The 202,918-nt window shown below is 43.5% G+C and overlaps 2 protein-coding genes across 3 annotated transcripts in view; one reads left to right on the top strand and one right to left on the bottom strand.

The window, feature by feature from the left end:
• Nucleotides 1-4,829: 4,829 nt before the first annotated feature.
• Nucleotides 4,830-135,241, bottom strand: LOC144494992 (solute carrier organic anion transporter family member 4C1-like). The gene is made up of 13 exons (XM_078214720.1): nucleotides 134,777-135,241; nucleotides 98,217-98,480; nucleotides 85,120-85,314; nucleotides 83,661-83,757; nucleotides 64,853-64,974; nucleotides 59,383-59,498; nucleotides 47,737-47,881; nucleotides 40,983-41,178; nucleotides 33,561-33,711; nucleotides 24,023-24,189; nucleotides 13,836-13,900; nucleotides 6,984-7,121; nucleotides 4,830-5,382 (listed from the first exon to the last, which is right to left on the bottom strand). Exons 1-13 carry the CDS (start codon nucleotides 134,985-134,987, stop codon nucleotides 5,240-5,242), a joined length of 2,010 nt encoding a protein of 669 aa, XP_078070846.1. The 5' UTR covers nucleotides 134,988-135,241; the 3' UTR covers nucleotides 4,830-5,239.
• Nucleotides 135,242-201,473: 66,232 nt separating this feature from the next.
• pam (peptidylglycine alpha-amidating monooxygenase) overlaps nucleotides 201,474-202,918 on the top strand; it is a 244,402-nt gene continuing 242,957 nt past the window's right edge. For both annotated transcript variants that reach the window (XM_078214719.1, XM_078214718.1), the window contains exon 1: nucleotides 201,474-201,563. The gene's annotated coding sequence lies outside the window, so the exon portion shown is untranslated. The remainder of the gene's footprint in view (nucleotides 201,564-202,918) is intronic.

Raw genomic sequence — 202,918 nt, 5'->3', positions numbered from 1 at the left:
TCCATCATTCACAATCAAAGGTCATGTGTGACTAGCTGTCAGCAAGGAGTGAACACCTTCTGGAGAGGAAGCTAGAGAGGGGTGGCACGGTGGCACAGTGGTTAGCACTGCTGCCTCACAGCACCAAAGACCCAGCTTCAATTTCCGCTTGAGTCACTGTCGGTGTGGAGTCTGCATTTTCTCTCCGTGTCTGCGTGGATTTCTTCCGAGTGCTCTGGTTTTCTCCCACTGTCCAAAGATGTGCGAGTTAGGTGGATTGGCTATGCTAAATTGTCCCTTAGTGTCAGGGGGACGAGCTAGGGTAAATGCATGCGATTATGGGGATAGGGCCTGGGTGGGATTGTGGTCGGTGCAGACTCAATGGGCCAAATGGCCTCCTCCTGCACTGTAGGGATTCTATGATTCTATGTGACTATTAGTGAATGTTGGCATAATTCTTCGCCTCACTACCAACAATCCCCCATCCCCGCGCCCCCCCCCCCCCACCCCCCCCCATCCCCCCCCCCCCCCCCCCCCCCCCCACACACACAAATTAGGCAGGGTTCATTTGTGTATAAAACACATGTTGCTATAGGTTATGATCATAAAAATCATTTGACAACTTCAACAATATTTAATTTCTCTATTTTTGATGCTTACATTGTTCTTATTTTTTGCTTAATCTTGGTTATTGTTTTGAAAACATTCCAACTAAATTTCCTATATTGGATAAAATTTGCAGGGGCTTTGGGAAAAACGCAGGGGAGTGGGACTAGCTGAGGCAGTCTTGCACAGATTCTATGATATATTTCAGTAAGAAGTATCTCAAAACCTCTGACATATTAATTGGTCAGGCTCTGATGACCAGAATAGACAGACAGTTCAGTCAGAATTTTCTAAGCAGCTAAAAAACTCTTGCTGTTGATACCAAGCAACAGACCCTGGTCTGCGCCGGTGGGCAGTGGAACCCTGAGTGGCATTAGACCCACAGCAACTCATTGACACACCACTGGCGAAGAGAACCCCACCTCCAGGCAGCTGATCCAATGAGAAGGTCAACAGCTCGGCAGCCTCAGCAGCATCACCGATGGAGGTTACCACCAAAGAAAGAACTGCTGCCTCCATGGCATAATCATTACAGTTTCCCTCTTCATCTGCAGAAAGGGACACACCAAGGATCCTTCGACGGCACCTTCCGAACTCATGACCTTTACCATCTAAAAGGAAAACTATGGCAGATACATAGGAACACCGCCACCTAGAAGTATCCTTCCAAGCTCCACACCATCTTGACAATGGACTATATCGTTGTTCTTTCAATGTCACTCGGTCAAAATCCTGAAACTTCTTTCCCAGCAGCACTGTGGGTGTACCTCCATTAGGAATGGTCAACAAATACTGACCTTCATCCTGTAAATGAATAAATAAAAATAAACCAGTGCCAGAGAAAGGAACAGGACCAGTGGTAGTGTCCCAAACTTGGCCATCCTGACAGCCATTGAGGAAGAGGTCCTGGAGCTGCTTGCCAACAATTGAAGCCAGGCCATGGGTCAAGATAAGGTTCCCTGGGCTAGGAAGATGCCAAAGGCTCATAATCATAATTCCTGCAAACAGTGCTGAAAGGGCTGGGGAGGGGAATTTGTTTGAAACTGGGTCAGCTGGCAGAAAGGTAGCATTGATGATTTGTGACTTTGGGGAGGCTTGCAGAATTCGAAGGGGATGTTGTGCCTCAATGTTGAAGAGTGTAGGATTCAAACAGTGGTTAACATTTCCCAATTCATCTGCAGGTTGTGGTGCACGCATGTATCCTTGCTGCCCTTGTCCTTCTAGGTGGTAGAGGTTGCAGGTTTGGAAGGTACTGTCAAAGGAGCCCTGGTAAGTTGTTGCATTGCATCTTACATATGTTACACACTGTGCATTGTGGTGGAGGGAGTGGATGTTGAAAGTGTGGATGGGATGCTGATCAAGGGGTTTCTTGAGTGCTGTTGCAGCTGTACTCAGCCAGGCAAGTGGACACTGTTCCATCACACTCTGAATTTCTGTTGTGCCTCCTGAATAACTCTCAAAAACCCCTGCCATTGCTGTTCCACTGTCTTCCCTGCTAGGCTCCCTTTCCAATCAACTCTGGCCAGCTCCTCCCTCATGTCTTTTTAGTTACCTTTATTTAATTGTAATACCTTTACATCTGATTCCAGCTTCTCCCTCTCAAACTGCAGGGTAAATTCTATCATATTGTGGTCACTGCTCCCTAAAGGTTCCTTCACCTTAATGAAGTCTACCTCAATACACATCACCAAATCCAGAATTGCCTGTTCCCTAATGTAACACTGCTGTTTAAGAAGGGAGGGAGGCAGCAGATGGGAAATTATAAGCCGGTTAGCCTGACTTCGGTCATTGGCAGGATTTTAAAGTCCATTGTTAAAGATGAGATTGCAGAGTACTTGGAAGTGCATGATAAAGTAGGACTGAGCCAGCACGGCTTTGTCAAGGGGAGGTCATGTCTGACAAATCTGTTAGAGTTCTTTGAGGAGGTAACAAGGAAGTTAAATAAAGGAGAACCAGTGGACGCGATTTATTTAGATTTCCAAAAGGCCTTTGACAAGGTGCCACATAGGAGACTGTTAAATAAGCTAAGTGTCCATGGTGTTAAGGGTAAGATGCTGGCACGGATAGAGGATTGGCTGACTGGCAGAAGGCAGAGAGTGGAGATAAAGGGGTCTTTTTCAGAATGGCAGCCAGTGACTAGTGCTGTGCCTCAGGTCAGTGCTGGGACCACAACTTTCAACAATACACATTAATGATTTGGAGGAAGGAACTGAAGGCACTGTTGCTAAGTTTGCAGATGATACAAAGATATGTAGAGAGACAGGTAGTATTGAGGAAGAAACACAAAGGGACTTGAGAGTCATTGTTCAAGATTCTCTTAAGGTTAATGTGCAGGTTCAGTTGGCAGTCAGGAAGGCAAATGCAACGTTAGCATTCATGTTGAGAGGGCTAGAATACAAAAACAGGATGTACTTCTGAATAAGGCTCTGGTCAGACCCTTGTTGGGGTATTGTGAACAGTTTTGGGCCCCATATCTAAGGAAGGATGTGCTGGCTTTGGAAAGGGTCTCGAGGAGGTTCACAAGAATGATCCCTGGAATGAAGAGCTTGTCGTATGAGAAACGGTTGAGGACTCTGGGTCTGTACTCGTTGGAGTTTAGAAGAGGGGGGATCTTATTGAAACTTACAGGATACTGCGAGGTCTGGATAGAGTGGATGTGGAGAGGATGTTTCCACTAGTAGGAAAAAGTAGAAATATGGGGCACAACCTCAGGCTAAAGGGACGATTCTTTAAATCAGAGATAAGGAAGAATTTCTTCAGCCAGAGAGTGGTAAATCTGTGGAACTCTTTGCCGCAGACGGTTGTGGAGGCCAGGTCATTGAGTGTCTTTAAGACAGGGATAGATAGGTTCTTGGTTAATAAGGGGGTCCAAGGTTATGGGGAAAAGGCAGGAGAATGGGGATGAGAAAGAAATCAGCCATGATTGAATGGCGGAGCAGACTCGATGGGCCAAGTGGCCTAATTCTACTTCCATGTCTTATGGTCTACACTCCTGACTTGTGCCTTGTAGATAGAGGACAGGCTTTTTCAAGACAGGCGGCGAGTTACTCATTGCAGAATTCCCAGCCTCTTCCCTCTTCTTGTAATCACAGAATTTATAAGATTGGTCCAATTAAGTTTCTGGTCAATGGTAATTCCCAGGATGTTGATGCTAGTAATACAACATGGAAGTAATTCAATAAATTTTATTTCATTTCTCAAAATGACCAAATTACAAAATTTCATTAAACCTTTTTGACAAACCTTTCAACAAAATAACAATTGAAAACATTTTGAAAGCATTTAATTTACATTTTACCAGAATATTTACAAATATATACAAGCTTTTGATTTTTTTCAAATTTAAGAATATATGCAATGAAAACAAATAATCAACAATAATACACTCGGAAGGAGCAGCTTATCAAATATTTTGCATAGAACATTTGAACATAAGAGTGTTTGGGCTGGTGATTAGACATTTCTTACTTATTTAATTAGTTGGTCTAAATAGACTATACTTTGGAGAGGTTTAACAGAGACGATTTGAAAATCAAAATTATACCCGAACAGGCGCCGAAGTGTGGCAACTCGGGGATTTTCACAGTAACTTCATTACAGTGTTAATGTAAGTCTACTTGTGACACTAATGAATAAACTATAAACTTTAAATGTAACTGGCCTGACTGTACACTCAGATGATTGTATGTTTGATGGTTGTGCGATTTCTCATCATTTTGTGCAGTAGAAAATAACTGTAATGACCATCTTGGTCTGGTCCAAGTACCCCTGCTATTAAGTGCTTCTGGATTGGCCTTGGTCTCTATTCATACTCCATAGAAACCATCTGACCCTCCCAGTTAAAGAATGTTCCAAATGGTGAAACATCCTATTTATTTATATAAAGTTTTATTTATTTATTAGTCACAAGTAAGGCTTATATTAACACTGCAATGAAGTTAGTGTGAAATTCCCCTAGTCGCCACACTCCGGCGCCTGTTCGGGTCAGTGCACCTGACCAGCACGTCTTTCAAACTGTCGGAAGGAACCGGGGCACCCGGAGGAAACCTACACAGACACGGGGAGAACGTGCAAACTCCACACAGGCAGTGACCCAAGGCGGGAATCGGACCCGGGTCCCTGGTGCTGTGAAGCAGCAGTGTTTACCACTGTGCTACCATGAAATAAATAATTTGTTGAAGGACTCCCAGATATATCCCATGTGGCAATTTATTGAGCATGCATATTTTATTAGTTACTTTTTTGGAGGTGCCCATATAGAGGCTATTTCACACGTGAAACATTGAAGACTATTTTGTAGATTGCCACCACGTACCTTCCATCCCAACCATAGCAGTTTGTGCATTTTGCATGCTGTGCCGGACTTTTTATAACCAACTTATATGCGTTTTTGTGTTCACAAAAGAATCATAATAGGGACAAGGTCTAGAAAAACAAAATGTTCTGCAATCTGACTGGAACAATTGATCAAATTCACGTCAAAATCAATCCAGTTGCTTTAAATGATAGACATACATTTTCATGGTGTAAGCCATCTAAGACAGAAATTTGCAATCATTGTCACATTAAAAATGAATGTTTTTGTCTCTCAGCAGATGTTGATTAATACACTGCCTTATCGGCGAGTGGACACATTTCCCCTCTCAGTCCCAGTCTATTCTTGGCCCTCAGCCTCAATTCCCCATTCACTAGCTGGCCCATTAGGCATCTGTTCTGGTTCTTCACGAAGCTGTGGAGGTCGATATAGGAAGAAAGCTGCAATAATTGCGATAACGGAGATCAGTTTGGAAGATGTGCCTATAAACAAAACATGTACATTTGGATTATGTTGATATCGAATCCTCTAGCACTGAAGTATATATTAATCAAGCATAGATCCAATTCTCTTTTGAAATTAACCATAGAATCTGCTTCCACCGCCCTTTCAGGCAGTATATTCAAGTTCACAAAAAACAAGTGCATTAAAAAATCACCTTTCTATAATCCAGTTCTTTACCCAGTTTTCTTAAATCTGTACCCTCAGTTTATCGGCCATCTTGCAAGTGGAAACATTTCCTTTCCACCTTATTTATTCTATCAAACCTTTCATACGTTTACATGGTGCTCAATGTCAGCAGTGGTCCAGTTGGTAGCACACTTAGTCTCAGTTGGAAGGTTAGGTTGAAGTCTCACTCCAGAGATCTATACGCAAAAAGCTAGGCCGAAAGTGCAGTGTTAATGGAATGCTGTATTGTTTAAAAGTGCTGTATTTCACTTGTTGGACGTAATCTTCCCAAAAAAATTCGAAGGGCGCTGATCTTACCAGCTCACCATGTCGGTAGATTGGCGCAGTGAGCTGGTACAATTACATGCGGAATGAAAAATCGGGTTCACGCTGGCTTCTCGCTGCATGCAATGTAACTGGCACTGTTTTGCTGGCAGAATCGGTTTCGCACCCAAAAGGATTTGAATGTCAACGACACCTTTTTTTGGCAATCAGGGGATTCACACCAGTAGGGGCTGGGGGGGTGGAGCTTAAACTTGACAGGGAAGCCGGCTGCAGAGTGCTCAGGGCACCATTACACAGAGAGATCCTCTGCCACACCCTCCTCTTCCTCCCCCATGGACATACCAACCCCCATTCCCTCATGGCAACATGTGTCGGTTGCATCGGGACCCTTCTCTTCACAACCCCCTATGCAGCTCACCCCGTCCACAGCACCCCCTTTGCCAATCACCAACCGCCTGCACGTCCTCCCCACTTTGTCAATCACTTCCCTTGCATAACTCATCTGCAGAGCTCCCCCCCCTTGCTTCCCCCTGTCATAGCAACACCCCACTCATTCTCTACTCCCTTGGCACGGCTTTGGCATGGTTATGGTGCTTGGTTGCTAGGGTGCCCAGTGGGCAGTGCCAGAGTGTCTGGATGGTGCTGCCAGGCTGGAAATGCTTGCTGGGCACTGTCCGGCGATGCCCCTGACCGCTCAGGGCTTCAATGACTTCTGATCCCCCTGGTGTGGTCATCATGTCTGGTCCCTGTTGGTGGGGACCATGATTGATTCTCGTCGGCGAGAGGGGAAAAATGTCCAGGAGGCTGGAAATGGTCGTGCCAGGCATGTTAAGACATTAATATTTAAATCGGCTGTGCACCCATTCTGGGCACGAAGCCGTTTGCGCTGGCAACACGGGGCCGGGAAAATGCTTTTCAGTGCGAGACCGTCCAAGTTCAAATGTAGCAATGCTCACTGATACTTTGACTAAAATTAGGTTGGGACCATCCTAATATGTACGTTCAAATACAATACATCATGGTGCTTTAATTCAATGAACTATTAAGGAATGTGTTTACTTATTCAAGTTTAGAATTCATTTAACATCTGTTCATACTCTTCTCAATAAAACCCAAATGGAAAACTTACCAATGGCTGTAATCAAACTGGCCATTTTCAAGTTGTCATATGTCCAGCATGCACCTTTCTGACCACAAGCATCTTCATTCCATAGGACACAAGATATATCAATCACTGTACCAAACAGAATTGGTCCTGGGATGGTACCTGTAAAATGAGTGAATGAAAAGTTAAAAGAGCAGCAATAGGGGTGTTTTTTAATTTCAGTGAAATGCATGTGTGACTATCTGCAAACTCCTCTGTTCTTTCTGTTGAAGTTGTCCAAACAATTGAGCTCAATTTTGTCCTCATTTGATACCCACAAACACAGACATCTTCTAATGCTGGGCACAGAGGTTGCCAGACCTGCTGAGTTTTTCCAGCATTTTTTGTTTGAGCACAACTACTGACACCTTAATCAACTATACTATTTGGGTAATTATCTAATGCTTTAATCTCTGTGTAGCATAGGAACTATTCCTATGCAACTGTGCTGTTATTTTGCCGCTATTTACTTTTCAGTTGTAGGAATTCTATTGACTGGTTAAGACTGTTTTCTATTGTACTTGATATTTTTAGCCTATAACTCTATACTCTGCCAATATTAGTGTGTATCAGAAATCATGGGTGACTCAGTGCCATTTTGGGCGAGAAAATCAGAGAGAATTGTGCCAACTCATGTTGGGGGGGTTTTGCAACGTATTTTTAGGGACTTAAAAAAAAATTTCACGAGATTCCTGCAGTGCCCATGACAAGATGGTGCTGATTCTATTTTCTAAATGAGGAGAGAATTCAGAAATCGGAAGCGCAAAGGGACTTGGGCGTCCTAGTTCAGGATTCTCTTAAGGTTAGGTTGAGTTCGTAGTTAAGAAGGTAAATGTAATGTTAGCATTCATTTTGTGAGGATGAGAATACAAAAGCAGGGATGTACTTCTGAGGCTTCATAAGGATCTGGTCAGAGCACATTTGGAGTATTGTGAGCAATTTTGGGCCCCATATCTAAGGGAGGATGTGCTGGCCATGGAGAGGGTCCAGAGGAGGTTCATGAGAATGATGCCAGGAATGAAAAGCTTGATGTATGAGAAGCGGTTGAGGACTCTGGGTCTGTACTTGATGGAATTTAGAAGGATGAGGGGGGGATCTCATTGAAACTTACAGAATATTGAGAGGCCTAGATAGAGTGGACATGGGAAAAATGTTTCCATTAGTTGGCGAGATTAGGATCTGAAGGCACAGCCTCAGAGTAAAGGGATGACCCTTTGGAACCAAGATGAGGAGGAATTTCTTCAACCAGTGGGTGGATGAATCCATGGAATTCATTGCCACAGAAGGTTGTGGAGGCCACGTCATTGAGTATATTTAAGACAGAGATAATTAGGTTCTTGATTGGTAAGGGGATCAAAGAGGCAGGAGAATGGGGTTGAGAAACTTATCAGCCATGATTGATTGGCAGAGCAGACTCGATGGGCCGAATGGCCTAATTCTGCTTCTGTAACTTATGGTCTCATGATTTGCCCACCTGAGGATTAGCTGAGCATTTTAATCGGGGGATGCTGAATTTAAACACCTGCCCTGCACTTGTTCAAATTTAGGATCACAGCGAGGAAGCTGACACCAAGGTTCTCTGAGGGAGCACTGACCAGGTTGCTGGATGCGGTGGAGAAGAGGTGTGATATGCTGTATGCTCAAACAGTCTGGAGATCATCCAGTAAGGTCACGAACCCCACGTAGGAGGCAATGGCAGCACTGGTCAGTGCCAGTGGCTTGCACAGGAGGACAGACACCCAGTGCAGGAAAAGTTTGAATGACCTCCACCGTGGAGCCAGGGTAAGTAACTCCTCACTACTCACCCACTCACCACTGTCACCACTCACCCACTCATCACACATGCACTGAAAGATCACTCACTGCTCCTCACAGGGTCCCAGACTTCTCGCCTCCTTTGTGGCTCCTCTCCTCATCACATCCCAGCTCCAACCACACATGCCATGAACATTGCCATCTGATCTGACATGCAGGCTGTTTCCACGCTCCCCATCTATCTCCTTGCAGGACAAGCTGGCTCACAATAAGTAGGAGGGAGCATGGATGGGTGGTGGAATGCCCAAACTGAAAATCCTCAGTGTTTGAGGAGAGAGCTGAAGATCTGACCAAGGAAGACCAGGACCATTTCTGTGCTAAGGTGACGTGGGCACAAGAGACAAAAGTGAGGACTATCAGCACATTTGTCCATCGGGCATGCCTCATGCAAGTCATGTCTCTCCTATCCCTATGCCCCTGCCATGCATTAATGCCATCTCCCTTCCCTTGCAGGTAAATCAGTCGAGCATCCCGGCCCACCCTACAGTACGGCACTGGACACCACAGAGGAGAGCAGCTCTGAAGAGTTTTCTGAAGTCCTGAATGAAGACGTGTCACAGTGGTTACTTGCACACTCCACCAACGCAGAGACTCACACCTCAGTGGCAATAATTAGTAAGCAGGCTTTTGGATCGCTCATTGGTCAGCAACTCACTTTTGATGATCCACAGCAGGTGGAGGCAGGGACGCCCCAGGGATCTGGTACTTGGAAGACTATTGGAAGCCAGAACTCTGCTGAGCCCCAGTCAGATGACATACCCCTGGACTCAGACGTCCTTCAACTGCAGGAGCTACAAAGGCAGAATGGTGAATATCTGGGAGGGATGTCAGCTTCACTCCTTGGATTGTAAGGCCAATTGGAGGAGTCCCAATGCCTTTTGTCTGAGGAGATGGTACAAGCATTCTGATGCAATGAGATCAACACTATGAGGGTGGTGTCTGCAGTGGAAACTTTGGTGCAGGACTGCCACTTCATGGCAGGGGATGTTCACTGCATTGTTCAGACCATGAACAGTTCAGGGCATCAACTACATGGTGCAGGCACTTGTGGGCATCCATAAGTTCCAGCACAAGAGGACAGCGGGGCTTCTGGATCTCACTCCGGCTGCACCCCTATCCCAAGGAGGAGGAGGATCAGTTGTCCAGCTCATTTGACTCCCCTCTTTCCGTGATTGGCACAGCTCCAGCCCTGCACACTGAAAAGGATGGCACCAACACACCAGTGCTGTCCGAAAGCAAGCTAGGGTCCTCCAGGCCCTCTAGAGGATGCCCACCACGGTCATCTCAGGCAACAGGGTGTGGAAGACAACAGGCCACCTCCAACTCAGCTGTGGATCCTGGAGAAACACCATGACGTAGCGGTAGGGTTGGAAAAGTAAAGAAATTACAGTTTCACAGTGTGGGCACGGGTGATATTAGGCACTTTTACATTTTGAGCACTTATGCTTGTACGTGAGCACCTACGTTATGTATTAAAAGTCACTTGTTGCACCCTCTTTGTGCCTCCCTGCTCAATTGATTGCTGCATCCCTGTCACATAAAGGCTGCATGCTCACAAAAGGCACTGCCTCCATCTCCAGTCTGCCAGGTTGTCAGCTGACTGGTGGACCTCCCTTAACACTGACAGGTCACAGTGATGAGACTGCATCCTGTGAATAAAGAACCCATTTCCTTCTGATCTCACCACAAGTAATCCAGTGGCTATAGCCTTGAGAGAGTCATTCCTCTGGCACCAGTGACACAGATCCCCACCCACATCCCTAACTAGGAGCTGCCTGTATCAGAGGAGATGGGTCTGACTGCTTGTCATCACCCTGAGGTTACTCTGGTCAGTGGGAGTTCACGAGCTTCCAGGCAGGAGTCAGGCATTCGCAGTAGATCTTTGAGGAGCAATACACTATCCTCACTGCAAGTCATCATCATCTTCCGGCGTCGTATGGACGATGGGCAAATGGATTCTTCCCATGATGGGAACAATATCAGGGCTGTGGTCACATTGCCACCACACAGTGAGGAAGGGTGAACTCCCATGATATGTCCTCAGTACCCACTTTAGCCCTGGTCATCAGTGAATTGAGAAGCTATTAGGGCATCTTGCGATCTCCTCATTCGGGCTCTCGCCCTCGCCCGACGGCCTTCCACTCTCTCCTCCAGGGGTTACTCCCCGACATCCTCCTCCTCAGGAGGAACTGTGCTGCTCATCCATCTTCTCCTCTGCCAGCTCCTTGCCACGTTGCCACGCCAGGTTGTGAAGGGTGTTTCACACCAAACGCTGTGCAAAACTCTCTGCGGGCTATAGAATCATAGAATCCCTACAGTACGGAAGGGGGCCATTCTGCCCATCAAGTCTGCACTGACCACAATCCCACCCAGACCCTATTCCCATAACCCCACATATTTACCCTGCTAATCCCCTGACACTTGGGTCAATTTTAAAATGGCCAATCAACCTAACCCGCATATCTTTGGACTGTGGGAGGAAACCAGAGCACCTGAAGGAAACCCACGCAGACACGGGGAGAACGTGCAAACTCCAGCCTTCAACAATTTATCCAAAATTTGCTCTCATTCCATAATAAACAGCCAGCGACAAACTGGAGGGTAAAAAAGTGAGCAAGGTAATACATTTTAGAATTATTTTAGTTAAAAAGCATTAGCATTGATAGATAACATGAGAAGTAAAAATAATGTTTAACTACTGAAAACAGAAGTGAAAGAAGAATGAGAAAAAGAGATTGGAGAACGGTAGGAAATTAATTCTTTATTTAAAATTGGTTTTAAAGGTTTATCTTAACAGTATAGGGTTAATATCATAAAGGGCTATTCTTAACATCTAAACATTTTCACTACTGTTATTTGTGTTAGTTTCAGTCACACAGTGTATAAGTTGAAACATTTTTTAATGGCTAGTAAATAGAGCATGGATTTCTTCCACACCTGCTGGACTGCAGCAGTTCAAGGAGGCAGCACATCACCACCTCCTCAAGGCAATTAGAGGTGGCCAATAAGCACTAACCATAAGTGATGGATTTTCCAGCCCCGTCCACCTAGGGAGGACTAATTCCCGACCAAGGCCAACAGACCTTTCAGTGTTCCATTAAATTTCCCATCCAGCCCACTATGATTCATACAGTAGGCGGGTTTGGAAAATCTACCCCAGTACTTTTGTTTTAAAGTTGACTCCAATCAGTGAGTAAGAATATTTCTTCAAATATTGTTCGAGTTCGCCAAGGTGAGAATTTTGGAGAATCGAATGCTCTTCCACTGTTGTCATCCATTTTCAGCATTGAGCGCTCATAGAGAATAAATCTTTCCTTTTTAAAAATCTATTCATGGGAGGTCAGCATTTACTGGCCATCTCTAATTGCCTTGAGAACGTGATGATGTGCTGCCGCCTCCTTGAACCGCTGCAATCTGTGTTGTAGGAATATCCACAATGCCATTAGGACGGAAGGTCCGGGAGTTTGTCCCAGAAAGTGTGTTGGAACAGCAATTTAATTCCAAGTCAGGATAGTGAGTTACTTGTAGGGGAACTTGCAGGTGGTGATTTTCTTTCTGTCAGAACAATGGACCTCATCTTTAGAATGGTGCTACTACCTCCAACTGTGTAACATTTTCCCATTTCCAATGCCAGCTGTTCTCGTGGCCCAAATATGATTGCCAGTTTGCACTGAGCTCTGATTAGTTTTTTTCATGGGTTGGTGTAAGATGGCATTCATGGGCATGGGGTTGAGGCCTAGAGGGACTAAAACTTAGCAAAAGCATTGGAACAAAGTTTAAAAGGGTGGGTCCCTTTAACCAGCCCAACTTGACATTCAGCACTGCCTCTGAGGGTTGACAAGCCCGATTTCATCCCAGATCTACACTCTCCCAGCACAAAGATCCTGCTATTTGGGGTATTTTTTCTCTGAGGTGGCTTTGGTGAGCCAGAAGATATCCCGAATCTGTGCATCTGCCTGGGGAGTGAAAATCCAGGCTGTTATGCCAAAGAGAGGGAAATGAATCACATGTCTGTTGGGAACTTCATCCAAAAGCTAAAAGGTACTGGAATGCGTGTTTACCCAAAACAGTGCAGTTCTTTGTCCAACATTTAACCATTGTAGAAAAGAAATGACATTTTTACAAACTGGGCCAGAAATTCCCTGGGCCACCATCCCCATAATAACACTCACATAATACGCTCAGTGTCCTCCATTGTTGGATCTGCCAGAGTTTGCATCATCAGCAGGAAGATACCAGTTTTTGCATGAGGACAGCAGGTATCCATGCCACTGCAGCATCTCTACACCTGTGGAGCAGTACAATGGCATTCTCTATGACACACCTAAACCCAGTCAGGACCCATTCAGCCACCTATGAAAGTGGACCGATCTAGATTTTTCAAAAATAAATATGGCCAGTGTTAAGAAGTTTGGGGCCTTTCTTTGGTCAGTTGTACCCGTCTGGAGGTAAGTGTATTTGTTTCCAGTCCTATGCTAGGTCCAAACTGAACTGGGGAAATCACAAGTTACAACAAGTGTCTGAACTCCAGCTCCATGACCCCTACTGTGTTCTTTGGTAACACTGGCCTTGCAAGACACATGAGTTCCAATTGAATTAGAGCTTCGGTCCAAAATAAATCCAAGAGTTTTGTTATCATGTGCTTGGTTCCACTCACTGCATGAATGTCATACTACACAGGGACCTGTGTGATACTCCTTCACTTATCAATGATTTTTAAGCAGCGTTTGTTTTATTCTAATGTTAGTTCTGATGGAGGGTCACTTCAACCTGAAAAGTTGGCCATGGTGGGGCTGGCGAATCATTGAAATCTCTGTTCACATTAGTGAGGCCAGAAGATCCTGCTGGCACGAGGGACCAGATCATTCTGGCTGTTTCTCTTCACAGAAGCTGCCTGACATGCTGAACTTCCACCATTTTTATTTTGATTTCAGATTTCCAGCACCCACAATATTTTCCTTTGCATTTATTGTATGATGTTTGCTCAGTTAGAATGTCAATGGTATCATGATAGCTTCTCACCTAGGATCCTCACAAAGAGCCACTGAATACCCAATGCAAACGAGCGTTGTTTATCTGGAACACACCTGTAAACAAAGTTAAAACATTCTAATTGTCATTTTTTGCAACCTGAATAATAGGAAAACGTAAACTAAAGTTTGTCAAAAAATACTTATTGCCAATCCTTTCCTGCCTCAACTTAGACTGCTCCATGCCAAAGATTATTCCTCAGCTCAGGAGACAGGTAAAGCTGTTTCACTGACTGATAGGAAGGACATGAACATACGAGTTAATTTCTCATCTTATTTTCTTTCTGCAACATTTTAGTGGAGGATAGGAACTCACCATGTGGGAAATTGTGAGGGTGAAACAATTTCAATGTCCTGCGGTGTATTCACAATGTTAGAAAAAAACTCTTGCTTTGAGAAAATCCTTAGCCATAGATTTAGTTTTGGAACATCTCATTTTTTTAAAATTTGGACATCTTTCTTTTCATTAATTCGTCAACATACTGCACTTTTCTAAGATTAAGACATTTTATTGGACAGGCTGACTGCAACATTATTCTGCATTTGGTGGTGTTGTGCTTAACCTGGCAATACGTGGAGTTAGAATTTACGAGCCACCTGCCAGTGCATTTGAAGGACGGGGGTGGGGGGGGGGGGGGGGGGGGGGGGGCTCATAAAGTACAGTGTGTGGCCTTCCCACCCACCCTGAACATGTCTCCCATATTACAGTCAGTGCAGGAGGCGTCAGTCAACCCACCCACCCTTGCATCTATTGAAGCCCTTAAGTGGCTTTTTTACCAGCCCCCAAGCCCAACAGCTTTCACTGTGCAGGCAGCGTTGGGCTTGGGAGTTGGAAGTGGGAGGTGGGTGGTGAGAACATTTTTGGGTGCAGGGGAAGAACCTCCTTGGGAGGGAGTATCCCCTGTGCCCATCAGAGATACTCCAACAAATCCATGACCCACTTTAACCCTCCTTATCCAGGCCTCACGAGCACAGGTTTCCACCCCACTTATCTCCCTTCACTGAGGCTTGCTAGCTAAAAATTCAATGAGCAGCAGGGCGTTATTATGTTTCACATGGGGTTTCTCAAATCATAGAATCCCTACAGTGCAGGAGGCCATTCGACCCATAGACCCTGCACCGACAACAATCCCACCCAGGCCCTATCTTTGTAACCCCATGTATTTACCCTGCTAATCCTCCTGACATTAAAGGGCAATTTAGCATGGCCCATCAACGTAACATCTTTGGAGTGTGGGGGGAAACCGGAGCCGCTGGAGGAAATCTATGCAAGCACGGGGAGAAATTGCAAACTCCACACAGTTACCCGAGGCCGGATTTGAAACCAGGTGCCTGGCGCTGTGAAGCAGCAGTGCTCACCATTGTGCCACTGCGCCACCTGCAAATGGAAACCTGGAGACAAAGAAAAATAATTTGACTTTCCAGTGACCTTGTTTACACTTTGCAGTGCTGTAGTAACAATCGTATTCATCAAATTCAACAGGATTTATTGTCAAGTGAGACTGGAGGATTCCGCTCTTGGTTGTAGGAGATGGGTGTCAATTTTGACCAAAAGCAGCAAGAATTTAAAAAAAACAATTGACGGGGACCTAATCGGGCTCTGTGTAATTGAAGCAGAACTCTCTCCCATTTGTAATCCAGCCCCCTTGAGATAAAGACCGATATTCCATTAGCCTTGCTGACGGATTGTATACCTATTAGAATTGAATGATTTGTGCATTTCCCAAATCTCTTTGCTCCTCTACAGTCCCTAGTTCCTCACCACTTAGAAAGTATTCAATTTATGTTCCTTAGCTCCGAAGTGGTTGATCTGACATTTGGTCACACTGAACTCTACTTGAAATTATCCGTGAAAACACATTTCAGCTGTAAGGCTGGTAAATAGAGCTGTGTAACTCAGTAACCACTATTTAGTAAATCACGTTCCCATTCAAATTTTAAAGAGGAAAATGTTTTTAATAGTTTTATCTCGACCTTTGATCTGTTAGTCAGTTATCCCAAGTGGGCAAATACGGATGAGCCAAATAGTTCCTAATGTTATTAACTGGAAAAGCACTAGCAGCATTTTCTCATGCCAATGCTGCTGACCAAACTATGATATTGTTAGGTCTTATATTGTCCAATATTGTAAAGTATTGCACCATATTCTCAGAGCTTACGATTTAACATCTGAAACATTCAGCTGAAATTTAAGAAACAAAGAATCCTGACATTAAGTATAGAGAAATGGTGTGAGCTCCAATGATACATGTCAGACATGGATTGGAAAGCTCAGGTCTAACAGACTACAAAGGTCCTTGCTATTCAACGCTCTGGAACATACTTCTGGAGATAGTAATTCACAGGTAATTTACAAATCCGATTACTTTATCAGGAATGGAAAACTCTAGAGCAAATGGACACAAATTATGGCCCCACAGGTTATACAAGTTGGTGGTCATTTGTCCCATGGATGAATCATTCTGTGAGCCAACAACTAATCAATCCAGAGTAAAGCCAGAGGAACAGACAAGCAGTAGCCAGAGGTGTGACAGAAATGAGCTTGGATGTTTTAAATGTGCCACAGTTGATCACAAGATAAATCACTGTTGCTCTCTCAGAACGCGGAATATTGTGAGCTTGTAAAACCATTGACTAGAAACTGAACTGGATCATCTATATAAACTTTGTGGCAGGTCAGAGGCTGGGAATTCTACAGTAGCTCACCTCCTGACTCCTCAAAACCTGTCCACCATCTGCAAAACACAAGTCAGGAGTATGATGGAATACTCTCCACTTGCCTGGGTGAGTGCAGCTCTAACAACACACAAGAAGCTCAACAACATCCAGGAAAAGTGGCCCACTTGATTGACACCCCCATCCAGAAACATTCACTCTCTCCACCACTGACAGACAGTAGTAATTGTGTGTACCATTTACAAGATGCACTGCAACTCAGCCTGACTCCTTCAGCTGTACCTTCCAAACCCGTGACCTTTACCATCTGAGGACAAGGGCAGCAAATGCAAGGGGATGTTCCCTTGCCTTTGTTCCCACAAATTGGATATTCCCCTTCAAGTCACACACCATTTTGACTTGGAATCAAATCACCATTCCTTCACTGTCGCTGGATCAAAATCTTGGAACTCCCTTCCTAACAGCACTGTGGGTGTACCAACACCACATGGACTGCAGTGCTCAAGAAGGCAGCTCACCACCATCTTCTCACGGACAACTAGGGATGGGTAATAAATGTTGGTCTCGCCAGTGATGCTCACATCCCACGCACACATTAAAAAAAGACTGCTTGTTAAGTGGTTGCTGCTGATGTAGACAGATTGAATCCTTATCTTCACCCAGGCCCAGTGATGCATGGCAACTTGTTCACAATAAATAACAGTTTGGTGAAGGACCTGCATTATGTGAAGTGTGAATTTGCTAATGTTTAATGTGGGTATGGGGGTGTGGTGTGCAGGGCAGTGGTTAACTACAGAAGGACCTGTGCCAAAAGTCTGGAATATTTAGACTGAGTATTGCTGAAAAAAAAAGACAAACTATTGAAGCTTTTTGACTTGCACTCATCAGGACAGCTCACAAGATGGAGAGAACAATTTATATTGCACGAGAAGAGACTGCCAATTGCTTGGCAAATGATTGACTCTGAATGGTAGAGGCATTCCTTGGAGGATGCAGCAGAGAACAGCTAACTGCCAATTTTGTTCAAATTCAAACCCTCAAAGCATTGCCATGGGGAGAGAATGGCTGTCCCCTGCAACTTTGTTTAGTTGGAAAAGACAGGGTCCAGAGTGTGAATGTATGTAGTTTCTTGCATAAATAGGTGAGCCCAAATGATAATCTTGAATTGGTTTTCAGTATAACTCTTAACACCCTCAGAATTGTTTAGCAAGTGCCGTCCAATCATGCAATCACATCTAATGTTGGACAGTGGCTTGAATTTTTTGGCTGTTCACATTCCCCCTCCGCTGCCAGTGAGGACGGAGAATTTGGCACTCAGCCAAATCTCCATTCACTGCAGTGGGACCAAAGAATCCTGCTGGCCCAAGGGCAGAATTCTCCCATTTTGAGACAAAGTGGGGTGATGGGCGGTTATGGCAGCGCCTGTTCCTCTGGCCAGAATAGTGGGGCTCCACACAAGATTCAGCACTTGAAACCTTGTAATTGTGCACAGGTGAGTTCCACTCTACCTCTTCTGGTGGACTAGCAGCTGATTCATCCACCCACCCACCCTCAGTTGATGTGGTCTAAGATCCCAACACCATATTTAAAATCCAGCACATATCACTGTCTCCAGACCACCAGTCTTCACCAGATTCTTTTTCTATCCATTCGTGGGACATAGGCATCACTGGCTGGCCTGCATTTATTGCCCATCCCTGGTTGCCCGAGGGCAGCTAAGAGTCAACCACACATTGCTGTTGCTCTGGAGTCACACATAGGCCAGACAGGGTAAGGACAATAGATTTCCTTCCCTAAAGGGCATAAGTGAACCAGATGGGTTTTTCCAATAATTGACAATGGTTACATTGTCATCATTATACTCTTAATTCCAGATATTTTTTATTGAATTCAAATTCCACCAGCTGTCATGGCGGGATTTGAACCCGGGTCCCCAGAACATTAGTTGAGTTTCTGGACTAATAGTCTAGCAATAATACCACTAGGCCATCACCTCCAACATGTCTAGAATCCAGAACCTCAAGAAGAAAGCAACACTGGCTTTCAGCGCCAGGGCCCTTGAGGCCCTTACTTAGGGTGTGCGGGCCCACTGACATGTCCTCTACCCCGGTGATGGCTCAAAGAAGTACACCAACCTCACCTCTCTGGCCTGGGAGGCCATTGCCCAGGAGATTAGCGCGGCTGTCACCTACCCACAAAGCGCCATCCAGTGCAGGAAGCGGATGAATAATCTCATCTGCTCCACCAGGGTAAGTCCTCTCTTAGTTCCTTCCACATCAAACTCATGTATTCAAAAGGCTACTCTCTTCACAGATCTTGTTACCTGACTGTTGTGGGATTACGAGTCTGCATCATTGTTTACACTCACGGTGGATGCAGCGTCAAAATTATGCCCTCACTTTCTCAACAAGACTTTCACAACTTCGTCATCCTATCTGTCTCATTTCTCCAACTTCCATCCCTCTCCCTTCTGGGCAGGGCACATCACACAGAGGGGACATGCATTTCATCCAATCTTTACTCCATCCCCTCTCGTCACATCTCTTTCTTTTGTTGTCATACAGGCCAAACCTGTGCACAACATGTGAAAGCGAACCCAGACCATGGGAGGAACTGCAGAAATCATCAGTCTCACTGAGTTTGAAGAGACTGCAGCAGAGCTCGCCAGTGAGGGCAAGGATCATTCCTGTGACAATGCAGAGCTTGGCTTCTCACAACAACCTGGTACAGATCTTCATCACTTCACCCAATCCTGCATTTCAAAGTGAGTGCAATGAACTCTGAATTAGCTTCAACTCATCCACTGAAACTGTCCTTTGTCTTTAGGAGGTACCACCAGACCAGGACCAGTGTGGCAGCCCAGCAGCTCTCTGAACCCCGGGTGCACGTCTGCAGATGAGGTGGCTCAGGTAGAACAGTTAAAGCACTCAGCCGCATTCTTCACCAGCGCAGGTACACAACACGGTGGGGCAGAGTTCAAGGTTGGACTTAGAGTCACATTATAGAGAAGGCCTCACTGACATGCCCCACAGCAGTTGGTTCAGGGACAACAGCACAGGTCTCTGCTACTCAGGGTGCTGCTGGAGACCAGTTACCTGTTCAGTCCCAGTCAGATGATGAGCCCCTGGCAGTGGTTGTCAGCTTAATGGTGGAGATGCAAAGGCAGGCAGCAAAACATCAGGCAGACCTTCAACAGATCTTCTGCCTCCACTTGTCAGAGTAGAGCACATGATGGAGGAGTCTGCATTCTGTCTAAGATTGTGATTTCAACATGCGAGTGCCATGAGGCCACAATGGGAAGATTGGCGACCATCACGGGGGCCTTGGTCCAGCATGTTCTGCCGGATTTGTGCTCAGCCATGCACTCCATGGCTACATACTGAAATGGGCACCATCAGTGTGTCGGCCACATGGGGACCAGTTAACCTTGAGCACTCTCCAGGTGCTCCAACTCCTCCAGCCACTTACAGGGAGGATGAATGTCATCCAGACATACCTGGAGGCTACAAGCAGGACATCCCAAGTGTGTACAGCTCCTCACTGTCCCCTTTGCCTGTATCCACACCAACTCTGAGGGTCCTTCTGTCCCTGAGCAGGAGACCCTTGAGGCCAGGCCCCTCCAGGGCCCGGGCCACCAGAGGATGCCCACTGAAGTCATCACAGGCATCTGGATGTAGCAGTCAGCAGCCTGCTTCCACCCCTGATGCTGATGTTGGGGCTAACACTAAGGAGTAGAGGCAGGGCGAGGAAGGTTAAAAAGCTTTGATGGCACCTCAGGGTAATGGGTGCTTTATCATTGTGAATAAATTGTACGTTTTGAAAACCATTTCACTGGTCTGTGAATAATTAGATGAAAGCATTTTGGTTTGGATCTTTGCAATCCTCTTATTCAGAGCTTCAACCTTTCTCACACTGAGTGTCCCTTTTTAAGGTTAACATTCATGTGATGCCAAACTCAGTGCCACTTGGTACTGTAACCTTGTGTGTTGTCAGGGAGCTGTGTGTAATTCTTTACTCTGAGTGTATGAAGGGTGAGTTCTCAATCATTAATCGTCAAGGGGTGGCAATGGCTAATTAAGGCTCATCGGCAATCAAGTTTGACATCAACGTGATTTCCTGATGGTGTGACACAAGATTGGAAGACCTGGGGGGATTCTGGTGGGTGGCTGTTTTAATGAGTATTCATGAGATGCAAATAAATGCAAATGGTGTTTGCGCCATCTGGCAGCAGGAAGAACCACCCGCGATGAACCCACCGGTGGGAGAACTGTGGTTTTACACCAGCAAGTTTCTGACTTTTTGGTTCCCACCAGATTCACTGTGCCCATCCGCCACCAAACCCACCATGGGCGGGGTTGGGAGATTTCCACCCTATGTTTTGAGTTTTGCAAGCAGGGGTTGATTCGATACGGTCAGAACTCTGCCTGTTGCAAACAGCCAAAGGGACATACTGTTTAATATGAGCTGTCAGTCACTGGGATGGATGGCCTGCATACCTGCAGCACACCGGCATTTATATACTACATTACTCATTTGTGTGATAAGCAGAATGTTGTTTTATACACAGGCCACAGAAATGGACCAATCATGCCATGTGGCATTTTATTTATAGATGAATTTCAGAGAAGAATAAATCTGGACATCTCCATGGTCTACTTCAAGAGGCTACAGAAGTTGCCATTGAGTTGCACAATATTTGGAGTTCCTCTAAATATAAGGAGCTCAGGGAGGAAAGGTGATAGTAAGACCATAAGACCATAAGACATAGGAGCGAAAGTAAGGCCATTCGGCCCATCGAGTCCACTCCACCATTCAATCATGGTTGATTTCAACTCCATTTACCCGCTCTCTCCCCATAGCCCTTAATTCCTCGAGAAATCAAGAATTTATCAATTTCTGTCTTGAAGACGCTCAACGTCTTGGCCTCCACAGCCCTCTGTGGCAACGAATTCCACAGACCTACCACTCTCTGGCTGAAGAAATTTCTCCTCATCTCTGTTCTAAAGTCACTCCCTTTTATTCTAAGGCTGTGCCCCCGCGTCCTAGTCTCCCCTGCTAATGGAAACAACTTCCCTACGTCCATCCTATCTAAGCCGTTCATTATCTTGTAAGTGGATAGTAGATGGAGAGTTGCCTGGTTGTTTCCAGTACTGTATATGCAAGTGTGGTGACATCAAGCAGGCCACCAAATGACCCTTGGGGTTTCACAGCCTGGGGAAATGTAGATCGTATATACTGAGAAATTTGAAGGAATTTGAAGGTGAACATCTGCTGCTTCATAGCGCCAGGGCCTTGGGTTCAATTCCAGCCTTGGGTGATGGTTTGTGTGGAGTTTGCATATTCTCCCTGTGTTTGCGCAGGTTTCCTCCGGGTGCTTCGGTTTCCTTCTACAGTTCAAAGTTGTGCAGGTTATGTGGATCGGCCATGCTAAATTGCTCCTTAGTGTCCCAGGATGTGTAGATTAGATGTATTAGCCACGGTAAACATGTGGGGTTACGGGCGAAGGCTAGGGCCTGGGCAAGATACTCTGTCAGAGAGTCAGTGCAGACTTGATAGGCTGAATGGTCTTCTTCTGCACTGTAGGGATTCTATGATTATCAAGTGTAAGGACTCAGAGACATACACCGGAGTTTTCCCGTCCTGCCCACAATGGGAATCGTAGTGGGTGGGACACAGACTATGCAAAGGTCCGTTGATCTTGGGCGGGATTTTCCGGTCTCGGGGCGAGCATGGCTGGAAAATCCCACCTGTGGAATCATAGAGCAATACAGCATGAAAACAGGCCCTTCAGCCTAACCGGTCCATGCAGACTGCCCTCTCAGCTAGTCCCAATTGCCTGCGTTTGGCTCATATCCCTTCTATGTACTTATCCAACTGCTTTTTAAACGTTGCTATTGTACCTGCCTCAACCACTTTCTCTGGCAGCACATATATGCATCACCCTCTGTGCGAAGACGTTGCCCCTCAGGTCCCTTTTAAATTTTTCTCCTCTCACCTTAAAACTAATGTCCTCTAGTTTTCAATTTCTCTTGCCTGAGGAAAAGACAATGGGGCGATTCTCCCATCCCGTTGTGCTAATTTTTCAGCACAGGGGGTTGGGAGATTCTCACATCGGCAGATTCGCGGCATTCGTACATGCGTTCCCGCCCCATTTACGACTCCCAACCCAAGTTTTTTGGCGACGACGGAACCAAGCTGAAAATCAGTATCATTTGTATGCTTTTACATACCATTAGCTGGTCTGAGACAACCATCTCCGCCCTCATTAGCGTCTCCCATCTCTCTGGCGTGATGTCACTCTGGCGCGGTTTACAACTGCTATATAAAAGTCGGGAGTTGGCGTGGCAGTGTTCAACAGGAGCAAGGAGGTAGGTTTTATGTTGCTGCAGCCCCTGGAATGTTGGGGAGGTTGGAGGCAGGGCTTAGAGATTTGCTGCTTGTTGTGGGGAGTTTCCTGGAGATCTTCAGGTTCTGTGCCCTGGCCCTGTGGGGTGGGGCCCTTAACAGAGTGCTGGCCAGGCTGCTCTTTGCAGCCACTGGACAAGAACAGTTCCTTTGTTCTGGCTGTGTGATGCTAGTGGCACAGAGCGTGGGAGATTCATTTTGGGAAATACGCTGATTTACTTCAATTTTCACACGAATTTGACACTCTGTTAAGGGCCCCACCCGAGAGGAACAGCACAGTGGCTGCAAAGAGCAGCCTGGCCAGCACTCTGTTAAGGGCCCCACCCCACAGGGCCAGGGCACAGAACCTGAAGATCTCCAGGAAACTCCCCACAACAAGCAGCAAATCTCTAAGCCCTGCTTCCAACCTCCCCAGCGCTCCGGGGGCTCCATAAAACCTACCTCCTTGCTCCTGTTGAACACTGCCACGCCAACTCCCGACTTTTATATAGCAGTTGTAAACCGCGCCAGAGTGACATCACGCCAGAGAGATGGGAGACGCTAATGAGGGCGGAGATGGTTGTCTCAGACCAGCTAATGGTATGTAAAAGCATACAAATGACGGTTACACTGATTTTCAGCGTAGTTCCGTCGAATTTGTTGGGGAGAATTCTGGCCTATGTGCGTTCATCCTATCTATGCTCCTCATGATTTTATACACCTCAACAATCCTACGTTCCAAAGAATAAAGTCCTAGCCTGGCCAACCTCTCCCTATAACTCAGTTGAAGGTGGACAAAAAACTCACCACCAACCTCACAGATTGTGTTTAAAAAGGCATCATAGGCTGAGCAAACATGTTCAAGTAATAAGCTATATTATTTTATGAGTTATTTTATGCAGTTGTGCATCTTCTAAGTTCAATGTATAATACTAGTCCCATAAGACTTGTCCACACCATGTATGCTGTGTTTAAACCAGATTGGATAAATAATCAATATATGAATTCTTTGCATTTCTAAAATCTATTATCACATTGACATATTTTAAAGTTTCACAGAAAGAATTTGCTTCAAATAGAAGTGGCTTTTGTGATGTGGGTACTGAATATATAGCATACCTGAGAACAGCTATTGTAATTGGTGTGCCAGTCATGAATGTGAAAATAACAGCTAGTAAAAAGAATCCCATAAATAAGGGCATCATGTTACACGTGGAGCCACATTTTCCTTCACGTGCAGAAAATTTATTTCCAGCAGGCTGGATACAAGAACAGTTCTGGTACATCTGGAAAACAAAAGACAATCACAATGAGTCCATCTGGAATTTCCTCAGAGCTGCTCACAAGTAACTGTTGTAACTTTACAGTTAAAGTTTATTCATTAGCCTCACAAGTCGGTTTACATTAACACTGCAATGAAGTTACTGTGAAAATCCCCTAGTCGTCACACTCCGGCACCTGTTCGGATACACTAAGGAAGAATTTAGCATGGCCAATGCACCTAACCAGCACGTCTTTCAGACTGTGGGAAGAATCCAGAGCACAAAGAAGAAACGCACGCAGATACTGGGAGAACGTGCATACTCCACACAGACGGTCATCTGAGGCCAGAATTGAACCCGGGTCCCAGGTGCTGTGAGGCAGCAGTGCTAACCACTGTGCCACAGAAATGCAGCTGAAACTTTTTTCCAACACAATTCCTGATGAAATTACATTAATAGAGAAGGTGCAGCTCCAAGGGAATTCCCAGCCAATTTATCACTGATGGCATTCATTTTTTAGTTTACATCTCTGTACAGCATCACTTGTTATATGTCTGATAGTTACATTTCATTTTGTTGATAAAGACATTGAAAGTGGTCTAATCACAAGGCTGTGACACAGAGGGTCAAGACATTGTGGTATCTTGCAAAAATGAGTGACCACTCATTAGATTAATGAATGAATTGTATATTAAGGTAAATAACTGTGCACAGAGAGCAATATAAAGGCTACTGTACTCCACAACTCCAGACTCCTGACTGGCAAGGAAAACCCGTGTTCAGCTCCAGGATTTGCGTGCTCCGGCCCAATTGGCTGAAAGAGTCACTTGACCCTCCGAGAGGTCACTCCTTAAAAGGGCACATTACTATGTTCCTACATTTTTAAGCTTGCAATTAACACATTTCAATAACAATTGAGCTATTTACAATATTCTACAACAAATGGTTCCCAAACACAGTCCCTTATAAAGTAAGTCGCTCCGGGGATTTCTTGATCCTTTGGGAGAGTCGTAATTCACCAGCAGGTGCCTTGGAAATAGAGGTAACTTCGGCTTGATCCTCAATGGGTGGACTCCCGACTTGCGAAGGTGCTTCAGTGCAAATAACTTCTCTGGTTCCCACTGGAACTTGGTTCTTCCTCGGGGTAGCTTGCTGCTGTATTTCTTTCATCTGGAGCAATATCACTGACAGGTATACTGGGGCAGACTGCTCCAGTGGTCGGGAGTGTGATGCTCTCCTTCTCATATGGTTCCGGTGTTTCTTTACCCTTTTTCCTTGGGCAACTATTTTATATGATACTGAGTTTGGCAGGATGGTAGGGTGCAGTTCGAATATGTTGAGCACTGTTGGTTCTCATGAAATGGTGGAACTCTTCACTAGTGAAAGCAGTCCCGTTATCAGACACTAACACCTCAAGCAACCAGTTGGTGACAAATTTCTGTCACAATTTCTTGACCTTTGCTGATGAGGTCATGGCCTTCATTTTGCATATGTCCAACCATTTGGAGTGCGCATCTTTTATGAACAGGATCATGGTGCCCACAAATGAGCCTGCAAAACAGACATGTAGTTACACCCATGGTCGACCTGGCAATTCTCAAGAGTGCATTAGGGGCGCAGGTGGCAGATTTTGCATTTGACATTGGTCACATTGTTTGACTAGATTCTCAATGTGGGTATCTATCCCAGGCCACCACACATAACTGCATGTGAGCATCTTCATCTTTGTCATTCAAGGATGGGCATATTGTAACTCTTGTAATAATAACTTATGAACAGGAGTGGGAACGACCACTCTTGCTCTCCATAATAATATGGGCCCTCATAAAACAGGGTTGTTCTCAACATTGTGTACTGGATTAAGATGTGGAATTATGGGCACGGGGCCTAGGTGGGATTGTTGTTGGTGCAGGCTCGATGGGCCAAGTGGCCTCCTTCTGCACTAGAGGGATTCTTTTAAGAAATGCTGGCCTTTACCTTGTCAGTGACACCCAAATCCCATAAAATAATAAATAAGAACTGCCAGTTAAGCTCCTTAAAAAGCTTGTTCATGGGCTATGAATATAATATAATTGGGTATGAAACTTAAGGCCCAATGAAAGGATCTACATTTCAGTATAGTGTTGCGCTAGTGACTCATTGGGTTCCCGAACCTGGATCGAAAATAAAGCTCTTGAAAACATCAATAGGCTGCATTATAATGGAAAGAGAAAATGCTGGAAATGCTTAGCAGGTCAGACAGCATCTGTGGAGACAGAAACTGTCGTGTATGTGGTGTCTATCTCTTTAAGACAGCACAGCACAGCAGAAGAGAGTCACCTGACTTGAGCAATCAATGGAATCTGAGAGTGAGCGATCAACTCAAGAGGATGGAGTCCTCTCTTTGGGAGAATCTTCTCACAGCCATGTAGTAAGCATGTAAAGACTGGAGCTCTGCTTCAGGGCAGCCCAGAGCTGCAAACCTCCTGTACAATATTCTTAGGAACAAAAGATATTTATTAACAACAAATTCAGAAATCTCTTGACGCGCCATAACAGCCACAACATAACAGAATTAACATTTCAGGTCAATAGCTTCATCATCTGATGCAAGGTTATTAATCTGAAATGGTAACTCTGATTCTCTTCCCATAGATGCTGTTGCCTGCCCTTCTGAGTACTTCCAGTATTTTCTGTCCCAATTTCAGATTCCCAGAATCTTTTGTTTCATGGGCTGTATTTTACAACTTCCTACTTTTTGCATATTGAAATAAATTATATCATATTGAAAGTTACCAGAGCCCATAGAAAAAATCCTCTGGCCTAATGATTCTGTTCCAACATATATTATAAAATCCATATCTTCCACCGGTACCAATGCCAGATTCAGTGTTCTCTTGTTCCTGGTCTTTCAGTTCGTATTGCCATTAAGGGTTGTAAACTTTCTGATGTCTTGGTTGGTCTTTTCGTTTTTTAATTTTACTTTCTCTTCAAATCTTTGTAATTTTCCAACTTCAGATGTGCCATGTTTTCCCCCTATTGTCATCTTTGATGTCCTTTCATTGCAATGATGTCCTTTCATGTACTGCAATTGCAGTGAAAAAATATCCAGTTTTGCAAGTGTCCTCTCTCATAAGAACTACAAAGTGAAGCTAATATTGAGATTAGGGGAAGAATTAGTCTAAATAGAAGAGGATGACTGCCTGATCACCTGATTTTACCAACATGGCGTACTGTATTGATCCAGATCTCACCGACTCTCTTCACTGCCATGCTTCCCCCTTTTTCTTTTCAATATAGTCACTCTAGCTGGAATATGACCTCATTCAATTGTCCTTAATCATGTGTGCGCACTGGCAAGCCAAAGCATCACAAGGAAGTCTAATCCCATTTCCACAAAAGCAAAATACTGCAGATGCTGGAAATCTGAAATAAAACCGGAAAATGCTGGAAATATGCAGCAGACATTTCAGGCTAATCACCTTTACCTTTTGTTGAAAGGCTATTGATCTAAATCAGTTATTTTGATTCTCTCCCTACATATGCTACCTAGCCTACTGAGTATTTCCAGTATTTTCAGCTTTTATTTCAAACTCTGTTTCTAACTTGCAATCCATCACTTGTACTTTCAGTGGGAGTTCATAGATAAAAATCAGGAGTGGTGATCATTGGCTGATTTTTCTCTCCCTAGTTCAGTGATGCATCTGCAGAGCTGAGAGGTTGTTTTAGCTGTCTCAGTCAAAATCACCAACTCCTCTAGTCTGTACAACCGAGCACCACAAGACATGATGCACTTATCAACAAAGACACACCTCTTAAATCATAATTTCTATTGCATTAAAGTCTGATGGCATGTATTTTCCTTTTCTTATTATTGTTTCATGAGATATGAGTGGTGCTCATAAAGCCAGCATTTATTGTCCAACCCTAATTGTCCTCAAGAAGGTGGTGGAGAACCATATTCTAGAATCACTGCAGTTTGTCTGGTTTAAGTACAACAGAGTTGTAATCTTGTTTGTCATCTTGGAGCAATCCAAAAGCCACCTACTCAAAATCTCCCCTCAGTTACTCCTAACATTAAGGGCACTTAAATGGTCATTGGATAAACCTATGGATGATATTGGAATAGTGTAGGTTAGATGGGCTTTAGATTGGTTTCACAGGTCGGCGCAACATCGAGGGCCAAAGGGCCTGTACTGCGCTGTAATGTTCTATGTTCTATGTTTCAGCCATCTGCTTGCCATAGTCAAGGCACCCGTGGACAAAAACACCAAAAGTAACATCCAGGGTGAACTAAGATGACACCACCAGCAATACAAAGAAGACATCAGCCCTGTCCTCCTACGGAAGGTCATATGGGACTTTAAGTGTGGCAAGGCAGCAGAATATGATAATGTTGTGCCAGAATTTATGAAACACCTGAGGCCCCAAGCTCTTGCCTGGCTGATCTAGTTATACACGTTGGTCATAAATTCCAACACCATTCCAAAGAAAGGGCAGATAGCAAAAGTCATCTCCATACCAAAACCCGGTAAAGACCCCAGTTAGCTACCGTCCAATCTCTCTCCTGTCAGCCCATACATAATCCTTGAATGTCTCATCCTTCAGCGCATATCACTAATCGTAGAAATCCTTACTGTTGACCCAGCTGATTTCTGCAAGGATGGCAGCACAGGGGAACAGGTATTGGCCCTCACCACTTATATTGAAAACAGCTTTCAGAAAAACCTGAAGACAGGTGCTGTGTTCCTTGATCACACAGCTGCCTACGACACCATTTGACACATTGACCCCCTCCTGAAGCTGTCATGGGCCCTCCTCCCCAGGTGACTAAAAGCATCAAAACAGTGTTGAACAATCGAAGGTTCAGAATTCATCTTGGACAGGCAAAAAGCACATGGAAAAGACAAATAAATGGACTCCCTCAAGGCTCAGTACTGGCTCCAACCCTGTGCTACTTGTGCACAAACAATCTTCCAAAAGCTACCTCCTGAAAATTCATATATGCTGATGACATCTGCCTCGCAACTCAAACCCTCGACTTTGACACCTTGGACTGGACCTTAAATGAGGGCTTGTCAAAACTTTAACAATACTGCAACACATGCTGACTCAAGCCAAGCCCTGCAAAAACAGTATCCAGCTTATTCCATCTTCACAATGCAAAAGCCAACAAAGAGCTCAACATCCAAATGAATGGCTACAAGTTAAAGCACCACCCAATTCCAATATACCTTGGACTGACCCCAGATATTCAAGTCCAGAAACAACTCGATTGTCAAACGAGCAGAGAACATCATTGCTAGACAAGGAATCAACAAATCACCTGCTAAATTTGAAGAAGTACTAAAATCATTTGATGTTTATTTTAACCTCAGATATAACAAAATCCTAGAAAGGGTTAAATTTAATATGCATGTCCAGCAGCCAGGAGAATCTGCTGACTCATTTTCTAATGATCTGTACAATGACAGGAGGCTGCGAATACAGAGACCGAAAATCGGAACTTATCAGAGATAGAACAGTTGTGGGAGCAGTGCATTCTCAGACATGCTGCAAGCAAAGGAAGATCCAATCTTCAAGAAAGCTATCCATGTTGTTCGATAGTCTGAACTCCATGTGCAGCAGAGGTTCATTTTACGAGGAGAAAGTAAACAATGGTGCGCAGTGCAGTTAGTTTAACAGTACAGAAACAGGGATACTCCAAGTCAAGGGACGCAATACTCTAACCTGCCAGTACAGTGATTATGTCAGTACTGTGGAGCAAAGCACCCCACAGGTCAGAGCAATATATAGCAATTTCAGCCAATGCTTTCAATGTAACAGATTTGGACACTTTGGCAAACTGTGCAAGGCCAAAACATCTAAACGCAGAAGACCCAAAGATGATTCATGGAGTCGAGACTGCACATCAAGAGGATACCCACAGCCATGCTTCTTGGGTGAGATCAAAGATCCATGATTTTTATTTTGGAATGCAGACATTTTGGTTAGTGACCATCTCACAAACTTTGAATTGGACACAGTCAGTGTTATAGTCCTGTCGGTCGGAGAACCATGGCTGGTGACCCAACTGCTGATGATACCCAGTACATACTTGGACAGAGCAGGGGGCACAAAGTTCCTGGTGAAAAGCACCAGGTAGGCAACATTGAGATACAAAGATCAAAGAAGCCAAGAGACCCAGTATAATTGTCCATGTGGCAAATGACCTTGGGCCCTACAAAATGGCTGATATCACATGTTGAAATATTTCTGCCATGGAAGTAATTCCAAATGGCAGGTGGTTAAAGCAGGATCTGCCAAAGGGGGTAATGAATGTAGTCAGCAGCCTGGACTCTTCGTCAAGGGGAAGGAGCCAAAGGTCGCTGTTGGTGGCCAGCTTTGAAAATGCTGTGCTCTTCAAGGGTTTAGTCAGACTTTTGTCCACTGAAGGCATGGGATGTACGTCCCTGGCAAAGGCTTTATGGAACTGCATCACGTTCACACAAATATGGATGGATCTCCATATCGGACAGTGCTCTGGGAATGTAATACACCATTGGCGACTTCTATTCATTTGTTCCTGGAATAAAGCTGCTCCAAGTTGTGGATGAGGTATCCACTGCTATGGTGATAGGCAGGGATTGGTCGTAGTGGGCCATAATGTCAGTGGAGGTCAGCATCGCTTTGATGCAAGTGAATGCTTGCTCTTGAAGTGAGTCCCAGCACCTTGCCTTGTCTTTCTTAAGCAGATGTCTCAAAGGTTCTGTGACCTGTGCCAAATTTGGTAAAGATTTTTGCCAACTTTTCACCATCCCCAAGAATCACTGGAGGTCTGGAATTTAGGATAGAGTTGGGAAGTCACTAATAGCTTTAGTTTCATGTGGGTCCATCATGATGCCTTTATTGCTGATAATGGAGCCCAAGAAACAAACTGATGTTTTGGAGAACTCACATTTCTCATTCATCATCAGCCCGGTTTCCTGTAGCCGTTCTAAGACTTCTGGGAGTCTCTTCTCATGTTCCTCAACCATTGCACCTGGGCATCACACCAAGTGCAGGGCACGGGTCCAATCTGCTGTCTGGTGGTCAGGCATTTCCAGGGCAATTGAGGACTCCAGAACAAACTGTCAGATGTGTACAGCACAGAGAGGAGCAAAAATAATTCCTCATTCTCACAGAGTTCCCTACCAGGACCTGGGGGAGGCTGGGCATCGACTTATTTATCTTTATCAGCAAATTGTTCCTTTATTTTAGTGGATAACATTTCCAGATGGGTTGAGGTGAAACAACTGTATACAACTACTACAGAGCAATAATTAAGATACTGAAAGAGATGTCCGCAAACCGTGGCATCCCAGATGAGATTGTGTCCAATAATGATCCACAATTTTCAAATGAGTACTTCATTACATTACACATCATTTTCAGCTTCCACAAGATACCCATAATCAAAAGGGGAGGCTGAAAGAGAGGTTTGCACTGTAAAACCCTTCATAAAAAATAATTGAGGACTTTCTGCACAGTACTTTTAACATACAGGTCGACCCTGTTACTATTTGGCCCATCGGAACACCTGATTGGCATGAAACCCCGCACACAACTTCCAATCCTGCTGAGCAAACTAATACCAGGGTTGGTAAGCAAGGATTATTGGGACATCCCTACAGGCAGAAACAAGCTTTCACCTAGAACAAAAGGTAGCACACCAGACATTTGCCACAACTATGAAAGGATGACAAGATCTAGATTATAGGCATTAAGGGAGAGGGTACTAGCTTCAGGAAGGTTGATGACCAACCTCAGTCCTACCTGGTTAGCACCCGAGAGGATACAGTCAGGAGAAACAGGAGGAGTCTCCTCCTCATCCCTCGACTGTCCATTCCCACAGTGCACCGGGGAGACATTGAGGATGATACTTTAATGTCAGAACAACCTCCAAATAAACCTCTCCAATGAAAGAGCCTACCATTCCTCCGACAAAAGTGTGAGCGAGATATGGAAGAGTTATTAGGCCTCCATACTCCTTATACGCCTATGACTGTGTGGCCAAATTCCCTTCCAATTCGATTTTCAAGTTTGCTGACGACACCACCGTAGTGGGTCGGATCTCAAACAATGACGAGACAGAGTACAGGAATGAGATAGAGAATCTGGTGAACTGGTGCGGCAACAATAATCTCTCCCTCAATGTCAACAAAATAAAGGAGATTGTCATCGACTTCAGGAAGCGTAAAGGAGAACATGCCCCTGTCTACATTAACGGGGACGAAGTAGAAAGAGTCGAGAGCTTCAAGTTTTTAGGTGTCCAGATCACCAACAATCAACCTGTCCCCCATGCTGACACTATAGTTAAGAAAGCCCACCAATGCCTCTACTTTCTCAGAAGACTAAGGAAATTTGGTATGCCAGATATGACTCTCACCAACTTTTACAGATGCACCATAGAAAGCATTCTTTCTAGTTGTATCACAGCTTGGTATGGCTCCTGCTCTTTCCCAAGACTGCAAGGAACTTCAAAAGGTTGTGAATGTAGCCCAATCCATCACGCAAACCAGCCTCCCATTCATGGACTCTGTCCACACTTTCCACCGCCCCGGCAAAGCAGCCAGCATAATTAAGGACCCCACGCACCCGGACATTCTCTTTTCCACCTTCTTCCGTTGAGAAAAACTTACAAAAGTCTGAGGTCACGTACCAACTGACTCAAGAACAGCTTCTTCCCTGCTGCTGTCATATTTTTGAATGGACTTACCTTGCATTAAGTTGATCTTTCTCGACACCCTAGCTCTGACTGTAACATTACATTTTCCACTCTCTTGTTTCCTTCTCTATGAATGGTATGCTTTGTCTGTATAGTGCGCAAGAAACAATACTTTTCACTGTATGCTAATATATGTGACAATAATAAATCAAATCAAAATCAAACTGCCTGAAGTAGAATAACTTTGGATAAAGTTATTCTACTTTATTGGATAAAATCTTCTGGGAGGTGTAGTATAAGAATCTAACACATATAGGGTTAACATGGGACTGAGTACTGTATTGCCTATACAGTAATGTAGGAGAACACATGATTTGCACCCGGGGGCCAGTCTAGAGTTGGACAGAGCACAAGAAAACATGAAAACAGCTCATAACATGAAGCCTTTGCTGTATATATGGACAGAGCTGTTGTAGTTAATAAACACATATAGTTAACCTACTTAAGACTATGAAGACCGACTGATTAGTATCAAACACCCTACATTAAAAGGCACCACATTGGCTTATTGGACACAGTGCCTAGGAGTAGACATCAACATTTCTGCACAGTTTTGTCCACAATATTTTACTTTTCAACAGACCATTTGCACAATAATGACATAATTTAACTTTGATGAATTAGCTAATCAGAAATACTGGTAAATTATCTTTAGGTTAGTCGAACCTACCTCAATGACTGATGTATTAGTACAACCTGCATAGCATGCAGAAAAGTACTGGACATGATCTACACCACAGACTGGATTGTAGTGAGAACGGATGCAATGACACTCTTCATTGCAGGGTGCCAACAAATCGAATTTCTTTTCAGTGCTGCTACTGTGGGACAATATGTGGAAAGAAAATTAGATGATGTTTCTCCCAGTCTGTATAAAATCAGAGCTTAACACAGGGGGATGAAGTTCTGTTCCATTAGTGATGATTTGCAAAGAATTATAGTCCTTTGGGTGATTGTCATGCTATTGATGTTGGTTTTGCTATTAACTTAAAAGTGCAAGACACAAAATGAACAATCAACATTACTGAGATTTACAGGCTGCTGTTTAATGACAATCAACATTGGTCTCATTTTTATGTCAGGATGCTTTGCAATTAATTATCCTTTAGCACTAAGGAGAAAATGCCCTGGACCCACCTCTCAAAGAACAAAGAAAATTACAGCACAAGATTATGCCAGGTTAGTTAATGTAGACAGTGAACAGCTGTTCCCATTCAGTTATGGGACAAGGAGTAGGGGACACAGATACAGAGAGTGTGTGAGGAACAACCTTTTACACAGAGAGTGGTAATGTCTGGAGCTTGCTGTTTATGAGGGTGGTGGAATCAGAGACGATTGATGATTTCAAAGGAAAATTGAATGGGCACTTGAGGGAAATAAAGTTACAGGGCTACAGAGATGGAGCAGGGAAATGGTCCAGCTTGGATTTCCCTACTGAGAGCTAGCATAGACTCAACAGGCTGAATAGCCTCCTTCTGTGCCTTAATTACTTTATGGTCTTATGATTAATAGCCTGTTATGATACTTAAATTGACTGCAATACCCGTCATGCCTGTACATGACACTAATAATTGTTTTCAATGTTAATGACATGACAGTTTCTATCACATGGCTGGTGTCACACACTAGCTGCTATTTCATAGCGAGTATAAGCTTAAAAACGTCTCTTAAAGTGTGTGTGCAGTTCTAACAATGGCCACTAGATGACCCTGTCGGGTTTTTGGAGAGTTGCAGCTCTTTTCAGTTTTTCCAGTAATAGCCAGCGAGGTTGTTTAACTGTTACATTCTTCATTCACTTTACATGCACTTTTAAGCATTATATTCTTGTTTTTTCTTTCCCCTCCCTTCAGATTTAATTCCTCTATTCTGCTGCTTTTTTTGTTGATTCTGAACATCTCTGTTGTGCCAAAACCAGTCCACTGACCCATATGCCACAATTGGACCACTTGTCTGGTACCCTCTTTGATTAAAGTATTCGCACCATCACCTCGTGCACCACTGTTTGGCTGATCTGCAATTTGTTGTCAGGCTGTTTGTCACCATCACCAGCAGTCCCCACAACCTCCCTTTTTCAAGCTGTGTGATAACTTGGCCAGTACCCAGCTGAAAACAGATTGTGGGCTACGGGTCAGTGAAAGTCAATCATTACCATGAGTCAGAAAAATGACACAATGGGGACACAGAAAGGCAAATAGATGATAGAGAGATTGAAGAACAGGAAAGCTGAGATTGGGGGACTGACGTAGCAAGAGAGGTTGTGGAACAAAGGAACTGGACAAGGGACAGAAGTAGGCAGATACTGGGACTACAGAGAAAGACAAGGACTGGAGGAACTTACATTGTGAGACCGATAAGTTTGGGGGTACAAAGACAGAAAGTTTTGGGGAACAAACAGAGATTCAGAATGGAAAAAGAAATAAGAGACTGTCAGCGTGAAATGTGACAAAGAAATGTCCATTGTTGTAAGTATACTGAATGCCATATTGGTATATAATAAATTACAGGGTAATTAATCTGCAGCAGTCTTCCATGCCAGCTGCACCTTCCATAATATTTGTTTATTTATTTACATATCTCAGTATTATTTTCATTGGTGCTTTGATCACAGTGTCCTCCCGGATTATTGAGTCACCCTGCATCTTACTGTTCTGCCCCTCTTCCTTCTTCCAACAGCTGCCGTTCTTTGCCTGGTCTCTGTTCATTCTCCAAATCTCGCTTCATTCCAAGGGAAATGCCAACAAGCGCAGGCATGTCTGTGAGACTGTTTTGTGCAGAATGCTTGGAGTCAGCAAAAATTTGCCACACCAATCCCTGTAGATCTTTGCAAAGTTCAACAACTTTCCAAAGCCCCAAACACTTGCAGAATTGTCGCAATGGCCAGAAAAAATGAACTGGCAACTGGCATGCAAGTAATTGGAGATTTCTTTAAATACCACCTGGTGGGGGCTCCTTCTTGCTGCTGAATGCACATTTTACTGTATGAGGCCAAGAGAGCCTATCCAAGCAAGCATTAAACCTTGCCCATGTGGAGATAAGGATAAAAAAAAGCCTATTTGAGGTCCCCTGTCCAAAATCGGGTTGCTCCTAAAAGCAGCGACTGGATGGTGGGATTGAAATTCAAAACTCATTGACTGGCACGCTGCCTTTGCACACTCAGCAGCTGTCCACATTTAACTGAGATTGGAGGCCCAATGTCAGGTGTACCCTCAGCCTAGCCATTCAGGTGTCGCAAAGAGATTTCTATACCAGGGAAGTTTGAGATAGGCTGATCGGGGGCAGACAGATTTTTGATGGTGAAAAGAGAAAGTTTCTCCGCAGGAGGCCATCCACCCCAGGGTGTTCAGGGAGCAATTCCACTCTCTCAATTTCCAAAGGGTGAATGACCAGAGGCAGTGAATCATGAAGGCCAATGCCTGGTATTCTGGCAGTAGTCATGATGCCTGCATTCTGTGACAATCTATTGTGCCAGCTTTTTAGCCACCACGACAAATTAAATATGACTATTGGGTGATAAAGGCTATCTGCTGACAACATGGCTTATCACTCTTGTGTGCAAGCACGCACTCATGTGCAGCATACATGCAGTGAGAGCCAAGCTCCAAGTGATGGAGTAGTCAATGATCACTTTTGTACATTAGCGCCTGTCTTCCATATGTCTGGTGTTTGCACTAGCGCTCCTGTGCAATGCTACCACAATATTTGTAGCAAAGCTGGTGAAAGTCTGCTGACTTTCAGTAAGGGGGACTGCTGATAGTCTTGGAGGATGACCTTGAGCAGCTCTGAGCCTAGAAGCCTTGTCTGCCAATTGTACCATCTTGGCATGAGCACAGCAGTCTTGTTTGGCTGGTTGTTCGGCAACAAGAGCACTTTTGGAGTGGCACAAGTGGCAGGACAAACGCTATCTTCCTGACACTGGACCTCACGTTAGTGGTCCAAAGTGCTACAGCCACTTCCCTGGACTGCCTGCTTTAACACAGCTAGTACTCTGCTGGAGGACAGATTGCTAAACTACTGTGAAACCTTGCATGTTCTTCAGCAATGTGAACACCCACTGTAGCACTCAGACATTTGGTGGAAGCTGCTTGTACTGCATTGGAAACTGACACATTGGCCATCAGAAGTTGTTCGTGTACCTTCAAACCCATGCTGTATATTATTCTTTGGAGAATTGTGGGGGAAGTAGTGGAAGGATTTCTGAGCTGATTACCAGCCCACTGAACCACAGTGAATGCCCCTTCCAGGGCCATCAAGTCCTGGTGTTGGATTCAAACTAAGAGCTTCTAATCCAGCGGTAGGGACACTACCATGGCGCCACAAGGTCTTCCTTGGCAATCAGATGCTGCTTCATGATTGTGTTCAAGATTGCCACTTGTGTTGATGGAGTTGCCCACCAGTTCCATGTTAGAAAGGATGGTTTCCAATCCCTATGCCAAGTTGGTGCTGGAATTCTCTTTGCTCCTTGACATTGACTATTAGCATTTTATCAGACTTTTCAAAGCACCAAGCATTTTGTTGTGCATCTTCATCAACCTGCTTTTGCTCACTGAAGTTCTCATGTGAGTCCTTCACAATGTCAAAGCTATGAGACCTCACTTTTGGCAAACAGGCACTATCCTTGACCCTTGCCCTGGCTGCAGCTCGCTTGTGCTTGAGTGGAGGATTTGCTTCCTATTATTTCCTTCTCCACTGCCGTTCATAGAATCATAGAATTCCTACAGTGCAGAAGGAGACCATTCGGCCCATTGAACCTGCACTGACAACAATCCCACCCAGGCCCTACCCCATAACGCCACGTGTTTATCCTCGCTAGTCCCCCTGACACTAAGGGGCAATTTAGCATGGTCAATCAATCTAACCTGCACATCTTCGGACTGTGGGAGGAAAGCAGAGCACCTGGAGGAAACCTACGCAGACAGTGACCCGAGGTCAGAATTGAACTCAGGTCCCTGGTGCTGTGAGGCAGCAGTGCTAACCACTGTGCCACCGTGCCACCCTGACCACTGTGCCGCCCTGCTTCTGTTTTTTTTTGCACACTTTAATGTACAATCTACTATACAATTTACAAAGCAAATAAATAAAGTTAACATAGTTCTGCCTCATCATGAAAGCATTGGGACTCAAATTGTGTTGCAACTTGACGGACAATTTGTTGCCACTCTGAACAACTGACGGTAAGCTTCTCTCAGTCAGTCGAGTTAATGAGAGCACCAGGGTATCTTTGAAGTATTTTCTTTGTCTGCCCCTGGAACACTGGCCATTTGAGAGTTGAGATAAGAGGACCTGGCTGAGGAAATAGTGTTTGGCCATTCCAACACAGTGGCTAGTTCATTGAAGTTGATCTTGCAGGAGTTTTGACTGAATGTTTGTGGACCTGAAACTAGTGTTTGGCTGATGGCTCTCCCAATTAATCTGGAGGATGTGTAGAACAATTCCTGATGGAACTTCTCTCGCATTGATCCACGGACCAGGTCTCACTGCAGTATAGGGTCGTGGTGACAGCAACTGCTCTGTACATGAGTACTTTGGTGGACCTGCAGAGGTCTTTGTTGTCAAACACTCGCTGCTATAGTTTATAGAAGGTTGAACTGATGGAACTGATCCAACGTTGGATCTCCTCAATGGTGGCCTTTTGAGAGAGGTAGCTGCCAGGAAATGGAAAATGCTCAACATATTCTAGGGTCTCCACTTCAACATATGGGAAGTAGACTATTCGGTTGACCATGATATACGAGTTTTGTTTGCACAACATTCAAGGACAGGTCAAGTTTCCTGGATGGAGGATTTAAGCATATGAATGCTAGACATGAGGCCTGATTAATAATACAATTGTTGGTAGATGGGAGATGATAAAATGTTGCACTGAGCAGTGTGTGCGGTTATTGCTTCATTTGTAAGGATATGATACACTTAACGGGCACCTTCTTCTGGCTTTTCACACCGGCGGGATCTTCTGGTCCCACCGATGGCGCACCCCCGCCACATGTTTCCTGGTGATATGGAGTGGAATCAATGGGACATCCTTATAACAGAGGCAGGAACAAGAAGATCCCGCCACCAGCCAGTGACACGCCGCTGAGAAAAACACCGTGAGGAGGACCAGAGAATTTCAGCAAACATTCTTGTTGCATTTTGAAAAGTACCAGTTTAAAGGAAACAGTTAAGCGAATTAGATTTCCCCTCTACAACTAATGCATAAACTGTAGTCAGGTCCCTTTCGGTATTTTTTGGATAATATAAGAAATGAAAAATAAATTAAATTTAAATTATTCACAGGGGTTTCACCATTGAACAAACTAACAGTAAGAATAGCATCATTAACATGGAGTTGATGGAGAATGAGGGTATTAGGATGGGGAGGGTTTTGGGGGGGGGAGGGAGTTTGGAAAAAAAATTGGATTAAAATAGGGGGTTAAGATGGAGTACAAAGTTCATGATTTGAAGTTGTTGAACTCAACGTTAAGAATGTTACAGAAGGTTGTAAAGAACCGATTCAGAAGATGAGGTGCTGTTTCTCTAGTTTGCGTTGGCTTCACTGGAACACTGCGACTGAGAGAGGGATGGAAGGAGCAAGGAAAACAAGAGAGAGAGAGAGAGACAGAAGCAACAGCATGAATGATTCACAAGGACAAACTGCTGAAGCGTCTGGAACAATTAGTGAGGAAAACTGAGTTAAAGTTGTTATTAGGCTGTTGTCAGTTTGAATGAGTGCTTAGCACTGTTGCCTCCGGGTTTGAGTCTCAGCTTGGGTGACTGTGTGGAGTCTGCATGTTCTCCGTGTCTGCGTTGGTTTCCTCTGAGTGCTCTGGTTTCCTCCCACAGTCCAAAGATGTGCAGGTAAGGTTAACTGGATATGTTAAATTGCCCCTTAACGTCAGGGGGATTAGTAGGGTAAATATGTGGGGTTAAGGGGATAGGGCCTGGGTGGGATTGTTGCCATTGCAGGTTTGGTGGGCTGAATGGCTTCTTTCTGTATTGTAGGGATTCTGTGATTCTATGAGTTTTATTGTTGGACTTGCTGCCTGTGTTTATACCTGTCAGGTCTCCAAGTTTGGAGAAAGTTAATTTTCCTTACATACAGACTGAATAAATAAACATTATAGAATCAGTTCGTCACTGATGGTAATTTATTATTTAAATGCTTCGCTTTAAACTCTGTGATCCCTAAATTCAATAAAGTGAGGTTGACTTCATCAGTACAATTAAAACCCACTTGCAAATGATGCTTTATCAATTGTCTCAATGTTAAAAGAATATATGTTCCTTTTTGTATCATCAACATTATAATGAAACAGTGTTTACAGAATCAACCCTAAGTAAGGAATTACTGTATTTGAAGATGCATTCACTAATATAGACCACTCATGTAAACCATTGATTTTCCTGAAGCACTGCATCCAGGGTTTAAAAGGCATTGAGATCCACAGCTATCTGGTCCCCCTGTCTTTTGACAATGGACCTTCTTTCCCCTGCTAATACAGGACATCTTTTCTCCTTTGCATCTCCTCCACCAAGACTTGCAGTCCAGCGTCTGAAAGGCTTGGAGCCAGTGCACGGCACAGTTGTGCTGTCCTTCACTCTTTCCCAGTTCAGATTCTCTTCGACACTGACTTCTAGCACCTGCTCCAGACACAGTGCACCTCCCTTTCACATTTGCATGCCCGCTTTAACCAGTGCAGGCCAGTTTTAAAGTGATGCTAGCAGCTCGATTTATCCAGCAAGTGAACAACACAGCTAGTGCTAATTGGAATAAGAGCTCATTCAAATGTCCAGGCAGCTGAAAGTTGGGATGCTGCCTGCATTGCAATCAATGGGCATGGTTTAATCATGCCTCTCAAACCCCATGCCCTGGTTTAAGGACTATCCAATTAGCAATCCCCATCTTCCTGTCTTCCCCCACCCCATCCTATCTTTCTTCAAAATCAGTCTCTCCTGATTTAATTATTACTTCCCAATTATGTTTCTCAACTGACTCTTTGTGCAAAACCAGAGAAAGTCGAACACTTCAAGGATGGAGTAAAAAATCACACAGGTGATACACAAAGTATTTCAGATAACAATAAGACAAAATTAATGTCATTTGATTTTTACTTACAGATTATAGTCCTGGGTGACTCCAGCAAATGGCTGATTTGAGCAACGAGCAAAAATGAAAACAAAGGCACAAAATAGTGATACAATACATGTGACTACAGCCATTTTCATCACATTTCGACATTGGAGCTTCAACTTGGAAATGATGAGCCCACCAACAATTTGGCCAATGAAAGCTCCAGGGATAAGAACTGCACCTTTAAAGAAAAGATTGGAACCAATTATTAGATTGCATGATTCACTGAAGATGTGTATATTTTCTGGAGAAATTATTATTTGCTGCCAGAGAGGAAGATCTATAATTCAATAGAAACAGTCCTATAACTTAGTTTACAAAACCACTCACAGTTTACCTGTCTTGTGACAGCTGGAAAAGTAAACTATCTTAATTTTTAAAAAAGAGGGCCATCATATTTATTACATATAAAACAATTAACTGGCAGTGAATTTAACAGGGAGACACTTTACATTTGGAAACATTTTTGTACCTAAATGCTCCTTGTGGTTTCTGACAACGGGTAACGTCAGGTTATTTTTGACGTGGAGCATTCATTCGCCCCAGTTGATTCTGTACAGCTACAGTGACAGAATCAATAGTAAGCTTGCTGTTAGAGTTGTTTAGCTCAGCAACATCTACATTAAGTCTGTTACTGTTATGGATATTAGCTGTGGAATGCATTTGACCACAGGTGGCCAGGGTCATACAGCTGAAAGAAAAATTAATGCAAAATCTTAGGCTGGTGAAGGGAATTACCATTGTTTTTAAAGTTAATTGTTTCTAATGAGAAGTATGAGAAGCTCATGAATTTTTTTTGTCACTAGAATTGTTACCATTTGATCAGCTGCCTCTGCCACTTTCCTCCCTTCTACTAGCCAACAAGGTCAAATGTCCCTTAAAGCTCCCCCCCACTTAGCCCTGAACTCGCATCTTCACCTAATTTCTATTCTATCTCCCATCAGGACCCTCTCCAAGCTCAACTTGTCCATGAGATGTATCTCCTGCTCCCTCGACCCTTTTCCCACTAAATTGCTGACATTGTGGCACAGGGGTGGCACGATGGTACAGTGGTTAGCACTGCTGCCTCACAGCCCCAGGGACCTGGGTTCGATTCCCAGCTTGGGTCTCTGTCTGTGCGGAGTCTGCACGTTCTCCCTGTGTCTGCGTGGGTTTCCTCCGCGTGCTCCGGTTTCCTCCCACAGTCCAAAGATGTGCTGGTTCGGTGCATTGGCCATGCTCAATTCTAACTCAGTGTACCCGAACAGGCGCCGGAGTGTGGAGAGTAGGGGATTTTCACAGTAACTTCATTGCAGTATTGATGTAAGCCTACTTGTGACACTATTAAATAAACTTTATCTGACTTCCCCTCCTGATCCTCATAATAGCTCATTTTGTTGATGGTTCCCTCTCTTTAGGTGGCGTTCCTCTCTCATTTAAATCTGCTGACACCACCATTCTTTCTAATAAACCAACGGTTGAGCCCACTGTTTTTGCATACTATCGCTGTATCTCCAACCTCCCCTTTTCTCTTCAAAATCCTTGAACATGTTAGAACATAGAACATTACAGCGCAGTACAGGCCCTTCGGCTCTCGATGTTGTGCCGACCTGTGAAACCAATCTAAAGCCAATCTAACCTACACTATTCCAATATCATCCATATGTTTATCCAATGACCATTTAAATGCCCTTAATGTTGGCGAGTCCACTACTGCTGCAGGCAGGGCATTCCACGCTCTTACCACTCTCTGAGTGAAGAACCTATCTCTGACAACTGTCCTATATCTATCACCCCTCAATTTAAAGCTATGTGCCCTCGTGCTAGCCATCACCATCCGAGGAAAAAGGCTCTCACTGTCCACCCTATCTAATCCTCTGAACATCTTGTATGCCTCTATTAAGTCACCTCTTAACCTTCTCTCTAACGAAAACAACCTCAAGCCCCTCAGCCTTTCCTCATAAGACCTTCCAACCATACCAGGCAACATCCTGGTAAATCTCCTCTGCACCCTTTCCAATGCTTCCACGTCCTTCCTATAATGCGGCGACCAGAACTGTACACAATACTCCAAGTGCGGCCGCACCAGAGTTTTGTAAAGCTGCAACATGACCTCATGGCTCCGAAACTCAATCCCTCTGCCAACTTTCAGGGATCTATGCACATGGACACCGAGATCTCTCTGCTCATCCACACTACCAAGTATCTTACCATTAGCCCAGTACTCTGTATTCCTGTTACTCCTTCCAAAGTGAATCACCTCACACTTTTCCGCATTAAACTCCATTTACCACCTCTCAGCCCAGCTCTGCAGCTTATCTATGTCCTTCTGTAACCTGCCACATCCTTCTGCACTGTCCACAACTCCACCGACTTTAGTGTCATCCGCAAATTTATTAACCCATCCTTCTACGCCCTCATCCAGGTCATTTATAAAAATGACAAACAGCAGTGGCCCCAAAACAGATCGTTGTGGTACACCACTAGTAACTGAACTCCAGGATGAACATTTCCCATCAACCACCACCCTCTGTCTTCTTACAGCTAGCCAATTTCTGATCCAAACCGCTAAATCAACCTCAATACCATGTGTCCGTATTTTCTGCAATAGCTTACCATGGGGAACCTTATCAAACGCTTTACTGAAATCCATATACACCACACCAACTGCTTTACCCTCATTCACCTCTGAGTTCTTTGAGAAGGTGACCAATGAGGTTTGTGAGGCACGACCTACCCTTCACAAAACCGTGTTGACTATCCCTAATCAAATTATTCCTTTCTAGATGATTATAAATCCTATCTCTTATAATCCTTTCCAAAACTTTGCCCACAACAGAAGTAAGGCTCACTGGTCTATAATTACCAGAGTTGTCTCTGCTCCCCTTCTTGAACAAGGGGACAACATTTGCTATCCTCCAGTCTTCTGGCACTATTCCTATAGACAATGACAACATAAAGATCAAAGCCAAAGGCTCTGCAATCTCCTCCCTAGCCTCCCAGAGAATCCTAGGATAAATCCCATCCGGGGGACTTATCTATTTTCACACTTTCCAGAATTGCTAACACCTCCTCCTTATGAACCTCAATCCCGTCTCGTCTAATAGCCTGTATCTCAGTATTCTCCTCGTCAACATTGTCTTTTTCCTGTGTGAATACTGATGAAAAATATTCATTTAGCACCTCTCCTATCTCTTCGGACTCCACACACAACTTCCCACTACTGTCCTTGACTGGCCCTAATCTTACCCTCGTCATTCTTTTATTCCTGAAATACCTATAGAAAGCTTTCGGGTTTTCCTTGATCCTACCTGCCAAGGACTTCTCATGTCCCCTCCTGGCTCTTCTTTGCTCTCTCTTTAGGTCCTTTCTGGCTAACTTCTAACTCTCAAGCGCCCTAACTGAGCCTTCACGTCTCATCTTTGCATGAATCTCCTTCTTCCTCTTCACAAGAGATTCAACTTCTTTAGTAAACCATGGTTCCCTCGCTCGACCACTTCCTCCCTGCCTGACAGGTACATACTTATCAAGGACACGTAGTAGCTGTTCCTTGAACAAGCTCCACATTTCAATTGTGCCCATCCCCTGCAGTTTGCTTCCCCATCCTATGCATCCTAAATCTCGCCTAATCGCATCATAGTTTCCTTTCCCCCAGCTATAACTCTTGCCCTGCGGTATATACCTATCCTTGTCCATCGCTAAAGTAAATGTAACCGAATTGTGTTCACTATCACCAAAGTGCTCACCTACCTCCAAATCTAACACCTGGCCTGGTTCATTACCCAGTACCAAATCCAATGTGGCCTCGCCTCTTGTTGGCCTATCTACATACTGTGTCAGGAAACCCTCCTGCACACATTGGACAAAAACTGACCCATCTAAAGTACTCAAACTATAGTGTTTCCAGTCAGTATTTGTAAAGTTAAAGTCCCCACCTCCAAAATCCACAAAGTCACAAATAACATTCTTTATACCTGTGACAAAGGTAAACTATCTGTAATTTTCCTTCTTTATCTGTTTGTAGCTCTGACCTTTTCCCAATAAGTTGCTGACTATGCTGACAAGGGTGGTACGGTGGCACAGTGGTTAGCACTGCTGCCTCACAGCTCCAGAGACCCTGATTTGATTCCCGGCTTGGGTCACTGCCTGTGTGGCATTTGCACGTTCTCCCCGTGTCTGCATGGGTTTCTTCCAGGTGCTCCGGTTTCCTCCCACACTCCAAAGCTGTGCAGGTTAGGTGGGTTGGCCACACTAAATTGCCCCTTACAGGGGGACTAGCTAGGGTAAATGCATGGGGTTGTGGGGATAGGGCCTGAGTGGGATTGTGGTTGGTGCAGACTCGATGGGCCGAATGGCCTCCTTCCGCACTGTAGGATTCTACTTTACTATTGCTGGCTGGGTGGGATAGCACTCGTCTGGTTCCATTCTTACCCATCTCATCATAACTTAGTATCACTTGCAGTGGCTTATTCGCCCACTCCCACACCATTACCTCTGGTGTTCCCCAAGGACCTACACTTGGCCCTCTCCTATTTCTCTTCTTGCTGCTGCCCCTATATGCCATCATCCAAAAGTACATGTTTTCACATGTATGCTGACAACACACAGCCCTAACTCATCATCTCTCCAATATTACTAAATTATTAAACTGCAAGTCTGCAAGCCACGATCTTCAATTCTTGATCAAAACTCCATTCCCTAGCTATTGTTAGGAGCTCTAGGGAGAGATGGTGGCATGGTGTAACACCACTGGACTAATAATCCAGAGGCCCTAGATAATGTTCTGGGGACAAGGGCTCAAATTCCACTACAGCAACTGATGGAATTTAAATTCAATTAATAAGTCTGGAATTGAATGGTGACCATGAAAAGGTTGTCAATTTTTGTAAAACCTCATTTGGTTTATTAATGCACTTAAGGGAAGGAAATCAGCCATCCTTACCTGGTCTGGCCTACATGAATCTCCAGACCCACAGCAATATGGCTGACTCTTAACTGTCTTCTGTGATGGTGTTGCAAGCCATTCAATTCAAGGACAATTGTGGGTCAACCCACAGCACGTGGGCTGCAGTATTTCAGGGAGGCTGCTCACGGCCACTTTCTCAAGGGCAACTAGGGATGGGCAATAAATGCTCATCAGCCAGTAATTCCCACGCTCCACAACTGAATTTAAAAAAATTGGGGATGAGCAACTAATGCTGGACTTGCCAGCAATGCCCTCATCCCATGAAAGAATAAATCAGTGCTATTTACAATCAATATTAGAGTAAATTAGAGTAATATGTCTAAGTTTGTTGATGAGGCAAAGCCAGGTGGGAATGGAAGCTATGAGGAGGAGACTGCAAAGAGAAATAAATTGGGTAGGTAAATGGGCAACAAGGTGCAGATGGAGCATAATGTGGGAAAGTGAGAGGTTATTCGCCTCGATAGTAAGAATAAAAAGCAGAATATTTTTAAAAGGTATTAATCTTGTAAATGTTGATGTTCATACAAAGAACACAGAAAGTTAGCTTCCAGAAATTGCTAATTCCTTTAGCATTAGGAAGGCAAATAGATTTTGGCCTTTATTGCAAGGGGTGTGGAATACAAGAAACAGGAAGTCTTGCAAAAATTGTACAGGGCTTTGTTAAGACCACATCTGGATTACTGTATTCAGTTTTAGTGTCCATATTTAAGGCAGAGTACACTTGGATTGGAAACAGGAGTTAGGATTCAGTACTAGATTGGTTGCTGAAATGAGGGGGTTGCCCCATGATGAAAGGCTGAGTGACTTTAGAAAAATGAGAGCGGATCTCATTGAAACCTGTAAAATTCTGAAGGGGCTTGACAGAATAGACATTGAGAGGTTGCTTCCCCTGGCTGGAAGCGTGGGAAGGAACTCAGGGTAAGGGGCCGAGAATTTAAGAACTGAAATGAGGTGCAATCTCTCCCTCAAAGGGTTGTGAATCTCTGGACTTCTGTATCCCAGAGGGAAGAAGATACTCCATGGTTGAGCATATTTAAAGCTGAGGCAGAGGGATTTTTGGTCTCCCAGGGAATCAAAGGATATGGGGGATTGGTGGGAAAGTGGAATTGAGGTTGAAGGTTAGCCTTGAATAGTGGATCAAGCTCAATGGGTCACACGGCCTATTCCTGTGTCAATTTCATCAGGTTTTATTATCTTCCAATTCCTGGGTTCAAATCATTTTTGAGACATTCTGTGCACATACGATGGGCTGAATGATCTGATTCTGTGATTCAAATATGGCGGGCGGGTTCCTGCCATAATGGGCAGGTTTCAGCACCCGCCCATTGTATTATGAGGGCGAGCAGGAAGTTGGTAGGGTGCATGCCCACCCTATTATTTTATGTGCCCTCCCTGCAATAAATTCTCTTGCTGGGGCACACAAAATTCAACTCATTTGCTTTTTGTTTTGTAGCCAGCTTGCTATCCATTCTGCTACTTGTCTCCTGACTGTACTTGTTCTGACCCTAATCACTATACAGTACGTTATTGAAAGCATTTTGAAACTTCAAATAAGACCTGAAAATTAATGGCAGCATGCAATTTTCACAAAACTGATGGTACAACTTACTCAGCAACTTGTGATTCACAGTTCAGAGTGCATCTCTTTTTCACTACAAGCTGCTGGCTGATTTGTACATTAATAACAATGTGCGTCAGTCATTCATCTACCATTCTATTTTCAGTATGATCAATTGTCCCTTTAAATAAATTACTGAAACATTATCTTTTCAGGAAGTTAATAAAACTGCTTACCTCCCAGAATTGCTGCCAGGCTAGCAGTTAAGCCAAATTGATTTTCAATGAACTTAGGCATAAATGTCACAAATCCAGTGATGACCAGTGCTTCACTGGTGCCTGCTACTACCAAGGCCATGAAAACAGGGTTCCTCAACAACATCTATAAGGAAAGATATGTTTGACAATTAGTGAGCATAGGTTTCCAATGGTTCAGTCGGAGTCCCAGTGTGGAGTTGAACTATAAATACAAGGTTCAAACCCAAGTCTTTGAGTTAGCTAATCTCGGCCACAAGAGATGTTACAATCAATCAGTGTCAGCACCCATCACTGGAGAGGATGGAATCTCAACCTGAGTTTCCAATCTGATTTTAACACATTGCTAAACAATGTGCTGTATGGACTTCAGGCAAGGACAGAACTGGGTTCAGCTGCGATTCTATTACCAACTTTTATTGTCTGGGCTCACGGATGAACAAATTCCGTTTGGATGAGGTACTGAAAGGCAGTTGATGGCTGTGGAACTGCCCCATCATTGGGGTAGAGCTTTAAGAGAACTAGGAGAAAGTTAGGCAGAAGGGAAAAGAAATACAAGATTAAAAACAAAGTAACTCGGGCACTAAATACAAAATATTGGTTCAATTATCACAATTTCTTGCAGTGAGGTTAGCCCTGGCTTAAAAATGTCTGTGTTGTAGTGATCATGATATGAGTGGGAGAACATAAACAGTTTCATTAGTTTTAATATTGTTGGTATTTGGGAGTCAGCCTTCCTGGGAGGGAATCCGTAAGTAATCATATCAGGGTGCCAGACAGGAAATGATCCTGATACGAGTACTAACAGAATCCTGCTATCTGTAGAGCCCAAGCAATTGGTTCAAAAATTTTAAAACATCCCATGCTCTGGATCTTGTGAAAATACATTTGACATGTTGTGATCTTGGGAGAGAGACCTCACAGTAAATATTATTGAGGAGACATGGGGTTGTATCTGGGAATATGATAATAAAATGTCAGTTTGTGATAGAACAAAAGAAACTAAGCTTAAGATAATACACCATCTGCATATTACTCCAAGCTGTGGTGCAGGTTTCATTCCATCATATCCTCGTTGTGCCAGAGGTGCAAGGTGGACATGGTGGATTTCCTGCATTGGTTTTGGTCCTGTGTCAAGATTAAAGCCTACTGGTTTTTAAGAACATTATCTTAATGTTCTTAAAGAGCTTGAGAGAATCTTTGACACGGCCTTAGAGTTTGATATCTTGCTTCTGATACAGGGTCTCCCAGACAAAAAAGATTCACGATGCAAATGGGAAAAGGCTGTACAATATCCTAACATTTGCACTTGGGTTAGCGATAAGTCCCCTTCAATTCACGATTGTCACAAAATCGTTGTGGAATGTAAACCAATGGAATTCTTGACTTGTTTACTTGTATGGGACCCTTATCTTAAAGTTCTGGGCTCTGCATTGTCTAATGTACTCCTACAAGGTTTTCCATAAATTCTGTAGCTCTGTTGCCTATATCCTGTGAGCTTAGTTGTGCGCTGCTGAGCCAATTGTGGCGGATCCAGTTATCCTGATATCCCCCCATCCTTCGTTATCCTTTAATTACTTGCATGATGGAAGGCACTGGATACAATGAATAATCTGAACCAACTGTTTTGGTCATTTTTTCCTATCTCTTTCTACATGTTGTTTTCTACGGATAGTTGGGAACCTGTCTCGGGGGCAGGGAATTCATATGGTGTTCGTGGAAGTGGAAATGAATAGGGTTGGGAAGCATTTTCCGATCAGGGCCAGTGTGATCTCCTGGACTCGTTTCGATCGCCTCAGGGGGTCGGAGAGGAATTTCCCAGATTTTCTTTTCCTCATTTTGGCCCTGCGGTTTTCACTCTGGGTTTTCGCCTCTCCCTGGAGATCACATGGTCTGGAATGGGGGGGTAGGGGTGAGTTAATAGGTTGTGATGAACAAAGCATCGTAGCTGTGAGGGATATTAGTATGTAGATAGGCTGGAAAATTGGGCGGGGATCCTGGATTCAGGATTCAATCCTGGACCGGGGAGCGGCGCGGGCTTGGAGGGCTGAAGGGCCTGTTCCTGTGCTGTATTGTTCTTTGTTCTATGTATCTGTTTGAAAATGATCTTGCTGTCCTGTACCAATCTTGTTGTTGCGTTATTTGTAAAAAACCATGAAAACTCTTCAGTAAAAATATATTAAAAAAACACCGATAAAATAGTTTGATAAACAGCCTGCTGTTATATTAAGTCATGACAGTGGAATTCTAATGGAAAGGGAAAGCCTTCGCCCAGGACCATAACCTCATTGATAATATTACATTTATGTCTCATATATGTTGCTCTATATCATGTCACATTGTCCAGGAACCAGTGTTAACCGAGGACTTCTTGTAATTGTATCTTTTTTTGCAAAATAAAACAAAAATGCTTCTGTTTTCTGGCAATGTTCTGAGGAACTATGCTTTCACAGTTGTCAGACACTCTTCAGTGCCTCGCTGAGTGGGTGATTTTCATATGCGAACATAAATAATGTGTGTTGGCAGGCTGTTCAGTTATGTGGCATTATACCTGAGCACAATCTCAACGTCTGTGGCACTGACACACATGAACTTCAGCAGGTGTTCCTACATAGCAAGCAGCACTCCGAACCACGGCTGATCACTTGGTTTTTGCCTGAAGCTCCTCTGTACAGATGAGGATCAAATAGACAGCATTCTGGGTTTATGTGCCTCATTTACTGCAGCCTGAGCTCGAGGAAGGTGATTGATAGTCCTTTAGAATTTCCAGAATTTATATACAGTATATTGAGAAACTTTTATTAAAATTCCTGTGACTGATTTCTGTTGGTTTTCCTTCTGCAGTCATAGAACATGACCAAAACCACAGTTTTGCAATATGTAAATAATTCCCACATGTATTCTTGAGCTACCACGTGAAACAAAATTCAAATGAGAAAACACTGCAAAAACGTGGCAAGGAACATTTGTGCAGATAGGAAGTGGCAATGCTGGAAGAATGAATCTCCCAACTATTGATAAACATCCTTTAAATAGCTCAACAGCTTTGTGAACATATGATGCAGTGTGAGCACGTTGTGGATAAGAGGCAGCAACAAGTAAAATGTTTAATTAATCAGTAATTGGAATCCAAAAATTAATTACAATGATAGCTTTGCAAGAGTGGTTTCTATTTGCATAGCCTGTGGCAGCAGCTTAACTGTTTCCATTGATTTTATTACATGAGGTAATCCTCAGTGTTCAAACATAATGCTTGCAAAGTAGGTGGGAAGTCCACGACACTGTCATGAAACCGATGCTAAGAGTCTGCAACATGTTTACTCATTTACCTCCCTTCACATTAATTACATTAGTTGGTTTGTAACTGGCGGTTGCCCATTGGTGGGGTGGTGTGTGCCATGGGAAACCACAAATTCTGGCAAGGCTCCCACAGTTTAAATACAGCACCTCTTCAAGCAGGAGTGCTTTGGATTAAAACCACCTTCCCGAGTTGCTTCTATCTGAAAAGAATGCTGCCGGAGAAGCCCCCCACCCAAGACCATCCTGTAGCTAACCCTCATTTCCATGACAGAGTCACAGAGATGCTGGTGGAGAAGGTGGCCAAGAGGAAGGAGGTCTTGTTCCTCGCAGATGGCAGGAGAGTACCCTGCTCAACAGCCCAGCAAGTGCAAATAGAGGTCACAATAATAGGAGTATTACTCTTTCACAGAGGTTGTATTATTGTCTGTGTTCTAATGTGTGAAGTTAGTGTGCATTTTCTTCCCATCGGTGTGGTTGCCTCAATTTAACTAATTTCCAGCAGCAAGCTTTTGTAAATTGTCAAAAATAACAAAGATTATTTATTGTCACACTCTTGTACTGGAAGTTTTAATGATATCTCTCACACACATACACACCAGGATGAGATACCGACGAATAAGAAAGCAATCCATTCCAAGTTGTAGTGATAGTCTCTTTTGTGGCTGGCTTTTTCAATTGAACTGATATTTCAGTTGGAATGGAGATCTGGAAAAGCAGAGGAATCTCAGAAAGCTGTGATGCTTTTTGAAGTTGGATTTTTGTGATCTTTTACTATTTTTGATCGGGTCTCACAATGGACCCCCTCATGCTCTGTGGAGTCCTTTCAATCTTTCTCCTGCCCTTCAGCCTCCACACCTTTAATGGAGCTTTTTAGGCAACCTCCAACTATGCATTTGAGGCCTTTAAGGAAGGCACGCTTCTCTCAGGTCAGGCTATAGTTTCTTTACTTCTTCATTCTTGGGGATTTTGGGATCTTCCAACTGCTGCCACCATGTATGGTTGTATTTTGTCTTATTAGGAAATCTGGAAACTTGTTTGGTGAATGATCGCTGTTTATTGGTAACATATATACAGGATATATATATATATTATGGTGAAGAGTCATCCAGACTCAAAACATTGGCTCTGTTCTCTCTCCACGGATGTTGTCAGACCTGGTGAGATTTTCTAGCATTTTCTATTTTTGTACCCAGTCCTGACGAGGTGTTAGCTTCATGTCAACTTCTACCAGCTCACCACTTGACTCTACTACTCACATGCGATTCTTCACATTCTTAAAATTCTTACCGGTACGTCCGCCCGAGATTCGTACGATCTTGCCCAAGGCCAATGGAGAATGCCGTTCTCCGAGCGCCGCCCGCTCCCTGAATTGGGAGGGCGGGCATGCCGGTAAAATTCCAGCTTGTCTGTTGTTTCCCCACCCCCCCCACACACAAACATTCTTGTGCACATGGTAATGCCTCTAATTCTACCTCAACTGAGATCATCTAACTCAGATCATGTGTCAGCACATGCAAGGAATTAAACCTTGGACTTGCATTGTTCATTACCACACACAATAATGCATTTGCTTCTCAGCTATAATGGTCTTCTAATGTAAATAAGGTTTTAACATTTTGTCAGTTTATCACTATTTTCCTTTTGGTTGTACCTGCTGCCTGTTTGACTTTTATATTTGTATTCAAATGCAATCTGGTATGGTGGGACTTACAAAATCAATCCTAATTACCCTGACTTTCATTTGTTTCACTTTTCCTCATATCGCTTACCCTTTCTTTGTCCCAATGGAACTGGATGGGCAAGATTAAATGTCTCATCAGGAGGAGGAGGGACAGGCTACAAAATTCAATTAGAATGATTAATTGACACAATTTGTAAAGTTAGCCAAGTGGGAGGACCCAGATGGTGGGGGAGGAAGACCAAATAGACAGAGTAGTCAGTCCTTGTATATCCAATGCCAGGGATAGTAATGGAACACTCAAGTGCTTTACAAAAGTCAGGGGTGGCAAATTACTTTCAGACTTCATTTTATTTATTTTTAGAGCCAATTGAATTTTGTTAGCAATTATTAGCTTCTTACTATAGATAGTCATGTTTTGCTGTCCCCCGATAGTTTTTTACTGCAGCAATTGATCAAAGGACTCCATCCTATTCAGGTAAATTGACCAGTGCATTGATCAGTATTGAAGACTGCGACTGGTCACTGAGCACAGATAGTCCCAAAGTGTAAGTTTGGGCATTTGTGAGTGTGTGCATTTTAAATGGTCAATTTTGAGTGTTAATCACTTTCTAAAATCTAGTCTAGTTTGTATTTAGCATTCAACTACAATCAACTGTTAAAGTTAAGTTTCTTTCCGCCTTAGTAAGGGAGAAACAAGTTCCCAACAGGAGAGCAGCTAGTTGATTAAGTAGCTTGTTTGACCTAGATTCTCTAGCCAGCAGTGCTGACTTTACGCGGTAGAATTTCAGCTAATCTAAATAGAGGTGGTCTTGCCATGCGCACCAAATAAACTCGAACAAAGATGGCAGCTGGTTATCAAGTGCACCTTGTTGAGGAGATGCTTTTCATAAAAGTAGCCACCCTAACGTTGAGTTTAAAAGAGTGTGGAGAGTGGCAGACCAGTTTCAAAGACCTCGGGGGTTCAATGTGTTGACCAACCACATTCTGAGAAAAAGTCAAAGTGCAATGTCACACGGAAACGAGTCAGTGATTGATTGGTGAGTATTTTGCTCATTTACCTTTCAAAACTTGAGTAACTTAGTAGTAATTATTTATGAGTAGTAGTAAGTTTTACAAGCAATCGTAAAGTTTAATAGAAGCAGTAGAATCTAGTCCCCAGGTTTATAATAAATAGTATGTAAAATAAAGTTAAGGCGAGGCAGGGTGGCTTCGCCATGTGTAATGCCCATCCTTTAACATGACATAGAGGCTTCAAGTGGCCTAGACGACCACATGTGCAGGAAATGTCACCAGCTGCAGAAACATGAGCTCTAGTTTCAGATCTTGAGTGATGGCTGTACTCATTAAGGTGTATTAACAAGACTGAGAATTTTGTGAATAACATGTTGGGGGTACAGGTTAAGAGGGTACAGGCAAAAAGACAGTCTGGGGGAGCTGAGTTAATGCAAGAGTTCCCCGAGTCCATCTTGCTCGTTAGCCAGTTTTCCAAAGGCTAGGTGGCACAGTGGTTAGGGGCCTGGGTTCAAATCCGGCCTCGGGTGATTGTCTATGGAGTTTGCCCATTCTTCCCGTGTCTGCGTGGGTTTCCTCCGGGTACTCTGGTTTCCTCCCACAGTCCAAAGATATGCGGGTTAGGTGGATTGGCTATGGCAAATTGCCCCTTAGTGTCAGGAGGATTAGTAGGGTAAATATGTGGGGTTACGGGTTAGGACCTGGGTGGGATTGTTGTCGGTGCAGCTCAATGGGCCGAATTGCCTCCTTCTGCACTGTAGGGATTCTATGATTCTAATTTGGATAATGGTGATGATGATAATTCCTCAGCGGAGTCCAGCCACAGCCTAGTCCATGGCACCATGAGAGGCTCAACTGCACAGGAAGGGAGAAAGAAGAATGGAAGAACAATCACAATAGGGGATTCAATAGTTAGAGAACAACAGGCATTTCTGTGGTTGTAGGAATGACTCAAGGATGGTATGTTGCCTCCTTGGTGCCAGGGTCAAGGATATCACTGAGCAGCTGCAGGACATTCTCATGGGGAGGATGAACAACTCGAGGATGTGGTGCACGTCAGTACCAATGGCATAAGTAGAAAGAGACTTGAGGCTCGGAAAGCAAATTCTAGCGAGCTAGAAAAAAGATTAAAAAGCAAGACTTCAAAGGCGCTAGTTTCAGGATTATTCCCAGTACGATGCTTTAAAGAGTACAGAAATAGGAAGGTGAATGCATGGCTGGAGAAATGGTGCAGGAGAGATGGTGCAGGATGGAGGGCTTTAGATTTCTGAGTTAGAATAAGTACTTCCGCAAAGAGTTTGGACAATTCTGAACTGAAGTCCCAGTCGAGATCATCAGCACTGGAGGAGTCTCCAATTTAGTGTAACTGACTATGATACTTGTTTGACGTCTTTAACCGTTTTGAGGAAGCTGAGGGTAACACAGATATCTCTGCTCAGAAGAGATGGGCAGCACGGTGGCACAGTGGTTAGCACTGCTGCCTCACAGCGCCAGGGACCCGGGTTCGATACCCGGCTTGGATCACTGTCTATGTGGAGTTTGCGCTTTCTCCTTGTGTCTGCGTGGGTTTCCTCTGGGTGCTCCGGTTTCCTCCCACAGTCTGAAAGATGTGCTGGTTAGATGCATTGACCTGAACAGACGCTGGAGTATGGCGACGAGGGGAATTTCACAGTCACTTCATTGCAGTGTTAATGTAAGCCTTACTTGTAACTAATAATAAATAAACTAAGAAAAGGGTTGACTGTGACTGACTTACAGAATTTCAATTATTTGCTTGTTGCAATACTAGAGCAGCTCTTGAATCTTGCCTATGACCAATAATTGGATTCCTCCAGGACTATATATACAGTGGTGTGTCTGTCATCCATAGCCAGAGATCTTTTAGCCAACACTGACTCCTATGTCTATTTTGAAATTTGTGAGTTGACCATTTAGAGATGTGGCAGCATTCCAAAATGTGAATCTGAGGGATAATTACTAATCTGAGGCACGGGGACTGGTTCTAGGGCAGGTCGAACATGTGCAAGGTGGACAGGTTACATCATAGCAGGATCAGGACCAATATCCTCACTGGGGGATACTAGTGCTGTTATGGATAGTTTAAACTTGCTTGGCAGGAGATGGGAGCCAGAGAGCGAATTCAGATAGGAGAGAAACAAAGCTGGTAATGGTAGGAAGAAAAGTAGCAAGGTAAATTGGAAAGCAGCAGAAACAAAGGCCAACATCACATAGTCAAAATACAAAAGGAATGTTAAAAATGGCAAAAGTAAAGGCACGCTATCCGAATCCACGCAGCATTCACAACTAGGTAGATGAATTGACAGCACAATTAGAAGTAAACAGCCATGATATAATTGCCATTACAGAGACATGGCTACAGGGTGACTAAGGTGAAGAACTGAATGATCATGGGTATTTATCATTAAAAATGGATATGCAATGAGGAAAAGGAAGTGGGATAGCATTATTAATACAGGACAAGATCAGTACGTTAGTGAGAGAACATCTTAGATTAGTAAATCAAGTTGTGGGAATCAGTTTGGGTAGAACTCAAACAACAAGGATCAGCAAACATTGATGGAATTAATTTATAGGCCACCAAACAGTAGTGGCAATGTAGGGCACTGTGTAAATCAAATTAGAGGCACATGCAACAAAGATAATACTGTCATCATGGGGGACTTCAGTCTACATATAGCCTGGGTGAACGTAATTAACACTAATGTTCTGGAGGACGTGTTCCTTGAATATATACAAGATATATAGAATGGTTTGTTGAGGAACTAACTAAGGAATGGGCTCTTTTACATATAGTATTGTGCAATAAGAAAGTCTAATGCATAATCGCATTGTAAAGGAGCTTTTAGGAAGAGTATCCATGATATTGAAATTTTACATTAAGCTTGAAAGTGATATCATTCAATCTGAAAGTGGGGTTTTAGATTTAAACAAAGGAAAATTATAAAGATCCAAGGGCAAATTGCCTGTGTAGTCTGGGAAACAGGCATTGGCTAGCATTTAAAGAGTTAATACATGGTTTACAATAAATATATTTTCCTTTTGAAGGACAAGAAAAAAAAACAGGAAAAGTGGTCCAACCATGGCTAACACGAAAAGTAAAAAAATTATTAGATTAAAGTAAGAGGCTTATAAAATTATCAGATCATCAGATAAGGAGTAATCCGGAGAATTGGGAACTTAATAGAATTCAGCAAAGGAAAATCAAGGAACTAATAAAGAGCAAATAGAACATGGCAGCAAACCTGTGAGAAACATAAAAACAAACTAAAACCTTTGATCGGTTTGTAAAAAGGAAAAGACTAGCAAAGACAAATTTGGGACCTTTAATTCAGAGACAGGAGGATTTATAATGGGTGCTAAAGAAATGACAGATAAATGAAACAAGTACTTTTGTGGGATTTTCCGGTCCACAAATCATGGGTGGAAAATTTAACAGACCAACTAAAAGGTCCGTTGACTTCTGGCAGGGATTTCCAGTGCTGCAAGAATGAGAGGTGACCTTATTGAGACATATAGGGCAGGGATTTTCCGCCCCGCTGCACTGGTTGGGTAGCATGGCGAGAAATACGAGCGAAAGACGAAAAATCGGGTCTGCATTCGATTTTCCCCTCTCCTGATATTGCCGGCCGCGTTCTGCCGGTGAAATCAGCCTCGCGCCATGGAAGGTTGATTTCAATATTAATGGCATGCTTTGCAATGAGGCAAGGGGGCGATGTCTGTGGGGATGGAGGGCATTGACAGATCTCCCGGTATACTGTGCGCACTTGTACATGCCCTGGGATGTAATAGTCCAGGCTCACTTACCTTTCCAACCTTACTGGTGGAGGTCCTCACCGGCAAGGATTGCAGATGGTCCCCACCAATGTAATGCATTCGCCAGTCGAACTGGAGTCCTCCATTGAAGCCCCCCGGGTGATTGGGGGCAGTGCTGGGCAGTGCCCTTGGGGTGGGGCAGTGTCTTAAAGGGCTGTTCAGATGGGTGGAGGAGGTCTGTTTTACCTACCATCTACTTAGGTAGGTAAAACACATTTGCAGGATAATTCTTACATGGCGAGAGATTGGGAGGTGCTTATGCCCAAAGAGATCCAAGTGTCCTTTTTCATGGGTCATTGAAGGCTAACAAGCAAGTATAGCAAATAATTTGGAAAGCAAATGGTATGTTGGCCTTTATTGAAAGATGATTTGAGTGCAGGAATAAAAAAAGTCTTTCTGTAGTTGTATAGAGTCTTAGTGATACTACACCAGGTGTATTGCATACAGCTGTGGTCTCCTTACTGAGGAAGGCTGTGCTCGTCATAGAGGGAGTGCAACAAAGGTTCACCAGACTGATTCCTGGGATGGCAATATTGTCCTATGAGGAAGAATTGAGGAAACTGGGCCTGAATTCTCTAGAGTTTAGAAGAATGAGAGACAATCTCATTAAGAATATTTATTCTTTCAGGGTTTGACAGGATAGATGCAGGTAGGTGGTTGCGGGGGAGAGGGGAGGGGGGGCCTAGAACTAGAACACAGAATAAGAGGTAGGCCATTGAGGACTGAAATGAGGAGGAATTTCTTCATTCAAAGGGTGGAAATATCTTTGGAATTCTCTACCCCAGCGTCTGAGGAGGCTTAGTCATTGAGTATGCTCAAGGCAGAGTTCAATAGATTTCTCAATAGTAGGGACTTCAAGGGATATGGACATGTGGGAAAATGCATTCAGGTAGAAGATGTCATGATCTAATTGAGTGGCAGAACAGGCTCGAGGTCCCGAATGAACCACTCTTGTTCCTATTTCCTATGCTCCTATCTCCAATCCTTTTATGAATTTTAACATCTATTTGTAAGATTTTTCTACTTTTTCTTAAATCATTTAAAGCTACTTTTGAAATAAATTTATCTGGTAAGAAAATTGTTAAAGTTAAAGCGCATTGCTGTCAGGGGATTTAGTTTACAAAATCTGAAACATATTCCACGTAAAAATTCCAAAGCCATAGTACTGTGAAGAAAAGGAAAGATGCTTTCTGCAGTTTCATTTTTACTTCCATTCCACTCCCTTTAGACACCTTCCATTCAAGCAGTTACCTACAGCGGAAACTGTGGTATTTCCAACAAAAGTGCAGAAAATAGAGGGCCGACAATCCGTTTGCCAATACAGAAATTTGCTGCAAAAGATCAGAACACTTGCAGACTTTATAGTGTGAGAAATCGCAAGGTGTGCTTTGAAAGCATCTTCAGAGAAGTTCCTTCAGGTCCTCTTCCTGGTTACAGTCAACGTCCTTTGAGCCTGGCCTTGACTTTTGAAATGCTGACTTGATCTCGCTGTATATCATGTGGGAGTAAAATTTATTTTGGGCAGTAGCTCATCTCAGTTGAAACCAGTACACAGTAAAATTAAATGGCATGTCTGACACAAACTTGCTCCAGTCTTACTAGGCTGATTAGATTAAAATCAGAGCTTGGGACTTAAAGAAGTGCAAAAAAAAAGGATAAAACCTAAAGGTGAAAACCGTTCCGTGATGTCAAAATAGTTCTCTGACAAACTTTTGCTGTGTGCGTAAACATGACAAACTATTTAGCAAAATATAGTATTAAGTGATATTCCTTTAAAATAAGAACTTGTTCTGGAATCTTACCAGCAGTACTGAAAGGAAATCCTTAAAACTCCCTCCAAAATTATGCTGTGTGAGATCATTTGCACTTCTATAATTGTGGGCCTGAGAAATCTTTTGACGTTGGATCATTGCTGTACCTGCAAAGTAAAAGCATTTGTATATAACTGGAGTATTGTTCTGTAGTCATGCTTGATGCTACTGAAGCTGTAGTGATTGTCCTTGCATTATTTTCAAAAAGCCATCTATAAAGTCAGTAAATGGAGTAAAAGTGGTGTATTTGGAAAGGAAAACTAATGATTTATTTTAAAACAAAACAATGCATTTACTTCAATACCATTTATGAATGTTGAATTGTGAATTGTGAAAAAAAACTGAAATCTGCTGTGTTATCTCTGTACTGATCATTCTTTGCGTGTGGCAGTTGGAGAGAAAACCAACACAAAGAACTCAACTGCTTGACCTTGTCTTCAGTCTATACTCACAGACTTGTTGTCCATGATTGCCTTGGTAAAAGTGACCATTGCACAGTCTGTGTGGAGACCATTCCATCTTCACACAGAGTACTTTCTATCATGTCATGTGACATTACCATTGCATACTATAGCTGGAGCAAATTAAGAATTTATACAGCAGCATAAAGCTGGATCTCCAATAAATGCCAAGGCCCATCAGCAGCAAAAGAATTATGTACCATATCTTGTTACCTTAATGGCCTGGCCTATCTCTCACTCCACCAAGGGCAACATGAGACGTTCCTGATAATTAGATGCCAAGCTACAATAGAAGGCAACATGCTTGTTAAATTGCATAAACAAGGCAAAGTCATTTCACAACCAACAGATAAGGGGAACATTAAATTGTTCTCCTTCTTCACAGAACTTCCCCTCTGCTACTTCATTTGTTGGTTATGTTGCAGACCCAGAGACACTGCAGTGACAGTCCGCATATATCTTGCAAACTACAGGTGATAAAATCCTCTGACTGGATGCACAAACTCAAAATATACTTCCAAAAACAAGCTAAAGTACTTATTTGCAATAGCAGAAATAAGCCAAAAGCTCCTCACCTGTCAATTGGATGGCTGGCCCTTTAAATAAAATTAATGGGGGAGGCAGTCTCGAGTAGCTGAATGCATGTTCAGCTATGTAACACAGCCTTTCAGCCGACCTGCATGGTCAAAGTTTTAGCAATGCGCATCAAATCAACCACAATGGCTGCCAAAATCCAATCTCTCCTAACGCTTTCAGCACATGCATGGCACGCCTGTGCTAGTGCCCTTCCCTGCATTGCACTACAGCATCCAATATCACAGCCAATTTTCTGAGAAATCAAAAGAATAGTGACTTGACTGCACCATATGTAATGAATGGAGTTGGAAAACAAATAATCAAACAAACTACAAATGAATAAGTCTACAAGGGAATAGTCATGCCTGGAATCATGCCCAATGGTTCCCAAACATTGAGAAGTCACTGGGGGGGGGCATCTCACTTTCCCAGGTGCATTACGCAGAAGTGCCAGCAAAAGTCCTGCCCATTAGCCTCCTGTGTGTGGGGTGGTTTAAGAAGATCCCAGATAACAGCCAATTCCTCTTTGACACCTTATACAAGGGTCACAATTAATAATATTGAAAAAAAAATCAACTAGTTTTTGGGGGCTCAGGTTGCTTACTTGGCCTTTCCCACCATTCCCTGATGGGGCCCTTCTGTCCACCTGGAAGCCAGTACATCATGGGCATCCTAGTCTCCAATAATATGCAGAGTCCCTGGAAAAGAGAGAAGTTCAGGCAGCGGGTATCCCTATTTCAAGCAGAAAATCCAAGAAGTGATGGATTAAGATTTTCAGGGCCTTTATGAATCCATCTGCTCCAACTTTTATTAGTCTGTGAATAGGTGTCCAGCTCAAGAAAAATAACATTCTGACTCTGGAAAATGGATTTTTGACATGGCTCGGTCATCCTCATCATTGTCGTACAGTTTGATGGTCAATCTAATCACAATGGTCTAATAGTTAAAATTAACCCAATGGTTTGATTCTCTGGTTTCATTAAACTGTAAAATGAAGAACAAGTTTCTGTGACTGTTCTCCCTTGTTTCCCCAATACTCTCTACTAACATGCTGCTACACATGGTGCCACTCAGTATTAGTAAGCCTGTCAAGGCTGTCTAGAAACTTTAGGGTTCATTCTTAAGAATTTATAATTGGACAGAAGCATTAACTCCTATCTTGTGCAGTAGCCTTTATGTAGCCAAATGCCTTTTCAAAATCAAAATGGACTACATCTACTTGTTCCTTTTATCTACCCTGCTTGTTACATCCTCAAAGAACTCTAATAAATTTGCCAAACATCCTTTCCCTTTCATAAACCAGATTGACTTGCTTGAATGTATGATTTTCTAAATGTCTCACTGCTACCTCTTTGAAAATATATTCTAGCATTTTCCCAATATAGATAGGTGAATTGGCCTAAAGTTTCCTGCTTTCTGTCTCCCTGGGGAACGGGAGGAATTCTCTCGACTGGTTGGAGTCACACTGAGCACAAAGGAAGATGTTTGTGGTTGTTGGAAGCCAATCATCTCAGCTTACAGACATCGATGCAGGAGTTCCTCAAGTAGAAGGACAAGGGTATCAGGTGAATGGGATTATGACCATCTGCAAGTTCCACTCCAAGCTACACAGAATCACAGATCGCAGAATTGTTACGGCAGAGAAGGAGGCCAATTGGCTCATTGTGTCTGCACTGGCTCTTCAAATGAGCATTATAGCTTAGTGGAATTCCCCTGCTATTTCCCCATACCCCTTTATATTGTTTCTATTCAAAACATTATCTAATGCCCTCTTGAATGCCTCAGTTGAATCTGCCTCCACTTAGAGTCATAGAGGTTTACAGCATGGAAACAGGCCCTTCGGCCCAACTTGTCCATGCCACCCCTTTTTTTAAAAAAAAGAAAGTTAGGGTGAGTTTAAGAAAGTTAGGGTGACTAGAAAGTTTTTAAGAAAGAGTATAAAAGCTGGAGTCTGATGATGCAGCTGTATAGAACGCTGGTTGGGCCACATTTGGAGTACTGCGTCCAGAAGGACGTGGAGGCGTTAGAGAGAGTGCAGAGAAGGTTTACCAGGATGTTGCTTGGTATGGAGGGTCTTAGCTATGAGGAGAGATTGGGTAAACTGGGGTTGTTCTCCTTGGAAAGACGGAGAATGAGGGGAGATCTAATAGAGGTGTACAAGATTATGAAGGGGATAGATAGGGTGAACAGTGGGAAGCTTTTTCCCAGACCAGAAGTGACGTTCACGAGGGGTCACGGGCTCAAGGTGAGAGGGACGAAGTATAACTCAGATATTAGAGGGATGTTTTTTACACAGAGGGTGGTGGGGGCCTGGAATGCGCTGCCAAGTAGGGTGGTGGAGGCAGGCACGCTGACATCGTTTAAGACTTACCTGGATAGTCACATGAGCAGCCTGGGAATGGAGGGATACGAACGATTGGTCTAGTTGGACCAAGGAGCGGCACAGGCTTGGAGGGCCGAAGGGCCTGTTTCCTGTGCTGTACTGTTCTTTGTTCTTTGAAACCCCTAAGCAATCCCAATTGCCTGCATTTGGCCCATATCCCTCTGTACCCATCGTACCCATGAAACTATCTAAATGCTTTTTAAAAGATAAAATTGTACCCGCCTCTACTACTACCTCTGGCATCTTGTTCCAGACACTCATCACCCTCTGTGTGAAAAAATTGCCCCTCTGGACACTTTTGTATCTCTCCCCTCTCACCTTAAACCTATGCCGTCTAGTTTTAGACTCCCCTATCTTTGGGAAAAGATATTGACTATCGACCTTGTCTATGCCCCTCATTATTTTATAGACCTCTATAAGGTCACCCCTCAGCCTCCTACGCTCCAGAGAAAAAAGTCCCAGTCTATTCAGCCTCTCCTTATAACTCAATCCATCAAATCCCGGTAGCATCCCAGTAAATCTTTTCTGCACTCTTTCTAGTTTAATAATATCCTTTCTATAATAGGGTGACCAGAATTGCACACAGTATTCCAAGTGTGGCCTTACCAATGTCTTGTACAGCTTCAACAAGACGTCCCAACTCCTGTATTCAATGTTCTGACCGAAACCAAGCATGCCGAATGCCTTCTTCACCACTCTGTCCACCTGTGACTCCACTTTCAAGGAGCTTTGAACATGTACCCCTAGATCTCTTTGTTTTGTAACTCTCCCCAACGTCCGACCATTAACTGAGCAAGTCCTGCCCTGGTTCAATCTACCAAAATGCATCACCTCACATTTGTCTAAATTAAACTCCATCTGCCATTCGTCAGCCCACTGACCCAATTGATCAATATCCCGTTGCAATTGGAGATAACTTTCTTCACTGTCCATTATGCCACCCAATCTTGGTGTCATCTGCAAACTTACTAACCATGCCCCCTATATTCTCATCCAAATCATTAATATAAAATGATAAATAACAGTGGGCCCAGCACTGATCCCTGAGGCACACCGCTGGTCACAGGCTTCCAGTTTGAAAAACAACTCTCTACAACCACCCAGGCAGTGCATTCCAGACTCGAACCTCTCGTGTGAAAACAGTTTTTCTCATATCACATTTGCTTTTTTTGCAAATCACCTTAAACTTATGCCCTCTCATTCCTAATTTGGAACTATAACCCTGTTCCTTTACTGTCACTGAGTCAAAAACCAGGAACTCCCTTCCCAGTAGCACTGTGGATGCAACTACAGTAGATTGTAGCAGTTCAAGAAGCCAGCTTATTATCACCTTCTCAAGGGCAATTAGGATGGGCAATAAATGTTGCCATGAAAAGAAAAACATTTGACTGATAGGGCTATTGGAGGGCACGTAAGGTAAAGTGCAGTCTGAAATCTGGGATTCTTGGAACTTGCCTCATGGATAGAATAATCTTTTCTAATCTTGTGTGGTCCTATGTTCTTGAGAAGCATTAAAATGTAGCAGATTGATAGCCATTTTTATAAAAATTTTATTTCTTTCTCAGAGTTACGATGGGGCAAGCCCTTAATCCATCTCATTGCATGCTCCAAAAACCAATTCAAATTGAATCCAATTTATGGTCCTCACAAAAGAGACATACTAGATCCAAGCTGATAAGAACACGCATTATCCCTGATCTTGCACTTGATCCTCTGTCTGATCTTAGCCTTAAAGCTGAGAAGCAGGTTGAAAGCCAAAGTGACATCTTCCAGGTCACATATGCTAATAATTTTAAGCCTCATCACAAACCACACTTCTCCTTATGGAATTATACTTTTCCATCCACCTGACCAATTCATTGATATTGCACAAAGTACATTTAATTTTATAAAATTGAGTACAAGCACAAGATAAGGGAAAATATAGTTTTAAACTCAAAATTACTCAAGTTTTAAATAATTTTGATCACTTTACAATTGATTTCAAACTATCTTTTCCTTGAAATCAACTTACATGAATCCAATTAGTCATGAAATTTACCTGGTAGATGCTTTGGGAAGCAAGTTAGAGGTATAATCAAACACCATGCTAATATCCAGCACAAAAGAAACCCAATCCACCATGCACCAAGCCATCGAGGGTCATCTGGCATCAGAGGAATGCTAAAAAATTAGATATAATTTCTTATTATCAGAGCTTATTTCTAAATATTATAACCTTACATCCTACAAGCAAGCAGAACCAAAACAGCATAATGTTCAATATTAGCCCATTTTAAACAAGTCTGCATACATTCTCTTTTCTTTGTCCTCCTGGGGAATTTTAGTTTGCAAATTTATACCCAGCTGCTCTCCCTGCCATTGCTGAAAAATTATAGGCAAAATCACCTTTGCTTAACCGGTTTGCCCCACAGCAATTTAACAGCCATCAGACGAGATTTCAAACACAATCTGGGAGCAATTCCACCACCCCGCCTCCCCAACAGCCAGCATCTCTCCAGTCCAGGTGCCTCATAGGGAATGGTGACCACTGCTGGGAAAACAGACAGTTTCTAAAGGAAAGCCACAATGAATCCTGACCTGAAGGGCAAGTTTTGGGTTTCTCCGAGACCTTGGTGAGGGGTCCATGCTCGTCAAGGATAGGGTTGGCTGAAAACTCAGGAAGGAGGGAATAACTTGGGATGGGCCTCTGTTGGGTACAATGTGCCCAAAAGTAGGCAACCCATAGCTGGCAACAAGGCTGCCAGGTTTTATTTGACAGCCTAGACACTTGGCCCTGACACCCAGTAAAATCCCAATTGCACTGGGAGTAGGTTCTTAAGTGGACATTAATTATTCCACAGGTGAGTGGGCAAGCTAACATTGTTTTGCTCTGGGTAAAATTCCAGCGACGATGGGTAGGGGACAGGCGTAGGCCACCACCATGGCACCCAACTTTATACCACCCCCCCCCCCCCCCCCCCCCCCCCAACCCACCACCCAGCCCACACCTGCCAACCCAGCATAAAATTCTGGTCTTTGTGTTTCACTTAATGACAGTGATCAATATTTCACTTTAGGTGTATTGGCAATGTCAAATATAATTTACACCCTGGATACCAAAGTCATTTTGAGGAAAATAAAAGTTAATGTCATCAAAAGAACATAAATATATTGACTGAAATTTAAGCTATTGTTCTTTCGTGGACTCATATGTTGCAGTTTCAGAAAAATGTTTTAATAGTTTCTAGGTTTTGAAGTCGTGATTAAAAAGGTAGAGGTGAAAATTACGTTTTTTTTTTAGGTTGATGGAGATTCCAAAATAGCATGAAAAATCCCTGTCCCATCCAAATCAAAGTACAAGTAAGTACCCTCCTGTCTTTAAAGGAAAAACAACAGACAACTATTTCAGAGACTTAAAGTAAAACTGACAATTTCAAGCGCTATCAAGTGATACCTACTCAGCAATAACTTGCTCACTGATGTTCAATTTGGGTTCCACCAGGGCCATTTAGCTCCTGACCTCATTACATCTTGGTCCGAACATCGGCAAAAGAACAGAACTTAAGAGATGAGAGTGACTGCACTTGACATCAAGGCAGCATTTGACCAAATGTGGCACCAAGGATCCCCAGCAAAACTAGAGTCAATAGAAATCAGGGGAGAACCCTCCACTGGTTGGAATAATACCTAGCACAAAGGAAGATGGCTTAGGTTGTTAGAGTTTACCAATCTTAGTTTCAGGACAAGATTGTAGGAGTTCCTTAGGGTAGTATCCAAGGCTCAAAGATTTTCAGCTACTTTCTCAATGACCTTCCCTTCATCATAAGGTCAGAAGTGGAGATGTTCACTGATGATTGAACAGTGTTATATATCATTTGTGACTCCTTAGACACTGAAACAGTCCATGTCCGTATGTAGTGAGGCCTGGACAACATTTAGGCTTGGGATGATAAGTGGCAAGTAACATTCGCAGCACACAGGTGCCAGGCAATTGCCACCTCCAGCAAGAGAGAATCTAAGCATCTCCCCTTAACATCCAATAGAATTACCATCACTAAAACCCCCACAAACAACATTCTGGAGGTTACCATTGATCAGATACTGAACTAGATCAGCGATATAAAAGACTGTAGCTACAACAGCAAGTCAGAGGCTTGGAATCCTGCAGTGAGCAACTCACTTCCTGACTCCCCAAAGCCTGTCCAATGTCTACAAGGCATAAGTGAGAAGTGTGACGGAATACTCTCTACTTGCCTGAATGAGTACAGCTCCGACATAATTCAGGACTGATTATTGACACCCACCTCATCCACAACTTTAAACATTCACTTCCTCTACCACTGACATGCAGTGACAGCAGTGTGTACCATCTACAAGGTGCACTGCAGCAACTCATCAAAGCTCATTCAACAGCACCTTCTAAACTTGTGATCCCTACCATCTGGATGGCCAAGGGCAACAGGTGCATCTGAACATCACCTGCAAATTCCCCTTCAAGCCACATACCATCCTGACTTGGAACTATGTTGACATTTTTCAATGTTGCTGGGTCAAAATCCTGGAACTCCCTTCTTAACAACACTGCACCCATACTATATGGATTGCAGTGGTTCAAGACAGCCGATCATCATCATCTTCTCAAGGAGAGTTAGGGATAGGCAATAAATGCTGGCCTAGCAGGCGATGCTCACATCCTATGAAATAATAGATTTAAATGATGGCCACCAATGAAACTTGATATGGGTATGTTAAGGTGATCATTTATGGAAAGTCAATGGGTTTGCAGTTTACCCAGTCCGGACATTATTGTAGCTCCTTAACAAAATCTGACATTTCTCATGGTAAGGCTTGTAGAAAGACCTTAAACAGTAGAAGGAATGCCAAAGGTCCTGTGCGAGGCCCAATGGAGCACTTCTGCTTCTGCAGGCCACAGAGCAGAGAGCTCCCATCTCTTCTTTGCTCTTTTTACAAGATGAGACATTCATTTCGCTCAAAAGCAACCACAACAAAAAACAACAGCAAGCACTTAAACCCCTGGATGGAGATCCGGTTCCTGTGTTGTAAGGTTTAATCTACCCCACCTCCTCCAATCCACTGTAAAGGGTTAACATCAAAGTCAATGTTTTAGGTTGGTGACTTTCCAAAACAATCAGATCAGATCAGATCTGATGAAAGATATTTAAATATTAACAGGTTCTCTCTCAAAAGGTGCCTGACCTGCAAAGCTTTACTGACATTTCCTGTTTTTCTGTCAAATTTTCCATTTCCACACTATTTTGCCATCATTAGTTGCTGCAACAGTGGCTACTGTCAATCTGGATATAAAAATGCCCAGAGGGAATTGTCAGGAGAAAGATTTTTTCCATTTTTGCCATCTAAATTTTCATTTTAATTTGTGTGTTTATTATATGATAATGAGTATTATCAAAAATGGATTTTAGTCATTTCACTAAAAAATATGATCAATTATCATGTTAAAGATATGTTACGCTATGTACAAGGTAATATTTGTCTGAAACTAAGTTTTTAACAGATTGCTTTAAGTGAACTTTAAAATAACGCTTGTAATTATTTTTTGAGACATTCCATTGGTTGGTAATGTCATTGTTGTCGCTTGCAGCACAGAGTGATTTTAACCAAGGAGTGATTGGAAGAGCACTGCAAGAGACAGCCTGAAGGTATTTTGTTCAATTTATAATTGCCTGGGCCACTTGTCCCACTGGGGATCATCGTGTTTAACCTTGTGCACGACCTTTGGACCTCTCTGGGCAGGTTTTCCTCCAATAATGTACTCATTCTGCAAGAACCCCTCCAACAAGATTAAGGTTCTTCTTTCTCCAAGCACTTGCATTTATGTGCAATTCGCACCAGAAATACAATTCATCAACAAACTGGGAGAAAGGGGTAATTATAATGAGCTAATGACACAAGGGGCCAGATCTTTGTCCCTGGGTCGGGTTTGCTGGGGCAGGAGATTTCTGGGCTCGGCAAAGCTGACCTGTGAAAATGTCCACTTGCAGGTCAGATTTTCAGTCGGGGTGACAGGCTGAAAAAGGAATCGGTGAGGGCGTTCTCGGTACAAATATGAAGGCTGATGGGTGTGGAGGAGTGCTGGGCACAAGGCCTGACTCTGTGCTCCAGCACTGTGTTTCAATAAATAATAATACAACAAAATAATCCCTCCAGTTCTCACCCCTATACCATCTCCCCTCCCCCCATACCCTTTCAAACCCACTAGCAGGAGAGTGTACTATCCAGCCCCATGTTTCCAGATTTATTTTTTATGGTTTATTTGTCTTTAAAACATCCTTGACTTCAGGATGTTTCTTCATGGTGCAAAAATTCAACACATCAAATTAGCATCTGGGGACGTCTGAGTGCTCAACCAATTCAAATGACCAATTAACCTTTGCAATTGCTATATCTCTTTGGATATACTGCAACATCACCTTTCAGTGATGACCTAGCACAATTTAGAGGGATGGGACTTACTTTCTCCAAATAGCTTCTGATATCCTCTAATAATTGCTGCTTAATCTGCTTAATATCTAAACCAAACTATTTAAAAGCCCCATAAGTTTGGCTCCTGATTTTAAATTCTACTTGAATTTCATGAATCACAAATTCTGTCATATCACTCCCAGAAGAAATTATAAAGATGCATCATAAAGATACCTGAAGTTCTTGGCCGGAATTTTCCACTGCCAGCATTTTCCACTGCCTGCAAGAACGGGGAATTTGGCGCTCTGTTCACTGCAGCGGGACCAGAGAATCTCAGCTGCGAGCAAGATTGGAGAACCCGAACCCTTCTTTAAAAATTGTATGATCTGGTTTTAGTTGAACAATCTATTTCTAGCAATACAGATTTCACAGAAAAATAACACATTATGCAAGCATATTCAGGCCATACACTTATTTATTTAGTTTCCATCATTTTCCTTCTGCTGCCTTTAGGGGTGCTTTTAGAAACACTTCTCTCTTAAAAGTATCTCTCTGCAGAAATGCGGCTTTTATGGCGATTGACCTACACTTCCATAAATATGTGGCCCAAAGAGCGAAGGAGATTTTAAGATTGCTTTTCCAGCTATTGGAGAATCCACTCTAACATTCCGATCAACCAGTTGCTCTTCAAAACTCTGACTAACTAACGTCGCTCAATTAGATCATCCCTGCCAGGGCTTCCCCCCTCTGGAACGTCAGGTTGTGCAAAGTGCAGCAGACCTCAACAATTCGTGAGGCATGTGCCATAGAATACTGCAGAGAGCTACCTACACACTTCAAGCATCAAAATCTTATTTTAAGCTGAGCAATGCTCTGCTCGACAATGGCACTAGTAGATGGTTGCACACATCACAGCCTCTGCATGCAAGTTTCTCGCTGGGGTAATAAACCATCTCTTCAGCAAGTATCCCTTATCTACAAGAAGCCAATTATCCAAAAACTCTGGTGGGCAGAACATCCTGGCACCTAGGAATAACTAAGGACGTACATACATGCCATGACTACTCCTGGGAAAGCAGGCACACATTTACATAATCCTCTGAAGATGATCATACTCAAGCTGAACACTGAAGGAATTGAAACATTTTCTGTTTACAAATGTCCCAATGGAGCTTTGATGGCCACTTGCGTGCAATCCATGACACCTGGCAATTTGGGGGAATTCAGCCAATCTTGCAAAACCTCTGGCGCTCTCAGCCTGACTAGCGTCATTTGTGCTGAATAAAATCAATTAATTGGCTCTCCTGAACATACGTCTATCACTACCTTGATACAATGGGGTGCTGATGCTTGTGAGATCCCACAAAGTTCTTGGGCTGAATCTTGGAATGGATCTTGGAATGATACCAATGCAGAAAATTAATGGCCACAGAAATTTTGAAGTGATGGTCATGGAGTGGATACCAAAGCAATTTGAACTAGTTTCCCCAGCCAGCATTTTGCAAAGGGATGTCACTGTCTCTCTGGCAAGATGCAGTCTGCAGATGCACAGGCATTCTGACATCTGAGGCTAGGTCACTCTTTGCCTATACAATATGTACACAGGATATTGTCTTCTTCTACCTTGACCTGCCTGCTGATGCTGTCACTCCTCTGCAGGCCTGTGTCCAGCAGTAGGTCTATCAATTGCCTGGACTTCTGGGTACATCTGTCTCTAGACAGTTGCCCTCCTCTGTCTCCTTCTTTCCTTCTCACTGGAGGAGGAGCCTCCCATGAAGGACAGCGAAGTCTGATTTTTATAATGGAGTACTCAAACTTCACTATATCCCTGTATGTAGACCACATTCCCTCTCAATCCCTCTTTATTTCTAAACAATGAATAAAGAAAGTTAAAAAAAACATTGACAAATGCTGCCACCTTTACCAGCAGACTCTGGGGCTAAATGCAGCTGTGGCGGCCAGGGGAAATATATCTAAGTCAACCAGGTTACTGTATAAAGTAATTATTTTTATCTTAAAAAGTTTTTACCGGAGTAGCCATGACTCATACCAAAGGAATTTCTAACCTTCAGACAAACAGCAAAGTCTCATTATCTCTAAACTTTTGGCCATCGGCGACATTGGGCGGGATTTTACGGCCTTGCTCGGGCGAGACTGGAAATTACCGTGTGAGATCAATGGACATTCCTGTTGTCAAACCCTTGTCCCCGCCAATTCCGTGGCAGGTGAGGTGGTAGGGTTTCAGCCATTGTGTCTCCACAGACGAATGGAGCCCTCTAATAAACACCTCAAGATACCAGACCTGGGAAAATCCATCTTTTGGTCCAACATCCAAAAGAAGTGGGAGGTATATCAAATGATCTGTTTCAGACCCCATTCAATCCATACAGTGCAGGAGGAGGCTATTCGGCCTATCGAGTCTGCAGCAACTCGCCAAAGGATCATGTTATCCAGGCCCATCCCCCTGCCCTAACCTCGTAAAACCCACACATTTTCCATGGCTAATCCACCTAACCTATACATCTTTGGGCACCATGCCAGAGGGATTGGTTAGCTCAAAAAAATAATAGAATCCCTACAGTACAGGAGGCCACCACTCGGCCCATTCGACCACAACCCCACCCAGGCCCTATTCCAATAACCCACACATTTACCATGCTAATTCCCTTTACACCAAGGTCAATTTAGCATGGCCAATCCACCTAACCTGTACCTCTTTGGACTGTGGGAGGAAACCGGAGCACTCGGAGGAAACCCATGTAGACACGAGGAAAACGTCTGTGTGGAGTTTGCGCAGTCACACAAGGCCGGAATTGAACCCGGGTCCCTGGCACTATGAGGCAGCAGTGCTAACCATTGTACTGTCCACAGGACCTGCCCCAAGCTGTTTGAACTGCTTTAATCATACAGCTTTTGCATCTCATCTTCAGTCACAGTTGGTCTCTGAGAGAAACAATACTCCAGGCAAGAAGCCTGTGTTTTTCTATCAACTTACCATCGAGCAAATGGCAGCAGAAAGAAACTGTCCGTCGTCTATACTGTGAACCACTGAAACATTTGAACTTGTGCTTTTAAGATTAATTTAACGGATCACCCTTCATCAGTCAGTCAACTACCCTCTGAAGAAATATACCATTTGCTTTGATTTTGGACTCATTTAAAACCATAACTTGTATTTTTATTGTGATCTTGTCCTGTTCACCTTTCTTTCCTTTATCCCTCTTCAATTGTATGAGTGCCAAAGGGATGGACATTGTGAAACCCCTTTCTGAGGGTGTGTGTGTGTGTGTGTGTGTGTGTGTGTGTGAGTGTGAGAGAAATAAATCAACCCTTTTATTTTATCTTATCTTGAGTTTGCTGTGGGAGTTATGCATAGAGGAATGGAACACTCAAAACTGAAGGTTTGGAGAAAATATGCCACAATTTATGAAGGGGAGAAGCAAAAACAAAAACACCTTTCTGTTTATGGATGAGCAGAAAAGAGGAGAAATCAGAGCTGTTTAAATTAATTCCCCTTTGCTGTCCATAACATGACCATGATCCCACATGCAGGTCCTTTTATCCACCAATGCATCCTCATACTGGGCATGACCCAATCCCAATGATTACCAGGCATGACCCAATCCCAATGATTATCCCATGTGCCAAAAAAGAAGTGGGGTGGGCAACATAAAATCAGTATACTGGGTTGTTAGCAAGCTTAATGGCCTATTGAGTCACTGCTGGCTTTCCTCCCAGTCAGTGTAATTTCCCCACTTGATTCCTGTAGCGTTGAAGGCTAACTTCTTTCAGGTTCTCATCCAATTTCCTTTTGAAATCATTGTTTTTGCTTCCAACACCCTCATGGGCAGCAAGTTCCTGGTATCTGGTCAATGGTAACCCCCAGCGTGTTACTTGCCACTTATCAGCCCAAGCCTGATTGTCCAGGTCTTACTTCACATGGAGCCGAGGTGCTTCAGTATCTGAGGAGTCACAATAATTGCTGAACACTGTGCGATGATCAGCAAATGTCCCCACTTCTGTCCTGATGATAGGGGGAAGGTAAAGCAACTCAAGATGGTTGAGCCTAGGACAATACCCTAAGGAACTCCTGCAGTGATGTTCTGAAACCGAGATAATTGAACTTCAACAACCTCAAACTTTGTTCCAAGTATGACTTCAACCAGTGGATGTTTTCCGCTGATTCCCATTGACTCCAGTTTTCCTAGGGTTCCTTGATGCCACACCCAAAGGCTACCTTGATGTCAAGAGAAGTCACTCTCACTTCAGCTCTTCAGTTGAGCTCTTTTGTCCATGTTCAGACCAAGGCTCTAATGAAGTCAAGTTTAGCTCAGTTGGCTGGACAGCTGGTTAGTAATGCAGAGTTTAATCCGGACAAATGCAAAGTGATGCATTTTGGAGGATCAAACTTAAGTGTGAATTATACTGTAAATGGCAGGACCCTTAGAAACATTAACGTACAGAGGGATTTAGGCGTGCAGGTCCACAGTTCCCTAAAAAGTGGCAACACAGGTGGCCAAGGTAATTAAGAAAGTGTATGGCATGCTTGCCTTCATCAGCCAGGGCACTGAATACAAGAGTTGGGAAATTATGTTGTAGCTACATAAAACCTTGGTTAGGCTGCATTTGGAGTATTGCGCGCAGTTCTGGTCACCACACTACCAGAAGGACATGGAAGCTTTGGAGAGAATGTAAAGAAGGTTCACCAGATTGTTGCCTGGGTCTCAAGGGTGTTGGCTACGAGAGGTTGAATAAACTAGGATTGTTTTCATTGGAAAGATGGAAGCTGAGGGGAGTTCTGAAAGAGGTCTACAAAATTATGAGAGGCATAGACAGGATGGATAGCGACTTTTTCCAAGGGTGGAAGTGTCAATTACAAGGGGGCACAGGTTCAAGGTGACAGGGGAAAAGTTTAAGGGAGACATGTGGGGGAAGTTTTTCACACAAGAGTGGTGGGTACCTGAGGTGCCAGAGGAGGTGATGGAAGCAGGTACATTAGTAACATTTAAGAGGCATTTAAGAGGATAGATACATGAATAGGGAGGGAATAGAGGAATACAGACAAAGTAAGGGCAGAAGTTTTTTTTAGTTTAATTAGGGCATCAAGATCGGCACAGGCTTGGGGGACCGAAAGGCCTATTCCTGTGCTGCACTTTTCTTTGTTATTTGGCGCCAACTGCACAGGTTCAATTCCTGTACAGGCTGAGGTTATTCATGAAGGCCCGCCTTCTCAACCTTCTCGCCTGAGGTATGGTGATCCTCTGGTTAAATCACCACCCATCAGCTCTCCCCCTCAAAAGGGAGAATAACATAAGGTCATCTGGGGCTCTGGTGGCTTTTACTTTTTTATATTAGTACTCTTACAAATAGGTTAGTCCAGCTAATATACATGGAATTATAAATATTTGTAGTGATCTCAATATTTTGCCATAGCCAAACATAAAGAATGTCACCTTCTTAATCTTGCATTAATCTTCTCGTCTTAGTGAATCAAGATAACATTTTAACCAATCTGTTCTACATAATGTTGAAGTATAAGTACCATCTGGTACTGCACAGTTAAAGGAGTCCATGACAAACACATTCATTACAGGGCTAAAATTCTTTGTGACTCGTATAATTTGTTCAAATTCATTATTGTGTGGTACTGAAGTGGGGTAGTGAAAATAATTTGATGTTCAGATTGATATTAAGATGAATATTGACAGCTTTGAAGTAGATAAATGTGGTTATGAGCATTAAGAGCTTTAAAAGTAGACAAGTGTAGTTATTTATTAGTGTCACAAATAGACTTACATTATCACTGCAATGAAGTTAATGTGAAAATCCCCGAGTTACACACTCCGGCACCTGTTCAGGTACACTGAGGGAGAATTTAGCATGGCCAATGCACCTAATCAGCAAGTCTTTTGGATTATGGGAGGAAACCAGAGCACCTGGAGGAAACCCACGCAGACACGGGGAGAACATGCAAACTCCGCACAGACAGTCATCCAAGTTGGAATTGAACCCAAGTGCCTGACACTGAGGCAGAAGTGCTTACCACTGTGCCATGAGAGCTTTTTCATGGCACAATGGGAAATTTGCCAATATTATAGGCATGATGGGATCCTTGGCCAAGGATAGTTCCAGAGGAGGCCAGTCCACATTTAATAATAACAGCTTTCATAGACATCTATTGCTGAACAGGACAAGAGGAGATAAGGAGAAACTGAAGTCTAGAAAAAAGCTGAGCAGTGAGAGAACATCTGCTTGTAGAATTGCATGGCAGTTAAGACATTAATGAAAAACATCATAATGAAAAGTAAGAACCAAAAATATATGCAAAAGCCCTGTATCTTAGCGAAACACCAGGGAATCTGTGGTCCTTGCTCTCCAGCATCTGTTGGAATAAGGACTGCTTCCTGGAACTCACTAACTTGAGCGGTCTTAATCTTTTACCACAACAATACACCTTAAAGTGGATGTGATTATGTTTTCTTTGTACACCACTAGAAAGGAATTGGTGCATAGTACCATGTGATTCAGACATATGTACAAGTTCTCCAATGTTCTAAAACCACTACCAACTTCTCAAATCTTTAATACATAGGCGGCACGATGGTTCGCACGGCTGCCTCACGGCGCCAGAGACCCCGATTCAATTCCGGCCTCGGGTCACTGTCTATGCGGAGTTTGCACTTTCTCCCCATGTCTGGGTAGGTTTCCTCCGGGTGCTCTGGTTTCCTCCCATAATCCAAAGATGTGCAGGTTAGGTTTATTGACCATGCTAAATTGGCCCTAGTGTAAGGGAGATTAGTAGGGTAAATGTGTGGGGTTACAGGAATAGGACCTGGGTGGGATTGTGGTTGGTACAGACTTGATGGGCTGAATGGCCTCCTTCTGTATTGTAGGGATTCTATGATTCTATTATTTTTTGAGCTAACCAATCCCTCAGGCATGGTTGGCACCTTGATGGTTATCTACTAAGTAAGCACAAGGAGAAAAAAAAACACAATGTGGTGCCAGTGGTGGAAAATGTTTCATTTTAATGCATAACATACACAACCTGGTGATCATGTTGATAGAAGAACCTGGTGTGCAGAAACAAATCTGAAGCTTAAAACTGCTCTGTCATTGTCGTCTCTAACTGGAGATCAGAGAATGCAGTCTGCGAGTACAAGTGGCAGCACATCAAGAAGTTGAGTTCCAGACAGAGCTCTGTCAGGAAAAGCAAGCAGTAGGATGTGGTCTGGATTGATTGCAGGCAAGGGAGAACAAAGAAACATTGTGGAAATCAAGTTGAGTAAAGTTGCAAAAAAGACCAGCAAAATCAGGAGTCTATGAAAGCTGGGAAAGTCTTCAGTGCTGTTATACAATTTGTGGAGAATCAGGGTGCATTCCCACCAGTTCAACATTGTGGGCATAGCTCCGGAAATTCATGCACAAATGGCAACAGTGCCACTCATCCCAAGTACTGAACAGCAGTGGAATATGCTGTTGTGAATAGAGTAACTACACGATCTGACATCCTACTGTGTATTAAAGCATGTACAATTCCTTGGATTCTGGTAAGGTCCCAGTGGATTGGAAACACGCTAATGTGACGCCCTTATTCAAAAAAGGGAGAAGGGCAAAAAGTAGGAAACTATAGGTTGGTTAGCTTGACCTCTGTGGTGGGGAAGTTACTGGAGTCAATCTTAAAGAAGAGATGAATGAGCATTTGGAAAGGCAAAACTCAATCTACCATATTCAGCATAGTTTCATAAAGGGTAAGTCATGCTTGACAAATTTGTTTGAGTCCTTTGAGGATATAACCAGCAAGGTGGATAGTGGGGAGCCTGTGAATGTGGTATTACTGGACTTCCAGACAAAGAGCCGCATAAAAGACTGATGCAGAAGGTGAAGTCACAGGGGATTGGAGATAGAGTACTGGTTTAGATTGAGGATTGGCTGACTGACAGAAAGCAGAGGGTCGTAATAAATGGGTCCTTCTCTGGTGGTGAAATGTAACTAGCGGGATGCTGCAGGTGTCAGTTCTCAGACCTCAATAGTTTACAATCCATATAAATGATCTGCAAGCAGGGACAGAGTGTAACATAGCAAAATTTGCGGATGATACTAAAGTAGGTGGGAAAGTAGGCAGTGAAGCGGACATGAAGATTTTATAGATAGATATAGATAGGCTAGGAGAATAGGCCAAAATTTGGCAGATGGAGTTTAATGTGGATTAGGGTGAGGTTATCCATTTTGGCAGAAAAAATAGAAAGGTAAGCTATTACCTAAATGGAAAGCAGATTAAAAATGTATCCATGCAGAGGGATCTGGGTGTCTACGTTCATGAATCGCAGAAAGTCGGTATGCAGATAAAGCATATAATAAAAAAGGCAAATGGGATGGTGGCATTTATTGCAAAGGGGCTGGAATATAAAAGTAGAAAAGTGTTGTTTCAATTGTATAGGGTGTTTGTGAGACTACATCTGGAGTATTGTGCCCAGTTTGGTCTCATTATTTGAGGAAGGATGTGGTGGCATTGGTGGCAATTCAGAGGAAGTTCACCAGATTGATTCTGGGGATAAAGTGTTGACATATGAGGAGAGATTAAACAGTTTATACTTGCTGGAGTTGAGAAGGATGAGGGGGGATCTGATCAAGATATATAAAATTTTAAAAGGGGTTGATAAAGTAAATGTAGACCAAATATTTCCTCTTTTGGGGTAATCTTGAGCAAGAGGTCACAGGTATAGGTTGAGAGATTTAAAACTGAGATGAAGAGGCACTGCTTCTCGCAGAGGGTGGTGAATTTGTGGGACTCGCTGCCCCAAAGCACGGTGGAGTCTGAATCGTTGAATGGTTTCAAGAAGGAGATAGATATATTTCTAATTAAAAAAGGGATAAGGGGATATGGGGAACAGGTGGGGAGGTGGATTTGAGACCAGGGGGAGATCACCCATGATCTGATTGAATGGCAGAGCAGGCTCGAAGGGCTGAATTTGCCGACTTCTGCTCCTAATTCCTATGTTCCTATGTTACAGTATTTATTAGAATTAGAATCATAAAATCCCTACAGTGCAGGAGGCGGCCATTCAGCCCATTGAGTCTGTACCGACCACAATCCCACCCAGGTCCTATTCCCAGATCTCCACACGTTGACCCTGCTAATCCCTCTCACACTAGGGTCAATTTAGCATGGCCAATCCACCCAAGCCGCACACCTTTGGACTGTGGGAGGAAACTGAAGCACCAGGAGGAAACCCACAGACACGGGGAGAACATGCAAACTCCACACAGACAGTGACCAGAGGCTGGAATTGAATCCAGTTAAGAAATGCATGGCATATCAGAAATACAAGCCACATCAGCACAAGGAACTGCTTTTACCATATGAAGTTCCTACTGATCCTTGGGTCAACATTGCTTCTGACCTCTTCCATGATTTCTTAGTTGTCACTGATTATTTCTCTAAGCATCCTATCATTCATCAATTTCACGATATGTTAAGTGCACACACAAAGTGCTATTTTCAGTTTTTTTGCGACACTAAAGGGGTTAATCTCAGATAACGACCCTTACTTTGCCAGTAAACCGTTCAGACACGTGTGAGAAGTGGGGAATAGATCTCACTACTTCTTCTCTGCACTACCCCACATCCAATGACATGGCCAAAAGAATAGTTCATATGGTGAAATATTTATTTCTCATGATCAGAATGACTAAACAAGTCCTACAGATTACAATGTTACACCTTAGGGCAAGACGTCTAAGTGCAATTATTCTATCACCAGTGGAACTCATGTTTGGCAAGTCATTGTGAATGAATTTACCTAGTTTTCATCAATCTAACCTTCCAAAAGTCAGAGAAAAACTTGAAACATAGGGAAAGATGAAAGACGTGCATGACAGGAATGTAGGCAAAATGTTACAAAGTTTAAAGATCGGACACATTCAGCATCCCACAGAAGGTACAATCGACCGAAGTGACAAGGATCTGTCCAGAGTCAATGTCACATGAGATCATCGCACCCAATAGTGCAACTGTGCAATGGAACATAGGACAAATTATGATTGTACCAAATCCTCAACCACCGTGTAACTCCATTGCATCCAGGACAAGAGCCAAGGCCAAATTGAAAGCAACATCTAAGTGTGAATTTACAGAAACCACTGTAATAAAAGTCAACAACCTCAACATTACAGTTACTACTTCAGGGCATATAAGCAAACCGTCAAAATGCTTCAGGGATTTAATTCTATGAGTTCCTTAACTCGTAGCTCAGTAATGTATCAATAAGCATTTGCATATATTCTAAATTTTATGGTTATTTGTAAGGGGGAGTTACTTGAAAAAAAGGGGACGTTGAGATACACCTTTAAGTGGGTGAGGTTATGTTCTTTTAAACATACGAATTATGAGCAATAGGCCATTCGGCCCTCCAAGCCTGCTCCATCATTCAATTAGATCATGATTAATCTGAATATGGACTCAACTCCACATTCTGCCGACCACTGATAACCTTTGACTCCCTGGTGGGTCTATCTCTACTTTAAAAATATTCAATGACCTTGTCTCACTGCTTTTTGGGGAAGAGAATTTCAAAAATCTTCCCTTCTCTGTCTTAAGTACATTCACTATAATGCAATGTATTATGTAATTCAAACTTAGTCACAGTTTGTTCTTAGGTAGTTATGATCTGTCATAATTATCAGGCATGCATACAAGTTCTCCAACTGTGTAACGCTGCTACTAACTTCTCAAATCCTTAATAAATGAACCTATTTATTTTTGTGTTGACTAATCCTGTGGTTGGTGTCATGATGTTTATCTGCTAAGTAAGCACAAGAAGAAAAACACTCAAATTCTTTGTAATATGTCATTTCAATGACATTGCTTTGGAGACTTCACTGCATAATGATACAATCCCATCTGAGAGGCACCTATTAACTGTTCCTTGACCATCCGGGGGTTCATTTGTTTATTATTATTGTTCCAATTATGTCTTCTGCTGTAATAGCCAAAGCTATATTGGCATGTCAGCTACGACTCTCACCAACTTTTACACATGCACCATAGAAAGCATTCTTTCTGCTTGTATCACAGCTTGGTATGGCTCCTGTTCTACCCAAGACCACAAGAAACTACAAAAGGTCATGAATGTAGCCCAATTCATTACGCAAACCAGCCTCCCATCCATTGACTCTATCTACACTTCCCGCTATCTCGGCAAAGCAGCCAGCATAATTTAAGGACCCCACGCACCCTGTACATTCTCTCTTCCACCTTCTTCCGTCAGGAAAAAGATACAAAAGTCTGAGGTCACGTACCAACCGACTCAAGAACAACTTCTTCCCTGCTGCGATCAGACTTTTGAATGGACCTACCTTGCATTAAGTTAATCTTTCTGTAAACCCTAGCTATGACTGCAACACCAGGTTGCAGTCTCTCATTTTCCTCTCTATGAATGGTATGCTTTGTCTGTATAGCGCACAAGAAACAATACTTTAAGTTTATAAAGTTTAAAGTTTATTTATTTATTAGTCACAAGTAAGGCTTACATTAACACTGCAGTGAAGTTACTATGAAATTCCCCTAGTCGCCACATTCCGGTGCCTGTTCGGGTCAATGCACCTAAACAGCACGTCTTACAGACTGTGGGAGGAAACCAGAGCACCCGGGAGGAAACCCACACAGACACAGGGAGAACGTGCAAACTCCACACAGACAGTGACCCAAGCCGGGAATTGAACCCAGGTCCCTGGCATTGTGAGGCAGTGCTAACCACTATGCCACCATGCTGATTTTCACTGTATATTCATACATGTGACAATAATGAATCAAATCAAATCTAATGAAGGTATTGTCATCTGCATTTTGCTGGTCTAATCCTTCCTTTAAGGGAAGCCTTGTGGCGCAGAGAGTAGTGGAAAAAAAATTGGAGCCACTACCATCACTATAAATGGCCACAGCATGCATGTAAAAGTATATAAATAATTTTTTGTCGTAAAACTTTAATATTGTTGAGAATAGAGGCGTCCTGTCAAAGCTTTTCATCTTGACTCATCAGGATTGCTTGCAAAAATTGCAGGAAAAATGTGGACAACCAATTAAGATTGTCACATGGACCTGTAGTGTAGCACATTAGCGTGTACCATAAGCTACATATATTAATACACAGAGCCTTGTTCTTTGCAGACAGAAAGAGCATGTACACACCTCTGCATTCTCTGGTTCATTCCTCAGGGCAATGCCTTGACCTATCGGAGTCAAACTACCTGGTTAAATTTCAAACAATGCTTGGCAGTTAACCATCAGTCACCATCAACTGATGCATTCTCTATGGTAAGCCTCTACAAATCAGAGTTCACTTGCCAACCAACCAGCCAGCACTCTCTTCTCATGCAGTATAAACTGCTGTCCCCCATTGCTGTTGGAAAATTCTTGTGAGCTTTTCTGATCAGTACAAGATGAAAATCTTTGATAGCATGTCACTTTTTTTCAGCAACACTCAAGTAAAAGTGTGTGTTGTCACAGCAACTTGGACTCATTGAGGTGCAAGTTAGCTCAATTGGATGCACTTCAGGCATAAAACTCAAGAAGGAGAATCCTTTCTTTGTATTGACACCTATATTCGGTAACTAGACTATTTTGAAATCAAGCAATTCCTGAGACTTCTATTCTTTATGACATGGCTCATTTGTTCAATGAAAGCTAGAAGAAATCACCAGTTCCTCAGGACATTTTGTTAATGCAGCTAACAACTGATCTAGCAGGGTCTCCTTCTCGGAAAACTGAACACTAGTTAGAAGCAGTTGTTTATCCACATGAGACTCCTTAGAACAATCCAATAATTTAAACTATATTACCAATCCAGAGGTCCTCAATTTGAATTTTGAGATTGTGGGGGGGATGTTTGCATTGTGGGGCAGGGAGAAATGCCTGCATTGTGGGGGGGGGGGGTGGGGTGGGCGGAGAAGAATGCCTGCAGGCAGGGTGCTCTGATGTCAGTGATGATGGGGAGGAGGATCTTTAACTAAAATTTGAGGTCGAAGCGCCCATTACAAAAGGGTTCAGACATTTTGCAGGAAGTGGCAATGCTGAGGCCAAACATTTATTACTTTGGTTCGGATGGAACCCATGTCCACATATAATTCTTTCACTGAATACATGTCCAGCCTGTGAGAAGGAAAATCATACTTTGACAACTTACACTTGTTTTCTGCTATTTTCCATAATGGCCAGTGATTTTAGCATTCTGTCTGTAAAACCCTTTTCAGTACAAAACTTCTGCTTTATGAAACCATCCTCTGTCACCATGTTATATTCACAAAAGCCGTGTGCTGAAGGATAGAACTTGAGCCAATCTTTAGACACCTTCATAAGCAATTATTTACAGAGATATCAATTACAAATATCCATAATCAAGCACCTTCCAAACTCAAATACCATAACTTCAGTCTTTCCCTATTTATTTGAGTACAACTGAATCCCAACTACTTGCACATAGTTAAATACAATTAATGTATAATTAACACAAGGTACCAGCAATAAATCTTTAAAATTACATATATTCCTTTTATGCATCAAATCTGTGTAAAAATTATGATAAAATCTGTTGAATCAGCAAATAATAAAACCATACAAACACTAATGTGCCCATTATATATCTTTATACAAAATACACAACATATATATTGCATAAGAAAGAATGGCATGAGCTATCAGGATAACAAATAAATGATTGATTATACAATTCACCATATACTTGCCTTTTGCTCTTGACCAGCCCGGAGTTCTAACCCTGTTTTCATTCAGGCCAAGTTACAACCATGAGCCAGTTTTCAAAGAAAGGAAAGGTTATAAATTGAGTGTTTCATTAACGGAGTACAAGCTTGAGGCACAGAACAATTGGAAGCGATACAGGAATGGAGATAAAGGGGAGATGAAAATGACAGAAAAAGGAGAGGGGAACAGTGAGATAGAGAGATGCAGAGATGATAAGAGAAATGTGCACGTGAGAGGCATAAAGGAAGGTTAGATTTTATCTTGTCATACCTAAATGGTTGGAAATTCTAGCTCAGTGAAAGCGGAAAGGGGGCATTATAAAGTGGAAGACAATGAGAGGGAGACAAAGAATTCAAGACGATGAAATAAGCAGAATTAGTTATGGTGTACATGGAGATCGAGATTTTTTTTGCTTTGAGCAATACCACAAGAGATTAACAAATTTCATTTATTTATTTCAAAAGAGTTTATGAGAGTGTAACAACAGTGCAGTTACAGGGAATGACTAAGCATCAATCAATCATCTTGCTGAATATCAGCAATTTGGTAGAGAACGGCCATGATCCTATCGAATGGTGGAACAGGCTTCAGGAGCTGAACAGCCTACTCCTGCTCCTTTTTCTTATGGTAGTAACAGACAAATACAAAAAAATTAGAAACCACTTACTTGGAAATCCTATTGAAGTCAATATAAATGTCCAGCAACTGACCACCTATGACATATCCAAACGCAGGGCCCAGAACTGACATACCATTTCCAATACCTGTAGATTGTCACAGCAAGTGTTCCTTTAATTGGGATTGTTGATACAATAATAAGTTAAATATATCTTACCACAATGCGATTTCAATTGTTCCACCTTCATGGCAGTGCCTTCACATGTTTGGGACAGAATTCCCTTCCTAAGCCTCGGTGTTTGTTACCTTTCTCCAGTCCTTCAAGGCACTCCTTCGAACCTACCTCGTCTGCCCCACATGGCTCTGTGTTTGATGAAGCTCATGTGAAGAATCACTCATTTTGATGTGTTAAAGGTGCTATATAAATGTAAATTGTTGTGATGGTTGTAATTACATATCACATTTTGATTGGTTTGAACGCAAGAATGGCCCATTTCTGAATCTAAAACTTAGAATCTTTTTGGGAGAATCCCACCCTAAATACAGTGGAACCCCAATTTTACGCACCCCGATTTAGCGCGAAATCGGGTATGACGCGATGGACCCTTTTTTTTGCTATTTCCGGTTTAGTGATTTAGCGCGACCCCGATAACATTCGCGATAACATTTTATGGACCCCAACCATCGCGTTATAACGGGGCTGCACTGTACCAGATTCATGTAAGAACTGGAGTAAATCCCACTGGTTTTTTCAGTGGGATTTTCAAAATGAATCTCCCACATTCTGTGCACTGCAGAGTGCAGGAGTGTGAATCTCATTAAAAATCTCTGGGTGGGGCCTATTCCCACTGACGAGGCCAGCAGCATAGCGCTCAGCGGGCCACTGCGCATGCGCCGATCCTGCGCTCAATTGCTGGCCAGCACAGCTCGATCGCTGGCAGTGCAACCCCCCCCCCCCCCTCTCCCCGACCACCTGATCGCTGGCCTCCCAGTGGGCTGGCCTGGGCCAGCCTTGACACCCCCCCCCCACCCCACCTCAATCCTGCCCTACCCCCGCAGCCCTGACCCCCCTCCCACCCCCGGCAGGCTGACAACCTCCCCCCCGATGTCTAGCCCCAATCGCTGGCTTCCCTCCCTTTGTCACTGATCCAAAGTGCAGAGTGCCAGTGGGATCCCCCAACCCTCCACCGATAGCACCCCAAGAGGCCCCACCCCCATTAGGTTCTGTGCTCTCTATCCCCATTCCCTTGGCACTTCCCGATGCCTGGTGGGCAACACCAAGGTGCCCCCTGGACATTGTCACTTTGCCCCTTGGGCAGGGCGAGGGGCCCCCTTACCACCGACCTCCGGAGGTGCCTCCACAGCCTCCTTCACTCCAGCGGGGTTGGGCCACCAGCTCCCCGCTAGTGGCTAGCGGGTCTGAAGACCTCAGTCCCAAAATCTAGTTAAGTTAGGCAATGAAGTGTGTTACAATTTAATATAAATAACAAGTCATCATGTAAACATACCTATATAAAGGGAACTTTTCTCATTAGACACAGAGTCATCAATGTGGGCCGTTCCCAGTGTGTATAAAGGGGTCCCTCCCACCCCATGCAGCAGCTGCCCCAGAAGAAACACAAACAGAAAAATGGACGATTTAGATCTGGTGGAGGGGGTGCAGGTTGGCATGCTGGCATTACTGTGAAGGAGAGCACAGGTATCTGAAAGAAAAAGAAATGGTATAATTATCACAGCTTTGAAAGCTAACCCTCAAGAGAAGTTCTACACCTTTTTCATAGATTCTGTTTTTCCTTAGATCTTGTCAATCCCAATAAAAACGGGACTATGTAACTCAACGTCATCAGTTCTCACCTATACTTCACCACACAAATGAAGCTCCTTTGAACCAACCACCGTTGTCAAGTGAGAAGGAGTTGCTGAGCACAAATAGAATATTAGTCATCAGGAACATGAGAACTAAGAAATAAGATCAATGCTAGTGTAAATGAATCATTGACTCTCAGGCTTAGATGATTTGACACGGTGAAAACAGCCTGGAGTGTTGCTGGCGAAACCAACATTTAAAGACCATTTCTAATTGTCCTTATTAGCAATTAGGGTCAACCAAATTGCTGAGAGTCTGGAGTCATATATAGGCCAGACCAGGTAAGGATGGTAGATTCCCTTTCTTAAACATAACGTTAGAACATAAGAACTAGGAGCAGGAGTAGGCCATCTGGCCCCTTGAGCCTGCTCTGTCATTCAATAAGATCATAGAAACATAGAAAAACTACAGCACAAAACAGGCCCTTCGGCCCCACAAGTTGTGCCGAACATATCCCTACCTTTTAGGCCTACCTATAACCCTCCATCCTATTAAGTCCCATGTACTCATCCAGGAGTCTCTTAAAAGACCCTATTGAGTTTGCCTCCACCACCACCGACGGCAGCCGATTCCACTCGCCCACCACCCTGTGTGTGAAAAACTTCCCCCTAACATTTCCCCTGTACCTACCCCCCAGCACCTTAAACCTGTGTCCTCTCGTAGCAGCCATTTCCACCCTGGGAAAAAGCCTCTGAGAGTCCACCCGATCTATGCCTCTCAACATCTTATATACCTCTATTAGGTCTCCTCTCATCCTACGTCTCTCCAAGGAGAAAAGACCGAGCTCCCTCAGCCTATCCTCATAAGGTATGCCACTCAATCCAGGCAACATCCTTGTAAATCTCCTCTGCAGATCATGGCTGATCTTTTCGTGGACTCAGCTCCACTTACCCGTCCACTCACCATAGCCCTTAATTCCTTTACTGATCAAAAATTTATCTATCCTTGCCTTAAAAACATTCAGTGAGAAAGCCGCAACTGCTTCACTGGGCAGGGAATTCCACAGATTCACAACCCTTTGTGAGAAGTTGTTCCTCCTCAAATCAGTCCTAAATCTGCCCCCCCCCCCTTATTTTGAGGCCATGCCCCCTACTTCTAGTTTCACCCGCCAATGGAAACAACTTCCCTGCTTCTACCTTATCTATTCCCTTCATAATCTGATATGTTTCTATAAGATCTCCCCTCAATCTTCTGAATTCCAATGAATATAGCCCCAGTCTACTCAGTCTCTCCTCATAAGCCAACCCTCTCAACTCCAGAATCAACCTAGTGAATCTCCTCTGCACCCACTCCACTGCCAGTATATCCTTTCTCAGGTAAGGAGACCAAATCTCTACACAGTACTCCAGGTGTGGCCTCACCAGCACCATATACAGCTGCAACATAATCTCGCTGTTTTTAAACTCCATCCCTCTAGCAATGAAAGACAAAATTCCATTTGCCTTCTTAATTACCTGCTGCACCTGCAAACCAACTCCTTGTGATTCTTGCACAAGAACACCCAGGTCCCTCTGCACAGCAGCATGCTGCAATTTTTTACCATTTAAATAATAGTCCATTTTTCCAAAATGGATGACGTCACCTTTACCAACATTGTACTCCATCTTCCAAACCCTTGCCCACTCACTTAGACTATCTATATCCCTTTGCAGACTTTCAGGGTCCTCTGCACACTTTGCTCTGCCACTCATCTTAGTGTCATCAGCGAATTTTGACACACTACACTTGGTCCCCAACTCCAAATCATCTATGTAAATCGTAAACAATTGCGGTTCCAACACTGATCCGAGGCACACTACTAGCCACTGATCGCCAACCAGAAAAACACCCATTTACCCCCACTCTTTGCTTTCTGTTAGTTAACCTATCCTCTATCCATGCTAATACATTACCCGTAACACTGTGCACCTTTATCTTATGTAACGGTTTTTGGTGCAGCACCTTGTCAAATGCCTTCTGGAAATCCAGCTACACCACATCCACAGGTTCCCCGTTGTCCACTGCGCATGTAATGTTCTCAAAGAATTCCACCAAATTAGTCAAACATGACCTGCCCTTCATGAACCCATGCTGCGTCTTACCAATGGGAAAATTTATATCCAGATGTCTCACTATTTCTTCCTTGATGATAGATTCAAGCATTTTCCCTACTGCAGAAGTTAAGCTAACTGACCTATAGTTATCCGCCTTTTGTCTACCTCCTTTTTTAAACAGTAGTGTCACATTTGCTGTTTTCCAATCAGCGGGAACCACCCCAGAGTCCAGCGAACTTTGATAAATTACCACTAGTGCATTTGCTATTTCCTCCACCATCTCTTTTAGTGCCCTGGGATGCATTCCATCAGGGCCAGGAGAATTGTCTAACTTTAGCCCCATTCGCTTGTCCATAGCCTTCCTGTCATCAATTTTAGGCATGTTATTTGTGTCTTCCCTGTGAAGACCGACACAAAATATCTGTTCAATACCTCAGCCATTTTCTAATTTCCAGTTATTACATCCCCCTTCTCATCCTCTAAAGGACCAATGTTTACTTTAGCTGCTCGTTTTCATTTTATATATTTGTAGAAACTTTTGCTATCTGTTTTTATATTCTGAGCTAGTTTACTCTCATAATCCATCTTACTTTTCTTTATAGCTTTTTTCGTGGCTTTCTGTTGACCTTTAAAGATTTTCCAATCCTCTAGTTTCCCACTAATCTTTGCCATTTTGTATGCATTTTCTTTCAATTTGATACACTCCTTTATTTCCTTAGATATCCATGGCCGATTATCTCTTTTTCTACAGTCCTTCCTTATCACTGGTATATACTTTTGCTGAGCACTGAAAAATCACTTTGAAAGTCCTCCACTGTTCCTCAATTGTCCCACCATGAAGTTTTTGCTCCCAGTCTACCTTAGCCAATTCCTCCCTCATCCCATTGTAGTCTCCTTTGACACTGGTATTGGATTTTACCTTCTCATGCTCCATCTGTACTTTAAATTCAACCATACTGTGATTGGTTATAGGGCATTAGTAAACCAGATGGGTGTTTCAAACAATTAATGATAGTTTATGGTCACCATTACTGAGACTAGCTTTCAATTCCAAACTCTCTTTTTAAATAATTGAGCTTTTATTAATTAATTGGAGAGGCGATGGCATAGTGGTATTGTCACTGGATTCGTAATACAGAGACCCAGGATAACACTCTTGGGGCTTGGATTCAAATTCACAGTAGGTGGTGGAATTTGAATTAAATGATATTAAATGTCTAATAATAACTATGAAACCATTGTCAATTGTTGTAAAAACCCATCTGGTTCACAAATGTCATTTAGGAAAGGAAATCTGCTGTCCTTTCCTGGTCTGGCTACATCTGAATGCAGACCCACAGCAATGTGGTTGACTCTTAAAATGCCCTCTGAAATGGCCATCAGGCCACTCAGTTGTATCTAACCATTACAAAGTCTACAAAAAGGAACAAAACTGGATGCACCACCCGCCATCAACCCAGGCACAGAAACAGCAATCGTAAATTCAGCCCTGTGGATCCTGAAAAGTCTTCATTTCTAACACCTGGGGCTTGTTACAAAATTGGGAGAGCTGTCTCACACACTAGTCAAGCAACAGCTGTCAAAATCACACTGATGGAATCACACATTGCAGACACTGTCCCAGATACCACCATCACCATTGTGATGATACTGTGCCTTTAAGAAATGTATTTTAGTCATGTTTCTTGTGCAGGATCTGTTTTAGCAGTTTCTTTTATAATCGGTGTTATTTTGTCAGTAACTGACAGCCTTGTATTGTTACTGCAGCAGCATAATTGCTAGAATGTTTGCTTTAATCTGGACTAGTACTGCTCTGTTATTTTAGTGTTCCCCTGGGGTTTTGAGAGTAGGACTTGATTAGGGTGATTGACAGAAAATCATGTGACTGGGTGGAACTAGGCTTACACAGAGAAATTAAGCTTCGATGTTTTGTGGAGTTGCTAGAGAGCCTTATGCTCACTCTAATGCCAAAATCAAAATGAAAAGTTAGGGTCTGGGCTAACTTCAAATTTACCTTGGAATTTCTGATCTGGTCCCTAAACCGTTCCTGGGTATGTCCTGTCCCAACAGCATCCTTTCCACATCCACCCTGTCAAGACCCCTCAGGATCTTAAAGGTTTTGGTCAAGTCGTCTCTTACTCTTCTAAACTCTAGTAGATACAAACCTAACTTCTCCAACCTTTGCTCATAAGACAACCCACCCATTCCTGGTATTAGTCTAGTAAACCTACGCTAAACTGCTTCTAACACATTTATCTCTTCACTTAAATAAGGACACCAATACTATACACAATGCTCCAGATTTCATCAATGCCCTGTACAACAGAAACATAACCTCCCAACTTTTGTAATCAATTCCCTTCACAATAAATTATAACATTCAGTTAGCTTCCCTAATTACTTGCTGTACCTTTGTACAAGCCTTTTGTGATTCATGCACAAGGACACTCAGATCCTTCTGTACTTCAGAGGTCTGCAATCTCTCACCATTTAGATAATAAGCTTCTTTTCTATTCTTCCTGCCAAAATGGACAATTTCACATTTGCTCTTGTTATACTCCATGCCAGGTTTTTGCCCATTCACTTAACCTATCTATCTCCTTTTCTAGTCTCCTTACACCCAGTTCACTATTTGCTTCCCTACCTATCTTTCTATCATCAGCAAATTTAGCAAACATACGTTTAGTCTCATTATCTAAGTCATTTATATAAACTGGAAAAAGTTGAGGCCGTAGCACTGATCCCTGTGGCACACCACTCGTCACATTTCTGCCAACTAGAAAATCCATGCCAATATGTTATCCCCTACACCAATGAGCTTTTATTTACTCCATAACCTTTGATGTGGCATTTTATCAAATGCTTTCTGGAGATCTAAATACAGTACATCCACCACGGGTTCCTGTTTAACCACAGCACATCACTCCTTCAAAGAATTCCAATAAATTGGTTAAGCATGATTTCCCTTTCACAAAACCAAGTTGACTCTGCCTAATTGCCTTGATTTTTTCCAAGTGCCCTGCTGTAACATTTTTAATAATGGCTTCCCTATGACAGATGTTAGGCTAACTGGCCTGTAGCTTTCTGCTTTCTGACTCACTCTCTTTTCAAAGAAAGCAGTTACATTTACTATCTTTCAATCCAGCAGCCTTCCACAAATCTAGGGAGATTTGGAAATTTAAAAACAATACATTAACTATCTCATCAGCTACTTACTTTAAGGCCTTAGGGTGAAGTCCATCCGAACCAGGGGATTTGTCAACAATTTGCTCAATACCACTTTCTTTTCTGGTGATTGTAATTTTCCTGAGTTCCTCCCTCCCTTCCATTTCCTGATTTACAGCTACTACTGGGATGTTACCAGTGTTCTCTTCAATGAAGTCAGTTGCAAATTACCTGTTTAATTCATCCATCATAGCCCTACGTTCCATGACCAATTCCCTAGACGCACTTTCTATTGGACCAATGTTCACCTTGTTAATTATTTTCTTATTAAACTATAGAAATTCTAACTGCACATCTTTATATTACTGACTAGCTTTTCTCATACTCTAGTTTTCCCCTCCTTATCAATCTTTTTGTCATTCTTTGACGTTCTTTATAATCTTTCCAATCTTCTGACTTGCCACTCATCTTTGCGCAAATACATGCTTTTTCTTTAAGTCTAACACTGTCTTGAACCTTAACCACAGATGATGGACAATCCTCTTGGAATTTAATTTCTCATCGGAATGTGTCTATTCTGTATACTCTGAAATATCACTTTAAATGCCTGCCATTGAACATCTGTTGATCTGCCCCTTAAGCATATTTGCCAGTTTCCTTTGGCTTTCATGCCTTTATAATTGCCCTTATTTAAATTTAAAATACTAGTCTTGGACTCTTGTCTCCCTCAAACTGAATGTAAAATTCAATCACATTATGATCGCTGCTACCTAGGTGTACCTTCACTTTAAGATTACTAATGAATCCGATGTCATTGCACAATAATAGGTCCAGTATAGCCTGCTTTCCGGTTGGCTTCAGAATGTACTGTTCTAAGAAACTATCCAGAACACATTCTATGAACTCATCTATACTTCCTTTGACCATCTGATTTTTCCAATCTATATGTTGATTAAAATCCCCCATGATTATTACAGTACCTTTCTGACAAGCTCCCATTATCTCTTCTTTTATACTCTGCCCTACTGTGTAGTTACAATGAGGGGGCCTGTACACCACTCCCACAAGTGACTTCTTGCCTTTATAATTTCCCATCTCAATGCAAACTACTTCTACATCCTGGTTTCCTGAACTTCAGTCACTCTTTTCGAATGTGCTAATATCATCATTAATTAACAGAGCCATCCTTTCATTTGTTAACTTTCTTTCTGAAAGGTCACATATCCTTCAATATTCACCTGCGACAGGCAGAATGATAAAATCAGGGTGAAGTAAATTATTGCCTCATATTGATTCTCTAGCCAGCTGTCAAAATTCCACTTTTACAGCCGTCTCCTTCAGGACTAGGTCAGCTCAATTACTGGTTATATTACCAAGCTATTCAGTGATGGACCTTGATGCCCCCATCCAGATTATATTTGATGTCTTTGCTACCCTCAGTGCTCCCTCCATGTGATCTTCAACATAGGAAGTATTGATTTATCAGTTGAAGGAAGGTGGTGGATGGTAATCAGCAACTTTGATCCCAAATCATAAAAACTCTTGGAGTCTTGAGTCAAAGTTGAGGATGTCCACAGCCACTTGCAACTGAATGAATATTACTACGTCACCTTCTCGAGATAGAGATGGAAGAGTTTCAGCGGGCGTGTGATGACATCACCACGTGCAGGTGAAAACCTGTACTGACCATTCAGCATCAGGAGTTACAGTAAATACAATCATTGTTGAATAAAGATCAAGGATTCTGGGAACACAATTACTTAAACACAAATCATCCATCCCCATAAATTAATGAAACTACAAATGACAAAAAAAGGCTCTAGAAAAATAATGAATACATAATTTTTAAGCTAACAAAAGTACCCAATTATCAAAATGATTGGATACACCCTTGCTTGCAACTTTCTGCTGAATTTCTGTTTTGAAATCTAGAAATTGAGGTTAAAGGCATTATAAGAAGGTCACTGCTGTAGAAGACCAGCACTGAGAAGAAAAATATATTGTTTTGAGCAAAATTGAAAGACACAAGAGTCTTTGGAAATAGATCACATAGAAATCATTTTTGGTTGATGACTTCCAGAGGGCAATATGAGAAAAAACAAAACTGCTTCCAGAATCCCATTTTACCAATTCTGCTGGGATTAGACATGCAATGACAAGTACTAAAAACTTGCCAGGTCATAATGCATCAAAATGTTTCACTCAGTTTAGACAATCATACACTACATCTTAAATCGAAAGATTTCTCAGGTTTCAGGATATAAAAGCAATTCTGCAAAATAGCCTGTGAGGAGATGGGAGCATGTTGAGACATCTTCTGTGATGTCTGATGTTAAAAGCCTAACCTCTAATAATCTAGCCTCTTCCATATCCTTATCCTTTACCTTCTCTCTGTAACATAAAGGTGCGCGAGTTCTGCGATGTTGAGGAGGTCACTCCATGAGGAGTGAACTCAGGAGTATTTGAAGCTCTGCATAAAGGTGTGGGAGGGTGCGAATGGGCAGTAGTGGCACTTCCATCATTTGCAAGGGGTAAGAGTGATGGAAGAGTGAATCACATGGTGACAAGTGGGACGGTCCCTTCAAAACATGGCAAACGTGGGTACAAATGGCAACATGGGCACAAAGTCCCGACAGAGGCTAAAAACAAGAACTCAAGGCCCAATTGTCCCCGTCCTCACCACTGATATTAAGAGGTTCCCACCCAGGAAGGTCAGGAACCCAATTTAAATACATCATCATCTCATTAGTGGGCTTCCCCACTTGTGGGCAGGGCCATGGACTTGTCAGCATTATAATACTGCTAATTAGGAAATTAACTCCTTGAATGCTATGGGAACATTTATGAACAATTTCAAACATGAAACAAAATTAAATACTATGGCTGGAATTGTCTACCACATTGGAATTTCCCCCCCTGCCGATGTGACATCACATCAGCAAGGTTTACAACCCGGTTACCTGTCTGTGTGTGGGAGGTTCTTCATTTTTTTTTACTGGAGATTGGGGCTCCCTTCAAAAAACTATCCTGATCTCTGCAAAGTCTATGATGTTGGCCCTTTCAGCTCCCGCCCACCAGCGTGATGGCATGGGCCACGCCTCCAGGATTCCTTTTCTTCTAAGTGCTTCGAAATAAGGCAAGTTAAGCCGGCTGTGCAACCACTATGTTGCACATGTATTTTCTCAGCTGGTCCAGCACATCAGAGGTAAAAGGGAAAATTCTGGCCATAATTTAAAGGTGGTGATACTCGCAGCACAGGGTCTAGAGGCAAAGGGTTAGCTTTCTTGACCTGACTGAGCAACAGTGCCTCAGGAGGCTCAGGCTTTCATGACAGTTCCTTACTGACCTCAATCTCATGGAGCAATACCTCTTTCACTGTGGACTTGGTTGGCATTGATTGCCAATGCCTGTCAAGGTGGCTATCACTAGAGGGCCACGCTTGGGTTCTCTTGGAAGGAAATCTGCTGTCCTTATCCGGTCGGGTCTATATGTGACTCCAGACTCACAACAATGTGGTTGACACTTAAATACCCTCACAGATGGACAATAAATGCTGACCCAGCCACCGACACCCATGACTGAATAACAAAAATGCAATATACATTCAACCATTCTGACACCTGGGCGGCACGGTGGCACAGTGGTTGTCTTGGAGTTATTTGTGCTCTCTTCACATGCAAGGTGAGAAAGCAGGCAATTCAGAATGTGAGAAATGGATTGTGTGGGTAGAAGGGAAGAGCACGAGTTGTGGAGTGTCACTGTGAGGCATGTGTGTGAGATGTCAATAAGACCAGGGTGAGAGTTGGCTGTTCAGATTGGGATGTAAGGAGGTATTTGCAGAGAGTTGAATGATAGAGCTACATGGTGTGTTGATCTGAGGAGTGCTGTGCAGGAGAATGCTGGGGAATTCAATGTGGTTGGTACAACATGTTCTATCACTCACTTTTCCCACCTCCTGAGGTCACTAAACCTTTAAGACACTGTCCCTTGGTTCAAAGGAACACATTCCTGCATTTTAATTCCTCAGCCACTTCCACCAACACGAGCTTGGATTGAGAGCCCAGCCTCTTACTCTTGTCCATGGGAAGTGGCACTTCATTTCAGTCCAGCAGATCCTACAATAGAACTTTCAGGAAAGAGTTAAAGACCCAGGAGACGCCCTTCCCATGTCTCCTCTTCATTCCTCGGGAGAAGTCTCTGGAAGTGGGAAGGCGGTGGCGTAGTAGTATTGTCACTGGAGTAGTAATCAAGAGACCCAGGATAATGCTCTGGTGACCCAAGTTCGAATCCCACATGGCAGATGTGAAATTTGAATTCAATAAAAATATGGAATTAAGAATCTACTGATGACCATGAAACCATTATCGATTGTTGGAAAAGCATATTTGGTTCACTAATGTCTTTTATGGACAGAAATCTGCTATCCTTACCCGGTCGGACCTACGTGTGACTCGAGACTCACAACAATGTGGTTGACTCTTAAATACCCTCAGGGATGGACAATAAATGCTGGCCCAGCCACCGCCGCCCACATCCCATGAATGAATAAAAAAAAGCAATTTACATTCAGCCATTCTGACACCTGAGTGGCACAGCGGTTAGCACTGCTGCCTCACAGCGTCAGGGACCTTCGTTCAATTTCTGGCTTGGTTCACTGTCTGTACGGAGTCTGCACGTTCTACCTGTGTCTGCGTGGGTTTCCGCTGGGTGCTCCGGTTTCCTCCCACAGTCGGAAAGACGTGCTAGTTAGGTGCATTGGCCATGCTAAATTCTCCTTAAGTGTACCCAAACAGGCGGCGGAGTGTGGCGACTCGGGGATTTTCATAGTAATTTCATTGCAGCGTTAATGTAAGCCTACTTGCTACACTAATAAATAAACTTAAACCTGCCAGAGTCCATTTAACTGGAAATCCTTCATTTGACAGACGTGAATTGTCATCAACGCCATCATCTGTGATTGATCAGGGAGCAGGATACTAATGGTTGAGCTAAACAGCATTGGCAAAATCCAATGATACAGTTCCAAGCAGGTTCCAAACCTGCTCCTACGACTTCCTCCCCACCACCACCCCCTCAATTCCCCTCTACTTGCCCCATCACCTCACCTGCTGTGAAAATTTTAGATAAAATTCCAGCCATTGTATTTAGTTTTGTTCCATGTTTGAAATTGTTCAAAAATGTTCCCATAGCATTCAAGGAGTTAATTCTTAATTACCAGCATTATAATGTTGACGAGCCCATGTTGTTTTGCCACAGCTCGTAGTCCTTGTAATTATCCTTAGAAAAACTAATTTCCTCATGGAATAGATAAGTGTATCAGCTTGTACACATTATCACATTCTTGTTTGAGCCAGATGAAACAACTGACTTTGCACGCAAAATGCCATAACTCTTCCAATTGATCTTCAGCCTCAGGTAACACTCAATGATAATTACAGAGGTTTCTGGCTCAGGTGCCTTCATAAATTCATATACAAATTGTTCCTAGGTCATAAAATTTGATTTATTCCCAAACAAATGAACTGCTGTCCTCTTAAACTTCTCCAACCTTATATGCCGTCTCTAGTTTCTAGGCCTGTCTATTTGGTTTGTAGCCTTCGAAGAGTGGTGATTTTTTTGTATGTCGAACTCTCTTGTGGATATTAAGGTGGTGATCCTGCACTGTTCCCCACTGAAACTGCATTCTTGTTTCCAATCAAGATAAATCATTACAGATGTTGAACTTTGATTAGTTATAATAGTAAACTGTATCTCTAAATGCGATATAATTCTACATAACCTTATCGAAACCTTTGGAATCATAATACCATCAAGAAAACAGAAGTAGTTTGAAGTGATCTATATTTGTATTTAATATTAGAGAAAAGAGATAAATTTAAGTGAGTTTAATATAGGAAAGGGTAAAACTCTAGTTAAGATTTATGTTAAACAAAGTTGTTTGCATGTATGGGGTTTTTGGTTTCAGTTCAAATTGAGTTTCTATTGTACCGAGAGAGAGTTTACAGTGGGTAAAGCAAAGAAGATACTGGAGAAAGAATGAGATGTTGCAGAGCAACCAGGGTCCCCTTTTAGGAATAGGACCTTTTAAGCTTAGTTTTAACTGGAAGCCAAAGTAGAAAGAGTTTAGTAGTGAGAGAGAGGACAACTCTCACAGCTTTGCCAGAAGAAAAGCTATATAATGGAGTCAGGGTCAAAAAAGCATGTGTCTGAAATCTAAAGAACAGCTTGTTAAGGCAACTAGAAAAAAAAGAGAAGTGTCCAGGAAGTCTGAAGTTACAGGAACAGAGAGAACTGGAACATTGAAGTCACAGACAGAGCTGATAAGAAGATTGTTGATCAGATTAAAAAAGATACCTAATGTAATCCGAAAGTTTGTGATATTTTACTACTGCCTGGGAAGCAATAGTTGAAGTAATAGGTGGCTGCATTTCAGAGTTTGTGTAAAAGCTTAAAAGCATTGAAGACAAAAGGTCACTGAAAAAAAGAGTTGGAAAATCTGGAGACGGATGGCAGCTAAATCAGCCTTGTTTGAAAGGATTGTTAGAAAACCTGGAGGTGAATCCTTGATGAAAACAGATGAGGGAGAACATTGACTGAAGGAAGATGTTAAAGTGTCTTTTTTGAGAGTGGACTCATGTGACCATTATCTGGGGGGAATTTGAGGTGAAAACCATGGAAGATCATGTGAGTGGCATCTGTCACTTCGTTTCAGAGTAAGGTGTTGTCTGACCACAGTTAGCCTGTTGGGTTACAGGGATTCTGGCCGCGATTTAGCAACCCTGTTGATCAAGGGTGCAAATCCCATAATGAGTGCTAAATCTCACAAGCAGCCAAGAGTGGAATTTGTGCTGGCAAGATCTCTCATTTTCAAATCTCTGGCAATAATTAAAATCTGAAGGAATGAGCACACTTACAAAGATTAGTTTTCAGTGCCAGCAAAGTAGCTTGGCTTACCTTGCCATTAAAATTTCACTTACACTTAAACGAATAAAACATAACATTTTTGATGAGTTTAGTAGTTAATTATTGATAAGTACTCCACCTCACACCCTTCTATGTGTTTCAATGCCAAGTTGCTCATTGAGATTCTGTTATAGCAAAGCTTCTAAAGGTGCAGGGCAACTCGAATAGCAATCTGAATTCTGCATTTAACTGCACATTGTCATCAGAAGTTGCTGTCTGATTTATTCTTGACAAAGTCTATGCCAATATTAGCCAAGGATCATAACTAGGACACCTTAGCTTTTCCTGCTCTGTGCCACATCATATGATACATTCACTGACTGAATTTTTAGGGAGGTGCTTAGTAATTAGTGTAGGCTAATAACTTCAAAAGAGAGAGGAGGACAATCGAAGGGAAATTAGATTATGGCTCAATCGCACAAGTTAGCAAATGATACAAATTTCCCTTTCATTTCTTATAACTACGTTGAATATCAAATGGCATTAGTTTGTTGAAACTACCATAACGTACAAAGCTGAATTCAATAGAATAGTGAAGAAAATAATACTTCCATGAATAAAACATTTAAAGGTATACCTCTTAATTCAGCACCATAATTATACAGGCCACTGGTGAAATGAGGCAGGCAAAACACAAGGGATCCCAATCCAAGCATAAAAGCTGAGAAAGCCAGCCATCGTGGCTTATGTCCCTTTTGTCCATGGTAAGAGATAAAGAGTGATAAAACAGAGAAGGCCATATCATAGCCTGTGGAAATCAATCCTGTGGTGAAGCTGTTCAAGTTGTATCGTTTCTCAATTGTGGTTATGTTGATGTTCACCAGACCATTCACTAAAGTACCTGGAACACAAAAAATGTTTATCATTTTAAAGCAAGAAATATATTCCAACAATAATATGACTGAGAATGACAAGGACATCAAGAAACTGCCATCACTTCAACTTCCCCTCCAAGTCACAAACCATCTAGAATTGTAAATGTACTGCCAATCCTTCATCGTTTCTGGATCACAATTAGAATACCCTACGGAAAATCTTCATTACAGATCATAGTCACAATGACTGCAGCAGTTCAAGAAGATGGTTCAACACCACCTTTACATTGCAAGTTGGGAGAAACAGCAAAAGGCAGCAGACATTGGTTGGAGTTAATAGACCACCTAATAGTAATCGTAATGTGGGGCATGGTATTAATCAGGAGATGGGAGAAGAATGTAGCATGGGCAATACAGTAATCATGGGTAACTTCAATCTGCATATAGACTGGTTAAAATAAGTGAGCACTAATGCTGTGGAAGACGGGTTTCTGGAATGTGTCAGAGATGGGTTTCTAGAGCAGTATGTTCAGGAGCATTGGTGATCATCTTCCAAAATTTTATACATTCTCGTAGAATGAATCATAGGATCCCTACAGTGCAGAAGGAGGCCATTCGGCCCATCAAGTCTGCACCAACACCAATCCCACCCAGGCCCTATGCCCGCTTAGATACCCTGCCAATTCCTCTCATCTATCACATCCCGGCACACTAAGGGTTAATTTAGCATGGCCAATCAACCTAACCCACACATCCTTGGACTGTGGGAGGAAACCGGAGCACCCGGAGGAAACCCACGCAAACACGGGGAGAATGTGCAAACTCCACACAGACAGTGACCCAAGCCGGGAATCAAACCGGGGTCCCTAGAACAGTGAGGCAGCAGTGCTAACCACTGTGCAACCGTGCCGCCCCGTAACACAAAAAATTACCATTCTGGAATGATTTCTGCAGATTGGAAGGTAACAAATGTCACCCCACTATTTGAGAAGGGAGGGAGAGAGAAAACAGGGAACTGCAGCCCTGTTAGCTTGACATCAGTAGTCGGGAAAATGCTAGAACTAATTATAAAGGATATAATAAATAGATAATCATGATCTGACTGGGCATAGTGAGCATGGATTTACAAATGAGAAAACATGTTTGACAATCTTGGAACTTTTTGAGGATGTTATTAATAAAATTGATAAAGGTAGCAATTGTTAGTTTTCTGATTAACAATAATGGAAAGAGTTATGGAGATAGTATGGGTAAAAGGCATTCAAGTATATGATCAGTTATGATCGTATTGAATGGTGGAACAGGCTTGATGGGCTGAATGACCTACTCCTGTTACGATGTTCCTTTGTTCCTATATTCCTATCAATTTTACATTGTTTGCATCACTCACACCCCGATAACAAATAAAAAATAACATGCAAGACATATTGCCCCAGCAATCACTGTCAGATTTCCGTTCCACTCGAACTTTGTGCTGTCTTGATGCAGCTCAGTATTTCTTGCTGGATCGTCCAAGCTTGGCTTTACCAGAAATTCAGAGTGTAGTGTCCCTCCAAGGTAACCCTTTACTTTGAGATTGTGCCCTCTGGTCCGAGACTCTCCCACATGGGGAAACAACCTCTCAGCATCCACCCTATCAAGCCCCCTGAGAAACCTATATGTCTCAATAAGGTCACCTCTCATTCTTCTAAACTCCAATGAGTATAGGCCGAACCTACTTCACCTCTCCTCCTGAGAAAGTCCCTCCATATCCAGGATCAACCTAATGACCCTTCTCTGCCTCTAATGTATATCTTTCCTTAGATAAGGGGACCAAAACTGTTCACAGCATTCCAGGTGTGGTCTAATGAGTACCTTGTACAGTTTTAGCAAGACTTCCCTATTTTTAATGCTCCATTTCCATTTAAATAAAGGCTCATATTCCAGGCCATTCCCAGTTACCTGCTGAACTTGCATGTTAGCTTTTTGGGATTTGTGCAAGAGGACACCCAAATCCCCCTCTGTTGCAGTTTTCTGCTGTCTTTCTCCATTAAATAATATTCAACTCTTTTATTCTTTCTACCAAAATGTATAACTTCACATTTTCATACATGGGGCAGCACGGTAGCAGAGTGTTAGCACTTCTGCCTCACAGCGCCCAGGACCCGGGTTCGATTCCGTGCTTGGGTCACTGTTTGTATGGAGTTTGCACATTCTCCCTGTATCTGCGTGGGTTTCCTCTGGGTATTCCGGTTTCCTCCCACAGTCCAAAAATGTGCAGGGTAGGTTTGACTGGCCATGCTAAATTCTCTCAGTGTACCTGAACAGGCACCCGAATGTGGAGACTAGGGGATTTTCATAGTATCTTCATTGCAGTGTTAATGTAAGCCTACTTGCGATGCTAATAAATAAACTTAAATTTTAAAATTCCATCTGCCTACATTTTGCCCACTAACCTAACATGTCTATATCCCCCCCGTAGACTCTGTGTGTCCTCCTCAACACTTGCCTTCCCACCTATTTTTGTGTCATCCACAAACTTGGAGTGTTTCCTGCTGGCACTGGCAGCACCTGTCAGGTGTAATTCTCACACCTCAGCCATTCAAATTTATACAGAGAGTGAAACACCTCCGCCAGCCCAGCTGTTCAGAGATTGGGATGTCATTTTAAAGGGATTTGCCGTGGATCTGGAGTCACATGTAGGCCAGACCAGGTAAGGACAGCAGATTTCCTACCCTAAAATGGACATGAGTGAACAGGTAGGTTTTTACAACAATCGACAGTGGCTTCATGGTCATCATTACACTTTGAATTCCAGATTTTTATTCAATTCCAATTTCACCATCTGTAGTGGCAGGGTTTGAACCTTGCCCTTGGTCTCTGGATTACTAGTCCAGTGGTAATATCACTATGCCACCATCTCCCCTGGTTAGGGCAGCATCTTTGGAGAGAGAAATGGTGTTAATGTTTCGAGCCTAAGGGCAGGATATTCCGACCCCTCTTTGGGGTATTTTCCAGCGGCAGAAGTGGCACACCATTGGTTGCCAGCAGGATCTTCTGGTTTTCCCAATTTCAGAGTCATATTGGACTCAAAACATTAACTCTGTTTCTCTCTCCAAAGATGCTGCCGGACGTTCTGAGTTTTAACCAACACCTTGTCTTTACTTAAGAACTCGGTATTTTGCTGAAATTTCAGACTTTTGGGGAATTTGCTCTCGAGAAGGAAATGATCTTCCGGTCCCACCAAAGACGACCCCCCACACCAAGTTCACCAAATGTGGAATGGATGAGACATGCATAACGCTGTAGGCAGCGGCAGGACTGGATGATCCTGCCTGTGGCCAATGGTGACCTGTCTCCATGATCAGAAGAAATGCCACTGAGAGGCTGGAAGATCCCATCCTTTGTCTTATAAAGGATGTAAAAAGGTTACTAGCTTTAGGGATACAGGTACAGCTCACAGCTATATGTTAGCAAAAGCATCAAATTTCTTCCAGAGCATTTGCTCATGAAGAGTTTTGTTATCTGGCATTGATGGAAACTGTTCACTTGCTCCCTTGTATAAAGTGAACTTAAACCTTGCTTTACTCAAGGGGTCTGTTATTATTGAAGTGATCTCTGCATTGCCTATTCATAATGTTGATTTCATAGTAGAAAATGACCTTGTGAGGTACTTTCTCCTGAGGTCGGAGGCAAATCATTTGAAATTGATAGGGTACTCAAAGAATCAGAGACTACATGTAATCCTGCATAGAAAATACTGCTTTGACTAAAGATGCATCCAGAGACTCAAAAGATCGTCTTCTGACTTGAAAGAGATAGTAACACCTCAGACTGCCCATGAAGGGTTAAAGTCAGATGCAAACAATCCAACTTTATCTGCTTTGAACTTGCCTTTCAATGTTAGTTCACAGGAGTCAGAACAGAATAAGAGAGCAGAATTCCAGGTTAATGAGCAAACAAAAAAAGACAATGCTTGGAAGCAAAAGGACTTGTTTGAAACAAATACTGTTCATACAAATTAAAGTTTTGGAAAACAAACAGACTTCAGAAAGAAGATCGAAATCTCATGTTTAACAAGCAAAAGATGAATCAGATATTTGCTTGGCTGAAACAATCTTCTGTGACCTGCACTGTAAAGAATCTACAAACATGGAAGGGTATGGAGATCAAAAGATAAAATTTGAACAGATTAAGCTAAGAAACCAACACCCCAATGACAATAGTATGCAAAAGCCAGAGGAAATATCAGAAGTTTGCAGTAAAGTTCTGGACAAAGATTTCCAGACTAAATTAATTTTGCTACCTTTTAACCATGGGCATGGAAATAAAATAGCATTTGTTATGAGAAAGAAGCTACAATCAACTGAATAACTTATTCGCTGTTGAGTGGAAGAACTTTAGAAATCATCACAAGAAAGACTGCAAGAAATAACTGTTAGATGTATAGGATGGATGCAGGTTAAACATCATTGTGTTGCCATGAGGGACTGTTTAAAGGACATTATAACAGCATGGGGGAAAATGTTACTTGTCCTGTATGTAATAAGTTAATTGTAAATTAGTCGTTGAAGTTAGTTGTTGCAAGTTGGTATATTAGGTTTATGAAAAACACATCTCTATGGCAATGCATTTTCATTCTCAGGGGATGGGGGTAGAGATGTTAAAAGTGTGAGGTGTATAGGATTATTCTGTTTCTGGACTATATCGTTTGGTTAATAAGACTATCATGGTCTCAGACTGTATCTTCAAATGTAGTTTAAATTAAGGGAACTAAGTAAATTGTGCTGCAGTCTGTCTGACAGTAAACCTGGGTGGATTAGTTGTTGGATCGAAGCAAAAGTCAAGTTGAGTAATTGAAAGAATTGCCAAATATTATCACCAATAACAACTGCTTCAACGTGCACAATGAGAAGACCCTAAGGGGTAAATTTTCTGGACCTGCCCGCAACTGGGCTCATCACGGGCAGATCAGTGGGAACTTTTGGCAGGCAGGACTGCAAGTTTTCTAAAACCTAAAAATATATTATTGGTATCAAGTCATTAATAGTTGCGCTGGAACTTGTCCCTTTGTTTCTAAAATGAAAAGCAATGGTAATTAGAGATAGCTAATAACCATTTCTACTTATATACAGGGCAAGTGTATTTCCTGTTGCAATGGAAAGGAACGTAGAGGAAGCCATTCTGAGATCAGATTACGAACTTCCTTATAAACCTAGAGATATGACAGACAGTCAGAGTTGCAAGTTTGGTCTTGGGTGATCGGCAACTGACTGGGAGCAGGGAGCAAGAATATAGATGTTGACGAGAGAAGGAGAGAAAATGCTGACTCTATTGTTCACTGAGCAAAATGAAGGTGGGAGCTCGCACACAGTTTGTAAACCCAATTTTTGCAGAGTTAAAAAATACACCTGGAAGATTTACCTACCTGAGGCTAAAGCAAGAATCCCCTAAGAAACCTTTCTCAATAGAAGATAGTACTGGGAAAGGAAAAGAACAGAAGAAAAACCCTTGGGAACTGAAAATCACTTTGGATTGGCTTCAGGATAAGCTAATGTCTACTTAGAAGGCCAAGGCCGGGACTTTCCGGCCTACCCACAGCGAATTTCCAGGCGGCAGAGGCGAGTCGCCATTGGCTGGTGGGTTCCCCAGCGGTGTGGCCGGTGAGCAACAAAAATGGTCATTGCCTTTGGCACGATCAGAAGATCCCATCAGCAGTCATTAGTGACTTGCCTCTGCCACCGGAAAACCTGCCGCATGAGGACCATAAAAGCCTGACCCAAACATAACAAAAAATTGGGGTTTTTGGTTGTCAGTAAAAATAAAAAGGCTTTTACTTTGTTTGGTTGTTTAAAATATATGTTGCCAATGAAAAGAAAATAGTGTTTAATGCATTGTGTTTTGTCTTTATTCATTGATGCAGTAAATGTGGGAAGGGGTATGGATGTATCCATTGGGGGTCATGGGGAGTCAGTGCTATAGTTACCCAGCTAGAAGTGATTTTCATTCTCTAACCTTTTCCTGGGTAACTATTCTAGCAAGACAGTCGTAATCATCTAAAGTCTTCAATTTAAATCAGATTATTGGATGGCTCCAAGAGCAGGGCAATTGCCCAAGAGAAGTTAGAACTTCTAGGGCATTATCTGTGCACTCCTTGCATGGGACCTTTGGGGTGGTGGGGTGTCCCCCAGCATATCTTAATGCATCACCACACCCTATTTACTCTGCCTATTGTTTCACAACATTGTTCATGAACCTTTAGGAATCAAAGATTGACAGGCAAAACTGTAACTGTCATGGGCTGCCTTTAAAGAGGAGATGGTTTTGGCGCAGAAGAGGTATAATCCCATGAGGGGAAAGGTCGGGCAAACAAAGCCAAAACTCCCAGGAAGATAAACAAAATAGAAAACAAGAAGAAGTTGAAAAATGATGTGTATGAGAACCAGGCTGAAAGAGAAGGCTCAGTGGATAATTGAAAAAAATGATAAGCAAAGAGAGAGTATGAGAAGAGATTGACAGCTCACATAAATGGGAATACAAAAGTCTTCTACTGGTATTTAAATAGTAAAAGAGTGCAAAGGGAGGAGTGGGGCCGAATAGGGACCAAAAAGGTGATTTACTCATGAAGGTAGAAGACATGGCTAAGCTACTAAATGTGTACTTTGCATCTGCCTATTTGAAGGAAGATGCTGCAAAAATCATAATAACAGAAGGGGGAATGAGGGAAGAGATACAAAAGGATCCAGAGGGGCAATTTTTTCACAGAGGGTGGCGAGTGTCTGGAGCAAGCTGCCAGAGTCAGTAGTAGAGGCGGGTACAATTTTGTCTTTTAATAAGCGTTTAAACAGTTCCATGGGTAAGCTGGGTATAGAAGGATATGGGCCAAATGCGGGCAATTGGGGCTAGCTCAGGGGTTTAAAAAAAAGGGCGGTATGAACAAGTTGGGCCGAAGGGCCTGTTTCCATGCTGTAAACCTTTATGACTCTATAACAGAAGTATTATTTGAGGTATGGGATGGGCTAACAATTGATCAAGAGGACTTGTTAAAAAGAGTGGCGATACACAAGTGTTTACAAATTATTGGAATGGGATCAGATCCATCTGAGAGTACACTAACACTAAAATTCGGAGCAGAAATAGGGCTTTCGGCCCTTGAACCTCCTCTGTCATATAGCTGATCGGATTGTGACCTCAACTCCACTTTCCTCTCAGACCCCTATAGCCCCTGACCCCGTTGTCAATCAAAAATCTATCTAAACTCAGCCTTGAATATATTCAATGACCCAGCCTCCACTGCTCTCTGGGAACGCAAAACTCAAAGAAAATTCCACTCATCTCGGTCTTAAATGGGAGAACACAGTAAGGAGTCTAACAACACCAGGTTAAAGTCCAACAGATTTATTTGGTAGCAAACGCCACTAGCTTTCGGAGCGCTGCTCCTTCGTCAGGTGAGTGGGAGATCTGCTCACAAACAGCAAACAGGGCATATAAAGACACAAACTCAATTTACAGAACAATGAATAATGATTGGAATGCGAGTCTTTACAGCTAATCAAGTCTTAAAGGTACAGACAATGTGAGTGGAGAGAGCGTTAGCACAGGTTAAAGAGATGTATATTGTCTCCAGACAGGACAGCCAGTGAGACTTTGCAAGTCCAGGCAGGTTGTGGGGGTTACAGATAGTGTGACATGAACCCAAGATCCCAGTTGAGGCCATCCTCATGTGTGCAGAACCTGGCTATCAGTCTCTGCTCAGCGACTCTGCGCTGTCATGTGTCGTGAAGGCCGCCTTGGAGAATGCTTACCTGAATATCAGAGGCCGAATGCCCATGACCGCTGAAGTGCTCCCCAACAGGAAGAGAAGAGTCTTGCCTGGTGATTGTCGAGCAGTGTTCATTCATCCGTTATCGTAGCGTCTGCATGGTTTCCCCAATGTACTATGCCTCGGGACATCCTTTCCTGCAGCATATCAGGTAGACAATGTTGGCCGAGTTGCAAGAGTATGTACCGTGTACCTGGTGGATGGTGTTCTCACGTGAGATGACGGCATCCGTGTCGATGATCCAGCACGTCTTGCAGCAGTTGCTGTGGCAGGGTTGTGTGGTGTCGTGGTCACTGTTCTCCTGAAGGCTGGGTAGTTTGCTGCGGACAATGGTCTGTTTGAGGTTGTGCGGTTGTTTGAAGGCAAGAAGTGGGGGTGTGGGGATGGCCTTGGCGAAATGTTCGTCTTCATCAATGACATGTTGAAGGCTCCGGAGGAGATGTCGTAGCTTCTCCGCTCCGGGGAAGTACTGGACGACGAAGGGTACTCTGTCCACCGTGTCCCGTGTTTGTCTTCTGAGGAGGTCGGTGCGGTTTTTCACTGTGGTGCGTCAGAACTGTCAATCGATGAGTCGAGCGCCATATCCTGTTCTTATGAGGGCACCTTTCAGTGTATGGAGGTGTCTGTTGCGATCCTCCTCATCCGAGCAGATCCTGTGTATACAGAGGGCTTGTCCGTAGGGGATGGCTTCTTTAACGTGTTTAGGGTGGAAGCTGGAGAAGTGGAGCATCATGAGGTTATCCGTGGGCTTGCGGTACAGTGAGTTGCTGAGGTGACCATCCTTAATGGAGATGCGTGTTCAAGAATGCAACCGATTCCGGAGAGTAGTCCATGGTGAGTCTGATGGTGGGATGGAACTTGTTGATGTCATCATATAGTTGTTTCAGTGATTGTTCACCATGAATCCAAAGAAAGAAAATGTCATCGATGAGGAGGATCGCAACAGACACCTCCAGACGCTGAAAGATGCCCTCATAAGAACAGGATATGGCGCTCGACTCATCGATCGACAGTTCCGACGCGCCACAGCGAAAAACCGCACCAACCTCCTCAGAAGACAAACACGGGACACGGTGGACAGAGTACCCTTCGTCGTCCAGTACTTCCCCGGAGCGGAGAAGCTACGACATCTCCTCCGGAGCCTTCAACATGTCATTGATGAAGACGAACATCTCGCCAAGGCCATCCCCACACCCCCACTTCTTGCCTTCAAACAACCACACAACCTCAAACAGACCATTGTCCACAGCAAACTACCCAGCCTTCAGGAGAACAGTGACCACGACACCCTGCCATAGCAACCGCTGCAAGACGTGCCAGATCATCGACATGGATGCCATCATCTCACGTGAGAACACCATCCACCAGGTACACGTACATACTCTTGCAACTCGGCCAACGTTGTCTACCTGATACGCTGCAGGAAAGGATGTCCCGAGGCATGGTACATTGGGGAAACCATGCAGACGCTACGCCAACGGATGAATGAACATCGCTCAACAATCACCAGGCAAGACTCTTCTCTTCCTGTTGGGGAACACTTCAGCGGTCACGGGCATTCGGCCTCTGATATTCGGGTAAGCGTTCCCCAAGGCGGCCTTCATGACACATGACAGCGCAGAGTCACTGAGCAGAGACTGATAACCAGGTTCTGCACACACGAGGACGGCCTCAACCGGGATCTTGGGTTCATGTCACACTATCTGTAACCCCCACAACTTGCCTGGACTTGCAAAGTCTCACTGGCTGTTCTGTCTGGAGACAATACACATCTCTTTAACCTGTGCTAATGCTCTCTCCTCTCACTTTGTCTGTACCTTTAAGACTTGATTAGCTGTAAAGACTCGCATTCCAATCATTATTCATTGTTCTGTAAATTGAGTTTGTGTCTTTATATGCCCTGTTTGCTGTTTATGAGCAGATCTCCCACTCACCTGACGAAGGAGCAGCGCTCCAAAAGCTAGTGGCGTTTGCTACCAAATAAACCTGTTGGACTTTAACCTGGTGTTGTTAGACTCCTTACTGTGTTTACCCAAGTCCAACGCCGGCATCTCCACATCTTAAATGGGAGACCCCTAGAGGGTGATCTTACTGGCTCATCACACCAGTCAATCGGCTTGGCGAGCTGGTAAGATCATCCAAGAGGCTAAAAACTGGGTTCACACACGGTATGTCACTTCTCGTGACCTTACCTCCCTGATCTGCTGGCATAATCGGTCTTGCGCCCATGTAGGGCATGAGGCTGATTTAAGTACTTATAACTTAATTTTAATATGATTTAATATGACGCAATCATCTGGGCTCATTTGCCTTAACGGCCTTGCCGGTGGAAGTCCTCACCAGTTAATGCTACCACTGGTTAATACTATCTAGTATAAAAGTTGGGGGTTGATGCTGGTGGTGAAAGCAGATTACAAGAATTCATTTGTTAAATTTCACAGAGTGAACCTTCATGCTATTAGGGCATCCCCGGCAGTATTGTGACTCATCTTTATCCTGCTTCCCAGCTGCTTCTCCCATTCTGTGTTCTCCTCACACAAAGATGAGCAGTGAGTTTCTTCAGCCTCATTCACGTGCAATCCTCTCTTCCATGCAATGTTGTGTAGGAGGCAGCACATCACTATCATTTTGACACTTTCAAACCCGTCCAGGTAAAGTGCATTTTAAAATCCCAATGACTTGCTTGATGATGCACATGGACGTCATGTGGTTCATGTTGTATTGTGTCTTATTGATGGGGTTTCTCATCGGTATCATGAGCTAGGTTTGAAGGGGGTTAGCCTTTACCTCATAATGGTCATCCTTAAGTCAGCTTCCTGGAACTAAAGTTCTGGAACATTGGACTACTTCAGTATGAAGGCATCAGAAAATCTGGTACAGACAGACCTGCATGAACTTTTCCTTGTGACTGCAAACAGAGTGTTCAATAATGGATGAATATCCCTTGTGGGTTATACACTCCTGGTTGCTTGTACGGGTGCTCAGATTTCTATAGGTGCGCAGTCAATGGAACCACATATCTGGGAGAATCCACCCAGGAAGGGAAATCGAAATGCTTCTGCCCATTGCCATCATAGGGAAAATTTACAGAATTGTTGGCCCTAGCAAACAAACCATCAGTGATGTGTCTCATGTGGAGCTGACTGGGGGATCCTGGTCATGCCACTGATCGTGCCCCGAAAGGATCTTGGATTACAAAATTGAGGGCAGTGGTCATGGTCACCAGATTCAGCAGTAAGAAGCTGCAGATGTCTACCACCACCTGACATGAACACCTGAATCCGAAGAAGCACTATCCTTCTCAGAGATGAACAAAGGTGAGTCTTTGGCCAGAATGTTACCATCCCGCCCGCCACGGGAATCAGAATGGGCAAGGGACGGACCATGGAAAGGTCCATTGACCTTGGATGGGATTTTATGGTTTCGAGACGAACGAGGCCGTAAAATCCACCCTTTATCTGTCAACCGTGCCATGTGGATAATGCCTCCTGCAACCTCAGCTTCTTTCCTATGCACATGCTGATTCCATTACCATACATCACCACTGTTATCGATGGTGATAGTCTTCCTCTTCTGATGTGCTATTGAACATATCCAAGGCGCCTCCCATCCTGAGCTTGTCAATTTGACATTCCCAGATATCCTTACAAAAAGCTGTATCCACACATGCGTTCTCTGCCAAACAATTACTAGAGGGAACTGAGACAATAACTGCCATAAGTGAGCTTTTATTTCAATGGAACAATGACAAGTTTAAACACCCACCCTAATTGCTGCTCAAACACACCTCTGTTTCCCTGGTCAGCTTCCCAAGCCCTGGGAAAGTTGTGTTGCTCAAGTAAGGATCAAAATGCATAACAATTTTAAAATACCCCAGGATATTAATTGTTAAAATAAGCACACTGCACCCAGTTTGAAAATGGCTGACCTCAACAGGTTTCTCGCCGGCATTCAAATGTGTCTCCATTAAACCTGCAAGTGGACTTATTGGGCCCATGTTGTGCTCCTGCTTTAGAAATCAAAAATATTTACCCTAATTTGCCCCCAACCCATCCATTCATAGGGGGTTAAACTGTCAATGCCACAAATAGAAATGTAGCATTTTATTTTGGCAGGTAACATGTAAAAGTTTCAAAATATTTCCCACAGAAAGTATGCTCCTGTTATAAAAATCAAAAATATTGCAGAAAGTCTTTTGGTCACCTGTGGCTTGGTGTCAAAGTTTGTTAGATAGTGTGCTTGTGAAATGCCTTGGGATATTTCAAATGGAAGTTTCTGTTGTTGTTGTGTATAAAATATAGAAAAAATCTTGAAGGCATAAAGTGCGTAAATTATGAAATAGAAGCATGCATTTCTACAGACGATAAATGTTTGCATTGGCTGCCGTGCCCCACAAAATGGCAAAAGTTGTCTGCTGAAAGATGCTATCAAAAGAACATCTTAAACTTTTACTGCAGTACATATTTTACGAGTACACACTGAAGTTACAGCGAGACAGTGGTTGAGGGAGTGGATATGTTTAAAAATGTTTTTAAAGGTTAGCGCCTGCAAGGTCATTGTGCAAATCAGTGTTTTACTACATCATAGTCTGGTTAGAACTGCAAAGAGAAATATTTTAAGAAAAAAGCACTCTCTACTCTCAGCGTTTTACAGAAAAACTCATCAGGGAATTGGTGATTTTCCCCAGATGTTTTAAGTGTTACACAACCTCCAAGGCAGCCAGGGTAGATTCTGAATCTGCAACATGAGTTTAGCTCGTGTTTAGTGCAAGATGCCATCTTTGTGAAGGAAAAGTGCGTGCTATAAATGGTTAACCTGAGGATTATTAAGCAACTAACTGACACCTAAACTGTCTGTTGGTGCTCATTACGAGGCTGCATGCTTTTTTGAGTTTATTTTTTAGTGTCACAAGTAGGCTTACATTAACACTGCAATGAAGTTATTGCGAAAATTCCCTAGTTGCCACACTCCGGCGCCTGTTCAGGTACACTGAGGGAGAATTTAGCATGGCCAGTGCACCTAAACCAGCACATCTTTCGGACTGTGGGGGGAAACTGGAGCACCTGGAGGAAACCCACGCAGACACGGGGAGAACATGCAGACTCTGCACAGACAGTGACCCAAGCTGGGAATTGAACCCGGGTCCCTGCCACTGTGAGGCAGCAGTTCTAACCGCTGTACCACAGTGCTGGTGTCCAGTACTTGACCTAACACCCCATCCCAATAGTGACCAGCTGATAGTATCGCACACAGGAAGTCTTGTGGCACAGTGGTAGTATTCCTACCTCTGGAGCAGAGGTTCTGGGATCAAGTCCAATGCCAGGATTTGTTGACCATGGAAGGAGCATTCATAACGCAGTTCAATGGGCTGATAATTAGCAGGGAATCTTTCCCCACTATTCTCCGATGTGTGTATGAAAATACACATTAAAAAAAAAAATCACCCACCAACAATTCAGCCAGTGACTGAATTTATATCCTTTGCCATCTTTGGCTTGCACATCCTCCATTTTTAAAACCAGAGGTTTTATTTAAAAGTGCAGTAAGTTCTTACATGATTCAAGGTTTTCCTCCATCATCATGACACTCGTGTATGTTTTACTCTTTGAAGAAAATAACCATGAGCTCTTATTTATTTGCATATTCATTTAGCAAAATCGCTGTCCACACAAAGTGCTTGATAATTCAGAATGTCACAAATTCACAGTTCTCTGTAATGTACATTGGCTGCTATTGGTTTGGATATGTTCAATGTCAGCAAAATGCATTTATATGGTGTCTTTAGTATTGGAAAAATTCCCAAAATGATTCACATCAGTGTAATCAGACAAAAATGGATGCCGAGCTACTGAAGGAGATAAAGGAACAGAAGCGGGAGATGGGAAATTTAAAACTTGGTCAAAGAGGTAGGTTTTAAGTATGGCCTTAAAAGAAAAGAGATGGAAAAGCAGGCTGAGAGGGGAATTTCAGGTTGGCCTCAATAGCTAAAGACACAATTGGGAGTGGTAGAATGGAGAGTGACACTAGTGTATGTTTTATCTCCCGATGAATAAGAGTCCAGAATTAGGGAAAGATAGGTTCCTTGGAGGATTGCAATGATGAATGAGGTTTTAGAGAAAAGGACAAGGCCATGGAGAGGTGAATTTTGCAATGTAAATTATGATTTTTCTACTGCTTAATTTGAATCATTGCATTTCTTTAAGAGCATAGTAATTTAGTTACACCTTGTGATAGATGGCAATCATTGCAGTGATCTGAAACAATCTTTCAACTCAAAGTAAATCAAAATTACACGTCCAAAATTTTACCGTCCAGCCCGGCACAGGAATCGAAGCGGGCGAGGGGCGGTCCAGGATGAGCGTGGCCGTAAAATCCCACCCACCATCTTTTCATTAAGAGTCTAGTCTATTTTATAGATTTTCAATATTAGAGTCGTTCTGAAGCATTAGTTGTGTAAATTTATTTAGTTATTGTCTTTCACAGAGAAAGCTCTACCTCTGCCACCCAAAAAGGAAAATACTCAAAACACTCAGCAGAGTAATCAGTAACCATGAAGGGAACAGATATGTGGGCCGGAATTCTCTGGCCATTCACGCCAGTGGGATTCTCCGGTCCCATTGGCAGCACACCAGAGAATCCCACTGCTAGCAAACAGCATGTCACCTCCTGGGAGGCCGGAGAATTTCACCTGTTACCATTTCAGTTTTCTCCCACGTTTTCGTGACACTTTTCTGTATTCGTCAAAGTTTAATTTTTACAAGCAATTCATTAAAGTGCAATATGATCATCCTGAAAAATTCTATTGTTTACTTCAACTTAAAGTGGAATGGTAGCATAGTGCTAACGTAACTGGATGAGCAATCCAGAGTAATGCTCTGGAGACAAGAGTCTAAATTATACTATGGCAACTGGGGCGATTTAAATTCAATTCATAAATCTGAAATAACAGGCTTGTCTCAGCAATGATTATGAAACCACTGGGTTGTCATTAAAAATAAAACCATCCGGAGTACCTAATAATCTTTAGTGAAGCGAATCTGACATCTTTACTCAGTCTGGATTACAAGTGATTCCCAAACCACAAAAACACAGTTGATTCTTAATTGCCTTCTGAAATGGCCTAGCAAGGCACTCAGTTGTATTAAAAGAAAAGTTGACTAAGCATTTAGGGCCTGAACATCCACAGAGAAGCAATTAGATTGCTACTCCACTCCTTATTTTTTACCTCAAAATCCTTTCAATCTTTCCTTGTCTGACCTTCCAATTCAGAAGGGGCAAGAACTGTGTAGGGTAGCATGCTCCTTCGGCCTTTTGAGGGCTGCAAAATTGAATGCAAGGATACCACGCACTAGCTACCATAAATCATGTAAGTTTAAAGGTTCGGCCACATTCAAGCTAGGGAGAAGGTCAGTTTGTAAGGCAAGTGGGATTTGGGTGGTGGGTGGAGGGGTCAGGTCATTAAGGGGTTTGGGTGGTTGGGCGAGGGTCAAGTGGTCAGCACAGATACAGTCTGTGGGGGAGTGCAGTAGGATTTGGTGTCGTCCGAGGGTCCCAAGCGGGTCAGGAATAGGGAGATCAGCTGGAGGGTAGTTAGTGGGGGTGCGGGGCTAGTGGAAAATGGGGGTAGTTGGGATGCAGTAAGGGAGTTCACGGGAGTGTGGGACTGTCCCATGGGGTGGAATTGGGGGTGGAGAGAGCCCCCTGGGTGATGTGGGGGGGGGGGGGGGGACACGTCTTCAGGGGTCCAGTGACGGATTGGGTGAACTCAATACAATAGTTACCCAGAAGCTAGAAATGGTTTTAATTTTTCTAACTTTCTCTAAGTAACTATTGCTGTTAGACAGTCGGAACCATCCAAATTTGTGATTTAAATTGTGCTTTTGAATGGTCCCCAATGCAGGGCAACTGTCCACTGCAAGTTTGACCTTTCCAGGCATTTGCCATGCTATCTTTACCTGGGGATACCTGGGGGTTGGGGATGGTTTTCCCCGATGCATCTTGGGGGTACCCACCAGATACACTGTCCTGAAGCTCGGACATTATGGGCTATGGAGCACCTAACATCAGAAACAACTAAAATACATCCTATACTATCAACCCTGCAAAACCCCTCTCATTAACATGTGGGGATGGGCCAAATTGGGAGAGCTTCCCACAGAGCAGTCAAGCAACAGCTTGACATAGTCATACTTGCTGCATGATATGTTATAGCCAATGTCCCAGACTCCTCTACCACCAGCCCTGGATTTGTCCTGGTCCATTGGCAGGACAGATTCACCAAAGGTCGCAGCACAGTGGTATAGTCAAGGGTGAGTGGCCTTGTGCCGAGTGGTGCTCAAGATTGACTCTGGATTCCAGGAAGTCTCATGGCATCAGGTCAAACATGGGCAAGGAAACCTCTTGCTGATTTCAATCTCCTACTCTCCCTCAATGATAAATCAATATTTCTCTGTATTGAACACTAGAATGTATCTGGGTGGGAGTGGCTCAGTAGCACCACTGCTGGCCAGGTCCTGGTGGTGAGAGATCCAACAAGAGGGGAAGCATTACCACACATGGTGCGCACCAATCTACCTTTGCAGTTTCATCTGTCCATGACAAAACTAATAGGAATGACAACCATGCAGTCCTTGTTAAATAAAGTCCCACTTTCAAACTGAAGACACTCTCCATTGTGTAATGTAGCACTACCACTGTGCTAAATGGAATGGATCAGAACAGATTTACCAGATCAAAAAAGGCATCCTTGATGGCTATGGGCCATCAACAGCAGTAAGATTGTACTCAGACACCATCTGTAACCTTAGATCCTTGGCACATACCTTATTCTACTGTTACCATCAAGACTGGTTCAGTGACAAGTGTCAGACGGCACACAAGGATCAGCGCCAGGCACATCTAAAAATGCGATGCCAGCCAGATAAAGCTAAATACAGAACTAAATGCATGTTACCAGTAGAAGCAGCATGCTATGGATAAACCTCATTCAGCCTCCACCTAAACATGGAAAAAAGAGTGGAATGTCAATGGTGAGGTGAGAGTGATATGCAACATCTGACTGAGTGTGATAACAAGGAGCCCAAGCATAATTGAGGTCAAAAGCAATAATGGAGAACTCTGCCTTGTTTGGAATCATGGCCACTGTAATTACTTTAACGAGGCCCACGATGTGGACATCTTAGAATGTGAGCTCCCAGATTAAGACAGTAATGGCTTGTATCCCAGACAGTATACCCCCTTGGAAAAAATCCGGGAGATGAGAATATCCAGAGGATGAAGCCTTGGAGGGTTGCGGATGACTCACAATGGTCATTGTATTGTGATGGAGATGTTTGTTGTTGTACTGTGGTGTGACCCCCAGAGGGTCCACCTCGGAGAGAGAGCAGACCCCTCGGAAGGGAAAATATGGAGGGCAATGCACTGGAAATTCAAAGATAACCTACAATGAACCCTTTCTTAATGCAAGGGAGTAGCTGTTTGTTATTGGTTAAAGGACGGCGTTAGCTGTCGATACTGTTTAAATAACGACTCGCTGGTTTACTGTTGCTGCGAGCTGCTTGTTATTGTGGCATGACATTTGTACCATCAAATTTAAATGACATGTTTGGTGTTGATATTGGTGTAATGTATTTGTAACTGCTTTGATAATAAAAAGAATGGCAGTTATGGCTTGTCCAATCATGGAGCCCTGCATGTGTACATAATGTGGAGTGTCAGGGTTACTGGTACTTCGGGATTCTACTCTATACAAGGAAGTACCTAGCTGAGTGCGGTGTACAATGGAAATAAATCTAAATTTGAAGGGTCGCTGTCTTTGGAGGAGTTATTTCAATGGCGATGAGGTAAAGCATGACCCTGAAAGAACTTGCTTGCAACAGTTTGCTTAAGTTGGGGTAAGCCATTCTTATGCATCATGCCTTTGTTTGGAAGATCAGACTCATTTGACCCTCCTGTTGAGGACTGGGTCCAATATGTGGAAAGCATATGTTACTTTTTTGGGGCAAACAACATTGTGGCAGATGAAAAACAACAGGTATTTCTCCTGACTGCCTGTGGTGCTTCAGCATTTGCTGTCATTCAGAGTTTAACTTTCCCTGAGGCGCTGGAAACTAAAACCTTTCAAGAACTGGTCAGGGAAAATGTTACCGCGGTACTCAGGCAGGATAGATTAGGGAGCTTGTCTACAGAGGCCCTATGGGTGGAGCTGAGAAACAGGAAAGGTATGACCACATTAATGGGCTTGTATTATAGACCACCCAATAGTCAGCGAGAATTGGAGGAGCAAATCAGCGGAGAGATAGCTGACAACTGCAAGAAACACAAAGTTGTGATAGTAGGGGATTTTAATTTTCCACATATAGATTGGGACTCGCATACTGTGAAAGGTTTAGACGGGGTAGAGTTTGTAAAATGTGTTCAGGAGAATTTTCTACATCAGTATATAGAGGTGCCAACTAGAGAGGATGCGATATTGGATCTCCTATTGGGAAATGAGTTAGAGCAGGTGATGGATGTGAGTGTGAGGGAACACTTTGGATCCAGTGATCATAATGCCATTAGTTTCAACCTGATCGTGGATAAGGATAGATCTGGTCCTTGGGTTGAAGTTCTGAACTGGAAAAAGGCCAAATTTGATGAAATGAGAAGGGATCTGGGAAGTGTCGAATGGCACAGGCTGTTCTCTGGTAAGGATGTAAATGGAAAGTGGGAGGCCTTCAAAGGAGAAATTTTGAGAGTGCAGAGTTTGTATGTTCCTGTCAGGATTAAAGGCAAAGTAAATAGGAATAAGGAACCTTGGTTCTCGAGGGAGATTGTAACACTGATTGAGAGGAAGAGAGAGTTGTATGAAATGTACATGCAGCAAGGAACACATCAGATGCTCGAGGAGTATAAAAAGTGCAAGAAGCTACTTAAGAGGGAAATCAGGAGGGCTAAAAGAAGACATGAGGTTGCTTTGCAGACAGAGTGAAGGAAAATCCAAAGAGCTTCTATAGGTATGTTAGGAGCAAAAGGATAGTGAGGGATAAAATTGGTCCTCTTGAAGACCAGAGTGGTAGACTGTGTATGGAACCAAAAGAGATGGGGGAGATACTAAATGGTTTTTTTGCATCCGTATTTACTGAGGACACGGGCATGGAGTCTACGGAAATAGGGCAAACTGGTAGGGAGGTCATGGAACCTTTACAGATTAAAGGGGAGGAGGTGCTCACTGTCATGAGGCAAATCAGAGTGGATAAATCCCCAGGACCGGACAGGGTATTCCCACAGACCTGGAGGGAAGCTAGTGTTGAACTTGCAGGGGCCCTGGCAGACATATTTAAAATGTCAGTATTCACGGGGGAGGTGCCAGATGATTGGAGGGTGGCTCATGTTGTTCCATTGTTTAAAAAAGGTTCCAAAAGAAATCCGGGAAATTATCGGCCAGTAAGTTTGACGTCGGTGGTGGGCAAGTTATTGGAAGGTGTGATAAGGGATAGGATCTACAAATATTTGGATAGACAGGGACTTATTAGGGAGAGTCAACATGGCTTTGTGCGTGGTAGGTCATGTTTGACCAATCTATTCGAGTTTTTCGAGGAGGTTACCAGGAAAGTGGATGAAGGGAAGGCGGTGGATGTTGTCTACCTGGATTTCAGCAAGGCCTTTGACAAGGTCCCTCATGGGAGGTTAGTTAGGAAGGTTCAGTCGCTAGGTATACATGGGGAGGTAGTAAATTGGATAAGACACTGGCTCAATGTTTGCTACCAAATAAACCTGTTGGACTTTAACCTGGTGTTGTTAAACTTCTTTCAATGGAAGAAGCCAGAGAGTGGTTGTGGAGGATTGCTTCTCTGAGTGGAGGCCTATGACTAGTGGTGTGCCGCAGGGATCGGTGTTGGGTCCATTGTTGTTTGTCATCTATATCAATGATCTGGATGATAATGTGGTCAATTGGATCAGCAAGTTTGCTGATGATACAAAGATTGGAGGTGTAGTGGACAGTGAGGAAGGTTTTCAAAGCTTGCAGAGGGATTTGGACCAACTAGAAAAATGGGCTGAAAAATGGCAAGTGGAATTTAACGCAGACAAGTGTGAGATATTGCACATTGGAAGGACAAACCAAAGAAGAACGTACAGGGTAAATGGTAGGAATCTGAAGAGTGCAGTTGAACAGAGGGATCTGGGAATACAGGTACAGAATTCACTAAAAGTGACGTCACAGGTGGATAGGGTCGTAAAGAGTGCCTTTGGTACATTGGCCTTTATAAATCGGAGTATCGAGTATAAAAGTTGGAGTGTTATGGTAAGGTTATACAAGGCATTGGTGAGGCCGAATTTGGAGTATTGTGTACAGTTTTGGTCACCTAGTTACAGGAAGGATGTAAATAAGATTGAAAGAGTGCAGAGAAGGTTCACAAGGATGTTGCCGGGACTTGAGAAGCTGAGTTACAGAGAGAGATTGAATAGGTTGGGACTTTATTCCCTGGAGCGTAGAAGATTGAGGGGAGAATTGATAGAGGTGTATCAGATTTTGATGGGTATAGATAGAGTGAATGCAAGCAGGCTTTTTCCGCTGAGGCTAGGGGAGAAAAAAACCAGAGGGCATGGGTTAAGGGTGAAAGGAGAAAAGTTTAAAGGGAATATTAGGGGGAGCTTCTTCACGCAGAGAGTGGTGGGAGTGTGGAATGAGCTGCCGGATAAAGTGGTAAATAACTTTTAACATTTAAGAAAAACTTGGACGGGTTCATGGATGAGAGGGGTGTGGAGGGATATGGTCCAAGTGCAGGTCAGTGGGACTAGGCATAAAATGGTTCGGCACAGACAAGAAGGGCCAAAAGGCCTGTTTCTGAGCTGTAATTTTCTATGGTTCTAATTGACTGACCTAGTTAGAGAATACTATGAAGCCAAGCCACCTCTAATTCTGAGACGTTAGTGTTTGATGTGAAAAAATTCCACCAGTATCTTTATGGATGGAAATTTGTCATTATCACAGACCACAAGCCACTACTGGGACTGCTAAGGGAGGACAAAGTGGTGCTGCCCATAGCATTGGCCTGAATCCAGCGACATGCTTTAGTACTGGCCACCTACAATTACCAATTGGAGCACCATCCAGGAGGCTGAATTACAACGCAGATGCCTTGAGTCGGCTGCTGTTAGCAGACACCCGACTGTGGTACCCCCAATGGAAGCGACTGTAATGACAATGAATTTTTTGGAGATTCTCCCAATGGCAGCAAATAATATTTGACTGAACTATTGGGATTAAAGCAGACACGTACCCAGGGCCGATGGCCTACAATCTAGGACCTTAAAGGAAGTGGCAGTAGAGATAGTGGAGGCATTGGTTATAATATTTCAAAATACCCTAGATTCTGGAAAGGTTCCAGTGCACTTGAAAAAGGCTAATATAATGCCCCTGTTCAATAATGGAGAAAGGCGCAAAGTAGGAAACTAAAGACCAGTTAGTTTAAAGTTTGGAGGAAATGGTTGGAATCCATTATTAAGGAAGTAGTAAGGTGGCATTTGGAAAGTCAAAATGCAATCCATCAGAGTCAGCATGGTTTCATGAAGAGTAAATGGTGTATGACTAATTTGCTCGAGTTCTCGGAAGATGTAACAAGCAAAGTGGATAATGGGGATCCGATAGATGTTGTATATCTGGACTTCCAGAAGGCATTTGATAAGCTGCCGCACAAAAGGTTAATATATACAAGGTAAAATCTCACAGTGTTAGGGGTGATACATTAGCTTGGGTAGAGGATTGGCTCTGCAACAGAAAGTGGGAAAGAGAGTGGGAATAAATGGGTCTTTTTCTGGTTGGCAAGCTGTAACTAGTAGTGTGTCACAGGGCACGGTCCTTGGGCCCCAACTATTTACAATCTACATTAATGACTTGAATGCAGGGATTGAATGTACTGTAGCCAAATTTGCAGAAAGCACTAAAATAGGTGGGAAAGCAAACTGCAATGTTGAAGAAAGACATTTCTAAATGGATAGGGATAGGTTCGGTGAGTGGGCCAAAATTTGACAGGTGGAATTTAACATGGATAAGTGAGGTTATCCATTTTGGCTGGAGGGATAAAAAGGTAGCTTATTATCTAAATGGAGAGAAACTTCAAAATACTTCAATGCAGAATCTGGGTGCCCTCATTCATGAATTGCAGAAAGTTAGTATGCAGGTGCAGCAGCTAATAAGGAAGGAAAATGGAATTTTGTCATTCATTGTTAATGAAAAAAGTATATAAGTAGGGACGTGCTGTTACACTGTATAGGGCATTGATGAGACAACATCAGCAGTACGTGCAGAATTTTGGTCCCCTTACTTGTAGAGGGATGTAAATGTATTAAAGGCGGTTCAAAGAAGATTCACTAGATTGATTACAGGGATGAAGGCCTTGTCTTTTGAAGAGGGACTGAACATTTAGGCCTATACTTGCTGGAGTTTTGAAGAATGAGAGGAGATTTAATTGAGGTTTACAAGATTCACAGGGTAGATGTAGAGAGATAACTTCCCCTTGTTGGACAATCTAAAATGAGAGGCCATAGTTTTAGATTAAGGGGTGGCAGATTTAAAACAGAAATGAGGTGGAATTACTTCGTTCAAAGGGTCGTGAATCTGTGGAATTCTCTACTTCGAGTGCAGTGGACATCAGAACACTAAAAAAAGTTTAGGAGGAGATAGATAGGTTTTTAATATTTTAGCGGGATGTAGGAGAAACGGATGCACAATGCCCAGGACATGGTCCAGACTGCGTATGGGACCCCAATGATAAGAACATTCAGGGCAATCGAGGACACTGCTGTGGAGATCGTCAAGGTCACACAGAAGGGCCAAACTGGCGATGGCAAGACCATCATTCCATGTGCATATAGTGTGATGGTGGGGGTGAGGGTGATGAAGTGCCTCCTCTGAAAACATACTGAACATTGGGTTGTGTGGAAAGCTTCAGCATTGCAGGTATAGGCAGATCTGAAGATTTACGTATAGAAACTTTGAAGATGCTAAGACACATTGAAAAGGCTGTTAATAAAGCATAGGATCCTCAGCTTTATAAGTGGAGGCATAGAATACAAGAACAAGGAGGTTATACTAAAACTTAGTAAGTCACTGGTTAGACATCAGCTAGAATTTTGGGTACTTCATTTTAGAAAGGATGTCGAGGCCTTGGAAAGGATATAAAGAAAATTTACTGAAGTGGTGCGAAGAATGTGGGACTTCAATTATGTAGAGAGCATAGAGAAACTGGGATTGTTCAGCTTGGAGCTAAGATGACATGGAGATTTAATAAAGGCGGTCAAAGTCATTTGATAGAGTCCATAAGGAGAAACTGTTTTCACTGACAGTAAGAGTTTTAACAACACCAGGTTAAAGTCCAGCAGGTTTATTTGGTAGCAAATGTCATTAGCTTTCGGAGCGCTGCTCCTTCGTCAGATGGAGTGGAGATCTGCTCACAAACAAGGCACACAGAGCAGATATGCGAGCAGATATCCACTCCATCTGACGAAGGGCTCTGAAAGCTAATGACATTTGCTACCAAATAAACCTGTTGGACTTTAACCTGGTGTTGTTAAAACTCTTACTGTGTTTATCCCAGTCCAACGCCGACATCTCCACATCTTCACTGACAGTAACCAGAGGATACAGAATTAAAGTAATTGGCAAAAGAATCAGAGGTTATGTGAACGCTTTTTAAAGCACCGAGTGATTATGATTTGAAATGCAATGCCTGAAAGCATGGTACAAGCATGCTCAGTGATCACTTTCTATAGGGCATTGGATAAAAGTTGATGGGGAGGAAACTGTAGGGCTTCTGGACAAAGAGCAGGAGAGTACCACTTAATGACAGTTCTTTCAAAGAGCCAGCACAGGCATGATGGACCAAATGATCTCCTTCTTTGCTGTAAGATTCTATGGCCAGAATGTTACATTCCACCCCTGGCAGGTTCTGAGCCGGAGAGGGAGCGTGAAGTTGCACTGACAGAATTCCTGGCCACCTCAACCTCGCAGTAATTTTACGCTGGTGTGGGCAGACCTCGGATGGGAAGCCTGCCTTACCCAGTTCAGATCCTCAAGTGGCGAATTAATGGCCTCTTGAGGTATGTTTCCCACTCGGCCTCAATTTTCAGGCTGGTAGATGGAAGATAGCTCAGGAAGGGAAACCCAGAAATGAAGAAAGATCAATCTCAGATGGGAGGGGAAGTCCGCTTCCAACTGGTGGCACCCTCCCCTTAAGGCCCAGTGACCTTTGGACCTCCCTTCTCTTCCCACCAACCTATCCCCAAAGACCCAAACCACCCTCTCCCTCACGTCCCCAGACCACCTGGGCCTCTGGTTCCTGGAGCCCAAGCTCTGACAGCTCCATGCAGTGCCTCTTCAATCACTGCAGCACTGTTGCTAAAAGGACTGGAGAGTTGACGGCCAGCCAAGTTGGGCATTACGTCTCCAAGGCTTCAGATAAGATAAGCAAGTCCCAATTGACCCAATGTTAGTGTAAAATAATAGTGGCCCCCTCAATCGGTGGGGATGTGTTCTTCGCCAACTCTCCACCAATCTAAAAATTCAAGCATGTAGTTTTATGATTTATGGAAGTATTGCTCTTGCCAGTATTAAAATTTGTCCCATTTTCTGAAATGTTATTTTAAAATGTCGAGCATTAAACTTTCCAGCAGTGATGCAAATATGGCATGAAATTAAGCCTAACTATGTTATCAATTCTAACCTTGCAGTGATCCCGATAGTTGCATCTGTCAAAATTAAAATAAATATCCAGAAGGATTTCTACCTCCATGGGGGAGTCAGAATATCTCCTGTGACATTTTTAAGATTCAATATTTTCTATCTATCTATGTATATTCTACATTAGAGGATTGATTTAGTTCCTTGAATTACAGATAGAAAGGTGTGGCCAGTCCTCCCAATTGTGTGTTCTTGGCTCTTTTGATGAATCCAGTTAAGGGTACCTGGTACAGAGGTATATATACAGGTATATGAATGACAATGATACAGCTATATAATTTTTCAAACATGGAATCCAGAACTAACAACAATTCATATATAAATAGGGCTGGAGGAGGTTAACGGATGAGGCCATTTGAAAACAAGGATAAGAATTTCAAATTTAAGCTTTTGGTGGACCTTATCTCAGTTTAACAGCTGCTGAAGCACTTATTCATGTTTTTGCTACCTCTGGACTTGATTATTCCAATGCATTCCTGGTCAGACACCCACCTTCCACCCATCCACAATTTTAATCATTTTGTGAGTACAGCTTCAGCAGTCACATTCCCTCCCTGAACTAGCTGCCTCTCTTTCTCACTTTCTTCTTTAAATTTCTCCTTGAAACTTACCTTCCTGATTAAGCTTTTGGTAATTTGTACTAATATTCCCTTAAATGGCTGAGTGTCAAATGTTGCTTGGTAATGCAGCTGTGAAGTACCTTGGATTGTTTAACTAGGTTAAAGGTGCAATATAACTGCAAGTCATTGTTAGTCCAACATCAGCCAACAAGCAGAAGAGTGATGGATGACTAGGTCTTGGTGCATTCAATAGTGTGATTAAATGCAAAACAGCTCACAATAACTACAGATGAGGAAAGAAGGCAACAAATTATCATAGAATGTTATAGCACGGAAATAGTAAGTAGTCTCACAACACCAGGTTGAAGTCCAACAGGTTTATTTGGTAGCACGAACTTTCGGAGCGCTGCTCCATCAAGTGAGTCCTGATGAAGGAGCAGCACTCCGAAAGCTCGTGCTACCAAATAAACCTGTTGGACTTTAACCTGGTGTTGTGAGACTACTTACTGTGCCCACCCCAGTCCAATGCCGGCAACCCCACATCATGGCTAGCACAGAAATACAAATTTTGGTCCATGACATTGGCCAACTTCCTGTTTGCTCCCACTTATCCTGTGTCTCAACAATCATTTGGAGCAGAAAATTCCATTACTAAGTTCAAATTTTCCAGACCATTTCAGTCCTTAATCACCATTACAATGATGTAAAATATTGATTTCTAACCAGAGATTTACACAAAATAATGTATCCATTGTACGTGAGCATTGACAGTGAATGTTGGCTGGCAGTTTGCTGAGGGTTTTTTTTTGGGACAACACCACATCTGACCCTGGGCTGATGCTGCAGATATGCACTTTGTTCAGAGTATACAGTGGCAGATGGTCACTGTCAGATCAGAGACAAAATGGTTAGCTTAAAAAATGAAAAATATGACGTCAAGGATTGTTCACGCCTAAGTAACAATCCAGAACTCAGAAAAAAATCAAACGGAGTAAAATAAGAGTGAAAAGGATCACCTACAGGGAAATAAAGTCTGGTTTCCAGAAGTTTATTTATTTTTAGGATATTTTTGAAAAAATACTGAGCTAGGAAACTCAGGGCCAGATAGCTTGTTTTGGGACATGTGAAAAAGGACGATAAAACAAATATGCTGACAGCTTCTACAAGTTTTGGTAAATAAATGTTTCAGCTGAGCATATATTTCTGTTATATTCTTCTGGGAATATGCAAACATTATACATTGGTGCTGTCTTTATTTGAAATCACAATGACAGCTTTATTATTGGAGCTATGATATGGTCCAGACAGCAGAAAAAGTACATATATATGAATCAGGATATGTAGGTTAGAGGGATTAGCAGGGTAAATGTGTGAGGTTGTAGGGATAGGGCCTGGGGTGGGATTATTGTCGGAGCAGACTCGATGGACTGAATGGCCTCCTTCTGCACTGTAGGATTCTATGATTTCTATGATCATATTACGAACTATTCCTCCTTACACTCTCTCTCCAGTCACTTGTTTCACAATTGCTGCACTGACAAGTTTGGAGCTCCAGGTATGATCCTGGAATCCAGCTCTTTAAGATAGCTCCTAATTGTAGAGACCCTTTGTGCAGGACTCTTAACTCTATTTCCTCCTGTGCAATTTGTTATAACATTAATTACGTCTTTCTTTTCCCTCTCAAAATGATCAACCCTTACCCTAGCACTCTGAGGTAGCATATTATTCAGGACCATCAATTACAATTCTATTCCTGACTGTAGAATTCCTTCTGTACTACATTTCGGTACTTCATGACATTCAATGCTGACCTTGGAGAGGGTTCAGAGGAGGATACCAAGAATGATTCTGGGAATTAAAGGTTGGACGTATGAGCGTTTGAGGACTCTGGGTCTGTAGTCAATGGAGTTTGGAAGGATGAGGGGGATCTCATTGAAACTTACAGATTACTGAAAACCCTGGATTGAGTGGACGTGGAGAAGATGTTTCCATTATTAGGAGACTAGGATCCAAGGGAGCCTCAGAGTAAAGGGACGACCCGGAGAACAAGATGAGGAGGAATTTCTTCAGCCAAAGGGTGGTGAATCTATTGAATTCATTGCCACAGAAGGCTGTGGAGGCCAGGTCAATGAGTGTATTTAAGACAGATATAGATAGGTTCTTGATTGGTAAGGGGATCAAAGGATAGGGGAAAAGGCAGGAGAATAGGATTGAGAAAAATATCAGTTATGATCGAATAGCAGAGCAGACTCGATGGGCCGAACGGCCTAATTCTGCTCCTATATCTTATGCTCTTAAATTTGGCAACCAATTGCTTCACAACACTGATCTTTGTTTCCCTCTGAGTTGTTTTTGTCAAATGTATTTATCACTGAGAGGTGGTCTTGTGATGTGATGGGTGGTAAATCTACCTCTGAGCCAGAATCTCCAGTTTGAGTCATTTGTTGAACATGTTGGCTATCTTTGGCAGGTGGAGCATTCATGATCTCCCTTATCTCATATGTATCATACAGATTGCCATCCTGCAAACCACCAGAACCATGAATGGTGACTGGTGCTGATTGGAGAATGAGGGCCCCAAATGCAATACAAATGCGCCGGTTAACATAAATCTAAGTATTAGTTGCAGGAAGGTATATCCCATCCGCCAGCTGAAAACCAGACAATGTCTGTAAAAGATATAAATAAATTTATATTTTAAAACTCTCTTGTATTAGTCAATTTTAGGGGAAAAAGTATAACACGGTAGCAGTGATTGTTGATCTTCATTAAAAGTATCTCCTCGAAACTGTGGAAAAGCAGAAAATTACTTGCTGCTGACTGGAGACAGATTTGGAAGGTCTGGTGGGTGGGATGCACCTTTTTGCAACGAGCAGAGATTAATTCTAGCTTGTTCATTCTGAAGGGCAAGTGAAATTTAACCAGCAGGTAATTGCAGAAAGGCATTAGAATTGCTTCATTTATATATGAAATAGAATTATTTCAAATTAATACTCAGATAATACTCAATGGGTGAGGAGCTGAAGATACTTTGCACCTTGTAATCAATGGCTTAAATTCAATCAAAAGAAACAAGTACAAAGTAAAGTTTATTGATTAGTCACAAGTAAGGCTTACATTAACATTGCAATGAAGTTACTGTGAAATTCCCCTTGTCGCCACACTCCGGCGCTTGTTCGGGTCGATGCACCCAACCATCACGTCTTTCAGACTGTAGGAGGAAACCGAAGCAGCCGGAGGAAACCCATGCAGACATGGGAAGAACGTGCAAACTCCACACACTCAGTGACCCAAGCCGGGAATCGAACCCGGGTCCCTGACGCTGTGAGGCAGCAGTGCTAACCACTGTGCCACCGTGCCGCCCTTGAATCAATCAATTGATTCAATGAATCAATGAAATTGAATCAATGGATGGTTTCATAACAGTTTAAACTGTTTGGTGAACTAAGTTAATCTTGCCTAAAGCAATACTTCAGTTGAGACATTGAAGCTTTTAAGGATTGGAAGCAGTAATCAAAATGTAACAGTTAGGGTGAGCAACCACCAAGCATTTAAAAAGGTGAAGACCACAACAAATTGGAGAAACACAGCAACCAAAGTATACATCCGAGCAAGATTATAGAAAAGAACTGGAGGTCCCAGAAGACACTGAAGGAGTAGACAGCCAGTGAGAGATGTGGAAGATACCCAATGCTTCCTTACATTTTATATCTGGAGATAATTATCTCCTATATGGACATTATGAGCTGTGTCAAATTCCTGGAACTCCCTGACAGCAATGTGTGTGTACCTACACCAGAGGCACTGCAGCAATTCAAGAAGGGAGCTCACCACCAGCTTTTCAAGGATGATTAGGATGGGGCAAAAAATGCTGGCTTTACTTGTGACATTCAAAACCCATGAGTGAAAGTAACAGTGAATCGGCCTCGCATTTCCCTCTCAAACCAGCACTAGCTACCAAAGTCTTATCCAATGTTAACTTTGGCACAGTAAGCAGTCTCACAACACCAGGTTAAAGTCCAACAGGTTTATTTCCCCTGGTTGGACTTTAACCTGGTGTTGAGAGACTACTTACTGTGCCAACCCCAGTCCAACGCCGGCAACTCTACATCAATGTTAACTTTATTACAGGGCTCTGTATTGGGGCCAATGAAATTGAATCAATGGATGGTTTCATAACAGTTTAAACTGTTTGGTGAACTAAGTTAATCTTGCCTAAAGCAATACTTCAGTTGAGACATTGAAGCTTTTAAGGTGTAACTGGGGTGATCAGTAAGTTTGCAGACGACACAAAATTGGCAGCACTTGCAGATAGTGAGGAGCATTGTCAGAAGCTACAGAAGGATATAGATAGGCTGGAAATTTGGGCAAAGAAATGGCAGATGGAGTTCAATCCTGATAAATGCGAAGTGATGCATTTTGGTAGAAATAATGTAGGGAGGAGCTATACGATAAATGGCAGAACCATACGCAGAGGGACCTGGGTTTGCAAGTCCACAGATCCTTGAAGGTGACGTCACAGGTGGAGAAGGTGGTGAAGGCAGCATATGGCATGCTTGCCTTTTTAGGATGGGGCATAGATTATAAAAGTTGGGGTCTGATGTTGCAGATGTATAGAACATTGGTTAGGCCGCATTTGGAATACTGCGTCCAGTTCTGGTCGCCACACTACCAGAAGGACGTGGAGGCTTTGGAGAGAGTACAGAGGAGGTTTACCAGGATGTTGCCTGGTATGGAGGGGCTTAGTTACGAGGAGAGATTGGGTAAACTGGGGTTGTTCTCCCTGGAAAGACGGAGGATGAGGGGAGACTTAATAGAGATGTATAAAATTATGAAAGGCGTAGATAGGGTGAACGGTGGGAAGCTTTTCCCCAGGTCGGTGGTGACGTTCACGAGGGGTCATAGGTTCAAGGTTAAGGGGGGGGGGTTTAACACAGATTTCAGAAGGACATATTTTACACAGAGGGTGGTGGGGGCCTGGAATGAGCTGCCAGGCAAGGTGGAGGCAGATACACTGGGAACGTTTAAGACTTATCTAGATCGCCATATGAACGGAGTGGGAATGGAGGGATACAAAAGAATGGTCTAGTTTGGACCAGGGAGTGGCACGGGCTTGGAGGGCCGAAGGGCCTGTTCCTGTGCTGTATTGTTCTTTGTTCATTCTGGAGATGATTCTCTAGCATCCCCTGTCTCTTTGGTCCAACCTGATGTCCCTAACATCATGTCCACTAGTTTCTGGCAGGGAGGTTGCTCTGTTTTATTCAAATAAGGCCCATATGTTAAAATGGTCCAGGGCTTAACCCAAGCTCCTCACCACATTTTCCCTCCCATTCCTGCCACAAATAAACCCCCAACTAAAATCAACTACTCAGTCAGCAAACTCACCAGCTCCGAAGGGTGAATTCCCCTGTTAACTTGTTCTCATTATATATTATGTCTGCACTCATAGTGGAACAGTTGATGTGGAATGTCATGTTGTAATTATGCTTCCTCTACCAGTAGTGGCACAGTAGCAGTCCTCCTGTAATTCAACCTGTACAGCTGAGAAACGTTGATGCTCGAACACTAAAATACTTCCCAAATTAAACATTTATTGTGCTCTCTGTACTTTCTACCAAATGACTGTTCCTTAATTTCAAAATAGAGGTCTTTGCACCTCTGTCTGACATATGGCCTTCTAATAACACAGGCCAGAATTCTCCGGTTGTTCACGCTGGCAGGATCTTCTGGTCCTGCTGATGGCGCACCCCTATTCCTCAGTGAAACACTCTGCAGGAGACCAGAGAAACTCCTCATTGTTATGTTCTATCAAACTTAATGTATGGCAGTGAAGCAAGGAGAGGAAACCCAAACAGAGGAAGAACAACTAAAGCAACTTGGATTTTATAACCCCTTCAACATAAAGCTACATCCCATGCTGTTTCAGCTGCACTAAGAATTTGACACCAAGCCATATAATGAGATATTAGGGCAGATGACTAAAATCTTAGTCAAAGAGGTATGTTTTGAGAAGTGTCTTAAAGGAGGAGGGAGAGATGGTGAAGCAGGGAGGTTTAGGTCAATAACTTTGAAGCATGGGGCCCAGGCAACTAAAGTCATGATCATATGAACATACAAATTATTAGCAGGAATAGGCTATTCAGCTCTTTGTGCTTGCTCCACCATTTGATGAGATTATGGCTGATTTGACTGTGTCCTCAATTCCACTTTTCTTTCTACCTCTTTGACTTCCTTGTTAGTCAAGAATTTATCATCAAGCTCAGCCTTAAAAGCATTCAGTGGTCCTGCCTCTACCTCTCTCTTGGGAAGAGAATTCCACAGGTTGACATCCCAGAGAAAAAAATTCTCCTTGTCCCCATTTTAAATGGGAGGCCCCATATTTTTAAACTGCCTACATCACTTCTAATCTCTTCCACAAGGGGAAACATCCTTTTAGCACCCACCCTACCAGGAGAACTGATGGTGGAGACAAAAACAGCAATGGAGTCTGCAACTGCCCAGAAATCTGGTGCACACTGGCAGAAACATCTGCATTTTCCATGCAAATGTAGGAGATTTAACACCCATTCTTTGATCTCTCCAGCATAATTAAGGACCCCACGCACCCCTACTCTCTTCCACATTCTTCCATCAGGAAAAAGATATAAAAGTCTGAGGTCACATACCAATCAACTCAAGAGCAGCTTCTTTCCTGCTGCCATCAGACTTTTGAATGGACCTACCTCACATTAAGTTGATCTTTCTCTACACCCTAGCAATGACTGTAACACTATTCTGCATTCTCTTCTTTCCTTCTCTATGAACGGCATGCATTGTCTGTATAGCGTGCTAGGAACAATACTTTTCACTGTATACGAAAACATGTGACAATAATAAATCAAATCAAAATTAAGACCCCTGATGATTTTGAACACTTCTATCAAGTCTCTTCTCCAAACAAAATCCCAATCTTTCTATGCAACTAAAATTCCTCATCCCTGGAACCAGTCTCAAATCTTTTCTGAGCCCTCTCTAATGCCTTCACATCTGTCCTTAACTGTACCCCCACGACTTGCCTGGGCTTGCAAAATCTCACTAACTGTCCTGGCTGGAGACAATACACATCACTTTAACCTGTGCTTAACCCACTCTCCACTCACATTGTCTATACCTTTAAGACTTGATTACCTGTAAAAACTCACATTCCAACCATTATTTTGTAAATTGAGTTTGTGTCTTTATATGCCCTGTTTGTGAACAGAACTCCCATTCACCTGATGAAGGAGCAGCGCTCTGAAAGCATGTGGCTTGTGCTACCAAATAAACCTGTTGGACTTTAACCTGGTGTTGCGAGACTTCTTACTGTGCTTAACTGTGGCACCCAGAACTAGATACAATAATACTCCAGTTGAAACCAAATTAATGTTTTATACAAATTTAATATAACTTAGACCATAAGATATAGGAGCAGAATTAGGCCATTCAGCCCATCGAGTCTTCTCCATTCAATCATGCCTGATATGATTTTCATCCCCATTCTCCTGCCTTCTCCCCATAACCCTTGATCCCATTATTGATCAAGAATCTATCTATTCCTTGCTTTTGAACTTTATGCCTCGATTGATAAAGCAAAAAACTCTATTAACTGCACTCTCAACCAGCCCTATCATCTTCAATAATTTATGCACATATACACCAAAGTCCCTCTGTTCCTGCACCCCCTTTACAATTGTAAACTTCGTTTTACATTGCTCCTATGTATTCTTCATACCAAAACTATTCACACTTCTCTGCATTAAGTTTTATCTGCCACTTGTCTGCCGATTGCACCAATGCGTAAATGTCCTTTAAAGTTCCAAACTATTTTCTTCATATTTTTCACAATGCTTCCAAGTTTCATGTCATCCGAAAATTTTGAAACTGTGTGCTGTACACCAAAGTCTAGGAAGCAGCAGTCTTAATACTATAAACCTTCCTCCAGTCCAAAAAACAATTGTTCACCACTAATCTTTGCTTGCTGCCATTCAGTAATGCTGGATTTCCTTAATTAATCAACATTTGCACAAGTGATTATTCATTTTATCAAGTTATTGGTCAGGCTTTTCTGCTCCCATTCACCATGGGAATTGTTATGGGCAGGACAGAAAACTTGATGGACCAGCAAAAGATCCATCGACTTTGGGTGGAAATTTCCAGTCGCACTGCAACGGGACCATAAAATCCTGCCTAATGAGCTTCCCCATCACCGAGGTTTAAACTGACTGGCCTGTAGTTATGGGGTTTATTTTGCACACTATTTTGATTTGATTTATTGTTGTGACATGTATTGGGATACAGTGAAAAGTATTGTTTCTTGTGCAGTATACAAACCATACCATTCATAGAGTACATGGGGAGAAGAAAAAGAATGAGTGCAAAATATTAGACAGCTTAGAGGAGTTAAAGTATCAGAGCACAGAACAAGAGTAAAAAATGGAAGAGGGTATGCTGGGGACAGCTCGCAAGAATTCTCCTCGCTCTGGCACCATCTTGAATCAGAAGAGAAATATTTTGAACAGTCAAAAATGATTGGAAAACTATGACCAGTGCCTCTGCAATTTCCACTCTCTCTCTTCCTTCAGTATCCTTGGGCGCATCTCACCTGGTCCTACTGCCTTATCAACTTGAAGAACAGACAGTTTATACAATACTTCCTGATCAATTGTAAACCCTTCAAATGTCTGAGCTATCTCCTCTTTCGCCATGACTGCATCTTCTTTCTTGGTGAACACAGATGCAAAGTATTCAAAGCATAATGAATCCCTTTTTGGTGCCTCATCTGACCAATTCTCTTCTTATCACTCTTTTACAATTTTTATGCCTGTAGAAAACATTTGGATTTCCTTTTATGTTAGCTGCCTGCCTCTTCTCATACTTAGCTGCATTGTTCCAGTGAAGCACAACATAAGCTCGTGGAACAGCACCTTATCTTTTGATTAGGCATGTTCCAGCCTTCGGGACTCAATGCTGCGTTCAACAATTTAGACCGTAATCTTTGCTTCCCCATTTTGTTTCCTTTTCTTTACATGCGTCAGCTATAGTCTTGTTTTTCTCATTTTTGCTTTTTCATGACAGCCGTTCATTATGCTGCCAATCATAAGAACATAAGAAATAGGAGCAGGAGTAGGCCATCTAGCCTGCCCTGCCATTCAATAAGATCATGGCTGATCTGAAGTGGATCAGTTCCACTTACCCGCCTGATCCCCATAACCCCTAATTCCCTTACCGATCAGGAATCCATCTATCCGTGATTTAAACATATTCAACGAGGTAGCCTCCACCACTTCAGTGGGCAAAGAATTCCAGAGTTCACCACCCTCAGAGAAGAAGTTCCTCCTCAACTCTGTCCTAAACTGACCCCCCTTTATTTTGAGGCTGTGCCCTCTAGTTCTAGCTTCCTTTCTAAATGGAAAGAATCTCTCCACCTCTACCCTATCCAGCCCCTTCATTATCTTATAGGTCTCTATAAGATCCCCCCCTCAGCCTTCTAAATTCCAACGAGTACAAACCCAATCTGCTCAGTCTCTCCTCATAAACCCCTCATCTCTGGTATCAACCTGGTGAACCTTCTCTGCACTCCCTCCAAGGCCAATATATCCTTCCGCAAATAAGGGGACCAATACTGCACACAGTATTCCAGCTGCGGCCTTACCTCCTCTAGACCAATCTCTTATTGCTTTACTTGTCCCATTACTACTCTTTTGTCATTTGAAGTCTCTCTTCTTCAACCCTATCTCGCCCTTTTGTTCTTTTTCCACCCACCCCCTTTTCACCTACAAAAAGCCTCATGTTTCTAATCTTTTCCAGTTGTGATGAAAGACCAAGATCTGAAACATTAATTCAGTATTTTTCTCTCTCTCTTCAGATGCTGCCAGACCTGCTGAGTATTTTCAGCATTTTCTGCTTTTATTGCATAAATATATATTTATATTGCACACCAGCTGGACACCTTTGGCAAAGCTTTTGGTGATCTGCCCTCATATAGTCTGATGTGACATGGTGTTCAATTTTGTTTTATAACACTTCTCCGGAGTTTCATTATGTTAACACCACTGAATATCAATTGTTGCTGTTGTTGATGGAATGGACAGATGGGTGCTTGTTGAATATGCCTAGGTTAACTGCCACTGGCATGCAATGAATAACACCTTGCACCTGTTGAAAGCCAGCCAGAGCTGCAAACCCAAGCTCCCACTCATTCCAACCAGCAATATCATAAGAGAAGTGCACAGGATTGGTGCCCTGGCACCTGTTTTGTGCATTTGTGCACCTCCGACAGCGAGATTTTACAAATGCCTCCTGCTGATTACTGAAAGGATCTAGAAGCATAGAAGTCAAGGGTTTGGCAGCCACTGGTAAAGCATGGCGACTAGGTCTAACTGACAGTAGGTCTTATTCCAGCAGACTGCATCTGTCTGCCCTGCAAGTCCCTAACACACTGGTGCTCTGATCTAACTTTCACAATTACATCCAAATCCAGGGTTCACCCATGTTAAAATAGTTCCTAAGTGTCAGAAGGAAATAATTATTACAGCAGCAACATCTAAATCGCATTTTGCCACATTTTCAAACAATTTCTAATCTCTTTGATACAGTTTTAAAATGTGCCCTCCAACACTGAAAATTAGCATGGGGTCAAAATGTAACACTCAGATTATAGATTAAACGTGAAACCAATTTTACATTAAAACTTATTTGACCCCTGGTTAATTTGTGCTAATTAAAAGAACATTCAGATTTAAATTACTTCAACCAAAAGAGAAAATACTGGAAAATCTCAGCAGGTCTGGCAGCATCTGCAAGGAGAGAAAAGAACTGACGTTTCGAGTCCAGGTGACCCTTTGTCAAAGCTAAAAGGTATAGAAAGTGGGAGTTTTAGTCCGCAATAATTTGCTTTTATTTAAATTACTTCAATCTGTTTGCTTAAGTAAGATGAGAAGTAGGGCCGTGATAATCATAGTAAAGAGAAAAACTAGGTGATTACAATACATTCCACTTAAATTATGCAATATCATTTATCATAGCTGCAGAAACATGTACAATCCAAACTGCCTCCGCTGTCAGCCTGAAGGAAGTTGCAGAAGGATAGTATGTGATATTAGCACGCATGCTATGCTGCTGCCTTTTTAAGAGTAAGAAAGTTTGTCTCCTGTTTCCCTTTCAATAATAGACCAGATTCAGCAAGAATCGAAGAAAAAGAGTAAGATAAAATTGGAAACTTACCTTGAATGATACCCAGTAGACTGTAAAATACTAAATATCCTTTTGCGTTGTTGCAGCACTGAAGGCATTTTGGTGTAAAATTTCCCCAACCACATGGTCCTTCCTCAAATTCTTGCTCAATTGTTTCCTTTTTTTCTGGTTGATATGGCTTTTGTTGTACACTTGGCTTGTCATCAGCGATGAAGGCTGGATTTTCCACTCCGTTGTCCATTTCGTTAACCAACTATGTTAAAGCAATACTGCTTAACAGTTAAAAATTCACAGCAGCAGTCAGAGCACGGTGACTAAACTATATAACCTGAAGTCCTTTCATGTACAATAGTTCTATTATATAATTTGATTCATTTTCGGGACGTTGCTTGATCTGCCAGCTGATTGCAAAATAAAAATGACTTTTTTTCTATCTGACAGAGAAGTCAGTGTGTTTGCAATCCATCTGGCTGTAAATTCAGTTCATCTCTGCCCACAAGTGATATGCAGTATTGCATTTCCATCAAGTAGAGGCGGAACAAAAGTTCCAGTTAATCCAATCAGCATGCTGATATTGCAATTACGAGTAATAGACATGCCAGCTAATGTCTGTGGGAGATCTATTTCCAACCAATCATCACTGCACATTTTCTCATACAAATGAAATCAAATATTGAGCAAACACTCGGTCAATTTCTGTGCTCAAATTCGTGCATTTCTTCACTTATAAACTTCTAGAAAGGCAGGAAATCCGTGGTGTTGCTTCATTGTAGTGTTGCCGCGTGTTTAACCCATTCAGAACTGAGAGCTTCATTCCATTCAAAATTTACTGGTAATGTCCGAAAAATTGAAGCGATGGAAAATCGACAATGTGAACAAGGTGGGACAGAAACAGCGGGGTGCAGGAGGAAGGCAGCTTGGGGCAAAGTAACAGGGAAATTACAACAGAAAATACTTAACGGACCTTTCAGCCGGTTTTAAAGGAGTAAATGAGCCCTAACCACAAATTGGGGAAAAACGTAATCCACTGAGTTTTGAAAAAAAAGGCACCAATTATAAATATTCGTCGAATTTAGTGACAGGAAAGAGGAATGGGACTAATAACTGAAAATGATCAAATAAAACCGAAGTGTCCAGTTAGGATTTGAACTGTTGAAGAAACCGAGAAGGTTTTGGATCCAGAGCAGACGCAGCACCAGGCCTGGCACAGGGGAGGTCAAGGGGGCAGAGGTCGCGGGGAACGGGGGGCACTCGGGGGAGGCGAGCAGCCAGGCGGCAGCACCGCTGGTGTGAGGGAGGGGAGAGGACACAGCCCGGGGGTGGGGCCCGCTGCTGGGAGTGAGAGCAGCTCCCACACCGAGCACCAGCATCCTCGATCATTCATGCTTCACTGCCCTTGAACAATAACACCAACCCCGCTGTTGGCATCAAGTTGGGCCGATTCTTTTGAATCTTGTGCGCCGTCTGCCCGCGGAGGGCAGGTCAGGCAACTGCCACGCAGCAAGGCAAAGTTCAAAACAACAGACCCGAGAGATGAAAATGAAACCAAAGTTTGTGTATTGGTTAGTTACCTGTTGCCTAACATCAACAAGTGACCTGAATTACATCTTTGTAAGTTCACCTCTCTTTGTACTGAAACTGAAATATTTGTAAATGATTAAAAAAATGCTGTTTAGAAAACATTCCAAAGGAAAGGACATCACCAAGTTCCCTTTCCATATCACAAACTGTTCAGTCTTCCACAATGTATCCTCACCTTTAAATTTAGAAAGAAAGAACTTGTTCTTAAAAACCAATATTGATGTTTTTGCTCAATCATTCCTGCTTTCTTCCCCTCTCCTCCCTACCTCTGCCTTTTCGTCATCACTCCAATCAATTTGTGCATTCCAAGACTATTCCAAATTGCACCTTATGTGCCAATCTACGAACCCGGTCTTCATCAGACTACTTATTCCACAAGACCCATTTCTTGCTCTGCAACCAGTTCCCATGTAGACCTTTCCTTTTTTAACTTTCTTTTCACTGACAATGTCAGTCTTATCGGCAATTCCTGCAGCCAGTAGGCAGAGGGGCCTGAGTGTGGATTCAAAAATAGGAGACAGAGGGAAAGGAAAGAGGGAAGGGAAAGGCACATCGTTCATTCTTACCCAGTACTTTGTACAAAATTTAAAAACGAGGAAATCAACCAAGAACTTTAAATTGTGGAAAGGACAAAAATAGATAGGGCACAATGAAAAAAAAATAGACTGCTACATTGTTTCATAACAAAAGTTATGATCGACAAAAGGAATGAAAACATATACAAAACAAATGTGAAACTAGATATAAACAGAAATCTGATATAATCGAGATAAAGAAACTTCGAATGTACTGGTAAACAAATTCACTCATTCGTCTGCTCTGGGACACTCGTATACATATATATTGTGCCATCATTTTCACCTTCTCTAAAAGTTGGTGAAACAAAATATTATTTTGGAGGATCGTTGATTGTTATTTTTCCAGTTCAATATTTTACCTTTACCTAGACTAGAGCTCTTTTTTCTGATTTAATTCCTCTGACAGGAAGGTTAGTAAGGGTGTGGTCTGGCAACTTCACGTGAGAGTTAGGAAAAGAGTGACAAGATATTAGATAAAGGTAGGAGATTTATGTCCATGGTTAGAGATGGTCACATATGCATTGTTAAGGGGTCAGCTTGAGTGGAAAATATCTTTTCATCATTTTAAGCTTTATATTTCCAACAGTTGCCAGAAGTCATTTAATACTATTGAGTATTTTTATTGGGATGTGTCTAGTATACGTGCTGATGTCTAATTCCATTATTGCAAGGTAATCCAACTATCTGTTTAGTTTGGCATCCAAAGGTTAGTAGCACATCACAAATAATTACATTAATCTGGGCAAAGATCTGAACTTGAATCTTTTGAATGATAGTTCAAAGTCAATAGCTACTTCACTGATGTATGTTACAATAACTTATATTTAAATAGTAACTTTAATATAATAAAATATCCCAAGGCACTTCACAGGAGCATTATCAAACAAAAATGGCACCAAGCCACATAAGGAGATATTGGGTCAGATCAGTAAAAACTTGGTAAAAGAGGTAGGTTTTAAAGAATGCTTCCCAGGAGGAAAGCAAGGTAGAGGGACAGTGAGCTGTAGGAAGGGAGTTCTCGAGCTTGGGGCCGAAGCAACTGAAGGCATGGCCACCAATTGTGAAGCGATCAAAATCAGAGTTGTGCAAGACTGGAGGAGCTATCTACAGATTATGGATCAGATATTTAGGGAGGACCTTAAAGGAGGAAAGAGAGGTTGAGTCCCAGACCTTAGGGCTTCGGCAGAGGAATGGCAGAAGGTCATTTCAGGGTCAGGTATGATACCAAGTTTGCAAACTGTCTGGTTCAGTCTCAGACAGTTGCCTGGGACAAGGGGGCTGCATGATGGTACAGTGCTGCCTCACAGCTCCAGGGATCCATGTTGAATTCTGGCCTTGGGTGACTGTATGGAGTTTGCACGTTTTCCTGTGTCCATGTGGATTTCTTCCAGGTGCTCCAGTTTCCTACCACAGTCCAACGATGTACAGATTAGGTGGCTTGGCCATGCTAAATTACCCCTTAGTGTCCCAAGATCTGTTGGTTAGATGGATTAGCCATGGTAAATGTGTGTGGTCACAGGAATAGGGCAGGGGAAGAGGGCCAGGGTAAGATACTCTGTCAGAAAGTCAGTGCAGACTCGATGGACCGAATTACTTCTGCACTGTATGGTTTATATGATTCTATGATACAGATTGACCGATGAACAAAATAATTATACTAGAAGACAATCATACTTAGGCTACTGTCGTGGTTCCCCAGGACGACAATTTATTCACATCAATTAAAACAGAGAGTCTGAGCAGCGATCTTCCAAGCAATAGACTTTATTTCTCAGCACAAGAGATAAAGTCGGGAACGTCCGGAACACTCCAAAGAGCCCTTGGGCTTACAGTCTTTTATGTACATTTCAGCCTCATATTTCAAGATCCTCCTCTCCCTTTTACAGCCTGTCCTTGGTTGTTATCTTACCCTACAGCCCGACCTTTCTTTGGCCACCATTAGTTTTAGTTGACCCTTTATCTGTTTTCTTTGCAATTGGTCGCTCCCTGTTATATCTCTTTGTCTCTTAAACCATGGTGGTTATAACTCTTGCTCTTATCTGAATTTTTCTGTTTGTATAATAATCGTGGTTTTGTAGACTAAGGCCGAATGTGTTTAGAAGAAAAAGACATTCAGAAGAAAAAGACATTCTCTCTGCTGATTTATGGTCCACTATTAAGTTGAACCACCGAGCAGTCTTCCTTGTTTTCTTAAGTGACTATTGTCTGCTTTCCTTAATTAGTGATTGCTATATTACTTCTCTAGTTCCTCCACTTTGATCATATCGACTACACTTGATTATATTAGGTCACACGAAGTTACTTTAGGTTACATATCCATTTTCACTACTTATCTAAATCTGCTTTATTATTTCACTAAAACCTATGAATCTGAATTCCATACTAAACTCATACAATATCCAGTACAATTTCCCTTACAAGTCCCCCCTTTGAGGCTATTCCCTAGCCTCATCCCAATTACCATGCTCAAATAATCCCCTCGCTCAATCCCATTTGTATTTTATTTTAATCACTTTTTGCAGGCGATGTGGAGGAGCCGAATATTTTGGTCAGGGATCAGTGTCCCTATTCTAACTTTATCATAATTTGTCTATCCCGGTTCTGATTTTTGGGTTGCTCCTCCAGATTGCCTGCCCCTGACAGTCATCAGCCAAAAACCTTCCCACTCTTGTCTAGGGAAGGGAAAAAGACTGATTCCTGTGTACAGACTAAGTTCTCCTGGTTTCGTGCGGACTTCAGCAAGGTGCTGTCGTTTCCACAAGGTGATCTTCCACTATTGTAGTTATTTTACAGAGTGACGAGTTTCAACTTCGACCAAGGTCATTGTGAATCCACTCAGCGGGGGCGGCTCAAGATTTTCCCATTCCTCTGTTTTTTCTCTCGAGCGTGAGCTGCTTATCACCCGCGTCACCATCTGCCGCGCTGCCATTCTGGTAAGGAAGGATCTCAGGGCGGGTAAAAAACAACAAAATATCAATCCCAGAATGATTATTGTTGCGATTGCTACAGCTCCAGCTTTGGCAAACCACGCCCCCCATCTTCCTAATATTCTGTCCAGCCAACTCCATACCTCATGCCCAAACCCAGCATTTTCTTTCACTTCTTTCTTAAGATTTCTTAACTTATTCATGGCTTGTGTAAATGACCCCTCTGGATTAGTGTTATTAGGGATAAATGTGCAGCACTGATCCCCAAACATAACACACACCCCTCCTTTCTCTGCCAGGAGCCAATCTAACGCCTGTCGATTTTGCCACGCCATTTTGCTGGTCACATCCAACTGCTCTCCTAAGGCCTCCAGGGCATCATTCGTATAATTAATAAACCTCTGCTGATTATAATAGATGTAATTGATCCACTCAGTATTCTTGCTGGGTGTGATCCAAACAAAGAGGGATTCAAACCCTGCAGCTATTTCGTTCCTAGCTTTGAACTCATTCGGGATGCCGCGGGGCTGTCCGATTGCATCCAATTTTATCGTAGGGTCAGGGGTATATGCCCTCTTAATTCTTTGTGATTTAATTTTTCTTTCCACCGGTAGTATCACAGTGCTCTGGGCAAGCATAACTCGGGCACATAGTCCCTTCCAATTCTGTGGTAGTTTTGCCAATAGCCCTTTCTCCGGGCCACAAAGCCACCAGAGATCGGCCAGTTGATTTTCTTGATAGTCTAACACATAAGGAGGGGGTGCCCATCCCTCTCCTTAGAGGATCAGATTAAGAGCATCGGTTATATTCCAAATCCTTTCACACTTTCCTGTGTAATTTCCCACACTACTTCCTGTGCTACTTTCCTTCCAATAGCAATCTTGGATTTGTAAGTTGGGCTCTACACTCCATTCCTTTGGGACCGCGTCTACTGTCGTTTTTGGCCACTTTGGACATCTGTGGGTCAAGTTGTAGATGCCCTTTTTTACCCCAGCAAACAGGATGCAGTGGTATTGACACAACGGCGACTCACCTTTACAAAGGTTATCACATGCGGATCCGGAACAGTTTATCTTCTCATACGAGTAGTTCCGATTCCCTATCATATGATACCGTATATATGTGGTATATGGACGGCAATTTTCCTTTCTCCAGCTTTGTTGCCTGGTTCTACAGTCTCCTGATCCCCATGGTATATCAGTTACTTGGGTGTTAGGTTTCTCTGATGCGCATACTACACACTCTTTCCCATCACTGTTTCTCTGACCTGTATACTCAGCCCATTTCCACCATTTGTTTTTCTGCGCTTTTTCCCAAATAGTATTTGTGCTCACTAATCGTTCACGTTTTGTTCGTCTTAATACTCTATCTTCCTGATTTTGCACCCTTATGTCTTCTGTATCCCATTCTCCTTTTCTATGGGTCACGGAAGTTCCTAAGGGAAATAGTTTCCAAGTCCCAGGTGGGGAATGGGGCCCCTTCCCTGTCCTCACCTCCCTCGGCACCTTGACTAATAGGCTCAGGCTGGGCATTTGTATCATCAGCCAGCTCATGTACAGAACTACTTTCATCATCCTCTATTCTTTTTGTTCTTCCTTGGCTCTGTTCCTCCTCCCCACGATTCTCCCCGTGTATTTCTATTTCTTCCTCGCTATCACCTCTATCCACTCTGTGTACTTCTTCAATTTCCCTTCTCTCCCCCACCCCTGGTACCGTTCTGGTACAATGGTTCAAGTGATACCACAGTGTACTGCCTTCTACTTGCAACGCCGTGGGAGACACTTTGGTGACTTCAAACGGTCCTTCTCGTCTCGGTTCGTTCCAACGTCTCCGGAACTTTCTGATGTATACTCGATCTCCAGGTTTGATCTGATGTTCTGTTACCGGATTCTCCTCCTCCTTGGCTTTTTCCTGTTCAAATATAGTTCTATGTATAACAGTTAATTGTTGTATATATTCTTTTGTGCTTTGATCTAAACATTCTAGCGTAGGACCTCCTGATCCCCTGATCTTGGGTACCGGCATTACTCTTCCTGTCATCATTTCATGTGGGCTCAAATGTGTGATTCTGTTTTCCTGACTCCTGTATTGCATTAGAGCCAATGGCAGAGCATCTATCCAGTTTTTCCCTGTTTCATTGCAAATTTTGCTTATTTTAGCCTTAAGGGTCCCGTTTGCTCTCTCCACCATTCCTTGGGATTGGGGGTGATATACGCATCCAAACTTCTGCTTTATTCGGAGTGCCGAGAGTGTCTCTCTCAGTGCCCTTCCTATAAAAGCAGATCCATTGTCTGAACTTAATTGCGTGGGTATGCCAAATCTTGGGATAATTTCTTTTGACAGGAAGTTAATCACCGTTCCAGATCCTTGATCTTTGGATGGCGTTGCTTCTATCCATCTGCTGAATCTATCAATAATCACTAACATGTATCTTTTCCCCCTCACCACCTTTCCCATATCCACATAGTCCATGCATAGATGTTTAAATGGTCCTTCAGGAATGGGTATATGCCCTATTGGGGCAGTAATGCCCTTCCTGATGTTATTCTGAGCACACACCTCACACTGACTTAGTATGGAGTCAATCGAGTTTTGCAGGTATGGTGACCAGAATCCTTCCTTCTTGATCTTTCTAGCCACTTCTCCTCTTGCACAGTGGTCCACTCCATGCGCTTCGCTAATTAGTACGGTTAGTAATGATGTGGGTGCTATGACTAATCCCTCCCCATTTCTCCATATCCTGTCCTGTTGTCCCTGTAGTGCTCCTCTATCTTTCCACATTGTCTTTTCAGCTACAGAGGTTTCCTCCTGTAACTGTGCTACATCTTCTAATGTGATATGAGGTTCGATATCCCCCGTACCTGGCCCTGGGTGCGGCCTTGCTATTTCTACTGGGGCTATCGTAGCCTCAATGCATCCTGACGCTTCTTTAGCTGCCTTGTCGGCTTTGGTGTTTCCCTGTGTGATGCTGTCTGCTCCCTTTTTATGCGCCTGACACTTAATTATGGCTAATTCCCTTGGACCCATCATGGCCCTTATTAAAGCCCTGATTTGACCTTCGTGTTGTATTGGTCCTCCTCCGCTTTTCATAAATCCCCTTTGCTTCCATATTGCCCCGAACAGATGGCAGACCCCGTGGGCATAGGCCGAATCAGTATAAATTTCCAATGCTTCCCCGTTTGCTAGCTCACATGCTCTGGTCAATGCTTTAAGTTCTGCCAGTTGGGCTGAACAGGGCTGTTCACATTTCTCTGCTTCTATAACTTCAAGTGTTTCCCCTTTCTGTTCAACTATGGCATAGCCTGCGGGTTTCCTAAGTGATCCCTGTAACATGAGCCATCTACATACAGTATCCTTTTCCCTTCTGTCACTAGTCCCTCTGCTCTTAAATCTTTTCTCAGTTTCATAAATGTTTTTGCTTCTCTTAAGCATTCATGTTCTTCTCCCTCATGAGGTAATGGCATGTAATCAGCTGGATTTACTCTGTTGCACTTTATTATCGTGATATCTGGAAATGTAGTTAGCATTCGATAATGATGGATCCTAGCAGGTGTCAGCACAAATTTTCCTTGCTCAATCAATTCAGCTACCTTATGGTATACATGTATGTTTATCGGATATCCCATTGTGACCGTAGCTGCCTTTTCGTACGCCCACCAAGCTGCTGCCAGGCCTTGATAGCACGGAGGGTATCCCATTGCTACGTCGTCTAGCTTGGTACTGTAATATGCTACAGCCTGCCTTTGTCTACCCTTGCAATTTTCCTGCATTAACATTGCTGTAGCAAATCCGGCTTCTCTGTTACTCACAAATAAGTCAAAGGGTTTGTCATAGGTCGGTAAAGCCAAGGCTGGTGCCTGTGCCATTTCTCTCTTTATATTCTCAAATGCGTCTGACGCATCTTTATCCCATTTTAGTTTGGCTTTTAATTCGTCACACCCTGCCTCCTTCATTATCTTTCGTAGTGCCTGCGTTTTTTCGGCATAGCTTTCCACCCATTCTGAACTGAATCCTGTCATTCCCAAAAATGTCATCATTTGTCCCACCGTCTGTGGTTTCGGAACCTTTAGTACTGCTTCTATTTGCTGTGAAGCTATCTCCTTCTGTCCTGCTGATATTTCTCTTCCCAAGTATTCTACCTTTTTCTGGCACAGCTGCAGCTTTTTCCTGGAAACTTTATGGCCCCCTTCTGCTAGTCTTTTCAATAGTTTTAAACTATCCTTCCTGCATTGTTCTTGTGTTCCTGTGCATAATAATAAATCATCCACATATTGTATTAGTGTTCCTTCCAACTGCATTCCTTCTAAATCTGCTCTCAACACCTGATTGAATACATGTGGGGAATGTTTAAATCCTTGGGGCATCCTATTGTATGTGTATTGTTTCCCCTCGAATGTAAATGCAAAGAGATACTGACTTTCTTGAGCTAGTGGCACACTAAAAAATGCCGAACATAAGTCTATTACAGTAAACCATCTGCTTTCAGGTGGTATATTTGTTAACAAGGTATAAGGGTTTGGGACTTCTACTGGCATATCTTCCACTACCTCATTAATCGCCCTTAGGTCATGCACCAATCTCCATTTTTCTCCGTCCGCCTTTTTCACTGGTAGTAGCGGTGTATTACACCTGCTCCGGGTTTCTTTTAATACCCCTGCTTCTATCAATCCCTTAATCGTCCCTCTAATTCCTTCAATTGCTTCTGTCTTGATTGGGTACTGCGGCCTATACGGCCCCTGACGTCCTATCTTTAATCTGACTTCAACTGGATTAGCGTTTTTGACCCTCCCTACATCCGTGTCCTGTCTGGACCACAACTCCTGCGGGAGGGAGTTCAAATCCTGCTCTAACCTCTCTCTCCACTCCAGTTCCTGTTTCTCGATTTGCACTCCTATTGTTATCTGCTTCGGTTTCCCAAGCATTTTAACATCCAAAATTATTTTCGTCATTTGTCCATTCCTGGACGTCCAAATATCTACATTGTCTGTCTGGACAAATTCTAAATCTTGTGCTCTCAACACCATTGGTCCTAGGTCTTTTGATCTGTATCCTGGATTCACTTTCAATGTGACATGTGGCTCCGCCCCAGATACAGAGAACCATTTGTTAACCCATTCATTCCTAACAATTGTGAGGGCTACTCCCTCTAGTCCGATTAAAATACTTCCTGACTTTATTTCCTGTTCTCGTCCTGCCTCCCTTTCCCATTTCTCCTGTATCTCAGGTTCCTGCCCTTCATCAAATATCATTGTACTGTGTAATTCTGTTCTTGGCCATTTGGCTTGTGGAACCCAAGTGTTTATAAGCTTTCCCCAAACTTCCCATATCTGTTTTTTAACTTGTTCCTCTATATCTCCCAACCAATATACCTTAACCCCTTCCTTTCCTGGTATTTCAAGTAGATACATTCCCATCAAATCAATTCCTTGTTCAGTGCATTCTAATTTCAGTCCTAAACCCAGGATTGCATCCCTTCCCAATAGATTTAAAGGAGTTTTATCACATACTAAAATAGGTACATGGGTTGTCTTATTTCCAATGGTAACAGGCACCGGCGTCGTCATTCGAGCTAATGTTACTTTCCCCGAGAACCCCACAGTTTTTACAAACTGGTTTGACAATGGTAAGTGATCCGCATATTTCGTTTGCATGCACGTACATGTGGCGCCGGTGTCTATCATCATGGGGACCTCGATCCCTCCTACTCTAACGTTAACTATAGGTTCCTGCTCTGCAGTTTCTGTTATTTGTACGTACTGTCCTACCATTTCGGGGTTCTCTGGGCCTCCCTATGGGGAATTCTGATGGTTTACCGGCCCTTGAAACATCGGGATGCTGTTTGGCGATCCTTGGATCAGTTGTTGGCCTGTCTGCTGCTGGTTTTCTCCCTGTCTGGGGAAATTCCGCGGGCAATTCCTTTTTATGTGCCCTGCCTCCCCGCACCCCCAACACACACCTGAAGGGCCAGGCAGTGGTCCCTGTCTCGGAGTCTGATGATTAACCTGTCCCTGTCCTCTCTGATTCTGATAGGGTGGCCTACCACCTCCCTGTCCTTTCCCATTTCTATTCCAGTCAGTCTGACTTTGCAGGGCGTATGGGTTTTGATAATTTAGGCCATAGGCTCCTGGGTTCATGGACAGTGGGAAGGCAGAAATGTTATAGGTTATGACGGGCTGGCCTCCATCTCCGCTCCCCCCTTTGATTAGTGCAGGTATTTCCTCTGGCTTTTGCTCCACCATCATTGGTGCTATTTTTCTGGGTGCGAGATCCTCTTTTGCATTCAGTTTATCCTTGCTTTTGATCTCCTCCAACTGTGCCTGAAGGAGTTTACGTTGTACCTCCTTCAGCTGTTTGTCTGCATTCTTTTCATCTTTGCGATGTCTCTCTACTGCATGGGCAACATAATCCACAAATTCTCGGTAATTTTTTGAGTCCAAGCCCACCACTTCCTCCAGCCTTGTCTTAGCTGGGGCTGGCAAGCCCTCTAGGATTGCAGCCCGGAACATGGAGTTGGTCAGTGGGTCTATTAGAATGTCCCTCTCCGTGTCCCTTCTCCACCTTTTTAATTGATTCTCCACATACACCGCTGCATTCTCCTCCTCACCCAGTGGCTCTCCCTTTAGGGTTTTTACATCCATTCGATTGGGGTACATATCCCGCAGTGCCTGCCAGATGACTTGGCGGTACTGGTCCATTAGTGTCCCATCCACCGCTGGGTCATAAGCTGCGGTCGGGATGCCCGCACGTCTCATTACTTCCGCCATTTGGTCCATTCCTAGCACCTTTGTCAGGAGAGCTTTGATGTCGCCCAGTGCCATCCTTTTTCCCACCATCCCTGCCTCCAACTGTCCAATCCACCTTCCAGCCCCATCCAAAATATTGGGTAATTCATTAATTAAATTAGGCAAATCCTGACCTGACCAAGGGATATACTGCGGTCTGCCACCCTTCAGAATCACCGGGAATACCCTTTTCCCTCTCCTATCCACATCTGGAAACTTTACAGGTGGGTGCCTTTCCCGCCTTGATTTTCTTTGCACCCCTAACACTGATTGCCTCCCTTCGTCTTCACTACTCTCTTCTGTTTCTCCTTCCATCTCTCTATATCTTGTCTCTTTTCTCTCTCCCTTTGTGCCCTTCCCTCCTTCGTCATCTGTTCTATGTCATATTCTCCCTCAAAATTCATTGTGCCTGATATAACTGGGTACAGTCCCGTGGAGCTCTGTTTCTCTAAGTATGGGGGTGGGGCTACGTTTGGATCTTCCAATTTTGCTTTTTCCTCAAGTTGTACTGGCATCTGCATTCTACCTCCCCTCCATACCCCTCTTCTCTCTTTCCCTTCTTGTTGGAATAGGGCTAATATCTCTAACTCCTTTTCTCGCTTCTCCCTTCTTTTGCTCGATTTATCCTTAATTTTATAGTTCTTTATCATTCCCTTCTGGTCTTCACACCTCTCTATGGACCATGTGCCTTCCTCCGGCCACTGTGTATTGGTCTTATTTGTTCTTTTGGCCCATTTTTTAGAGACGTGTTCTATATCTCCCCTGAGGGCTGGGAACTTATCCCCTAATATCTCCACTGGTGTCTTAACTTGGTGCGCCATTACTCGTCTTTTTGGATCACTGTCGCAATTTTTGTCACTTAATCTGTCAGAGTTAGGTATCACAGTGATTATTACTTGCTGTATTGTTTTTCCGTGCTCAGTCCCCTGTTTACCTTTCCTTTGGATTTCTTTTGCCACTATCTGTAATTCTAACCGGGGTCCTGATATCCACTTCCCCGTAGTCCCCTGTCCCGGCACTATCTTCCTCTCCCGGGCCAGAGGGTAGTAGGTTTTCACTTGCTCGTCTATGTGTATAAGAATCCTGTATCGGTCAGATCCCTTTATTAATTTCTCTAGGGTTTCCAATTTTATTTTGTCTATCCAATTCCTATCGACTACTCTTTCCCATTTTACATACGGCCACTCATTCTTTATCTCCTCTAAGTTAATTATGTGTGTAATCTTTTTCCAATCCAGTGTTGCTTCCGTTTTTGTTATTATTCAAAGATTAGTTATTTTCAATCTTGTCACCAGGCAGTTTTGTCAGGGTAATTTTTCAAGTTGTTAGTTATTACCCTACCTATATTCCGACTCTCTCTCTTATTTCTGTCCTTCACGCTGTTTTCTCAGACCAGTTTGTTCAAATTGGTCTTTTACTTCCTCTATTCTAGCTGCTACTCCCCTTTCCTGTGGTTAAAATCCACTCCTGTGCTTTTGACTACTGTACTAGGTCAGAGAGCGATCTCTCACTGATCTCTCTCCCTCTCGGTTGACGTCCCTTACCCGAGGTCCTGGGTAGGTTTGGACTGGCAGGTTTTCCCACACTTACTCTCTTCTGGGCAAGTCGTGACCTGAAAAACCCGCTCCAAACCGCTTGACTTAACCTAATTGCATTACTTTAGCTTTCGGCCTTTTTCCCGTCTCACTTTTTACCCATTCACAGACAATACAGTATTCGCAGCGCGCTTTTGCATGCAAAAATTCTGCTCTTCAGATCAGACTCAGTCTCTCAAAAATTTTTACACAATTTGGTTTTACCTGTGCAGGATATCTTTTTGGGTTGGGGAGATCCAGGACCAGCAGAGAGCCGGGCGCACCGGGCCTCGAGAAAACCCCTTTCTGACAACAAGGATTTACATGCATGCAAGTCTGCTTACCTTGTTGACAGAAGGCCGGCTGGGGACTTCTCGGTTCCGGTTGGACCACCGTCTCCGCTACTCCTTCCAGATGCTTTTCTGGGCGATCTCTCACCAACCCTGCTAAGCAGCGCCAATTTTGTCGTGGTTCCCCAGGACGACAATTTATTCACATCAATTAAAACAGAGAGTCTGAGCAGCGATCTTCCAAGCAATAGACTTTATTTCTCAGCACAAGAGATAAAGTCGGGAACGTCCGGAACACTCCAAAGAGCCCTTGGGCTTACAGTCTTTTATGTACATTTCAGCCTCATATTTCAAGATCCTCCTCTCCCTTTTACAGCCTGTCCTTGGTTGTTATCTTACCCTACAGCCCGACCTTTCTTTGGCCACCATTAGTTTTAGTTGACCCTTTATCTGTTTTCTTTGCAATTGGTCGCTCCCTGTTATATCTCTTTGTCTCTTAAACCATGGTGGTTATAACTCTTGCTCTTATCTGAATTTTTCTGTTTGTATAATAATCGTGGTTTTGTAGACTAAGGCCGAATGTGTTTAGAAGAAAAAGACATTCAGAAGAAAAAGACATTCTCTCTGCTGATTTATGGTCCACTATTAAGTTGAACCACCGAGCAGTCTTCCTTGTTTTCTTAAGTGACTATTGTCTGCTTTCCTTAATTAGTGATTGCTATATTACTTCTCTAGTTCCTCCACTTTGATCATATCGACTACACTTGATTATATTAGGTCACACGAAGTTACTTTAGGTTACATATCCATTTTCACTACTTATCTAAATCTGCTTTATTATTTCACTAAAACCTATGAATCTGAATTCCATACTAAACTCATACAATATCCAGTACAATTTCCCTTACACTACCAATACCAGGGTTCTATCTCTTGATTGTGATCAGATTCAGCAACATACCACTGGAAGCACTGGCTAGTCTCTGTAATCACAGCAACTGACGTGGTCAGGACTGGGACTACAAGTGGTCCCCAGATTCTGACTCCTAGAGTTAATTTCCTGATTGGGAGATTAGTGGGGGGTGGGTAGAGTCTCTCAGCAGGGAGGGCAGGTGAGCTCCAAGATGGGTGGGGAGAGAGCATGGGGGTCTTGATGGAGAGGCCAGGGTTAGGGATCACCAATGGCTGACAGTACTTGGGAGGGTGGAGGGGTGCCTAAGGTGGAAAAGGCCCTTGAAGGAGTTGCACCACTCCTTCACATCCGAAACCTAAACAGGGTATCCTGCTGGGCTTCCCCACAACCCCTGAACTTCTCCTGTCAGCCTTAAAGTTGAGGCCAGGTGGGAAACTGTCCTTATGTGACCAAATATTTGCCATTTAAAGGCTTCAGTTAGAGTGAGGGTGGAGCCGGGGAATTTTATGCCCCTACCCCACCTACAAACCTGCTAGTGGGACACCATAAAATCCTGACCCATATGTGGCACTTGTGGCAAAGGCACAGCCTTCGCCCTTCCAGAATCGAAAACCACTCATCTGGTTCATTAATGTCCATTATGGAAGGAAATCTGCCATTCTTACCGGGTCTGGCCGACATGTGACAACAAACCTGCAGCAATATGGTTGACTCTTAAATGGCCAATCAAGTCACTCAGTTGGTGATTGTGGTTGTTGGAGGTCAATCTCCTGTCCCAAGACATCGCTGCAGGAGATCCATCTTCATCTGCTTTAATGACCTTTCCTTTGTCATAAAATCTGTAGTGGGATTTTTGCTGATAATTGCACAATGTTTAGCACCATTTGTGACTTCTGTTGCTGAAACAATCTGTGTTCCTATGCAGCAAGACCTGGGCAACAATCAGGCTTGAGCTAATAATGAACAAGTTACATTCACTCCACACAAGTGCCAGGCAATGACCATCTCCAACCAGAGAGAATCCAATCATCTTCACTTCACATTCAATGGCATTGCCATTGCTGAATCCCCTACTACCATCTTCCTCGCAGTTACCATTGACCAGAAACAGAAATGGACTAGCCATATAAATACTGTGGCTACAGCAGCAGGTCAAAGGCTGGAAATCCTGCAGTAACTCATCTCCTGACTCCGAAAAGTTTGTTCATCATCTACAAGGCACAATTCAGGAGTGTGATGGAATATACTCTCCACTTGCCTGGATGAGTGCAACTCTAAAACACTCGAAGCTTGACACTATTCCAGGACAAAGCTGCCCTTTTGATTGCTCCCGCATCCACCACCTTCAACATTCACTCCCCCCACCACCAATGCACAGTGTATACCATCTACAAGATACACTGCAGCACTAAGAGACCAAGGTTCCTGCAACAACATCTTCCAAGCCAGCAATCTCTACCACCTAGAAAGAGAAGGGCAGCAGATCCACAAAGGCACTACAAGCTGTAAGTTTCCCTCCAAGTTGTACAGCATCCTGACTTGAAACTACACTGCCATTGCTGGGTCAAAATCCTGGAACTCCCTCCCTAAAAGCACTGTGGACATACTTAGACCAGATGGACTGTAGTGGTTCAAGAAGGCGGTTCACTATTACCTTTTCAAGGACAGTTAGGGATTGTCAATAAATGCTAGCCTAGCCAGCGATTCCCACATCCCATGAAATAATTCATTTATACAGGTCTCAGGAAATCAGTCGGCAGCAACTTCAGGTCATTCTTCTACCTCTGAGGCAAAGAAGAACTGAGAATCTGGTAAATTAAATCTCCGAACACATAAGAGACTATCTTGCAAGATTAAAGCGAATGGGATTGGGGGAAGTGTATTGAGATGGATAGAAAACTGGTTGGCAGAGGGGAAACAAAGAGTAGGAATTAATGGGTCCTTTTCAAATCGGCAGGCAGTAACTAGTGGGGTGCCACAGGGATCGGTACTGGGACCCCAGCTAATCACAATATATGTTAATGATTTGGACGAGAGAACAAAATGTAACATCTCAAAGTTTGCAGATGATACCAAGTTGGGTGGGAGAGTGAACTGTGACGAGGATGCAAAGATCCTTCAGCATGATCTGGACAGGTTGGGTGAGTGGGCAAATCAATGGCAGATGCAGTATAATTTGGATAAATGTGAGGTTATTCACTTTGGAAGCAAAAACAAGAAGGCAGATTACTACCTGAATGGATGTAAATTGGAAAGGGGAGTGTACCGCGGGATCTGGGAGTCCTTGTGCACCAGTCGCTGAAGGTACGCATGCAAGTGCAGCAGGCAGTAAAGAAGGCAAATGGTATGTTGGCCTTCATTGCGAAAGATTTTGAGTACAGGAGCAGGAATGTATTGTTGCAATTATACAGGGCCATGGTGTGACCACACCTAGAATATTGTGTGCAGTTTTGATCTCCTTTTGTGAGGAAGGATGTTCTTGCTCTCGAAGGAGTGCAGTAAAGATTTACCAAGCTGATTCCGGGGATGGCGGGACTGAGGGGAGATTGACTAGGTTAGGATTATTTTCGCTGGAGTTTAGACAAATGAGGAGGGATCTCATCGAGACTTATAAAATTTTAACAGGACTAGAGAGGGAGGATGTTCCTGATGATGGGGGAGTCCAGAACCAGGAGTCACAGTCTGAGGATTCGGGGTAGACTATTTAGGATGGAGGTGAGGAGACATTTCTTCACCCAAAGAGTGGTGAGCCTGTAGAATTCATTACCACAGGAAGTACAAAAACATTGAATGTATTCAAGAGGCGGCTAGATATAGTACTTGGGGCGAATGGGACCAAAAGTTATGGGGAGAAAGCAGGATTAGGCTTTTGAGTTGGACAATCAGCCATGATTGTAATGAATGGCGGAGCAGGATCGAAGGGCCAAATGGCCTCCTCAGCTCCTATCTTCTATGTTTCTATGTAACGCAACTCATAATGGTGGAGTTCGGCAGTAGGTCAGAACCCCAAACTTTTGTTGAGCCTATTTTACTGTGGCTCTATAATTAAGCCACGACTGTTTCTGGGTGTCCCAAGTGGGCGAGCATGTTTGTAATGTGAATTAATTAATGTTCATTATAAAATTTAAGATTAAGTTTATATAGGTGGGGTGCACTTGTTGGATAATTGTTTGTGCCCTTACTAACCCTGCTGGCAGGTTTAGAATTAGAAGCTATACATTTGTAATGTCTCACTATGTGGATAAATCTAAAATGGAGTACAATGGAATCTGGTCTCCTCCTTTATCAACCAGCTGTTAAAGGCTTAACACACAACCCCACCTGACTGTTGAAACCTCAGTATTTGAGGGGACCTCAGCGAGGGACAGAATGGAAGCATTCTGCAACTGAGAGAAAACAGTTGGATGGATGGAGTCTAAAAGAGGTAAGGCTGCCCCTCCCCATAGCTCAGTTCTCTGAGTCATCCATGAAGATCATAAGAGCCCACAGAGTACACAAGAAATAGGAAGGAGCAAGAGCAGGCCGACCCTGAGCCTGCTCTGCCAATTGATAAGATCACAGCTGATCTGATTGTGGCCTCAACACTACTTTCCTGTTGGTCCCCCATAACCCTCGACTCCTTTATGGATCAAAAAGTACCTAACTCATCCTTGAATATATTTAGTAACCCACCCTCCATTGCTGTCTGGGTAAAGAATTCCATATACTAACGATATGGAATTAGTATCTAAGAGAGAAAGATTCCACCTCATTACAGTCTTAATGTGAGTCTCCTAATTTTTAAACCATGTCCCCTAGTTCTAGATTCCCCTCTTAGCATCCACCCTGTCAAGTCCCCTCAGTATCTTATACTTTTCAATAAAATCACCTCTCATTTTTTGAACTCCAATGGGTGTAGGCCCAACCCGCTCAACCTTTTCTCATAAGATAACCTTTTATTCCAGGAATTAGTCGAGTTAACCTTCTCTAAACTAATTCAAATGCAATTCTATCCTGTCTTCAGTTAGATCAAAACTGTACAGAGTATTTCAGATGCAACCTCACTAAGGCCCTATGCTCTGTGTAATACAACTTCCCTGCCTTTAGACTCAATTCAACTTGCAATGAGCGTCAACATTTCGTCTTCCTCCTTGATCACATGCTATTCCTACAAACTAACATTTTGTGATTCATTTACTAGGACAGCCAGATCCTTCTGTACCGTGTGGTCCTGCAGTCTCTCTCCATTTAAAATACATGCTGCATTTGTTTCTTCCGACCAAAGTGGATATGTTCAGATTTTCCACATTAAACCTCATGGGCAAAATTTCTCAGCCCCATTGCAGCAGGGGCAGGACTGCAAAATGAGGTGAGCCAGTCAAAAGTCCATTGACTTCGATGGAACTGTAAAATCCTGCCGGCCTAAAATTTCGGCCCATCTGCCAAATTTCTGTCCACTCACTTAACCTGTCTAAATTGTATTTTTGAGTCGGCAGCAAATTTAGCAACCATACATTGATTGGGGGGGGAAGGTGGGGAGGTTGGGGGGGGGGGGGGGGCACCATAGACAAAAATGGCGAGATTGCTAGAAAATCCTGTGAGACCCCAAGAATGAGAACCTTGGTGGCAAGATCTTGTTCTCTCGTTTTTCCTGTCCTTAAGCTGGTGACATTATGAGGTTCCTGTCGAGAAAGGGTTGTGCCCCGGTGCGTTTTGGTAGAGGGAACATGCCCCAGTGCTTTTGGGGAAGGGTTGCCTAGGTGTTTGTGAGAAGGGTTCCCCTTGTCCATTGGGGGTATGTTGCCCCAGTGTTTGTGGGAGGGTTCCTCTTGTCCATGTGGGGTGGGGGTGGGGGATTGCCCCAGAGCTTGTTTGGGGAGGGGTCCATGTACTCACGCTGTCAGCTGTGACTAATCCCCTGACTCTAGTGTCCCCTATACCTCTACATTCCTATTGGCTCCATCTGCTTGAATGGCTTCCTCTCAAACACCCTGCAGTCCCTATCCTAAAGGGTGTGACCACCCCTGCAACAAAGTGTCCAGGTAACCTCCCCTCTTACCGATGTGTTGTAGTGCCTGCAACTTAACCTCTAGCTAACGCCTCTGAATCAAAGTTCCTCCAGCCACAGATGCATACTACAGATGTGTTTCCCTTGATATCCACGCACAGCCACCAGCTTCACCTGCCCTGCCATCTTTATGACATTAAGTTATTAATTATACTACTAACTACATTTTAATTAAGATCTCTAGTCCCTGATTGTGCTGCTATCATTATTTCAATAAATGTTCTACCTTTAACCCGATTGAAATTTCCTAATTAAGCTAGAAATATGTACCAGGCAATCTAATAAGCTTGATTATTGTTGGTAAACCTTACTACTTCTAATAAAATCTTGCATTACTAAAATTACTTGAGTTTTGAAAGATAAATGAGTAAAATACTAACCAGTCACTTGTTTTCCTGTGATGTCATATTTTGATATTATGCTTCCTCCTCTTTCTCACTTTTTTAGGTGCTGCCATATGTGCCTGTGTCCTCCCCTCTCTCGGTCTTTTAGGAGCTGCTCTCTGTCTCCAGGACCTCCTCTCTCTCACTCTTTTAGATGCTCCTATATGTGACTGCATCCTTTTTTAGGTGCTGCAGTCTCTCTCTGGGTTCTCCTCTCTCCTGCTCTTTTAGGTGCTGCTGTCTGTCTCAGTGCGTCCTTCTCTCCCTTGCACTTTTACATGCTGCAATATGTGTCTGTGTCCTCCTCTCTCATTTTTTTAGATGCTGCTGTCTGTCTCGGGGTCCTCCTCTCTCTCACTCTTTTAGATGCTGCTTTCTATCTCTGGGTGCTCCCCTCTCCTGCTTTTTTAGCGACTGCTGTTTGTCTCCTCTCTCCCATTCATTTTTGATAATGCATTATAACCTCTCAGTGGTTACATAGCAGCTGAGCAATCATGGAATTCAACCCCTTTGATTGCTGAATATTGCTGGTTGATCTGAGGATGCCTAAAATAACCATGTGTGTTATCTGGGACTCCCTGTACCTGTGGAAATCCAACCAAAGGAGAAAATCTGAGGATTTTTTTCTGACTGGCTGCGAGTAGTAAAGTGGATGTAAATGGAACCCCTAACAACATAGCATTGGTCACCTGGCAGATACACTTGTATGCAGAATATGGAGTTTCTGCATATCTCACCAACTGATCAATGAAAGGAGTGAGAGGAGAAAAAATTTGGGACTATAGTGACTTTGAGTGTAACTTAGGTGCCCACCTGGTCTACTTGGCAGGAGGTCTCATTCCAGGACACAGCAAATGTTAGCATGAAAGACTGAGCTTCCTGAGATAATGGTGCTTAGTCATGTCCAGGAAGTTCATTCTCTACCAATATAACCTAAGTTGAGGGCAACAGTTCCTGGAAGCTGCAGCTCTGTGTTCGTCTTCTCTATCCGGACAGATATTTCTAGTCTTGTTCCTCATCAGAGGTGCAGTGCGGAGCTGCATTATTGCTGCTGGGAAGGTTGACAGCTGCAAAGTGCAGATCAAAAACAAAAATGTCCAAGTTAATAGAAGTGACCTGTAAAGTGTTGGACTTCCCCTCCAGAGTTCTGAAAGAACACTTTCAGAACAAGTCCAGTGAGCAAAAGCCTTTCATTTAGGCAAAGAAGCAGTTGTCATATCTTCGTATTTGAAGGCTTTCCAAGTTTTCTTACTCGTTCAACCTGGCAAGTTTCAGACAGCCTGGGAAACCTGTGATCTGGCAAATAACGCCAGAATCCAAGTTAATTGCTATGTTACATATGTTAATGCGGACCCACCTGTCCCATGGAGGGACAATCCCCCTAACCTACACACCTTGGGACAGTAAGTGGCAATTTAGCATGGCCAATCAACCTAACCAGCATACTTTTGGACTATGGGAGGAAACCGGGGCACCCGAAGGAAACTCACGCAGACACGAGGAGAACGTGCAAACTCCTCACAGCCAGTTACCAAAGGTTGGAATTGAACCCAGGTCCCTGGCACTGTGAGGCCACAGTGCTAACCACTGTGGCACATTGCCACCCAAAACGTATTCTGAAATATCCCATTAAATGTCTGCCACTGCTCCTCTAGTGATCCATCCTCTAGCATAGTATCCCAGTTCACTTCAGTTAGCTCAGCTCTCCTGCCCCCATAGTTGTCCTTATTTAAGTTTAAAATACGAATCTCAGACCCACTCTTCTCCTTTTCAAACTGGATGTAAAATTCAATCATTATGTGGTCAGTGTTACTGGGAGTGAGCCTTTACTCTGAGGTCATTAACTAATCCTGTCATATTGCGTAATAACAAGTCTAATATAACCTGCTGTCTGGTTGGTTCCAGAACATGCTGCTCTGAGAAACAATGAAAGCATTCTATAAAGTCCCCATCCAGGGTGCAACTGCCAATCTGATTTTTCCAGCTTATACATAGATTAAAATCACCTATGATTATTGCCATCCTTTTATCACAAGCACCCGATATTTCTTCTTTTATACTTTGTTTTACATTACAGTTACTGTTAGAGGGTCTTTCAGAACTAAAATACAAAATACTTTGATCCATTAAATTCAGTATTTTTAATCAGCAGCCGCAAAAGGCATTGCAATCTGTGTCTCAGCTGGTGCTGTGAACCAAATCTTGAGGGTGGTGCTTACCTTGGTGACTCACTTTCTAGGAAATTCTTGATCTTTATGTGTTAAGTGAGGGACACGTGGAATTCTATAATAACCTATATTCCACCTCTGTGACACAACACATCGGCCGTCTGATTTGCTACACACCATTTTTAAATGGCAGTTACATCATTTGATGCTGTAGCACACTGTTTTCCGAGCTACCTGAATTGGCAGAAGGCCCATTTGAAATAGACGTCAGACTCCCATGACACACCTAAAACCAATTTTACCTTTTTAGGACTATACTGGGTGGAGGGTGTGCTCAACTCCAACCAATAACCTGGAATTGGCTTGCTGCCTGTAACCTGCTTGCCAAATATTAATGATGTCCATGCAGCAAAGCAGGTTGTGCCCTCTGCCAGGACTATTGAGTGGCCAACTAGCATGTAGCACTGGCTAGTCGCCAAAGGCAACTTAGGGGAGAATGTAGCCAAAAATTGATTGTGCCCCCACTTCTGTGATCATTTACCCGACCATTTTGGCTTTCTTTCCCTTTCGGTTTGTTTCATTTTACTGGCATCTTACATTTTGCTGTTCAATCCCTGTGTCAGTCTTGGCTCAGTGGTAACATCATTGTCTCTCTAACCAGAATGTTGGTGACTAAAGACAACTTGCATTTATATAACCATTCGTGGAGCTAAGAAAATAATGCACAAGAGGTCAGAATTGGAGGCGTGCAGAGATCTCAAATGATTCTAAGAGGTAGAAGAGATAAGGTAAGAGTGAGACCATGGATGGATTTGAAACAAAAGCTGATCATGTTAAAGTTGAGGCACTGCCAGACAGTGGCCATTGGAGGTGAAAAAGTACAAGTATGATTCTTGGTGCAAGTTAGGATACAGGTGGCAGGATTTTGGATGAAGTTAGGGTGAAGTTTGAGGAAAGTACAAGATGGGAAGCCAGCCAGGAGAGCATACGAATAGTCAAGTCTAGAGCTAACAAAGACATGGACCTGAGTTTTCGGCTCATTGGACAAGTATGATTGACAGGACCAGAAGAGAATGTGGAATCTGCTCCCACCCGCAATTGGCTCCCAAGAGTGATTATATGACACCAAGGTAGGTGGTGTTGTGGATAGTTTGGAGGGATGTCAGAAGTTGCAGCGAGACATAGATAGAATGCAAGACTGGGTGGAGAAGTGGCAGATGGACTTCAACCCGGATAAGTGTGTGGTGATCCATTTTGGCAGATCCAATGGGATGAAGCAGCAGTATAATATGAAGGGTACCATTCTTAGCAGTGTAGAGGATCAGAAGGACCTTGGGGTCCGGGTCCATAGGACTCTTAAATCGGCCTCGCAGGTGGAGGATGCGGTCAAGAAGGCGTACGGCGTACTGGCCTTCATTAATCGAGGGATTGAGTTTAGGAGTCGGGAGATAATGCTGCAGCTTTATAGGACCCTGGTTAGACCCCACTTGGAGTACTGCGCGCAGTTCTGGTCACCTCATTACAGGAAAGATGTTGAAGCCATTGAAAGGGTGCAGAGGAGATTTACAAGGATGTTGCCTGGATTGGGGGGCATGCCTTATGAGGATAGGTTGAGGGAGCTTGGTCTCTTCTCCCTGGAGAGACGAAGGATGAGAGGTGACCTGATAGAGGTTTACAAGATGTTGAGAGGTCTGGATAGGGTAGACTCTCAGAGGCTATTTCCAAGGGCTGAAATGGTTGCTACGAGAGGACACAGGTTTAAGGTGCTGGGGGGTAGGTACAGAGGAGATGTCAGGGGTAAGTTTTTCACTCAGAGGGTGGTGGGTGAGTGGAATCGGCTGACGTCGGTGGTGGTGGAGGCAAACTCGTTGGGGTCTTTTAAGAGACTTCTGGATGAGTACATGGGATTTAATGGGATTGAGGGCTATAGATAGGCCTAGAGGTGGGGATGTGATCGGCGCAACTTGTGGGCCGAAGGGCCTGTTTGTGCTGTGGCTTTCTATGTTCTATGTTCTATGTTTGCTCGCCAATTAATTGCTGGCCAGTGTGAAATTTGCATTGAGAGAGGCTCAGCGTAGCATGTCCGGTGGGGGAGAAGCGGGGCACCTGAACGATTGAAGCTGCGGGCAGAGGATTTAAAAGCAGCTCCTTGAAGGCTGATATGGTTGAAGAAATTGTGGCAGTGCACTTTTGTGATCATTAAAGGGACAGACAACTGAGTTCAGAAGGCGAGCAGGAAAATATGCCCAGGCCATAATGTCTTCAGGATCTGAATAATCCATCTCACCTTCCTCTGGAGGTCCCCAGCATCACAGATGCCAGCCACCAGCCAATTCAATTCACTCTGTGTGATATTAAGAAATGGCTGAATGCACTGGATGCTACAATGGCAATGGGCCCTGACAATATCCCGGCAATAGTACGGAAGACTTGTGCTCCAGAACTTACTACGCCTATGGCCAAGCTGTTCCAGTACAGCTACAACACGAGCATCTCCCTGGCAATGTGGCAAATTGCTCAGGTATGTCCTATACACAAAAAGGACAAATCCTACCTGGCCAATTACCATCCCATTAGTCTACTCTTGATCATCGATAAACTGATGAAAGAGATCACCAACAGAGCAATCAAGTGGCACTTGCTTAGCAATAATCTGCTCACTGATACTCAGTTTGTGTTCTGCCAGGGTCACTCAGCTCCTGACCTCATTATAATCCTGGATCAAACTTGGATAATAGAGCTGAACTCTAGAGGTGGGGGGATAGTGACTGCCCCTGATATCAACCCCACATTTAACTGAATGTAGCATCAAAGAGACCTGACAAAACTGGAGTCAATAGGAATCAGGGAAAAGTCTGTTAGTTACAGACACAGTGGTTAGCGCAGCTGCCTCACAACACCAGGGACTCGGTTCGATTCCCGGCTTGGGTCACTGTCTGTGTGGAGTTTGCACATTCTCCCCGTGCCTGCATGGGTTTCCTCCGGGTGCTCCGGTTTCCTCCCACAGTCCAGAGATGTGCAGGTTAGATGGATTGGCCATGCTAAATTGCCCCTTAGTGTCAGGGGGACTAGCTAGGGTAAGTGCAGGGGTTATGGGGATAGGGCCTGCTGGGATTGTTGTCGGTGCAGACTCGATGGGCTGAGTGGAGTGGCCTCCTTCTGCACTGTAGGATTCTATGAGTTGGAGTCATACCTTGCACAAAGGAAGACGGTTGTGGTTGTTGGAGGTCAGCCATCTCAGCTCTAGGACATCACTACAGGAGTGTCCCAGGTCCAACCATTTCAACTGCTTCATCAATGGCCTTCCTTCCATCATAAGGTCAGAAGTGTGCAATCATCAGCGTGCATCCCCAATGTTCAGCACCATTCGCAACTCCTCAGATACTGTGTATTGCTGGCCAGTGTGAAATTTGCGTTGAGAGAGGCTCAGCGTAGCGTGTCCAGTGGGGGTGAAGCGGGTGTTTAGAGAGTGGGCACCTGAACGATTGAAGCTGCGGGCAGAGGATTTAAAAGCAGCTCCTTGAAGGCTGATGTGGGTGGAGGAATTGTGGCAGTGAGCTTTTGTGATCATTAAAGGGAGGATATTGCAGTGATCCCCCTGAGTGGTCCAGACAGCAAAACCTCATTTTGAGTTGGCATATTGTCCCCTCAATATGGCCCTTCTGGAGGCATGACTTATACCTCTCCTGTACAGACATGTTTGGATGTCTCAGGCATGCCATTAGCCATATTTTGAGTGATTATCCTTTGTCCCCCAGCAGCCAATCATCCAAGCACACTGGGTCTATTAAGAGCCTTGGAACCTGGGAGTGTTATAAGATGTACACATTATGGCAGCTTCCAGAATACCTGGCACAAACCTGCAGGATCTTGTGCTGGTGATGACATACTACCTGAATGTTCAGAGAGTGGAACCTGTTTCTATTCACAAAGGCTTCCCCACGGGTGCTTTGCTGGGCACGTGTGCAGTCAAAGGCTTCCTGAACCTTGGGAAGCCCACTGTAGCTGCAAAATCTCTGGCTCACTCCACCTGGCTGTGCTTCTCTGTCTTATAGTGAATAAAGGTATGAAGTAAAACCCTTCGGAACAGTGCATTTTGATGCAGCTGTGCACTGCAGATTGTGGCACTCTGCAAAGATCTCCCACAGACCCCTAGATCAAACTCGAGGCATAAAATATAAGGACAACTCTGACACTGGGTGGGCACCTACACAGTTTGAGACTATCTCATGTCCTATCATGTCATGACTGTCACTTTTGAGAGGTAGAGCCTTCTTTAACACTACCTCTGTCTTATCAAGATAACTGACAGGAAGATAACTGGGTCTCAACCTGTATACTCTTCCAGCCTTCCTGTCTATTCTCCCTGATGGAAATAAAAAGTCCCATGACCCAATCTAAATGAAGAGTAATTGAGTTTTTCCAGTGATCTAGCTAATGTTTACTTTTCAACCATCATTTGAATGCAGCTTATTTGATCTCTTGTCTCATTGCTGTTTGTACGACCTTGCTGCATGCAAAGTGGCTCCATGTGTCCCTCCTGTGATTACACTTCATTGAATGTGAAGTGCTTTTCAACATGCCATCCTTGCGGAAGCTGTGATAAAAAGATATTCTTTATTTAATTTATAGAAAGGACTTGTACACTTTATTGTTCTGACATTTATTTTCCATTATTGCTTTTCAAATAATTGTCAAATCTCCTCTCAGCCTTTTCTTCTCCAAGGAAAATCATTCCAGCTTCGTCAATCTATCATCGTAACTGAAATTCTTCATCTCCGGAATCATTCTTGTGAATCTTTTCTGCTCTCTCCGCAATATCTTCATATCCTTCCTGAAGTACATTGTCCAGAACTGGTTGCAATACTCCAGCTGAGGCCCAACTGCAGAGAACTGCACCGGCCATATAAATACTATGGCATGCAAAGCAGGGCAGAGGGTTGGAATTTTGCAATGAGTAACTTGCTTCCTGATGCACCAAAGCCTGTCCACCATCTACAAGGCACAAGTCAGGACTTGATGGAATACTCTCCACTTGTCTGGATGACTGCAGATCCAATAGCATTCACGAATCTCGACACCATCCAGGACAAAGCAGCCCTCTTGACTGTCATGTCATCCATCACCTTAAACTTCCATTCCCTCCAGCACTGACACACAGTGGCAACATTTACAAGACATACTGCAGCAACTCACCAAGGCTCCTAAACTTTACCTCTACTATCTAAAAGACAGCAGATGTATGGGAACACCACCAAATTCCTCTCCAATTCACACACCATCCTTAGCTCCTCCTGTACTTTGGTGCAGTGTCTTTCACCCTGTACCATCGACTCCACATGTGCTAAATCCCTCTGAAGTGCTGATTTCTGTGTTGGTGGAATGTGGGTTGGTCAGAGCTGATGGTGTATCCTTGGACATCTCTTCTCCTGATGTCAAGGGAATAAGCCCGCTCTGTGGAGTTGGGTGAATGGCTGTGGGATCTGTGCGAGACACAACAGGAGAAATTAGTATTGGTCGTGATCACATGAACTGTAGCATATACTCAGATAATTAAATTGGTGCATGTCCTTTCTTGCAAATAGGGGCATTTCCCCACAAAACCACACACCATCCTAACTTAGACTATATCGCTGTTCTTTCACTGTCGCTGGGTCAAAATCCTGGAACTCTCTTCCTAATAGCATTGTGGGTGTACCACAGCACATGGACTGGAACAGTTCAAGAAGGTGGCTCACCACCACCTTGTAATGGCAATTAGGAATGGGCAATAAATGCTGACCTAGCCAGTGATGCCCACATCCCATGAAAGAGTTTTTAAAAAATGCTTGCATTCAATGTATTCATGAGCAAATGAAGATTAATTGAAAAAGATTAATAAATATATTGATTCCACATTGTAAAATATAAAAATAGAGAAAAAATTCTTGTATTTATGATCTATGAAAAAGAACTTTTGATATTGATCTATGTTTTAGAAATTTCCACTTGGCCTGCTTAGAATCTGAATGCCTGGTCCAAAGATGGATGAGTTGAAAAGCTATCTGGTCAATGTAATTGAAATCCTGTGGAACTTCTAGGCTGGCATGGTATGCATTGACTTATTTCATGTGCAATGGTGTGTGCTAGGCACAATCCAGTCAGAATATTTATCTGTGCTTGGAATATAGTGCTGATTTTTATATTGCTGTTTTGTGAAACATCATAGAAACTAGAAACAGGAGAAGGTCATTCGGCCCTTCGAGTCTTGCTCCGCCATTCATTTTGATCATGGCTGATCATCAAATTCAATATCCTGATCTCTCCAACACCCCCCCCCCCGCCTTTCTCCCCCTTTCTCCCCCATATCCGTTGATCCCTTTAGCCCCAAGAGATATATCTAATTTCTTCTTGAAATCAGACAATGTTTTGGCCTCAACTACATTGTGTGATAGTGAATTCCACGCATTCACCATCCTCTGGTGAAGAAATTTCTCCTTACCTCAGTTCTAGTTAAAAGTATAAAATAACTCTAATAAGGTGCAGTTTGATTGCTGAGTCCATTGATAATCAGACTTATCTTTCTGATTCCATAATGAGGTTGAAACAATTCACGGAAGAAAACAGATTAGGAACACATTGGTAATTGTAATAGCCCTGGTAGCTTAAAAATCCCATTGCAGTATCTCACCCAATAGTATGATGGTTAAAAACGTTTCAAAGTATAACAACAAGCCATATCATCAAAAAGATTGCAGGTTTTATTCACTGCCTGTTGGTTTAGCTGGGTGTGCTGTTCAGGACTATACTGGCTTCAGCAACCCATAGCTACTGGCTTCTATTGAAAAATGCCTTTGCATGAACATCATAAAAAATAACAGCTTGCATTTACATAGCATTAAGATAGCAACTTTAATGAAGCGAAACGCATCAATGTGATAAATCTTAACGTTCCTGAACTTTTTGTTTTAAACTTTTCATTTTAAAAGATTTTTTTCTTTCTGTACCTTTTATCCCTCTTAATCCAATCTTTCTTTCAGTCTCTTTATTTTGATTTCTATACGGACTTGATATTGGGCAGAATCCTCCGGTCTTGCCCCCAGCACCAGGAAGCTTGGCAGGTGAGGGGATTTAATTTGGTGGGAGGCCAGAAATCAGTTTCCCGACAGCGGAATGAACTGTAGCAATTCAGTTCTCAGGACTTTAGAGGTAGGTTAAAGGCAGGTCAAGCTTCCTGACAAAGAATGCCGTGAAGCCCTTTTGCATGTATTAACATGTCCTGCATGCTCATTAAAAGGCCACCTTGCTGAAATTAAGATCCCCCTCCAAATCAAATTCCCTGCCAGCGAGAAATTAGAACATTCACATTTATGTCTGCATATAAGCTGGCGTGCACCTGGAGAGTTTGACTTCCTCCACAACTTTGAAGTGAGTAGATGTTACTTTGACCATGTTGGGGACTCTCACAAATCTCAGCTTTTTGACTCAGAGTTGATGCCAATTGACCAGGCTGTGCAAAGGCCAGTATCAGGCTAAGGGTTGGAGGGTAGAGTGGAGGCTGGACAAGGGTGCAAGGGTGAAGTGGAGGCTAAAAATAGGCAGAAAACAATGGGTGGAGTGCTCTCCTACACATTCCTTCCTTCTGCTTCCGAGGAATATCAGGTGAATGAGACCCATGGTGATTGCAGTAATTGCACTGTGTAAAGAGGACAGACTCACATATGAGAACATGCTCGTGTTCCCATCCATTTAACTAAAGATTATGATATCTCTTTAATTGGTCAATTGTGCAAACACAGAATTCCACCTACACAAGACATTCCTCCTCCCACTCTGATCCAAATTCCTTGCATGCAAGGCAACGTTTTTATTGAGCCACTCAGTATGGTATGTTTCAGATCCTTTCCTGTTCCTTCCACCCTCGTCCCATGAAAGAGCCTCACCTCACCCCTCCCAACTCCAACTCCCCTTGGGAAACCCCCAAATCTCCCCTGCTCCCAGAACTCCCACCACGTCCACCCCCCAGGCTTGACCTGAGCCATCCCCCCTGGCATGACCTGATCCAACCCAACCCCCATCACCCCCTCAGGTCCCACCTGACCCAACTTTCCCACTGCCTCTCACCCACTTAAATACATGCAGGTTGTTCAGCAAATTATCAACCGAAACATCAGCCATACCAAACCCTGTGGTGATGGGGAAGTGACGGTGGGGACAGGTAGAGGATGCTACTGGAGGGCTTCAGTCATAACCCTGCACACAGGCAGCCTCGGGGTGACAGTTGCTCTCCATGGATCTGAAGATTTGAAGTTGGTATCCTCCTGAGATGACAGAGAAGGCCTTTTCTGGCCTGCTGCTTTCCCCTATCCAGGGAAAGGGAAGAAAAGGAACCCTAAACATAACCTGCTTTCTCTGCACTACCAGGTTACCGCTCCTAGCTGACCATCCTTTCACTGCAGTCAACATGTAAAGAACACGACTACTTGTCACCATATGAAGCTCAGTTCATGAAATGTCAGAATTTTGATTTGATTTATTATTGTCACATGTATTAACATACAATGAAAAGTATTGTTTCTTGCGCACTATACAGACAAAGCGTACCGTTCATAGAGAAGGAAACGAGAGAGTGCAGAATGTAGAGTTACAGTCATAGCTAGGGTGTAGAGAAAGATTAACTTAATGTAAGGTAAGTCCATTCAAAAGTCTGACAGCAATAGGGAAGAAGCTGTTCTTGTCGGTTGGTACGTGACCTCAGACTTTTGTATCTTTTTCCCCGATGAAAGAAGGTGGAAGAGAGAATGTCCGGGGTGCGTGGGGTCCTTAATTATGCTGGCTGCTTTGCTGAGGCAGCGGGAAGTGTAGACAGAGTCAATGGATGGGAGACTGGTTTGCGTGATGGATTGGGCTACATTCACGACCTTTTGTAGTTCCTTGTGGTCTTGGGCAGAGCAGGAGCCATACCAAGCTGTGATACAACCAGAAAGAATGCTTTCTATGGTGCATCTGTAAAAGTTGGTGAGAGTCGTAACTGACATGCCAAATTTCCTTAGTCTTCTGAGAGAGTAGAGACGTAGATGGGCTTTCTTAACTATAGTGTCGGCATGAGGGGGACCAAGGCAGGTTGTTCATCATCTGAATACCTAAGAACTTGAAGCTCTCGACCCTTTCTACTTCGTCTCCATTGATGTAGACAGGGGCATGTTCTCCTTTTTGCTTCCTGAAACCGATGACAATCTCCTTCGTTTTGTTGACATTGAGGGAGAGATTATTGTTGCCGCACATTTCTAGACAACAGCACGAGACCAAAGTGCAGAACATCTTTATAGACAGAATGCTGGACAGGTACAACATCGATGTAGCTACCCTAAATGAAATAAGGTCCACTGGGAAGTCTCAACTTGAGGAGGTTGGTACATGATACACATACTAGCAGAGTCTTAAGTACAGTACCAGCCTCAACAGCCAGGCATGGGCTTTGTTGTTTGATCTGAATTGAAATGCAACCTCGGCTCACTTCCTACAGGGATCAGTGATTGACTCATGTTTTTTTTGTTTAGGTCTTGCCAGTAACCAGAATGCAACACACATTGGCACCTATGCTCCAACAGTGATACACAGATGAGGTCAAAAAAACATTCTATGATGACCTCAGCAAGATAATTAGCAGAGTATCCCCTCAAGGACAAACTTATTACTCTTGGTGATTACAATGTCCAAGTGGACACAGACTAATAAATGGAAGGGAGTACTAGGACACAATGATATTGGCAGAGCAGACTCCAGTGACCAACTCCTTCTCTAAGTGCAGCAGGTTTGACCAACTAGCAAGCAGACAAATTAAAAAGAATGTGGATGCACCCTGGCAAGATCCAAATACTGGCACATGTTGAACCAAGTAATTGTACAGCAGAGACACTTCACAAACATGCATTCTACGCACTCCCTTAGAGGAGTATAATGCTGTTTTGGCCAACAGCTTGTCGGGAATATTGTGCCTTTGAAGATTAAATCGAAGACACTTCAGCACAGGTGCTTCCACAAAGGAAGCTCAATGTAACTATTAAAGTCATGACCAAGAGACAAGAACTGGAACATAAACTAGCCACAGAAATTTCTGATAGTTCAGAGAATGATATTGCCATTGACATTTCTTGCAAAAGATTAAAGGATATTACTTACAGCATGGCATCTGACATCCTAGAATTCATCAAATGGAAGGTCCAAGACTAATGTAACAACAACCACCAAGACATAAGCAAGCCTTTAGACCAGAATTCAACAGCAAGGAATGTCAGATACCATCATGCGAAACAAATGTTGCAGGCCAAACCAAGAGAGGTGAAGAACCATTGGTGGGGGAAAAAGGCTGAGGAGCTTCCATCAGCTACTGATAAAAACAACATGAAGGGTCTATGTGAAGGTTTGCGACCAGCCTAAGGCACCAATTCTCTCAGCAGATGACAATCGGCTCCTGACAAATAGGCATGTAATTCTCCCTCATTGGGCAGAGCACATCAGCAATTTCCTAAACCAAAAATCTATAATATGCAATGATACCCTTCAGCTAATTCCACAGCATCACTATGGCCATGTATTCCAAGACCCACTGTCATTATCAGCAACACACCCTGCTATTCAGTTCAAAAGTTTTGCTATCTTAGCAGTATCCTCTCCAATGACGCTATGCTGGATGTTGAAATCAACCATTGCATGGAAAAAGCAATTTCAGCATTTAGCAGGCTACTCAGACTTTGGAAAGAGCACACAGTCTGTGTCAAAACAAAGATCAAAGTCTATCAGGTTGTGCTTCTTGCATCACTTCTTTATGGGTGCAAGACTTGGATAACCTATTGGCATCACACACAGCAACTAGAAGCATTTTATCTTTGCTGTCTGAGATACTTACAACATCAGGTTTGTAGGACAAAATCTTCAACACTGAGCTTCTTGGAAAGTGCTGCATACCTGGCAATGAGAGCATGATGGTCAGAGTTCAGATAGAGAAACTATCCCATTTTCTCTTTTGGTTCGGGTATATGGACGTTCACCTGCACAGGACAGAGGGTGATGAGAGAGGTTCAAGGGTAACTTGTGGGAAGGTCAAATGTTATACCTGTGGGGGTCAATGGTTATGAGATTGCACTTCAAAAATAACATGAACCATGGTCGTGACATCTTCATCCATCACAGCTTACCTTCTGATTTCAGCTTCTCTGCCGTTTGGCCATTCACATCTTCTACTCTCTTCATGGACTGCCATTTGCAGTCTTTTCCCCTGGTTTCTGTGGCTATGACTCATCTTTCATTCCCTCACCCTACAGTATAAATATCTCCCACTTTCTATGCCTTTTAGCTTTGACAAAGGGTTGCCTGGACTCAAAATGTCAGCTCTTTTCTCTCTTTGCAGAGGCTGCCATACCTGCTGAGATTTTCCAGCATTTTTTTCTTTTGGTTTCAGATTCCAGCATCCACAGTAATTTGCTTTTATCCATGTCCGTCCCCGCCCCCCTCAGGAGCCCACCCCTGTGATTTACCTCTCCTCATTCTGCCAATCCCCAGAATCCTTTACTTTATCCCCAATAGCAGCCTTCAGCACTCCCTTCGCTCATCATCATCAAAGCTTCACCCTCTCAATCTGCTGGCTCCCACTGTCCCCTTTAACCCTTATGATGTGGAGATGCCGGCGTTGGACTGGGGTAAACACAGTAAGAAGTCTCACAACACCAGGTTGAAGTCCAACAGGTTTATTTGGTAGCAAAATCCACTAGTTTTCGGAGCGCTGCCCCTTCATCAGGTGAGTCTCACCCGACGAAGGGGCAGCGCTCTGAAAGCTAGTGGATTTTGCTACCAAATAAACCTGTTGGACTTTAACCTGGTGTTGTGAGACTTCCCCCTTTAACCCTCACCATCCTTCCTAACACCAATTCCCTCAGTATAACCCCAGGAATCATCTGTTAACCACACAGACCCCTTCCTCTCAACCTCATTTCCTCTACTCCATATTCACCTGCACACACTCACATGGCCAATACTTCCACACAGCCCGCACTTCCCACCATTGTGCTCCTTAAATCACGTCACTCATTCCAGTATGCCACACTATCCCCTGCCACCCACAACCACCCTTGCACACCTTCTCCCCAGCCTACATATCAGCGCCACCTTTTTATCACTCCCCTTCCCATCTAAATACCCCCAACACAGATCATACCTGTCCAACAGTACCTCAGTCAGCAGTCAACCTGCAGCTTGAGGATCCACTTCCTGGAAGCACCTGCAGCTTGAGGATCCTTCCAGGATGCAAGGTCACTGGCCTCCATCTCTTCCATTCTCCACAAGCTGTCCCAGGCCTTCATTCAGGTAAGTCCTGGCATATGCATCATATATACACCACGTTGGAACATATGTGTTCCAGACTGGCATGAAATCATGTCAGCTTGGTGTGCCACAGTTCTGCCGGTGGCAGGGTGGGGGGAACAATTCTCACCCATTGAGCTGCAGAAGCCATTTTCTATTAACCGAATGTACTAATCAAATGATAGCATGGAGATAGTCCTCTATCAGAAACAAATGAAAGAATAAGTAGTGAGCCATACTTGAGTTAATTACTAATAAATCAATAATTATATTACAGAAGTTTTATTTGAAATTTTTCATTATTATCTTGTTAAAGTCACTAGTTAATTGTAAATCAGTGGGTGGAATTTTACGAGATTCTTTCCAAGTGTCCAGCTAGTGTAAAAATGGGAGAGTTCCTGATCTGTTTTTGGGTGAGTTTTCCCATCCAATCTTCTGTACTTAGTCATTGAAAATATGGGCAAGACCACTTCTAGCTGCTGCAGGCAGTAGGTAGGGATTAATTCACTAGCCAGCCTGCCGAGGGAGCTATTACACATACGCAGACCTCTGCATCTGCAAATAAGCAACAGCAATTGTAGAGGGTGCTATTGCACATGTGCAGATCTCTGATACTGCACATGCGCAGTTTCAACAGCATGGGTCAGACAGAAACAGAGCTGTCAGGCCTCTGCTGCTGCAGGCAGCCTCACAAACTCTTCCTCCAACCCCCGGCAATCGTGGGGGCCCGCGACCAATTGCAAGTCCCACACCACCCAAAATACAGCCCCACTGCCCCCTCCCTGCAACCTAGACTGATCGCACCCCCCTCCCCCCATCCAATCCCGTTGCAGAGCAGCAACAGCCCACTACCCCCCCACTCCCCGACCCCATGATCCGATCGTCCCTGCAGAGTGCACAGTGCCCTGCCCCCTGGCATTGCTCAGTACGCAGTGTCAAGGTGCCCGGTGAGCATTTCCAAGGTGTCAGGCTTGCACTGCCTAAGGAGCACCCCCCTTGCCCTCGGCCTCTCCGGGGGGCCTCAATGGCCTCCAGTTCCACCGGTGAGACCAACACGACTGTTCCCTGTCCATGGGGAACAGGTGTTTTCCTCACTGGAGAGAACCTCTCCCAGCGAGACCATAAAGGCAACTGAGCCTGGACAATTCAGCACTGGGCTCACTTAACAGATGCAAATCTTCATTTAAATATATTATTCAGCCTCTCGCCCATTTCCGGGGAGAGGCTGACCTCGCCGGAAATCCAGCTTTCATAAGATCACGAGAGCCGAGAAATCGGGCGTGATCCTGTTTTCACGGCTCTCGAGTGATTTTACCGGCTCATTCTGCTCATCGATGGGTGGGGCAAGCCAGTAAAATCCCAGCCACTGTGTTTGTGAAAAGAATGTGTCGCATAGCGGTAATTGAGTGGTTGTATTATTACTGGACTAAAGATCCAGAAATCCAAGAGAATTCTCTGGGGATCCAGGTTTGAATCACACAACAGAAGATGGTGAAATTTAAATTGAGTAAAAATCTGAAATTAAAGATCCAATGATGACCATGAAACCATTGTTGATTGCTATAAAAACCCATTGGGTTCACTAATGTCCTTTAGGGAAATAAATCTGCTGCCCTTACCTGGTCTGGCCCACATGTAACTCCAGATCCACGTGATAGATGCTCCAAAGGGCAACTCAATAAATGCTGACCCAGCCAGCGATGCCGACATCCCATGAATGAATTTAAAAAGGATGTGCCAGCAGTGGAACCTTCAAACACTGATAAGTCTTGAAAAGTGTACTATGATCTTGGAAAGAATTGGTTTTATGAACTATTAAAGTCAACTTTATGAATAGCAAATTGTACAACATCAGATAGATAGAGATAAAGTATGAAATAATCCTATTGTCTTCTTGCCAAGATAATAAGAACTGGTGGTGTATGTCATTGGAAACCAATTAAATTAACTTAGCAACAGCAAGGGTCAATTGTTATGTTACAACAAACTCAATTCTGATGTAAGATCATGGCCACCGGGGGGCTAAAAGCCAAGGTTGCAAGGACTTCATTGCTAGCCATGTACTGAAAACTCCGGAGGCAGCATTCCAAGAGAAGTCATGTCAACTAAGAAGTCTGAGAGGGTTATACTTCAACTGGCTCATCACCCGGATGAAATTGTAAAAGCTATTTTAAGTTGATAAATATTCCTTCTTCGTTTAATAAAGTTATTTTAAAATTTACTATCCAAGGAATCTTGCAATTACATACACCTTTACTGGTTACGTCTTTTCCAAACAAGCAAATTTATCGGGTCACTTACGAATTGATGGCAAATTGGATGACTGGAATCAATTAAATCACAGATAATAAGATTGGGTAATACATAAAACAAAAAGCACTTCAGGGCACACAACTACTCGCCAGCTGGTGGGCAAGACCCCCCTTCACCTCCATTTTGGCCATGTGCCATCATTTCTTTAGTCATTTAATTTCCCCTGTCTTCCACCCTATCACAGACTTTCCCTTTTGTTCAAAAGCAAGATACTAGAGTTGATGGTACCCAGGAAAGAGTAATGATGGGGCAAGTAAAGAAACAAAAGATCTGTCCAGTGAAGGAGCGAATGGCAGAATAATGAACAGCTGCCATCCAAAAGTGAGAAAAAGGAGACTAAGGCTGACACATGCAAAGAAAAGGAAACGAACTGGGGAAGCAGAGATGATCTGATTATGATTGAATTCTCTGTTGAGATCAGAAGGCCATAAAGTGCCGAATCAACAGATGATGGTGCTGCTGTTCCTCAAGTTTGCATTGAGCTTCATTAGAACACTGTGCAAACTCCACACAGACAGTGACACTAGGCCGGAATTGAACCCGGGTTCCTGGCGCTGTGAGGTAGCAGTGCTAACCACTGTGCCATCGTGCCACCCCAATATCTAGGGCCCCAAATGTTATTTATTAGTCACAAGTAGGCTTATATTAACACTGCAATGAAGTTACTGTGAAATTCCCCCGAGTCGCCACACTCCGGCACCTGTTCGGGTCAATGCACCTAACCAGCTCGTCTTTCAAACTGTGGGAGGAAACCAGAGCACCCGGAGGAACCCCATGCAGACATGGGGAGAGCATGCAGACTCCGCACAGTGATCCAAGCCAAGAATTGAACCCAGATCCTTGGCACTGTGAGGCAGCTGTGCTAACCTCTGTGCCACCCAATAGGCTGAGGACAGAGATGTCAGTGTGAAAGCAAGGTGGAAAAGTAAAATGTGAGGCCATCAGATGCTCAGGGTTATGCTTGCAGACTGAATGAAGATGTTCCTTAAAGTGGTTACCGATCTGTGTTTGGTCTTCCCAATGTGTAGGAGACAAATACATTGTACTAAATTGCAAGAAATGCACGTAAATCACTGCTTCAGCAGGAAGGAACATTTGGGGCCCTAGACACTGGGGCAGCACGATGGCACAGTGGTTAGCACTGCTATCTCACAGCGCCAGGGACCCGGGTTCAATCCCGGCCTAGGGTCACTGTCTGTGTGGAGTTTGCACATTCTCCCCATGTCTGCGTGGGTTTCCTCCGGGTGCTCTGCTTTCCTCCCACAGTCCAAAGATGTGTGGGTTAGGTTGATTGGCTTTGCTAAATTGACCCGGCTATCAGGGGGATTAGCAGGGTAAATGTGGGATTACAGGAATTGGGCCAGGGTGGGATTGTGATCGATGAAGACTCAGTGGGCTGAATGGCCGCCTTCTGCACAGTAGGGATTCTATTCTATGATTAGGAGAGAGGAGGTAAAAGGACAGGTGTTGCATCTTTCACATTTGCATGGATAGGTGCCATAGAAAGGGGACAGTGTGCTGGCAGTGATTTGAGGGCAGGACCAGGGTGTTGCAGAGGGAATGATTCCTCTGGAATGCTGAAAGGGAAGGAGAAAGGACAATGAGTTTGACATCTCTTGTTCTCTATTTCCCCTCCCTTTCACCCCATTCGGTGTCTGTGATGAAAGGTTGTCAACCTGAAACATTACCTTTTTCTCTTTTCATGCTGAGTCTTTTCAGCATTATCAATTTTTGTTTAATATTCCAGTTTGTTCGGTATCTGATTACTGACACGTAAAGAAAGCTTTGTACTTTATTCTTGTGATCTCAGTTCTCAAAGAGGCATCAGGCTCTTCCAATAGTCTGTTCTCTAATCGGTTATTAGGTGCAGACCTGACACCACGTAACACAAACCCATTATTCCCTCTCAGGATGACACCACTTGAACACAGCCAGGGCTGTTGCTGTTGCCTTGCAGCCAGCCCAGACTTCTGTCAGCTGTGCTGAGGTGGGGCAGTCCGAAGCCAGATCCCAAAGCCGAGCTAGTTGAAGCCGTCCTGCAAGGCCATCTGCAGCCTCCACCATGAGAGTCAGCAGCTACAGTCACTGGGTTAAACTGTGAGGGAATATAAAGACTGGCAAGGACACCCACAAGACAGGCACAAAGAAATTGCATTAGGGTGAAATTTCTGTTTCTATCATTGAAAAAGATCTTGGGTGGGATTTTACAGTCTAACTTGCCCCAAAATCATAAAATCCCACCCGAGGTCAACGGACTTTTCCATGTTCCACCCCTTTCTCACTCCGATTCCCATGGTGAGTGGGGCGGTATAGTTCCGGTGCTTATGTTTTTGTGACTGGTCTTTATTGTTTGTGGCTAAGGGGATGCTGTACCAAAGTGTCTCAGATGTGACAGTGAGGAATAGTTGAATTACAGTGTTCAGGGGAAGTAGTTTCATTGAATAGTCTGAGATTAACCCCCCTGACAGCAAAGATGTCCAGGATGCATCTCCCTCTTGTCCTTCACCTCGTGGAGATGCCGGCGTTGGACTGGGGTAAACACAGTAAGAAGTCTCAACACCAGGTTAAAGTCGAACAGGTTTATTTGATAGCAAAAGCCACTAGCTTTCGGAACGTTCGCTGCTCCTTCGTCAGGTGAATGGGAGTTCTGTTCACAAACAGGGCATATAAAGACACAAACTCAATTTACAAAATAATGGTTGGAATGCAAGTCTTTACAGGTAATCAAGTCTTAAAGGTACAAACAACATGAGTGGAGAGAGCGTTAAGCACAGGTTAAAGAGATGTGTATTGTCCAGACAGAACAGTTAGTGAGATTTTGCAAGCCCAGGCAAGTCGTGGGGGTTACAGATACTGTGACATGAACCCAAGATCCCAGTTGAGGCCGTCCTCGTGTGCAGAACTTGGCTATCAGTCTCTGCTCAGCGACTCTGCGTTGTCGTGTGTCGTGAAGGCCACCTTGGAGAACGCTTACCCGAAGATCAGAGGCCAAATGCCCGTGACCGCTGAAGTGTTCCCCAACAGGAAGAGAACACTCTTGCCTGGTGATCGTCGAGTGGTGTTCATTCATCCGTTGTCGTAGCGTCTGCATGGTCTCCCCAATGTACCATGCCTCGGGACATCCTTTCCTGCAGCGTATCAGGCAGACAATGTTGGCCGAGTTGCAAGAGAATGTACCGTGTACCTGGTGGTTGGTGTTCTCATGTGAGACGATGGCATCCATGTCGATGATCTGGCACGTCTTGCAGAGGTTGCTGTGGCAGGGTTGTGTGGTGTCGTGGTCACTGTTCTCCTGAAGGCTGGGTAGTTTGACCTCTTCACCGCACAGGACCTTCAGCCGATGCTATATACTAGATACATCGATGACATTTTCTTCCTTTGGACTCATGGTGAACAATCACTGAAACAACTATATGATGACATCAACAAGTTCCATCCCACCATCAGACTCATCATGGACTACTCTCCGGAATCGGTTGCATTCTTGGACACACGCATCTCCATCAAGGACGGTCACCTCAGCACTTCACTGTACCGCAAGCCTACGGATAACCTCACAATACTCCACTTCTCCAGCTTCCACCCTAAACACGTTAAAGAAGCCATCCCATATGGACAAGCCCTCCATATACACAGGATCTGCTCAGATGAGGAGGATCGCAACAGACTCCTCCAGACGCTGAAAGATACCCTCATAAAAACAGGATATGGCGCTCGACTCATCGATTGACAGTTCCGACGTGCCACAGCGAAAAACCGCACCGACCTCCTCAGAAGACAACACGGGACACAGCGGACAGAGTACCCTTCGTCGTCCAGTACTTCCCTGGAGCGCAGAAGCTACGACATCTTCTCCAGAGCCTTCAACATGTCATTGATGAAGACGAACATCTCACCAAGGCCATCCCCACACCCCCACTTCTTGCCTTCAAACAACCGCACAACCTCAAACAGACCATTGTCCGCAGCAAACGACCCAGCCTTCAGAAGAACATTGACCACGACACCATACAACCTCAGATTCCTTAGATTCCTTGGTGAGGTGGAGCGAGAAGTGCTACTGACAAAGCCTTACTGGGTAGGGCCTTCTGTGCAGAGCCTCCCTCCTCTTCCTGTGTTAATTGTGTTTAATTATCTGCAGATAGCAGGCATTAATGGGTGATTTACAGGAATTCCTTAGATATAGATGGACTGAAACTGGTTGTTGAGCGAGAAGGTGTGTGCTTGTAATGTGTAACTCTGTCAATAAGTGTAAAATGTATAAAGATTGCAGATAGCACTATCCTTTTCAACTAGCCTTCTGGAACATAACGGTTCAGAGGATAGCTCTGTAAATATGAAGATTGGAAGGTAAGAAAACAAATTCCAGACAGAAAACTATATTCCCTGAAGCCATTGTGGAAAATGACAGAAAGCAAGTTATATTGTTAAGCAATGATTATACTCTGATGTTCTTGGGCACTGAACTGTACAGTGGAAGAATGAAATGGATACGTGGATACAAGTTGTCCTTAACAAAGGAGAAACAAGGTATTGCCTTAGCATTGTTGCTTCCTACCAGAAGTTTGGCTAAGATGAAGCGTTGGACCAAGCCCAAGATGGAGTGCAGTGCCTTATCTTGTATCTCTCTGTGGGGACCATGAATTGGATTCAATTTGAATTTGACTTTTGGAGCAAACAAGGAGATGGATTCAGGTCTACCTGGTCCACTCCGAGAATTCGCTTTGTAACTTTAAGAATGGAATAATTTTTTTTTAACTAATTCTACAAGAATTAAAATTATTTTGTTGATGCAGGTGTACTTGAAGAAGAGTATAGAAGGTGAGAATAGAACAGATTAGTGAGAATTCGGAGGAGGTTCACCAGATTGATTCTGGGGATGAAAGGGTTGACATATGAGGAGAGATTAAATAGTTTGGGCTTGTATTTGCTGGAGTTTAGAAGGATGAGAGGGGATCTAATCAAGGCATATAAAATTTTAAAAGGGATTGATAAAGTAAATGTAGACCAAATGTTTTCTCTTATGGGGCAATCCAGAACAAAAGGTTATAGGTTGAGAGGTGGTAGATTTAAAACTGATGAGGAGGAACTACTTCTCGCAGAGGGTGGTGAATTTGTGGAACTCGCTGCCCCATAGTCCAGTTGAGTCTGAATTGTTGAATGGTTTCAAGGAAGAGATAGACATATTTATAATAAAAAAGGGAAAGAGGGATATGGGTAATATGTGGGGAGGTGGATTTGAGACCAGGGAGCGATCAGCCATGACCTGATTGAATGGTGGAGCAGGCTTGAAGGGCTGAATTTGCCTACTTCTGCTCTTAATTTCTACAAATTGTGAAATCTGAAAAAATTTCAAAGGATTCCTCCACTTCCTATTGCAAGCCATCTATTGACATGTGAATTAATGGAGATGGATCTAAAAGTATGGAATGCCGACAGATATATTTTCCTTCTACTCACCAGCATTTAGATTTAGAGTGGAAATTAATGCCCTCCCCTGTGTCATGTTTAGTGGTGGTGGGGGAGGGGACATTTAACCAAGCATAGGATGGCAGGTGGACATCCTGCCACCTTCTCTCCTCCACCTAAGGTCGCACTTTAACTTATGATGAGAGATCGCATGAAATAGGCTTGTACATCTTGGAATATTGGAAGTTATGGGGTGATTTGAGAGAGATTTCCAGGATTTTGTAAGCAGTCTAAAAGGTAGATAAAGATAAATGTTTTCTACTGATGGGGAGTCTAAGTCAAGACCATAACTTTAAAGATCAGAGTTAGGCCAATGCAGGTGAGAAGGCCCATGAACAGTTGTCACCTCCTGCCATTAGTTGAGGTCCCTAAATGGACAAAGAATGAAAGTTTACTGACTTGCAACATTTACTCTATTTGTCTCTCCACAAATTCTGCCAGAACTGTGTATTTCTAGCATTTTCCGGCTTTATTTCAGATTTCCAGCATCTAGAGTATTTTGCTCCTAATATGCCAAAATAATAATAGCTCATTTCCGACCGATCCTATTTTTGCTGGTTGGGGAATGATTCAGACATGAGGTAAAAGGATAACTAGAGAAAGAGTAGGACCCATTAACAACCACAGTGGTAATTTGCGTGTGGAGCCAGACGTCAGAGGTGGGGTTCCAAATGAATACTTGGTGTTGGTGTTCACAAGTGAGAGAGACAACGTGGGTATAGAAATCGAGGAGAAGGACTGTGATACAATGAAAGAAATTAACATAGACAGAGAGGAGGTTCATAGAATAGAATTCCTACAGTGCAGAAGAAGGCCATTCGGCCCGTCGAGTCTGCACCGATAACAATCGCACCAAGGCCCTATCCCATAACCTCATGTATTTACCCTGCTGATCCCCCTGACACTAAGGGGCAATTTTAGCATGGCCGATCAACCTAACCCGCGCATTTTTGGACTGTGGGAGGAAACCCACGCAGACACAGGGAGAACGAGCAAACTCCACACAGACAGTCACCTGAGGCTGGAATTGAACCTGGGTCCCTGGTGCTGTGAGCAACACTGTGCCACCCAGTGGTCCGGCAGGCTTAAAAGTAGATAAGTCTACAGGGGCAGATAAAATGTATCCCAGGCCATTGAGTGAAGCAAGGGACAGAAAGCAGGGGCACTGGCAATAATTTTTAATTCCTCTCTGGCCACAGGAGCGGTGCCAGAGGACTGGAGGACAGCCAATATGATAGCATGAATCAAGAAGAGAGGAAGGGATAAATTAGGAAACTACAAGCCAGTCAGTCTAACTTCAGTGGTCGGGAAACGATTGGGAACAATTTTGAGAAACAGAATTAATCTTTATTTGGAGAGGCAGTGATTATTCAAGAACACTCAGCATGGTTTTGTTATGGGGAGATCATGTCTGACCAACTTGATTGAATTTTTCAGAGGTGACCAGATGTGTAGATGAGGGCAATGCGTTTTACATTGTCTTCTTGGACTTCATAAGGTTTTTGACAACGTCCCACATGGGAGACTGATAGCGAAGGTAAGAGCTCATGGAGTCCAAGGAAATTTGGCAAATTGGATTCAGAATTGGCTGAGTGGTAGGAAGCAGAGGGTGATTGTCGAGGGGTGTTTTTCAGACTTAGTGCTTAGTGGCGTCCCACAGGAATCAGTGTTGGACTCCTGCTGTTTATGATTTATATAAATTATTTGGACTTGAATGTAGGAGGGTTGATCAGTAGGTTCGCGGATGATATGAACATTGATGGGGTGGTAAATAATGAAGAGGATAGTCCTGGATTACAGGAGGAAAGAGACGGGCTGATCAGTGGCAAATAGAAGTCAATCTGGATAAGTGTGAGGTAATGCCCTTGGGCAGGACAAACAAGGCAAGAGAATACATGATGAATGGCAGGACCCTTGAGGCACTAAGGATCAGAGGGACCTTGGTGTGCATGTACACCACTAGCAGGGCAGGTGGATAAAGTGGTTAAGGCTTTATTAGCCGAGGCATCGAGTTTAAGAGCAGGGAGGTGATGCTGGAACTATCATAAAATGTTGGTTAGACCAAAGTATTGTGTGATGTTCTGGAATCCATATTATAGGAACTTTTCTCCTCGATGAAGGGATCAATTATCAAGGGGCATAGATTTAAAGTAGGGACAGGAAATTGAGGATGTGAGGAAAAGCTTCTTCACCCAAAGGGTCGTGGATTCTGGAACTCACTGCCTGAAAGGTGGTGGAGGCAAAGACCCTCATAACATTTAAGCAGTATTTGGATATGCACTTCTGATGCCAAGGTATACAAGGCCAAGTGCTGGAAAATGGGATGAGAATAGTTGGGTGGTTTGTCTTTGACCAGCACAGATGTGACGGACTGAAGGGCTTTTTCTGTGCTGCATACGTCTATAATTCGATGAAATCAAAACTTAGCAGGGCCATTCAAACTCAGTGCCGAGTTCGTGCAAGCACTATTTCATTGCAGCAAGAATCTTATACTACAGTGGAATTGATAAGTTAATGGAGGAGATGTAAGAGCTTGTGAAGACTGGATAAGGTCGGTAAAACTACCAAGCTGGCAAGTTATTTTAATTCCCAACCATTAAAAAATTTTGATCATAAACAGAGTCTGTGTAAGAGTGTTGAAAATAGATCTGTTCTAGCAGTTACAATAGCTGTTTGTTGGCATTACCACAAGGGCTATCATATCATTACCAGTGGTTAGCTGTTTTTCACAACCTATAATTATCCCAACATGGGGGTTGTAAGTTCACCGTTTGATTGGCAGCTCAAAAAGATTATTAGAAAGAAGAAGAAAGAAACCCTACAGTACAGAAAGAGGCCATTCGGCCCATCGAGTCTGCACCGACCACAATCCCACCCAGGCCCTACCCCCATATCCCTACATATTTTACCCACTAACCTACGCATCTCAGGACACTAAGGGGCAATTTTTAGCATGGCCAATCAACCTAATCCGCACATCTTTGGACTGTGGGAGGAAACCGGAGCACCCGGAGGAAACCCACACAGACACGAGGAGAATGTGCAAACGCCACACAGACAGTGACCCAAGCCGGGAATCGAACCCAGGTCCTTGGAGCTGTGAAGCAGCAGTGCTAACCACTGTGCTACCGTGCCGTCCAGGGGGGCACAATGGCCACACCCGTATACCAATCTGCATACTCTGTTTGCCAGCCGTGTTCACGATGGCAATGGCAGGCATATTGAAGGATTAGCTGTCTTTGAGGTGGGTTATGAATACAATTCTGTTTGTTTTGATAAGGGATTAAGTACTGGAGGGGCTTTTCTGAGTGGGGTTGTTTGTTTATGACAGTGAAAGTTGTATTTAATATCTAGATCTTTATTTTATATCATAACATAGTTCCTGTGATCTGTGGATGGTGGATATAAGAACATAAGAAATAGGAACAGGAGTAGGTCATGAGGTCCATTGAGCCTGCTCCAGCATTTAATATGATGATAGCTGATTCTACTTTCCTGTGCACTTCCCATATCCCTTGATTCCCTGAGAGACCAAAAATCTGTCTATCGCAGACTTAAATATATATTCAATGTTGGAGCATCCAGAGCCCTCTGGCTAGAGAATTTCTAATATTCCCAGCCCTGTGAATGAAGAAATTTCTCATCTCAGACCCGAAAGCCCCTCATCCTGAACCTGTGCCCCTTTCTCTGGCCAACGGAAACAATCTTTTGGCATCTATGCTAACCTGCCCTTCATAATATAGGGGGTGATTCTCCCATCCTGCTGCACTAATCTTTTTAGTACAGTGGGCCGAGAGATTCCCACGTCAGCTGATTTGCGGGATTCACGCGTGGGCCGCCCTGATGGCGTCTCCGACCCAAGATTTTTGGTGCCGACAGAACCATGTTGAAAATCAGTGTAACGGACATTTGTATGCGTTTACATACCTTACCATCTGATTAGCAGGTCCTCGACAACGATCTCCATCCTCGTCAGCGTCTCCCATCTCTCTGGCGTGATGTCAAATATATACTGCTATATAAAGTCGGGAGTTGGCATGGCAGCGTTCAACAGGAGCAAGGAGGTAAGTTTAATGGAGCTGCAGCCCCCAGAGTGCTAGGGAGATTGGAGACAGGGCCTGGAGATTTGCTGCTTGCTTTGTGGAGCTTCCTGGAGATCTTCAGGTGCTGTGCCCTGGCCCTGTGGGGTGGGGTGGGGCCCTTAAAGGAGTGCTGGCCAGGCTACTCTCTGCAGCCACTGTGCTGTTCCTTTGTTCTGGCTGTGGGGTGTGGTGAGGGACTGGACAGAGTGCTGGGGTTTTAGGGAGGTGGGGGGAGTGCACCATGTGCTGCTTGAGGGCTAATTAGTTCAAGCAGCTGGTACTCCAAGCAGGGGTGCTCAGGTTAACATAGACACTCATACTGCATGTACTCGGCAGTGAATAGGAACCCATCTTGTGATAATTAGGAGTCTGTCCCTGCCCCATGTCCTGTACTATGAACACATGCCTGGAAGGGAATGCTGTAGTTGCATTCATGGCAATGGCTCAAGGGGGGCACAATGGCTACACCCGCATACCAACCTGTATACTCTGTCTGCCAGCCGTGTTCACGATGGCAATGGCAGGCAATCTAATCAGGTGATGCATGGCATCACGGATTGTGTTGTGTTGCCAGCATCCATAAGAGGGGGTACTGGAGCCAGTGAAGGGTTGGGAGGGTGAGGGGTGGCAGGGGGCTGGTGAGCTGTCGGGGGGTTGGTGCAAGCAATAACATGAATCTAGCAATCTTTCTCTCTCTAACCCCCACTGTGCAGAATGGATCGCTGACTGATTGATTTAGAACGGGACATCATGGTAGTGGCTGAGGAAGAGGAGGTGGCTCACGTGGTAGAGAGCATGGGGAGGCCACTGCAGGAGCAGCCTATGGCAGGCCATCAGGAAGGAGGGCAGGGGGCTGCCGCTGAAGGCCAGGAGGTGGGAGAGCAGTCTCCCGAAAGGGTGGCCAGAAGAAGGAGGATGCGGAGGCAAAGGCGGTACCAGACCAGGCATTCATTCGAGGGGCTATAGGAGATTATGTGCCATCGCCATCTCAGACTATCCAAGGATACGGTCTGGCACTTATGTGAGGTGTTCGCGCACCTGGCACCTGAACATAGGGGCGGCCACCCGCTCCCAGTAGAAGTTAAGTTGATGGCGGCCCTTAACTTCTACACAACAGAGTCATTTCAGGCACCCAGTAGCGACCTCTATGGAATCTCACAGGTCTCAGTAAACTGATGTGTTTTCCAGGTGCCTGCCTTGTATGCCCGGGTAGGCCAATACATTAGTTTTGACTTTAGGCAGGTTCAGCAGGAGACCCAGGCTGCAGGATTCACTGCCATTGCAAGGATGCCCATGTCCAGGGGGCAGTGAATGTGACACACATTGCCCTGCGGTCCCCACAAGGAGAAGGGCAACCATTTATTAACCGCAAGGGATTCCACTTCCTGAAAGTCCAGATCGTATGTAACAACTGGATGATCATCATGCAGGTCTGTGCACACCACACAGCTATATGCTGAGGCAGCTGGACATCTCTGGGCTGTTAGTGGACTCAGCTCCACTTACCTGCCTGCTCACCATAGCCCTCAATTCCTTTACTGTTTAAAAATCTTTCTATTTTTATCTTAAAAACATTCAACGAGGTGGCCTAAACTGCTTCACTGGGCAGGAAATTCACAACACTTTGGGTGAAGAGGTTTCACCTCAACTGAGTCCTAAATCTGCTCCCCCTTATTTTGAGGCTATGCCCCCTAGATCTGGTTTTACCCGCCAGTGGAAACAACCTCCCTGCTTCTATCTTATCTATTCCCTTTATAATTTTATACGTTTCTATAAGATCTCTCCTCATTCTTCTAAATTCCAATGAGAATACTTCCAGTCAACTCAGTCTTTCCTCATAAGCCAACCCTCTCCACTCCGGAATCAACCTAGTGAATCTCCTCTCCACCCCCTCCAGTGCCAGTATATCCTTTCTCAAGTAAGGAGACCAAAACTGTACGCAGTACTCCAGGTGTGGCCTCACCAGTACCTTATGCAGCTGCAGCATAACCTCCCTGTTTTTAAACTCCATCCCTCTAACAATGAAGGACAAAATTCCATTTGCCTTCTTAATTACCTGCTGCACAAGGACACTCAGGTCCCTCTGCACAGCAGCATGCTGCATTTTTTTTACCATTTAAATAATTAAAGTCAATTTTGCTGTTATTCCTACCAAAATGGATGACCTCACATTTACCAACATTGTACTCCATCTGCCAGACCTTTGCCCACTCACCTAACCTATCTATATTCCTTTGCAGATGTTTAGTGTCTTGTGCACACTTGCTCTACCAATCATTTTCATGCCATCTGTAAACTTTGACACACTACAGTTGGACCCCAACTCCAAATTATCTACGTAAGTGTTAAACAATTGCGGTCCCAATACTGATCCCTGAGGCATACCACTAGTCACTGATCGCCATCTAGAAAAATACCCATTTATCCCCACTCTTTGCTTTCTGTTAGATAACCAATCCTCTCTCAAGCTAAAACATTACCTGTAACACCATGCACCTTTACCTCACACAGCAGCCATCTGTGTGGCACCTTGTAGAATACCTTCTGGAAATCCAGATACACCGCATCCACTGGTCTCCCATTGCCCACTGCGCTCGTAACGTCCTCAAAGAATTCCACTAAATTAGTTCAACATGACCTGCCTTTCATGAACCCATGCTATGTCTTCCCAATGGGACACTTTCTACCCAGATGTCTTGCTATTTCTTCCTTGATGATAGATTCAAGCATTTTCCCCACGACAGAAGTTAAGCTAACCCCCGCTTATGATTACCCACCTTTTCTCTATCCCCTTTTTTAAACAATGGCGTCACACTTGCTGTTTTCCAATCTGCTGGAACTGCCCCAGAGTCCAGCGAATTCTGGTAAATTACCACGAGTACATTTGCTATTTCCCTCGCCATCTCTTTTAGTACCCTGGGATTAATTCCATCAGGGCCAGGAGACTTGTCCACCTTTAGCCCCATTAGCTTACCTAACACTGCTTCTTTAGTGATAATGATCGTTTCTAGGTCCTCACTTGCCATAGCCTTCTTGTCATCAAGTCTTGGCATGTTATTTGTGTCTTCCACTATGAAGACCGACAAAAAATATCTGTTCAATGCCTTGGCCATTTCCATTATTAAATCCCCCTTCTCATCCTCTAAAGGACTAATATTTACCTTAGCCACTCTTTTTCTTTTTATATATTTGTAGAAACTTTTGCTATCTGTATAGGTCCTAATTACTCAGCCTCTCATCAGGTATAGACATTATAAGGGGCCATAGGAATGAGTGGAGCATCCATGAGTTGACGTGGATAGGGATGGGAATTGGGTGAGGTAGTTATGGAGGGTGAGGGCTGGAGGGCCTAATATTTAACAAAATAACTGGAATGAAGCCCCAATGAACCTTTATGATAGCCTCTGATCTACATTTGGGTGTGGCATGTTGACTCCAGCCTACAATGCCCCCCCCCCCCCCCCCCACCCCCACCCCCACCCCCACACTGTGCCCTTAGGCTTTTTGGGCTCTTTATCCCCCAGAGGCGGGTGCACCAAGCTAGAAAATTTTCTGACTCTTTAACTACTTGCCTTGTGAGCAGCAATCCATTGAGGGATTGTAGTACTAGAGAAGATTACAGTGATAGAAAGACAAAAGTGAAAGAGACATGTAGGTGGGAATTTTACTGCCCCACCCACCATGGGAATCCGAGCGGGTGAGGGGCAGAGCATGGAAAGATCCATTGACTTAGGGACAACTTCTTATAAAATCTGGTATTACTTGCTTGCAATTTAGCATTTCACTTAAATTTACTGTTTTAAATTTAAGTTTTGGTGGGGCTAATCAAACTCTGCTGAAGAGAAGGTGAGATTAGCAAATTAAGTAACTGGTCACATCTAGTTCTGTAATACCAATAGTAGACTCATCTGAATATCAGCAGGATAAATTTTAATAAAAACTAAACCAGTATTATTGGAAACCAACCAGATTAGTTAAGCAGACAGCCTATTATGAAACAATTAAAGAATAAGTAATCCATTAATAAATATGTTAAAGGCTGGAAATGTAATTTGGAACACAAATAACTTTTCTCATTTTCAAGCATATTTTTATCATTTAATTTTTAATACACACTTTTAAAGTGCTGTGAGAATAAGATTAATGTGTGTTTCTCGGGCGATAGAATAAAAAGATAACAAATCTTTCATCGCTATCCAACTAATTGGCATCCATTTTACAAAATACTTCTGCTTTTACTTCTCCTGACAGGTTAGAGGATAGCAAATACAACCCACTATTTAAAAAAGGAGGGAGGGAGAAAACAGGAAATTACAGGCCAGTTAGCCTAACATCAATAGTAGGGAAAATGCTGTAGTCCATTATAAAGAATGAGATAGCAGAACACTTAGAAAATATCAACAGGATTAGACAAAGTCAACACAGATTAATGTGAGGAAAATCATGTTTGACAAAACTACTAGAATTTTTTGAGGATATAATTAGCAGAATAGATAAGGGAGAATCAATGGATGTGGTGAATTTGGATTTTCAGAAAACATTTGGTAAAGTCTCATATAAGAGGATAATGTGCAAAAATAAAGCACAGGGGACTGGGGTAATATATTTGCATGGATCTGAGAATTGGTTAGTAGGCAGGAAACAGCGTCGGAACAAATGGGTCTTTTTCCGAATGGCCGGTGATGACTAGTGAGGTCCTGTAGGGTACCTGGGCCCCAGATATTCACATTATACATCAATAATTTGGGTGAGGGAATCAAATGTAACATTTCCAAGTTTGGTGATGACACAAAACTTGGGAATGCAAGTGGTGAGGAGGATGTTAGGAAACTTCAAGCTGATTTAGACAAGTTGAATGAGTGGGCAAATACATGGCAACTGCAGGCTAACATGGATAAGTGTGAGGTTATCCACTTGAGTAGGAAAAATTGAATGGCAGACTGTTATTTAAATGATGATAGATTGAGAATTGTTGATGTACAAAGGGACCTGGGTATCCTAGTACACCAGAAGGCAAGCACGCAGGTGCAGCAAGCAGTTAGGAAGGCAAATGGTTGTCGGAAATTTACCGCCTTGCCCACCTGATGCTCATAAGATCCCGCTCGAGGCCAACAGAGAATGAAGTTCTGTGAGCTGCACCCGCCCCGATTCCAGGGGAGCATGATGGTAAAATTGCGGCAGGTATGTTGGCCTTCATTGCAAGAGAACTTGAGAACAGGAGCAAGGATGTCTTACTGCAGCTATACAGAGTCTTGGTGAGACTGCATCTGAGGTATTGTGTGCAATTTTGGTCTCTTTATTTAAGAAAGGATATTCTTGCCATGGAGGGAGCTCAGTGATATTTCACCAGATTCTCAGAATGGCAGGATTGTTGAATGAGGAGAGATTGGGTCAACTGAACCTATATTCACTGGAATTTTGAAGAATGAAAAAGAATTTCATTGAAACATGTGAAACTCTGACAGGGCTGGACAGACTGGATGCAGGATGATATTTCCTGTGGCTGGGGAGTCTAGAACAAGAGGGTCACAGTCTCAGGAGATGGGGGTAGGCAAAATAGTACTGACATGATGAGAAATTTCTTCATTCAGAGAGTAGCGAACCTGTGGAATTCTCTACCACAGAAGGCTGTGGAGGCCTGGTCACTGAATATATTTAAGAAGGAAATAAATAGATTTCTAGACTCTAAAGTGATCAAGGGATATGGAGAGAGAATGGGAGTATGATGTTGAGATAGAATATCAGGCATGATCATAATGAATGGCAGAGTAGGCTCAAAGAGCCGAATGACTTCCTCCTGCTCCTATTTTCTATGTTTCTATGTCTATGTTTCTAACGTTAAGAAAGCAAGTATTCAATAAAATGTATTTTTTGGCTCATCAAATCAATCCATCCCACGCATACATATTTCCATCCCATGGTCTGTGCCCTATAATTAACCTGAATTTGATTTGATTTATTATTGTCACATGTATTAGTATACAGTGAAAAGTATTGTTTTTTGCATGCTATACAGACAAAACATAGCACACATAGAGAAGGAAAAGAGAGAGCAGAATGTAGTGTTAAAGTCATAGCTAAAGATCAACTTAATACGAGGTATGTCCATTCAAGAGTCTGATGAACAAAGAACAAAGAACAGTACAGCACAGGAAACAGGCCCTTCAGCCCTCCAAGCCTGTGCCGCTCCTTGGTCCAACTAGACCAATCGTTTGTATCCCTCCATTCCCAGGCTGCTCATGTGACTATCCAGGTAAGTCTTAAACGATGTCAGCGTGCCTGCCTCCACCACCCTACTTGGCAGCGCATTCCAGGCCCCCACCACCCTCTGTGTAAAAAACATCCCTCTAATATCTGAGTTATACTTCGCCCCTCTCACCTTGAGCCCGTGACCCCTCGTGAACGTCACTTCTGATCTGGGAAAAAGCTTCCCACCGTTCACCCTATCTATCCCCTTCATAATCTTGTACACCTCTATTAGATCTCCCCTCATTCTCCGTCTTTCCAGGGAGAACAACCCCAGTTTACCCAATCTCTCCTCATAGCTAAGACCCTCCATACCAGGCAACATCCTGGTAAACCTTCTCTGCACTCTCTCTAACGCCTCCACATCCTTCTGGTAGTGCGGCAGCAGGGAAGAAGCTGTTCTTGAGTCAGTGTCCTCAGATTTTTGTATCTTTTTCCCAATGGAAGAGAGTATGTCCGGGGTGCATGGGGTCCTTGATTATGCTGGCTGTTTTTCTGAAGCAGCAGGAAGTGTAGACAGAGTCAATGGATGGGAGGCTAGTTTGCGTGATGGACTGGGTTTCGTCCACGACCTTTTGTAGTTTTTTTCAGTCTTGGACAGAGTAGAAGCCATACCAAGCTGCAATACAACCAGAAAGAATGGCTTTCTATGGTGCATCTGTAAAAGTTGGTGAGAGTTGTAGCGGATATGCCAAATTTCCTTAGCCTCCTGAGAAAGTAGAGGCGATGGTGGGCTTTCTTAACTATAGCGTCAGCCATGGAGGAACCAGGACAAGTTGTTGGTGATCCAGTTCTGCTTAAAAATGTGTTGATCACCATAAATAATCTTGTTTCAATACAGAAATGTATATATGCCCAAATCACCATTATTCAAAGCTAGTTTCTGCCCTCCAAAGACAATATCTTCCTCCTGTTCTTCCTTGTCCCCAGAGTCAGCACATGAACTATTGTGTTCCATGTCATATTTTGTTATTAGGCTGTTATCTCAGCCTATACTAACCATGGCAATCCCTATTCCTATTTCCAACCAAGTATTACCCACACTGTTTTCTCATTGCAAATGATTATGGTTCTCTGAGCACTTTGTTTGGGCACTATACATTTGTTCCGTCAGTAGATTTTATATTTCCTCAAGAACTAATATCATAGTAGTTTCTAAAGCAACATACTGCCACCTTCAGTCAGAAATAAGCACTACTATTACCTTAGAAACACCTTTCTTCATATAAAGATCCTCACCTATTATTTATATCATATTTATAATCAACTAATTACTGGTAACCCATGTTACAATAATGTACAATAATATATAAGGTTGTTATAAAATGATGGGGCCATGTGAGCTGTTCTGATGTTTGCCTTGAAACCTGGGTGGTTAGATTGTTAGAGATCAAAAGAAGGTTCAGAGTATTTTACTGTGAAGAAGGTGCAGGGTGTTTACACTTGGAAACAATGGCTACAACCCACGTGTTAACAGTTAAGGCCAGTTGTCTCCAGAGTTCCAGAAAAGTGTTGGGGATATTAAGTTGTAAACAGTTGTGATTTAACAAATTCATTTACATAGAAAATAGAAGCAGGGATAGGCCAATTGGCCCTTTGAGCCTGCTCCGTCATTCATTTTGATCATGGCTGATCATCAAAATCAATAAATAAAAGTAATTTACCGAGGACCCTGGAATCTGAAGCCAAAAGGGAAAATGCTGGAAAATCTCAGCAGGTCTGGCAGCATCTATAAGGAGGGAAAAAAGCTGACGTTTTGAGTCCAGATGACCCTTTGTCAATATCCTGATCCCACCTCCCCCCCCCCCCCCCCCCCCCCCATGTCCCTTGATTCTTTAGCCCCAAGAGTTATATCTAATTTCTTCTTGAAATCACACAATGTTTTGGCCTCAACTACTTTCTGTGGTAGTGAATTGCACAGATTCATCACTCTGGATGAAGAAAGTTCTCCTCACCTCAGCTCTAAAAGGTTTTCCCCTTATCCTCAAACTATGACTCCTAGTTCTGGACTTCCCCACCACTGGGAACATTCTTTCTGAATCTACTCTGTCTAACCCCGTTAGAATTTTATAAGTTTCTATGAGATCTCCTCACACTCTTTTAAACTCCGATGAATATAATCCTAACCAATTTAGTCTCTCCTCATATGAGGGAGCTGCCATCCCAGGAATCAGCCTGGTAAACCTGCGCTGCACACACTCTTCCTCAGATAAGGACACCAAAATTGCATACAATACTCCAGGTGCAGTTGTATACAATTGCAGTAAAACATCCCTATTTCTATATTCAAATACTCTTCCTGTGAAAGCCAACCATTTGCCTTCTTTACTGCCTGCTGTACCAGTGTGCTTATTTTCAGCAACTGATGCATAAGGACACCAAGGTCTTGCTGAGTAACCACCTCTCTCAATTTACATCCATTAAAATAATAATCTGCTTTCCTATTTTTGCTACTGAAGTGGATAACCTCACATTTATCCACATTATATTGCATCTGCTATGCATATGCCCACTCACAGCCTGTCCAAATCTCTGCATCCTCCTCACAGCTCACCCTCCCACCCAACTTTGTATCATCTGCAAATTTGGAGATAATACATTTAGTTCCCTGTTCCAAATCATTAATAAATAATGTGAACAGATGGGGTCCGAGCACAGATCCCTGCCTATTAATTGGAAAAATAACTATTTATGCCAACTCTTTGCTTCCTATCTGCTAACCAGCTTTCGATCCATCTCAAGATACTACCCCCAATCCCATGTGCTTTAATTTTACATAGTAGTCTGCTATGTGAGATCTTGTCAAAAGCCTTCTGAAAGTCTAAACATAGCACATCCACCGATTCTCCTTGTTCAACTCTCCTAGTTACATCTTCAAAGAATTCCAATAGATTTGTCAAGCATGATTTCCCCTTTGCAAATCCATGTTCACTTTGTCCTTTTATACCACTAATATGAAAGAGCATTGGCTTCTCAAGGATAGTTTATCAGCATATATACCTGGATACAAGGCCCATGTGGTCCATATTGCCACAGGGAAAGTTTCAGAGGAAGCCATTGTAAGAGTACGTTGTAGGCTTCTGAATATCGCAGATGGACAGCAGTTTTGCCAACAAAGAGAAGAGGCTGCTTGAGTTTGCAAACTACCACAGTGGCTGCAACTTGAGACAATTCCTGGCTGAAGAAATAATCTTGTAGCCATCTAAGGATTTCAGGAGATTTTTTTCTGACTTAGCCAGAGGGGAAGTATCATCAGGAAAGGTTTTACTGATGCTAGTAGATTTAGGAAACTCTTTGAAAACTAAGGGAAGCAGCTGGATGCAGTCACTCAAAGTTACTATTCGGCAAAACAGGAAAATGCGAACACATTGGAACCGAGGAGCATCTTGTGGACTGTTTGTTATACAGACTGTAATTCCGTAGAGAGTGCATGTAGGGTAAATATAAAAGGAAAGCACTTTAAAGTACAAGTTGCTGACAAAATGAAAATGGATTTATTCAATAGTACTAATTTTAGTCATTTATTACTGTAAATGTTTTAAAACATAAAACTTGTGTTATCTTTTCGACTAGAAGTTTAAATTTTTAAAAAATATTATCATCCTTGCCAGTATGTGGTCAAACTAATTTTGGATTACAGAAAGTGAACATGTTAACCCCTCACTATATTTTTATGAAATGTGTATATTTATATCATCATGGCTAATTCCTAAAATTTTCGAAGTGGACAATGTTTAAAATGATTGAAGCCATGGCTTTGTGTGACCTTTGCAAAATCGGAGCTTATCTGACAATATCGAAGAAATTTGCAACTTGTTATTTCTGAGAGATGCGAACAAAAATGAAATTCAAAGGGAACTATACATGGTTATCTACATCTCATTAGTCCGGCCTGCCAATGGAATCTACTAGTTTGAGCTCTGCAGTTTTCCTTTCAAATTCGGAATGGTTGAAACATTAACAATCTCCGGAACCCAGACAAAACCCAGAGTGGAGAGGTGGGAGTCAAGTGACATGAACCCACCGTCCCAGCCTCCAGCTGGGAAAACCAGTTATTCTGAATTACTGTAATGCAAATCAGTCTGCCATCTTCCATCTATCAAGCAGCCACACAGAAAAAAGGTTTCTGCCCAGGTTTGAATGCCTGGCCCCCATCTACGCTATATTTATTGGAACTTCTGCAAGGTAGTATAGAAGTTCAGAAGACTAATTTATCTGTGTACCTATCTCATCGTGGAAGTCATCTCTACTGGAAAAATGTATTATCCAGCATCTGTTTTAAGTTTGCTTACCTCTGTAAAGGAATACAGCATTGGACTTTAATTCTGGACTCGGGACTCACAATAAATACAATTCTTTGTTCAATGGTCTTTGCCCTGTAAATCTTTCTTTCTCAATCTCTTATTATATGAATATGTAGTGACACCCCTTCACACATTTTGTGTGTGTGTGAATAAACTAACCCTCTGAGTTCACCCTATCTTGAGTTTGTTGTAGGGTTATTAATAGAAATTGGATCACACCAAAACTTAGGAATAAAAATGGAGCAGTCACACTACTACAGCCCCCCCAAATAGTGAGAGGGAGATAGAAGATCATACATATAGACAAATTTCTTCCTGTAGGAATAATAGAGCAATAACAGTTGTAGACTTTAACTATCCCAATATCAACAAGGTTTCAAACAATATAAGGGTGAAACGAATCGTGTACTGTGTCCAGTAATTTTTTTAAACAATGCAAAACAAGTCCAACAAGAGGAGATGCAATTCTGGATTTAGTCTTGGAAAATGAAGATGGGCAAGTGGGGGAAGTGACAGTGGCTAACCATGTTGAAGATAGTGACCACAAAGGACCAAGATAAATCAAGAATAAAAGTTTTAAACTGGGGGAAGGCAAATTTTACAAAACTGAGAAGTGATTTGGCTGAGGTAGACTGGTTACAAGATTACTAAGGATAAATCAGTGGTAAACCAGTGGAAAGACCGGAAAGTGAGATCCTTAAGATACAAAGCAGACATGTCTCCTCGAAAAATAGGAATGGTATCATCAGAACCATCAGATCTAGAACCCCATGGTTGTCCAGAAAAATACAGGGGAAGATTAAATAGAAAAAGAAAGCTTATGGTCGTCACAAAAAACTCAACATTGCACATAGCCTAAAGAAGTGTAGAAAGTACAGGGGTCAAGTAAAAAATGAAATAAGGAAATCAAAGAGAGAACATGAAAAAATATTAATAAGCAAGATTAAGGAAAACCCAAAGATGTCTTACCTGTTTATAAAGAGCAAAAAGGATAGTTAAGGAAAAAGTGAGACCTATCAGAGATGAGGAAGGGAACTTGTGTGAAAATACAAAGGATATGGGAAGAGTTTTAAATGAGATTTTGTCTCCTTATTCACAAAGGAAAGGGTTGATGCTGATATAGTAATTCAAGAGGAGCAGTGTGAAATATTGGATAAAATAATCATAACGAGAGAGGAAGTGTGAGAGGAGTTGGAATCCTTAAAAGTGGAAAAGTCACCAGGGTCGGATGGATTATTTCCCAGGATGTTGAAAGAGGTCAGGGAGGAAATAACAGATACTCTGAGGATTATTTTTCAATCTTCACTAGACACAGGCGAGGTGCAGGAGGACTGGAGGAATGCAAACGTGGTTCCATTGTTTAAAAAGGTTATGAAGGAATTGCCAAACAATTATAGGGCAGTTAATCTTACTTAGGTGGTGGTAAAATTATTAGAATCAATCCTGAGAAATCAGATAAACTGTCACTTAGAAAGAAATGGGATAGTCAGCATGGCTTTGTTGAGGGAGGGTCATGCCTTACTAATTTGATTGAATTGTTTGAGGAAGTGACAAGGAGGATTGATGAGGATAGTGCAGTGGATGTTGTCTACATGGATTTTAATAAGGCTGTTGACAAGGTCCCACATGGCAGACTGGTCAAAAAAGTAAAAATACATGGGATACAGGGCAATGTGGTGAATTGGATCCAAAGCTGGCTTAGTAACAGAAAACAAAGGTTAATGATGGCTGCCCTTGCGAATGGAAAACTGTTCAAGTGATGTTCCGTAGGGCTCAGTGTTGGGACCCATGCTGTTTGTTTTATATGTTAATGATTTGGACTTGAACGTGGGGGACATGATTGGGAAATTTGCAAATGACACAAAAATTGGCTGTGTGGTGGATATTGCAGAGGATAGCAGTAAGCTCCAAAACGATCTAGAAAGATTGGTGGAGTGGGCAGGAAAGTGGCAGATGGAGTTCAACTCCGATAAGTGATAGGGAGGTCAAACAGTAAATGGGAATACACAATAAACAAAAATATACTGAGCAGGGTAGTGGAAGTGAGAGATCTTGGCATGCAAGTGCACAGGTCCCTAAAGATAGCAGTGCAGGTAGATAAGGTTGTTAAGAAAGCACCTGGAATACTCTCCTTCATTGGCAGAGCTATAGAATACAAAAGTAGGTATATAATGATGAAACTTATATGACACTGGTGAGGCCACAACTAGAGTATTATGTACAATTCCAGTCACCGCATTACAGGAAGGATGCAATTGCTCTGGAGAGAGTGCAGAGAAGATTTATTGGAATGTTGCCAGGGCTGGAGAATTGTAGCGATGAGGAGTGATTAGAGAGGTTGGGGTTGTTTTCCTTGGAACTGAGAAGGCTGTGGGGGTGACATGATTAAGGTGTGCAAAATTGTGAGGGGTAGGGAGACAGTAGATAGGACGAACCTATTTCCCTTGGCAGAGAGTTCAAAAACCAGGGGTCATAGATTCAAGCTAAGTGGCAGAAGGTTTAGAGGGGACATGAAGAAAAACTTCTTTATGCAAAGGATGATGTGTGTCTGGAATTTGCTGCCTGAATTGGTGGTGGAGGCAGAGACCCTAAACTCTTTTTAAAAAGTACCTAGATCTGCACCTTAGGTGCTTTAAGCTGCCGGGCAATGGATCATATGCAGGAAGATGGGATAAGAAAGGATGCCTGTGTGTCTTTGGGTCAGCATGGACAAGATTCGGCAAGGGCGGCACGGTAGCACAGTGGTTAGCACTGTTGCTTCACAGCTCCAGGGACCTGGGTTCGATTCCTGGCTTGGGTCACTGTCTGTGTGGAGTTTGCACATTCTCCTCGTGTCTGTGTGGGTTTCCTCCGGGTGCTCCAGTTTCCTCCCACAGTCCAAAGATGTGCGGGTTAGGTTGATTGGCCATGCAAAAATTGCCCTTAGTATCCTGAGATGCGTAGGTTAGAGGGATTAGTGGGTAAATATGTAGGGATATGGGGGTAGGGCCTGGGTGGGATTGTGGTCGGTGCAGACTCGATGGGCCGAATGGCCTCTTTCTGTACTGTAGGGATTCTATGAAAAAAAAATGGTCTGAATGTCCCCCTTCTATGCTGTATCATTTCTATGGCTCTATGGGTTGTGAAATGGGGCACAGCTTATAAAGGAGGAAATCAAAACACCTTTCTGCTTTCTGTTTGAGACAGTAGTTGAGTGGAGAAATCAGGGCTGGTTAACTTAAATCCCTTCCTGTCCATAACAAGATAGTCATTTTAAATGTTCTTTAAATTACATTCCACGTGTCTTTCCTTACTGCCAAAGTTTCTCCGAAAGGTTTCTCAGTCACTGGGAAAGCATGCAGATGGTTCATTGGAAATAATTCTGAAAAAAAGACGATTGAGCACCAGGAGATTTGTTATAAAAAGAGAATAATGTTTTGAATCAGGGGAATTCATCGTTAACGTTTTTGCTAACACACCCAAAAATAATTTTATTCTTTGATTGTCAAAAGTAGGTGACAGATACATTTGTATTAATATCTACCCAGAGGAAATAAATATATATTTGAGATCAATGTGAGCTACATTTAAACTCAGCCATACGGATAAACAATTAGGACCCATATACTTTCCAACTGAAAAACAGATGTTGAACCTTTGGTGGCTATGTCTAACAATTGGTTATTAAGATTAAGCTTCTTTTGGTGCAGAGTTCAAAAAAAAGACTTTTATTTATAAGGACAGTAGCTTGAAAATAATTTAAAGTCATTTGCAGAAAAATATAAAGCAAATGAAGAATAGATTGTTCAGCTCTTCCTTTATTTTAATCTAAATGGACACTATGCTGCAGCGTTGGGGTGAACTTTGACCCAGAAAATGGGTGAGTTGAGGTCAGGTGAGATATAATTATTTTTATAGGGCGATATTTTACCATTTTTTGTCTAAGTACTGGGTGGACCTGAAACTGGGAGAGTTTCAGATCCGTCTTTTTGGCCCGTCTTTAGGAGCTCCCCCATACGCACTCTGGCTGCAAAATTCTGAGTGAGCCTGTTGCTCGCTGCAGAAGCCTGTGGCTGGGGCTTAACGCGCCCGAAAGCCTGCAGAGGGAGGTAGTGCGCATGTGCAGGCCTCTGGTGCTGTACATGCGCGTTAGCAGTAGCAGGGGTCTGACAGACAAAGAGAGAGCTGTCAGGCCCCTGCTAGTGCAGGCAACCTGAAGCAGCTCTCCCAACCCCCTGCTCCCCCCCACCGCCCAGACCGATCGCAAACCCACCCTCCCCCACCGATCGCGGACCTGCCGTCCTCCCCCACTAATCGTGACTCCGCTGCCCTCCCCCCACCGATCACTGCAGAGTGGCAGTGGGAGCCCTCTCTCCATTAGCCCTGCCCCTACTGGCTCCTCCCCCACTGACCCCTCCCCCATTGCACAGGTGCCCAGTGGGCATTGCGAAGGTGCCAGGGTGGCACTGCCAGTCTGGCACTGCCCAAGGGGCACCCCACCTTGCCCTCGGCCTCCCAGGGCTCTCAATGGCCTCCGGTTTCACCGGCGAGGCCAAGTCGACTGCTCCCCATTCATGGGGAGCATATCTATTTCTTGCCAGCGCGAACCTTTCCCGGAGAGGTCATAAAGGCAGGCGAGCCCGGACAATTGAGCGCTGGGCTCGCAAATGACATCTAAATGTTTATATGAAATATTTATTTCAATAAATATTTATACATTAACATGCCTCTCGGCCATTTCCAACAATAGGCTGACCGCACCGGAAATCCTGCGCTCGTAAAATGGCGCCGGTCACAAAAACCGGCGCCAGTTGTGCTAATCGCTTTACGCTCCACTTTACGACCATGTCACACCTGAAAATGGGCGCAACGCAATGGTAAAATCCCAGCCATAATCTCAGACCCAATCCCTACCTGCCTATCAACGTTTTAAGGAGGCAGGACAGAGATGGGAAGCCAACTGATTCCCAAGAGTGGCAGCGGGACCCCTCCCCGTATTAACCCCATTGGCCCTTCCCCCATTAGCCCCGCCCCAGCCCAATGGGCATTTCTCAGGTGCCCGGTGGGTATTGCCCAGTTGCCGTCTTTTTAATACTTTAATGAGGCTTTGTTGCCTCATGTTTACCTTCCCCTTCAAGTTTGACTCTGGCTGGCCAGTTTTTCCAGGCCTCGTGAAACCGGACGGCTCAAGGGAGGAAAGGCCAGCATTGAGGAAAAGTTAAGTGCATTTACGGCACTTTTTGTGGGCCTTTAGGAACAGGAGTGCCAGTCCTCAGCCCTCTCAAGCTTACCTGCTTCCCTGGGATGGGACTCATTCCCCAGCAGCTCCTACCCCATGCACATAGAGTACATACCTGCATGAATTGGGGATCAGAATCCCCGTTGAGACCAGTGAATGGAACCTCCTTCCACCCACCTTTTCAGGGTCGGGTTGTTCATCCCACTATGTCTTCCGTTAGTCAGATTTGTAAAAGTTATCATCTCTATTTGAGCACATTCAGTAATTTAAGTAATTTTAAGTAACATTTAAGTAATTTTGTTATCCTTTTTCATTTTTGGTATTTAAACCATCATGTTTAGAACATTACACTGAGTGATAGTTTCATCAACAGAGTGTTTTTCTATAGAAAAGACAATAATTAAGAATAAAGTTTTATTATCGAGACACACAATAGAAGCATTAATCACAGAGGAGGAGCATAAACACTGCTGAACATAAATCGATATGTGCCGGTATTGGGCTCCACACCTGTTTAATCATTAGCTGCAGATACAGTACAGCACTTAAAAAGAAAGCTTATTGAATGTTTAACAGGAAACAAATTGAATATTTATAAAATGTTGGGAAGGTTCCAGGCAGAGCAGGCATCTTGCGCAGAAGACATGGAGAAGCATTATCCACGACTCACTGAAAGCCAAAGAGAATGGCACTGCATGCTGTTTTTACAGACTTGGTCAAATCAACAATTATTTTTTCTAGTTACTTCAATTTAAGTTAGTTGATAAACTTACATTTTCATTTGTTCAATCATTTTATTTTGAGTACAGTTGTTAAAACAAGTCTTTTTTCTAAAAAGGACAGAGGATTCTGTAGACTTCTGTCTCGATGTGTGGCATTTAATGGGTACTTTTTTTTTGCAAATGAATAACAATGGACTGAAACTTCATCATATTTGGAAAGGACTGATGGTACCACCAAGACCAAAAGAGGCAGTCTTGTCAGATGTCATAGGCAGCTGACACTCTCAGCAGAAAAAATAAAATTGTTTCATCCTTTTTGTGTTGAATAGGTTCCATTCAAAGAACGTAGAGGCTTCCCTGTGACAGACAAAGCATGTGCTTATGTTTGTTTCTTCCTGGAACAGATTGCCAAAGATTATTTTCTGAGGGAACCAGTCCACTGGATGATCAGGAGACTTTACTACTTCTTAATACCTGCCATAGGCATGTTGGAAGGATTTACAAGGATTATAATCAACCTTTTCCTTAATGCTGGCCTTTCCTCCCTTGGAGGAATGGATCACATGACTGCATGGCCATCATCCCCTTGATGCACTATCAATCAAGCAAAGACTAGTTTGTATGCAAGAACAAATAGGCTTTTATTCGCAAAAGACTTGGAGCACACCCATGCTGATGAACTGGTCCAGAGACTGAGGCAGGGGGCTGGGGAGCAGTCACCTTTATACCTGGACCGGGGGGGGGGGGGGGAGGGGGAGGAGTCTCAGGCAGGACCGGCAGCAGCATGTCCAGGCATGTCACACACACACAGGCAATAAGCTTAACAGTGGTTTACCACACCCCTGAAGTGGGATTCAAATGCAGAACATCTAGCTTCGAGGCACTGTGCCACAAGACCTCGATTTTCACAGTAACTTCATTGCAGTGTTAATGTAAGCCTACTTGTGACGAATAAATAATTAACTTTAAACTCATTTAAAGGTCAGCATTCCAAAAAGATGTCCCACTGCAACAGAACCACACTGGTTGTCCTTTCCAAATATGATAGAGTTTCAGTCCATTGTTATTCATTTGCAAAAAAAAAGTACCCATTAAATGCCACACATCGAGACAGAAGTCTACAGTATCCTCTGTCCTTTTTAGAAAAAAAAGTTGTTTTAATAACTGGACTCAAAATAAAATGATTGAACAAATTAAAATGTAAGTTTATCAACTAACCTAAATTGAAGTAACTGGAAAAATAATTGTTGATTTGACCAAGTCTGTAAAAACAGCATGCAGTGCCATTCTCTTTGGCTTTCAGTGAGTCGTGGGTAATGCTTCTTCGTGTCTTCTGCGCAAGATGCGTGCTCTGCCTGGAACCTTCCCAACATTTTATAAATACACAATTTGTTTCCTGTTGAACATTCAATAAGTTTTTTTCACCAAATAGTAGGAAGGAAGCAGAGGAGCAAATATGAATGCGAAGTGCATGATACAGATCAGGAAAATATGAGTGTTAAGGGCAAAGCTGGGGAAAAATCTGTGGAATGTGAACACAAGAACTTCGAGTGTGTTTCTATTTAAAGAGGAAGGAAGCAGTGCTAGTTCTGCGGAATGAAGCGGTGCAACTGCAATGTAGGAACCACTAGAAATAGACTTCTTAGGACCTTAAGCCTGTTCTGTAATTCAACACGGTAAGAAGTCTCACAACACGCGGTTAAAGTCCAACAGGTTTATTTGGTAGCAAATACCATAAGCTTTCAGAGCACAGCTCCTTCGTCAGATGGAGTGGAAATGTGCTCTCAAACAGTGCAAACAGACAAAATCAAGTTGCAGAATACTGATTAGAATGCGAATCCTACAGCCAGCCAGGTCTTAAAGGTACAGACAATATGGGTGGAGGGAACATTAAACACAGGTTAAAGAAATGTGTATTGTCTCCAGACAGAACAGCTAGTGAGATTCTACAAGCCCAGGAGGCAAGCTGTGGGGGTTACTGATAATGTGACATAAATCCAACATCCCGGTTTAGGCCGTCCTCATGTGTGCGGAACTTGGCTATCAGTTTCTGCTCAGCGACTCTGTGCTGCCGTGTGTCGTGAAGGCCACCTTGGAGAACGCTTACCTGAAGATCCAAGGCTGAATGCAAAATAATGGTTGGAATGCGAGTCTTTACAGGTAATCAAGTCTTAAAGGTACAGACAATGTGAGTGGAGAGAGCATTAAGCACAGGTTAAAGAGATGTGTATTGTCTCCAGCCAGGACAGTTAGTGAGATTTTGCAAGCCCAGGCAAATCATGGGGGTTACAGATAGTGTGACATGAACCCAAGATCCCGGTTGAGGCCGTCCTCGTGTGTGGAACTTGGCTATCAGTCTCTGTTCAGCGACTCTGCGTTGTCGTGTGTCATGAAGGTCGCCTTGGAGAATGCTTACCCGAAGATCAGAGGCCAATGTTGTCTACCTGATACGCTGCAGGAAAGGATGTCCCAAGGCATGATACATTGGGGAGACCATGCAGACGCTACGACAACGGATGAATGAACACCGCTTGACAATCACCAGGCAAGAGTGTTCTCTTCCTGTTGGGGAACACTTCAGTGGGCACGGGCATTCGGCCTCTGATCTTCGGATAAGCGTTCTCCAAGGCAGCCTTCACACACACGAGAACACAGAGTCGCTGAGCAGAGACTGATAGCCAAGTTCTGCACACGAGGACAGCCTCAACCGGGATCTTGGGTTCATGTCACACTATCTGTAACCACAACTTGCCTGGGCTTGCAAAATCTCACTAACTGTTCTGGCTGGAGACAATACACACCTCTTTAACCTGTGCTTAACCGTCTCTCCACTCACGTTGTCTGTACCTTTGAGACTTGATTAACTGTAAAGACTCGCATTCCAACCATTATCTTGTAAATTGAGTTTGTGTCTATATATGCCCTGTTTGTGAACAGAACTCCCACTTACCTGATGAAAGAGCAGCACTCCAAAAGCTAGTGGCTTGTGCTACCAAATAAACCTGTTGGACTTTAACCTGGTGTTGTTCTTTATATGTGGAGATGCCGGCGTTGGACTGGGGTGAACACAGTAAGAAATCTCACAACACCAGGTTAAAGTCCAACAGGTTTATTTGGTAGCAAATACCATAAGCTTTCGGAGCACTGCTCCTTCGTCAGATGGAGTGGAAATGTGCTCTCAAACAGTGCACAGCGACACAAAATCAAGTTACAGAATACTGATTAGAATACGAATCCCTACAGCTGGCTGAGAGCACATTTCCACTCCATCTGATGAAGGAGCAGCGCTCCGAAAGCTTATGGTATTTGCTACCAAATAAACCTGTTGGACTTTAACCTGGTGTTGTGAGACTTCTTACGTTGTTCTTTATATAGCAGACATGGTAAATTGAATTGTATTGATGATTGTCACATGCATTGGGATACAGTGAAAAATATTGTTTCTTGCACACTATGCAGACAAAGCATACCGTACGTAAAGAAGGAAACGAGAGTGCAGAATGTAGTGTTACAGTCACAGCTAAGGTGCAGAGAAAGATCAACTTAATATAAGGTAGGTGCATTCAAAAGTCTATTGGCCGCAGGAAAGAGGCTCTTCTTCAGTCGGTTGATATGTGGAGATGGGTTTAATGCCAGATTTAACACCCAGAGCTTTCAGCTCGCCTCCTGTTTGTGCCCCAGTTTTTGCAGTGAGCTGCGGGAAGACAGCCACACTGCCATGAAATGCCCAGCCTGCTCACACACTGGGATCCCGGTGACGTAAAGGGAATCCGCCCCTTCCTACGTCATCCGCCCCCTCGCGCCCTGCCCCGCCCCGCTGGGCAGCTCGAGACGGAGCGGCGGCGCGAGGTTGGGAACAGACTGTCGGGAAGCGAGTGACGGTAATGAGAGCTCGAGCGCCGGTCGCTGCTTCCCGGGCACGGGGCCGCTGGCCGGGGGTGTCCGAGGGCACAGGCCTGGGGGGCGGCGGCGGACTGGGTGACTGAGAGCTCGGCACAAATGGCCCAGACGCTCCGCCTTTATTTACTCAGTAGATTTCAACTTCCCAGGAGAGGAGCGCAGGCAGAGTGCAGACTGGAACTTCATCCAACTACAGCGAGAGAGGGGAGAGAGAGGAGTGGGGGGGGGAGGGAGAGAGAGGAGTGGGGGGGGGGGGGGGGAGAGAGAGGAGTGGGGGGGGGGGAGAGAGAGGAGCGGGGGGGGGGAGGGAGAGAGAGGAGCGGGGGGGGGAGGGAGAGAGAGGAGCGGGGGGGGGAGGGAGAGAGAGGAGCGGGGGGGGGAGGGAGAGAGAGGAGCGGGGGGGGGGAGGGAGAGAGAGGAGTGGGGGGGGGAGGGAGAGAGAGGAGTGGGGGGGGGGAGGGAGAGAGAGGAGTGGGGGGGGGAGGGAGAGAGAGGAGTGGGGGGGGAGGGAGAGAGAGGAGGGGGGGAGGGAGAGAGAGGAGGGGGGGGGGAGGGAGAGAGAGGAGGGGGGGGGAGGGAGAGAGAGGAGGGGGGGGGAGGGAGAGAGAGGAGGGGGGGGGGAGGGAGAGAGAGGAGGGGGGGGGAGGGAGAGAGAGGAGGGGGGGGGAGGGAGAGAGAGGAGGGGGGGGGGAGAGAGAGAGAGGAGGGAGGGAGAGAGAGAGAGGAGGGGGGGAGGGAGAGAGAGGAGGGGGGGAGGGAGAGAGAGGAGGGGGGGAGGGAGAGAGAGGAGGGGGGGGAGGGAGAGAGAGGAGGGGGGGGAGGGAGAGAGAGGAGGGGGGGGGAGGGAGAGAGAGGAGGGGGGGGAGGGAGAGAGAGGAGGGGGGGGGAGGGAGAGAGAGGAGCGGGGGGGGGGAGGGAGAGAGAGGAGGGGGGGGGGGAGGGAGAGAGAGGAGCGGGGGGGGGGGAGGGAGAGAGAGGAGCGGGGGGGGGGAGGGAGAGAGAGGAGCGGGGGGGGGGGGAGGGAGAGAGAGGAGCGGGGGGGGGGGAGGGAGAGAGAGGAGCGGGGGGGGGAGGGAGAGAGAGGAGCGGGGGGGGAGGGAGAGAGAGGAGGGGGGGGGGAAGAGAGGAGGGGGGGGGGGAGAGAGGAGCGGGGGGGGAGAGAGGAGCGGGGGGAGGAGAGGGGAGCGGGGGGGGAGAGGGGAGTGGGGGGGAGTGGGGGAGAGGGGGGGGGGAGAGGGGAGTGGGGGGGAGAGGGGAGTGGGGGGGGGAGAGGGGAGTGGGGGGGGAGGGAGAGAGCGGGGGGGGGGAGGGAGAGAGCGGGGCGTGGGGGGGGAGA

The sequence above is a fragment of the Mustelus asterias genome, chromosome 6 (genome assembly GCF_964213995.1).
Source record: "Mustelus asterias chromosome 6, sMusAst1.hap1.1, whole genome shotgun sequence".
NCBI lineage: Eukaryota > Metazoa > Chordata > Chondrichthyes > Carcharhiniformes > Triakidae > Mustelus > Mustelus asterias.
Note: the sequence above shows the minus strand (reverse complement) of the source record. Positions and strands in the feature narration are given on the sequence as shown.

Excerpts from the sequence above, each read along its gene's own strand:
- LOC144494992 (XM_078214720.1), bottom strand. The coding sequence starts at position 134,987 with ATGGACAACGGAGTGGAAAATCCAGCCTTCATCGCTGATGACAAGCCA. Across the intron at positions 59,499-64,852 it reads CTTCCCAAAGCATCTACCAG|GTACAGCAATGATCCAACGT; the intron begins GTAAATTTCATG and ends TTTACTTTGCAG. Across the intron at positions 47,882-59,382 it reads ATTTCCTTTCAGTACTGCTG|ATGTTGTTGAGGAACCCTGT; the intron begins GTAAGATTCCAG and ends CTTTCCTTATAG.